General features: G+C 47.9%; 1 protein-coding gene across 1 annotated transcript; it reads left to right on the forward strand.

The window, feature by feature from the left end:
• Positions 1-51,511: 51,511 nt before the first annotated feature.
• LOC141273286 (C-type lectin domain family 2 member D-like) lies at positions 51,512-217,694 on the forward strand. The gene is made up of 6 exons (XM_073684910.1): positions 51,512-51,656; positions 51,911-51,985; positions 95,013-95,087; positions 153,353-153,522; positions 157,596-157,705; positions 216,549-217,694. The coding sequence occupies exons 1-6, from the start codon at positions 51,596-51,598 to the stop codon at positions 216,667-216,669; spliced, it is 612 nt and encodes a 203-aa protein (XP_073541011.1). The 5' UTR covers positions 51,512-51,595; the 3' UTR covers positions 216,670-217,694.
• The last annotated feature ends 70,664 nt before the right edge of the window (positions 217,695-288,358 follow it).

Below are 288,358 nucleotides of genomic sequence, written 5' to 3' on the forward strand. Positions count from 1 at the left end.
AAGGGTCAGGCAGATTAAGGGTACCGGATCCCAAGTTGGTGGAGGAGAAACTACCCTCAGCCAAAGACCGGTCGTCGTGATCATATATTGGTGCGACACCTCATCAAACCTGCTAGGAAGGCACCATATAGGACAGCGGAGGACGGGGCCCACGTTTAACCGCACAGGTCCGCGGCAGCTGGACAAAAGTGGGTCACTGGTGAGGCAAGCCAGAGAAAGGATAAAAGGGGGTCCTATGCCATGCTCCAGAACTGCCTGGGAGTTGACCGAGCCCCACACCTGGTGGACGCAGCACGGCTCGGGCAGTCATTGCCAGCTGAAGTGACTTGGGAACTAACTGTGAGTAAAGACCCTGGACTGTAATTTGTTGTCTGTGTGCTCCTTCGCGCCTCCAGCACCATTAGCACCGGGACTCGCACTACCATCACTCCCACCATCCACTATACTGCCCTGGGGCCGCACTCTTCCCGTGGGGAGTCACACCATCTCAGCTGCACACGTCATGAGCCCCAGCGGACTGCCTCGCAGCGGCGGTTCCTAATAACCGCAATCCACGGGTGGCGTAGTCGGACATTATCTGAAGCACGTAGCAGACTACCATTGGTCTGACCACCCTGAGCCGCGGGACCGGGCCGCCACTACTACCCCCATCGTTTCCCTATCGCCCGGATCCGCGTGCCCCACGGCCCAGGGGGCGAGTCACTTGGACCGCAGTGCATGGCCTGGCCGCGGGTCTTCTGACCTGAACTCAGCAGCCTCACAGCATGTCCACAGCATGGTGGACAAATACATGGACTTAAGTAACTTACTCACACAGCCAGTGGCACCGCCGCGCCCACCGCCCCGTCAATAAGAATCTAATGGCCACCACCTGCCCACTGCCCAGTCAAAAGAAATCTAATGGCCGCCTCAGCCTGCCCACCGCCGCCGCCTCAACCTGCGGTCATCGAACTACATTACTAAAACCATCTTTATTGGTATTCATTAAAAACCTATAAATTCTAGAATATAAAAACACCTCAAAACATAACTCAAAGTGATAATATAAAAAATATAAAAAAAATATCAAGTAGTTAAGACTAAGGGGGGAAATGTCACGCCCGGTGTGGGAGAGACTAGTGCAACACAGAGGGAAAAGGGAAGGGGAGCCCAGACACTAGGGAAAGGGGGGAAGTGGAGACCCCCTAGTCTGGTATAACGTCACCCTGTCTCAACTACCGTCCCTATATTGCCACCTCAGCAATCGCCGACACGTGCCTCACCCTACTCTCCCTGGCGTAAGGCTACGGCTAGGGAAGGGAGGAGATGAGCACTAGTCAACCTCCACTAAAGTCTAAAGACAACGAGGGTAGACAACACAAGCTCCAGAGAGGACGAAGTACTGCTCCTACTAAGCTTCACAAGCAGAACAGAATATAGCCGTCACCTCCCTCTCAGACACATCAGGTATATATATGACTCGCCCACTGGGCCGTGGGGTACTCGGCAGCCGGGCCTCTGGTTGCCGGGGCATATCACGGTGGCTGGCCCGATCCGTGACCCAGGGTGGTCAGTTAAATGGGGGGAAGAATATTTATAGGGGATTTATCGTGACGCCACCTGTGGTGTCTGGTGAGGATCACCAGTTCTGCGACAGTCCACTGAGGCTGATGTTAGGGGCAGCTATGAGAGGACAGCTCCCCACAGGTGGAGCAGGACTCAGGGCAGTGTAGAGGTGTAGAAAGATGGTGGAAGCAGGAGGGAGATGGCAGGATGGTCCCAGAGGAAGTACAGGCACACACACAAGGGTAAACTTCAATACCTTTACTGGTGGTGATGCAGGTACGGTCCAGGGCACTCAGGGAGAAGGGTACATTTCTGGACTCTCCCCAGTGAGCGGGTGTAAGGCCTCCTGATCTGTGTCTTTTACTCTCTAAGCTTCGGGCCTGCCTGGAGCTAGGCCTGGCTTGCTTACTGCTTCCTTCTTGTACCTAATGACCTGGCGGTAGGGTTTTCTCCTGGTTCCCACTATTCCTGGTCACTGGAGCCTTAGTGGTACCTAACCCTGTTGCTGTGGTCAGCGGTTGGTTAACCTGGGACTTGTAGTTCTCCAGGGATTCCGGTTATTCCTACTGGTCATAAAGATTCCTGTAGGCGCGGACCCGGTGTCCGGTATATGGTTCGGGGTGAGCCTGTTATGCTCCTCTGCCCACTATGCGTTTCTCCATCTTCTCCTCAGTCTGCAGACTCTCCCATGCAGACTCCCTGAGCAGACTCTCTGAGTTCTGTCCCTGTCTGTGCCTGACAGGAATTCTCACTTGCCTTCTAGCCCGCTCCAGGCTCTCACTGGCCAGACTAGCCCGCAGCTTGGGCCTAGCCTGGCCTTCAGCCCACAGACTTCAGCTGGTCTGGAGCTGCAGCATGGTGTCACAATATCTGCTTCCCACTGACCGACTTCCTGAACTCCACCCCCCAGTATTTATATACCTGACAGGGCTCCATCTAGTGGACTTGGGTGGAGGTGTCTGTATGTATTGAGGCCACTGGGGAGAATTCCATCCATGCACCCCTCTGGGATCTGTGACACCAGTGCGCAGCAGGGTGCCACATATACACCCAGGCCAGAGAGCTAATTAGCCAGAGAGAGGTAGCCGCTCGGTCCTAAAGACAGCCTCTCATCTAAAAAGCTGTCTGTAATGCCAAACATAGATATCTCCTGCAACCCACTGCAGGGCGAGTGGCCGTCACCTCCGACACACCTGTGACAGGAAATCACTCTATTTGTCAACTACTCTTGTTCCTCCTGCCTGTCCGCAGAGGTTGGCATCCTCTTGATATGCAATTGGCACCCCCCACTCCTTGCCGCTGACGCCTCCTTAGCCTCCCCCGCCAGACGCAGTCTCCCCTCAGCACCACCCTCACCCTGCCGGACGCAGCTTCCCCTCAGCACCAGCCTCACCCTGCCGGACACAGCCACCCCTCAGAACCAGGCCACCCTCAGCACCACAAGCAGCCTCCCCTTACCACCAGCAGCAGCCTCCCCTCACCACCAGCAGCAGCCTACTCCCAGCACCAGCCTCCCCTCAGCACCAGCCTCCCCTCACCACCAGCAGCAGCCTCCCCACCAGCCTCCCCTCAGCCTCTCCCCCTCAGCTCCAGCAGCAGCCTCTCCTCAGCACCAGCAGCAGCCTCCCCTCAGCACCAGCAGCAGCCTCCCCTCACCACCAGCACCAGTCTCCCCTCAGCACCAGCAGCAGCCTCCCCTCACCACCAGCACCAGTCTCCCCTCACCACCAGCAGCAGCCTCCCCACCAGCCTCCCCTCAGCCTCTCCCCCTCAGATCCAGCAGCAGCCTCTCCTCAACACCAGCAGCAGCCTCCCTTTGGCACCAGCAGCAGCCTCCCCTCACCACCAGCACCAGTCTCCCCACAGCACCAGCAGCAGCCTCCCCTCACCACCAGCAGCAGCCTCCCCACCAGCCTCCCCTCAGCCTCTCCTCTGCACCAGCAGCAGCCCCCCCTCAGCTCCAGCAGCAGCCTCTCCTCAGCACCAGCAGCAGCCTCCCCTCGGCACCAGCAGGAGCCTCCCCATTAGCCTCCCCTCAGCCTCTCCCCCTCAGTTCCAGCAGCAGCCTCCCCTCACCACCAGCACCAGTCTCCCCTCAGCACCAGCAGGAGCCTCCCCTCACCACCAGCACCAGTCTCCCCACAGCACCAGACTCCCCTAACCACCAGCAGCAGCCTTCCCACCAGCCTCTCCTCTGCACCAGCAGCAGCCCCCCCCTCAGCTAAAGCAGCAACCTCTCCTCAGCACCAGCAGCTGCCTCCCCTCAGCACTAGCAGCAGCCTCCCCTCACCACCAGCACCAGTCTCCCCTCAGCACCAGCATCAGCCTCTCCTCAGCACCAGCAGTAGCCTCCCCTCAGCAGTAGCAGTAGCCTCCCTTCAGCAACAGCCTCCCCTCAACACCAGCCCACCCTTATCACCAACACCAGCCTCCCCTCAGCAGCAGCCTCCCCTCACCATCAGCAGCAGCCTCCCCTCACCACCAGCCTCTCTTCAGCACCAGCCTCTCCTCAGCACCAGCATCGGCCTCCTCTCAGCACCATCAGCAGCAGCCTCCCCTCAGCACCAGCAGTAGCCTCCCCTCAGCACCAGCCTCCCCTCAGCACCAGCAGTAGCCTCCCCTCAGCAACAGACTCCCCTCAGCACCAGCAGTAGCCTCCACTCAGCAACAGCCCCCCCTTAGCACCAGCAGTAACCTCCCCTCAGCAACAGCAGCAGCCTCTCCTCAGCAGCAGCCTACCCTCAGTACCAGCAGCCTCCCCTCAGCAGCAGCCTCCCCTCATCACCAGCAGCTGCCTCTCATCACCATCAGCAAGCCCCCATCACCATCAGCAGGCCCCCCCATCACCATCAGCAGGCCCCCCATCACCATCATCAGGCCCCCCCATCACCATCAGCAGCCCCCCCATCACCATCAGCAGGCCCCCCATCACCATCAGCAGCCCCCCCATCACCATCAGCAGGCCCCCCCATCACCATCAGCAGGTCCCTCCATCACCATCAGCAGGCCCCCCCATTACCATCAGCAGGCCCCCCCATCACCATCAGCAGGCCCCAATCACCATCAGCAGGCCCCCCCATCACCATCAGCAGGCCCCCCCATCACCATCAGCAAGCCCCCCCATCACCATCAGCAAACCCCCATCACCATAGCAGGCCCCCCATCACCATCAGCAGGCCCCCCATCACCATCAGCAGACCCCCATCACCATCAGCAGGCCCCCCATCACCATCAGCAGGCCCCCCCATCACCATCAGCAGGCCCCTCCATCACCATCAGCAGGCCCCCCCATCACCATCAGCAAGCCCCCATCACCATCAGCAGGCCCCCCCAACACCATCATCAGGCCCCTCATCACCATCAGCAGGCCCCCCCATCACCATCAGCAGGCCCCCATCACCATCAGCAGGCCCCCCCATCACCATCAGCAGACCCCCCCATCACCATCAGCAGGCCCCCCATCACCATCATCAGGCCCCCCCCATCACCATCAGCAAGCCCCCATCACCATCAGCAGGCCCCCCCAACACCATCAGCAGGCCCCGCATCACCATCAGCAGGTCCCCCCATCACCATCAGCAGGCCCCCATCACCATCAGCAGGCCCCCCCATCACCATCAGCAGACCCCTCCATCACCATCAGCAGGCCCCCCCATCACCGTCAGCAGGACCCCCATCACCATAGCAGGCCCCCCATCACCATGCCCCACCATCACCATCAGCAGACCCCCATCACCATCAGCAGGCCCCCCATCACCATCAGCAGACCCCCCCATCACCATCAGCAGGCCCCCCATCACCATCAGCAGGCCCCCCCATCACCATCAGCAGGCCCCCCATCGCCATCAGCAAGCCCCCATCACCATCAGCAGGCCCCCCAACACCATCAGCAGGCCCCCCATCACCATCAGCAGGCCCCCCCCATCACCATCAGCAGGCCCCCATCACCATCAGCAGGCCCCCCCATCACCATCAGCAGGCCCCCCCATCACCGTCAGCAGGCCCCCCATCACCATAGCAGGCCCCCCATCACCATCAGCAGGCCCCGCCATCACCATCAGCAGACCCCCATCACCATCAGCAGGCCCCCCATCACCATCAGCAGGCCCCCATCACCATCAGCAGCCCCCCCATCACCATCAGCAAGCCCCCATCACCATCAGCAGGCCCCCCCAACACCATCAGCAGGCCCCCCATCACCATCAGCAGGCCCCCATCACCATCAGCAGGCCCCCCCATCACCATCAGCAGACCCGCCCATCACCATCAGCAGGCCCCCCCATCACTGTCAGCAGGCCCCCCATCACCATAGCAGGCCCCCATCACCATGAGCAGGCCCCGCTATCACCATCAGCAGACCCCCATCACCATCAGCAGGCCCCCCATCACCATCATCAGGCCCCCCCATCACCATCAGCAAGTCCCCATTACCATCACCAGGCCCCCCCAACATCATCAGCAGGCCCCCCCATCACCATCAGCAGGCCCCCATCACCATCAGCAGGCCCCCCCATCACCATCAGCAGTCCCCCCCGTCACCATCAGCAGGCCCCCCCATCACCATCAGCAGCCCCCCCCATCACCATCAGCAGGCCCCCCCATCACCATCAGCAGGCCCCGTCATCACCATCAGACTCAACAGCAGCTTCCTCCTCCTCCACCTGTGGTCACACACTGGCTGCCGCCTCTGAGGCACGCTGCTCTGCTCAGGAATGAGGATGAGCACGCAGTGTGTCAGGAGATTGGAGTCAGGAGCGTGATGCACCCGGCGGCGGCTTAAAGGTACAGCACCCATTTCCGACCGCTAGGTGCATCATGCATCTGGCATGCTGTGGCGGTACTTAACTGTTGCCCCTGAGGCCCCGTGATAAAAAGGAAAGAGAGGGGCTACGCACTGCCAGCGTGCCGGGCACCCCTTCTTGCTTCTTTTCATGCAGCCCCATACAGTAGTAATGGCAGTAATGCCCTGATGGCGGCCCTGGCGGTAGCTATAGAATGCTGTGGTGGCCATACTGGATAAGTGTGTCCTGATTTTGGACTAAATCACCAACAATGTCTTCAGCAAAGCATCCCTCCCCTTCAATGCTTCAGGGCGGGCACCAGATATGTAGAAACCATCCGCCCACCTTTTCTGAGTCTCACAAAGCCATGGCGGTTCATTCCAACAGTCTCACATTTTGACTCTTCAGATCACAGCACAGATTTCCAATTAACCCTTTAACGCCTGATGACAGGGATAACCCATCATGAATGGATGCACGTTCGCGCACCATGACGGGTTATCCCCGTCATGACTTTGAACTGTCGCTGTGACAATTCAGTGCCGACAGCTGTCACAGACAGCTGAGCGGCAGGGGCAGAGGTGCAGGGACCCATGCCGTAGGTCCCTGCACCCAGATCGCTGCGATCGGTCAGTGAATCTGACTGACCAATCACTGCACGATCGCATAGGAGAATCTGGAATATCAGCGTCTCCTGCCTGATCAGTGCCGGAGCTCAGCGCCTCCCCTGGCTGTTAACCCCCTAAATGCTGCAATCGAGCATGATCGCAGCGTTCAGGAGGCAGGCAGAGGGCTGGGAGCTCCCTCTACCTTCAGGTCGGCGCCCCCGTGACGTCATCGCAAGGGCCCGACCGTTGCCATGGTGACCTGGGGTCATCATGACGACCCCCGGGTCACCAAGCTACGGAAAGCCCCTGAGACCAATGCACAGCATGGTCTCAGGAGCTTTCACTATAGGTATAATGTGGCACCCCAGGGGTCTGGTTGCCACAGTAATAGAAATATTATGTCTGGGAGCAGGTGGGAGGTTTCTCTGGTCAGGAGCCCTAAGCATGCAAAACCGCCCGCCCAGACCTGGGAGGGGAGGAATCTGCCCTTATAAACCGGGTCTGGGGCGGGATTAGGTCAGAGAGAGTCCTAGACAGAGACGCAGTCTGGTCTGGAGGACAGCAGACACAGGGAAAGGAAGAACCAGGAGCTCTGTAGGAGCAGGAGTGAGAGCCAGGGGCTGGAAGCCAGATAGCTCGCCCTGGCTGGAGACACTAATTCCGGACACGGAGTCCGAGGCTGTGGGGACATCCAGGTCCAGCAGCAGAATCCAACCGGCAGGGGATTCCAGGTCCTCTGGCCATAGAAGCCCGGAGGCACGGTCACAAACAAGGGACCGGCACCGCCATCGTGGAGCGGAGGCTAACAGAAGGCCCCAAGTCACCGGCCATACGGGTGAGCATCACACGGTATACTCAGGGATGTGGGCTACTTCTACACGCATACAGCAAGGTAGCCAGGAAAGAGTGCAGATAGACGGGGAGGCCTACAACTCCACCTGGCCAGGGGAGATCCTGCTTGCTCACAGACTGACCAGGCCCCTACTGCTAACCAGTACTCCCGGGAGGGTCTGCCTTATAACACCAGTAAAGACCCTGAACTGCACTGCACGGACTCTGAGTTATTCCTGCTGCGCTCGTGCACTATCACTCCCATCATCCACACTAACTGCCCTGAGGCTATACTCCTCCCGTGGGGAGTCATCCCATTCTAAGCTGCACACATAATACCAGCCTCAGCGGTCTGCCCTGCAGCGGCGGTCCCCACTGACCGCAATCCACGGGTGGCGTAGTCGGACAATTATCACAATACTAAAACTGCCACTGGTTTGACCACCCTGGGCACGGACCGGGTCAGTGCCACGGAGACTACAACCCCCAGAGATCCGGCTCCGGGTATCCCCTGCACAACACAGGCCCAGGGGGCGCGTCAGCTATGGCGTAGTCGGCAGGATTCAGACCAACCCGCCCCAATGGGTATTGCGTGCCTGAAAAAAGACTTTTTGCACTTACCTGAGAGAAGTTTCCCGCCGTCCGGAGCCGTTTCCCGCCATCGGACGCCATCTTGGGTCGTTTCCCACCGTCTTCCCGCCATCCGCAGCTGCCTCCCGCCATCGGACGCCATCTTCAGGACGCCGCACGGGAAGAAGAGGGGCATGGACGTCGAAAGCGCGCGAGATCCGAAGCTCCGCCCCACGCGCTGACGCTACGCAAGGTCCTGGAAGGGAGAGGGAGCGACGCTGACATCACAGGAGCGCGAAGCAAGGTCCTCGCCCCCGATGATCGACTGCGGAGCCGCGGCCTACGGAAGAAGAGCATCGCAAGGTAGGCCATGGTCCACTAGGGGGGAAGGAGGATGTCGGATACCGAGGGGAGCTGCACCGCCACACCGGCCGAAAGCGCAACCGCTGCTGCGGCCATGCCATTCACCATGCCCTATATCCCGGGGGCAACCTGGCTACCCCAGTACTCAGGGGAGTCACATACCCTAAGTGACTTTAGGGAAAGACTGGATAGCCTCTTCCAGGTATACCCCCTGTGATGAAAGCCGGCCGGTGGGTGCAGCTCTCTGGCGCCCCCTTACCTCTCAGGTCAGTCAAGGTACTGCACCTAGAGAAAGTAGTGCCAGGTAGCTGCAACCAGCGCAGGGAACACGGTAGTGTGTTATCCCTTCAACGTCACTACACAGCACAACTCGCTAGCGCCCTCTTAGCCTCAGGTCAGTCAAGGAACTGCACCTAGGATAAGCGGTCGCCAGAGAGACTGTCCTGTAACCTACTGGGTATCGGGGCCCTCTGTAGTGAGGGCGGTATATATATCTTCCTTGGCCGCGCCAGGAATATATATATCTGAAACTCCGACCGTCACTACCAGCCTTCCCCAATCCCCAGTTGGTATGCTGCCACCAGTCCCTATTTTAGATATACGCCCAGTCCGTGAATGGGCCTATATCGGGTCAGGAACCAACCCTGGGTAGCGTTTTTGGCTTGAGCCGAGCTCACACGGACGTGCGTTCGTTATGCAGAATAAAAGGCAGGCCCACAATTACTTGAGGTAATTGATTATAATAATACACTAGATACACGATATACAACTAAATATACACAGGTATAAGGTCAGGCTAAACTATACAACAATGGAATACAACACACAGAATCACCACAGCATATCAGTTACCGGTTTCTTGATTTTCTTGTGACGCAGGGAGAGGATTCTGCGGTCGCAGGCACGGTTCTTTGTTACAGGCTGAGGCCTACCACCGCATGGTCAAACTGCTCCTCCCCTTGGTGGCCTCAGCTGGTGCTCAGATGTTCAGCACACCACTCTTGGGTCAAGACTGACTTGTCTCTTGTCTGTCCTGCTATCTTACCTGCCCCGTCCCGCCCACTGCTGGTGAGGTCAGCTGGCTCAGTCTCCACCCTCAGGTCTAACTTCGATCAGAAGCCCAAATTCTATGGAACCCAATAACTTCTTCTGGGATGGTCTCATGATACCCCCAGGGGTTCCCATGGATTCGGGCCGCCGTAACCGACCTTTTGATATCAATTATGATACCATACGGTCCTCAGGAATGGCTCCGCGCTATATCTTGGCTTCCAGAGCACGTACAAACGTCTACCGCGGAGGCTTGTGTGCGCAATGGCTCCGGGACGCCGTGATATTTTTTTATTGGCCCATCCCACGCAACATGCGTGTACTATTCATGTTTCTATATCTTATGCCTCCATGCTTGTGACAGACAAAGAAACTAGTCCTATGGGACAAATGGTCAGGTACAGATAGACGAAGCACCCCCCCCTGCTGGCTGTGTTTCCTCTCGAAGTCTTTGAAGCTCCTAGCATTCAAGTGTTAAGTAGGCTTCTTATCTTACAGGAGCCTGGATGGGGGGAAACTATCTAGTTGACGTTTTAACAGAAGGTCCCAAGGGTGGGGGCTGCTGAAGTGTGGCCATCCCTGGATATGATTTATCATTACCAAGATGGCGGCTACAGGTTCATCACACCTCCCCCTATACGAGGGCGCGAGGGGGTAGCACATTCCTGTGTTCCCCCGTGCGTCCTTCTGCACCCTCCCCTTGCCGGGATAACCCGTCAGCGTTACCGTGGTCACGGCCTCTTCTGTGGCAAATGGAGAAGTGGTACTGCTGGAGAGCGAGGCTCCAGCGTAGCAACCTGCCATTCGACCCAGAGACCGTGTGTAACCAGCTGAGGGGGTTGTGGTCCGTCTCCACGGTGAAATGGCTCCCGTACAAGTAGGGCTGCAGACGCTGCAGGGCCCATACAATTGCCAGGCATTCTTTTTCCACCGTGGAGTAAGCCACCTCCCGGGGCAGTAGCTTCCTGCTCAGGTACAAGACAGGATGTTCCTGGCCTGTCGTGTTGACCTGACTTAGCACAGCACCGAGGCCAAAGTCACTGGCGTCGGTCTGTACCACAAACGGCCGGTCGAAGTCGGCAGCTTGCAGTACAGGGGAGCTACTTAGGGCGGCTTTGAGTGCCCCGAAAGCTGTCTCGCAGGCGACTGTCCAGTCGACTGCGACGGGCAGCTTCTTCTTGGTGAGGTCCGTCAGGGGCTTGGCCAGGGTGCTATAGTGTGGGACGAACCTCCTATAGTACCCGGCGGTCCCCAAGAAGGACATCACCTGCTTTTTGGTCCTAGGAGTGGGCCAGGATGCGATGGCATCCACTTTCCCCGGTTCTGGCTTCAGAACCCCCCCGCCTACCCGGTGACCCAGGTAGAGGACCTCACTCATGCCCAGCTGGCACTTTTCCGGCTTGATGGTCAAGCCTGCCCGGTGGATCCGACCGAGCACCTGCCGCAGGTGCTCTAGGTGATCCTCCCAAGTGGGACTGAAGACTGCAATATCGTCCAAGTACGCAGCCGCGTACCCTTCAAGTCCCTCAAGCAGCGTATTGACCATCCGCTGAAAAGTGGCAGGGGCATTCTTCATGCCGAATGGCATCACTGTGGACTCGTACAGTCCAAAAGGGGTGATAAAGGCAGAGCGTTCCCTTGCCGCGGGGGTCAGAGGAATCTGCCAGTACCCCCGGCTCAGATCCATGATGGTCAGGTACTTAGCCCCGGCCATCCGATCGAGCAGGTCATCGATGCGTGGTATGGGGAACGCATCGGTGGCCGTTACAGCGTTGAGCCCCCGGTAGTCCACGCAGAACCGTGTAGTTCGGTCCTTCTTTGGTACGAGGACTACAGGCGAGGCCCACGCGCTGCTGGATGCCTGGATCACCCCCAGCTTCAGCATCTCGTCTATCTCTTGGCGCATGTTTCCCTGCACCTCGAAAGAGACCCGATATGCTGAACGCCGGATCGGCGGGTGATCGCCAGTGTCCACGTCGTGGACAGCCATCTCAGTCCTTCCGGGCAGGCTGCTGAACAGCCCCCGGAAGGGGTGCAGGGTGGTCCCCAGCTGGGACCGTTGGTCCTCCGTGAGCTGGTGGCCAACCCCCACATCCTCGATGGACCCACCCGCCTTGGCTTGGGTGAGCAGATCCAGGAGGGTTTCTACCTCTCCTTCCTCGGGAAGGTTGCACACTGGGTGGGCAGTCGCTTCCCGCTCATGATGAGCCTTCATCATGTTCACGTGGAAGGCCTTCCTCCTTCCACGGGCGTGATCCAGGGTGACCAGATAGGTGACGGCATTGAGTTTCTGGTGCACGAAGTAGGGACCTTCCCAGGCTGCCTGAAGCTTGTTCTGTGGTACGGGGACCAGTACCCACACCTTTTGACCCACCTGGTAGGTCCTCTCACAAGCATTCTGGTCGTACCACCGCTTCTGGTCGGCCTGGGCCTGGGCCATATTGTCCTGCACCAGCTTTGCCAAGGCCATCATCCTGTCCCGGTGGCGCACGACATACTCGATGACCGACACCTCGGGGGTGGCCAAATCCCCTTCCCATGCTTCCTTCACCAGAGCCAGGGGGCCCCGTACCCGTCGCCCGTACAGGAGCTCAAAGGGGGAGAACCCCGTTGAGGCCTGCGGAACCTCCCGGTAAGCAAATAGGAGGTGTGGGAGGTAACGCTCCCAGTCTCTCCCGTGGGAGTCGACCAACATCTTAAGCATCTGCTTTAAGGTGCCATTGAACCGCTCACACAGGCCATTAGTCTGTGGGTGATACGGGCTGGCCACCAGATGTTGCACCTGCATTTGCTTACAGAGGGACTCCATCAGCCGCGACATGAACTGGGTCCCTCGGTCGGTGAGCATTTCTTGGGGGAAACCCACTCTGGAGAAGATCTCCAGTAAGGCGGTAGCCACCTTGTCGGCCCGAATGGACGACAAAGCTACCGCTTCCGGGTACCGGGTGGCATAGTCCACTACCGTGAGTATGAAGCATTTCCCGGAGTGGCTGGGAGTGGACAGAGGTCCAATAAGATCCACAGCAACCCTCGAGAAAGGCTCTTCGATGATTGGCAGAGTTACCAGTGGGGCTTTGGGGCGCGGCCCCGCCTTCCCCACCCTCTGACAGGTGTCACACGAACGGCAGTAGGCACCCACCGCGGCTCCCATCCCAGGCCAGTAGAAATGCTGAGCTATCCTGGCCTTGGTTTTAGCGATCCCTAGGTGTCCGGCCATCGGAATCTCGTGTGCGATCCGCAACAATTCTGCCCTGAACGGATAGGGTACCACTAACTGTCGGTCCCTGGGCCACGCCTCCGGTGAACCCTGCTGGACCGTTACCCGGTACAGCCGTCCCTGGTCCCAGACCACACGCTCGCAGTCTGACTCCATGGGAGGCTGTGCCGCCTGTTCCTTGAGAGCTTTCAGGCTGTCGTCTGCTTCCAACGCAGCCTGAAATTCCTGACTTGATGTGGCCAGAATCGACGAAACTGCCACATCCTCTGTCAGCCCCTCCGGGCATGTCACCTGGCCGCTGTCTGACCCGGCAGACACTTGGTCAGAAGTGGGGAAGCCGTCGGACCTCTGCAAGGCTCCTTGGGCTCCGGCGCTCCCACTCCTGGTGACAGCGGCTATGACCGCTGTGACCGTGGGTAGTGCCTGCTTCCCCTCTGTTTCTGACCAAGCCGCCCGATCAGGCAGGCTTCCTAGGCCTTTGGACATCTCGGATGTGGGGAACTCCTGCCCTGGGGTCTTACCTGGCGGCTCCTCTCTTGGGACACCCCCACCTCCCATGGCCTGTTCCTCCCCCTGCAGTGGGCCTATACTCAGCAGCCTGGATACCCCTGGGAGCCCTACACTGCCGGTAGCTGCCCCCCTCTCCATCCCTGAGCTTCCCTCTACAGAATCCTGCCCGCCCCCTCCCTCACCGGAGGACAAGAGGTCACGGCACGCCGGCTGAGCACCTCTGCGGGCATCCCCACACTCCCCACCTGCTTTCACTAACCCTGTTTGTGTTGTGTCTGTGCAGGTGTTACCCTCAGGTTTCACTCCCTCCTCCTCAGCAGGACACACACTACATACAACATGGTTGGCATTAGCAGCAGACAAATCAATACACTCTTGGGGGGCCGAACTTGGGGGTTCAGAGGGTACATACTGCGAGACTAGACGCCCCAAGTCGGTCCCTAATAAAACATTTGCGGGAATATTTGGCGTTACTCCCACCTCCCGCATCCCCCTTCCGGCACCCCAGTCCAAATACACCATGGCAACGGGAAGTGCCGGCTCCACGCCTCCAACCCCGGAGACGGAAAGAGTCTTTCCTGGTACCAAGTCCTGGGGGGACACCACCTCAGGCCGTACCAGTGTTCGTTCAGCGCCCGTGTCCCGCAGTCCCATGACCGCAGAACGGCCTATGGTGACGGGTTGGATGTTGTCCAGGGACCTACCACCACCCCCTCCCACACACAAAACATTGGGCGCTCTCTGGGACTGGGATGGGGTCTTTTGGCGCTGGGGACACTCAGCCCTAAAGTGTCCTGGTTTGTTGCATAGATGACAACGTCTTACGTCTGGTCCTTGCCTGGAGAGGGCAACAGGGGGATACACCCCTTGTGTTCTAGGGGCCGGGGAAACAGGGGCATGACTGGGCTTACCCCCTCTCCAGGTGCTGCTGGCAGACTTCTTCAGCTCAGGCGCCCTGTTATTGGCATACTCGTCTGCCAGGGCGGCTGTAGCAGAAGCCCCTGTTGGTTTTCGGTCACGGAGGAACTGTCGGAGGTCCTCTGGGCAGTTCCACAAGAACTGCTCCGTGACGAACAGTTCCTGGACCTCCTGGCGGGTAGTAAGCGCTAGACCCGAGGTCCAGTGCTCTGCGGCTCTCAACAGCGCCCGCATATGATCGGTCCAGGTGTCCTTGGGGCCACGCAGCAGGCTCCGGAACTTCTGGCGGTACGACTCGGGAGTGAGGTTGTACTGCCGGATCAGGGCCCGCTTGATGCAGTCGTAGTTCTGTACCTCCCCGGCAGGTAAGTCCCCCAAGGCATCCAGGGACTTACCCCTCAAACGGGGGGTCAGGTATCTGGCCCACTGATCCCGGGCCAGATGGTGCTGAAGACAGGTCCGTTCAAATGCCACCAGAAAGGAGTCCAGGTCCCCATCCTTCTCCAGTAGAGGGAAGTCCTCAGCTCGGACTTTGGACGACTTGGTCTCCTGATGGGTTGGTTGCTCTAGCGGAAGCCCCCGCTGGGCCAGGTCCAGTTGGTGCTGGCGCTCCGCAGCTCGCTCTGCACGCTCCGCAACCTCCCGGCGCTCTGCAGCTTCACGCTCCGCAGCCTCCCGGCGCTCTGCAGCTTCACGCTCCGCAGCCCGCTCCGCAGCCCGCTCCGCAGCCCGCTCTGCACGCTCCTCCTCCGCTGCCTTCTCTGATGCTGCCAGGAGGGTTTTGTAGACGGCATCGCCATGAGACTGGAGACTTGCCATAGCCGCTTGTAAAAGGGCTTGTGATCTGGACAGGCTGGGCTGGGTAGGTGGTGGGCAGCCCACTGCGGGACCGTATACTGGGGACTGGCTCCCTGAGGTGCCCGGGCTGGACTCCTCCTCGCCATGAGTAACAATGTCCTCCCCTCCTGCCACACGGACCGTAGCATTAGCCTCCTGCAGGGTCTTGCTCCTGGTGCCGTCTGCCATCTTGGTAACCGACACCGCTGCAACCCTGAGTTTGCACACACCTTGTTATACTTTTAGCCTGACCGTCTAACGTTGGGCTGACCTTAAGACTCCAGCAGTGGAAGTTACCACTGGCAGTCTTTAGTGCCTGGGAGTAGGGGTCCCACAACACTATTATTCTGCAATCCCACCGCTCTGCCACCAATGTGATGAAAGCCGGCCGGTGGGTGCAGCTCTCTGGCGCCCCCTTACCTCTCAGGTCAGTCAAGGTACTGCACCTAGAGAAAGTAGTGCCAGGTAGCTGCAACCAGCGCAGGGAACACGGTAGTGTGTTATCCCTTCAACGTCACTACACAGCACAACTCGCTAGCGCCCTCTTAGCCTCAGGTCAGTCAAGGAACTGCACCTAGGATAAGCGGTCGCCAGAGAGACTGTCCTGTAACCTACTGGGTATCGGGGCCCTCTGTAGTGAGGGCGGTATATATATCTTCCTTGGCCGCGCCAGGAATATATATATCTGAAACTCCGACCGTCACTACCAGCCTTCCCCAATCCCCAGTTGGTATGCTGCCACCAGTCCCTATTTTAGATATACGCCCAGTCCGTGAATGGGCCTATATCGGGTCAGGAACCAACCCTGGGTAGCGTTTTTGGCTTGAGCCGAGCTCACACGGACGTGCGTTCGTTATGCAGAATAAAAGGCAGGCCCACAATTACTTGAGGTAATTGATTATAATAATACACTAGATACACGATATACAACTAAATATACACAGGTATAAGGTCAGGCTAAACTATACAACAATGGAATACAACACACAGAATCACCACAGCATATCAGTTACCGGTTTCTTGATTTTCTTGTGACGCAGGGAGAGGATTCTGCGGTCGCAGGCACGGTTCTTTGTTACAGGCTGAGGCCTACCACCGCATGGTCAAACTGCTCCTCCCCTTGGTGGCCTCAGCTGGTGCTCAGATGTTCAGCACACCACTCTTGGGTCAAGACTGACTTGTCTCTTGTCTGTCCTGCTATCTTACCTGCCCCGTCCCGCCCACTGCTGGTGAGGCCAGCTGGCTCAGTCTCCACCCTCAGGTCTAACTTCGATCAGAAGCCCAAATTCTATGGAACCCAATAACTTCTTCTGGGATGGTCTCATGATACCCCCAGGGGTTCCCATGGATTCGGGCCGCCGTAACCGACCTTTTGATATCAATTATGATACCATACGGTCCTCAGGAATGGCTCCGCGCTATATCTTGGCTTCCAGAGCACGTACAAACGTCTACCGCGGAGGCTTGTGTGCGCAATGGCTCCGGGACGCCGTGATATTTTTTTATTGGCCCATCCCACGCAACATGCGTGTACTATTCATGTTTCTATATCTTATGCCTCCATGCTTGTGACAGACAAAGAAACTAGTCCTATGGGACAAATGGTCAGGTACAGATAGACGAAGCACCCCCCCCTGCTGGCTGTGTTTCCTCTCGAAGTCTTTGAAGCTCCTAGCATTCAAGTGTTAAGTAGGCTTCTTATCTTACAGGAGCCTGGATGGGGGGAAACTATCTAGTTGACGTTTTAACAGAAGGTCCCAAGGGTGGGGGCTGCTGAAGTGTGGCCATCCCTGGATATGATTTATCATTACCAAGATGGCGGCTACAGGTTCATCACACCCCCTCACGGAAGAGCAAAAAGTGAGCATCCTGGTGGCCCAGTTAATCGGGGCAGCCCAAAGGGAGGTAAAGTCCTGGCCACCTAGGAAGAAGAGGACTGTCAGAGAAATTTTAGCCCGGCTGAAAGACACATTTGATACCCGCACCTCAGCCGAAATAAAGCTCAGATTTTACGGGTGCAAACAACGGGCACATGAAAGTATAAGAGACTATGCTCTAAACCTACAAGAGGCCCTGAGAGCCATTAAGCAGGCAGACCCTGACAGCGTGGGGACTGAAGACAAGCTGTTGACCGAACAATTTATTGAGGGTCTACTGTGCAATGCCCACCGAACCCAGTTGCGGGCAATGGCCTTACAGGACCCTGACCTGGACTTTGCACAGTTCAAGAACAGAGCCATCCGGGTGCTCCGAGAACCGGCACCAGGTGGCGCTGTGACCCACAGGCGCCCTGCTATCACTTATCTCCAGGACGCGGCGCCATTGTCTGCAGGGCCTGTGGGAGCTGATGCGCAGGCTTTGAACAATAACCCGGCTACAGACCTGCACCATCAGGTCCAAGAGCTGACTAAGAGCGTTGCCGCGCTAACCAGAACTGTGCAGTCTTTACAGGTCTCTTCTCCAGGAAAGATCCAGCTGGCATCCGGACCGGAGGACGTCCCGTGGCGCTGACTGAGGAGGACCCCACTGGCCAGAGGAAGACCCAGCGACCGATACAACGAGGACGGACAACCCATCTGCGGCCGTTGCAATCAACCCGGACATATGGCAAGGTACTGTCATTTAAACGGGCAAAACCTGGGGTAGAGGGCCAACGCCCAGGCATAAGATCATCAGGCCCATCGAACTGGCGTGATAAATACGTAGGGGGACGTCCGGTCTTGCCTGTGGTACTGGATGGCATTCCTATGAGTGCCCTACTAGACACTGGGTCACAGGTGACTACCATCCCGTACGTGCTCTTCAAGCGGTACTGGAATGACTCGGACGTAACCCACTACCCAGATGACGACCTGAGCATTATCGCCAGCAATGGTCAGCCCGTGCCACAGATAGGATTTAAAGAGGTGACCATCAAGGTCGGTAAGGTTGAACTGCCGGCACAAGGACTGATCATTGTGGACATTGACCGTCGCGAGAGTCACCCAAAAATAACCCTAGGTACTAACGTAATCGAAAACTGTCTTGCAGAGGTGATTCTTATTTTGCAACAGGTTGCCAAGAACGCCAGTTCCAGCCAGCAGCGTGTCCTCCAAAAAGAGATCCGGGCACTGATGAAACGGCAACAGGTGGAACTATCTGGTGGTGAGATTGATAGCGTGAGAATGTGTGACCCGTTCCCTATTGTCATGCCCCCGAAAAGTGAGATGATGATTTGGTGCCGGGCAGCTATTGGTCTAAGAGGTAGAGACTACCAAGCAATGGTAGAAACCGTCTACTCAGACAGTAGGCCCACCATTTTGACAGCACAGGGGGTGGTCGATGTACTCCATGGGAGGGTGCCCGTCCGCATCATAAATATCGGGGAGAGAGAAGTATACCTGCCCCGGTATGCCAGGCTAGCCAAATTGTTCACCATCAACCAGAACTCTGTACAGGCCGTGGAACCCTTGCCTCCATCTCAACCAGAGGAAGGTAACGGCTCTAAGAAACCAATGGAGGACTGGTGTCAGCAACTGCATTTGGGTACTGACTCCACTCCCTCACACCAAAAACAGGGAGTCTATCGGGTGGTTCAAGAGTACGAGAGAGTGTTTAGTAAACACCCGCTGGACTTCGGGCGAGTAAAGGGGGTAGAACATCACATCCCCACGGGAGACCATCCTCCCATAAAGGAGAGATACCGACCCGTACCCCCTGCACACTATCAACACGCCAAGGGGATGCTAAAAGACATGAAGGAGGCTGGGGTAATTAGGGACAGCTGTAGCCCCTGGGCAGCTCCACTAGTCCTAGTGAAAAAGAAAGACAACACCATGAGAATGTGTGTAGACTGCAGGAAGGTCAACCGTATCACACACAAATATGCATACCCGTTACCAAGGATAGAAGAGTCCTTAGCGGCATTAAAATCTGCTAACTTCTTCTCTACTTTGGATCTCACTAGCGGGTATTGGCAGGTTCCTGTAGCAGAGGCGGACCGGGAGAAGACCGCATTCACCACCCCGATGGGACTCAGCGAATTTAACTGTATGCCGTTCGGGCTCTGCAACGCACCAGGAACCTTCCAACGGTTGATGGAATGCTGTCTGGGACACCGGAACTTCGAGACGGTCCTATTATACCTGGACGATGTCATCGTCTATTCCAAGACCTATGAGGACCATCTGGAACACCTGGCAGAAGTGTTTGAAGCCCTGGCGAACTATGGCCTAAAGGTAAAACCCTCAAAGTGTCATCTACTGAAGCCAAAGATACAGTACCTGGGACACGTGGTGAGTGCTGACGGAGTGGCCACCGACCCTGACAAGATCACCGTGATTAAGGACTGGCCAAGACCATCCAGCATAAAGGAAGTGCGGCAGTTCCTCGGGTTGGTAGGCTACTACCGAAGATTCATTCCCGGTTTTACCAAGAAGGCAGCTCCTATGCAGGACCTCCTGATAGGCCAGTCCAGGAAGGCCAAAAACCAGAAGCCACCCTTCAAATGGGAAAAGCTGGAAGAGGAGTCCTTCCGCCAGCTGAAGATGGCCCTCACGGGGGATGAAATCCTGGTGTACCCTGATTACAGCCAGCCCTTTATCCTCCACACGGACTCAAGCAACATCGGGCTAGGAGCCGTACTGTCCCAGATCCAGCAGGGGAGAGAATGGGTAATTACTTACGCCAGCCGAAAACTGCGACCCACGGAAAGAAACCCTGAGAATTACAGCTCGTTCAAGCTAGAGTTCCTGGCAGTGGTGTGGGCGGTAACCGAACGTTTTAAGCATTACCTTGCCTCTTCCAGGTTCACCGTGTACACGGACAACAACCCGTTGACACACCTGGACACTGCAAGACTGGGTGCCCTGGAGCAGAGATGGATGGCCCGCCTGTCCAATTATGAGTTCACGATCAAATACTGGGCAGGACGCTCCAATACCAACGCGGACGCCCTGTCCAGGATGCCAAACCTACCGGACGGAGGGGAAGATCCAGAAGAACTGGAAGAGGTCGAACTCCCTGCGTTCCACCGTCATGGGATTACCCAGTATTCCCACCGTGTGAGGGGCCAGCGATCCGCTACGTTCAACCCCTTACCCCACTACAACTGGGAGGAGACGCAAGACAGTGACCCCACAGTCCGTCTGGTGAAGGAGATGCTGACCCAGGCTGACGCCCGCCTGGATCCTGACGCTCCGGAAGAGACCAAGCAACTGTGGACGGAGAAAAGCAGACTGTTTCTCTACAAGGAGAAGTTGTGCCGCAGAATGGTCAATTCCCGGACACATGAACTGATCTGGCAGGTTGTGGTACCAAGACGGGACGCAGCTATGGTGCTGGAGGCCTACCACAATGGGGCAGGGCACTTCGGATGGAAGAAGCTGGAGTTCCTGCTGCGTGAACGGTTCTACTGGATAGGCATAAGAGGAGCCATTGAGAGATGGTGTAGAGACTGTGGCCCGTGCAATCTAAGAAGAAGGGACCGTGCCAGCCAGAGGACTCCCCTGCAGCCCATCATCACCAGGCAGCCGCTGGAACTGGTCGCTCTGGACCATGTTAAACTGGCTCCAAGCAGAAGCTGGTATGTCTACGCCCTAACCATCGTGGATCACTACTTCCTGTTCCTGGTGGTGGTCCCTGTCAAAGACTTGACGGCTCAAACAGCAGCCAGAGCCTTCCAGCTGCACTTCTGCCGCCCACATGGGTACCCGGACCAAGTGCTGACGGACCAAGGACCAGCCTTCGAAGCGGAGGTCTTCCAGGAGTTCTGCAACCTGTATGGCTGCAAGAAGATAAGAACAACGCCCTATCACCCCAAAACCAATGGACTCTGCGAGAAGATGAACCAGGTGGTGATGGATTTGCTAAAAACATTGCGCCTGGAAGAACGCAGTCTGTGGCCTGAGAAACTGCCCGATCTGGTGGACCTTTATAACCACATCCCGGTAGGTTGCACCAACTGTACCCCGGCTTACCTAATGATAGCAAGACCTGGTAAGCTGCCTGTTGACCTGGACATGGGAGTCCTGATACCCGAGGACACCTCGCCAGAGGCAGACTGGGATACAGAATGGCAGCAGCAGTACCGGAAAGTACAGGAGAGCGTCGAGCGAAGTCTCTGTCAATCAAGAGAAAGGCAGGAGAGGACTTATAACCAACATGCTCCCGCTGTTCCCCTGGTACCTGGAGAGCAAGTCTTGAAAAGAAAAAGGCGGCTCCATAAATTGGACGACCAGTGGGAAAAGGACCCGTACACCGTACTGCCCTCAGGCCACAATAATCCAGAGGTGTACGTCATCAGCAAGGATGGAGGAGAGACCACAACCACTGTCTCCAGAGACCACCTGAAAAAGTGCCCCGTGAAGTTGCAAAGCACGGATGAAGATCAGGAAGACCCTCAACCCGTAGAGGAAAAGGAGGAAATGATCAGCCCTGTACTCGGAGACTTTCCCCGGTCCTGGACACAAGTAAACAATGCTATCGTGGTGCCCGTCCTCACCTTTCTCCAGCCAGCCCCTCAGGTCCAGAGGACCAGGTAGAGCTGGAAGAGCAGCCGGCCCAGGAGGCAGAAGAGTCCATACCAGCAGACCAGGAGAATCAACCCTCTGCTAGTAGTGAGCCTGCCGTGCCCCTAGTGAGCCAAAGAGTACGCAGACAGCTGCCCAGCTTACCCATAACACCTCCTACACCCTGTAGTGCAGGACCAGTTAGTGAGCTCCGTAGATCCACTAGAGTCACTAAAGGTCTGACGCCCGCTCGCTGGAGAATATAAAGTAATGCACTGTAAATTTACCTGTTTATTGAGAAATGTTGATGGTTTTTGTTGTTGCCTGTTATTATTTATGTTTCTCAGTTACCCTGCAGATTTCTATGGACTAACAGGTTATGGACGCTGGATAACCGGAACAATTCTTGTAGATAGTTGCACCTTGGTGCCTCTTGTGAAGACGGCCGCGGAAGAGGAAACCTGTCTGGTGTGGCCTCCTTGCGGCCCAAAGTAGCTAGCTTCAGCCTTGCAGCCACGCCCAAGGCCAACGCAAGGGGTTTTCTTTGGACAGGTCCCCTACCTCGCTTAAGACTTCACCTTGGGTGACATGGACGCCCTCTTGTTTCACAAACTTCACCTTGGGTGATATGGACACCCGGTCACGGAAACGCCGTGACCACAAAATGTACTTTTTCATGTTGACTTGTTATTGTTATACCCTGCAATTATGTTTCTTTAAAAATGTGTTTAGTCCCGGAGTACTAAAATTTACTAGGGGGGAATGTGGGACCCCAGGGATCTGGTTGCCACAGTAATAGAAATATTATGTCTGGGAGCAGGTGGGAGGTTTCTCTGGTCAGGAGCCCTAAGCATGCAACACCGCCCGCCCAGACCTGGGAGGGGAGGAATCTGCCCTTATAAACCGGGTCTGGGGTGGGATTAGGTCAGAGAGAGTCCCAGACAGAGACGCAGTCTGGTCTGGAGGACAGCAGACACAGGAAAAGGAAGAATCAGGAGCTCTGTAGGAGCAGGAGTGAGAGGCAGGGGCTGGAAGCCAGATAGCTCGCCTTGGCTGGAGACACTAATTCCGGACACGGAGTCCGAGGCTGTGGGGAAATCCAGGTCCAGCAGCAGAATCCAACCGGCAGGGGATTCCAGGTCCTCTGGCCATAGAAGCCCGGAGGCACGGTCACAAGCAAGGGACCAGCACCGCCGTCGTGGAGCGGAGGCTAACAGAAGGCGCCAAGTCGCCTGCCATACGGGTGAGCACCACACGGTATACTCAGGGACGTGGGCTACTTCTACCCGCATACAGCAAGGTAGCCAGGAAAGAGTGCAGATAGACGGGGAGGCCTACAACTCCACCTGGCCAGGGGAGATCCTGCTTGCTCACAGACTGACCAGGCCCCTACTGCTAACCAGTACTCCCGGGAGGGTCTGCCTTATAACACCAGTAAAGACCCTGAACTGCACTGCACGGACTCTGAGTTATTCCTGCTGCGCTCGTGCACTATCACTCCCATCATCCACACTAACTGCCCTGAGGCTATACTCCTCCAGTGGTGAGTCATCCCATTCTAAGCTGCACACATAATACCAGCCTCAGCGGTCTGCCCTGCAGCGGCGGTCCCCACTGACCGCAATCCACGGGTGGCGTAGTCAGACAATTATCACAATACTAAAACTGCCACTGGTTTGACCACCCTGGGCACGGACCGGGTCAGCGCCACGGAGACTACAACCCCCAGCGATCCGGCTCCGGGTATCCCCTGCACAACACAGGCCCAGGGGGCGCGTCATATAATGTATTGCAATGCTAGCCACAGCTTTTTGGTCGGCCACAGTTTTGTGCACCTCTGAAAAGAAGGATAATGCTGAACAGAGGCCAGACGGAGTCCCGAGTAACTCTGCTGCCTCATCTCATTATAGTGAATGGATCCCTCAGGGGTTTCATCTGAATCATGTCATTCGGAGATTTAGATGGAAACCCCAAAGTAAGTGCTCAGCGTAGAGCGCCGGATAAATGTGATCTAAAATATTATGTAAAATGTTCCCAATAAAATCTTCACATAAAAGCCCCCACTCAGGTCTGTCATATGTTAATGGAAATATAGGGGGCTTCTACGTTACTGGTAGTACAAAGGCTCTGGAAAAGTAAAATGGCTCCTCGCCCCCCAAAAGAAATTCAGCAAATTCTGCGCTCCCAAATCCCCCCTCCCTTCTGAGCACCGCAGTGTGTCTAAACCACATTTAGAGTCCACATGTTTGGCAGGGGTATAATTTCCAAAATGGGGTCAATTGAAGGGGGATTCTGGTCTTCTAGCATTTAGGGGCTTTGTATATGGAGTCCGCAAAATATTCTAGGAAAATCTTCACTACAAGAGGCAAATAGCGCTCCGTCCCTCCTGAGTGTCGCCGTGTTTTTATCCATTATCCCAGTGTGAAAATGTAAAATCTGGGGCTAAAACTAATTTTTTGCGGTAAAAATGTAATTATTTTTTCCTCACTGCCCAATGGTATAAAATTCTGTGACACACCTGTGGTGTCAGTACGATCACTGCACCCCTAGATGATGAATTCATTGAGAGGTGTAATTTGTAAAATGGGGTCATTTATGGGGGAATCTGCTGTTCTGGCACCTCAGGGGATCTCCAAGTGGGTCATGGCACCTGCAAACCACAACAGTAAAATCAGTACTGTAATATGGTGCTCCTTCCTTTCTGACCAATTCACTGTGCCTCAAAAGTAGTTGCCAATTACATGTAAGGTATTGGTGTACTCAGGAGTAATTGCACAACAAAATGAGAGTTCCATTTTCTCCTGTTACCCTTGTGAAATTAAAAAATTTGGGGCTAAAAGAACATTTTTGTGATTGTTTTATTTTCACAGCTCTACGTTATAAACTTCTGTGTAGCACCTGGGGGTTCAAAGTGCTCACAACACATCTATATAAGTTCATTGAGGGGGTCTAGTTTCCAAAATGGGATCAGTTGTGGGGGGTTTCCACTGTTTAGGCACATCAGGGGCTCTGCAAATGCGACATGGCGTTCACTGATAATTCCAGCAAATTTTGAATTCAAAAAGTCAAATGGCGCTCCTTCCCTTCCGAACCCCGCCATGCGCCCAAACATATTGGGTATCAGCATGCTCAGGAGAAATTGCACAATATATTTTGGGGTCCATTTTTATCTGTTACCCTTGTGAAAATAAAAAAAATTGGGTCTAAATTTAATTTTTTGTGAAAAAAGTTAAATGTTAATTTTTTTCTCCTCATTGCGTCAGTTCCTGTAAAGCACCTGAAGGGTTAATAAACTTCTTGAATGTGGTTTTGAGCACCTTGAGGGGTGCAGTTTTTGGAATGGTGTCACTTTTGGGTATTTTCTGTTATAAAGGCCCCTCAAAGTCACTTCATATGTGATGTGGTCCCTAAAAAATGGTTTTGTAAATTTTGTTGAAAAAATTAGAAATCGCTGGTCAACTTTTAACCCTTATAACTTCCTAACAAATTTATTTTTCCAAAATTGCGCTGATATAAAGTAGACATGTGGTAAATGTTATTTATTAACTATTTTGTGTGACATAGTCATATCATATCGGTAAACAGAGTAACGAGAAAAAAATTCCAAATGCCAGAATTACATTTTTTGGTCGCCGCAACATAGCAATAAAATGCAATAATGGGCGATCAAAACATCGGATCTACCTCAAGATAGTATCAATAAAAACTTCAGCTTGGCGAGAAAAAAATAAGCCCTCACCCGGCTCCAGATCCCGAAAAATAGAGACGTTACGTGTCTTGGAAAATGGCGCCAATTTTTTTTTTTTTTTAGCAAACTTTGAAATTTTTTTTCACCACTTAAATAAAAAAGAACCTATACATGTTTGGTGTCTACGAACTCGTAATGACCTGGAGAATAATAATGGCAGGTCAGTTATAGCATTCAGTGAACTTGGTAAAAAAAAAACATCTGTGGTATTGCACTTTTTTTGCAATTTCACCACACTTGGAATATTTGTCCCGCTTTCCCGTACATGATATTGTAAAACCAGTGATGTTAGTTCAAAAGTACAACTCATCCCGCAAAAAATAAGCCCTCACACGGCCATATTGACCAAAAAATAAAAACGCTATGGCTCTGGGAACAAGGGGAGCAAAAAACCAAAATGCAAAAACGGAAAATCGCAGGGTTGCGAAGGGGTTAAACTTGATGCAGGCGCTAATGGCCACTGTATCTCATCAAAGTGGTTTCACAAAAAGTGTGGGCTCCATCTGTTCCCCCATCACTGTCAAGTGCTGATGGGTTAATTTATGTGCCTGCCCATTAGTCCTGCCTAAAGTAAAGCCTAGCAGGTTAACTAGTATTGTAACATTGTCAGGCAAAATACAATACATTAATTACTAAATTATATGTATCCTGAAATGTGGTTATGAAAAAAACTGCCGCGACCCGCCTGCACCCAGCAAACACCTCACAGCAACGGCCATGATTATGAATAACACTGATCTTGGTTGTTTAACCTTGGAGATACCATGGTCATCACATGGTTTGACGAAGGGGGGTAGCATCTCCTGTCATCCGATTTCTGCTGCTCACAATGTGATTCTGAGGACCAGATAGGTCTTTATGGCAGCCGATGGCCCCCGGGGTTACTTTGTGCTTGTAGCTATTAGACACTGCCTAACAGATCGCCTATTAGTGTAAAATACATTGCAATATATTAATAAAATATATGTAACCCAAAATGTGTTATGGTAAAATGTAATAAAAAAAAGTATAAAAAAAAAGAATAACAAAGCAAAATATAACCAGGAAACTTATTGAAAAATAAAATATGAGAAATTGTTCCTTATTTACTGATTGTATAATGTATACAATCCCAGTGTCACGAAAGAGAGGAATCTGCCTGGGAGCTAAAGGGAGGACGTGATAAATAGCAAAAACCTCAAAGATTCACCCATGGGGGACAGAAGCTGTGCAGCGGGTCTCCAGAATATCTGTGACCTGGGCAGTCATGGGTTGGATGGCCCGTCGAGCGGGGGCGTACATAGGAATCATGGGGCCCCATAGCAGAAGTTCTAATTGTCTAATTGCCCCCCCCCCCCAATATTTGTAAATAATTGTTGGGGTCACAGAATAGCATATCTCATAACTTTCCAGCCTTTACAAAGTTATTTTCCTCCTACTGAAGTCCCAGATCTCTCTTTCATTGTCCCATAAAGTATGATGCCAACAAAAGTGCCTGCCAAACACAGTATTATACGCCCATGGTGAATTCCTCCACTTTCACAGTATGATGACCCTACTGTACCCCACCTCAACTCCCAAGGCAAAGTATGGTGACCCCAACTGTGACCCCCACACAGCCCTCCATGCAGTATAATGGGCCTACATACAATATAATGGCCTGCACTAGCCCTCCAAACAGTATAATGGCCCCCACACAAACCTTCACACACCACATCGTCCTCCACGCAGTATAGTGCACTGTGATATAGGGCATCCTGATCTGTGTGTCTGCAGTGTGAAATCAGTGGCCCACCCCGCGCCCTGTGTGACCCCAGTATAGGAGCAGTGCAGTGTAGGCAGGGGGTTGGGGGGCAGTAGAAGCTGCCGGGAGTCTGCAGGCAGCAGCGGATGATGCAGTCAGGCAGATGCAGCAGAGTGGAGGCGGCTACAGTGCTAGGACAAGCTTGGTTCTGCTGCCCCCGGTGTCATCCTCCTGATTCTGGGACATGCCGCTTCCGGTCGCTCCTGGATGCTCAGAGCCTTGCTGGGTCCTGTAGTCCGCCGCTCTGTCTCACCTGCTGCAGCTCCTTCTCTATCTTCCTGGCTCTCATCACGATGGGTCCCAGCACCGCATACTCCACCGCCCGGACCTGCAGTGACCTGCGTCAGATGCAGAGAAGGAATGATGGGAGAGGCAGTGTCACATGACCCTCCCTCCTCCCGTCATTGCTTTCAACTGCCCGCCGATACAGTTGAATGCGGAGCGGGGTGTGCGAAGATGACTGGCCAGAGAAGGGGAGGGGCCCGATGCAGGAGTGGTGGCGGGGCCCCCCCGGCTCACGGGCCCCATAGCAGCCACGTGGCCTGCCGCCATTGGCGGTAAACCACTGCCGTCGAGGCAGGCATAAAGGACCTGAGGTTTTGGGCAGATGGGCCACCACTCAGGATGAGATCGGTCAGGCTCCCTAATGTCATATTTTTTTAAACTGCTTAAAGAAGAAAAGTATGGCGGCTCCCACTGTAATGTTTTTGTTTTTCTGTGATTTAAAGGCCTAATGGCCTTAAAAAATTAGAACAATGGCAATAAAAGTACAACTCCCACTAACTCTCACATAAAACATTAGTGGAGCATTTTGGCATTGGCAGTAATTTATCACCACATCCTGTTGTACTTTAGTTCATGATTTCCAGTGTGAACAGTATGAACAGTCCCTCTGGATGTGATTCCTTTATGGCAGCTGCAAATAAATGGCAGATAGTGGAATGTTGATAGACTAATACAGTTTCCCAATAGACATGGAGGGCAGCCCCCTCCACCAGAGACCAGTAAGTGACTGAGGAGCATTGTGATTATCCAGCCTAATACAGACCTGCAGCAGTAGTGGACCTATTACATTTTTGCCGTCTGAAGACGATGAGATGACTACTAGTGTTGAGCGATACCTTCCGATATCAGGAAATATCGTATCGGATTGGATCAGACCGATACTCAAAAAGTATCGGATATCGCCGATTCCGATACCGGAAACCAATGCAAGTCAATGGGACACTAATATCGGAATGAAAATAAACTCTTTCTTTCCTTGTAGGTTAATTCTACATGAAGTAAAACAACTAAGAATAATGTAGAATGTATTATGCGAAAAGCCGGCAATTCATCAGCGCATACACCGGTACCCGACAATTTACAACAGAAAGAATAGAGCTTCACACATAGATTAGATAGATAGAAACATGTCAGTCACATATATAAGAAGCACAGTGACAGTGTTGGTTACTGTACTTGTCATTTAGTGTAAAGGATTTATTTAAAAAAATAATAGTGTTTTCATGCACCGTCTCTTTAAGAAAGCCGGCCGGCAATTCAGCATCTGTACCCGACAATTTAGAATAGAAGGAATAGAGAATCATACATAGATTAGATAGATAGAAACATGTCAGTCACATATATATGAAGTACAGTGACAGTGTTGGTTACTGTACTTGTCATTTAGTGTTAAAATAAAGGATTTATTTAAAAAAAAATTGGCGTGGGGTTCCCCTTAATTTTAGTCTCTAGCGGAGGTTAAGCAGACAGCTGGGGCAGATGTTTGACGCCTGGGAAGGGGGTAATACCCACGGAGCTTCCCAGGCTACTAATATCAGCCCCCAGCTGAATACCTAGCCCTTACTAGGTATTAAAATGGGGGACCCCCCCAAAAAAATGACGTGGGGTCCCCCCTATTTTAATAGCTAGCAAAGGCTAGGCAGACAGCTGGGGGCTGATATTAATAGCCCAGGAAGGGAGCCATGAATATTGGCCCCCTCCCAGGCTAGAAACACCAGCCGTCAGCCGCCCCAGAAATGGTGCATCCATAGGATGCGCCAATTCTGGCACTTAGCCTCGCTCTTCCACGCTGCCCTGGTGCGGTGGCAGGGGGTAATAGGGCTGGGGTTCATGTCAGCGCCAGCTGCCATGAAGCCCAGGTTAGTAATGATGGGCGTCTATAAGACACCCCCATTACTAACCTACAAAGTGTTAAAAAGAAAAAACACACTACACCCAGAAAAAAACAATTTATTTGAAATAAAACACACCATTTTATTTAATTCTTAGTTTACTAAAAAAAATAGTTACCTGTCCACGTTCCTGCGCTGATCTCCCATGCACAGCTGCTGTAAGCTCACGCTGCCGGGAACACGTCCACTCCTGGCAGCGGGAGCCCCTGACTGAGGTCACCGGAGTGCATTCAGTCAGCGCAGCTCCGGAGACCTCCTTTACGGCACTGCTGTACCGTGGGAATTTCTCACGATACAGCAGGGCCGTAAAGGAGTTGACCGGAGCAGCGCTGCCTGAACTCCGGCGAACCCGCTTATGGAATGACGGAGCTGCTTTACGGCCCTGTCATTCTAGCGGCGGCGGCGGTTCAGAGCGGTCACATTCTATGTGGCTGCTCTAAACTGGAGATCATCGTGGGACACTCGTGGACTACTACGGAAGGATAAGGATAAGGTTGTGGTTTATTATTTTATATTTTATTACAGGAGATCGATGGCTTCGGGGAATTAGGTGTCTAGGTGAGTATAGGTGTAGTTTTTTATTTTTTACTTTATTTTAGGTGGCGATCGGCGGGGACAGGTAATGTATAAACTAATTTATTGTAGGTAACCACTGGCCACCAATGACATGTATTTAAAATTTATTGGGGACACAGTAGGGCAATTTAAATAGCAGGATCAGGCTGATGGGAACTACTACTCCCATCAAGCTGATCCTGCTGGCACGAGTGGACGGGGGACAGACATAGGCCGATGGGAGTAGTAGTGTCACATCGGCCTATGTCTGCCTGCACGCACACACCCGCAGACACCGCACACACCCGCAGACACTCGCAGACACCCGCACACATCGCACAGACACCGCGCACACACACCCGCAGACATCGCACAGACACCGCGCACACCCGCACACATCGCACAGACACCCACACACCCGCACACATCGCACAGACACCCACACACACCAATCATGACGGGTCTGGGAGATGAGGCTGACCTGTGCGACCGTGGGAAAGTTCATGTGAGTTCATGCAATGCAGTCAAGCATGAACTCACATGAACCCTCTGAGGGCACCGCGGCGACTTCAAATGAACAGCTGATCGGCATCACCTGATACCTCAGCTGTTCATTTGAAATAACCAGCGGGAAAGCGCAGCACAGAACGGGAAAGCCAGCGGTGAAGTCTTTTCACTGCCGGCTTCCCCGCCCGGGTCCTTCACTCCCCGCTCCTTGGTGCTGCGCTCCCCGCCCGGTCCTAACTTACGATCGGGATGGGAGGTGGCGAGGGGAGCGGAGGATCGGGGTGGGAGGCTGCCGGGAAGCAGTATGGGGCTGTGTGATTGTTTAAAAGCCGGCGGCTTTTTACCGCCCGCCGGCTTTTAAACAATCAGGAGAATTCTCCCACGCTGGGATGGCATTCTGATGACAGGCTGGATCTCAGCTGAGCGCTGCCATCCAGGTTGTCATCCTTCAGAGACACTGCAGAGCGCAGGCATTATGGGAACTTCCGATTCCGGTATTCGATATTGTAAAAGTATCGGAATTAAGTATCGGAATTCCGATACCGCGAATATCGGCCGATACCCGATATTTCAGTATCGGAATGCTCAACACTAATGACTACCTGTCCCAGCCTACACAACAAATCTGAAAAATATGCTACAGGAAAAAGAAAAACGTCAGTCTGTGGTGTGCAGCAGAGGCCAGTGTAAAAATGGACATTTTTCCCTTGATCAACCATATAAATCCTAATATATTCAACAACTACAAAAAAAAAATTAAAATAAATGCTGCATCCCAGAAAAGTTAATATTACCTAAAGGAATCTGTAAAAACAGCTATGTGCAAGTTAATCTTCAGAGTTCGTACTTTTTCTTTTTCTGTCTCTTCATTCCTGTTTTGCTGGTTTTTTTTTGCATTTTTTAATTCCTCTCGTTTTATAACAAAACAGTTCTACTTTTAAATGCTCTGCAGGTCGGAGACCATAACCGTACAGCAGCTGCTGGGCTAAACCGAAAAAAAATAAATGATACCTAATATAAAATATAGTCAGCAGGTGCATTTACACAGTAATAACATCTCACTCTGGGATGGAACCAAACCCTGATGCACATTTTGATGAAGCCTTCACCAGGGGATGGTGACTTATAGATGAACACACTTTATGAGAAAAAAAGGATACTTTGGGCCATGTTCTTGTGATCGGTGGTACCCCCAGCAATCATACAATTATCACCTATGTTGTGGAGAAATTAAATATGTTGTTTATAGGACAACCCCATAAAAGGCAAATATACTGAAGACAAAATCTAATATATGTACAATGGGGAAAATAAGTACGGTATTTGATATACGGCCAATTTTGCAAGTTTTCCCACATACAAAGAATGGAGAGGTCTGTAATTTTTATCGTAGGTACACTTCACCTGTGAGAGACAGAATCTAGCTAGTCCAGTACAGGACCTTGAAATGCTTCTTACGGAGCCACTCCTTTGTTGCCCTGGCTGTGTGTTTCAGGTCATTGTCATGCTGGAAGACCCAGCCACGATCCATCTTCAATGCTCTTACTGAAGAAAGGAGGTTGTTGGCCAAAATCTCGCAATTCATGGCCCCATTCGTCCCCCCTTCAATACGGTGCAGTCGTCCTGTTCCCTTTCCAGTAAAGCACCCCCAAAGTATGATGTTTCCCCCATCATGCTTCACGGTTGGGACGGTGTCCTTGGGGTTGTACTCATCCTCCAAACACGACAAGTGGAGTTGATGTCAAACAGTTCTATTTTGGTCCCATCTGACCACAAGACCTTTATAGGTGGAAAAACTTGCAAAATCAGCAGTGGCAAATGTTTTTTTTGGCTTGTGTTGCCATATTCCAAGACCCATATTTTTTTTTTCTGTCGATCAAGCTGTGTGAGGACTTGTATTCTCCGTGCTGAGCTGTAATTTGTATTGATATGTTTTGATGTTCATACAACTTTTTGATTGCTTTTTATTGTATTTTGTGAGAAGTTGCAGCAACCCAAAAAAGGAATTTTCTGTTGTAGGATGATTACAGTACTGATTAATAAATTGATATATTAATGGATAAGTCTTTACAGAAATGTCAATAGGGAACATGATAATTTTTAATTACTTTATTTCTAGCTAGGGAAAGGAGGAGTGACTTGAATTTTTATCTTTTAAAATGCTTTTAAAACTTTTTATATTTTTTACTTTATTTTTATTTCTTATAGGGGACTTGGATCTGTAATCACTTGTTCAAGATACTGTAAGATACACCCATGTTAAAAGGCATTTTTTTGTAATTTAACAATATCATACCCAGAAGAGTCAATTTAGAACTTTTTTTCCACCTTTAATGTCGCCCATAATCTGTACAAATTCTGAAAAATAAACAGAAACATTTTGTGTGGAAAAATACAAATAAAGAACAAAGATAATGTGCTTGCATAAACATACACATCCTACACTATTACTTTGTTGAAGTCCCCTTTGAATTTCTGGCAGCATTCAGTCTTTTTGGGTCGGAGTCTAACAGTGCGGCACATCTTGAATTGGCGATCTTTGCCCATTCATCCTTGCTATAGCTCCACATCTGTTTGATTTGATCTGATTGTGAGGGTATCTCCTGTATACAGTTGTGCTCAAAAGTTTACATACCCCGGCAGAATTTTTGCTTTCTTAGCTTTGTTTCAGAGAATATGAATGATAACAAAAAAACTTTTTCTCCACTCATGGTTATTGGTTGGGTGAAGCCATTTATTTTCAAACTAATGTGTTTTCTCTTTTTAAATCATAATGACAACCAAAAACATCCAAATGACTTGATCAAAAGTTCACATACCCTGGTGATTTTTGCCTGATAAAATGCACAGAATTTGACACAAATGGGTCTGAATTGCTACTTAAGGTAACATCCTCACCTGTGACCTGTTTGCTTGTAATCAGTGTGTGTACATAAAAGCTGAGTGAGTTTCTGGGATCCAGACAGACTCTTGCATCTTTCATCCAGCCACTGATGTTTTTGGATTGTGAGTCATGGGGAAAACAAAATAATTGTCAATGGATCTACGGGAAAAGGTAGTTGAACTGTATAACACAGGAAAGGGATACAAAAAGAAAGCCAAGGAATTGATAATGCCAGTCAGCAGCGTTCAAACTGTGATTAATAAATGGAAAATCAGGGGCTCTGTAAAAACCAAACCAGGTAGACCAACAAAAATTTCAGCCACAACTGCCAGGAAAATTGTTCAGGATGCAAAAAAAAATCCACAAATAACAGCAGTTGAAATTCAGGACTCTCTGAAAACTAGCGGTGTGGCTGTTTCAAGATGCACAATAAGGAGGCACTTGAAGAAAAATGGGCAGCATGGTCGAGTCGCCAGATGAAAGCCATTACTGCGCAAATGCCTCAAAGTATCTCACCTACAATATGCCAAACAGCACAGAAACAAACCTCAAAACTTCTGGAACAAGGTAATTTGGAGTGATGAGACCAAAATTGAACTTTTTTGCCACAACCATAAACGTTATATTTGGAGAGAGGTCAACAAGGCCTATGATGAAAGAAACACCATTCCTACTGTAAAGCACGGGGTTGGATCGCTGATTGTTTTGGGGATGTGTGAGCTACAAAGGCACAGGAAACTTGGTAAAAGTTGAAGGAAAGATGAATGCAGCACATTATTAGCAAATAATGGAGGCAAATTTGCACTCATCAGCCCGGAAGCTGCGCATGGGACGTACTTGGATGTTCCAACATGTCAACGATCCAAAACAAAAGGCTAAGTCGACCTGTCATTGGCTACAGCAGAACAAAGTGAAGGTTCTGGAGTGGCCATCTCAGTCTCCTGACCTCAATATCATTGAGCTACTCTGGGGACATTTCAAGCTCACAGTTCATGCTAGACAGCCCAGGAATTTACAGGAACTGGAGGCTTTTTACCAAGAAGAATGGCAGCTTTACCATCTGAGAAAATAAAGAACCTCACCCACAACTACCACAAAGACTTCAAGCTGTCATTGATGTTAGAGGGGGCAATACACGTTATTAAGAACTGGGGTATGTGAACTTTTGATCAGGGTCATTTGGATGTTTTTGGTTGTCATTAAGATTTAAAAAGAGAAAACACAATAGTTTGACAATAAATGGCTTCACCCAATCAATAACCATGAGTAGAGAAAAAGTTTTTTTGTTATCATTCATATTCTCTGAAACAAGGCCAAGAAAGCAAAAATTCTGCTGGGGTATGTAAACTTTTGAGCACAACTGTATAGCTCCATCTTCAGGTCACCACAGATTTTCAATTATATTCAGGTCTGGGCTTGGGCTGGGCCATTCCAACAATGTGATCTTTTTCTGGTGAAGCCATGCTTTTGGTGATTTGGGGATCACTTAGAGTCGTTGGGCAGAAAGGTGAAATTCCTCTTTATCTCTAGATTTTTAGCAGAGACTTGAAGGTTTACTTAGAATTGTTAACATTTCCCTCCACCTTGACTAAAGCCCCAGTTCCATCTGCCAAAAACATCCCCAAAGCACAGTGCTGCCCCACCATGCCTCATTGTGGGGATGGTGACCTTTTGGTAATGTGTAGTGTCGGCTTTGAACCTTTTGGAGTTATGGCCAAAATGTTCCCCCTTGGTCTCATCAGACCAAAATGTGTTTTCCCACATTCTTTTGTTAGTCTTGATGTAGGTTTTGGCAAAATATAGCCGGGCTTGGATGTTTTTCCTTGGAAAAAAAGGCTTCTGTCTTGGCATCCTTCCCCACAGGCCGGACATATGAAGAACAAGTGGCTCTCTACTCCCCTACAGCGGAGGATACTGATACTTCTAAAAGTACCCCAGACCGCCGCCTGTGGCGAAATGCTCATCTTATCTCATGGCAGAAGTACCCATTTATCTATACCCTAATTCTTAAGACTTTTTTGCTTTCCACACGTGACATTTGCTTCAAATAGTCACCTTTTTGCCATTGTTTTGATACCTTCTGTATACCTGTAATTTGGATGTCTGCAAGCGAGCCTCCAAATTAGGCTGGACCCAATATTACTTCTTCCTCATCATCAATTAAGGTAAATATATCTACCATAATCCACATAGGCTGTAACACTCAATCTAAATACCTCTCTCTCCATCCTATAGGTTCAGCTCCCGGCTGACCTATTCATCATATTGACTAAAAGACTCATCCATCCTCTGCATTAACTACAGGTAAATATATTGTTCTAAACTTCCTCACATCACTTTACTAACTCTAACCTGTTCCATCTATCTTTGTCTCCTATGGGTTTTCAGCTCTGTAGAATCTTCTATTTTATCTAAGAAGCACCACGCACCTTGTAAAGGACTACGAGCACCTCCTCTCAGTGCTCCCAGAACCTTTACCTGGTTTTAAATATTACCTGCATATTAGTGTTGAGCATTCCGATACTGAAATATCGGGTATCGGCCGATATTCGCGGTATCGGAATTCCGATACTTAATTCCGATACTTTTGCAATATCGTATACCGGAATCGGAAGTTCCCATAATGCAATGAGCCATTTTCATTTTATTCAGCCAATCAGGATCCTAAGAAGTGTGGGCACATCCTGTTAGGCATGTAGGCATCTTAACTAATGGCATGGCTGTGATTGGCTGCTGAAATGATGTCATGATGCACTATAAAAGCCGCCGCCGCCATTTTGAGCTCACTCTGCTGTGAATTCAGTTAGGGATAGGACGCTGTTGTTCTGAGGGACAGTTTTAGCTACCTATTTGGTCTATTCTGCTTTACCCAAGCTACTTTATAAATCGCTGTGCCTTGCAGTGCTAGTGCACAGCTCTCTGTGCTGTTCACCGCTTTCTGCAAGGTCTCTGTGTGTGAGTGCAGCTCACCCTGTAGTGTGTGCTTCAACCATGTCTGGTTGTAGTGCACTCAGTGTGTGTCACTGCCTCATACATTGTCCTTTTTTGCCAATTCATAATTTTTCCTGATATCTCCTATTAGTGTGGTGGTTCCATCCGTATTCAGCTAAATTGGTTCCAAACACACTATATAGGAGTAGTTAGAGGAGCCTTTCTGCAGCATTGGGCCCTGCAGCCCCAGCCAGATTAGTATTAGCCTATTTTTTGTAGCCTCATCTGTTGCATTGTAGGTTACCTTCCTACATTGTAATAGCTACAAAAAGTTTGTGATACTATCGTTATTACATCTTTAGGCACATCCAGTGTCTTTTTGTGACAAAAAAAACCTAAATAAAGTTCACCAAACACTCCACTTTACAGTTGTGTAGGCCACATTAGCACATATTAAAGTCTAGTCCACACTTTATAAAATTAGTGTTTCTTATACCTGTTAGCAGCTGTTCAGGAATAAGCACACTAAGCTCTTAGTACTTTTCTGCCTATCTTTATCAGTCTACCAAGATGAAGAAGGCAGGGAGTAAGGCATGTGGTCGTGGGCGTGGGCGTGGAGTTTCTGCAGGGAGAGGATGTGAGGATTCTGTGCCTGCAGGGAGAGGACGTGGGGATTCTGTGCCTGCTGCGGGCACCAGTGACTCAGTATCCCCCAGTTTTACCAGGGAACAGTCCTTTATGCGCAGCTTTGTAGGAGCTAGCCGTACCCCACTGTTGCGGGAGGACCAAATTGAAGCCGTTGTCGGATGGATGGCAGCTAACGCATCGACTTCAATTAGTTCCAGATCCTCTCAGGTCCTGAGCACTGAAGAGCACCCATCTGTCTCTTCACCACCTGCCAAATTGCCCAGGCAGTCAGAGAGCCCTGGACAGGAGCCATCTCTACTTCTGTTCTCTGAATCTCTTGGCTTGGAAAGAGGGGGCCAGCCAAGCAGAATTCGAGAATTTGAAGAAGAGGTAGTATGCAGTGATGCGCAACCGTTTTGTCTCTCTGAATCTGAAGAGGCGGGTGGGCCAGTGCCTATGGTCAGCAGCACACCTCAGTACGCATCTGATGATGAGACTCAGGTGCCACTTTCTGGTGCGTACTGTGCTGTCGAGACTACCCAGGAGAAGCAGTTGTTTGAAGAGGGTGGTGTAGATGATGAGGTCCTTGACCCATCATGGCGTGAGGGACAGGAAGGTGATGGGAGCAGCTCTGAGGAAGAGATTCCCTGAACAGCCCAAAAAGGAGGGAGAGGGAGGGGGCAGACTTGGTTGCCTGTAGCCTCCACTTCGGCACCCATTAGGAGCATGGCTCTTCCAAAATCCAAAGCGGGCGCTCCCAAGACTTGCAGTGCCTGGTCCTTTTTTGACACAGTTGCAGATGACATTTGCTTTGTCAAATGCAAGCTGTGTAATCAGAAGGTGAAAAGAGGGAAAAGTGTCAGCAACCTTAATACCACAAATATGTGGAAACATGTGCGGACCAAGCACGTGGTGGAGTTACAAAAACACACTGAAGACCTAGGCCAACCTACAGCGCCACCTACCACCTCTTCAGCTCGTGTTGTAGCCTCTTCCTCCAGCTCACACACAGCTGGTTCGGCTTCCTCACAGGATCGCCATGGAAGAATCTCTGGCACTGTTGTACAGAGACACAGTGTAATTCCACCCACAGCACCACTTTCCCAGAGATCCTCACACTCCCAGGCCAGTCTACAGCCATCGTTAGCACAGGCATGGGAGAAAAGGCGCCCATACTCGGCAAACCACCCCCGAGCACAGGCTCTGAATGCTGGCATTGCTAAACTACTGGCCCTTGAAATGCTATCAATCAGGCTGGTGGAGACTGACACATTCCGTAACTTTATGGCATTGGCAGTCCCACAATACAACGTGCCCAGCCGCTTTTATTTCAGCAGGCAAGCCGTCCCTGCCCTGCAACATCATGTGGAGGGAAAAATTAAACATGCGCTACAAAGCGCCGTCAGTAGCAAGGTCCACCTGACCACCGATGCGTGGACCAGTAAGCATGGACAGGGACGATACCTTTCCCTCACTGCCCATTGGGTAAAAGTTGTGGAGCTGGGTACAAATCTTGAGAGTGGCGCTGTACGTGTTCTGTCAACTCCAAGGATTGCAGGAATCCAGTCTGTACACATTGACTCCTCCTCATACTCCAGTTCCTCTGAATCAGCGCTGCAGGAGCCGTCACGGTCTACCTCCACATCGACCCATGAACGGTTACCTGTTATGATGACCGATATGAGCACAGCCGTGGCCAAACGTCAACAGGCCGTATTAAAATTAATTTCTTTGGGGAATCGAAGCCACACAGCGCAGGAGCTCTGGAATGCCATCAAGCAGCAGAGCGACGTGTGGTTTGTGCCAGCGAATCTCCAGCCAGGCATGGTAGTTTGTGACAATGGCCGAAATCTGGTGGCAGCTCTGGGCCTAGGCAACCTCACTCACATCCCATGTCTGGCAGATGTGCTCAACTTGGTCGTGCAGAGTTTTTTGAGGGACTATCCAGATCTTGATGCACTGCTTCACAAGGTCCGCATAGAGTGCGCTCACTTGCGGCGTTCCAGCAATGGAAGATCACGCATTGCAGCTCTGCAGCGCCGATTACGTCTTCCGGAACATCGCATCATATGTGACCTACCCACCGAGTGGAATTCAACGTTACATATGTTGGAGAGGTTGTGTGAGCAGCAGGCAGCAGTAATGGAGTACCAGCTGCAGCAGGCGCAAACAAGTCGCAGTGCGCGCCGTTCACACTTCACCACCACTGAGTGGGCCTCTATGAAGGACATTTGCCACGTTTTGCGTGCCTTCGATTATTCCACGCGGATGGCGAGTGCAGATGATGCACTAGTCAGCATGACTATCCCCCTTATCTGCCTGCTTGAAAAAACACTGCAAGCACTAAGGGATGAGGTTTTGGAAGAGGTGGAGGATGAGGAGTCACAAATGCCATCTGCTTCTCTACAGTCTGCGCAACGTGGTTCCTCACAAAGGCCTAGGCAGGGGACACTTTGTGAGGAGGATGAGGAGGAGTCAATGAATGAGGAAGACATCTGTCCAGAGGAGGGAGGTACACAATGCTCTAGTAGTCAGTATCTAGAGCGAGGGTGGGGTGATGCAGGGCAGGCAGAGATCACGCCTCAAGCAGGGGACAGCGTTTCTTGGCCAGTTGGCAGTCTGCAGCACATGATTGATTTCATGCTGCAGTGCCTGAGAAACGACCGCCGCATCGCCCACATTCTCAACACGGCTGATTATTGGGTGTCCACCCTCCTAGATCCTCGCTACCGGGACAACTTACAAAGCCTCATAACACCGTTGAACCGGGAGCGTAAAATGCGGGAGTACCAAGACACACTGGTGCATTCCATCATGTTCTCCATTCCAACCGAGAGCAGTGCTGCTAGTGCTTTACAAAGCAGCTCAGTGCGTCGAGGCAGTGGAGGAAGCTCTGCACAAAGAAGGAGCAGAAGCAGCGCCTCAGCACAAGGCAAGACCAGTATGGCCGAAATGTGGCAAAGTTTTGTGTCCCCGCCGCCACAAATGTCTACACCATCACAGACGGCTCCAGTCAGCAGGAGGCAACGTTTCCGTCAGATGGTGACAGACTACATGTCTTGCCCTCTTAGTGTACTCCCAGACGGCTCTTCTCCCTTCAAGTTTTGGGTCTGTAAGCTGGATACATGACCAGAGCTTAGTCAGTATGCATTGGAGGTGCTAGCTTGCCCTACTGCTAGTGTATTATCGGAACGCGTCTTTAGTGCCGCAGGTGGTGTACTAACAGACCGTCGCATGCGACTATCCTCCAATAACGTTGACCGGCTTACTTTTCTCAAAATGAGCAAGGCCTGGATCTCTCATGAATTTGCCAGTCCTCTTCCAGAATAAATAATTGGTTGGCAACAGTATCCAGGTCTCCTGTTCTGTTCATGTTTTTACCACCTGAACTGTAATCCCTGAGCTCCAACACCGCCAGTTGGCGCTCGGAAGTGCCGTCTGCACAGTCAACACTTGCTGCCGTGTTATTGGGGTTCAGTAACGTCAGCTGTTCCCCTGCTGTGCGGACGGCAATTTCTCCTGCTCTGTTCACATCCACTGTACTACTGATTTAAAACCTCCTCCAAATACACCTCTGGCTCCTCTGTTTTCAGTATTATCCCTGAGCTCCAACACCGCCAGTTGGCGCTCGGAAGTGCCGTCTGCACAGTCAACACTTGCTGCCATGTTATTGGGGTTCAGTAACGTCAGCTGTTCCCCTGCTGTGCGGACGGCAATTTCTCCGGCTCTGTCCACATTCTCACTACTACAGATTTTAAAGTTGCTCCAATTACACCTCTGGCTCCTCTGTTTTCAGTATTATCCCTGAGCTCCAACACTGCCAGTTGTTGTTCGGAAGTGCCGTCTGCACAGTCAACACTTGCTGCCGTGTTATTGGGGTTCAGTAACGTCAGCTGTTCCCCTGCTGTGCGGACAGCAATTTCTCCTGCTCTGTCCACATTCTCACTACTACAGATTTTAAAGTTGCTCCAATTACACCTCTGGCTCCTCTGTTTTTAGTATTTACCCTGGGCTCCAATACCGCTAGTTGCTGCTCAGAAGTGCCGTCTGCACAGTCAACGCTTGCTCCAGTGTTATTGGGGTTCAGTAACGTCAGCTGTTCCCCAGCTGTGTGTCCGGCAAATTCTCCTGCTTTGTACTACTGTACTACTGATTTAAAACTTGCTCCAATTACACCTCTGGCTCCACTCTGTTTTTAGTATGTACCCTGGGTTCCAGCACCGCCAGCTGGTTCTCGGCAGTGCCTTTGGATTAGGTGCCTCCTTCTCGGTATCCAAGTTCCACCAACGTCTGCTGGTCCTTGGTAGTGCTTTCTGGCACAGGTACCTCCTGCTTAATAATTGAGTTCCAGTACCGTCAGCTGGTCTTCGGCAGTTCCATTGGCTCTTGTACCTTCTGCTACCCATCCGGGTTCCAGTACCGTCAGCTGGTCCTCGGTAGTTCCATTTGCTCTTGTACCTTCTACTACCCATCCAGGTTCCAGTACCGTCAGCTGGTTCTCGGCAGTGTCTTTGGCACGGGTACTCCCTCCTGCCCAGCCTGGTTCCAGCACGCCAGCTGTTTCCGGGTAGTGTCAACGTCACTTTGCCTCCAATGCGTTGTCCTGTCGTGTTGCGGTCGGGTTAGCCGACTCTATGGTGCCTGCAGTTTAGGTGACTCCTATGTGGGCTGCGGGATCTGGCAATGAAGGTTGGTTCCATAGTGCCAATAGGACAAGCACCCCCTGTAGGACTGTGGGTTTTGGTAACTGCTGCCGGCTCGCGGCCTTGAACTTTTTATTACATGGGTACCTTCTGCTACCCATCCGGGTTCCAGTACCGTCAGCTGGTTCTCGGCAGTGCCTTTGGATTAGGTACCTCCTTCTCGGTATCCAAGTTCCACCAACGTCTGCTAGTCCATGGTAGTGCTTTCTGGCACAGGTACCTCCTGCTTAGTAACCGAGTTCCAGTACCGTCAGCTGGTCTTCGGCAGTTCCATTGGCTCTTGTACCTTCTGCTACCCATCCGGGTTCCAGTACCGTCAGCTGGTCCTCGGTAGTTCCATTTGCTCTTGTACCTTCTACTACCCATCCGGGTTCCAGTACCGTCAGCTGGTTCTCGGCAGTGACTTTGGCATGGGTACTCCCTCCTGCCCAGCCTGGTTCCAGCACGCAAGCTGTTTCCGGGTAGTGTCAACGTCACTTTGCCTCCAATACGTTGTCCTGTCGTGTTGCGGTCGGGTTAGCCGACTCTATGGTGCCTGAAGTTTAGGTGACACCTATGTGGGCTGCGGGATCTGGCAATGAAGGCTGGTTCCATAGTGCCAATAGGACAAGCACCCCCTGTAGGACTGTGGGTTTTGGTAACTGCGGCCGGCTCGCGGCCTTGAACTTTTTTTTACATGGGTACCTTCTGCTACCCATCCGGGTTCCAGTACCGTCAGCTGGTTCTCGGCAGTGCCTTTGGATTGGGTGCCTCCTTCTCGGTATCCAAGTTCCACCAACGTCTGCTGGTCCTTGGTAGTGCTTTCTGGCACAGGTACCTCCTGCTTAGTAACCGAGTTCCAGTACCGTCAGCTGGTCTTCGGCAGTTCCATTGGCTCTTGTACCTTCTGCTACCCATCCGGGTTCCAGTACCGTCAGCTGGTCCTCGGTAGTTCCATTTGCTCTTGTACCTTCTACCACCCATCCGGGTTCCAGTACCGTCAGCTGGTTCTCGGCAGTGACTTTGGCATGGGTACTCCCTCCTGCCCAGCCTGGTTCCAGCACGCCTGCTGTTTCCGGGTAGTGTCAACGTCACTTTACCTCCAATGCGTTGTCCTGTCGTGTTGCGGACGGGTTAGCCGACTCTATGGTGCCTGCAGTTTAGGTGACTCCTATGTGGGCTGCGGGATCTGGCAATGAAGGCTGGTTCCATAGTGCCAATAGGACAAGCACCCCCTGTAGGACTGTGGGTTTTGGTAACTGCGGCCGGCTCGCGGCCTTGAACTTTTTTTTACATGGGTACCTTCTGCTACCCATCCGGGTTCCAGTACCGTCAGCTGGTTCTCGGCAGTGCCTTTGGATTAGGTGCCTCCTTCTCAGTATCCACGTTCCACCAATGTCTGCTGGTCCTTGGTAGTGCTTTCTGGCACAGGTACCTCCTGCTTAGTAACCGAGTTCCAGTACCGTCAGCTGGTCTTCGGCAGTTCCATTGGCTCTTGTACCTTCTGCTACCCATCCGGGTTCCAGTACCGTCAGCTGGTCCTCGGTAGTTCCATTTGCTCTTGTACCTTCTACCACCCATCCGGGTTCCAGTACCGTCAGATGGTTCTCGGCAGTGACTTTGGCATGGGTACTCCCTCCTGCCCAGCCTGGTTCCAGCACGCCTGCTGTTTCCGGGTAGTGTCAACGTCACTTTACCTCCAATGCGTTGTCCTGTCGTGTTGCGGTCGGGTTAGCCGACTCTATGGTGCCTGCAGTTTAGGTGACTCCTATGTGGGCTGCGGGATCTGGCAATGAAGGCTGGTTCCATAGTGCCAATAGGACAAGCACCCCCTGTAGGACTGTGGGTTTTGGTAACTGCGGCCGGCTCGCGGCCTTGAACTTTTTTTTACATGGGTACCTTCTGCTACCCATCCGGGTTCCAGTACCGTCAGCTGGTTCTCGGCAGTGCCTTTGGATTAGGTGCCTCCTTCTCAGTATCCACGTTCCACCAATATCTGCTGGTCCTTGGTAGTGCTTTCTGGCACAGGTACCTCCTGCTTAGTAACCGAGTTCCAGTACCGTCAGCTGGTCTTCGGCAGTTCCATTGGCTCTTGTACCTTCTGCTACCCATCCGGGTTCCAGTACCGTCAGCTGGTCCTCGGTAGTTCCTCAGCTTTCTTGTACCTTCTGCTACATTTCCAAGTTCAAGCTTTTTGAAATGGTTCTTGGTAATCACTCTAGATCTGCCTGACGAGGACCCTGAAGACGAGGACCCTGAAGACCAACCCTAAGAAGACGAGGACCCCGAAGACGACGACCCTGAAGACGAGGACCCTGAAGACCACCCCGAAGAAGAGGAGGACCCTGAAGACCACCCCGAAGAAGACGAGGACCCTGAAGACCACCCCGAAGAAGACGAGGACCCCGAAGACGAGGACCCAGAAGACCAACCCGAAGAAGACGAGGACCCCGAAGACGAGGACCCCCGAAGACGACCCTGAAGACCACCCCGAAGAAGACCAAGAAGATGACCCTGAAGAAGCTGACCAAGAGGACAAAGAAGAGAAGACAAGCACCAAGATACAGAAGAACAAGAGACAGAAAACCAAGAAGCAGAAATACAAGAAGCTGCAGAACAAAAAGCGGAAGAACATTAAGCATAAGACTAAAAATCAGAGCAAAAGATAATATCTAAATTATAAGCAGAAGATGACTAAGCAGTGTATGGGGGTGAGTCCGTTCCTCCTCGTGGTGCCCCTGGAAAAGACCTGCTGCTGCAGGCCAAACTGAACGCGGACAAATCCTGTTGTAAATCTTTTGTGAAGGGCAGAACGAAAGGTGTAATGTCCAACCTTTTATAGATAACAACTACAGGAATGCCTGCCACAAATAAGAATATGATGAAGAAGAAGAATATGAAGAAGATGAAGAAGTAGAATATGAAGAATGTAAAAAAAAAGAATAATACGAAGAAGGTGAAGAAGAAGAAGATGAAGAAGGTGAAGAAGAAGTGGATGAAAAAGATGCTGAGGATGATGAAGGAGAAAGTGTGGGAGAAGTAAAAAAGAAGGTGAAGAGCATGGAAGTAGTGAAACATAAATATCTGACAAAATATAAAAATACTTAACATAGTCAATATTTCCGTAACTCAGAACGTCTTAAAAAAAATATTAATTCCTGCTATTCCATTTGATTGGGCTAAACCTCTATGCCTTTATTGTCTCCCCCACCTCCCCCAATACATTCTACATTATTCTTAGTTGTTTTCCTTCATGTAGAATTAACCTACAAGGAAAGAAAGGGTTTATTTTCATTCCGATATTTCTGTCCCATTGACTTGCATTGGTTTTCGGTATCGGAATCGGCGATATCCGATACTTTTTCGGTATCGGTCCGATCCAATCCGATCCGATATTTCCCGATATCGGAAGGTATCACTCAACACTACTGCATATTTATCTTAACGTTTTAAATTTTCCCAAATAAAATTGTCTTATTTATCTAATTCCTGTCTTGCCCCAATTTTGTGTTCACACACTTTGTCTCCAGCGCAAGTCTATATATATAGAATAATTGTTCATATATATATACCCCTAATTATTATCTACCTACTAGACAACTGTGGTAGTTGTTTCTCTTGCAGCAGGCTCAAAGTGTCTACCTACTAGCGCCACCATCCCCCCATTATTTATGACTTTTTTTTTTATATTTTTCATTTTTTTTAACTTTTTTCCTTAGTTCCTCTATGAGACTTTAACTTTTATTACTCTGATCACTGGTATAATGCATTGCAATGCATCCGCTTCTGGAATGGTCTAACAGGCCATTGTAGCTGGCAGACCCGGAGGTTGTTATCTAACCTCTGGTTGCCTTAACTACTATCGCCTCCCGTGATTACATCACGGCAGTGCCAATCTGGTGGGAGAGGGAATCCCTTTCCTCTCCCAGCCTTCTAAATAATGGGCATGGCTATCACTTAAGCCAAGCTCCCAGTGGTGATTGTGTGGGCACAGATACTGAGCCTGCACAATTGCCATGATGTAAGTTTTGTAGGAACCCTTCCCAACCATGACGTAAACTTACTTCAAATGTCGTGAAAGGGTTAATCATGTTGATATTTTCATATTTGCAATACATACATTTTATACATTATATAAATTTCACTATATCTCTTAGTTGTGTATTTATACTTACCTTGCATTACCCCTTACTGTATGCTCTTAAAGGGGGTTTCCCACAAACGAAAGTTCATTTTAATCATTGGCTCTGACCGTGTACGGAACATACCACAGCTCTATGGGCAGGGGAGGAATCAAAAGACAATACAGACATTACAGCAGGGGATCGCAGAGGGTTCCTTTTCTGAGGTAAAACATTTCACTGCCTGTTTTTAAACAATATTTTACCTCACAAAATGAATCCTCCGCGATCCCCTGCTGTAATGTCTGTATTGTCTTTTGATTCCTCCCCTGCCCAGGAGCTGTGGTATGTGCCGTACACGGTCAGACACAGACAATTTTTAAAATTAACTTTTGTTCGTGGGAAACTCCTTTAACCACATAATGCTCAATGACGGACACTGCACGGCATGAGCGGGTGAAAATTACCGCTCCTTGATGTGCAGTGTCCGTCATATCGCTGTGCCAGTTCAGTGCCGGCAGCTGTCTGTGACAGCTGAGCGGCACGAGAAGGGGTGCAGGGATGCCGTTGGTCCCTGCACCCAGATTGCTGCGATCGGTCAGTTAATCTGACTGACCGATCACAGCAGGATGTAGCAGGAGACGCTACCAGTGGCTGAGCTTCGGAACTAAACAGCCAGGAGCGGTGTCAGCGCCGCCCCTGGCTGTTAACCCTCTGAAAAGCGCGATCGCAGTGTTCAGGAGGCAGGCAGAGGGCTGGGAGCTCCCTCTGCCTAAAGGTCGGCGCCCCCGTGACGTCATCGCGGGGGGCCCGACTGTTAACATGGTGACCTGGGGTTGTCATGACGACCCCTGGGTCACCAAGCTACGAAAAGCTCCTGCGACCAATGCACAGCATGGTCTCAGGAGCTTTCACTATAGGTATAATGTATTGCAATGCTAGTGCATTGCAGTACATTATACCTATGAAAAAAGTGAAAGTCCCATAGTGGAACTAAGTAAAAAAGTTAAAAAAAAAAATTGTAGAAATCTAAAAAAAAAATGTAAAAAAAAATGTATATACAGTACAGACCAAAAGTTTGGACACACCTTCTCATTTAAAGATTTTTCTGTATTTTCATGACTATGAAAATTGTACTTTCACACTGAAGGCATCAAAACTATGAATTAACACATGTGGAATTATATACTTAACAAAAAAGTGTGAAATAACTGAAAATATGTCTTATATTGTATGTTCTTCAAAGTAGCCACCTTTTGCTTTGATGACTGCTTTGCACACTCTTGGCATTCTCTTGATGAGCTTCAAGAGGTAGTCACCGGAAATGGTTTTCACTTCACAGGTGTGCCCTGTCAGGTTTAATAAGTGGGATTTCTTGCCTTATAAATGGGGTTGGGACCATCAGTTGTGTTGTGCAGAAGTCAGGTGGATACACAGCTGATTGTCCTACTGAATAGACTGTTAGAATTTGTATTATGGCAAGAAAAAAGCAGCTAAGTAAAGAAAAACGAGTGGCCATCATTACTTTAAGAAATGGTCAGTCAGTCCGAAAAATTGGGAAAACTTTGAAAGTGTCCCCAAGTGCAGTTGCAAAAACCATCAAGCGCTACAAAGAAACTGGCTCAAATGAGGACCGCCCCAGGAAAGGAAGGCCAAGAGTCACCTCTGCTTCTGAGGATAAGTTTATCCGAGTCACCAGCCTCAAAAATCGCAGGTTAACAGCAGCTCAGATTAGAGACCAGGTCAATGCCACACAGAGTTCTAGCAGCAGACACATCTCTACAACAACTGTTAAGAGGAGACTTTGTGCAGCAGGCCTTCATGGTAAAATAGCTGCTAGGAAACCACTGCTAAGGACAGGCAACAAGCAGAAGAGACTTGTTTGGGCTAAAGAACACAAGGAATGGACATTAGACCAGTGGAAATCTGTGCTTTGGTCTGATGAGTCCAAATTTGAGATCTTTGGTTCCAATCACCGTGTCTTTGTGCGACGCAGAAAAGGTGAACGGGTGGATTCTACATGCCTGGTTCCCACCGTGAAGCATGGAGGAGGAGGTGTGATGGTGTGGGGGTGCTTTGCTGGTGACACTGTTGGGGATTTATTCAAAATTGAAGGCATTCTGAACCAGCATGGCTACCACAGCATCTTGCAGCGGCATGCTATTCCATCCGGTTTGCGTTTAGTTGGACCATCATTTATTTTTCAACAGGACAATGACCCCAAAGACACCTCCAGGCTGTGTAAGGGCTATTTGACCAAGAGGGAGAGTGATGGGGTGCTACGCCAGATGACCTGGCCTCCACAGTCACCAGACCTGAACCCAATCGAGATGGTTTGGGGTGAGCTGGACCGCAGAGTGAAGGCAAAAGGGCCAACAAGTGCTAAGCATCTCTGGGAACTCCTTCAAGATTGCTGGAAGACCATTTCCGGTGACTACCTCTTGAAGCTCATCAAGAGAATGCCAAGAGTGTGCAAAGGAGTCATCAAAGTAAAAGGTGGCTACTTTGAAGAACCTAGAATATAAGACATATTTTCAGTTGTTTCACACTATTTTGTTAAGTATATAATTCCACATGTGTTAATTCATAGTTTTGATGCCTTCAGTGTCAATGTACAATTTTCCAAGTCATGAAAACAGAAAAATCTTTAAATGAGAAGGTGTGTCCAAACTTTTGGTCTGTACTGTATATTACACTAATAAATACAGATTTTTAGGTAAAAAAAATAAAAATAAACAAAGTACACATATTTGGTATCGCCACGTCCGGAACGACCCGATCTATAAAAGTGTCACACTAGTTAACCCTTTCAGTGAACAGCGTAAAAAAAAAAAAAAAGAAACACATGAGAAACTATGACTTTTCATCATACCTCTGGAAAAAAATTGAATAAAACACGATCAAAAAGACGGATGAAAATAAAAATGGTACCGCTGAAAACGTCATCTTGTCCCACAAAAATCAAGCCGCCATACAGCTCCATCTGCCGAAAAATTAAAAAGTTACAGCGCTCAGAATAAAGCGATACAAAGATAATTATTTTTTCTATAAAAGTTTTATTATGTAAAACTGCAAAAACATAAAAAAAATTACATAAATGTGGTACCGCTGTAAACGTACTGACCCAAAGGATAAAGCTGCCTCATCAATTTTACCACACAACTAACAACAAAAATCCTGAATTGTTGGTTTTTGTTCATTCTGCCTCCCAAAAATCAGAATAGAAAGCGATCAAAAAATGTAATTTGCCCGAAAATGGTACCAATAAAAACGTCAACTCGTCCCGCAAAAAAACAAGCTGTCACATGACTCTGTCAGACAAAATATGGAAAAATTTTAGCTCTCTAAATATGACGATGCAAACATTAGTTTTTGCCAAAAAAAAGCATCTGTTAATGTGTGACAGCTGTCAATCATAAAAACCCGATATGAATCTGGTATTGCTGTAATCGCACCGACCCGAAAATAAAGTCATCTAATCACTTTTATACTGCACGAGGAATGGCGTAAAAAATAAATAAAACCAATTCTTCACATGCTGCTGATTTTTTTATTCTGATCTTTTATTCCCAAAGATCACTTTAAGGCTCGGCTGACATTTATCCTGCGCACTGCGCTGAACTCTTACACCGGGGTTTTCGTGTAAATCTCGGAAATAAGTGATTCAGACGGAAACCCCTGATGGAAGATTCCCTGTAATGAGGCAGACGGAGGCAACGTGGACGCGGTCTGACCTATGATTTGGCGGTGTCCATCTTTTTAGGCGTAAATAAAAGCGCGATCAGCCACAGTTTTGTGCACCTCTGAAAAGGATAACGCTGAAAAGAGGCCAGACGGAATCCAGAGTAACTCTGCTGGCTCATCTCATTATAGTGAATGGATCCCTCAGGGGTTTCATCTGAATCACGTCATTCAGAGAGTTAGATGGAAACCCCAAAGTAAGTGCTCAGCGTAGAGTGCCGGATAAATGTGATCTAAAATGTTAGGTAAAATGTTCCCAATAAAAGCTTCACGTAAAAGCCCCCACTCAGGTCTGTCATGTGTTAATGTAAATATAGGGGGCTTCCACGTTACTGGTAGTACAAAGGCTCTGGAAAAGCTAAATGGCTTCTCTCCCCCCAAAAGAAATTCAGCAAATTATTCGCTTCCAAATCCAAATCCCCCCTCCCTTCTGAGCACCGCAGTGTGTCTAAACCTCATTTAGTGTCCACATGTTTGGTAGGGGTATAATTTCCAAAATGGGGTCACTTGACGGGGGATTCAGGTCTTCTAGCATTTAGGGGCTCTGTATATGGAGTCCGCAAACTATTCTAGGAAAATCTGCGCTCCAGGCGGCAAATAGAGCTCCGTCCCTCCGTAGTGCAGGGAACGCCTCTAAGCCATTCTAGGAAATAGAAACCTAACTCCTTAAAGGGGTATTCCCATCTCCAACATCCTATCCAAATATGTAGTAGGTGTAATAATAATAATATTAGCAAATACCTTCAATTAAAAATGTAGTATAGTATTTTTGATTCGATTTGTCTCTTTCCTCATGTGCAGGCATCGCAGGACCTTAGGTATCTATGGTTACGTCCACTGATAAAGTCACAGTTAGTTAGCTAGCTGCTAGTGGTCGCAACCATGGATACCTAAGGTCCTGCAATGCCTGTGTAGAACGAGCTAAAAAGCTTGTAAAAGAACTTCAACATGACGTTTCAAGGATGGAGCAAGACTGCCATCTACTGGCCAGAGACAGTCAAGCGGAACCAAAATATACAAAGGAAGTTGCAGGGAGGGCAGATTCAGAGGCTGGACCCGATCAGGTGACTTCCAGGAAGGAGTTCAGAGAGATAAGAGGCCAGCGCGCCAAACCTGAGGGGTCTTTGGCGCCAAGCAGCAGAGAGGAGCAGACGTGCTCCCTGCGTCCTGAGAAACCCCGCGTGACAGGCCAAATCCAGGGGCCTGAGAGGTGCTCCAGCCGGGCACCGGTAAAAGAGCTCCGGATCCCTCACAGTTGTGACTCGAGTGCTGTGCCTGCTGAGGATATTAGGAACCTGATCGCGGTGCTGAGTGAGTTCGCGGAACCCGACGTCGGCCGCCGACAGACGAGGCCTGGACCCCCCTATCCAAGGCTCGAGAGACTGCCCCCAACAGCCAAGCAGAGAGGAGCTGCATACGTGAGCAGGGCCGTCACTTCCACTGCTCACCCACGGTACCGGGGACAATTGGGTTTAATTACTCAGGTTGGGAGGGGGACGGTTGGGGCTAAAGTAGCACAACGTTATTTAATTGAATTCATCCGGAAAGAGACTCACGGCCTAGCGGGAATAACCGGTGACCCCCGCTAGGGCCAAATTCACGGTTAAAGAACTTGTGTGGTGCTTCTCATGCTTGAGGGCATCACCTTACTTTAAGAGACTGCGCCTTATTTGAAGAGACTGCGCCTTACTTTGAGAAATTTCGTATTTTTCTGATATTTCAAACCACTGTTCATTACCCTTGTTGCTAATCCCTTGTTTCAGTATACCTGTTGTATAAAACTGGTTACAAACATCTCTGACTGTTCTCGCCTTGTGTCTCTGTGCGTTGCATTCCGGTACCTGCATTATACCTGCACATGAGGAAAGAGAGATAGTGAGTCAAAAATACTATACTACATTTCTAATTGTAGGTATTTGCTAATATTATTATTATTACACCTACTACATATTGGGATAGGATGTTGGAGATGGGAATACCCCTTTAAGGAGTTAGGTTTCTATTTCCTAGAATGGCTTAGAGGCGTTCCCTGCACTACAAATATGTGAGAAACTCATTCCTCATCACATGCTACTGGATTGCTACACAGAATGTAAACCTGACATTGTAAGGGCTTAAACTATGGGAGTTTATGCCAAAGACGTTTGTGTTCAAATGCTCCCAGAATACAACCACAGAATTGGTAAGAGCTGCAAGATATTTTACATTCTCAATTTTATGCAAGATTTCTACAGCATGCAATAAATCCTGTAGACAGTGGGGTCCCTTTATCTCATGGACACTTTTATCAGACATTTCTATGTTTTGTACTTTTTAACTTTTGGATCTGCTATGAAAAACACAAACCTGACATTTATTAATTTATTACTAAGGAATCTTTATTGCTGATTTCTTTGTTAGAACATTTTGCTTACATGCTACCTTTTTTTATTGAAGAAAATTCTAAATGTAACCAGGATATAATCCAGAAACAAAAGAAGTTTGAGACTTCCTCCCAGAAGAATAAAGCAGGTAATAAATACATTATACACATATTCTGCTTTTTTACACCTTTGTGTGGGTTGAATAACAAATGAAACTGGAGACTTTACAGCACCAAAAACCCAGAGCTCACAATGATGACAGCTGCATCTTTACTTACAGTCAGGGACTGGATCCAAATACAGAAGTAAGGAGTTTCCTTGAGATCACAGGTTTATAGCATATGTCTGTATTTCCATTGCTGAAAATCTTTACTGTATATGTGTGAATCTTCTCTTAATTCTGCCTAGGGTGTAGATATGTGGAGTGCAGATTAGTAATGTCTGTTACTGGATGCATTCCCTGTAACTAATCCAAGAATATAAAAACAGGATAGTTTTTACCAGTGTAAATAAAAAAAAACAAAACAAACAGCTAAAGTTATTCTAGTAGAAATTCCTTGTGCGTGCTTATCAGCTACAACTTGTTTCTGCTTTCTGCTGCTCCGTCTTTTATTTTCTATGGTGCAGGGATCTGCCATTCTATCGGTCCAATCTGTGCAGCCATACAGGGGCCCAAGAGGTAAGGGGGCCACTACCAGCAGAGGAATTGTGCATTGTGATGAATTATTGGACTGCAAAGAGCCCATATATTATTCTTACACAGGGGCCGTCTTATGTCTGTATCTGCTCCTGATGTGGTTCGTAATAGCCTGGAAAGGTCCTATAAGTATATGGGAGTTATAGAGTTCATATAGCCAATAAAAATACTCTGATGTGTTATGGAGACCATCTTTGTTATTAAGGAGAACTTTGGAATAGACAACAAAGGGTCTTCACATTGCCAATGAGCTTCAACTTAAAATACTTCATCGATGAAGGGAGAGAGGCAAAACACATGCGACATGCATTGTCAGCTGGTAGAGTCTTCTGTGTGGCAACTAAGACTCACCACATTTATTAGCTAGACAAAAAGCGGAACTACAATTCTTACATACAACTGAACAGAAAACCAAAATAGATAACACACTTCCCTTGGCCCAACGTAAAACCTTCTTGTCAGGGAATTCACAGGAAACCAGTATCTTAGTCAGACATTCCATAATGCAAGTTTTAAGCAGAGGCCTCATAGAATAGATTGTTTTCCTAACTAAATAATGAATCTAGATATAAAAAATTAACCATAACAACTCCTCCCTTTTTTAATTATTTTACAAAACAATTTATTCATCAGCTACTTCCCCATGCTATAAAAGCCTGGAGGGGACGAATTCCGTTCACTGACAAAGATCTTGCGTATAAATCTCATCATATATGTTTATAGGAGAAGTGGTATTATAGTTTGCAGGCCTGTGATGCTTAATCTTGCGTATTTTCTTGCATAGTCTCTTAATAGCAAATATACTAATCCTGGCAACTATATACACTAGTAATATCAAAATTCCTATTTGTAGAATACCTTGTAGGATGCCCATTAGCCATCCAACTATACCCTTGAACTAATTGACAGGATTAAGAAATGAGAAAGTGTCGCTCCACCAGGAATCTTTGTTGACATGATGTTCTTGGAGCCACGCATCCCTCATTTCTCTAACTATCTCTATCTTGGTCTTTACCTGGAAATTTCCTGCAGGGTCTATGTAGTGGCAACAGGTAGGGCCTATTATCTGACACATCCCGCCCTCTCTAGCAGTCAAGTAATGTAGCACTATGGTGTGTTGGTTAGTAACTGCAATTAGTTGTTTCTGTACAATATTAGATGCATTGAGAATGTCAAGAATCTGGAAGATCTGGTCATCTAGATAATCAGTCACTTCTACCAACTTATCCCACATTTGCATTATGAATGGGTAAATGAATAAGACACTAAAAATGTGTTAGACACCCCCATTTCTACAAGATGTGGTTTACCATTTGGTCTTGGCTTGTCGTCTGCAGCTCATCTGTACAGTGTGTGTAGAGGGATTGCTTTAATATCTACTCTTGTGTGTGGTACTATAAAAGTAGAAGGTGTCAGAAAGGCCAGTATGCAAACTCCTGTGAAATTGTTGGGTAACCACTTGTAAGCCTGATGCCCACATACAATATATAAACTCTCTGGTGCTCCAACTACAGTGTTGTTGAACAGACTAGCAATCCATTTAGATAACAAGGTGGTGCTTAATTTTTCCATAATTTTTCCCTGATTCTGAGTGTCATTTGAGGTAAAACCTGATATTAGATTTTGCAAGGTGACATTTACACAATGAATCTTAGGATTGAGAGTGGCATCAACCGCTATACACTGCGTAGTAGTGGTAGCAGATCCATTACACTCTGAATAGTCAGCTGTAGAGAAAGGAAACCCTCTGGATTTTATCTGAATACAGCTGCAAGAGGTAAAGTTCGGATAACAGGAGAAGTTAACACGACTGATCGCCAAAGGCATTTCAGTCTGACTTAGAGGCAAACCCCTCCTGTTAAATAACAACCATGGCTCAGTCACCCAAGCAGCTACAGTTAGACCCCCAGCCTTCTTTTTTTTTGTTGGTCTTAGTCTAATAGGAAAAGTGTAGTTACTTAAGTAAAACATTTCTTTCAAAGTCACTGGAATAGCTAAATAAGGCATAGTATTGGAGGATATTGAACTATGGGTGCATATCCAACAGTTCTTAGGACGGTCATTAGAGTTCATGTCTTGGACTAAGACTTGGTAATGCTTTATCAGTTTGTTATCCCAGTTCTCTTTAAGTACTTCATGGAGAGTTAGGGCAAGGGATACGGTTACTATCACCATAGTCCAAACAAACAGGGTCATCATCTTTGCTGCTGCTGGGGTTCAAGACCTTTTTACAATGGCTGGTGTGGATCCAAGTGTCCTTGCCTTGAAGCTTGACAGAAGTGTCAGTGGTTAACAGCCCTTGGAATGGTTCACTGTATCTGGGCTCCAGTGGTCTCCTCATATGTCTCTTTACCACGACCCAGTCTCCTGGTACCAAAGTGTGAGTGCTGCTGAGGCAATTTGGGTTTGGGATAGAGGAAAGAACACGATTATGAGTAACAGTAAAATGTTTATGCAACTCCAGAACATATTCAGTGAGAGAACCATAGGAGGCCTACAGCTGCTGTGGGAAATACAACCCTGTCTTAGGGACACTATCAAACAGTATTTCATATGAGGACAGCTTCTCCCTCCCCTTGGGGCGGTCCTCACTGAATACAATGCTAGGGGCAAACAATCTACCCAGGACAAGTGTGTTTCTTCCATGCACTTTTGGATTTTTAGTTTCAATGTACCATTGAGGCATTCCACCTTCCCACTACTGTTTGGATGATAGGGAACATGGAAAGCCTGTTCTATCCCAAGAGTGACTATGACTTGTTTCATTAGTTCACCAGTGAAGTGGGTTCCTCTGTCACTTTTTATAATTTCGGGCACCCCACATCTACAAACCACCGCACTGATCAATTTTTTAGCAGCAGTTTTTGTGTTTGCTTTAGTCACTTCCCAAGCTTCTGGCCACCCAGAGAAAAGATCAATGCATACCAGGGCGTATTCATAATTACCCACCTTAGGTAGCTGTATGTAGTCCACTTGCAGTCTCTGAAATGGGTAATCTGGTTTTGGTGTGCATTTCTATGGGACTCAAATAGGCCTACCAGGGTTATGTTTTGCACAAACTAGACATTCGGGAACCATGGGGCCCACCAGTTTTTGTAGCACCACTGCACACAACACCTTTTGAGTTATGCACCGGAGAATGTGCAAGGGCAGCCATCATGGAGAACAGGCAGCATGGAAGGCAAATACGTTTGTTTACCTGCCAAACCCCTGACACTGACTGTACGGTGCCCGATTTGACCCATGCATTCTGCTCGCGGGGGGGAGCCTGGGTCTGGAAGACCTGTAGTAGCTCGCGGTCCACAGCCACTGGGACCAGTGCAGGGGATGTCTCCTTGTTTGAAAGGGGGCTTCCTGTACTCCCTGACTCTGAGTCTCCTGGGGTTCCCGCACCTGCTATAGCCAGTATCTCTGTCAGAGGTAGTCGTGCTGCTTCCTTAGCCGCCTTGTTGGCCATGGCATTCCCTACTGCAAGGGGAGTTTGTTCCCGAGTGTGTGCTGACACTTTGACTATGGCTGCCCTTTGGGGAAGGGTGAGTGCTTTGAGTAGCTGCTCTACCGCTTGCGCATTCCTTATAGGTTTGCCAGCAGAGGTCAAGAAATTACGGCTTCGCCAAATGGCGCCAAAGTCATGTGCAACACCATAAGCATATTGCTTGTCAGAAAATACATTAATTTCTTTACCTTTTCCCAGATTACACGCTGCAGCGAGTGCTATAAGCTCTGCCTCTTGCGCAGAGCAGCTGGAGAGGAGTGGTTCTTGTATCACTGCCTTACCATTGTGGACTAATGTATACCCGGTGATGAATCGTCCTTGTTCACTGTCCCAGGCTCTGGAACCATCTACAAAATACTCAGCAGAGGGGTTAGTGAGTGGTACATCAGTAATATTTCCCAAGCCCTTTATTTCAGCTTCCATCAATGCCTGACAATCATGTTCATGTGCCATATCAAACTGAGCTTCCTTATCTGCTAATTTGAAAAACAGGGGCAGGTCTTGGCTCATGTCTTGGCTCATGGTCCCTCCCTCTTCCCCATCCTGATACTTTCCTCCCTTTTCTAAATCCACTGGAAGTAGTGTAGCTGGATTTAGAACAATACAGCATTTGATAGTTATATGGGGGGGGGGGTGTAAGGAGTGAGACTTCATATTTTGTCAACCTTGATGCTGATTGGTGGCGGGTCTGAGCCTGTTGAAGTATTTCAGATACAGCATGAGGAACTTGGAAGTGTGAGGGGGCTTCCTAACACTATGTCCTCTGTCTTTTTAACAAGTTCTGAAGCAGCTGCCACAGCTCTAACACAAGTAGGAGACCCCATAATGACTGGATCTAGGGTTACAGAGTAATACCCTAGAGGACGCTGCCTATCACCATTTTCTTGGGTAAGGACACCAGACGCATGTCCAGCCTGTTCGTGGCAGTACAAACTAAAACACTTGTCATAAGTAAGGGGTCACTGCCTTTCTGCAAAATGGCAGAAACTAGATCATCCCATGTGGCCCGCTATGCCTCCTGAACACCCTGGAGGCGCATTCTAAATGTTAAGGTTTTTTTTCGGGTATCTGGGTAGCGAGGGCAATAAGTTCACTGGGGGATCAGGGACGATATGTTTCTATTGGCCATACTTGGGGGGGAATCTCGTACCTGAACATTATCAACCATCCTAGGAGGTTGAAAGTGTACATGACTAGTGGTCCTCATAGGGACAGAGGCACCCTGGGTGTTGTCCCTGGGTGTGAAGACCCACAGGACCTGCATCAATTAATCCCAGGGGGATTCTGATGACCACAATGTCTACAAGTCCATCCCATTGACTCAGCATAAGGTGGGGGTGCTGAAGGGGGGGGGGGGATTTACATCAGGTACAGAGACTACAGAGGTCTGAGAGTTTTTCAAACTGTCATAGATTACATAGACAGTTCCATGCCTGGTTTCCTCTGATTTATGTTCACTCATTGAGAGACGTTTTGCTACTTCTAACCCCATCCTAGCCTGCTCTAGTTTGTTTTTATCTTTCAACCATCCTTCCCAATTGCAGATATATTTCTCCCATTCCTTCTCTTCCAAATTTCCCCACTTTCCCATACCAAATTTCCTCAACATTATTTCACATCCCTCTACTGCTTCTTTCCCTTTCAGTCTCTATCTCACATGCTGGAACTAGGGCCACGCCCCATAACTGCAATCACTGTGCCAGAGTTACTGCAGAACTCTCTTCAGCACACCTGAGCCTCCCAGACTCTAAACTTGATCCCGTCCCAGTCTCCTCTGATCCTGTCCCAGTCTCCTCTGAACCTCAGAAGACAGATCTTTAATGAAGTACTAACACCGATTTTCCAGCCCTGTGAGCTAGGGAGATTCTTACACACAACCAAACAAATAAAAATACCAAGCCTACTGCTCCACCTACTATTGCAATTATTTCTGCATGATCATATAACATTTCCTGAGGTAATCTGCAATTTTTAAATAGCTGCCTCTGCAGTGTCTCTATCAACTGGGTTAGTTCCGGGACAAAAAAAGGAAATCACCCAGGTAGGGGCGTAGTGGTGTGTTTTTACTACCCAGTTCAAAGGTTTTCCTTCTTCACCTTGTAAAGGCACTGCATGACAATTATATCTGCAATAAATGTTACTTTTTATACTATGTTTCCCGGTCTGGGTATACAGGCTGAGCAAGAACTTCAACTACTATGATTTTCCCTCTCTTGAGCTTGCACAAAACAGAACACAGACCCTGAGGATAACGATTCTGATTCATCAAAAACGACTTAACAATACGTCAGACACTCAATGCACACTGCACAATCGTTTATATTAATCCCCCTGCTGTATTCGGGCTAAAAACTGCATTCAGTTAGCCCTTTCTTGAGGGTGCCCTTATCAATTTACAAGGGAATTCAATACCCTCAGAGTACTACCTTACCGTGAAGGATTCCTCTGTTATAGGCAATCACACTTCCCTGATCCTCTTACGGACCGATTTTCCTCTCCACCACATGTGAAGGAACACACCTAACGGGATCCCTTATCAAGCAGAGACCGTAGTCCCTTATTGGTCAATCAAAAATCATTCAGTCCCACATTCAAGGATCCTCATAGTTTACAATATCATACCAGACATTTATGACGTAGACAAAACAAACAACATAAAACAATCCTCCCACTCCTGAAATATACAGGAGAACTGCGGAGGTGCCTAATCCCGACACTCTGGGCAAGGTTGGTTACTCGTCACTTCATTCAATTATCATTCAACCGTCATTCAATCGTCAATTATAGATCTAAAAAACACATTGACACATATAAGACAACAAATTCAATCACTGGCAAGGGTTAAAAAAAACGATTGTCTTGTTAGGACCACCAATTACCCATCCTGGTGCCCTCTAGGTAGCACTGAATTATTAGTAATACAAGGGATTACTTACCGTGGATTTTATTCAGTGATTCCCAGGGAGATCCTTGTTGACGGGTACAGAGGAGGTCCGGTTGTGACAATCCCAGGTTTCAGGTACAATGTACTGTTATGGAGACCCTCTTTGTTATTAGGGAGAACTTTGGAATAGACAGCAAAGGGTCTTCACATTGCCAGTGAGATTCAAATTAAAATACTTCATCGATGAAGGGAGAGAGACAAAATACATGCGACATGCATTGTCAGCAGGTAGAGTCTTCTGTGTGGCAACTAAGACTCACCACATTTATTAGCTAGACAAAAAGCGGAACTACAATTCTTACATACAACTGAACAGGAAACCGAAATAGACAATCAGTGATAACACACTTCCCTTGGCCCAACGTAAAGCCTTCTTGTCAGGGAATTCACAGGAAACCAGTATCTTAGTCAGACATTTCATAATGCAAGTCTTAAGCAGAGGCCTCATAGAATAGATTGTTTTCCTAAATAAATAATGAATCTAGATATGGTTAATTTTTTAATTAACAAATGCAAGATTAAAACAATCAATTAACCTTTATTGAAACAAGTTGAACAACAAACATTACATCATTACATAAAATCAAATAAAAGGAGTTGTTGTATTGCAGAGAATAATAAGATGCAAGTCTAAATAAATTGTGTAAGTCCTAAAAAAGTATTAATCATCTAGACAAATAATAGTTTATATGCATGGATTCATCTGAAAGAATATTGATACTAAAATCCCATATGGAGAAAGGTATACCAGACTGAATTCACATCTATAACTGATCCAAACAATAAATTGTATAATATCTCCACTTAGTGGTATAATGTTGATACAAATTCAGATGCAAGAATTCATTAAATAGGTATATGTTTAGATTATATAGGATTGGTTAATACCATGCATGATAAATAAATCCCATGTGATACCGTTCTGCAATGTCTGTATACTTTTTTATTTCTTCTCCCCCCTGCCCAGGAGCTGTGGTATGATCAGACCATGTTCCTGTACAGTCAGACGCAGCCATTACACAGTACACAGCAGGGGCACATTTGTAAGATTATCTCAGCACAGGAACATTTTATTTAAACACATCCAATTGTGGAACTTATTATTATTCCAAGATCTATTGATTAAAATCAACTATGTTAGTGAGAAAACCCCTTTAAGCAGGTAGTGGACAACCTCTTTAATGTAACTGCACACATATTACTTGTAGTCTCCTCTACTGTTTTATGTCTTCACAGGAAGGTTTGGAGATGTCTTTCGCTGATGCAAAATGACTTGAGAAATAAAGCACAGCAATAGCTGAATCAAGATGCACTAGCCAGATGTAGCAGAGCTGAGCTGTGTATCAGTCAGTGCTATATTATCTACATACAATACCATCTGCACACAGACTATATATAAATATATAATTGGATATAATACTTAGACATGGCACAATTACATATACGGTTGATAGTATATCATACAGTACATCCACATAGAACGAGCACAACCATATACTGTATATGTGCCGGACAGTATAAGGAATTGACTATTTGGAATAAATGAAAAAACTAATGAAGAAAGAACCAAACAAAATGGTTATAGGTAGTCTATTTGGCATAAAATTAAAAAAGCTTTAATGAATACATACAGGTGCACACGCATAAATTAGAAGATTAAAATATTAACAGTGTAGCTGTAAGGTACCAGCTCCAGGAACCAATCAGATAATGTTGGGACTAATATAACATAACATTCAGACAGTAATGTAACAAGTATCCATAGTTTATAGAGGAGAAAGAGTCACAACATTGTATATATACACGAAATACCAAGTGAAGCAAACCTCATAGCAGAAAAAAAGTGTATCTACAGTAATACTGCCACTAGAGTTTATGTGCCAAATAAATAAATAGGTAGTTACAAGATCCAATTCCTCCAATGCTATAAATGGCCAACAGTTACATGTATAATACCTGTGTGGTCCTGGAGACTAGTGTGGCGCTCACCCCAACGCGCGTTTCGGCATGAGCCTTCGTCACCCCCTTCGTAACCCCCTGGCCAAAGATTTCATCCATTATAAGTTTATGCTTAAAACATACAACACCACCCTTCATCTCTCCAACAAGCCTACTTCAAAACTTTTATTATCTCACTATCCAACAATCCTATTTGACTCTTTGAAACTTTTCACTCTCTCCTCAATCCAAGAGTGCAGGCCCTGACCACTGACTACAGCACTGATGACCTGGCCAATTATTTCAAAGAAAAATTTGACCGTTTCCGATGGGAAATTTTCCCCTTCTCCCATGATAGCACCACTTGAGAGAGGGTATCCGCCCACCTATGACAGGAACCTACTGAATAAAAAGGCAGTACCTCTCTTCCGCATCAGTTTTGGTTCCTGTCCTTGATGGGAGCCTCTCTAGGTGGTGCCTCGCCTACCTGATCGTGGGGTCTGGAGCGTGGATCCCGGGATCGATGTGGCCTGGAGGCCGTGAAGACGCAGCAGATGGGAACTCTGTTCTCAGCCCCATCTTGCTGGTGCCTGGGTCTGCGTGCGGGGGGAACGCCTTCCGGGGTCCTCTCCCTCGTGCGCCGGGTCCTGCGGCCGAGACCTGCGGCCAGGACTTCGCACGCACGGAGCTGTGGCTGGGCGCGCCAGTAGGCAGGCATGCCTTCCGGTTCTGCACACGTGCAGGTCGCGTCGTGCCCTGTGACGTAGTGCGCCGGAAGTCCGGGTTGCGCACGCGCTGGGTCGCGTCGCGCCCTGGCACGAGTGCGCCGGAAGCCCGGGTCTGCGCATGCGCGGGGTGCGATCACCATGACACATCCCCATTCGCAAGCGCGCCGGGAGCCGCTGGGTCTGCGCACATGCAGGGGGGATCCTGTGGCGTAGCGCTCCAGCTGGCTAAGCCAAAAGATTTTTTTTTATATATATATATATAATAAAAAAAAATATATATATATAAAAGAGAGGGAGAGAGCACGCTGCCGCCGGAAGGGGAGGGGCCCAAAGGAGGTGGAGCCCCATATCCTTTAAAGAGATGGGAAGCAGTCAAGATGGCGGTGTCTGCATCCCCGTCATCATGAGTGAGGAGCCGCGGTCACCTGGGCAGCAGCTGTCACCGCCGCAGCAGGAGGAACAGCAGCAGCCACAGGCTCCTAAATAGCGTAAACAGCTTAAGCAAAATGGGAGACAACCAGAGCAATGGGAGTCTTCCCATCATCAGAGCCACAGCAGTGGGTGTCGTATGAGTGCTGGCAGAACGGGTCAGAAGAAATCTCGAGAGTCCATCTCCGCCAGATGGGAGCGTTCATGTGAACGACAACCACCGCCTCCGGTACCCTAGTCTGAACGGCAGTGTGGTGAATGATCTTCGTGGAAGTTCACCTTAGTAATGTGCTCTTCTCTGTTTTTTCTCTTTTCATTTCTTTCTGGTTGTTAGGAACCTAAAAAGAGTAGTTCTAAGAATAAGAATAAAGAGTGTGTGTTATGTAAAGTTTGCCTTCCCAACTCCTACACTAAGAACTTGTGCTCTGGATGTATCCAGAAAACTATAGCAGAGGAGTCCCCTAGCTTTTCTATGGATTTAAAAACCTTAATCCAGACGGAGGTCAGGTATTCCTTAAAGAACTTGACCTCACATAAGAGGAGAAAGCAGAAACGGGTTACCTCGGACTCAGAAGAATCAGCAGAGCCCCGTATCGCGAGGGAATCTCCTTCCCCCTCTGACCTCTCGTCATCTTCTTCATCAGAGTCTTCGGATGATGATGGAGGGGGTAGGCCATGTTTTTCGGTTGACAATACTGAAAGATTAGTCAAGGCTATTAGAGTAACTATGGGGATTGCCGATGCCAAGGCTCCCAGAACAGTTCAGGATGTCATGTTCGGGGGCTTAGATCAGAAGAAGACGCACATTCCCAGTTAATGAGAGGATCAAGACTCTTATAGATAGGGAGTGGAAAAAAACAGAGAGGAAAGGCCAGCTGCCTTCTTCTTCTAAGCGGAGATTCCCTTTTGAAGAGGAGGACGCAGCTATGTGGAAAAAAAAACTAAAATTGATGTGGCCATCGCAAAGTCCTCGAAAAGATCCACACTGCCTTTTGAGGATTTAGGGGCCCTCAAAGATAGGCTCGTTAAAAAGGCAGAGTCTTTTCTAAAACAGGCCTGGGAGTCCTCAGCAGGGGCTCTGAAACTGGCAGTGGTGGCCACCTGCACGGCCAGGTCTATGATGATCTGGCTACAGCAGTTAGAGGACCAGATCAAAGGGAATGTCCCTAGAGATAAAATTCTGTCGGGTCTTCCTCTTATGCAGGGGGCAGCTGCATTCCTTGCGGATGTGACTCGCCCCCTGGGCCATGGGGTACTCGGAACCGGGCCTTCTAGTGTACGATGCTGATGGGGGTAGTAGTGGCAACCCGGTCCGTGGCTCAGGGTGGTCAGACCAAATGTTGTGGCAGTCTATTTGTAGGGTTTTAAATGTCCGACTACGCCACCCGTGGATTGCGGTCAGGGTTAACCGCCGCTGCAGTGCAGACCGCTGGGGCAGATGTAAATGTGCAGCACTGAATAGTACAACTCCCCACGGGAGGAGTATGGCCCCAGGGCAGTATATAGGTGGATGATGGGGGGGATGATTCCGACCACAATAGCCAGGAAACGGAGGCCTCTTAAACAGTTCAGGGTCTTTATTAGAACAGATGAGAAGACCCAAAAACAGTCCCGGCTAGGAGGGGGCCTGGATGTCTGAGAACAAGTGAGAAGCTGGCCCTGGTCAGGGTCAGGGTGAGGGTGAAGGCCTACCGTACTCTCTGCTCTCTTTCTGGCTATTTCCCTCCTTGTGGTGTAACAGCCCACATTCCTGAGCTCACTGTGTCTTCTCGCCCGTATGGCTTGCAACTTGGGTCCCTTTCTACTCCTGGCTTGGTGCAGCTCTGCTGGTCCCTACTGCTGTGGCGGAACCTCCGGGCTTCTTAGGCCAAGGAACATACAATCCCCTGCGGACTGGTTATTTGCTGTAGGACTTGGAATCCTAACAGCCTCGGACACCAAAGTCCGGTAGTTCAGTTTCTCTCTCAGCCAGGACAGGCTCCCCTCGCCTTCCATCCCTGGCTCGTGGCTACTCTGCTGCCACTCGTCCTCCTCAGCTTCAGCTGAACTGGCTCTCCCTTCTCTGGGACACCTCTCACTCCAGAGACAGGTCGTCTAGAACTCTCTAACCCTGCCCCCAGTTCCAGCTTTTATAGGGGCAGCCTGCTCCCCCTACTGGCCTGCGACAGGAGGTGCTGCATGCTAATGGTCCCTAACCAGAGAACCTCCCCCTTGCTCTCAGACACAGCTTTATTATACATTTATGGCATCCAGGCTAGGGTGACACAGATGCATCGGCAGATTCAGTTAGGCTGGCTGCCAGGTCAGCAAACCTTTCCAATGCAGCCCGTAGGGCATTATGGCTCAAGAGTTGGCCAGGGGATGTGCAGTCAAAATCAAAACTCTGCTCAATCCCATGTGAAGGAGACTTTCTTTTCGGAAAGGCCTTAGATGACATCCTGGATAAGGCCGCGGACAAGAAACATGGGTTTCCTACTGTATCTGTTCCCCGATATAAGAGCTCCTTTCGGAAGAGGAAATATAATCGTAGCAAATTTTCCAGAAAACCAAAGTAGTTGGAGAGACAGGAAGCCGAATAACAGAGGCTTCATGTTCGGGGGTCCATTCTCCGAGAATAAAAAATCCCCTAAGTGACGGGCCTCCCCAGGTAGGAGGAAGGTTTACCCACTTCCTTTCCGCCTGGGAAAAGATCTCGTCCAGCGCCTGGATTTTAGGGTTAATCGGACGGGGGCTGAAGTTGAGTTCAAAACCATTCCCAGAGACACCGTCAGAATTTCAGCTTCCTGAGGCCTAAGAGAACAGATGGCCCTGCAGCAGGAAGTACTCGCTCTGGTTGTGAAGGGGGTCCTAGTAGAAACACCAGTTCCCGAGCAAGGGAGAGGGTTTTACTCAACTCTCTTCCTAATAAAGAAACCGGATGGCTCCTTCAGAACCATTGTCAACTTGAAGAAATTGAACGACCATTTAATTTACAGGCCATTCAAGATGGAGTCAATAAAATCGGCCATAAAGATGTTGTTTCCAGAGTGTTACATGTGCGTCCTCTATTTGAAGGACGCTTACTACCATGTCCCAATCTTTCCTGCACATCAACAGTTTCTGAGGGTAGCTGTACAGTTCGGCAAGCACATAAAGCATTTTCAGTTTGCAGCTCTTCCCTTTGGCATCTCCATGGCTCCAAGGGTTTTCACAAAGATTATCCTGGAAGTCACAGCACATCTAAGGGAGAAGGATATCCTAGTCATCCCTTACCTGGATGATGTTTTAGTGGTGGGCAGATCAAAACAACTCTGTGCACTGGCTCTAGCGGAAGTCATGGCCAGTCTAAATGGCCTGGGATGGATTTTAAATTTAGAAAAATCGAGACTAGAACCAAAAACGGTTCAGTCCTTTTTGGGTCTCATTTTAGACTCAGAAAACTAGACTTGTCTTCTGCCAGAGGACAAGAAATTGAAGATCAGTTCCCTCATCTCACGCGTAATCCGCAATCCATCCATGACCCTGAGAAATGCAATGTCTCTATTTGGTACGATGACATCTTGTATCCCAGCAGTACAGTGGGCCCAGTTCCATTCCAGACATCTACAGCAGGAGATCCTGACAGCAGACAGATGGCTCAGAGGTCACCTGGATGGAAGAATATCCCTTTCAAGTTTGGTAATCAACTTGCTGGATTGATGGATGAATCCGGTAAATCTATTTTTGGGGGTTCCTTGGTCTTTCCAGGTGTCAGATACGATTACGACTGACGCAAGCGCAGAAGGCTGGGGAGCTCATCTGAGAGATCATTCAATATAGGGCCTCTGGTCAGACAGCGAGTCAGATCTCTCCTCCAACATGAGGGAGCTGTTGGCAGTCAGAAACGCAGTAGTAGAGTTCAGTTCTCTTCTTCGCGGTCAACACATCCGCATAATGTCAGACAACTGAACGACAGTTGCCTATATCAATCGTCAGGGGGGAACAAAATCCCTTACTCTGATGTTAGTGACAGATTAGATCCTTCATTTTGCGGAGAGTCATCTATTCACGCTCTCGGCGCTGCATATAAGAGGAGAAGAGAACGTAAGAGCCGATTTTCTAAGTCGGCACATCTTGAAACAAGGAGAATGGGAATTGAATCCAGCGGTATTACAGCAGATTGTCGGCCAATGGGGACAACCTCAGATAGATCTGTTTGCAAGCAAACGCAATCAGAAAACCAAAATCTTTTGGTCCCTGAGTGGAACTTTACCCTGGCCTATGCCTTTCTCCCTCTAATGCTGATTCCTACTATCCTGAGGAAGATCCGAGAAGAACAGGCGAGGGTTATATTGATCGCCCCGTTTTGGCCCAAGAGACCATGGTTCACTTGGATGAAGAGAATGTCCCAAGAGGAACCATGGGTCCTTCCAGACACTCCAGATCTCCTCAGGCAGGGCCCAGTCTTCCATCCCCAGAGATTGGGCCTGCATTTGACGGCCTGGATTTTGAAAGGTCACTACTAACACAGGAGGGGTTTTCTCCAGGTCTAGTTGCTACTCTACTGGCGAGTAGGAAGCTGGTGACGACTAGGATCTATGGCAGAACCTGGGCTAAATTTTTGTCTACCTCGGGTCAGTCCGCCAAAGGGAGGGTTCCTATTGGGACCATCCTGGAGTTCCTTCAGAAGGGCTTAAGCATGGGGTTAGCCACCAGTACCTTTAAGGTACAAGTATCAGCTCTGGGGGGCCATATAATTGCGACTTGGCAGCAAATAGGTGGATCATCAGATTCATTAAAGCTTGCAGTAGATCTAGACCCATTCCTACTCCAATGATGCCTCCTTGGGACCTTAATCTGGTTCTAGAGGCACTAACCAAGCCTCCCTTTGAGTCCTTAGAGAAGGTTTCGGAGAAAATTCTCACCTTGAAAACAGTCATGCTGGTAGCTCTAACATCAGCTCGTAGAGTTAGTGAGCTGCACGCGCTGTCCGTAAACCATCCGTTCACTTAAGTGTGTATGGATAGAGTAATCTTAAGACCAGACCCGGCCTATCTTCCAAAAGTAGCGTCCAAATTCCATAGGACACAAGTAATTACTCTCCCTTCCTTCTATCCTGATCCTAGAGATTCTGAGGAACAAAGGCTTCACACTTTAGATGTAAAGAGGGTATTAGACCAGTATTTTGGAGGTGACGAAGGCCTGGAGGAAAAGTGACGCCTTATTCATCTCATTTCAGGGGGCTAGGAAAGGGCTTAAGGTTACAAGGGGGACCATAGCTAGGTGGGTCAGGGACACCATTGGTTTAGCGTACTCTTCTAGCAATCTGCCAGTTCCAGAGAACCTGAAGGCCCACTCCACCAGGGTGGAAGGCGGATGTGCCCATCCACATCATATGTAAGGCGGCAACTTGGTCATCCCCCTCTACATTCTACAAGCATTACCATCTTGACCTTTCCTCTTCTACTGATCTGTCCTTTGGGAGGAAAGTGTTGCAAGCTTTGATCCCTCCTTCTGGTGTCTGATCTCTCTAAATCTCTCAGGTGGTGCTGTCATTGGAGAAGGGGAAAAGATCATAGTTACTTACCGGTAATGGGATTTTACAGAGCCCATGACAGCTGCCTATTAATTCCCTCCCCTCTATCACTTATGGTGTGCACTTCTAAGGGTGTTTTTAAAAATAAATGTTTTGGTGGTAGTTGTGTACTAACCTATTATTCGGAGGCCCTCTCATGCTCTGAAACAAAAACGGAAGAGAGGTACCGCCTTTTTATTCAGTAGGTTTCTGTCCTTAGTGGGTGGATACCCTCTCTCAGGTGGTGCTGTCATGGGCTCTGTAAAATCCCGTTACCGGTGAGTAACTAGCATCTTTTCTCCCAATCCCCTAACATTATGCATTCTCCTCCCTCCTGCACTGCATCTAGCTCACTTTCTATCTTTAAACCAGTCACGGAAGAAGTGACCAAGCTCCTTTTATTTGCTCCCCCTACTACCCTCACCATTGACCCTATTCCCTCACATCTCCTCCAGTCCCTTTTCCCAGCTGTCAACAATCACTGAACTAAAATATTTAATCTCAATCTCTCATCTGTTATCTTTCCGTCCTCATTTAAACACTCCAGCATACATTCATTACTTAGAAAAAACATCCCTCGACCAGAACTGCGGTGCTAACTACAGACCTGTCTCTAATCTTCCTTTCATCTCTAAACTCCTGGAACGATTGGTCCACTCCCATCTAATCCGCTATCTCTCAGATCTCTCTCTTCTTGACCCTTTACAATCTGGTTTCCGCTCTTTACATTCTACTGAAACTGCTCTTGCTAAAGTCTCTAATGATCTGCTGTCAGCTGAATCTAGTGGTCACTACTCCCTGCTGATTCTCCTGGAACTCTCTGCATTCGACACTGTGGATCACCAGCTCCTCCTCACTATGCTCTGCTCTATCGGCCTCAAGGATAGTGTTCTCTCCTGGTTCTCCTTTTACCCCTCTGACCTCTCCTTCACTGTATCTTTTGCCGGCTCATCTTCCTCTCCTCTTCCCTTTACTGTCAGGGTTCCTCATGGATCAGTCCTAGGTCCCCTCCTTTTCTCTCGATACACCACCCCTATTGGACAAACCATCAGTAGATTTAGTTTTCAGTATCATCTCTATACTGATGACAACTAATTATACACCTCTACTCCTGACATCAGCCCTGAATTACTACAAAATACCAGTGATTGTCTTTCCCCTGTGTGATGAACCTGTAGCCGCCATCTTGGTAATGATAAATCATATCCAGGGATGGCCACACTTCAGCAGCCCCCACCCTTGGGACCTTCTGTTAAAACGTCAACTAGATAGTTTCCCCCCATCCAGGCTCCTGTAAGATAAGAAGCCTACTTAACACTTGAATGCTAGGAGCTTCAAAGACTTCGAGAGGAAACACAGCCAGCAGGGGGGGGTGCTTCGTCCATCTGTAACTGACCATTTGTCCCATAGGACTAGTTTCTTTGTCTGTCACAAGCATGGAGGCATAAGATATAGAAACATGAATAGTACACGCATGTTGCGTGGGATGGGCCAATAAAAAAATATCACGGCGTCCCGGAGCCATTGCGCACACAAGCCTCCGCGGTAGACGTTTGTACGTGCTCTGGAAGCCAAGATATAGCGCGGAGCCATTCCTGAGGACCGTATGGTATCATAATTGATATCAAAAGGTCGGTTACGGCGGCCCGAATCCATGGGAACCCCTGGGGGTATCATGAGACCATCCCAGAAGAAGTTATTGGGTTCCATAGAATTTGGGCTTCTGATCGAAGTTAGACCTGAGGGTGGAGACTGAGTCAGCTGACCTCACCAGCAGTGGGCGGGACGGGGCAGGTAAGATAGCAGGACAGACAAGAGACAAGTCAGTTTTTGACCCAAGAGTGGTGTGCTGAACATCTGAGCACCAGCTGAGGCCACCAAGGGGAGGAGCAGTTTGACCATGCGGTGGTAGGCCTCAGCCTGTAACAAAGAACCGTGCCTGCGACCGCAGAATCCTCTCCCTGCGTCACAAGAAAATCAAGAAACCGGTAACTGATATGCTGTGGTGATTCTGTGTGTTGTATTCCATTGTTGTATAGTTTAGCCTGACCTTATACCTGTGTATATTTAGTTGTATATCGTGTATCTAGTGTATTATTATAATCAATTACCTCAAGTAATTGTGGGCCTGCCTTTTATTCTGCATAACGAACGCACGTCCGTGTGAGCTCGGCTCAAGCCAAAAACGCTACCCAGGGTTGGTTCCTGACCCGATATAGGCCCATTCACGGACTGGGCGTATATCTAAAATAGGGACTGGTGGCAGCATACCAACTGGGGATTGGGGAAGGCTGGTAGTGACGGTCGGAGGTTCAGATATATATATTCCTGGCGCGGCCAAGGAAGATATATATACCGCCCTCACTACAGAGGGCCCCGATACCCAGTAGGTTACAGGACAGTCTCCCTGGCGACCGCTTATCCTAGGTGCAGTTCCTTGACTGACCTGAGGCTAAGAGGGCGCTAGCGAGTTGTGCTGTGTAGTGACGTTACGGTTTAGTGACGTTGAAGGGATAACACACTACCGTGTTCCCTGCGCTGGTTGCAGCTACCTGGCACTACTTTCTCTAGGTGCAGTACCTTGACTGACCTGAGAGGTAAGGGGGCGCCAGAGAGCTGCACCCACCGGCCGGCTTTCATCACATTGGTGGCAGAGCGGTGGGATTGCAGAATAATAGTGTTGTGGGACCCCTACTCCCAGGCACTAAAGACTGCCAGTGGTAACTTCCACTGCTGGAGTCTTAAGGTCAGCCCAACGTTAGACGGTCAGGCTAAAAGTATAACAAGGTGTGTGCAAACTCAGGGTTGCAGCGGTGTCGGTTACCAAGATGGCAGACGGCACCAGGAGCAAGACCCTGCAGGAGGCTAATGCTACGGTCCGTGTGGCAGGAGGGGAGGACATTGTTACTCATGGCGAGGAGGAGTCCAGCCCGGGCACCTCAGGGAGCCAGTCCCCAGTATACGGTCCCGCAGTGGGCTGCCCACCACCTACCCAGCCCAGCCTGTCCAGATCACAAGCCCTTTTACAAGCGGCTATGGCAAGTCTCCAGTCTCATGGCGATGCCGTCTACAAAACCCTCCTGGCAGCATCAGAGAAGGCAGCGGAGGAGGAGCGCGAAGCTGCGGAGCGCCGGGAGGCTGCGGAGCGTGAAGCTGCAGAGCGCCGGGAGGCTGCGGAGCGTGCAGAGCGAGCTGCGGAGCGCCAGCACCAACTGGACCTGGCCCAGCGGGGGCTTCCGCTAGAGCAACCAACCCATCAGGAGACCAAGTCGTCCAAAGTCCGAGCTGAGGACTTCCCTCTACTGGAGAAGGATGGGGACCTGGACTCCTTTCTGGTGGCATTTGAACGGACCTGTCTTCAGCACCATCTGGCCCGGGATCAGTGGGCCAGATACCTGACCCCCCGTTTGAGGGGTAAGTCCCTGGATGCCTTGGGGGACTTACCTGCCGGGGAGGTACAGAACTACGACTGCATCAAGCGGGCCCTGATCCGGCAGTACAACCTCACTCCCGAGTCGTACCGCCAGAAGTTCCGGAGCCTGCTGCGTGGCCCCAAGGACACCTGGACCGATCATATGCGGGCGCTGTTGAGAGCCGCAGAGCACTGGACCTCGGGTCTAGCGCTTACTACCCGCCAGGAGGTCCAGGAACTGTTCGTCACGGAGCAGTTCTTGTGGAACTGCCCAGAGGACCTCCGACAGTTCCTCCGTGACCGAAAACCAACAGGGGCTTCTGCTACAGCCGCCCTGGCAGACGAGTATGCCAATAACAGGGCGCCTGAGCTGAAGAAGTCTGCCAGCAGCACCTGGAGAGGGGGTAAGCCCAGTCATGCCCCTGTTTCCCCGGCCCCTAGAACACAAGGGGTGTATCCCCCTGTTGCCCTCTCCAGGCAAGGACCAGACGTAAGACGTTGTCATCTATGCAACAAACCAGGACACTTTAGGGCTGAGTGTCCCCAGCGCCAAAAGACCCCATCCCAGTCCCAGAGAGCGCCCAATGTTTTGTGTGTGGGAGGGGGTGGTGGTAGGTCCCTGGACAACATCCAACCCGTCACCATAGGCCGTTCTGCGGTCATGGGACTGCGGGACACGGGCGCTGAACGAACACTGGTACGGCCTGAGGTGGTGTCCCCCCAGGACTTGGTACCAGGAAAGACTCTTTCCGTCTCCGGGGTTGGAGGCGTGGAGCCGGCACTTCCCGTTGCCATGGTGTATTTGGACTGGGGTGCCGGGAGGGGGATGCGGGAGGTGGGAGTAACGCCAAATATTCCCGCAAATGTTTTATTAGGGACCGACTTGGGGCGTCTAGTATCGCAGTATGTACCCTCTGAACCCCCAAGTTCGGCCCCCCAAGAGTGTATTGATTTGTCTGCTGCTAATGCCAACCATGTTGTATGTAGTGTGTGTCCTGCTGAGGAGGAGGGAGTGAAACCTGAGGGTAACACCTGCACAGACACAACACAAACAGGGTTAGTGAAAGCAGGTGGGGAGTGTGGGGATGCCCGCAGAGGTGCTCAGCCGGCGTGCCGTGACCTCTTGTCCTCCGGTGAGGGAGGGGGCGGGCAGGATTCTGTAGAGGGAAGCTCAGGGATGGAGAGGGGGGCAGCTACCGGCAGTGTAGGGCTCCCAGGGGTATCCAGGCTGCTGAGTATAGGCCCACTGCAGGGGGAGGAACAGGCCATGGGAGGTGGGGGTGTCCCAAGAGAGGAGCCGCCAGGTAAGACCCCAGGGCAGGAGTTCCCCACATCCGAGATGTCCAAAGGCCTAGGAAGCCTGCCTGATCGGGCGGCTTGGTCAGAAACAGAGGGGAAGCAGGCACTACCCACGGTCACAGCGGTCATAGCCGCTGTCACCAGGAGTGGGAGCGTCGGAGCCCAAGGAGCCTTGCAGAGGTCCGACGGCTTCCCCACTTCTGACCAAGTGTCTGCCGGGTCAGACAGCGGCCAGGTGACATGCCCGGAGGGGCTGACGGAGGATGTGGCAGTTTCGTCGATTCTGGCCACATCAAGTCAGGAATTTCAGGCTGCGTTGGAAGCAGACGACAGCCTGAAAGCTCTCAAGGAACAGGCGGCACAGCCTCCCATGGAGTCAGACTGCGAGCGTGTGGTCTGGGACCAGGGACGGCTGTACCGGGTAACGGTCCAGCAGGGTTCACCGGAGGCGTGGCCCAGGGACCGACAGTTAGTGGTACCCTATCCGTTCAGGGCGGAATTGTTGCGGATCGCACACGAGATTCCGATGGCCGGACACCTAGGGATCGCTAAAACCAAGGCCAGGATAGCTCAGCATTTCTACTGGCCTGGGATGGGAGCCGCGGTGGGTGCCTACTGCCGTTCGTGTGACACCTGTCAGAGGGTGGGGAAGGCGGGGCCGCGCCCCAAAGCCCCACTGGTAACTCTGCCAATCATCGAAGAGCCTTTCTCGAGGGTCGCTGTGGACCTTATTGGACCTCTGTCCACTCCCAGCCACTCCGGGAAATGCTTCATACTCACGGTAGTGGACTATGCCACCCGGTACCCGGAAGCGGTAGCTTTGTCGTCCATTCGGGCCGACAAGGTGGCTACCGCCTTACTGGAGATCTTCTCCAGAGTGGGTTTCCCCCAAGAAATGCTCACCGACCGAGGGACCCAGTTCATGTCGCGGCTGATGGAGTCCCTCTGTAAGCAAATGCAGGTGCAACATCTGGTGGCCAGCCCGTATCACCCACAGACTAATGGCCTGTGTGAGCGGTTCAATGGCACCTTAAAGCAGATGCTTAAGATGTTGGTCGACTCCCACGGGAGAGACTGGGAGCGTTACCTCCCACACCTCCTATTTGCTTACCGGGAGGTTCCGCAGGCCTCAACGGGGTTCTCCCCCTTTGAGCTCCTGTACGGGCGACGGGTACGGGGCCCCCTGGCTCTGGTGAAGGAAGCATGGGAAGGGGATTTGGCCACCCCCGAGGTGTCGGTCATCGAGTATGTCGTGCGCCACCGGGACAGGATGATGGCCTTGGCAAAGCTGGTGCAGGACAATATGGCCCAGGCCCAGGCCGACCAGAAGCGGTGGTACGACCAGAATGCTTGTGAGAGGACCTACCAGGTGGGTCAAAAGGTGTGGGTACTGGTCCCCGTACCACAGAACAAGCTTCAGGCAGCCTGGGAAGGTCCCTACTTCGTGCACCAGAAACTCAATGCCGTCACCTATCTGGTCACCCTGGATCACGCCCGTGGAAGGAGGAAGGCCTTCCACGTGAACATGATGAAGGCTCATCATGAGCAGGAAGCGACTGCCCACCCAGTGTGCAACCTTCCCGAGGAAGGAGAGGTAGAAACCCTCCTGGATCTGCTCACCCAAGCCAAGGCGGGTGGGTCCATCGAGGATGTGGGGGTTGGCCACCAGCTCACGGAGGACCAACGGTCCCAGCTGGGGACCACCCTGCACCCCTTCCGGGGGCTGTTCAGCAGCCTGCCCGGAAGGACTGAGATGGCTGTCCACGACGTGGACACTGGCGATCACCCGCCGATCCGGCGTTCAGCATATCGGGTCTCTTTCGAGGTGCAGGGAAACATGCGCCAAGAGATAGACAAGATGCTGAAGCTGGGGGTGATCCAGGCATCCAGCAGCGCGTGGGCCTCGCCTGTAGTCCTCTTACCAAAGAAGGACCGAACTACACGGTTCTGCGTGGACTACCGGGGGCTCAACGCTGTAACGGCCACCGATGCGTTCCCCATACCACGCATCGATGACCTGCTCGATCGGATGGCCGGGGCTAAGTACCTGACCATCATGGATCTGAGCCGGGGGTACTGGCAGATTCCTCTGACCCCCGCGGCAAGGGAACGCTCTGCCTTTATCACCCCTTTTGGACTGTACGAGTCCACAGTGATGCCATTCGGCATGAAGAATGCCCCTGCCACTTTTCAGCGGATGGTCAATACGCTGCTTGAGGGACTTGAAGGGTACGCGGCTGCGTACTTGGACGATATTGCAGTCTTCAGTCCCACTTGGGAGGATCACCTAGAGCACCTGCGGCAGGTGCTCGGTCGGATCCACCGGGCAGGCTTGACCATCAAGCCGGAAAAGTGCCAGCTGGGCATGAGTGAGGTCCTCTACCTGGGTCACCGGGTAGGCGGGGGGGTTCTGAAGCCAGAACCGGGGAAAGTGGATGCCATCGCATCCTGGCCCACTCCTAGGACCAAAAAGCAGGTGATGTCCTTCTTGGGGACCGCCGGGTACTATAGGAGGTTCGTCCCACACTATAGCACCCTGGCCAAGCCCCTGACGGACCTCACCAAGAAGAAGCTGCCCGTCGCAGTCGACTGGACAGTCGCCTGCGAGACAGCTTTCGGGGCACTCAAAGCCGCCCTAAGTAGCTCCCCTGTACTGCAAGCTGCCGACTTCGACCGGCCGTTTGTGGTACAGACCGACGCCAGTGACTTTGGCCTCGGTGCTGTGCTAAGTCAGGTCAACACGACAGGCCAGGAACATCCTGTCTTGTACCTGAGCAGGAAGCTACTGCCCCGGGAGGTGGCTTACTCCACGGTGGAAAAAGAATGCCTGGCAATTGTATGGGCCCTGCAGCGTCTGCAGCCCTACTTGTACGGGAGCCATTTCACCGTGGAGACGGACCACAACCCCCTCAGCTGGTTACACACGGTCTCTGGGTCGAATGGCAGGTTGCTACGCTGGAGCCTCGCTCTCCAGCAGTACCACTTCTCCATTCGCCACAGAAGAGGCCGTGACCACGGTAACGCTGACGGGTTATCCCGGCAAGGGGAGGGTGCAGAAGGACGCACGGGGGAACACAGGAATGTGCTACCCCCTCGCGCCCTCGTATAGGGGGAGGTGTGATGAACCTGTAGCCGCCATCTTGGTAATGATAAATCATATCCAGGGATGGCCACACTTCAGCAGCCCCCACCCTTGGGACCTTCTGTTAAAACGTCAACTAGATAGTTTCCCCCCATCCAGGCTCCTGTAAGATAAGAAGCCTACTTAACACTTGAATGCTAGGAGCTTCAAAGACTTCGAGAGGAAACACAGCCAGCAGGGGGGGGTGCTTCGTCCATCTGTAACTGACCATTTGTCCCATAGGACTAGTTTCTTTGTCTGTCACAAGCATGGAGGCATAAGATATAGAAACATGAATAGTACACGCATGTTGCGTGGGATGGGCCAATAAAAAAATATCACGGCGTCCCGGAGCCATTGCGCACACAAGCCTCCGCGGTAGACGTTTGTACGTGCTCTGGAAGCCAAGATATAGCGCGGAGCCATTCCTGAGGACCGTATGGTATCATAATTGATATCAAAAGGTCGGTTACGGCGGCCCGAATCCATGGGAACCCCTGGGGGTATCATGAGACCATCCCAGAAGAAGTTATTGGGTTCCATAGAATTTGGGCTTCTGATCGAAGTTAGACCTGAGGGTGGAGACTGAGTCAGCTGACCTCACCAGCAGTGGGCGGGACGGGACAGGTAAGATAGCAGGACAGACAAGAGACAAGTCAGTTTTTGACCCAAGAGTGGTGTGCTGAACATCTGAGCACCAGCTGAGGCCACCAAGGGGAGGAGCAGTTTGACCATGCGGTGGTAGGCCTCAGCCTGTAACAAAGAACCGTGCCTGCGACCGCAGAATCCTCTCCCTGCGTCACAAGAAAATCAAGAAACCGGTAACTGATATGCTGTGGTGATTCTGTGTGTTGTATTCCATTGTTGTATAGTTTAGCCTGACCTTATACCTGTGTATATTTAGTTGTATATCGTGTATCTAGTGTATTATTATAATCAATTACCTCAAGTAATTGTGGGCCTGCCTTTTATTCTGCATAACGAACGCACGTCCGTGTGAGCTCGGCTCAAGCCAAAAACGCTACCCAGGGTTGGTTCCTGACCCGATATAGGCCCATTCACGGACTGGGCGTATATCTAAAATAGGGACTGGTGGCAGCATACCAACTGGGGATTGGGGAAGGCTGGTAGTGACGGTCGGAGGTTCAGATATATATATTCCTGGCGCGGCCAAGGAAGATATATATACCGCCCTCACTACAGAGGGCCCCGATACCCAGTAGGTTACAGGACAGTCTCCCTGGCGACCGCTTATCCTAGGTGCAGTTCCTTGACTGACCTGAGGCTAAGAGGGCGCTAGCGAGTTGTGCTGTGTAGTGACGTTACGGTTTAGTGACGTTGAAGGGATAACACACTACCGTGTTCCCTGCGCTGGTTGCAGCTACCTGGCACTACTTTCTCTAGGTGCAGTACCTTGACTGACCTGAGAGGTAAGGGGGCGCCAGAGAGCTGCACCCACCGGCCGGCTTTCATCACACCCTGTCTTTAACATCATGTCCTCCCTTTATCTAAAACCGAATCTGTAAAAAACTGAACTCCTCGTGTTTCCTTCCTCCACTAACCTACTTGTGCCCAATATTGCCATTTCCATGTGTGGTTCCACCATTACTCCCCAGTAACAAGCCTGCTGTCTTGGTGTCATATTTGATTCAGATGTTTCCTTCACTCCCCACATCTGGTCACTCACTCGCTCATGTCATCTACACCTCAAAAACATCTCTAGAATCAGAACTTTTCTTACCTTTGACTCTGCAAAAACTCTTACTGTCTATCTTATTCATTCTGTTCTGGACTACTGCAATTCTTTACTAATCGGTCTCCCTCTTACTACTCTTACTAAACTCTCCCCTCGCCAATCCTTCCTGAATGCAGCAGTCAGGATCATATTCCTTCCAACCACTACACCGATGTCTCTCCCCTGTGCCAGTCATTGTACTTGTTACCCATCTGCTACAGAGTTTAATATAAACTCATCACTCTCTTCAACAAAGCTCTCCACAGTTTAGGACATCGCCCTACATCTCCTCCCTTGTCTCTGTCTACCACCATACCCGTGCCCTCCGTTCTGCTAATGACCTAAGACTAACATCCTCAATAATCCGAACCTCCCACTCCAGTCTCCAAGACTTCTTGTGTGCTGCGCCAATTCTTTGGAATGCACTACCCAGGACAATTCGAATAATTTTCCACACTCACCATTTTAAGAGTGCCCTAAAAACAAATTTCTTTAGACTGGCCTATCACCCTTCCTCACTTATCTAACTATCCCCATTTGGCCCATAAATTTTTTTCTTCAAAATCAGGACCCTCGTAGAATCTGTTCACACACCCTCCATGTACATAATAGCCTCCATGTCTGTACTGTACACATACCGGCTGGCGACCAGTTCATGTAGTGTTATGTACTTATCCTATTTAGTATATTATGGCTGGACCGTATAATATAAGCACTTTTTACCATTTACATTCCGTGTCTCCCCCATTTCCTCATAGATTATAGCCTGCGAGCAGCAGAACCCTCACTCCTCCTAGTATCTGAATTATGCTTATTCTGTAATGTCTTTATTGTCTGTACAAGTCCCCTTTGAACTGTAAAGTGCTGCAGAATATGTTGGCGCTATAGAAATTAAAAATATTATTTTTATTATTAAAACATCTACATGTTTCAGATTAAAAACTAAGAGTTCTTTAACCTGAAATACGTAGATTTTTTATTTTTGAGCAGGAGTATAATGGATTTTAATTCATATCAAAAGTAAAAAAAAGTGTAAAAACAGTTCAAAGGTTCAGTGAGTCGGCTATGGAGGCCGAAAGGGGTCAAAACTCCAAAGTGATAGTGTATTGTCAAGAGCAGTTCTAATGTGATTACCACTAGAGGTTAGCAGTGTGGTTGTTACTAATCAGTTCTATTGGGTGGAGTAATTTCTACAACCACCAGATGACCCTCTTGTTCCATTTCAATGTTATTGGAACGGTGTACAATAAAAAATGATATTGTGGTACTGTGTTAGACAGAATAGTCAGTGTAAAAAACTTTTATTTACCAAAAAGGCAAAAGTATTCTAGGAATGGTAACTTTATTGGTTAACCAGAAAAATTATATTTGCAGTGGTTCCGTCATCAGGAAGGTTTACACACAAAGTTTAGGAAATGTTACAATAGGACATTTGTACATAGGGTGGATTTGGTGATGCCTCCTAGAAATAAGCCTAGACTATAAATTTAATGTTTTTGTTACACATGGAGAGGTGGTGGGAGTGATGGCTTTGGACTTTGTGATCTGGAGTCAGTCTGGTGGAGGTAAGTGTCTTCAGGGTGTGATTTAAGTTTTTTTCTGGTCAGAGTCATGATATCAGGTAAAATGTCTTGATCAACCAATGGGCCAATACATTAAAGTTTCTGATGTAAAACACTTTGAATAGTTGCAAACTTTTTACATGGCGTTGCACAAAACTTTTGCGATTTTTGGCATTTCACACCATTTCAAGCAGCTCACCAAAATAGGGGAGGTTGGGGAGCAGCAGTTGCGGGACGGGACATGGCTATGCCCACCATCAAATTCGTTGAAAGTGGTGGCATTTACATTGCCATTTTCTGAGCCCAAAGTTTTTATTTTTCAGTTGAAGGAGCTATGTGAAGAATTGCTTTTTTGAGCTGTACTAACACTTTTATTGATACCATTTAAGGATATTTATATATGCGTATATATACTGTATATGTTTTTTTTAGGTAAGTGTAATGCAAAAAAAGCGCAATTCTACTGTTTTGATTTATTTTTTCTTTACAACCTTTATCGTATGAGTTAATTATTTTTGTATTTTGATTGACCAGACTTTTATGGATATGGAGATACCAGATATGTTAATGTTTGAAATTTTTCCTATGTATTTTTTTTTTTTAAAAATATATATATATTTTTAAAAACTTTGCTTTTCATTGTTTACTTTATTTTCTAGTCGACTTAGGAATCTTCATTCTGCGATTTTTCAATCACTTAATTTATGCTATATACTGCAAAACTACAGTATTGCAATATATGGTGAAAATCACCATCACTTATGGCAGCCAGCCTGTGGCTAAGCTTCGCCGGAGCACCAAGCAATCCAGCCAGCTTTAGAGATGCACTTACAAGTTCTAAAATAAGGAGCTTGCAAGTGCTGCACTTCTTGTCTGTGAGACTTGCCAATGATGATAGACTCTGGAGGTGGCCAGTAACCTTAGCAATGAGCAGTAATTCTAGAATTAAATATTCCTCTGTTCTTGAGGACTGAGAGAATTTTTAATTACGAGTAAATTGCAAAATTGCTTGACTTTACAATTACTTTGCAATTTGAATGATTTAGGATAACGAGAATAACTATGTTATGGTCTATTTGCCATTGAATTCCTTTATGAAAATTCATTATAGAGGTTTTTCAATTTTATAAAAGTGAACCTGAAATGTTTCATGTGATATAAAATAACAAAGACTGATAGTACTCACTCTCTACAGCTAGAATATCGTCACCCCGCCACCGGTCTCAGTCTTGTGGCTGCTGTGATGACATCACACCTTACATCATAACTGCCGGGGAGGTCATTCAACCTATGGTCATCTATATGGTATGAGTCATCAAGCTCAATGATTGGTTGCAGCGGTGATGTACACTGTTGTTGTGACGTCCCACTGCCGTTAAAACACAGATACCAGAATAGCGTCGGGAGCCTGTGATGAGCTCAGAGAGCGTGAGTATTATCTGTATTTGCTATTTTACGTTACAGGTATCACCTGGGGTGTTTCACTTTTCTAAGAATGGAAAATCTTTTTAAGGTAGGATTATTTTTGTTTCCTGTTTTAAAAAAGAGCAGCAGCCTTCCCTTTTCTGTACTAAAAAAAATAATCTGCATATGTAACCCTTCACGTATGCTTCACCAATGGAACCTTATAGGAAATGTACGCTGTGTGTATGTCTGGACTTATTTCCTACAGACATATACAACTAACTGTGCAATTAAAACATGTTTCATCAGTTTTTTTCTTATATGTATTTTATCAGTGTGCTAGATCTGAATCCCATGTGATTTTTTGTTTTTAACATCTGTGTTTCATACGTTTTTCTTGTATGATGAAAAAAAGTTTGTTTCCATAGCTTCTGCTAGCAAATAGTAAGTGAAAAATGAACATTAGGATACAACTTGGATGGCATGTAAAGGACGAACCTGGCCGACGATTACTTCCGTGTCTCTGTAAACCCTGCTTTGGTACCCCTGAGTGTGCATGTGCTTTTCAGGGACTTGTTGCTTACCCCTTTGATGGCCACAAGTGGTATGATGGAATGGGGACCTTACATTCATGTGACGAATCAGGGAGGCCAATGAAAAAGTTAAAAACAGCGTCACTTGAATTCTTGAAAGTGGTTCCCAACATCTGATAAATGGCATGCATTACTTGTAACATTTCTGAGGCACAAGGCAGATACTCATACTTTAGTACAGTACAGTTAGTCTTTCTTCTCCCACTATTACCCCATGGTCCTTCCTGGTCTGAGTAAGATTCTACTTAGTCCTCCAGGACCAGTATGACACATCAGTTTGTCAGTAGCCCACTCTTTTCTTCAAGACAGAAGAAGAATCGACGCCTTTGAAATGTGGTGCTGGAGAAGGATCTTATCAATACCATGGATGGCAAGAAGAACAAACAAATGAATCTTGGAACAAATCAAGCCAGACATGTCACTGGAAGCAAGGATCACTGTTGTCGCCACATAATGTGAGACGTTCTGAGACTTTGTGCCTGTTCCAAATTAAATTGTAAAATTCAAATACATGCACGGAATGTTCCCCAAAGTTCCACTCTATCATATTCTAGGACTTGCAATCAGACCCATAGCCAGTATTGGCGATGGTGACACACATATACTTTTGGGTGAGTCTATGTGTCCCCACGCTGCCACTCCTCCCTAGGGCAAGAGGCCATGTTTCACAAGTCAAATTCATAACGGACTACAGGGTCTGAGGTATCAAACCAGAAAGTGGTAACTACTTTCTTTCTTGGAACATAGTCCTCGATGAGCCCCCATTTATCAAGGAATAAGGCACAGGGTGTGCATCCACATCACTCGGTGGCTTTATTGGGAACAGCTATCCTCCTGCAGTGTAAGGTGTGGATCCAGTTGGGCTTTGTCTCGAGATATACAGCCGTCTCAGTTGTCATCAGGACTTGGAAGGGTCCATCAAATCGAGGCTTATGGGCTCTCCTGTCGTGTCTTTTGACCACCACCCAGTCTCCGGGCTGCAGGGGGTGGCTTCTTTACACAGAATCTGGATCTAGAAAACTCGAGAATATATGTTAGACAAGCATTTTGTAAGTTCAGTACCATAAGAAGACAGCTTATCATGTTGCATCTGGAGCCGCTGTGGAAAATACAACCCTAGCCTAGGAGCTGACCCAAATAACACCTCAAATGGACTGAAGCCTCTCTTTTTGTTGGGAGTATGCCTGACTGAGAAGAGTGCAAGGGGCTAGCATTCTGTCCATGGTCTGCCCTTTTCGGCCATGGCTTTCTGGATTTTCAGTTTCAGGGTCCCATTCAGTCTCTCTACTCTACCACTACTTTGTGGATGGTACACTGAATGAAGGCCTTTTTCACTCCCCGGGCGGGCGTTGTTTCCTGCATTGCTTCTCCGGTAAAGTGGGTGCCTCTTTCACTCTTCATGGTCTCAGGCACCCCGTATCTGTTGACGGCTTCTGAGATTAGTCTCTTTGCTGTTGCCTTGGCGGTGGCTTTACACACGGGGTATGCTTCTGTACATCCTGAGAAGAGGACAACACACAAGTACATACTCGTTGGTTTGCATCTTCGGAAGTTGAATGTAGTCCTTCTGAAGACGCTGGAATGGGTACAGGGGCCTCAGTGTGTATCTCATAAGCATCTTGATGGTGCGTCTCACGTTGTTGAGCACTCAGATCAGACAGGCTTGAACGTGTTTGGCTGCAGTGACACTGAACCCAGGCTCAAACCAATGGCAGTGGACGAGGTCTGTCATAGCAGTCTTTGACTTGTGGGTATTGCCATAAGTAGCTTGAGCCATCATGGCATACCGAATTCGGGAAAGGCAACCTTTGTCCCCCACGTGCCACAGTCCTGGTAACTGCACGGCTCCCTTCTCTTGTTATCTGGCAAATTTTTTAACACCAGCCTGTTGTAGATTCTGGAGAAGGTCGTAGGTCACCGGTGGGTCTGCGACTGAGGCCACCTGTGCAGCTGTCACCCTGGCAGCGTTGTCTCTTTGTTGGTAAGCTGCAGATTTTTCAGCTTGGTCGGCCAGTAGTTGGCTTTAGCTGTAGTGGAGTCGTCCTTTGCATGGCCTTTGTCTTTCACCATGGCAACTTTCTCAGGTAAAGGTAGGTCCTCCATCAGGCGTTGGAAGGATTTATCATTCTTGATAGGCTTACTTGCCACTGTGAGGAAAGATCCAGCTCTCCATATAGGTCCATAGTCATGAAAGCATAGCGGTTGTCTGTTTAAATCGTGGCAGTCTGGTCTTTAGCATGTCTGCAGGCTTCTTCTAGGGCACAGAGTATGGATTCCTGGGTGGAAATTTGTGGGGGCAGCTTCTCTGCTTTTATGGTGTCATGAAGGGAAACAGCAGCATATCCAGCGTAGAACTGGCCATCCACGCCATACTGCGATCCATCCACAAAGAGCTCATGGTCTGGGTTATCTAGTGGGACATCGGTAACATGACTGAAACCCCCCATGGGACATTATTTGTACACAGTCATGTTCCTCTTGTGTCTTAACTAGCAGATCACCCACATTATCACTACCACCCCTCTCCCCCCTCCAGAGGCAACAAGGTGACTGGATTCAGAGTAGTGCAACATTAGTCCCATCCAGTGCAAGCATAATGTTCATTGGTGACCTGACCGAGACTTATAGGGGCGTAGCACTTGGGACACTGGACAAGGGGGGGCTCACTATGCAAATGGATTGTGTGGCATTAACAAAAAGAGTACAATCCTGTTTTAGGAGTAGGAGGTTTAATGGTTACTATGTGCCAACAGGGGGCATCACATACACAACAGGTCTCCACCCAATCTGGATTTTGATTCCTACATACACAACATATCCATCCTTCAGGGACAAGGTACGGGGGTGGAGTCAAACTGGGAGCGGCAGGGGAATGAACGCCATCTTTGTTACATACTTTAACATACTTTAACATACAAATACTTATCACTATGTTTTTCTTTCTCCAACTCGCCTCTAGTTACAGATTTAGTGTTTTTCCAGCATATCTCAGCCTGGTCTAGTAAACCAACATCATTTAAACAACCTTGCTGTTCCTCCAATACTTTCAAGAAACCTTCATCATCAAATCTGCCACCCGGTGGACAACCAGACACAAAACAAAAGCTAGGCATTTTCTTTCTTTCTTTTTCTTTAAAAATAGGAATACAGAACTAGAGTTACAAACCAGTGGGGACTCATACCTTTCACTATGGATTGTATACTCTATACAGCATCTCTACCATGCTCAGTCTGTTTCTTTCTAAACAGATTAATATTTAATACCCATCTTCTGTTTCTTTAAAAAAAGAAAACAGGAATACAGGACTAGAGTGAAAAACCAGCGGGGACTCGAAACCACACACACATTGGCTTTCCACTCTGTCACTCCATGCCTGACTTAGAATCAGACGAAAACCATCAGCCCCTACATCTAGGGGCCGGAACCATATGGGTTTCCTTAGCAATACAAGAGGCTGCTGCTGACAATCACCAACATCTGCTCCACCGGGTGCAATCAACTAATCACTACAATCCAATCCCACGTACAGATGACCAGTGTAATACCAAACACACACTCCCTGTGATGAACCTGTAGCCGCCATCTTGGTAATGATAAATCATATCCAGGGATGGCCACACTTCAGCAGCCCCCACCCTTGGGACCTTCTGTTAAAACGTCAACTAGATAGTTTCCCCCCATCCAGGCTCCTGTAAGATAAGAAGCCTACTTAACACTTGAATGCTAGGAGCTTCAAAGACTTCGAGAGGAAACACAGCCAGCAGGGGGGGGTGCTTCGTCTATCTGTACCTGACCATTTGTCCCATAGGACTAGTTTCTTTGTCTGTCACAAGCATGGAGGCATAAGATATAGAAACATGAAAAGTACACGCATGTTGCGTGGGATGGGCCAATAAAAAAATATCACGGCGTCCCGGAGCCATTGCGCACACAAGCCTCCGCGGTAGACGTTTGTACGTGCTCTGGAAGCCAAGATATAGCGCTGAGCCATTCCTGAGGACCGTATGGTATCATAATTGATATCAAAAGGTCGGTTACGGCGGCCCGAATCCATGGGAACCCCTGGGGGTATCATGAGACCATCCCAGAAGAAGTTATTGGGTTCCATAGAATTTGGGCTTCTGATCGAAGTTAGACCTGAGGGTGGAGACTGAGCCAGCTGACCTCACCAGCAGTGGGCGGGACGGGGCAGGTAAGATAGCAGGACAGACAAGAGACAAGTCAGTCTTGACCCAAGAGTGGTGTGCTGAACATCTGAGCACCAGCTGAGGCCACCAAGGGGAGGAGCAGTTTGACCATGCGGTGGTAGGCCTCAGCCTGTAACAAAGAACCGTGCCTGCGATCGCAGAATCCTCTCCCTGCGTCACAAGAAAATCAAGAAACCGGTAACTGATATGCTGTGGTGATTCTGTGTGTTGTATTCCATTGTTGTATAGTTTAGCCTGACCTTATACCTGTGTATATTTAGTTGTATATCGTGTATCTAGTGTATTATTATAATCAATTACCTCAAGTAATTGTGGGCCTGCCTTTTATTCTGCATAACGAACGCACGTCCGTGTGAGCTCGGCTCAAGCCAAAAACGCTACCCAGGGTTGGTTCCTGACCCGATATAGGCCCATTCACGGACTGGGCGTATATCTAAAATAGGGACTGGTGGCAGCATACCAACTGGGGATTGGGGAAGGCTGGTAGTGACGGTCGGAGGTTCAGATATATATATTCCTGGCGCGGCCAAGGAAGATATATATACCGCCCTCACTACAGAGGGCCCCGATACCCAGTAGGTTACAGGACAGTCTCCCTGGCGACCGCTTATCCTAGGTGCAGTTCCTTGACTGACCTGAGGCTAAGAGGGCGCTAGCGAGTTGTGCTGTGTAGTGACGTTACGGTTTAGTGACGTTGAAGGGATAACACACTACCGTGTTCCCTGCGCTGGTTGCAGCTTCCTGGCACTACTTTCTCTAGGTGCAGTACCTTGACTGACCTGAGAGGTAAGGGGGCGCCAGAGAGCTGCACCCACCGGCCGGCTTTCATCACATTGGTGGCAGAGCGGTGGGATTGCAGAATAATAGTGTTGTGGGACCCCTACTCCCAGGCACTAAAGACTGCCAGTGGGAACTTCCACTGCTGGAGTCTTAAGGTCAGCCCAACGTTAGACGGTCAGGCTAAAAGTATAACAAGGTGTGTGCAAACTCAGGGTTGCAGCGGTGTCGGTTACCAAGATGGCAGACGGCACCAGGAGCAAGACCCTGCAAGAGGCTAATGCTACGGTCCGTGTGGCAGGAGGGGAGGACATTGTTACTCATGGCGAGGAGGAGTCCAGCCCGGGCACCTCAGGGAGCCAGTCCCCAGTATACGGTCCCGCAGTGGGCTGCCCACCACCTACCCAGCCCAGCCTGTCCAGATCACAAGCCCTTTTACAAGCGGCTATGGCAAGTCTCCAGTCTCATGGCGATGCCGTCTACAAAACCCTCCTGGCAGCATCAGAGAAGGCAGCGGAGGAGGAGCGTGCAGAGCGGGCTGCGGAGCGGGCTGCGGAGCGGGCTGCGGAGCGTGAAGCTGCAGAGCGCCGGGAGGCTGCGGAGCGTGAAGCTGCAGAGCGCCGGGAGGTTGCGGAGCGTGCAGAGCGAGCTGCGGAGCGCCAGCACCAACTGGACCTGGCCCAGCGGGGGCTTCCGCTAGAGCAACCAACCCATCAGGAGACCAAGTCGTCCAAAGTCCGAGCTGAGGACTTCCCTCTACTGGAGAAGGATGGGGACCTGGACTCCTTTCTGGTGGCATTTGAACGGACCTGTCTTCAGCACCATCTGGCCCGGGATCAGTGGGCCAGATACCTGACCCCCCGTTTGAGGGGTAAGTCCCTGGATGCCTTGGGGGACTTACCTGCCGGGGAGGTACAGAACTACGACTGCATCAAGCGGGCCCTGATCCGGCAGTACAACCTCACTCCCGAGTCGTACCGCCAGAAGTTCCGGAGCCTGCTGCGTGGCCCCAAGGACACCTGGACCGATCATATGCGGGCGCTGTTGAGAGCCGCAGAGCACTGGACCTCGGGTCTAGCGCTTACTACCCGCCAGGAGGTCCAGGAACTGTTCGTCACGGAGCAGTTCTTGTGGAACTGCCCAGAGGACCTCCGACAGTTCCTCCGTGACCGAAAACCAACAGGGGCTTCTGCTACAGCCGCCCTGGCAGACGAGTATGCCAATAACAGGGCGCCTGAGCTGAAGAAGTCTGCCAGCAGCACCTGGAGAGGGGGTAAGCCCAGTCATGCCCCTGTTTCCCCGGCCCCTAGAACACAAGGGGTGTATCCCCCTGTTGCCCTCTCCAGGCAAGGACCAGACGTAAGACGTTGTCATCTATGCAACAAACCAGGACACTTTAGGGCTGAGTGTCCCCAGCGCCAAAAGACCCCATCCCAGTCCCAGAGAGCGCCCAATGTTTTGTGTGTGGGAGGGGGTGGTGGTAGGTCCCTGGACAACATCCAACCCGTCACCATAGGCCGTTCTGCGGTCATGGGACTGCGGGACACTGGCGCTGAACGAACACTGGTACGGCCTGAGGTGGTGTCCCCCCAGGACTTGGTACCAGGAAAGACTCTTTCCGTCTCCGGGGTTGGAGGCGTGGAGCCGGCACTTCCCGTTGCCATGGTGTATTTGGACTGGGGTGCCGGAAGGGGGATGCGGGAGGTGGGAGTAACGCCAAATATTCCCGCAAATGTTTTATTAGGGACCGACTTGGGGCGTCTAGTATCGCAGTATGTACCCTCTGAACCCCCAAGTTCGGCCCCCCAAGAGTGTATTGATTTGTCTGCTGCTAATGCCAACCATGTTGTATGTAGTGTGTGTCCTGCCGAGGAGGAGGGAGTGAAACCTGAGGGTAACACCTGCACAGACACAACACAAACAGGGTTAGTGAAAGCAGGTGGGGAGTGTGGGGATGCCCGCAGAGGTGCTCAGCCGGCGTGCCGTGACCTCTTGTCCTCCAGTGAGGGAGGGGGCGGGCAGGATTCTGTAGAGGGAAGCTCAGGGATGGAGAGGGGGGCAGCTACCGGCAGTGTGGGGCTCCCAGGGGTATCCAGGCTGCTGAGTATAGGCCCACTGCAGGGGGAGGAACAGGCCATGGGAGGTGGGGGTGTCCCAAGAGAGGAGCCGCCAGGTAAGACCCCAGGGCAGGAGTTCCCCACATCCGAGATGTCCAAAGGCCTAGGAAGCCTGCCTGATCGGGCGGCTTGGTCAGAAACAGAGGGGAAGCAGGCACTACCCACGGTCACAGCGGTCATAGCCGCTGTCACCAGGAGTGGGAGCGCCGGAGCCCAAGGAGCCTTGCAGAGGTCCGACGGCTTCCCCACTTCTGACCAAGTGTCTGCCGGGTCAGACAGCGGCCAGGTGACATGCCCGGAGGGGCTGACAGAGGATGTGGCAGTTTCGTCGATTCTGGCCACATCAAGTCAGGAATTTCAGGCTGCGTTGGAAGCAGACGACAGCCTGAAAGCTCTCAAGGAACAGGCGGCACAGCCTCCCATGGAGTCAGACTGCGAGCGGGTGGTCTGGGACCAGGGACGGCTGTACCGGGTAACGGTCCAGCAGGGTTCACCGGAGGCGTGGCCCAGGGACCGACAGTTAGTGGTACCCTATCCGTTCAGGGCGGAATTGTTGCGGATCGCACACGAGATTCCGATGGCCGGACACCTAGGGATCGCTAAAACCAAGGCCAGGATAGCTCAGCATTTCTACTGGCCTGGGATGGGAGCCGCGGTGGGTGCCTACTGCCGTTCGTGTGACACCTGTCAGAGGGTGGGGAAGGCGGGGCCGCGCCCCAAAGCCCCACTGGTAACTCTGCCAATCATCGAAGAGCCTTTCTCGAGGGTTGCTGTGGATCTTATTGGACCTCTGTCCACTCCCAGCCACTCCGGGAAATGCTTCATACTCACGGTAGTGGACTATGCCACCCGGTACCCGGAAGCGGTAGCTTTGTCGTCCATTCGGGCCGACAAGGTGGCTACCGCCTTACTGGAGATCTTCTCCAGAGTGGGTTTCCCCCAAGAAATGCTCACCGACCGAGGGACCCAGTTCATGTCGCGGCTGATGGAGTCCCTCTGTAAGCAAATGCAGGTGCAACATCTGGTGGCCAGCCCGTATCACCCACAGACTAATGGCCTGTGTGAGCGGTTCAATGGCACCTTAAAGCAGATGCTTAAGATGTTGGTCGACTCCCACGGGAGAGACTGGGAGCGTTACCTCCCACACCTCCTATTTGCTTACCGGGAGGTTCCGCAGGCCTCAACGGGGTTCTCCCCCTTTGAGCTCCTGTACGGGCGACGGGTACGGGGCCCCCTGGCTCTGGTGAAGGAAGCATGGGAAGGGGATTTGGCCACCCCCGAGGTGTCGGTCATCGAGTATGTCGTGCGCCACCGGGACAGGATGATGGCCTTGGCAAAGCTGGTGCAGGACAATATGGCCCAGGCCCAGGCCGACCAGAAGCGGTGGTACGACCAGAATGCTTGTGAGAGGACCTACCAGGTGGGTCAAAAGGTGTGGGTACTGGTCCCCGTACCACAGAACAAGCTTCAGGCAGCCTGGGAAGGTCCCTACTTCGTGCACCAGAAACTCAATGCCGTCACCTATCTGGTCACCCTGGATCACGCCCGTGGAAGGAGGAAGGCCTTCCACGTGAACATGATGAAGGCTCATCATGAGCGGGAAGCGACTGCCCACCCAGTGTGCAACCTTCCCGAGGAAGGAGAGGTAGAAACCCTCCTGGATCTGCTCACCCAAGCCAAGGCGGGTGGGTCCATCGAGGATGTGGGGGTTGGCCACCAGCTCACGGAGGACCAACGGTCCCAGCTGGGGACCACCCTGCACCCCTTCCGGGGGCTGTTCAGCAGCCTGCCCGGAAGGACTGAGATGGCTGTCCACGACGTGGACACTGGCGATCACCCGCCGATCCGGCGTTCAGCATATCGGGTCTCTTTCGAGGTGCAGGGAAACATGCGCCAAGATATAGACGAGATGCTGAAGCTGGGGGTGATCCAGGCATCCAGCAGCGCGTGGGCCTCGCCTGTAGTCCTCGTACCAAAGAAGGACCGAACTACACGGTTCTGCGTGGACTACCGGGGGCTCAACGCTGTAACGGCCACCGATGCGTTCCCCATACCACGCATCGATGACCTGCTCGATCGGATGGCCGGGGCTAAGTACCTGACCATCATGGATCTGAGCCGGGGGTACTGGCAGATTCCTCTGACCCCCGCGGCAAGGGAACGCTCTGCCTTTATCACCCCTTTTGGACTGTACGAGTCCACAGTGATGCCATTCGGCATGAAGAATGCCCCTGCCACTTTTCAGCGGATGGTCAATACGCTGCTTGAGGGACTTGAAGGGTACGCGGCTGCGTACTTGGACGATATTGCAGTCTTCAGTCCCACTTGGGAGGATCACCTAGAGCACCTGCGGCAGGTGCTCGGTCGGATCCACCGGGCAGGCTTGACCATCAAGCCGGAAAAGTGCCAGCTGGGCATGAGTGAGGTCCTCTACCTGGGTCACCGGGTAGGCGGGGGGGTTCTGAAGCCAGAACCGGGGAAAGTGGATGCCATCGCATCCTGGCCCACTCCTAGGACCAAAAAGCAGGTGATGTCCTTCTTGGGGACCGCCGGGTACTATAGGAGGTTCGTCCCACACTATAGCACCCTGGCCAAGCCCCTGACGGACCTCACCAAGAAGAAGCTGCCCGTCGCAGTCGACTGGACAGTCGCCTGCGAGACAGCTTTCGGGGCACTCAAGGCCGCCCTAAGTAGCTCCCTTGTACTGCAAGCTGCCGACTTCGACCGGCCGTTTGTGGTACAGACCGACGCCAGTGACTTTGGCCTCGGTGCTGTGCTAAGTCAGGTCAACACGACAGGCCAGGAACATCCTGTCTTGTACCTGAGCAGGAAGCTACTGCCCCGGGAGGTGGCTTACTCCACGGTGGAAAAAGAATGCCTGGCAATTGTATGGGCCCTGCAGCGTCTGCAGCCCTACTTGTACGGGAGCCATTTCACCGTGGAGACGGACCACAACCCCCTCAGCTGGTTACACACGGTCTCTGGGTCGAATGGCAGGTTGCTACGCTGGAGCCTCGCTCTCCAGCAGTACCACTTCTCCATTCGCCACAGAAGAGGCCGTGACCACGGTAACGCTGACGGGTTATCCCGGCAAGGGGAGGGTGCAGAAGGACGCACGGGGGAACACAGGAATGTGCTACCCCCTCGCGCCCTCGTATAGGGGGAGGTGTGATGAACCTGTAGCCGCCATCTTGGTAATGATAAATCATATCCAGGGATGGCCACACTTCAGCAGCCCCCACCCTTGGGACCTTCTGTTAAAACGTCAACTAGATAGTTTCCCCCCATCCAGGCTCCTGTAAGATAAGAAGCCTACTTAACACTTGAATGCTAGGAGCTTCAAAGACTTCGAGAGGAAACACAGCCAGCAGGGGGGGGTGCTTCGTCTATCTGTACCTGACCATTTGTCCCATAGGACTAGTTTCTTTGTCTGTCACAAGCATGGAGGCATAAGATATAGAAACATGAAAAGTACACGCATGTTGCGTGGGATGGGCCAATAAAAAAATATCACGGCGTCCCGGAGCCATTGCGCACACAAGCCTCCGCGGTAGACGTTTGTACGTGCTCTGGAAGCCAAGATATAGCGCTGAGCCATTCCTGAGGACCGTATGGTATCATAATTGATATCAAAAGGTCGGTTACGGCGGCCCGAATCCATGGGAACCCCTGGGGGTATCATGAGACCATCCCAGAAGAAGTTATTGGGTTCCATAGAATTTGGGCTTCTGATCGAAGTTAGACCTGAGGGTGGAGACTGAGCCAGCTGACCTCACCAGCAGTGGGCGGGACGTTGCAGGTAAGATAGCAGGACAGACAAGAGACAAGTCAGTCTTGACCCAAGAGTGGTGTGCTGAACATCTGAGCACCAGCTGAGGCCACCAAGGGGAGGAGCAGTTTGACCATGCGGTGGTAGGCCTCAGCCTGTAACAAAGAACCGTGCCTGCGATCGCAGAATCCTCTCCCTGCGTCACAAGAAAATCAAGAAACCGGTAACTGATATGCTGTGGTGATTCTGTGTGTTGTATTCCATTGTTGTATAGTTTAGCCTGACCTTATACCTGTGTATATTTAGTTGTATATCGTGTATCTAGTGTATTATTATAATCAATTACCTCAAGTAATTGTGGGCCTGCCTTTTATTCTGCATAACGAACGCACGTCCGTGTGAGCTCGGCTCAAGCCAAAAACGCTACCCAGGGTTGGTTCCTGACCCGATATAGGCCCATTCACGGACTGGGCGTATATCTAAAATAGGGACTGGTGGCAGCATACCAACTGGGGATTGGGGAAGGCTGGTAGTGACGGTCGGAGGTTCAGATATATATATTCCTGGCGCGGCCAAGGAAGATATATATACCGCCCTCACTACAGAGGGCCCCGATACCCAGTAGGTTACAGGACAGTCTCCCTGGCGACCGCTTATCCTAGGTGCAGTTCCTTGACTGACCTGAGGCTAAGAGGGCGCTAGCGAGTTGTGCTGTGTAGTGACGTTACGGTTTAGTGACGTTGAAGGGATAACACACTACCGTGTTCCCTGCGCTGGTTGCAGCTTCCTGGCACTACTTTCTCTAGGTGCAGTACCTTGACTGACCTGAGAGGTAAGGGGGCGCCAGAGAGCTGCACCCACCGGCCGGCTTTCATCACACTCCCCATACAACATACAGCACAGGAATTCAACACAGTACACAAGGTCTCATCAGGGTTCTTTGTCTAACAATAATTGACCCACTTACTATAAATGACCTGCGACTTCTTACCCAACGTGCACTGCAACCCACGAAAACAGAGGGATAAATTCAGGTAGTGTAAGAATAAATTCTCACCAATTGCTGCAGCTGTCCCAAATATCTGTCTGTCTGGGGTACAGCAAATTGGTTGGGTCAGCAATCTTTTGCACTTGTGGGTCCCTGTTTGTTGCGCCAGGTTTTGTTGTCACCACATAATGTGAGACGTTCTGAGACATTGTGCTTGTTACAAATTAAATTGTAAAATTCAAATACGTGCATGGAAGAACTACGACTGATACATTTGAGTATTAGATCTACTTTATTACATTCTCTGGTCCAGATTTATATAGGTTATTAATAGTCATACATGGTAATATAATTGGCTCAGCTTATCTCTACATATGTGCTGACATTAGCATGCATACATCTCATTGGCAAAAGGTAATTCTGTCTACACCCAGCTTTTGGATTTTAGGAATCTCTCACTTTCTAGTTTTGGTTTCTTCCTTATCTCTGAGTCTCTAGACAAAGACATTCCAAAAGACTCCTTATCTCTCACACATACCAACTCAAACTCCATTTTGACAAAAATCAAAATGGAGTCAGGATAGATGAAATTATTCCTGCTCTCACAATCACCAAGCTACGACTTCCCTACTTTGAACACATCATATGAAGAGAGCAATCACTTGAGAAGGACATGATGGTGGGAGAAATAGAAGAAACAAGGCGAAGAGGAAGACAAGCAACCCGATGGCTTGATACAATCAAGACAACGGTGGAGAAGACCCTGGTGGACCTATCTAAACTGCACAAGATCGATCTTCCTACAGAGCGTTCATCTATCAATTCGCCATGGCTGGAGATTAAGCTAAAGACCGTTAGTAATAATAGGCTAATACACTACTGCAGAGCACTAAACCAGAAAAAAGACATTTAACATAGCAAAAGGCATTACACTCAAAGACATGTTTTACAGCAAGTGTTCAAAGGGGGTGCTGACACTTCTTCCACACCTTTACAAGCACACGTAATTTTCACAGAATCATCCACGTCAATGGGCAAGTTTGATCTGTGAATCAGACCAAACTTGGACATGTTTTCTTCTATTATGTCAAATGATTTGATTGTGTGTCTACAAAGAAAAGCCATGTACTTAGGTCCATAGACAATAATGACCATGAGCTCTTTCAGCAAAAACAAACAAACAAGCAGAAAAAAAACAGTCACCCATTGCTGTGATACTACATTTTAGAAACTGAGCTTTCCAGTGATGGCAGAATCAGTGCATTAATGGGGTTATTCTTTTGTGCTTGACCTTTAATTTCACTAATGGTAAATGGTTAATTGATGACAGGATCAACACAAGAACAGACACAAATAACACAGTTGTAGTACCAAGCATGACCACTAGATGCTAGAGCATAAGACATTAGAGAGCAAAAATATTATCTAGCTAATTATTTATTTATTTTACTCACTTATATAGCGCCATTAATTCCACAGCACTTTACAGACATTATCATCACTGTCCCCTATTGGGGCTCACAATCTACATTCCCTATCAGGATGTCTTTGGAAGGAAACAGGAGAAAACCCATGCAAACATGGGAAGAACATACAAACTTCTTACAGATGCTGTCATTGGTGGGATTTGAACCCAGGACCCCAGCACTACAAGGCTGCAGTGCTAACCACTGAGCCACCATGCTGCCCATAATTATAAGGGAAATCGTCAGTAGGAAAAGGTGGAAACATTATCTTCCGGCTCAGTATTTCCCCCTCGATTTTCTGCTGCCCCCAGATGAGACTTTCTGTAACCTTCCACTTTTAATTGTTGAAGCACTTTCATTATCACCTAATGGCTTCAATTCTTCAAAGTGTTTTCACCAGAAATCTGATGCAAAATAGTTTCATAAGTTGCACCATTTTTGCGCAACGAGGTGTTGCACAATAATATTTTGAATTTAGACATTTTCACACCAGTTTTGCTCAGCTCTGACAAAATGGCTGAGCTGGGTGTGGGGTGGAGGAGTGACACTACAGCTCATCTAATTTATGATTAGCTGTGCCATACATTAAGCCAAAAATCTTACAGCACTCCCTGACTGAAGTAAGATTTGAGGGGAGGCATATGGAGGTGCTCACTACCTCTTAGACGAAAGTCTGACTCCAGCAGGCCCCCTCATCAAGACTGGTGAGATAATTGCTGGTTTTGATGAATTGGGGCCAATGTTTCCAAATAAAGAAGATCCGTTGACATTGATAGAAGGAGAAAGGGCAGAGAAATTATCTCCACACGCAGCACATAACCCCCGACATGTCGTCTCCTCAGTGACTTCTGGAGATGCTGCTCCGCAGTTGTATCGGGTTGTTACATTGTGTCATTGTCTTCTCTTCTCTTATTGGATCCACAAGTAACAATCAGTCTCCATGTTGTTTTTTCTACAGTGTATATCCTGATTGCTGGTCTGATAGTGGTGATAATCGGATTATCAGTGGCTCTCATCGTTGTCAAGACTTCTAGTAAGTATCAATATTTAACATCATTTAGCTGAATTAATAGAAATGTGTGGGAGCTTCACTTCAGCATTCACAGAGGCTTTTTTACATGATTGATAAACCCATTGCCGAGATTCATTAAAGGGAATCTGTCATTAGGATGAATCCTCCTCAGCCGTCTATATGGGCATGTAGGTCATAGGAAACTGAATAAAATGATACCTTGATATCTGTGACCCGATTTCTTATTCCAGAGAAATCCACATTTTTCTTATATGTAAATGAGCTGTTAAGATCTATGGGCTGGACATAGATCTCCCTGAGAATCCGCCTCCAGAGATTATTTTAAAGGGAGCGTTACCAATGTGATATGTAATGGATGATCTCTGATCTCCTGATCTCACTGCAGAGCTGTGTGTGATTATCCCTGACATCTGCAGGTTTCTCTCAGCTTCAGCTTCCATCTCACAGGCAGACAGAGGTGCAATATTGTTGCTATACAGCAGAGCTCGGAGAGCTGCAAAATATGTGTTTGCAAGAAGATAAATATAAATTCTCCTGTTCTGTGTTACTTACATGCCCATAGGCGGATTATAATGAGGGCAATCTGGGCTACCGCCCGGGGGCCCGTGGCCATATTGCCCTCATCATAATATTTTTTGTACCACCATCGGCAGCACTTATCACCAACAGGGAATGCTCTTGTTGCTCCTTTGCCTTCAATAGAGAGACATGGAGTAACTGCATGCAGGAAGCCAACATCGCCTTCTCTGTGATGCAGCCGGCGCTACGACGTTATCACAATGGCTCCGTCATTCCACATGTATGTGTGGCGCCCTGCTGCGCACTGGTGCCACAGAACCCAGAAGGGTGCATGGATGGACTTCTCCACAAGAGGCCCTCACACATTCACACACCTCCACCTTCCACCTCATACCAGCAGAGGTATAGGGAAGGTGGAGCCAGGCAGCTCAGATTAGTGAGAGAGTGTGCTCAGTGAGAGAGTAGCACACAGACTGCTGTGTGAGGCAAGTCTAGGCCTCCAGCACGCACTGAAGCCTAGTGAGGGCCCTGAGTGTGGCCGAAGGCGAGAGGAGAAGGAAGAAGTAACAAGGGGGCAGAGGAGCATGCCAGGCTCACCCTGAGATAAATACCGGACACCGGGTCCATGCCTACGGGGTCCCTTAATACCCAGTAGGGACCACGGAATCCCTGAGGTCTACAGGTCCCAGGTTACCAAACGCTGACTGCATTACCAGGGCTAGGAGTCACGGAGGCCCCAGCGACCAGGGAGAGTGATCTTCATGAGAAGACCCTACCACCAGGTCAGCAGGTGCAAAGGAGAGAGAGACAGTAACCACGCTAGGCCTAGCTCCAGGCAGGTCAGAAGCTTAGGAACAAAGCCACGGATCAGGAGGCCCTACACCCGCTCACTGGGGAGCAAGTCCAAAAGTGCGCCCTTCGCCCGGAGTACCCTGGACCGTGCCTGCACCATCACCAGTAAAGGTACTGAAGCTTACCCCCGTGTGAGTGTCCGTCTTTCCTCCGGGATCGTCCTGCCGTCTCTCCCCCTGCACCACCATCCATTACATCCCATGCTGCCCTGAGACCCTCTCCACCTGTGGGGAGCCGTTCCATCACAAGCTGCCCTACCATCTGCCTCAGAGGACTGCTCCGCAGCGGCGGCCCCCTTTAGCCGCATTCCACCTGTGGCGTCACAAACTTTCCAAATTTCCTATAAATAATCCCCCTTTTCATTGACCGCCCTGGGTCACGGACCGGGCCAGCCACCGTGATATCCCTCATACCGGCATCCATAGGACCGGCTGCCGAGTACCCCACGGCCCAGGGGGCGCGTCATATGCACTGGCAAGAAGAGGAAGGATGGAGAGGAACAGGGGATCGCCAGGTGGGGTAAGGGATTTTTTTTTCTTTAAAGTGAATGACCCGGGGTGGGAGAAAGAGCAGGGAGTAAGATAATGAATTGGGGGTGGAAAGGTGGTAGAGAGAGCAAAAGGTATTATACTGAATAGAGGGAGGGGGAAACTGTGCTGCCATATCAATTTATATTTTGGAATGGAGTTTGCTCAATGGCTAATTATACATTTATGGCGGGTGCATGACTGTAGTTTGTGATGCAGGGTGATATTCTTTTTTCAAGAAAAAATGTAATATACTGTATATACATACAGTATATATATATATATGCATATGTGACCTTTTGATTTTCAGGGGCAGAGTCAGTATGGCAAACTCTGCAGTGGCCACATCACGGCATTAGGACTTCGTCAAGAAGGTTTTGACAAGATGGAGAAGAAACAAAGTAAATGGCTGCAATCAGATGAGTCAACAGCAGTAAATTACTGGCTGCAAATATTGATTCTGTATCTGCATCTTGCAAAGGTCTCTGTCAACACGGATGACCGGAGGCACTAAACTACTGCTGATTGGTAAACCATTAGCGATCTGCGGTAGTGTGGCGCCCCTCACGGTTCGGTCGCCACAGAGGTAATGCACCTGATCCAGAGGTGTGGTATCCCACTCTCAGGTAAGGATGGAGTACTGCCCGGGACCCCAACACCTGCATTCAAGACTCCAGGCCGGCTGGTAGGGCATTATGCACTTCTTTTGCTGCCCCGTCCCTGACTGGAGTGGGGGGAACCATGTAGTGGGTGTGGATGGAGGACGCAGACCAGGGGAGCACTTGAGTAGGAGGAGTATATAAGAGGGGGCCATCTTAGTTAACAGGGAGAAGGAAGTCAGTGAGTGAGAGGAGAAGTGTGGGAGCAGGGGCTCTACAGGAGCTCTGCTCCGGACTGGGCCAAGTGAGTGAGGCCCAGGAGAGGAGAAAAGGAGAGGGGAGCAGAGGAGAAAGGCTCTGGGAACTGGAAGGGATCCCAGGGGTACGGAATGAGCAGGAAGCCACCCGTACACCTGAATCTGCCAGGTGTCAGAGGGATCAGGCCGCAAGAAGGGAACCGGTCCCTGGACTGACCGAGTTACTCCAGGTCTCGGCCAGAAAACTGGAGGCTTCTGCACTTCCAAAGTGCAGTTGCCACATCCTCACCTAAGCCACCAAAAAGGGCACAGAGCAAGGTCCGGGAACTCCAAGTTGCCCAGAGGGATCTCAAGGTACCTGATCGGGACTTTGTGTGGCAGGGCGCAGGGCAGGAGGGAGAGATCCAGCGCGGGAAGTCGGTCAAGAAAGGAACATAAAGTGAGGGGTCCCGTTAAGTGCTCTTGAGTTACTTGGGAAAGTGCTGAACCCCTGCCTGGTAAACACAGCGCGACTTGGGAAACGGTCACCTGTATGGTGCACCTGAAGAACCTAAATAACTGTGAGTAAACTCGGATGACTGCACCCCACTGTCTCTGTCAGTTATTTCTACCACGTTATCGCTCCTGCACTACAATGCCCAGCATCACCATCCGCACCTACACTGCCTGGGGCTTTACTCTGCCTGTGGAGAGCCGCACCAACCCAGCTGCCCTAACAACTGCCCCAGAGGTCTGTCGCAGCGCTGGTACTCATTACCAGAAACCACAGGTGGCGTCACGAGACAAAACTGTTATCCGTCCCATCAAGTGACAAGCCCCTTTTAAAGAGTCACATCCTATAAAGAAGGTAAAGGCCCGGGTACCGAGTTTTCCCCATATTCCCCTGGGCGAGTCAGTTGTTTAATAGTCTGTTTACACAGACAAACCGCAATAAACAATGCATACTGAGCGATCTGTTATAGATTGTTCATTGCACATGGGCTGCCATTATTCTCAGCAGGGCAAGTCTTGCTTACGGGGGAGGATGACTGCAGAGAATGATGATCTTTTGTGCTGCGCAAAAAATCATTTTACCCAATGAAGAAGCAGTTTGCTAAAACATTGGGTGATCAGCAGCTTGTTTACCCTTTAAAAATATATCTTAAGAACACTTGTTCAACAATTTCTTTCTGTGTAAATGCAGCTAAATTTGCAGAGAATTGATGGGAATAATACCCTTGTTTGCAAAAGAAACTCCCTTAGCTTATGCAGACGTCCGATTATATCAGACAAATGCTATTTGTGTTTTTCACGGATAGCACTCGTACCCATGATATTTTATGGGGCCATTTGCATGTTCGATTTTTTTCCTCTGACTCAGTGGCTGTGGAAAAAAATGGGTCACATGTTTGATATTGATCCAAGTGTCAAATCAATATCGGCAGTGCAAGTCTATGAATCCATGGAAAACATAGGATAAAACTCGGATGACAACTGAGTGCGGTCCGATTTTCACACACTGACAGAGATGTAGAAACTTTTTTTCCTCTCCATCTCCGAAAAAAACTGATGCCACTCTGATCAATGTCTTATCAGAATAATTGGACCGTTTTTCTCAGGTGGAGAGAAAACAGTCATGTCATGTGCACCTACCTTTATTATGTAAAGCGCCATTCCTTAGCATACAGTGTTTCCTTTTGTTATGTTCAACTCTGTCCAATATTCCATAGCATCCCCTCTTGTTATGTGCAGGTCTGCACTAAAAGGAAAAAATTCTGTCAGTCTCCTTACATCTGCAGATGTGCATCGGATCACCTGTATGTTTAGCATGTGACCCTATCACATCACCCCCCAAATATTTCATGTGACATGCCACATGATTCTGGGGGGCCCACGCACCCTGACTAACCTTAGCCTTTCAATTATAATAAGCCCATGTCTGGCCCATAGATCTTAACAGCTCATTTACATGTAAGAAAAATGTGGATTTCTTTCTGATCACAGATAGCAAGGTAACATTTTATTCAGTTTCTATGATCTAACGCCCATTTAGATGGCTTAGGAGGGTTCATTCTGCAGACAGATTCCTTTTTAGGAAAGAGGTGCAAAAAATCTGTCTCAAATTATACATAAAAAATTGTTGTCCTCTCTGCGCATCAGAATTCTAATGTACTTTAGACACTTTCTGCCTCCATTAAACAGTTTCCAAATGTGTCTAGAAAAGGCAATAACCAAAACTGAACCTGAAACCTCATCACCAGTGGCGTAGCTACCGGGGGGGGAAGGTAGAGGGGGCGTCATCACTTGGCGCCCGGCCCGCTGTTCTGAAGATGGGTGCGGGCCGGGCGCTCAGAGCAGCGGAGGAACCAGGAGGAGAGAGAGGTGAGTATTGTGCTTATTTATTTATTTTTTCCTTTAGGGGTTGGGGTGCAGGATTATGCTACAGACTGCCTATGGGGGGTGGGGGATTATGCTACAGACTGCCTATGGGGGGATTATGCTACAGACTGCCTATGGGGGGTGGGGGGTTTTGCTACAGACTGCCTATGGGGGGTGGGGAGATTATGCTACAGACTGCCTATGGGAGGTGATGGGATTATGCTACAGACTGCCTATGGGGGGTGGGGGATGATGCTACAGACTGCCTATGGGGGGTGGAGGATTATGCTAAAGATTGCCTATGGGGGGTGGGGGGATTATGCTACAGACTGCCTATGGGGGGGTGGGGGATGATGCTACAGACTGCCTATGGAGGTGGGGGATTATGCTACAGATTGCCTATGGGGGGGTGGGGGGATTATGTTACAGACTGCCTATGTGGGGTGTGGGGATTATGCTACAGACTGCCTATGGGGGGTGGGGGGATTATGCTACAGACTGCCTATGTGGGGTGGGGGGATTATGCTACAGACTGCCTATGGGGGGTGGGGGGATTATGCTACAGACTGCCTATGGGAGGTGATGGGATTATGCTACAGGCTGCCTATGGGGTGGGGGGGTGGGGGATGATGCTACAGACTGCCTATGGGGGGTGGGGGATTATGCTACAGATTCCCTATGGGGGGTTGGGCGATTATGCTACAGACTGCCTATGTGGGGTGGGGGCATTATGCTACAGACTGCCTATGGGGGTGGGGGGATTATGCTGCAGAATGCCTATGTGGGGTGGGGGGATTATGCTACAGACTGCCTATGGGGGGATTATGCTGCAGACTGCCTATGAGGGGGATTATGCTACAGACTGCTCATGGGGGGTGGAGGGATTATGCTATAGACTGCCTATGGGGGGTGGGGGGGTTATGTTACAGACTGCCTATGGGGGGGGATTATGCTACAGACTGCCTATGTGGGGTGGGGGGATTATGCTACAGACTGCCTATGGGGGTGGGGGGGATTATGCTACAGAATGCCTATATGGGGTGGGGGGATTATGCTACAGACTGCCTATGGGGGGTGGAGGGATTATGCTACAGACTGCTCATGGGGGGTGGAGGGATTATGCTATAGACTGCCTATGGGGGGTGGGGGGGTTATGTTACAGACTGCCTATGGGGGATTATGCTACAGACTCTGCCTATAAGGGGTCATTATACTATAGACTCTTCCTACGAGGAGGGGGGGAGCATTATACTACAGACTCTGCCTATGGTGGGGTGCATTATACGATATTGAGGACTATCTGGCACATTATACTATATGTAGGCTATTTATACAGTGTGGGGATTACAGTTAGGGTCATACAGTGTGGGAGATTATGTGGGGTCTTTGTATAGTGTGGGGGCCATCATACAGTGTGGGAGATAATGTGGGGTCTTTGCACAGTGTGGGGGCCATCATACAGTGTGGGAGATAATGTGGGGTCTTTGCACAGAGTGGGGGCCATCATACAGTGTTGGAGATAATGTGGGGTCTTTGCATAGTGTGGGGGCCATCTTACAGTGTGCAAGATAATGTGGGGTCTTTGTACAGTGTGGGGGCCATCATATAGTGTTGGAGCCATCAGATTGGAGGGACTACTAAGGGACCAGTATACTGTGTGTGGGGGATACTATACAGTGAGGGGGAATTATAATATGTATAGGAGAGCATCATACTGTGTAGAGGGGAGCTGTACATGGGGGCAGATTCAGGACATTATTAAATGTAAATTTGGCACTTATCGTTATAGAGGAACTCAGGTTATTGTGACTGTCAGAGGGGCACACAGAGGGCACTATTACTTTCTAGGGGGCAAAATGTGGGCACTGTTTTCTAGGGCACTTGCACACAGCATTACTATATTCTAGAGGTTTTTTTTACCATCTAGAGCAGGGGTTCTCAAACTTTTTAAACAGGGGGCCAGTTCACGGTCCCTCAGACCATTGGAGGGCTGGAATATAGTTTTTTTTTAAAAACTATGAACAAATTCCTATGCACACTGCACATATCATATTTTGAAGTAATAAAACAATACAGGAACAAATACAATATTTAAAATGAAGAACAAGTAAAGTTAAATCAACAAACTTACCGGTATTTCAATAGGCAGGTAAATGTCCCCAATAGGCTGCATAGGTCCCCAATAGGCAGGTAAATGTCCCCGATAGGCAGCATAGGTCCTCAATAGGCAGGCTGTTCCCCTCTTATAATGCCCTTTGCAGGCTGTTCCCCCCTTATAATACCCCATGCAGGATGTCACCCCCAATATAATGCCCCATGCAGGATGTCACCCCCCAATATAATGCCCCATGCAGGATATCACCCCCCATATAATGCCCCATGCAGGATGTCACCCCCCATATAATGCCCCATGCAGGATGTCACCCCCCATATAATGCCCCATGCAGGATGTCACTCTCCCCCATATAATGCCCCATGCAGGCTGTGCCCCCATATAATGCCCCATGCAGGATGTCACCCCCCCATATAATGCCCCATGCAGGATGTCACTCCCCCCATATAATGCCCCATGCAGGCTGTGCGCCCATATAATGCCCCATGCAGGATATTACTCCCCCCCATATAATGCCCCATTCAGGATGTCCCTTTCTCCCACCATATAATGCCGCATGCAGGATATCACTCCCCTGTCTTTATAATGCCCCATGCAGGATGTCACCCCCCATATAATGCCCATGCAGGATGTCACCCCCCCTTATAATGCCCCATGCAGGATATCACTCCCCCCCCCATATAATGCCCCATGCAGGCTGTCACCCCCCCATATAATGCCCCATGCAGGCTGTCACCCCCCCATATAATGCCCCATGCACAATGTCCCTTCCCCCCATATAATGCCCCATGCAGGATGTTACTCCCCCCCATATAATGCCCCATTCAGGATGTCCCTTTCTCCCACCATGTAATGCCCCATGCAGGATATCACTCCCCTGTCTTTATAATGCCCCATGCAGGATGTCACCCCCCCATATAATGCCTATGCAGGATGTCACCCCCCCCCTTATAATGCCCCATGCAGGATATCACTCACCCCCTATATAATGCCCCATGCAGGCTGTCACCCCCCCATATAATGCCCCATGCACAATGTCCCTTTCCCCCCCATATAATGCCCCATGCAGGATGTCACTCCCCCATATAATGCCCCATGCACAATGTCCCTTTCCCCCCCATATAATGCCCCATGCAGGATGTCACTCCCCCATGTAATGCCCCATGCAGCATGTCATCCCCCCATATAATGCACCATGCAGCATGTCACCCCCCCACATAATGCCCCATGCAGCATATCACCCCTCCATATAATGCCCCAAGCCTCCATACATAAAAAAAAAAAAATCAAATACTCACCTCACTCCTCCTCACCTGCTGCTGCTGCTCTGGACTCCAGGCGTCGCCGGCGTTGTCCCTCTCTGCGCTGCCTGTGACTGCTCAGGGGAGGGGGCGGTGGAAAGAAGTCACCGCACCCTCTGACCTGAGACGTCACAGGGAGCGCACAGCAGGAAGACAGCGGATCTGTGGAGGCATGGGGAGAGGTAAGTATCGCTCTCCTCCACCCATAGTCCTGCGGGCCGGATAAAAATCCTCAGCGGGCCGCATGCAGACCTGAGACTCTGAGTCATTGCTGTAGAAGTTGTCGTGTCGGTCTGGGCCAGATGGAAAAGATGGGAAAAGTGAACAATTTAATCAGAATGTCACCTGTAGGTTACTATATATAACTGTAAAGTGATCTCTTATATGTTCTGAAGGACTGATATCTATCAATATATGTCACCATATGGCGGTATTATCAGTGCTGGTCTTTGTATAGAGATTATTTTCAGTAACAGCGTGGTCATCTGCTGAGGTTCTCCTACATCCACTATCTGGGTGCACCACTATTTTTGTAATCAGGGTTACCTGGTTAGGGGCCCACTCAAAAATTTCGCCCGCACTGAACCAAAATCCTAACTACGCCTCTGCTCATCACTATAAATACATGTGCATGTTGTTCATCAACCTCGAGTCCCAAAGACAAATGAAGGCAGAACCTACACATACTCTAGTTGTACACAAATAATAATATACATTAAAGTCATATAATCCAATAACTAACCAAATATGAAAAGTGTAGGAGTCAATAGCAATCATTTACCATTAGACATATTTGCCAAACTCCACACTGTACAGTGTCTCATAACGTTTCCTGTGCTGCTTTGTGCTGAAACAGTGTTCATCTTGGTCTGTATCAGGGGTAAACCACAGGCTCGCTGGCCATTTATGGACAGATTCCCGGGGTCCACAGCACTCTCATTTCATCTTGTTTTGCAAGCTAGATGGCGTGTGCAATGAAAGATTACATTCTCACACTGTCCAGTGCCAGTATCCGGACATGCTTTGTGAGCAGAGTTAGCTTTTGATGCGCTCCCATCCCACAGAGAAAGACAGCAGCGGCTGCGTCTCCTGTGATGTCTATACCGCAGCCCCATATCTCCTGTAATGTCTAACAGCCCCGTGTCTCCTCAGATAACTAAACGTCATCCCCCATGTCTCCTGTGATGTATATTTTCCAGTCCCAGGGTACGCTAGTTAATATACTCCAGTGTCTCCTATGTGATGTATATACAGCAGTCTTGTTGTCTCCTATGTGATGTATATACAGCAGTCTCAGTGCCTCCTCTGTGTTGTATGTACAGCAGTCTCTGTGTTTCCTATGTGACGTATACAGCTCTGTCTTTGTCTCCTAATGTGAAGAGTATATGGCAGTCTCAGTGTCTCCTATGTAATGTCTATACCGCAGCCCCTTTTCTCCTGTCATGACTACAGTGCATCCCCCATGTCTGCTATGATGTATATAATCCAGTCCCAGGGTACGTTAGTTAATATACTCCAGCTTCGGTGTCTCCTATGTGATATATATACAACAGTCTTGGTGTCTCCTATATGATGTATATATAGCAGTCTCGTTGTCTCCTATAAGATGTACAGTACAGACCAGAAGTTTGGACACACCTTCTCATTTAAAGATTTTTCTGTATTTTCATGACTATGAAAATTGTACATTCACACTGAAGGCATCAAAACTATGAATTAACACATGTGGAATTATATACTTAACAAAAAAGTGTGAAACAACTGAAAATATGTCTTATATTCTAGGTTCTTTAAAGTAGCCACCTTTTGCTTTGATGACTGCTTTACACACTCTTGGCATTCTCTTGATGAGCTTCAAGAGGTAGTCACCGGAAATGGTCTTCCAACAATCTTGAAGGAGTTCCCAGAGATGCTTAGCACTTGTTGGCCCTTTTGCCTTCACTCTGCGGTCCAGCTCACCCCAAACCATCTCGATTGGGTTCAGGTCTGGTGACTGTGCAGGCCAGGTCATCTGGCGTAGCACCCCATCACTCTTCTTCTTGGTCAAATAGCCCTTCACAGCCTGGAGGTGTGTTTGGGGTCATTGTCCTGTTGAAAAATAAATGATGGTCCAACTAAACACAAACCGGATGGAATAGCATGCCGCTGCAAGATACTGTGGTAGCCATGCTGGTTCAGTATGCCTTCAATTTTGAATAAATCCCCAACAGTGTCACCAGCAAAGGACCCCCACACCATCACACCTCCTCCTCCATGCTTCACGGTGGGAACCAGGCATGTAGAGTCCATCCGTTCACCTTTTCTGCGTCGCACAAAGACACGGTGGTTGGAGCCAAAGGTCTCAAATTTGGACCCATCAGACCAAGGCACAGATTTCCACTGGTCTAATGTCCATTCCTTGTGTTCTTTAGCCCAAACAAGTCTCTTCTGCTTGTTGCCTGTCCTTAGCAGTGGTTTCCTAGCAGCTATTTTACCATGAAGGCCTGCTGCACAAAGTCTCCTCTTAACAGTTGTTGAAAAGATGTGTCTGCTGCTAGAACTCTGTGTGGCATTGACCTGGTCTCTAATCTGAGCTGCTGTTAACCTGCGATTTCTGAGGCTGACGACTCGGATAAACTTATTCTCAGAAGCAGAGGTGACTCTTGGTCTTCCTTTCCTGGGGCGGTCCTCATGTGAGCCAGTTTCTTTGTAGCGCTTGATGGTTTTTGCAACTGCACTTGGGGACACTTTCAAAGTTTGCCCAATTTTTCGGACTGACTGACCTTCATTTCTTAAAGTAATGATGGCCACTCGATTTTCTATACTTACCTGCTTTTTTCTTGCCATAATACAAATTCTAACAGTCTTTTCAATAGGACTATCAGCTGTGTATCCACCTGACTTCTGCACAACACAACTGATGGTCCCAACCCCATTTATAAGGCAAGAAATCCCACTTATTAAACCTGACAGGGCACACCTGTGAAGTGAAAACCATTTCCGGTGACTACCTCTTGAAGCTCATCAAGAGAATGCCAAAAGTGTGCAAAGCAGTTATCAAAGCAAAAGGTGGCTACTTTGAAGAACCTAGAATATAAGACATATTTTCAGTTGTTTCACACTTTTTTGTTAAGTATATAATTCTACATGTGTTAATTCATGGTTTTGATGCCTTCAGTGTGAATGTACAATTTTCAAAGTCATGAAAATACAGAAAAATCTTTAAATGAGAAGGTGTGTCCAAACTTTTGGTCTGTACTGTATATACAGCAGTCTTGGAATCTCCTATGTGATGTCTATACCACAGCCCCATTTCTCCTGTCATGACTACACTGCATCTGCCATGTCTTCTATGATGTATATACTCCAGTCCTAGGGTACGCTAGTTAATATACTCCAGCTCCGGTGTCTCCTATGTGATGTATATACAACAGTCTTGGTGTCTCCTATGTAATGTGTATATATAGAAGTCTCGTTGTCTCCTATGTGATGTATATACAGCAGTCTCAGTATCTCCTATGTGTTGTATATACAGCAGTCTCAGTATCTCCTATGTGATGTATATACAGCAGTCTCAGTATCTCCTATGTGTTGTATATACAGCAGTCTCAGTATCTCCTATGTGATGCATATGCAGCAGTCTCTGTCTCTTATGTGATGTATACAGCTCTCTCCTATGTGATGTGTATATGGCAGTCTCTGTGTCTCCTATGTGATGTATATACAGGAGTCTCAGTGTCTCCTATGTGATGTATATACAGCCGTCTCAGTGTCTCCTATTTGTTGTATATACAGCAGTCTTGGTGTCTCCTGGGTGTTGTGTATATACAGCAGTCTAGGTGTCTCCTATGTACTGTACACAGCTCTCTTTGTGCCTCCTATGTGAAGTGTATATGGCAGTCCCAGTGTCTCCTATTTATTTATTTATTTTACTCATTTATATAGCGCCATTAATTCCACAGCTCTTTACAGACATTATCGTCGCTGTCCCCATGGGGCTCACAATCTAAATTCCCTATCAGTATGTCTTTTTGGAGTGTGGGAGGAAACCGGAGAAAACCCACGCAAACACAGGGAGAACATATAAACTTCTTACAGATGTTGTACTTGGTGGGAAATCGAACCGAGAGACCCCAGCGTTATTTGATGTGTACAGCTATTTGTGTCTCCTAAGTGATGTATAAACAGCAGTCTGTGTCTCCTATGTGATATGTATTCAGCAGTTTGTGTCTGCTATGTGATGCATATACAGCAGCCCCAGTGTCTCCTTTGAAATGTATATACTGCAGACCTTCCACTGCTTTAGTTCTATAAATGTAACGTGAGCAGTGATGAATTTCCCATTGTGAGTAGACGTGTAGTGTAATATTCATCTGTGTTTGATGCGACTTACTGCTGCAAGTTCTTTACAAAACTTATCATCGCAAAGAATCCACTGCGCTCCAGATGGACGCAAACCTGGGAAAGCAGTTGCAAATAGCAACATCATCCATATTATCTAACGTCACATCCGCACCAAAGAGAAGCAGCGTCAGCCGTCACATTAGGGGGGAAGATAATTAAATGTTTGACAAAATCTAGCAGCATGATTTTCAAGTTGAAAATTTTGTACGGCCCCCAAATGATGGTGTAAATATCCAAATGGCCCCTGGCAGAAAAAAAGATTCCCCATTTCTGGTCTATATAGTAATGATAATTCCCAAGTCAAATAACTGGAACATGTCCGATGATCTCGCCTGCCATCCTTCTCCATCGCTGGCGTCCTAAGAATCTTACTGCACATGTTTACACATTACAATAGTTACAGAGACGACAGCGATAGAAGAGATAGGCATGTGCAATATTCTGGCACATCGATGAATGGCTTAAACACTGAAGGAAAAATTATCAGAAAAAAAGCTACTATCTACTATATAATTGTCTTATCCTCTCTGTCTGTCTGTCTATCTGTCTGTCTATCTGTCTGTCTGTCCTGGAAATCCCGCGTTGCTCATTGGTCCGGCAGCGGCCAATCAGCGCCGCGGGATTTCTGAAGAAAGATGGCGGCCGGTAGCGGCTCATCTGGCGAACGGAGGTCAGCGGCGATGCAGTGGGGAGATGAGCGGCGCTAGCAGCACAACTACCCCGACCGGCGCCGCTGAACTCCATGCGGCTAACGTCGGAAGATCAGTGGCTTGGCCCGCTGATCTCCCGACAGCAAGTGTGAACGGAGAACCGGGGAGCGGCGCCGCCAGTCGGGATGCTTCTGCTGCGAGCAGCCGCTCCCTGGTCCTCGCTAATACGGAGCCGCACAAGCAGCGCCGCTCCTGGGCCCACACTAATACAACGCTGATTGGTCGTGGTGGCTGGCCGCGACCAATCAGCGAGATGGGCAGCAAATTTAAACGCCGCTCTGCTGATTGGTCGCGGCCGGCCACCGCGACCAATCGGCAAGATGGCCGGCAAATATAAACGCCGCTCTGCTGATTGGTCGCGGTGGCCGGCCGCGACCAATGATCGAGATGGGTGGCAAATTTAAACGCCGCTCTGCTGATTAATCGCGGCCGGCCACCGCGACCAATCAGCGAGATGGGCGGCAAATTTAAACGCCGCTGTGCTGATTGGTCGCGGCCGGCCACCGCGACCAATCAGCGAGATGACCGGCAAATTTAAACGCCGCTCTGCTGATTAATCGCGGCCGGCCACCGTGACCAATCAGCGAGATGGGCGGCAAATTTAAACGCCGCTCTGCTGATTGGTCGCAGCCGGCCACCGCGACCAATCAGCGATATCGGCAGCAAATTTAAACGCCGCTCTGCTGATTGGTCGCGGTCGCCGGGACGAGATGTAGTATTAAATGACAATGTTCATTTTACAAATACTGTACTGAAAAAAAAACAAAAAAAACCAAGCACAGTGAGGTCAACAAAAAAAATTTCGCCTAGGTTTTTAGAGATTTGTTTTTATGACATTCATTGTGTGCATTAAAAATTACATGGATGTGATTCTCTAAGCCAGTGTCATTACGGTGATACCAAATGCATTCACAGGAGTACTAACATGCATAATATCCATGGGGTCCTTCAGCAGACTCTAGGCACCTTAAGTGCTGCAGTTAGAGATTGACAATAGCATTTAAGGGGCTATAAGTAGCTATCGAAGCTTGACTCTGATTGCTGATATTGCAGACAGGTGCTGGCTGTGTAACACATTCTGCATTTGCTGGGTATGGTTCAGTTTCAGCTCCTGAGACCGCCCCATAAGCCTGCACCCAACTTGAGCCATACATGTATGTCAGAGAAAAGGGCTAAACAGCAATGCACAATGAACGTGGTCAGCAAATGACAAACCATGGGACATTGAACACAATAGTTAGGTCTACACTGTGTTCCAAATTATTATGCAAATAATATTTTCTCAGATTTTCTCAAATTACCTACAGTACAGACCAAAAGTTTAGACACACCTTCTCATTTAAAGATTTTTCTGTATTTTCATGACTTTGAAAATTGTACATTCACACTGAAGGCATCAAAACTATGAATTAACACATGGGGAATTATATACTTAACGAAAAAGTGTGAAACAACTGAAAATATGTCTTATATTCTAGGTTCTTCAAAGTAGCCACCTTTTGCTTTGATGACTGCTTTGCACACTCTTGGCATTCTCTTGATGAGCTTCAAGAGGTAGTCACCGGAAATGGTTTTCACTTCACAGGTGTGCCCTGTCAGGTTTAATAAGTGAGATTTCTTGCCTTATAAATGGGGTTGGGACCATCAGTTGTGTTGTGCAGAAGTCAGGTGGATACACAGCTGATAGTCCTACTGAATAGACTGTTAGAATTTGTATTATGGCAAGAAAAAAGCAGCTAAGTAAAGAAAAACGAGTGGCCATCATTACTTTAAGAAATGAAGGTCAGTCAGTGCGAAAAATTGGGCAAACTTTGAAAGTGTCCCCAAGTGCAGTTGCAAAAACCATCAAGCGTTACAAAGAAACTGACTCACATGAGGACCGCCCCAGGAAAGGAAGACCAAGAGTCACCTCTGCTTCTGAGGATAAGTTTATCCGAGTCACCAGCCTCAGAAATCGCAGGTTAACATCAGCTCAGATTAGAGACCAGGTCAATGCCACACAGAGTTCTAGCAGCAGACACATCTCTTCAACAACTGTTAAGAGGAGACTTTGTGCAGCAGGCCTTCATGGTAAAATAGCTGCTAGGAAACCACTGCTAAGTACAAGCAACAAGCAGAAGAGACTTGTTTGGGCTAAAGAACACAAGGAATGGACATTAGACCACTGGAAATCAATGCTTTGGTCTGATGAGTCCAAATTTGAGATCTTTGGTTCCAACCACCTTGTCTTTGTGCGACGCAGAAAAAGTGAACGGATGGACTCTACATGCCTGGTTCCCACCGTGAAGCATGGAGGAGGAGGTGTGATGGTGTGGGGGTGCTTTGCTGGTGACACTGTTGGGGATTTGTTCAAAATTGAAGGCATACTGAACCAGCATGGCTACCACAGCATCTTGCAGCGGCATGCTATTCCATCCGGTTTCTGTTTAGTTGGACCATCATTTATTTTTCAACAGGACAATGACACCAAACACACCTCCAGGCTGTGTAAGGGCTATTTGACCAAGGAGAGTGATGGGGTGCTACAGCAGATGACCTGGCCTCCACAGTCACCAGACCTGAACCCGATCGAGATGGTTTGGGGTGAGCTGGACCGCAGAGTGAAGGCAAAAGGGCCAACAAGTGCTAAGCATCTCTGGGAACTCCTTCAAGATTGTTGGAAGACCATTTCCGGTGACTACCTCTTGAAACTCATCAAGAGAATGCCAAGAGTGTGCAAAGCAGTCATCAAAGCAAAAGGTGACTACTTTGAAGAACCTAGAATATAAGACATATTTTCAGTTGTTTCACACTTTTTTGTTAAGTATATAATTCAATCTGTGTTAATTCATAGTTTTGATGCCTTCAGTGTGAATGTACAATTTTCATAGTCATGAAAATACAGAAAAATCTTTAAATGAGAAGGTGTGTCCAAACTTTTGTTCTGTACTGTATATGAATTGCAGTCATTGTAATTTTCCAGTCAAATAACTATTAGAGTACAATTGAAAGGTTTTTGTACAAACTTCCTATGATAACAGTATATTTTTAAAAAAATAAAAAACTCAAACTCCACTCAAAATGAATGTTCCAAATTATTATGCACAGCAGAGTTTTCAACCTTTTCATTTTAATAAAGAACAAAAAAATGGTCATTTTTGAAATTATAAGCATTAGCAGGTTATTACACATTGAAATCAAACAGTTTTCAACTCAAAACTTTATTCTAGGTGATGTAACATTTGCACATCGAACCCCTTGTTCGAAAGGAGCTTCTGAACTCTGTCATTCATTGAATTTGTCAGGTTTTGGATGGTTTCTGCTTCAATTGTTTTGCATGAGGACAGAATACCCTCCCAGAGCTGTTGCTTAGATGTGAACTGCCTCCTGCCATCATAGACACTCCTTTTGATGATGCTCCAGAGGTTCTTAATGGGGTTGAGGTCAGGGGAGCATGGCTGCCACACCATAAGTTTGTCCCCTTTTATGCCCATATCAGCCAGAGATGCAGATGTGTTATGTGCAGCATGAGACGGGGCATTATCATGCATGAAAATGATCTTTCTGCGGAATGCACGGTTCTTCTTCTTGAACCATGGCAGGAAGTGCTGTTTGAGAAACTCAACATACATTATGGAGTTCATCTTTTCCCCTTCAGGGATCCTAAAAGGGCCGACAATCTCTCTCCCCATGATTCCAGCCCAAAACATTACTCCACCTCCTCCTTGTTGGCGCCTTAGCCGTGTTTGCATGGGGTGTCCATCAACCAGCCATCCTCCACTCCATCCATCTGGACCATCGAGATCATTTCATGCATGATAATACCCCGTCTCATGCTGCACATAACACATCTGCATCTCTGGCTGCTGTGGGCATAAAAGGAGACAAACTTATGGTGTGGCCCCCATGCTCCCCTGACCTCAACCCCATTGAGAACCTCTGGAGCATTATCAAAAGGAGAGTCTATGATGGCGGGAGGCAGTTCACATCTAAGCAACAGCTCTGGGAGGGTATTCTGTCCTCATGCAAAACAATTGAAGCAGAAACCATCCAAAACCTGACAAATTCAATGGACGAGAGAGTTCAGAAGCTCCTTTCGAACAAGGGGTCCTATGTGCAAATGTAACATCACCTAGAATAAAGTTTTGAGTTGAAAACTGTTTGATTTCAGTGTGTAATAACCTGCTAATGCTTATAATTTCAAAAATGACCATTTTTTTGTTCTTTATTAAAATGAAAAGGTTGAAAACTCTGCTGTGCATAATAATTTGGAACATGCATTTTGAGTGCAGTTTGAGTTTTTTATTTTTTTAAAAATATCCTGTTATCATAGGCAGTTTGTACAAAAACCTTTCAATTGTACTCTAATAGTTATTTGACTGGAGAATTACAATGACTGCAATTTATATAGGTAATTTGGGAAAATCTCAGAAAATATTATTTGCATAATAATTTGGAACACAGTATAGAGTGCAGTATGTGCAGTAGTAAAAAAAAAATACAGCCTGGCTAAATAGAGTTGTAAAATACAGCAGATTTATTAATGTCACATGCCGTTATTGCCTCTAACATTAGTGTAAAGTACACCAAATAAGCGGTGAAGTGGGAAAGAAAAGTGTAACATGGCCAGTAGGATGTCTAACTGATAATTAACTATAAGACTGTAATAAATCTTCCCCCTTTCTGTATACATTTGTTAAGCAAAAGTTCAGTAATGAGCGATACGTATGGAGGACTTGCATTACATTCCCAACCTGGTATGCATGGCACCCCTATCCCCATCACCATGCACACAAAAAAATAAAGGATTCTTCTACTCACCTTCATTCCCTCTGCTCCAGCGCTGCGCATGAGCATGGGGAGCAGTGAATATTCATTTTCTTTAGCAGCGGACACAGTGTGAGCTGCAGCAGGCAGCTCCTGCCTCTTGTGCCCCGCTCCTCCACCGCTGCCACTCCCCCCCATCCACAGCCACAGCAGCATGATACATTCAAACTATAAGACACCCCCCCTCTTTCCTCCCAAATTTTGGAGGAAAATGTGCGCCTTCTAGTCCGAAAAAAAAAGGTAAATAGGCAACCAACAATGCAATAAGTATATGAAAAATAGTAATAGCTCAAATGGTGAAGACACAAAATTTGCAACAACACTACAGGCATGGAAAAATCATAAGTAATTGGGTGGCAAAATTATTGCACATAGGTGAATTAAATATTCGAACATTAGTAGTGATGGGCGAGCACTAAAATGCTCGTTGCTCGGGTCGAGCACATTGGAATGCTCGGGTGGTCAACCCGAGCAACGAGCCCAATGTAATCTATGGGAAACTCGAGCATTTTGCTGTCAGCTCCCCCCGGCAGTCTTCAGAGGGCCTAAAAATTGCCCAAATCGATGGGAACAGTGCTCAAATTGCATGGGAACAGCATGGGGAAGATCCCTGGAAGCATTTATGACTCCCAAGTCACTGCTGTTAACAATGTTGTCAGAGGTATTACGCCACTTTTACGGACTCACAATAAAACATAAAAAAACAAAACCAAAATGTATTTTCCTGGGAAATATGTTAAAGAACATCCTTTCCAGGGTAATGACTTGTATATAAGGCAAAATAAATAACCAAAAACAAAAATACTCCTCCACACCTTGGGCTATGTTCACACGTAGCGTTTTTGATGCGTTTTTGCACTTTTGCATTGCGTTCAACCATGACAAATGCATTCACCGGGAAATGTCATTTTAACATTTTACAACCTTATCTGGCCATGATCAGACACATCCTTTTTCATTTATGAAGGAGGGACTCTGAATGTCACAGAGCCTATTTTTATAGTGCCATCAGGCGGCCTTTACTATTCTTAAAGGGCCAGCAGTTGGCCCTCACTATTCTTAGAGAGCCATCAGCCGGCTAGGCTTTGTTGTTCTCATTACTAAAGAGTGGGTCTCCTATACTGTTATTGTGTATGCAGTGAATGGCAGGGCTGGCCAAAATTTGGATGCACCCCAATACCCATTTGAAAATTTGGACGCACCCCAATACGCCTTTGAAGAGATTTAGAGGAGGGCCTCCTGAAAGCAATGTTCCCATTATTAGGAAGTGGGTCTCCCATTGTGTTTGACTATGCAGTGAATGCAAGGGTTGACAAAAATTGGGAGGCATTCCAATGCCCGTTGGAAGAGATGTGGAGGTCAGAGGGCCTCCTGAAAAAATGTTCCCATTATTAGGAAGTGGGTCTCCCATAGTGTTGGCCTATGCAGTGAATGCAAGGGTTGCCAAAAATTGGAAGGCACTCCAATGCCCCTTGGAAGAGACGTAGAGGGCCTCATGAAAAAATGTTCCCATTATTAGGAAGTGGGTCTCCCATAGTGTTGACCTATGCAGTGAATGCAAGGGCTGCCAAAAATTGGAAGACACTCCAATGCCCCTTGCAAGAGACGTGGAGGAGGGCCTCATAAAAAATGTTCCCATTAGAAAGGAGCGGGTCTCCTATACTTGTAATGCCCATGCACTAAGTGTATGGGCTGACAAACATTTACCCCTGGGGGATATATATGAACATACTGTATAAAATTTTTTTTTTACGGGCATCATAAACACCCTTTAAAAAAATTATGTGGGTGTTGCATTATGGACCAGGGTCACCCTGGTGATATGGTGGTGGAGGATGAGTATTAGGAGCAGGAGGAGAACAAGCGCAAATAGCCAAAATCAGGAAGCGTATACTCATGTGTGGGTGTGAAAAGGTGCATGGGAATACACCTCCCAAAAAAAAGACACTGGATTTGAGTTTATGTTACGCTGCTATCATTCGGTGGTGTTGAGAAGTTTGGCCCAATCCAGCCCTTGTTCATTTTTATAAGAGTCAGCCTGTCAGCATTTTCAGTTGACAGGCGGATGCGCTTATCAATTATAATTCCACTAGCGGCACTAAAAACCCTCTCTGATAAAACGCTAGCGGCAGGGCATGCCAGGACCTCCAAGGCGTAGAGAGCCAGGTCATTCCACATATCCAGCTTGGATACCCAATAATTATAAGGCACAGAGGAATCACGGAGGACGTTGGTATGGTCGGCAAGGTACTCCCTCAGCATCTTCCCAAACTTTATACTCCTTGTGAGAGTACCCCACGCCTCAGGGCCTGTGCGATGGGAGGGGCTGAGAAAATTCTCCCAGAACTTTGAAAGTGTTCCCCTGCCTCTGCTGGATTGGAGCTGTGTCTCTCTTGCCTGTAGTCCTTGGTTGTCCAACGAAGTGTGCCCTCTGCTGCCAGCATTTTCAGATGGGAATTTTTTAATAGTTCCGCAACAAGGGCCTTCTGGTACTGCCCCATTTTTGTAGACCTGTCCGCCTCAGGAATGAGAGATATAAAGTTCTCCTTGTAGCGTGGGTCTAGAAGTGTCATCAACCAGTAATGACTGTCACCCAAAATTTTCAGAACGCGAGGGTCATGGGAAAGGCAGCGTAACATAAACTCAGCCATGTGTGCCAGAATGCTAACAGGCAAGACTTCCGTGTCCTCACCAAGAGGATGGCTGACCATGCTCTCCTCCTCCTTTCTGTCCTCAGGCCTTCCACGCTGAACAGACGGTATGACAGTTGTGAAGGTAATACCGTCTATAGCGCATGAAACTAACTCCTGTTCTTCCTCCTCCTCCTCTTCTTCATTGTCACCCAGTCCACGTTTGGATGAGATGAGGCTGGGCTGTGTGTAATCACCCTGTATGGTTTCTTGCTCCATCTCATCATGCTCTGCCTGCAATGCATCCTCTTTGATTGTGAGCAGAGAGCATTTCAGAAGACAGAGAAGCGGGATGGTGATGCTAATTATGGCATCATCGCCGCTCAACATCTTGGTGGAGTCCTCAAAGTTTTGGAGAATGGTACATATGTCTGACATCCATGTCCACTCCTGAGGTCTTATGTGTGCAGTCTGAACTGAATACGGATGGCCTTGTTGATGCTACTCAGCAACTGCCCTCTTCTGCTCACAAATCCTTCCCAACATCTGCAGTGTAGCGTTCCAACACGTGGGGACATCACACACCAGACTGTGTGAAACACGGCAAGGGCAGCGGAAGCTATAGGTGACTTTCTAAAATGGGCACACAGGCAGCGTACTTTAACAAGCAGATCTAGCAGCTCGGGGTAGGATTTTAGAAACCGCTAAACCACGAGGTTAAGCACCTGGGCCAGGCATGGTACGTGTGTGAGCTCGGCTCACCTCAGAGTCACCACCAGGTTCCGGCCATTGTCACACACGACCCTGCCTGGCTGTAGGTTCAGCGGTGTGAGCCACAGATCTGCCTGCTCTTTCAGAGCTGTCCATATCTCTTTAGCATTGTGCGGTTTGTCACCTAAGTATATTACAGTAGCTTCAGCACATCCTGTTGTCGCTTGGCCGAGGCAACGCTGCAGTGCTTACAGCTTGTGACTGATGTGGTCATTTCGGAGATGGAGGCTGAAGAGGAGGAGGAGGCTGAGGAGGATGAGGTGCAGGAGCTGTAGACTGTGGGGGCAACCCTGATTGACCTAGGGCCCGTAATCCTTGGCGTCGGGAGGACGTGTTCCGTCCCAAGGTTAGGTGGACTTTCCCGGTAACTGCGTTGTTGAGGGCATGGCTAATGTTTTGGGACACGTGCTTGTGTAATGCGGGGACGGCACACCGGGAGAAATAGTGGTGGCTGGGGACCGGGGATGGCCGCCGCCATCAGGTTGCGGAATGCTTCCGTCTCCACAAGCCTAAAAGGCAACATTTTGAGTTCAAGCAGTCGCGAAATGTGGGAATTTAGTAGTGTGGCCTGTGGGGCATTTGCTGCGTATTTGCGCTTGCGGTCCAAGGACTGGGGTATGGACAACTGAACGCTGCGTGGGGACAAGGACGTGGACATGGCTTCCTGATGCTGCTACTTGAGAGTGTGCAACAACAGGTGCAGGGCACGAGGCATCTTTGCATGCACTATGGACAGGGGATTGGCTTGCATGCACAACAGCGGAAGAAGCAGTGGTGCCACCCGCAGACACTGTTCCTGGACCCTGGGGTTGGCCCCTCAAAGTCGGGTGCTTTGCTGCCATGAGTCGGATCATGCTGGTCGTGGTGAGGCTGGTTGTTTTGCCACCCCTGCTGATGCTGGCCTGGCAGGTGGTGCAAATGGCCTTTTTGGGGTTATCGGCAGAGTCTTTAAAAAACAACCAGACTCGGGAAGACCTAACAGTCGTACTGGCAACTTCCTTCGTGTTGGTGTTATGGGGAATGGTTGCCTGTCTTCTGTCTGCGGCCACCACACTGCTTCTTCCTGCCTGTTGGGGTGCTCTGCCCCCCCCCTCCTGTGTGCTGCTGTCCTCGCTCTGCATGTCCTCCTGCCAGGTTGAGTCTTTTACAATATCATCCACCACCTCGTCTTCTACTTTCGCACCCTGGTCCTCCTCCTGACTTTCTGGCAATTGTGTCTCACCATCGTCCATCTCTTGTAACACTTTCCCACCATCACCTTCATGTGACCGTGGCTGCCCAAATATTTTGGCATCGCTACATGCGATCTCCTCTTGCCCCGCTTCAAGTGGACTGGACGAGAGGCCCGAATCTATAAATGGAAACGTGAACAGCTCTTCGGAGTGTCCAAGTGTGGGATCAGTTGTCTCTGGGTACTCGGCAAGGTGGGAGGATGGAGGTTCAGGGTGAGGAATATGCGGTCCAGACTCACGGCGACTGAGACTTGACCATGTGGAAGACAGGGTGGTGGTGGTGGCTAAGTGACTGGAAGCATTATCTGCTATCCAACAAATAACCTTTTCAGACTGCTCTGTGTTCAGTAGTGATGTTCTGCGGTCCCCTATTAATTGGGACAGGAAGGTCGAGCGAGAAGATGTGGGTGTTTGTTGTGGCACAATTTCAGCTTGCCCACGACCTTGGCATGCACCATCACCATCACATCAAGTCCCCTGTCCCCTGCCACGTGCCTTGCCCATTTTAAATGGAGGACAGTATCTTCCACGCTCAATACAAATGGCTGAATTTGGAGCGAACTTATATGTGATCCGTGTGACGGATAAACCACAATTTTAAATAGCTGGCCTGTAGGTAGGTATTTTTAACAGTGAACTGGCAATATTTTCAGCGTAATTATACGTGATTCGTGTGACAGACAAACCACAGTTTTAAATAGCTCGATTTTTAGCGCTGTAATGTGGAAAGGACCTGGCTGTATTCTGCAATGCCAACAAGCAAATGGCGCAGAAAAATGGTGTTCTCTGGTTTGATTTTTAAGCAAATAATGAGGATTAAGATACAAAAAAAAATTATTCCTGGCCCCTGAGACCTGGGCCTATGTCTAGAAATATCTATCAGCAGCAGCAGACAGAACTGGAATGGAGCCTCTTGTGCTATATGCACTGCAGTCTGCTATATACCCTGCCTGCCTATACACCCTGTCTGCCTGATATCTCTGCAGATGGATTAGTCCTCAGAAGGACTGTTTGTTGAGATGGATTTGTGTAATATACTTCTGTTCTACCTACACTACCTAATAAACAAGCAAATCTCTCCCTAGCTCAGCAGCACCTCTCCCTACACTGTCTGATTCCGGAGTGACTGTGACGAGCATGGCGGTGCCAGGTCTGATATAGACCTAATAACGCTGTGCGGCCAGCCAATCACTGTAATGCCACAACCAACATGGCTACGGCATTACAGTGAGTGGAAGGCAATCCCTGCATGTTCATTGCCTCTGTAAAGAGCGCCAAACATGCAGATAGGGGAACCGAGCTCCCGCCGAGCAACCCCGGAAATACTCGGCGAGCGCCGAGCATCTCGAGCAGTGAGATGCTCGGGCGAGCATTGAGCAGTAGCGAGCATGCTTGCTCATCACTAAATATTAGTATTAGTCCATAGATTCAAATTTTAAAGTGTTGAGAAATATGCTGGCGCTAGAAAAATAAAAATTATTATTATTAATTATTATAGATCGGAACAAAGACAAAAAGAGAGACCTCAATGTAATGTTGTGGTGTGACCATTAGATGGCATCATTATACAGTTGTACATAAAATGCATATTTGTAAATGGTCATAAACTGCTCTGTGCCTGCGTGTGTCAATATTCCCAAAGAGCACTTTATGGGTAAGTACTTGTCACTTTATATTCGATGTTGTCAGTCCATTTATAATATTATACTTTACTGATATCTAGATTGCTAGACCTCCCTTGATGTTGTGTACCTGACCCCCATTTACAAATTTGCCTTTTATGTACAACTATACAAGGGTGCCATCTAGTGGCCACACTGCTACATTATATAGAGGTCTCTTTTTTTGTTTTCTTTGTTCCTATGTATGAAATATTACTAATATTCAAATATTTAATTCAGCTATGTGCAATAATTTTGCCACACCGAATTACTTATTATTTTTCTTTGCCTGTAATGTCACTAATGATGAGCGAGCACTAAAATGCTCGGGTGCTCATATCAAACAAATTGTAATGCTTGGGTGCTCGACCCGAGTAACGAGCCCAATGTAAGTCAATGGGAAACTCGAGCATTTTTCCGGCGACCCCCCCCCCCCGGAGGTCTAGAGGGGGCCTAAAAATTGATCAAATCGATGGAAACAGTGCTCAAATGACTTGGGAGCAGCATGGGGAAGACCCCTGAAAGCATCTCTGACTCCCAGGTCACTGCCTAAAACCGTGGTCATCAGATGTGATCCTATATTACTGCGGTAATAATACAGACATTTTTGGCAACGTGACAAATATTAAACTCCATTTAAAATGGGCAAGGTGTGTGGCAAGGGACAGGGAAGTGGACGTGATGGTGCACGCAAAGGCCGAGGCCGTGGGCAAGATGAAACTGTGCCTGCTGAAGGAGCACAAGAAGCACCCACATCATGTCGACCTAGCTTCCTGTCCCACTCTCTAGGGGGCCGCGGAATACCACTCTTGAAGCCAGACAGGTGTGAAAAGGTTATTGGTTGGATAGCAGATAAATAGACAATGCTTCCAGCCAGTTTGCAATCACATGGTCCAGTCTCAGTAGCCGTGAGTCTGGACCACAAATTCCTCAACATGATCCTCCTTCCTCCCACCATGCCGAGTGCCTGGAGACAAGTGATCCCACACTTGGACACTCCAAAGAGCTGTTCACATTTCCATTTATAGATTCTGGCCTTTCACTTGGTCTGCTTCAACTGGGGTAACAAGAGATCGCATGTAGCTATGCCCAAATATTTGATCAGCCACGGTCACACGAAGGCAACGGTGGGAAACTGTCGCAAGAGGTGGATGATGAGACACAATTGCCAGCAAGTCAGGAGGAGGCCCAGGGTGTGTACGTGGAAGACGAGGTAGTGGACAATGAAGTCAGTGACTCAACCTGGCAAGGTGACATGCAGAGCGAGGACAGCAGCGCAGATGGGGAGGGAGGTGTAGTACCACAACAGGCACCAACAAGCAGTGGGGGGGCCACAGACACAAGGTGGGCAACTGTTCCAGAAACAGTGTCTGCAGGTGACACCACTGCCTGTTCCGTTGTTTTGCGTGCATGCCAATCCTCTTTCCATGGCGCATGCAAAGATGCCTCCCACCCTGCACCTGTAATTGCACACTTGCAACCACCACCATCAGCAACCCCGTCCACGTCCTTGTCCCAGCGCAGCATTCATTTGTCCCTACCCCAGTCCTGGGAGTGCAAGTGCAAATACGCAGCCAACGCCCCACAGGCCACAATACTAAACTGCCACAAATCTCGACTGCTTGGACTGGAAATGTTGCCTCTTAGGCTCGTGAAGCTTTCCGCAACCTCATGGCGGCGACTGTCCCTCTGTACTCGGTCCCCAGCCGCCACTATTTCTCCCGGTATCCCGACTTTTCATAAGCACGGATCCCAGAACATTACCCATTGTTATGATCTGCTACAAGCACTAAGGAAAGACAGGAGATCTGTCCCTACAATAGAACTAAACTGGATCCCTACGATGTAACGGGGAACCTGATCCTGCGATCAGACCCGCTAAAGTCCTCGGCTAGTCTGTACGAAGACCTATAGATGCAAGGGAGGGATCCCTACAAGAACTAGGGACTGGGATAAAGTTGGACACCTCCTAGCAGAAATTGTAGCAGTAAAAGACAAACACACAACATAGAACATAGAGGTCAGAAGACCTAGCAAAACTTACAGAGAAAGGTAACAGAGTACCAAGCTAGCTCAAGAGTAGAAAATACAATGAAGTCCAGCAAGGCCAGGAGGGTGGAGCCGGATTAAATAGGCAAAAATGGTCATGTGACCAGCAAACTAGAAAAAAACTAACAGGAGAGTTCTAACAGTACCCCCTCTTCTAAGAGGATCCTCCGGATCCCCTAGGACCGGGCTTATCAGGAAACCTCCTGTGAAACGCTCTGACAAGTCTGGAAGCAGAAACATCATCCGCCCTCACCCATGAGTTATCCTCGGGTCCGAAACCCTTCCAAGCGACGAGATACTGCAAACTCCCTCTATACCGTCTAGAATTTAGGATACGGGAAATTTCATATTCCCCGTCCTCCACCACCGGAGGAACAGTGGCAGAGGCGTCACCAACCGACACATCAGCTTTTTTCAACAGAGAAACATGAAACACCGGATTAATCTTCCAGGAGGTAGGAACCTCCAACCTAACAGCAGATTGGTTAACTATCTGAAGCACCTTAAAGGGCCCTACAATCTTGGGACCCAATTTTTTCGAAGGAATCCTCAATCGTAGATTCTTAGAGGACAACCAAACCATGTCACCAATAGCAAACGAAACCTCTTGCCGTTTCCTATCAAAGTACCTCTTAGATTTTTTGTTAGCCTCCTGAAGATTATCACGCACATCCGTCCAAACTCTCTCCAAATCACCGGAAAAACTCTCCTCCTCAGGCACAGCCGATACCAATTTGGAGAATGACCCAAAAGACGGATGTCTCCCAGAACAACAAAAAAATGGCGAACACCCAGCAGAAGAGGATGTATGGTTGTTAAGAGCAAATTCAGCAAGTGGCAGAAACTCAGACCACCCCTCTTGATTGTCTGCCACAAAGCAACGCAAGAACTGCTCAACATCCTGGTTCTTTCTTTCTGCCTGGCCATTAGACTCAGGATGATATCCGGATGAAAACGACAAATGAACTCCCAACCTGTCACAAAAGGCACGCCAAAAACAAGCCACGAACTGAGGTCCCCTATCAAAAACAATGTCAGTAGGAACGCCATGTAGTCTGACAATTTCCTTGACAAAGGCCTTAGCGAGTGTCTTAGCGCAAGGCTGTTTGATGAAGGGAACCAAGTGACACATCTTGCTAAAACGGTCCACGACCACCCAGATGACCGTGAAACCTTCAGAGGGGGGAAGGTCAGTAATAAAGTCCATAGCCAGATGTGTCCAAGGTGCACTAGGAACCTCCAGAGGGCAAAGCAACCCCGCAGCAGGAGCATGCGAAGACTTAGCTCTAGCACACACAGTACATTGACGCACCCACTTAATGACTTCCTTCTGCCATCCAGGCCACCAAAAACTGCGACCCACAAGTCTCTTGGTCTCAGAAATTCCTGGATGACCTGCCAACCGAAACTCATGACACTCAACAAACAAATCTCTCCTAAAGGTCCTAGGCACAAACAACCTCCCATGGGGAGTGTTAGATGGGGCATTCTCCTGAGCTTTAAGAATCACATCCTCCAAAACGGAGTCCAAAGCAGCAATCACAACACCTTCTTGTAAAATGCTCTCCTCCTCCTCCTCAGCACTGACCATGGGAGAAAAGCTGCGAGACAAAGCATCCGCTTTAACATTCTTGGTACCCGGGATGTAAGTAACGGAAAAATTAAACCGCGAGAAAAAAAGTGCCCACCTAGCCTGATGGGCATTCAAGCGCTTGGCAGCATCAAGATAGATCAGATTTTTATGATCAGTGAAAACTTGAATGGGAAATTCAGCACCTTCCAAGAGATGACGCCAGTGTTCAAATGCGAGTTTAATAGCCAGCAATTCCCGATTACCAATATCGTAATTAAGTTCAGTCTCAGAAAATTTTTTTGAAAAAAAGGCACAGGGATGTACTCCATCCTTGCTTTCCTGAGACAACACCGCACCAACCCCCACAGAAGAAGCATCAACCTCAACCAAAAACGGCTTAGTCACATCAGGCTGCATAAGGATGGGAGCAGAGGTGAACCTCTCCTTTAGAAACACAAAAGCTTCAATGGCCTCAGAAGTCCACTGAACCGCATTACCACCTTTCCTAGTGAGATCGGTCAGCGGTTTGACAATAATAGAAATTTTTTTATGAATTTTCTGTAATAATTGGCGAAACCCAAAAACCTCTGTATCGATTTCAAACCAATAGGCCTAGGCCATTCCTGCACAGCTTGAACTTTAACCGGGTCCATCTCAAAACCTTCACTGGAGATAATGTAACCCAAAAAACTAATTCTCTGTACAGCGAACTCACATTTCTCTAGCTTAGCAAAAAGCGAATTGTCCATTAATAACTGTAAAACCTCACATACGCTCCGCCAATGAGACTCCAGATCCGGCGAATAAATCAAAATGTCATCCAAATACACAACCACATTTTTGCCGATCAAAGGTCTAAGGATGTCATTAATAAGATTCCGAAAAAATGCTGGAGCATTGGTGAGACCAAAAGGCATAACCAGATTCTCAAAATGACCCACAGGAGTGTTAAAAGCAGTCTTCCATTCATCACCCTCCTTCATGCGCAACAAATTGTATGCCCCCCGGAGATCAATTTTAGAGAACCACCTGGCCCCCACTAACTGGTTAAATAAATCAGGAATCAATGGCAGTGGGTAAGGATTGCGTACAGTAATTTTATTAATCTCACGATAGTCCAGACAAGGACGTAAACCGCCATCTTTTTTTTTTAACAAAAAAAAATCCAACAGCCACAGGAGACTTGGAAGGCCTAATGTGACCGGCGGCCAAGCTTGTCTGTATGTATTCCTCCAAAGCCTTTCTCTCAGGAATAGTAAGATTAAATAAACGACTTTTAGGAAGAGTCGCTCCAGGGACAAATTCAATGGTACAATCATAGTCTCTATGGGGAGGCAAAATTTGTGACTCCTCCTCAGAAAAAACTCTCCAAAAATCCTGAATAGGTACAGGTAATTCCCCTTTTTCCACCGCAGCAATATGTCCGTTACAACACTTGTCATAACATTTAGGGCTCCAGGACTTAATTTCATTGGTAGACCAATCCAATACAGGATTGTGCAATTTTAACCAGGGCAAACCCAATATTACTGGAGAAGGCAAATTATTCAATACTACCAAATCCAAATTCTCTTGATGAACACCATTAATAGTGAGGGGAAACTCACAGACCTTGTGAGTAACACTCTTCAAGGGAGAGCCATCGACAGAAACCACAGCAATAGGGGATGACAAAGGTTTAGGTTTTAATTTAAGTTTTTCCAAGAATCCCCCATCAATCACATGCAGAGTAGAACCACAATCCACAAATACCCGAAATTCAATTAATTCTTCCTGAGCAGCGGTAGTAGCAGATAGGAATACTCCCTTATTATTTAAACAGGCTATACGTGCATAACTGACCATTTTTTTTTCTTTGTTCATACGAAGCACACAGTTCTTAATAAAATGACCAGAATTTCCGCAATAGAAGCACAAACCTTCAGAAAGCCTGCGGTCTTTTTCCTGAGAGCGGGGTGTCATCGCCCCAATCTCCATCGGCTCTCCTTTGTCAGCACAGACCCTCTCAAGACTCGGAGCTGACATAGCAGAGGATTTGCTCTCATTAACCCTTGCACGCAGTCTCCTGTCCACCCGTATAGCTAATTGCATAGCCTCCTGCAAGTTTCCAGGTGTGGGATAAGCAATCAGCAAATCTTTAACCCTTTCACCTTGCCCCGCAAGAAACAAACTTTTCAAAGCTGAATCGTTCCACCCCACCTGGGCAGACCACCGACGGAAGTGAGGACAATATTTTTCCACATTACCTGATCCCTGCCTCAAACGTCTCAATTCAGACTCAGCAGATGAGACACGATCAGGATCATCGTACAACAAACCCAAAGCAGAAAAAAAACTATCCACTGATCTAAAGCACGGATCACTAGGTTGGAGAGAAAAAGCCCATCCCTGAGGATCCTTGCGCAAAAGTGACATTATGAACCCTATGCGCTGTGATTCATCACCAGAGGATCCGGTCTTAAACGAAAATACAATAAACAAGCATTTTTAAAAGAAAAAAAATCTTGTTGTTCACCAAAAAATAGATCAGGCAGACGTACCTTTGGCTCCACAAAATGTGCTCCAGAACAGCTACTCACGTGTTGTTGGAGCTCGGCCACCTCCAGAGAGAGTCCCTGCAAGCGTTGAGCCAAATCTTGAACCGAGACCATGATGGAAACTGGGGATCTTTCCTTAGAGAAATTTTTTGGGCTGGACTTACTGTTATGATCTGCTACAAGCACTAAGGAAAGACAGGAGATCTGTCCCTACAATAGAACTAAACTGGATCCCTACGATGTAACGGGGAACCTGATCCTGCGATCAGACCCGCTAAAGTCCTCGGCTAGTCTGTACGAAGACCTATAGATGCAAGGGAGGGATCCCTACAAGAACTAGGGACTGGGATAAAGTTGGACACCTCCTAGCAGAAATTGTAGCAGTAAAAGACAAACACACAACATAGAACATAGAGGTCAGAAGACCTAGCAAAACTGACAGAGAAAGGTAACAGTACCAAGCTAGCTCAAGAGTAGAAAATACAATGAAGTCCAGCAAGGCCAGGAGGGCGGAGCCAGATTAAATAGGCAAAAATGGTCATGTGACCAGCAAACTAGAAAAAACCAAACAGGAGAGTTCTAACACCCATGCCCTCAACAACGCCGTTACTGGGAAGGTCCACCTAACCACGGACACGTGGACAAGTGCTTGTGGCCAGGTAAGGGACATCTCACTGATGGCACACTGTTAATATAGTGGAAGATGGGACCCAGTCGGACCCTCGGAAGGAATACGTCCTTCCGACACAGAGGATTGCGGGCCCTGGGTCAATCAGGGTTGCCTCCACATTCTGTAGCTCCTGCACCTCGTCCTCTTCAGCCTCCATCTCCGAAATGACCACATCAGTCGCAAGCTGGAAGCACTGCAGCACTGCCTCGGCCAAGCGGCAACAGGCTGTGCTGAAGCTAATACAGTGCTGCTCACCTTTGTTGGCGTCCTTTCATTTTTTTCATAGACTGTACAATATCTTCAGAACTAAATGAAAATTTACCAAAGTTTTATCCTCAGGATTTTTAATTAGTGGTCAAAAGTAATACAACAATAAAACAAACCAACTTAAACCAAGTTTTCTTATAATGGGTAGGACATTTGGCTCTAAAATCTATTGATAATTCTCTAATTTCATGATTCCTGTGATATGGTCAAGGCCTCCAGTACCAGATGCAGCAAAGCAACCCCACAGCATTATGGATCCTCTACCATGCTTAACTGTTGGTAAAGTGTTATTTTTCTTATAAGCTTCATTGCGCCATCTGTAAACAAACTTGCTTTCTTTGTATTACCAAAAAGCTCTATTTTTGTTCCATCTGTCCACAGAACATTTTCCCAGAAGGATTGTGGTTTGTCAAGGTACTCTTTGGCAAAGATCAGTCATTCCTTTTTATGTCTTTTTCAGCAATGGTTTTTTTCCTTGGCCTTTGCCCATAAAGCTCTGCACTAGTAATGAGCAAGCATGCTCGCTACTGCTCAGTACTCACCCGAGCATCTCAGTACTCGAGATGCTTGGAGCTCGCCGAGTACTTGTGTGATGCTTGGGCGGGAGCTCCGGTCCCCTTCCTGCATGTTTGGCGCTATTTAGAGCGCCAATTAACATGCAGGGATTGCCTGCCACTCACCGTAATGCCGCAGCCATGGTGGTTGTGGCATTACAGCAATTGGCCAAAACGATGGGAACAGTGCTCAGTGAAACATAAAAAGCCGGCAATTCATCAGCCGCAGACAGTTATAACATCGGTACCCGACAATTTAGAACAGAAAGAATAGAGCATCACACATAGATTAGATAGATAGAAACAAGTCAGTCACATATATAATAAGTACAGTGACAGTGTTGGTCATTTAGTGTTAAAATAAAGGATTTATAAAAAAAAAAATTGGCGTGGGGTTCCCCTTAATTTTAGTCTCTAGCGGAGGTTAAGCAGAAGGCTGGGACAGATGTTTGAAGCCTGGGAAGGGGGTAATACCCATGGAGCTTCCCAGGCTACTAATATCAGCCCCCAGCTGAATACCTAGCATTTACTAGCTATTAAAATGGGGGACCCAAAAAAAAATGACGTGGGGTCCCCCTATTTTAATAGCTAGCAAACGCTAGGCAGACAGCTGGGGCTGATATTAGTAGCCCAGGAAGGGTGCCATGAATATTGGCCTCCTCCCAGGCTAGAAACACCAGCCCTCAACCACCCCAGAAATGGCGCATCCATGGTTTTCTCCACCATTCGCACCAACCTTCGAAGACATTTCTTGTCAATTTTCCTTTTTTTCCCCATGTCCAGGGAGGTTCTTGACGGTTCCATGCTTTGCAAACTTCTTAATAAAATTGCGCACTGTGGAAACTGGGATACCAAGGTCTTTGGAGATGGCCTTATACCCTCTGGAAGTATTGTGTTTGCTAATAATAGCAGTTCTGATGTCCTCCGACAGCTCCTTTGTCTTCGCCATTGTGACAAAGGAACAGGGCCTAACATGGGGCTTTTTAAAACACTGAATTTCATCATTCATTGGCTAATTCATGTCACATGGGCACCGGCAATTAATCACAAGTAAATCTTTTGTGATTTACCACAGGTGAGTCAAAATGTGTTTCCATACTAAATTAATGTAAAGGGTGCCAATACCAGTATCACAGCAAGCTTTAGGTTTTTCTATTTTTTCCTCCCATTGTTTTTTTCTAATTATTGTTTATCATTTGCTTTTTTGTATTTAACACGAGTCTCTATACAAAAAAAACTGTTTCACTTGATTCATTTTTTTCAGGAGATATTCCACATTATGTACTTAAACTGTTTGTATGTGACAATGGCCGGAACCTGGTGGTGGCTCTGAATTTAGGCAACCTCGGACACGTACCATGCCTGGCCCATGTGCTTAACTTAGTGGTCCAGCGGTTTCTCAAAACCAACCCAGGTCTGCCTGAACTGCTTGTGAAAGTACGCCGTGTGTGCCCATTTCAGTAAGATAGCTACAGCTTCCGCCACCCTGGCAGTGCTTCAGCGTTTGTAGCTTCCAGCTCACCGACTGGTGTGTGATGTGACCATGCATTGGAAATCAACGATGAAGATGTTGGGAATGATTTGTGAGCAGCAGCAGGAGTTGTTGATTACCAGCTTCAACGTGCCTATCGGAATTTAGGTCAGCCTCTGCACATAAGAGCTGATGAGTGGGAATGGATGTCTGACATGTGACATCTGTGCCGTCTTCCAAAGCTTTGAGTACTCCACCAAGATGGTGGGCAGCGATAACGCCATAATTAGCGTCACCATCCCGCTTCTGTGTCTATTGAAATGCTCGCTGCTCACAATTAAAGAAGAGGCATTGAAGACAGAGCACAATGAGATGGAGCAAGGAATCATACAGGGTGATGCTACACAGCCCAGCCTCATCTCAACACGGATTGGGTGATAATGAGGAGGATGAACAGGAGCTGGTTTCCTGCACTACAGATGGTACTACCCACACAACTGTCATACCGTCTGTCCAACGTGGATGGCCTAAGGAGAGGGAGAACGAGGAGGAGGATGAGGAGGAGAGCATGGACAGTCATCCTCTTGGTAAGGACAGGGAAGTATTGGCTGTTGGCAGTCTGGCACACATGGCTGACCTTATGTTCCGCTGCCTCTACCGTGACCTTTGCATTGTACGCATTTTGGGCGACAGTAATTACTGGTTGCTCACACTTTCTATTTGGAAATAGGGGGACACAATAGGTAGAGCATGGTCATCTGTCTAAGTGCAGTTACCGTGTGCTATTTGGTGCATGGAGGATGTGGAGACAGATGAATACGCAGGAGCAGATTAAGATTATCATTTAGGAGGGAACAGGGGAGAGTTGGGTTAGTGAGTTGAGGTGATAGGCTTGTCTAAACAGATGTGTTTATAAAGCACGTTTAAAAACATGGGGGCTAGATTTTAGTCAGATCGTTTTGGGTAGCGCATTCCAGAAAACTGGCGCTGCATGAGAGAAGTCTTGGAGACGGAGGTGTGAGGTTCGGATTAAGGAGGATGTTAGTCTTAGATCAGTTGCAGAATAGAGTGCATGAGAAGGGTGATAGACAGAAATGAGGGATGAGATATAGGGTGGTGCAGAACTGTGGAAAGCTGTTAGAACCTTGCTGTTAGGTTTTTTTTCCTTTGCTGGTCACATGACCTTGTTGGCCTATTTAATCCTGCTCCGCCCTTCTGGCTTTGCTGGACTTCATTGTATATCTACTTTCTAGCTAGCCTGTGCTCTGTATCTAACTCTGTTAGTTTGCTTGGTCTACGGACCTCTATGTTCTATCTATTTTGTTTGTTCGTCTGTCTGCTACTATTTCTGTTAGGAGGTGTCCCATATTCCTCCCAGTCCTTAGTACTTGTAGGGATTCCCTCCTCACATCTATAGGTCTCCGTACAGACTAGATTAGGACTTTAGCAGGTCTGATCGCAGGATCAGGTTCCCTGTTACATCGTAGGGATTCAGCTGAGTCTTATAGTAGGGACAGATCTCCTCTCTTTCCTTAGCTTTGGTAGCAGAACATAACAGTAAGTCCAGCCTGCAAATTCTCTAAGGAAAGATTTTTTTTTTTTTTTTTTGTTCCATCATGGTGTCGGTTCAGGATTTGGCTAAACACCTGCAGGGACTCTCTCTGGAAGTGGCCGAGCTCCGTCAGCACGTGAGTAACTGTCCTGGAGCATATTTCTTGGAGCCTAAGGTATGTTTGCCGGATTTATTTTTTGGTGAACATCGAGAATTTTTTTCATTTAAAAATGCTTGCTTATTGTATTTTCGTTTGAGACCCAAGTCCTCTGGGGATGAATCCCAGCGCGTAGGGTTCATAATGTCACTTTTGCGCAAAGAGCCTCAGGAGTGGGCCTTTTCTTTGCAACCTAGTGATACATGCTTCAGATCAGTGGATAGTTTTTTTTCTGCTTTAGGACTATTATATGATGATCCTGACCGTGTGGCATCAGCTGAGACTGAGTTGAGACGTTTAAAACAAGGATCAGGTAATGTCGAAAAATATTGTACTCATTTTCGTCGTTGGTCCACTCAAACAGGGTGGAACGATTCTGCACTGAAAAGTCTATTTCTTGCTGGGCTCAGTGAAAGGGTTAAAGACCTGCTAATTGCTTATCCTACACCTGAGGATTTGCAACAGGCTATGCAATTAGCTATACGGGTGGATAGAAGACTGCGTGCTAGGGTTAATGAGAGCAAATCCTCTGCTATGTCAGTTTCTGGTTATGATAATGTGTGTACTAACAGTGGTGAACCGATGGAGATTGGATCGGTGGCACCTCGCTCTCAAGAAAAAGACCGTCGTTTTTCAGAAGGCTTGTGTTTCTATTGCGGAAAATCTGGTCATTTGATTAAAGGCTGTGAGCTTCGTATGAAGAAAGAAAAAAAAATGGTCAGTCACGCCCGTATTGCCTGTTTAAATTCCAAGGGTGTATTTTTAGCTGCTTACACGATTGCTCAGGAAAAATTAATGGAATTTCGGGTGTTTGTCGATTGCGGGTCTACACTGAATGTAATTGATGGGGGATTCGTGGAAAAACTCAATTTAAAACCTGAACCTTTATCATCCCCCATTGCTGTGGTTTCTGTGGATGGCTCCCCTTTGAAGAATATTACTCTCAAGGTCAGTGAATTTCCTCTCACTATTAATGGTGTTCACCATGAGAAATTGGATTTGGTAGTGTTGAATAACTTGCCTTCTCCAGTAATATTGGGTTTGCCCTGGTTAAAATTTCACAATCCTGTACTGGATTGGTCTACCAGTGAAATTAAATCCTGGAGCCATAAATGTTATGACAAGTGTTGTAACGGGCGTATTGCAGCTTTGGATAGGGGAGAATTGCCTGTTCCTATTCAGGATTTTTGGAGAGTTTTTTCTGAGAAGGAATCGCAGGTTTTGCCTCCCCATAGAGACTATGATTGTTCTATTGAATTTGTCCCTGGAGCGACTCTTCCTAAAAGTCGTTTATTTAATCTTACCATTCCTGAGAGGAAGGCTTTGGAGGAATACATACAGACAAGTTTGGCCGCCGGTCACATTAGGCCCTCTAAGTCTCCTGTGGCGGTTGGATTTTTTTTTGTAAAAAAAAAGGACGGCGGTTTACGTCCTTGTCTGGATTTTCGTGAGATTAACAAAATTACGGTACGCAATCCTTACCCACTGCCATTGATTCCTGATCTGTTTAACCAGTTATTGGGGGCCAAGTGGTTCTCTAAAATTGACCTTAAGGGGGCATACAATCTGTTGCGCATGAAGGAGGGTGATGAATGGAAGACTGCTTTTAACACTCCTGTGGGTCATTTTGAGAATCTGGTTATGCCTTTTGGTCTTACTAATGCTCCTGCATTTTTTCAGAATCTGATTAATGACATCCTTAGACCTTTGATCGGTAAAAATGTGGTTGTGTATTTGGATGACATTTTGATTTATTCGCCAGATCTGGAGTCTCATTGGCGGAGCGTGCGTGAGGTATTACAGTTATTAATGGACAATTCGCTTTTTGCTAAGCTGGAGAAATGTGAGTTCGCTGTACAGAGAATTAGTTTTTTGGGCTACATTATCTCCAGCAAAGGTTTTGAGATGGATCCGGTTAAGGTTCAGGCTGTGCAGGAATGGCCTAGGCCTATTGGTTTGAAATCGATACAGAGGTTTTTGGGTTTCGCCAATTACTACAGAAAATTCATAAAAAAAATTTCTAGTATTGTCAAACCTCTGACTGATCTCACCAGGAAAGGTGCTGATGCGGTTCAGTGGTCTTCTGAGGCCATTGAAGCTTTTGTGTATCTCAAGGAGAGGTTCACCTCTGCTCCCATCCTTATGCAGCCTGATGTTACTAGGCCGTTTTTGGTTGAGGTTGATGCTTCCTCTGTGGGGGTTGGCGCAGTATTGTCTCAGGATAACGGGGATGGATTACATCCCTGTGCCTTTTTTTCAAAAAATTTTTCGGAGACTGAACTGAATTACGATATTGGTAATCGGGAATTATTGGCTATTAAACTCGCATTTGAACACTGGCGCCACTTCTTGGAAGGTGCGGAATTTCCCGTTCAGGTTCTTATGGATCATAAAAATCTGATATATCTTGATGCTGCCAAGCGCCTGAATGCCCGTCAGGCTAGGTGGGCACTGTTTTTCTCGCGGTTTAATTTCTCCGTTACTTACATCCCTGGTACTAAGAATGTTAAGGCGGATGCCTTGTCTCGCAGTTTTTCTCCCATAGTCGGTGCTGAGAAAGAGGAAAACATTTTACAAGAAGGTGTTGTGATAGCTGCTTTAGACTCCGTTTTGGAAGATGAGATTCTTAAAGCTCAGGAGAATGCCCCATCTAACACTCCTCATGGGAGGTTGTTTGTGCCTGGGACCTTTAGGAGAGATTTGTTTGTTGAGTGTCACGAATCTCGGTTGGCAGGTCATCCCGGAATCTCTGAGACCAAGAGACTGGTGGGTCGCAGTTTTTGGTGGCCTGGATGGCAGAAGGAAGTCATTAAGTGGGTGCGCCAATGTACTATATGTGCTAGATCTAAGTCCTCACATACTCCTGCTGCGGGGTTGCTTTGTCCTTTGGAGGTCCCCAGTGCTCCTTGGACACATTTGGCTATGGACTTTATAACTGACCTTCCCTCCTCTGAGGGTTTTACTGTCATCTGGGTGGTCGTGGACCGTTTTAGCAAGATGTGTCACTTGGTTCCCTTCGTCAAACTGCCCTGCGCTAAAACTCTCGCTAAGGCCTTTGTCAAGGAAATTGTCAGACTTCATGGCGTTCCTACTGACATTGTTTCTGATAGGGGTCCTCAGTTCGTGGCTCGTTTTTGGCGTGCCTTTTGTGACAGGTTGGGAATTCATTTGTCGTTTTCGTCCGGATATCATCCTGAATCTAATGGCCAGACAGAAAGGAAAAACCAGGATGTTGAGCAGTTCTTGCGTTGTTTTGTGGCAGACAATCAAGAGGGGTGGTCTGAGTTTCTGCCACTTGCCGAATTTGCTCTGAACAATCATACATCTTCATCTGCTGGTTGTTCGCCTTTTTTTTGTTGTTCTGGGAGACATCCGTCGTTTGGGTCGTTCTCCAAGTTGGGATCTGCCGTGCCTGAGGAGGAGAATTTTTTCGGTGATTTGGAAAGAATTTGGACGGATGTGCGTGGTAATCTTCAGGAGGCCAACAGAAAATCTAAAGACTACTTTGACAGGAGGTTTTGTTCGCTGTTGGTGACATGGTTTGGTTGTCCTCTAGGAATCTGCGGTTGAGGATTCCTTCTAAGAAATTGGGTCCCAAGTTTGTAGGGCCCTTTAAGGTGCTTCAGGTTGTCAACCAATCTGCTGTTAGGTTGGAGGTTCCTACCTCCTGGAGAATTAATCCGGTCTTTCATGTCTCTCTGTTAAAAAAAGCTGTTGTGTCGGATGGTGACGCCTCTGCCTCTGTTCCTCCGGTGGTGGAGGACGGGGAATATGAAATTTCTCGCATCCTTGACTCTAGACGGTATAGAGGTAGTTTGCAGTATCTTGTGGCCTGGAAAGGTTTCGGACCCGAGGATAACTCTTGGGTGAGGTCAGATGATGTTTCCGCGTCCAGACTTATCAGAGCGTTTCACAGGAGATTTCCTGATAAGCCTGGTCCTAGGGGATCCGGAGGATCCTCTTAGAAGGGGGGGTACTGTTAGAACCTTGCTGTTAGGTTTTTTTTCCTTTGCTGGTCACATGACCTTGTTGGCCTATTTAATCCTGCTCCGCCCTTCTGGCTTTGCTGGACTTCATTGTATATCTACTTTCTAGCTAGCCTGTGCTCTGTATCTAACTCTGTTAGTTTGCTTGGTCTACGGACCTCTATGTTCTATCTATTTTGTTTGTTCGTCTGTCTGCTACTATTTCTGTTAGGAGGTGTCCCATATTCCTCCCAGTCCTTAGTACTTGTAGGGATTCCCTCCTCACATCTATAGGTCTCCGTACAGACTAGATTAGGACTTTAGCAGGTCTGATCGCAGGATCAGGTTCCCTGTTACATCGTAGGGATTCAGCTGAGTCTTATAGTAGGGACAGATCTCCTCTCTTTCCTTAGCTTTGGTAGCAGAACATAACAAAGCTTTGTGGGTGAGAAATGAGTTTGTATTGTATTCTGTAGTGAATGGGTAACCAGTGCAATGACTGGCACAGGGTAGAGGTGTCGGTGAAGCAGCCTGATAGAAATGCTGCATTCAGAATGGATTGGAAAGGAGAGTTTGGTTAGAGGGAGATCGATTAGAAGAGAGTTGCAGTAGTCCAGACGAGCGTGAATAAGAGCGACCGTAAAAGTTTTTGCAGTATCAAAGGTGAGAAAAGGTCGGATTCTGGAGAATTTTTTAAGGTATAGGTGACACGAGCGAGTGAGTGAATGTATATGGGGAATAAAGGAAAGTTGTGTGTCAAATATGACTCCAAGACAGTGGGCGTGCTGCTTGGGAGTTATCGTGGCACCACCTAAGGAAATTGCAAAGTCAAGTATAGGTAGGTTAGTAGAGGGAGGAAACACAAGGAGTTCAGTTATGGAGAGATTCAGTTTCAGATAGCAGGAGGACATGATGTTAGAGACAGCAGAAAGACAAGCACTGGTATTTTGTATTAGAGTGGGGGTGATGTCAGATGAAGAGGTGTATAGTTGGGTGTCATCAGCATAGAGATGATGCTGGAAACCAAATCTGCTGATGGTTTGTCCAATAGGGGTAGTATACAAAGAGAAGAGGAGGGGGCCTAGGACTGAGCCTTGATGAACCCCAATAGTAAGAGGAAGAAGAGCTGGCAAAGGATACCGCAAAGCAGCGGTCAGAGAGATAGTAGGAGAGAACCAGGAGAGAACGGTGTTCTTGAAGCCTATAGAGCGGAGCATAGTGAGAAGGAGCTGGTGATCCACAGTGTTGCATGCTACAGAGAGATCCAGGAGAATCAGCAGGGAGTAGTGACCATTGGATTTATCTGTTAGTAGATCATTAGAGACTTTAGTAAGAGCAGTTTCAGTAGAGTGTAAAGAGCGGAAACCAGACTGTAAAGAGTAAAGAAGAGAGTTATCTGAGAGACAGCAGATTAGATGGGAGTGAACCAAGTGTTCCAAGAGTTTAGAGATTAAAGGAAGATTAGAGGCAGGTCTGTTGTTATCAGTGCAGTTATGGTCCAGGGATGACTTTTTAAGAAAAGGGGTTATGATTGCATGTTTGAATGAAAGATACCCAAAGAAAGAGAGAAGTTAATATTTTTAGTTAGGTGGGTATTGACAACTGAGGAAAGGGACTGAAGGAGATTTGAGAGAATAGGGTCACTGTTGCTGGTTGTAGGGCGAGGATTCTGGTCAATTCTTTTTCTGTGACAGGCTCAAAGATGGAAAGTAAACTTGAGGTTTGGGAGGGAAAGGAGATTCAGACTCTGAGGGGATTGTGCAAAAATGTCTGACGGATATGATTGATTTTTTGTGGGAAATAAGTGCACAGATAGTCAGCGCTTAGGTTGGTGATAACGGGGGTCTGTACTTTAGGGCTCAGGAGGGAGTGAAAGGTTTCAAAGAGTCTTTTGGGATTGTTGGCTAGAAATGTGATGAGGATGGTAAAGTAGACTTGTTTAGCCAGATGGAGAGCAGAGTTATACGTTTTGAGCATGGACTTATAGTGGATGAAGTCTTCTGCTGAAAGTGATTTTCTCCACAGATGCTTAGCGCACCTTGAGCAGCGCTGGAGAACGCTGGAAACGTATTTGCATCGTGTGCCAGGGCTGCCGTCTATGCTGGGTTATTCTGCATATAGCAGGTGCTGATTCATCCAGGGCACTCTGCAATGTGTTGTTATAGTGTGACAATGCTGAGTCTGGACAGTAGAGGTAGAGGATGAGAGCTAAAGATGACTTTAGATTGTTCATAAGCTGCTGGGTATTGATGGCACGTAGATTTCTGTGTGTATGGTTCCAGACCCACGCTACAAGGAGAACGTTCTATCTCTCCTTCCCGTGACGGAGAGGTCTAATAAAATGTTCCAGTACTAGAAGGCCCTTGTTGAAGAATTCTTAAAAAATATTCCCATCTGACAACGCTGGCGGCAGAGGTCACAGTTTGTTGGACAACCAAGGAGTACAGGCGAGGGAGACACAAACCAGATGTGGCAGAGGCAGGGGAACACTGTGAAAGGCCTGGTACAGTTTTCTCAGACCCTTCCAGCGCCCAGGCCCTGAGGTGCGAGGTACTCTGACAAGGAGGGAAAAGATTTGGAAGATGCTGAAGGACTACCTTGGTGACCGTACCAGCGTCCTCCGTGATTCCTCTGTGCCTCACAACTATTGTGTTACGCTCGCGCCCGGACTGACTGGTGTGAGTGTGATTAGTGATCCCACTGAACCATGAACCGAGGAGTGCTTGGAGGGGCGTAACTAAGTATTAACCCGGTCCGACCAAGGTCGCACGGCAGCTCAGTCGACTCCGTGAACCAGAGAGGAACCGAGCAGAGGGACCAGGTGCTACTCCTGGTCAGACCCCGGTCACAGCTGTTGACCCACACCGGGGAATGCAGGAACAGGCAGGTTAGCTGGTATGCAGACAGGTAGGCACTGGCAGGCATGGCTGGTATGAAGGCATATAGTAACATAGTAACATAGTTTGTAAAGCCGAATAAAGACTTGCGTCCATCAAGTTCGACCTGTTAGTTCTGAAATTGCTAAAGTTGATCCAGAGGAGGGCAAAAACCCCAAATGATTTAGCCAATCTTCACCTGAGGAAAAATTCCCTCCCGACTCTGAAACCAGCAGTCAGAATAAATCCATGTATCAACCTACTATTTTATTTTATTTTTAAGTATACGCTGAAATCTGCCTGGTATCTAGAAATGCATCCAGTCCCCGCTTGAACTGGTGTAGTGAATCTGACATTACCGTCTCCTCACTCAGTGAATTCCATATTCTCACTGCTCTTACCGTAAAGAACCCCTTCCTATGCTGGTGCTGAAACCTTTTCTCTTCCAGTCTTAGTGAATGCCCTCTTGTTACCTTAATATCCCTCCTTTTGAACAAATCCCGGGCAAGATCACTATACTGTCCCCTAACATATTTGTACACATTTATTATGTCCCCCCTCAACCTTCTCTTTTCCAGGCTGAATAGTCCTAGTTTTGCCAACCTCTCTGGGTATTGCAGTCCCTCCATTCCCTTTATTAATTTTGTTGCCCTCCTTTGTACCTTTTCAAGCTCATTTATATCCTTTCTATATATTGGGGCCCATAACTGAGCACAGTATTCCAAGTGTGGTCTGACCAGTGCTTTGTACAGTGGAAGAACAATGTTCTCATCCTTTGCAGCTATACCTCTTCTGATACATCCCATTACCCTGTTTGCCCTTACAGCAGCGGCCTGACTTTGGGCACTCCAATTTAGTTTGCTATCAATCAAGATGCCCAAGTCCTTCTCCATCTCTGAATTTCCCAATGATTTCCCATTCAGTGAGTACTGGTGACTTCCATTTTTCCTTCCCATATGTATGACCTTACATTTCTCCTCGTTAAACCTCATTTGCCATTTAATGCTCCACCTACCCAGCTTATCCAAATCCCTCTGTAGGTCTGCACTGTCCTCTTTTGTATTAATTGTTTTACATAACTTTGTATCATCTGCAAATATTGATATTTTACTATTTAACCCGTTGACTATGTCGTTAATAAAGATATTAAATAACATTGGGCCTAGTACAGACCCCTGTGGTACCCCACTAGTGACGCTTACCCAATCTGAGTATATTCCATTTATAACCACCCTCTGCCTTCTATCCCTTAGCCAGTTAGCTACCCACTTGCAGACATTTTCCCCCAGCCCCATCATTCTCATTTTGTATACCAACCTATTATGTGGCATGCTATCGAACGCTTTTGAGAAGTCGAGATACACGACATCCACTGGTTCCCCCTGATCTACTCGAGAGCTAACCTCCTCGTAGAAGTCAATCAGGTTTGTTTGGCAGGAGCGATTCCTCATGAATCCATGTTGGTTCGGGATTAAAAGATTATTAGCATCAAGATGCTCCGTAATTGCCTCATTAATGAAGCTTTCAAAAATTTTGCCCACAACGGACGTCAGACTCACCGGCCGATAGTTTCCGGCATCACTTTTTGCTCCGTTTTTGAATATTGGCACTACATTCGCCTGTCGCCAATCAAGTGGTACAGACCCAGTCTCAACAGAGTCCTTAAATATAATATATAACGGTCTGTCTATCACATTACTTAGTTCCCTTAGTACCCGTGGGTGTATGCCATCAGGTCCTGGTGATTTGTTTATTTTAATGTTACTGAGGCGTTTCTGTACCTCAACTTGGGTTAGATTTGTCATACTTAGTGGAGGATTAAGTTTGTCACTTCTCATTTCTCCTGTTAGTTCTATTTCCTTTGTGAAAGTTGTCAAAAAAAAATTATTTAATAGATTAGCTTTATCCTCATCTTTCTCTATGATTTTGCCTTCCTCACTTTTTATCGGTCCAATATTATCCGATTTAATCCTTTTACTATTTATATACGTAAAGAACAGTTTGGGATTTGATGTACTTTCCCTAGCAATACGTTTTCTCTGTTTCCTCCTTCGCTATTTTTATTTGTTTTTTACAGGTTCTCATTTTTTCCTTGTAACACATTAGTGCCTCCTTACTGTTTTCCTGTTTTAATCTCTTGAATGCCTCTTTTTTGCTATTTAACGCCCCTTTTACGTTCTTGTTCAACCATATTGGTTTCCTCTTATTTCTGGCCCTTTTATTCCCATACGGTATATACCTCTCGCACTGAGTATTTAGAATTCTTTTGAAGGTTTCCCATTTACTATTTGTATTCCATTGATTAAGTACTTTGTCCCAGTCAATAAGTTGAAGGTTTTCTATCAGCTGATCAAACTTCGCCCTCCTAAAGTTTAATGTTTTTGTTGTTCCCTTATTGATAACCCTACTGAAGGGCATTTTGAAGTCGATAATATTATGATCGCTATTACCTAGGTGCCCCCCTATCTGTACCTCAGTTATTCTATCAGGCCTATTAGTCAATATTAAGTCCAAAACGGCCTTCCCTCTCGTTGGTTCCTGCACTAGTTGGGAGAGATAATTATCCTTAATATTTGTCAAGAACCTTTTTCCTTTCTGAGATCTACAGGTTTCTGTTTCCCAGTCAATATCCGGGTAGTTGAAATCCCCCATTACAATCACTTCATTATGTTTTGCTACTTTGTCTATTTGTCCTAATAGCAGATTCTCATTCTACTCTGTTATATTTGGTGGCTTATAGCAGACCCCCAGTAATATTTTATTATTATTTTTTGCCCCCTCTATCTCTACCCACATGGACTCGACCCCCTCTTCTCCCTCTCCTATATCTTCCCTTAGTCTGGGTTTTAGACATGACTTTACATATAAGCAGACTCCTCCCCCTTTCCCCTGTTTCCGGTCCCTTCTAAATAAACTATAATCTAATAAATTTACCGCCCAGTCGTAGCTATCGTCTAGCCAAGTCTCTGTTATACCTACGATGTCATACCTCTCCTCCGATATAAGCGCCCGCAGCTCATCCGCCTTATTGGTCAGGCTTCTTGCGTTGGTCAGCATGCAAGATAAAACTTTGGGGTTATTTAGCAACCTATTCTTCTCTAACGATCTAACTGTACTATCCCCACCCCCCTCTCCACCCTCATTGTATTCACTTCTCCCCTTCCCCCTTGCTTGCCTCACATCCCACCTATTTCCTTGGTTTCCCCCCCCGTCTCTAGTTTAAAAACTCTTCCAACCTATTAGCCATCTTCTTCCCCAGCACTGCTGCACCCTCCCCATTGAGGTGCAGCCTGTCCCTACGGTAGAGCCTGTAGCCGACCGCGAAGTCGGCCCAGTTCTCCATGAACCCAAACCCTTCTGTCTTGCACCAACTCTTTAGCCACTTATTCACCTCCCTAACTTCCCGTTGGCGCTCCTGTGTGGCTCGCGGGATTGGTAGTATTTCTGAGAAAACTACCTTGGAGGTCCTTGCCCTAAGCTTCCTACCTAGGTCCCTGAAATCATTTTTAAGGACCCTCCATCTACCACTCACTTTGTCATTGGTGCCGATGTGGACCATGACCGCTGGGTCTTCGCCAGCCCCACCCAGTAACCTGTCAACCCGATCCGCGATGTGCCGGACTCGAGCGCCAGGGAGGCAGCACACCGTTCGGCGATCCCTGTCTTTGTGACAGATTGCCCTGTCTGTCCCCCTAATAATAGAGTCACCCACTACCAGAACCTGTCTTGCCTGCCCTACACTTCCCCCCTCCCCCTCATTACTGGAGCATACACTCCCCCGGCGGTCAGAGGATCTGTCGTGCTCCAATAATGCCGGTTCTGAACCAGCCTTCCTATACTTCTTCCCTCTATCCCTCCTAACTGTTATCCAGCTCCCTGCCTGTTCAGCCTGCACTTCCCCTCTATGCTCCACCCCCAGTATTGACCCATTGAGTGTCTGCTTGGTGAACAGCAAACTCCGTTCAATGTTGTCGATGCTCCTCAGTATCGCTATCTGAGCACTTAGATCCAGAATTTGGGCTTCCAAGTGCACGATATGCTCACATCTCTCGCAGCAGTATGGATCCTCGAGCGGTTGCTCACGGAATGCATACATTGCGCAAGATGTACACTGCACGGCTCCGGCCAACATGGACGTCATTCTAAATATGGGGATACAGTCAGTATATATACAAGTACAAAACACAATTATTTATATATAGGTGTATGGACGGGGATCAATTAGGAATGTGCAAGTGTATCAATTAGATATCGGCGGGGCATCAGTTAAGTATGGACGGGGGATCAATTAAGTATCAAGTATGGACGGGGGAATCAGCTAAGTAGGTCAGGTGGATTAATTAAGTAAAAAGTAAAGTAAAGAAAGAATGAAATACAGTCAGCAATTCAGTCCTAAGTCCTCCCTTCCAAACTCCCTGAATCCAAAGTTACTGAAAAACAAGTCACACACTTACTTTCGTTCGCACTTATGCTCCGGACACACGCAGCTCATTCACACTCGCAAACTAAGAGATTCAAAGAGTTTTTTTTTTTTTCTTTTCCAACAATGTACCCTTCACCTCAATGCACTTCCAAAGGCAGGTGGGTACTAGCAGGCACGGCTGGTATGAAGGCAGGTGGGTACTGGCAGGCACGGCTGGTATGAAGGCAGGCGGGTGCTGACAGGCACGGCTGGAATGCAGACAGGCAGATACTGGCAGGTATGAACACAGGCTGGATAGGGACCAGTACAGACTGGGATACAGGAACAGAGCCGCAGGTGCGGTGGACTAGCAGAGCAAAACCGCAGGAGCGGTGAACAAGCAGAGCGGAGCAAAACCGCAGGTGCGGTGAACAAGCAGAGTGGAGAAAAAACGCAGGTGCGGTGAACAAGCAGAGTGGAGCAAAACCGCAGGTGCGGTAAACAAGCAGAGCAGAGCGGAACCGCAGGTGCGGTAAACAAGCAGAGCAGTGTGGAACCGCAGGTGCGGTAAACAAGCAGAGCAGAGCGGAACTGCCAGAGCGGTGAACAAGCAGAGCAGAGCTGAACCGCAGGTGCGGTAAACAAGCAGAGCAGAGTGGAACCGCAGGTGCGGTAAACAAGCGGAGCAGAGCGGAACCGCAGGTGCGGTAAACAAGCTGAGCAGAGCGGAACCGCAGGTGCGGTAAACAAGCAGAGCGGAACTGCAGGTGCGGTAAACAAGCGGAGCAGAGCGGAACCGCAGGTGCGGTAAACAAGCAGAGCAGAGCGGAACCGCCAGAGTGGTGAACAAGCGGAGCAGAGCGGAACCGCAGGTGCGGTAAACAAGCGGAGCAGAGCGGAACCGCAGGTGCGGTAAACAAGCGGAGCAGAGCGGAACCGCTGGAGCGATGAGCAAGCAGAGCAGAACAGAGCAGAAGGTGAAGGCAGACAGGACAGGGCTCTGTTCACATGGAACAGACTGGAAGATACAGGAAGATAGCTAGAACACAGGAGGTAAATACGGAGGCAGGGAAACAGAACGAGCAGAACCAGATACACACAAGGTACTTACAATGAAGTAAGCGAGTGGACACAAAACTCACAAACAGAAGTACAGAGACAACGAGTTGGAGTTAGGTGCAGGTTCAGACACTGCAGGAAAAGGGAAGGTTCGGACATAGAGACAAACAGGTAAAGGGCTAGGACACAGTTCAGACAGGAACAGAACCAGGAACAAGATACAGGAACAAGCCTTGGAACTCGGCCCCCAGGGTGGCGGAAACAGACTAGAAGTCTCAGATGCTGATACAGATAACAGACCTGAGTATACAGCCCCCAGGGTGGCGGAAACAGACTAAGAGTCAAAGGTACAGGTAACAGGCCTGGATACTCAGCCCCCAGGGTGGCAGAAACAGACAAAATACAAGACAGGACCTGGCAAGTCAGTTGCAAGGAACAAACTGAGTGAAAGTGTTGCTCAGGCACCTCCTACTGGGTGGAGGGGGTTTAAGTTTCCAGTGACTCACAGCAATAGGCTGGGGACGCATTAGGACTGTGCACACAGTAGCTATAAGAAACAGGCAGAAAGCCGCGCCGACGCCCTAAGCAATCAGACAAGAGACATGGACACAGCAGATACAGGAGCAAAGTGTGGAGCCTGGAATGACAGGTAAGATTGCGGTCTTGCATGGTGGGAGGTGGTGCACTATGCAAGCACGCCGCCAGGGATGTTACATATTGGGTACCCAAGCTGGACACGTGGTATGAACTGTCTCTCTACGCCTTGGAGGTCTTGGCCGCTAGCGTTTTGTCAGAGATGGTTTTTAATGCTGCTGGGGGCATTATAACTGATATAACTGATAGGCACATCCACCTGTCAACTGAAAATGCTGACAGGCTAACTCTTATGAAAATGAACAAGGACTGGGTTGGGCCAGACTTCTCAAAACCACCGGATCATAGCAGCGGAACATAAAGTCAAATCAAGTGTTTCTTTTTTGGGGGTCTATTCCCATGCAACCCTTCACACCCAGACATGGGTATACGCTTCAGGATTTCTTCTATTTTATGTTGCCCTCCTCATCCTCCACCACCATATCACCAGGGTGACCATCATGCAACGCCCACATAATTTTTTATTCATGTTTATGATGCCCATAGGAACTATTTTTAGAAGCCTACCTCTAACTTTATATATAATAAATATGAAACCCCCCAGGGGTCAATGTTTTTCAGCCCATGTACTTACTGCAGGGGTATTACCAGTCTAGGAGACCTACTCCTTAATAATAGAAAATACATTTTTAACTAAACCCCTCCACTACATCTCTTCAAATTGGTATTGGAGTGCGTCCTAATTTTTGGCAGCCCTTGAACTTGCTGCATACACAATAACAATATAGGAGACCCACTCCTTAATAATGGGAAGGCCAATTCAAACAGATTGTTTATTCTACAATATTACCTCTCTTATCTGAAATTCAATTACGGGTGAGGTATCCCAGTATGGATAGCGTATTACACTGAACCAGCCTGGTATTATTGCCTTATACTGCGTGCTGCAGAAAAAAAAAAAAAAGTCTATTATATTCCCTATTGATACCACTGTTAGCTGCATTTACAATAGGGACAGGTGCTAGGTGGTATCATCAGCTAAAGATGAGTGTTCATTCTGGTCACATACATCTCTTGCACAGTCCATAACTTTGAATTTTTTTCATGCACTCATTGACCAATTCAGAATTTTTACGGTGATCTGTACTCAGAAATTAATCAAGGTTGACAGAAATTTTTCATAGTTGACAGAAATTAATCAAAGTTTAAAAATTTTACTGATTTAATGTGTCCATTCGCAGTTTCTCTGAATGTAAGATTTAGTGGTGGGAGACTTGAAGCTACGGGAGCTATAATTACCACTACAGAACTCTCCAGTGCTTTATTTCCATCCATTTCTGGGTGCTTCTTGAAGTATGTTTGGGATCGTTGTCCTGCTGGAAGACCCATGACCAGGGCCGGCTCCAGGTTTTTGTGGGCCCTGGGCGAAAGAGTCTCAGAGAAATATATATATAGTACATTGCCTAAGATTTCACTTCTTACATTACACGAGTGATATCTATTGTAAATTCTACAAAAGCTCAGAAACCGGCAAATCCTCACAGCGCACAGTGCAGACCGGACAGTATAGTCCTCCATACAGTATTATGGGCACCAGATAGTCCTCCATACAGTATTATGGGCCCCATATATTGCTCCATACAGAATAATGAACCCCATATAATGCTCTATGCAGAATACTGGTCCCCATATAACGCTCCATACAGGATACTGGCCCCCATATAATGCTCCATACAGGATACTGGCCCCCATATAACGCTCCATACAGAATACTGGCCCCCATATAATGCTCCATACAGAATACTGGCCCCATATAATGCCCCATGCAGGATGTCACTTCCCCCCATATAATGCCCCATGCAGGATGTCACCTCTTCCCCCCATATAATGCCCCATGCAGGATGTCACTTCCCCCCATATAATGCCCCAAGCAGGATGTCATCCCCCCATATAATGCCCCATGCAGGATGTCACTTCCCCCCATATAATTCCCCATGCAGGATGTCACTTGTTTCCCCCCCATATAATGCCCCATGCAGGATGTCACTTGTTTTCTCCCCCATATAATGCCCCATGCAGGATGTCACTTGTCCCCCCCATACAATGCCCCATGCAGGATGTCACTTGTTTCCCCCCCATATAATGCCCCATGCAGGATGTCACTTGCTTCCCCCCATATAATGCCCCATGCAGGATGTCACTTGTCCCCCCCCCATATAATGACCTATGCAGGATGTCACTTGTCCCCCCCATATAATGTCCCATGCATGATGTCACTTGTTTCCCCCCCATACAATGCCCCATGCAGGATGTCACTTGTTCCCCCCATATAATGCCACATGCAGGATGTCACTTGTCCCCCCCCCTTATAATGCCCCATGCCTCCATACATATATATATATATATATATATAAAAAAAAATCAAATACTCACCTCACTTCTCACCTGCCACTGCTCCAGACTCCTTATTGTCGCCACCGTCTTCCCGCTCTGTGCTGTGATGGCTCATGAGAGGGCACGGTGGAAAGATGTCACCGCACCCTCTGACCTGAGACGTCACAGTGCAGCAGCCGCGGAAGACACCGGACCTGCTGCGGATGCGCGGGGAGAGATAAGTATTATGCCGGCGCTGCCGGGGCCCTGAGCAAGTGGGGGAATGATGGCAGCTGGCACCGGCACTGCACCGCTCATGGGTCCCATAGCGCGCAGGGTTGCTCAACGGTCAGTGGGCCCCCCCCTGCTCAGGCCCCCATGTGCTGGCGCCGGGCCTGCCCATGACTTAGAATGCAAACCCAGCTGTATGACAATTGGCACTACATTGCGACCCAAAATCCTTTTGGAATCTTCACATTTCATGATGTCTTGCACATAATCAAGGTACCCTTTGCCAGAGGCAGCAATGCAACCCCTAAATATCTTTGAACATCCACCATATTTGACTGTAAGTACTGTGTTCTTTTATTTGTAGGCCTCATTCCAATTACTGTAAACAGTTGAATGATGTGCTCCTTTACCAAAAAAGCTCTATCTTTTTCTCATCTGTCCCCAAGACGCCTGCTGGCCCTCTAAAAATAGTGGCGGCCGCCTGCTGACACTCTATAAATTGTGAGAGCCGCCTGCTGGACATCCATAAATTGTGAGGGCCAACTGATGGACATCTTAATTTCAAACTTTACAGAATATAAACAAAAAAGAAAATGTGACCACCTCAGATACATACGTTGTTTTGCTGTAGCAATATGCGGCTATGAAAAGCATATCTGGTTGATGACCCTCTAACAATAGTGAGGGCCAACTGCTGACCCTTTAACAATAGTAAGGGCTGCCTGATGGCCCTGTAAAAATAGACTTTGTGACTTTCAGAGTCCCTCTTTCATAAATGAAACAGTATATGTCTGATCCTGTCTCATACCACATGGCTAGATAAGGTAGTAAAATGTTAAAATGACATTTACTGGTGAATGTATTTTTCACTGTTGAAAACATTGCGAAAGTGCAAAAATGCATCAAAAACGCTACATGTGTTTACTGTTATTTATTTGGCCTTATACACAAGTCATGACTCTTGAAATAATGTTTCTTAACATTTCTTCCAGGAAAATCCATTTTAGCTTTGTTTTTGTATGTTTTATTGTCAGTCTGTAAAAGTGGCGTAATACTCTGACAACATTGTTCACAGGTATGGTATTGGTCAGCGACCAAGTGTGAATAGGTTTGAACACACAACTGGCAGACTTTAAATGGAGTATAATATTCATGTGCGGCGGCTGTCTGGGGGTTTGTATTGATCCTTCTTTATTTATTTTCTGATTGCTCCATTCTACCTGTACCGCATCCAGTGCCATATACTTGTCTTCTTATACATGGCACTTGTTATTGATACTGCTTTGGGCACTTTGTTATAGGCTGCGCTATATTATACTTATGATAGTTCACATTTTGTTCAAGTGAGCCATGTGTCATTTTGTGGATATTGACATCTTTTGGATGTCTTTAGTGGTTATGTCAAATTACATCTATTTGCACATTGCAGTTTACTTATTTAAATAAATTGTACTCTGAATTTTTATTCTATTTGACATGCCCTTTCCATCCTTGATGCGATACTGTAGTAGTGTAGCCATATGTATATTATATGTAATTTATATTACATCCTATTGACTTACCCCAGATGCCACCTCTTGTTGGGTTTCCTCCTGGCCTGTGTTCATATTCAGCTTTTATTAATAAATTTCTTTGGTTTAATTTCTATATATTGTTGTTATGTGACATCATTTTGTTGTAGTATAATATTTGTCACATTGCAAATAATGTCTGTATTATTACCGCAGTAATATAGGATGGCGTCTGATGACCACAGTTTTAGTCATGTCCTGCCTGCTGGCTTTTGGCTGGCAGCTTTATATATCTGTAACTTCTCTCTTCTGTAGTACAGATTCATAAAGGAAACATCATTTCAGTAAAATTTTTTGGTATTGAGAAGGTCTACAGACCAACCAGGGGAGGGGATTTCAGAAGAAAGGTTTTGAACTGTGAAACATTTTGGATATTTAATTTACATACCTCATGTTATAAATAAATGTCAGGACTTGATTCTTTAATACAGCTGATTTTTCATCAATCTCTGTGTATACTAGAATAGGAGTTTTTTCCCCTTTTTTTGTTTTGCTTTGTTTCTATTTTATAAACACCTGTTTTTAAAAAAATGTTCTTTTTACATTTGGTCTATGGGATCTTTGTTAACTAACCTTTTCTGTACAGGGTTAATACTCAGCTGTTCTTCTAATCAGCATGCCATGTTTGCTGGCTTCTGGCTGGCAGCTTTATATCTGTAAGGCTGTGTGCCCACTATGCGTTTTTTAAGCGTTTCCGCAGCAGCAATTCCGCTGCAGAAATGCTTAAAAAACACTTGGTAGAAGGCCTGCCATGTCCCCCAATGATAATCCGCATCTGCTGTGCACATGCTGCGGAAATTTCCGCTGCTGATTATCATTGCGGAAAAATACGCAGCACTACCAATTATTTTGCGAAGGCGCTGCGTTTTCACCGCCATTGACTTTCATTAGAACGCATGGAATCCGCATCACTGAATCTGTACATGCGGAATCCATGCGTTCCAATGTGTGGATGGTACCTGGGTTTGGAGAAGAGGAGACTCTCCTCTGGACCCGGGTACCATAGAACCTGTAAAAAAAAGAATAAAATAAAAAATAAATATTATACTTACCTTCTGATGGCCCCCGGTGTGCTTGTCTTGGCTTGCCGGCAGCTCGCGGTAGACTAAAGGACCGCATGTACAATCCGCATGCATTTTTTCTGCCAGGGAGATGCAGAAACACTCAGGAAAAAATCCAGAGTATTTCTGCATTGTGGGCACATAGCCTAACTTCTTTCTGTAGTAGTCATACCATGATTAAGGCGTAAAAGCTGAAATGCGTTGGTTTATACTATGTTTTTTCTCTTGGACCCCATTTAATGTGATCAATAAATTTCACGTTTTATACATTTTTGGGTATCGCTGGAAGATTCTTTTTGCTTGACTTTCTGCATCTACGTCTGAGGCTGGGACGCTTCCATGCATTGCCTACAGATGGATACTGCTGATTAATGTCTGGTGAGCTGACTTTTCCTTTTCCCTGTATTCCCCTCTGTTTTCTAGTTTTAGCCAGTGGCCTAATAGATATGGTATTGGTCAGCGACCAAGTGTGAATAGGTTTCAACACACAAATGGCAGACTTTAAGTGGAGTATAATATTTGTCACGTTGCAAAAAATGTCAGGATTATTACCGCAGTAATATCGGATCACGTCTGATGATGGACAAGTTTCTCTGCTTCCACAATATAGCAATCTATATATATATATAAGGCTATGTGCCCACGATGCAGAAATGAAGCAGAAAATTTCTGCAGCATTTCTGCATCTCCCTGGCAGAAAAAACGCATGCAGATTGTGCATGCGTTTTTCCTGCAGAATACATGCGGAATACATGCGGATTCACATGCGTATCCACATGCGTTAACGCATGTGTTTCCGCATGCGGACTGACAAGCACTTTCCAGGCGATAGCATCACTTGGAAAGTGCTTGACAACTAGGTCACACTATATAAATCCATGCAAAAGACATGGATTTATATAGTGTGACCGTTAGGCTATGTGCCCACGTTGCATTTATGAAGCAGAAAATTTCTGCTGCATAAATGCAAGTCCTCTCCCGGGAAAACGCATGCGGAATTCCGCACGCGTTTATCGCGCGTTTTTCGCGCGTTTATCACGCGTTTTCCACATGCGGAATTGCCTTACGTTTTTTATGCATTGAACAAAGGCAATTCTGCTTGCGGAAACGCAAAATTAAATGACATGCTGCGGATTTTTGAACGCAGCATAAACGCTGCGGAAAAATCCGCAGCATGTGCATAGAACTTGCGGAATCCCATTGGGGACCATGGGGTGCGTGTTACCAAGCGTTTTACAAGCGTTTACGCTGCGGAAATTCCGCATCAAAAACGCTTGAAAAATGCTACGTGGGCACACAGCCTAAAAATAAAAAAATAAAGCTATACTTACCCCCGATCCCCCGCCGCGTGTGCTGTCGCGCTCGTCCTGGCTTCTTCCGGGTTGCCGGCATCTCGCGAGACAGCCTGCGGTCACATGACCGCGACGTCATCTCAGGTCCTGGAAGGAGAAGCGCTGCAGGGGCCGCCGGACAGGTGAATATAAACTTTATTTATTATTTTATTCTTTTTTTCACAGGTACAATGGTACCCAGGTCTGGATGAGAGTCTTCTCTCCTCCAGAACTGGGTACCATCCGCACATAGAGACGCATATAATCCGCTTGTACAAATGTACAGACACGGATTCTATGCAAGTCAATGGCGGCGCTTCCGCAAAATTAATGAACATGCTGCGGATTTATTTGCACTGCAGAAACGCTGCGGAAAAATCCGCAGCATGTGCATTGACATTGCGGAATGCCATTGGGGACCATGGGGTGCGGATTACCATGCGTTTTTGATGCTTTTCCGCTGACCAATCAGCATTATTGGCGCCAAATTTAAACACCGCTCTGCTGATTGGTCGCAGTCGCCAGCCGCGACCAATCAGCATTATTGGCGCCAAATTTAAACACTCCTCTGCTGATTGGTCGCGGTCACCGGCCGCGACCAATCAGCGATATTGGCGCCAAATTTAAACACCCCTCTGCTGATTGGTCACGGTTGCCGGCTGCGACCAATCAGCGATATTGGCGCCAAATTTAAACACCCCTGTGCTGTTTGGTCACGGTTGCCGGCTGCGACCAATCAGCGATATTGGCGCCAAATTTAAACACCCCTCTGCTGATTGGTCGCGACCGCCGGCCGTGACCAATCTGCATTATTGGCGCCAAATTTAAACACCGCTCTGCTGATTGGTCGCGACCGCCAGCCACGACCAATCAGCGATATTGGCGCCAAATTTAAACACCGCTCTGCTGATTGGTCGCGGTCGCAACCAATCAGCATTATTGGACCCAAATTTAAACCCCGCTCTGCTGATTGGTCGCGACCGCCGGCCGCGACCAATCAGCGATATTGGCGCCAAATTTAAACACCGTTTTGCTGAGTGGTTGCTGTCGCGACTAATCAGCTATTTTATCGCCAAATTTAAACAACGTTCTGCTGATTGCACCCGGTCGGCCGCATACATATTCTAGAATACCCGATGCGTTAGAATCGGGCCACCATCTAGTGCTACTAAAATCAACCAAATCTGGCTATATGCTGTTAACAAGCAAATGGAGCAGTAAAAATGGGGTATTATATTGATTTTCACTAAAATTATCAGAATTAACCACTTTACAGCCTGTGGCGTATTAGTACGCAACAGGCTGTAACCCCCAGTTCAGTGAGGGCTCCGGAACTGAGCCCGCACTGAACCGGGCACATGTCAGCTGATTATTACAGCTGACATGTGACCGCAACGGCCGCGGGTGGAATCGCGATCTACCCGCGGCTGTTAACATGTTAAATGCCGCTGTCAATCTCTGTAGGGTAACTGCATCTTCTAAAGTAAGTCTCCACACAGTATCATCCAATAGAAGTCCTAAAGCCAAAGCTGCAGCTTTAAATGTATCGTGCAATACTCCGTTAACTGTTTTCAAATTGTCATAACTTGTAGCTCCTTTCACATGCAGTAGTAACAGCCGAAGGCAATATCTTTCTTGATCCTTGACACTAACAGTATACATGCGTCCAATTATTCTGCTAAGTCCTCGTTGTCTTGGATTCCAAGTTTTATTCCAAACGTAATGCTCTGGAATCTCTCGATACAAATACTGCCTTGTGTTTTTGTCATGTTGGTTCAGCAAAAACCATTCCATTAATGTTGACGTCGTGTTTAAAGTTTTTGAGACATCTTCGACTTGAGCATTTTCAAAGAAATAAAGCTGCTGTTGATTTGGTAAATGAATAGCTAAACGTATAATGGCATGGGACTGTGAATGCATTGGAAACGTAAATATCCTCCAAGCAGCTTCTGGAGCACTCACATATCTCAGTTGATGATTCATCGTGATTGACTATTTTCTGTTGTATTTCGACGTTAGCTTTGTCATGCTCCTTGTAGATGTACTTGAAAAGATATTTTACACTTTTAATTCAAGCACAGATTTCTACGTTGATGTGACAGTTGTAGCGTTTTGATAAGTATGGGTTGTATGGAACTATCCAGGAGTTATTTATAATTTGTTGTTGCGAACAATGTTATCAAAGTGTTGTCGGCGGTAGGATGGGTAGCCATCCAAGTCTTTAACAGTCTGCTGTTTGAACTCCTTTGGAAACCCTTTTGTACACTTTCTGTTTTCCATGCATGGACTTTTTGAATTTTCTACACCACATGGGCCATGAACCATATGAGAGACTACAATATTATACAGTTCAGGATACTTTTCTTGGTTAGGAATTTCAGCCCACACTATGTTGTCGATTTCTTCCTCCGTGCGAATCTTGGAATCCGCGTCTCAGATAATTTGTATATGCGCATGTGGGAGACCTCGTTTCTGAAACTCTATGATGTGTACCATTGCTATGACTGTTCCAAAAGCCCATTTTTGATGTCTTTCAAAAGGCTGCTGAGTTTCAGTGAAAATACGCATGCGACTAAGTCCGGCCTGTGTTCAACTTGTTGCCAGGGTTCTTGATTTTCGGTAATTTCCGGCCATTTAGGATTACAGGTCATTGTCACAAAAATGTCAGGTCTTCCATACTTTGTTACTATTGCCACTGCATCTTGATAACGCTGTTGCATGTTGCGGGGGCTACCTTCAAGTGACGACGGGAGAATTACTGTTTTTCCAATTGGAATTCCTTTTTGAATTGATTGTTTTTGCAAATGTTCTTGAAGAATGCAGTAGTCTTCAACTTTAAGTTGTTTTTGGTTCAGCAATAGCGCCGCGCACAGGCAGTATTGGCAACATGAGGTATTTACGAAATTCATTAGGGGCCCCGGGGGGATACATTGGGGGGTTAATTTAAAGTAGCCGCGCCAATATCGCTGATTGGTCGCGGCTGGCCGGGCGCAACCAATTAGCGAAGCGTGGTTCAAATCTCGTGCCAATTTGCGGCTGGACTGCGCCTGTCGCTGATTGGTCGCAAGCGCTGGCGCGACCAATCAGCGACGCGAGATTTCCATTAAAGACAGACATAATTAGACGATTATATATATAGATAAGCAGAATAGTTTATTGTATAATGGATGACATGAAGCTCAAAACACTTTGATTGCAAACATAAATTAGTGAATTGGAAATGATGATGATTGATGATGTGTTAATTGCACAGAAATAACTGAAATCAGGAACCAGAAATCTGCTCCATGTGAGGATTATTGGATCTGGTACCAGGGAAAGTGTTATTACTTCTCTACAGAACGTGACACCTGGAGAAACAGCGAGAAATTCTGTAACTCACTTAATGCATCACTGGCGATTATAGAAAATAAAGAAGAACTGGTGAGAAACTGATCATGTACAGAAGAAACGTATAATATCCACACAGGATTACATATAATGATAGTAATAATAACAATAATATATCCAGACAAGATTATACAGTGCCTTAAAAAGTATTCTTTGCCTCGTGAACTTTTTCACTTTTTTCATGTTACACCACAAACTTAAATCTATTTTATTGGAATTTACATGATACCAACACAAAGTAACAAGGATTTGTAAAATGTACAGGAAATGATACATGGTTTTCTAATTATTTTAAAAATGTAAATCTTAAAATTGTGGCATGTATTTGTATTCATCCCCCCTTGAGTCAATACTTTGTAAGACCACCATTCACTGCAATTACTGCTGAAAGTCTGTCTCTACTAGCTTTGTACATCTAGAGGTGACATTGCCCTTTCTTCTTTGCAAATTAGCTTTAACTCAGTGAAATTGGATAGAGACTTTTGTGAGCAGCAATTTTCAATTCTTGTCAAAGATTCCCAATGGAATTAAGGATTTGGCTTTCATACACATGAATATGCTTTCATCTAAACCCTCCATTGTAGCTCTGGCAGGATGTTTAGGGTCACTGTCCTGCTGGAAGGTGAACCTGTGCCCCAGTCTCAAGTCTTTTGCTGCCTCTAACATGTTTTCCTCCTGGATTGCCCTTTATTTAGCTCCATTCATCTTCCCATCAACTCTGATCAACTTCCCTGCCCCTGCTGAAGAAAAGCCTCTCCACCGCATGATGCTGCCACCACCATGTGTGACGGTGGGTATGGTGTTTTCAGTGTGATGTACAGTGTTAGTTTTCCGCCACAGATAGCGTTTTGCATTTAGCCCAAAAAGTTATATTTTATTGTAATTTGACCAAAACACCTTCCTCCACATGCTCACTGTGTCCCCTATATGGCTTCTTGTGGAGTATACAAATAACAATTGTCCTGTGGACAGATTCTCCCACCTGAGCTGTGGATCTATGCAGCTTATCCAGTGACCATTGGCTGCTTCTCTAAGTAGTTGTGTCTGTAGCACCGGTGTCCCTGCACGTTTATCCCCTCCCCCGGCAGGGACGCCGACTCACTCACTGCCGTGTCCATTGTCTTGCACTTCCTCCGGGGTCTGCCCATGGCACGCAGATCCCCGGGCACTGTGCTGAGATCATCCTAAAGTGTCCCTATCCAATGCTGGAAGACACTAATTATTTAAGGCATCTACACCTGATGGAGGGTGCCTGAGCAACATGTAATGTCAGACTTGTGCACGCTTGCTAGTGTTCAGGTCCCCTGTACCCGCCAGTCAGTTTACCTGGCCTCTACCTGTCTGCCCGTACTTGCCTTGTGTTCCTGTATTTCAGCTGTGCCCACCTGCACCTGCATGCCTGTATATCAGCCATGCCCACCAGCACCTCAATGCCTGTATATCAGCCTTATCCGTCTTCATCTGCTTGTCTGTATATCAACCGTGCCCGCTTGCACCTGCCTGCCTGTCCGCCGTTCCCGCCAGCACCTGCATGAATATCAGATGTGTCTTCCAGCACCTTCCGTGCCAGTCTGTATACCAGCCATACCTGCCTGCACCTACCATGTTCGTCTGTATACCAGCTGTACCTGCCTGCACCTGCTGTGCCAGTCCGTACACCAGTTGTACCTGTCTACACCTGTCACATTTCCCAGTATTATTGCCGTGCCTGTCTGTACTTGTCAAGTCCATCTAGTCTTGGCCATTCCATCTACCTGCCCCTTTGGGTGTCAGCTGCCGTGTGTCCGAGGTCTGTCCTTGAGTAGCACCTGGCATCCTTTTGGAGCCAAGCTCACCCCACCATCAGGGGCTCTAGCGAAGCTTCAGGTGTTCACCTAGTCACACCACTCCAGGCTCTCCTCGGATCACGGCACAGTGGTTCCACCACTCCTGTTACACTCTCCTTGCTTTTGATGTCAGTTTATGTGGAGAGCCATGTCTTGGTAGGTTTTCAGTTGTAAACCCTGCTAACTCTGCTTTACTCTTCTCCAAAACTTTATCCCTGACCTGTCTGGTGTGTTCATTGGTTTTCATGATGATGCTTGATCCCAAATCTTTGAAGCTTCACCGAACATCTGTAGTTATACTGAGAAGAAATTATACTTAGGTGGACTCAATTTATTTATGTGACTTCTGGAGGTAATTGGTCACTCAGGATTTTATTTAGGGGGATCAGACTACAAGGGGCTGAATACAAATGCACCTCACAATTTTCAAATGTATATTTTTAAAATATTTAGAAAACCTTGTATCGTTTTCTTTATGCTTCACAACTACTTGCTACTTTGTGTTGGTATCACATAAAATCCCAATAAAATACATTTTAGTTTGTAGGTGTAACTTGAAAAAATGTTCACAGGATATTAATACGTTTTCAAATCAATGTATATTTTAACTATATAATAATAATATATCCACACAGGATTATATATAATAGCTGAATAATGCTATTAATATCAATAATAATATACCCACTCAGAATTATATATAACTGTATAATAATAATCACCGTTCATTACAGTACCGGTTTGTCGTACCGGCGGGGCTTGCGTTCATCAATGATATTGAAAGCTATGCTGTGAGCAGGGACACCCCAGGCAGACAGGTTTCAACTGAGGTACCAGACTAAGTGTACTGCCCGGCATCGACAGCAGGCTGTTGTGTGATAAGGCGGATTGTATTGACAACATACAGTACAACGTTGATTTAGGGTTAAGTCTTCACGGGAGCCACATTACTGCACAGTAGAAAGGCCTGGCAATCTACTTCCATATTATGCCAAGAAAACGTGATGGAGAGTACAACTAAAGCAATTCAATATAGTGCTGGAAAATATGCCTCTAGGCCAGAAGGCACTCTGAAAGCTACTGGGGAAGAGCCAAAGGTCTACCTGAGTATGATTAATGCTCATGATGTGCCAGGATCAAATCCACAAGGTAATCTTGGTGCTGATGTCACTTGGTCGAAAAGGAAGATCAAAAGCTGTTGAGATATCATATTTAGAACTTTGAACATATGAACCATGAACCCAGGCAAATTCGACATTGTCAAAGTCAAAATGTCAAGAACAGGACTTGACTTACTCAGAATTAGCAAACTAAGATGGACTCAATCCAGACATTATCAGTCAAACGTACATTGAGTCTACTATTCTGGCAACGACAACTTAAGATGAAACGGTCTTGCTTTTATTCTCAACCAAGTATTGGTTGGCACTGTTCTAAAGTACAATGCTGTCAGTGATAGACAACAGTTCGAACAGAACATAGCGACATGGCATTGTTCTAAGTAGAGAAGAGCGTCAGACAAAGCTACATCCTGTCACCATTTCTCTTCAATTTATATGCAGAAGATACTTTCTGGAAGGCTGGACTTGCCAAAGAAGAAGAAGGAATCAAAATTACTGGATGGATCATCAACAATCTTAAATAAGCAGACGATGCAACACTGACAGCAACAAGCGTAGATGGAATGAAGGACTTATTGGAAGTCAACCTACTCGGATCAATGATCACTCAAGATGCAGAGACAACATCAGAAGTCAATAGGAGAATAACTATGGACAAATCAACAATGAAGTCACTGGACAAGGTCTTGAAATCGAGGAACATTTCACTGGTGAAAAAGACACGGCTCGTACTTAGTCTTTTTTTTTGTCTGTGGTAACATATGGATGCAAAACCTGGATGATAAAGAAACAAGACAGAAGAAGAATTTCACCTCCGAATTGTGGAGCTGGAGAAGGATGTTATCAATACCACGGATGGCAAGAACTACAAACAAATCAAGCCAGACATGTCACTCGAAGCAAGGATCACTAAGCTGCGACTTGCTTAATTTGGACACATCATATGAAGAAAGAAATCACTCGAGATCAAACAGAAGGAAAAAAAAATAAAAATAATAATAATAGTATATGAACACAGCATTATATATAATAACAGTATAATAAATCCACACAGGATTCTATATAAGTGTATAATAATAATAATAATTATTAATAATAATAATAATAATAACAACACAAGATTATATATAATAACTTTGTATATTTTTATGATTATCAGGATTTTCTGTTCCGGAATAAGGGTTTAGACAATCACTGGATCGGTATGAGACGTAAAGATGATAATACGGGCTGGACCTGGACTAATGGAACATTATATAATGAAAACTTGTAAGTACTCAGATGGCCAATAATTACAGTATATATTCATGCACTATTAGTCATCTATCAGCTGTTCTCAGAACATAAATTGATGAAGCTGCACCCCCTTCATGCAGAATGACACAGCACAAATGGGTGGCAACTCTGCCACACATAGAAAACACGTTTTCTACAGCGGTTCTCCGGGTGTGCCGAAATTCTGTGGAGAAATTGACTTTGGTCCAAAGATTTGATTCATTTTAACCGCCCACTGTACATAACCGTCGGCGCTGCCTGGGCTCTGTGCAGCGCCGACATTTATAAACGGTCAGTGGTCCCGCAGCGCTCAGGACCCCCAGGGTCCTGCAAGCGCTGCGGGTGAGGTGCAGAGTGACAGCTCAGACAGGGGACATCATCGGGACCTGATTGGATCAGGTCCCAATGATGTTAACCCTTTGCTATCTTCTAGATGCCGCGATCTATAGCGATCGTGGCATTTAGAAGATAGTCAGAGAAGAGGGGGTCGTCCACTTACCTCTCCGATGGCCCCCTGATGTCTGAGAGGACCTGGCGTTGTCATGGCAGCCGGAGGTCACATGACCACCTCCGGGTCTGCCATGTACAGTGTCCTGCTAGGCTCAGCCTGCAGCTGACTCTAGCAGGAGATAATGACAGTTTTACACAGCAGAGCTCTCATGCAATGCAATACATGTCTATTGCATTGCATTGCATGAGAACAGTGATTAGAAGAATAAAAATGAATACAGGGACTAAGTAAAAATGTAAAAAAAAAGTCCAAAAAACGTTTTCAAACTGTTAAAAAAAATCACAAAAATCACAAAATAAATAAAAATAAATAAATAAAATATTAAACCAATAAATCAGTACATTTATGCAAAAACAAAAAAGTACACATATTTGGTATCGCCGCGTCGGGAACAACATGATCGATAAAACTGTCACACTAATTAACTCCTTCTGTGCACACCGTAAAAAAAAAAAAAAAACGGAGCAAAAAACTATGCTTTTTCATCATATCGCCAAACAAAAAGTGGAATAAAATGCGATCAAAAAGCCTAATGAAAATAAAAATGGTACCGCTGAAAACGTCATCTTGTTCCGCAAAAAAAAAGCCGCCATACAGCTCCATCAGCCAAAAAATAAAAAAGTTATAGCTCTCAGAATAAAGCGATGCAAAAAAAATATTTTTTCTATAAAATAGTTTTATTGTGTAAAAGCACAAAAACATAGAAAAAAATATACAGTAAGTGTAGTATCGCTGTAAACATAGTTACCCGAAGAATAACGCTACCTTATAACTTTTACCACACGCAGAACGGCATAAAAAAAACCTCATAAAACAATTCCTGAATTGTTGGTTTTTGTTCATTTTACCTCCCAAAAAACGTAATAGAAAGCGATCAAAAAAGTCACGTACCCAAAAATGGTACCAATAAAAACGTCAACTCGTCCCACAAAAAACAAGCCCTCACATGACTCTGTCGGCCGAAATATGGAAAAATTATAGCTCTCAAAATATGGCGATGCAAAAACTAGATTTTTCAAAAAAAATGGGTCTTTTAGTGTGTGACAGCTGTCAATCATAAAAACCCGATATGAATCTGGTATCTCTGTAATCTCACCGACCCGAAGAATAAAGTAATCTAATCACTTATACCGCACGAGGAACGGCGTAAAAAATAAATAAAACTAATTCTTCACCTGCTGCTGATTTGTTTATTATGTCTCCCAAAGATCACAGTAAGGCTGTGCTCACATTTATCCTGTGCTCTGTCCTGAGCACTTACACCGGGGTTTCCGTGTAAATCTCTGAAATACGTGATTCAGATGGAACCCATGATGGAAATTTCTCTGTAATGAGGCAGATATAGGCACTGTGGATACCATCTGGCCTGTGATCACACGGTGTCAGTTTTTTTAGGTGTGCATAAAAGTGCGGTTGCCCACAATTTTGTGCACTTCTGAAAAAAAGGACACCGCTAAACAGAGGCCAGACGGAGTCCAGAGTAACTCTGCTGCCTCATTATAGTGAATGGATCCCGCTGGGGTTTCATCTGAATTACATCACTTGGAAATTTAAATGGAAACCCCGATGTAAGTGCTCAGCCTCGAGCGCCGGATAAATGTATGTAAAATGTTCCCAATAAAAGCTTCAACTCAGTCCTCAAAAAAAGCTAGTCCCCACTCAGGTCCATTATCTGTTAAAAATATAAGGGACTTCCAAGTTACTGGTAGCAGAAAGGCTCTGGAAAAGCGAAATGGCCCTTGCTCCCCAAAATAAATTCAGAAAATTTTGTGCTCCCAAATCCAAATGCCTCCCTCCCTTCTGAGTCCCACAATGTTCCTGAACTACATTTAGGTTCCACATGTTTGGCATTCCTGTAGCGATGAGAGCCCACCTAATTTACAGGTGCATGTCTCCAGAAGCATGAGCTGGGCACAACGTACTGGTCACTACAGCGTACTAGTCACTTCAACAGCAGTTTGAAATTTTCACTCAGCAACATCCACTGCTGCTTGTTTCTGGAAAAGACCCATGAAGTCAAAATCGTCACTATACCTGTAGGTAAATTCCCAAAGGGGTATAATTTCCAAAATGGGGTCACTTGAGGGGGGATTCTGCTCTTCTAGCACTTAGGAGCTGTGTCTATGGAGTCTGCAAACTATTCTACAATAATTTGTTCTCCAAGAGTCAAATAGCGCTCCGTCCCTCCCGTATCTCACCGTATGGCTAAGCGGTACGGTACAGCCACATATGGGGTATTGCCACGTTTAGAAGAAATTGTGTGACACATTTCGGCACCATTTTTACCCATTGCCCTGTGTGAAAATGTAAAATCTGAGGGTAAAACATTTTTTTGTGGTAAAAATATAATTATGTGTTCTTCACTGCCCAATGGTATAAATTGGAAAATTAAAACATACTCACTACTTCCCTAGATGAATTCCTTGAGAGGTGTAGTTTACAAAATGGGGTCACTTGTGGGGGTTTCTGCTGTTTCGGCATGTCACCGACTCTTCAAATGTGACATGGTGTCTGCAACCTATCCCAGCCAACATAGCGCTCCTTTCTCTTCCGGACCCTGCCGTACACCAAAGCAGTGGTTTTCCCCCACATATGGGGTATCGGCGTACTCAGGAGAAATTGCATAACAAATTTCATGGTGCAATTTATCCTATTACCCTTATGATAATGTAAAATTATGGGATGAAAAACATTTTTGTGGTAAAAATGTGAAAATGTTATTTTTACGGCTCAATATTATAAACTTCTGTGAAGCACCTGTGGGTGCAAGGTGCTCACCACAAGTCTAGATAAGTTCCTTAAGGGGTCTAGTTTCCAAAATGGTGTCACTTGTGGGAGGTTTCCACTGTTTAGGCACATCAGGAGCTCCCCAAATGCAACATGGTGTCCGCTAATTATTCAAACAAATTATACATTCAAAAAGTCAAATGGCGCTCCTTCCCTTCCGAACCCTGCAGTGCGCCCAAACAGTGGTTTTCCCCCACATATGGGGTATCGGCATACTCAGGAGAAATTGCACAACAAATTTCATGTGCAATTTCTCCTGTTACCCTTATGATAATGCAAAATTAAGGGATGAAAAACATTTTTGTGGGAAAAATGTGAAAATTTTATTTTTACGGCTCAATATTATAAACTTCTGTGAAGCACCTGTGGGTGCAAGGTGCTCACCACAAATCTAGATAAGTTCCCTAAGGGGTCTAGTTTCCAAAATGGTGTCACTTGTGGGGGGTTTCCACTGTTTAGGCACATCAGGAGCTCTCCAAACGCAACATGGCGTCCGCCAAATATTCAAGCAAATTTTACATTCAAAAAGTCTAATGGTGCTCCTTCCCTTCTGAACCCTGCCGTGCTCCCAAACAGTGGTTTTCCCTCACATATGGGGTATTGGCGTGCTCAGGAGAAATTGCACTATAAATTATGTAGTCCATTTTTTCCTGTTACCCTTGTGAAAATAAAAAAAATTGGGTCTAAAGTAACATTTTTGTGAAAAAAGTTAAATGTTCATTGTTTTCTTCCACATTCCAAAAATTCCCGTGAAGCACCTGAAGGGTTAATAAACTTCTTGAATGTGGTTTTGAGCACATCCTAACAAAAAAAATTGTTGGTTCCAAAATTGTGCTGATGTAAAGTAGACATATGAGAAATGTTATTTATTAACTATTTTGTGTGACATATCTCTCTGATTTAAGGGCATGAAAATTTAAAGTTTGAAAATTGCAAAATTTTCGCCAAATTTCCGATTTTTTCACATGTAAACACAAGTGATATTGAAGAAATTTTACCACTATCATGAAGTACAAGATGTCACAAAAAACAATCTCAGAATCTCGTTACGCCGTTTACCGATTGGATTAATTCTTTTTTTATTTTGATAGATCGGGCGATTCTGAATGCGGCGATACCAAATATGTGTGGTTTTTTGTTTAAATTATTTTATTTTGAATGGGGCAAAAGGGGGGTGATTTAAACTTTTATATTTTTTTTAATTTTTTTAAGATTTTTAAAAACATTTTTTTTACACTTACTGCATGCTTCAATAGTCTCCATGGGAGACTAGAAGCAGCAGTTGTCTGATTGCCTGTATGCAGGAGAAATGCTCCTGTGCTATGAGCTCCGACCACTAGGTGGCGGAGTGGAATAAAAAGACAATATCAATGCCCCTTGGAAGAGTGGTGGAGGTTACAGTGGAATAAAAAGACTATCAATGCCCCGTGGAAGAGACGTGGAGGTCACAGTAGCGTAACAAGACGGTTTTCATGCCCCTTGGAAGAGCTGTGGAGTTCAGAGTGGTTTAACAAGATGGTTTTAATGCCCCTTGGAAGACACGTGGAGGTCACAGTAGCTTAACAAGACAGTTTTAATGCCCCTTGGAAGAGTGGTGGAGATCGCAGTGGAATAAAAAGACAATATCAATGCCTCTTGGAAGAGACGTGGAGGTCACAGTAGCTTAACTAGACGATTTTAATGCCCCTAACAAGAGCCATGCAGTACAGCATATTAAAAACATTATTTCCATTATTGGGGAGTGGGTCTCCCATAGTCTTTGCCTATGCCTTCCAAGCAAAAGCTGACAAAAAATAGGATGGAGGAACTTGCAATGCTGGCAAACAAGAGCCATGCAGTACAGCATATTAAAAACATTATTCCCATTATTGGGGAGTGGGCTCCGATAGTCTTTGCCTATGCCTTCCAAGCAAAAGCTGCCAAAAATTAGGACGGAGGAACTTGCAATGCTGGCAAACAAGAGTCTTGCAGTACAGCATATTAAAAACATTATTCTCATTATTGGGGAGTGGGTCTCCCATAGTCTTTGCCTATGCCTTCCAAGCAAAAGCTGCCAAAAATTAGGACGGAGGAACTTGCAATGCTGGCAAACAAGAGCCATGCAGTACAGCATATTAAAAACATTATTCCCACTATTGGGGAGTGGGTCTCCCATTGTCTTTGCCTATGCCTTCCAAGCAAAAGCTGCCAAAAATTAGGACGGAGGAACTTGCAATGCTGGCAAACAAGAGCCATGCAGTACAGCATATTAAAAACATTATTCCCATTATTGGGGAGTGTGTCTCCCATAGTCTTTGCCTATGCCTTCCAAGCAAAAGCTGCCAAAATTAGGACGGAGGAACTTGCAATGCTGGCAAACAAGAGCCATGCAGTACAGCATATTAAAAACATTATTCCCATTATTGGGGAGTGGGTCTCCCATAGTCTTTGCCTATGCCTTCCAAGCAAAAGCTGCCAAAAATTAGGATGGAGGAACTTGCAATGCTGGCAAACAAGAGCCATGCAGTACAGCATATTAAAAACATTATTCCCATTATTGGGGAGTGGGTCTCTCATAGTCTTTGCCTATGCCTTCCAAGCAAAAGCTGCTAAAAATTAGGACGCAGGAACTTGTAATGCTGGCAAACAAGAGCCATGCAATGCAGCATATTAAAAATATTATTCCCATTATTGGGGAGTGGGTCTCCCATAGTCTTTGCCTATGCCTTCCAAACAAAAGCTGCCGAAAATTAGGACGGAGGAACTTGCAATGCTGGCAAACAAGAGCCATGCAGTACAGCTGTCACGCTGTCTCTGTATACTGGAGGTAGGGGGCCTAAGCTGACCCTAAGTTGGGGCCCTGACTAATCCCTCTACCTGGAGGTACTGTTAAAGGTACAGAGGTCCAGGCCGCCAGCGTAACCCCTACCTCCTGAGGATCCCTGCACCTCAGTAATCTAGTCCTGAGAAGGACCCCGATCACAACAAAAGGGGACAGGTAATAATATGCCAACACTCAGTACTTAGACGAATGAGACAGTACAAGGGTAAAACCAAAACCACCTTGCATACAAAAACTACACAACTACAACAGAGGGAACACCAACGGGAAAGGAGATAAATGATAAAGCGAGGAAGGGAAAAAACACTCCAAATACACTTAGCTCTGAAACTCCAAATACCACGATCCGCTCTGTTAGTCTGCATGAAATGCTTTCACCGACAACTTCCCTAACAGAGCAGCAGACATATGAAGGAATCTCACTACTGCAGAATTGAATGCAGCTGGGCGAGGCTGGACCTTGTCTAGCACAGAGAGAGAGAGTTAACTCCCTCACTGCCGAAAAGCACAAAACACCAAAAACTCAGCTGCGAGAAGTCAGGCTGTGCAATCGTGACGATCTTCGTGGCGACACAACCATGACAGTACCCCCCCTTCTACGAGGGGCCTCCGGACCCTCAGGGCCAGGTTTATCCGGGTGAGTCGTGTGGAAGGCCCGAATTAACCGGTCTGCGTTAATATCTGATGCAGGAACCCACATCCTCTCCTCAGGACCATACCCCTTCCAATGAACCAGGTACTGAAGGGACCGACGATTAAAGCGTGAATCGATGACCTTCGATACCTGGAACTCCAAGTTACCATTGACCACCACTGGAGGGGGAGGTAAAGGTGACGGTATCACCGGCGCCACATACCTCTTAAGCAACGATCTGTGGAACACCTTGTGAATTTTAAACGTAGGGGGGAGATCAAGACGGAATGCCACCGGATTAATTATAGAACTGATCCTGTACGGCCCGATGAACCTGGGACCCAGTTTCCAGGAAGGAACCTTAAGTTTTATATTCTTAGTAGACAACCATACCAGATCGTTCACACTTAGGTCCGGACCAGACACTCTCCTCCTGTCAGCCATACGTTTGTAACGGTTCCCCATAGTACTCAGATTATTCAGTACCCCTCTCCATACAGAAGCGAGTGATGACGAAAATCGTTCCTCCTCAGGAACCCCCGAAAAGCCCCCTCTACTGAAAGTACAAAACTGGGGGTGAAAACCATATGCCCCAAAAAACGGGGACTTACCAGTGGACTCACTCCGCCTATTATTGAGAGCAAAGTCCGCCAGAGGTAAGAAAGAAGCCCAGTCCTCCTGGTTCTCTGACACAAAACACCGGAGATATGTCTCCAAACTCTGGTTCAGACGTTCCGTCTGACCATTGGTCTGGGGATGAAAAGCCGATGAGAACGACAAATGCATCCCCCGCCGAGTAAAAAATGCCTTCCAGAACTTGGACACAAACTGGGACCACCGATCCGACACCACATCGGAGGGTACCCCGTGAAGCCTCACAATCTCCCCAATGAACACCTGCGCAAGAGTTTTAGCATTAGGAAGAGCAGGAAGAGCGATAAAATGTGCCATCTTGCTGAACCTGTCCACTACAACGAGTATGACAGTTTTACCCGAAGACGGCGGGAGGTCCGTAATAAAGTCCATAGACAGATGAGTCCAAGGACGCTCCGGGATCTTCAAAGGTAAGAGGGCCCCAGACGGACGGGTATGTGGGGTCTTAGAGCGCGCACAAACCCCACAGGACGCAACAAAAGTTACCACCTCCTTATGTAAGTTAGGCCACCAAAACCGACGCGAGAGGAGATCCACAGTTGCTTTACTCCCTGGGTGTCCTGCTAAAGCTGAGTTATGGTGTGCCTCGATCACCTTTTGTCGTAGCTGATCTGGAACAAACAGTCTCCCTGGAGGTCCAACAGGGGCGTCCCCCTGAGCCTCCAATACCTCCTCCTCAAGCTCAGAGCATACTGCCGACACCACCACCCCCTCTTGAAGGATAGGAACCGGATCATCCGTATTCCCGGCCCCAGGGAAACTACGAGATAAGGCATCCGCCTTCACATTTTTTGACCCAGGATGAAACGTAACGACAAAATTAAACCTGGTAAAAAACAACGACCACCTGGCTTGTCTGGGATTCAGACGTTTTGCAGACTCCAGATAAAGCAGGTTCTTGTGATCGGTGATGACGGTGACCGGATGGACTGCCCCCTCCAAAAAATGGCGCCACTCCTCAATAGCTAACTTAATGGCCAAGAGTTCCCTATTGCCGACATCGTAATTCCTCTCGGCGGACGACAATTTTTTAGAGAAAAAGGCGCACGGATGCCACTTACCAGGGGACGAACCTTGTGACAACACTGCTCCCACCCCTACCTCGGAAGCGTCTACCTCTACAATGAATGGCTGTGACGCATCAGGTTGAATGAGTATGGGTGCCGAGGCAAAACATTTTTTCAAGGAGGAGAAAGCTTGACAAGCCTTGTCAGACCACCTAGAAAAATCCGTCCCCTTTTTTGTCATGTCAGTGAGAGGTTTAACCATGGACAAGAAATTACGAATGAACTTCCGGTAATAATTAGCAAACCCCAGGAAACGTTGTAGTGCCTTAAGATTCTCAGGCAGATCCCACTCAAGAACTGCCCGCACTTTCCCAGGGTCCATACGAAAACCAGACGCTGAAACCAGGAAACCTAAAAACTGGAGTTCCTGTACGGCGAACACACACTTTTCCCATTTAGCATACAGTTTATTATCCCGCAAGATCTGTAACACCTGCCTAACGTGCTCCTGATGAGACACCAGATCAGGCGAGTAAATTAAGATATCATCCAGATATATGACAACAAACTGTCCAACCAGGCGGCGAAAAATGTCATTAACAAAGTGTTGGAACACTGCTGGGGCATTAGTCAGACCGAATGGCATGACAAGGTTCTCATAATGCCCCTCCGGAGTGTTAAACGCCGTCTTCCACTCATCCCCCTCCTTCATTCTAATCAGATTGTATGCCCCCCTGAGATCCAACTTAGAGAACCATTTGGCGCCCACGATCTGATTAAAGAGATCGGGAATAAGTGGGAGCGGGTACGGATCTCGGACCGTAATCCGATTAAGTTCACGGAAATCCAGGCAAGGCCGTAGGCCTCCATCCTTCTTCTTCACAAAGAAGAACCCCGCGGCCACCGGGGAAGATGAAGGTCTAATATGCCCCTTAGCCAGACTTTCAGAAATATAATCCTTCATGGCCTGCCTCTCAGGACCAGAAAGGTTATACAACCTAGATTTAGGTAACTTGGCCTCAGGGAGCAGTTTTACAGAACAGTCATACTCGCGATGAGGAGGTAGTTCCCGACACCCCTTCTCCGAGAATACATCCTTAAAGTCCACCAAAAATGGAGGCAAGACCCTAGGAATGACAGCACCGACGACCGTATTCATGCAGTTTTTATTACAGAAATTACTCCATTGGCTTATCTCTCTGGATTGCCAATTAATAACCGGGTTATGCTTAGTTAACCAAGGAAGGGAAAATACACTCCAAATACACTTAGCTCTGAAACTCCAAATACCACGATCCGCTCTGTTAGTCTGCATGAAATGCTTTCACTGACAACTTCCCTAACAGAGCAGCAGACATATGAAGGAATCTCACTACTGCAGAACTGATTGCAGCTGGGCGAAGCTGGACCTTGTCTAGCACAGAGAGAGAGAGTTAACTCCCTCACTGCCGAAAAGCACAAAACACCAAAAACTCAGCTGCGAGAAGTCAGGCTGTGCAATCGTGACGATCTTCGTGGCGACACAACCATGACAACAGCATATTAAAAACATTATTCTCATTATTGGGGAGTGGGTCTCCCATAGTCTTTGCCTATGCCTTCCAAGCAAAAGCTGCCAAAAATTAGGACGGAGGAACTTGCAATGCTGGCAAACAAGAGCCATGCAGTACAGCATATTAAAAACATTATTCCCATTATATGGGAGTGGATCTCCCATAGTCTTTGCATATGCCTTCCAAGCAAAAGCTGCCAAAAATTAGGACGCAGGAACTTGTAATGCTGGCAAACAAGAGCCATGCAGAACAGCATATTAAAAATATTATTCCCATTATTGGGGAGTGGGTCTCCCATAGTCTTTGCCTATGCCTTCCAAGCAAAAGCTGACAAAAATTAGGATGGAGGAACTTGCAATGCTGGCAAACAAGAGCCATGCAGTACAGCATATTAAAAACATTATTCCCATTATTGGGGAGTGGGTCTCCCATAGTCTTTGCCTATGCCTTCCAAGCAAAAGCTGCTAAAAATTAGGACGCAGGAACTTGTAATGCTGGCAAACAAGAGCCATGCAGTGCAGCATATTAAAAATATTATTCCCACTATTGGGGAGTGGGTCTCCCATAGTCTTTGCCTATGCCTTCCAAGCAAAAGCTGCCGAAAATTAGGACGGAGGAACTTGCAATGCTGGCAAACAAGAGCCATGCAGTACAGCATGTTAAAAACATTATTCTCATTATTGGGGAGTGGGTCTCCCATAGTCTTTGCCTATGCCTTCCAAGCAAAAGCTGCCAAAAATTAGGACGGAGGAACTTGCAATGCTGGCAAACAAGAGCCATGCAGTACAGCATATTAAAAACATTATTCCCATTATTGGGGAGTGGGATTCCCATAGTCTTTGCATATGCCTTCCAAGCAAAAGCTGCCAAAAATTAGGACGCAGGAACTTGTAATGCTGGCAAACAAGAGCCATGCAGTACAGCATATTAAAAATATTATTCCCATTATTGGGGAGTGGGTCTCCCATAGTCTTTGCCTATGCCTTCCAAGCAAAAGCTGCTGAAAATTAGGACGGAGGAACTTGCAATGCTGGAAAACAAGAGCCATGCAGTACAGCATATTAAAAACATTATTCTCATTATTGGGGAGTGGGTCTCCCATAGTCTTTGCCTATGCCTTCCAAGCAAAAGCTGCCAAAAATTAGGACGGAGTAACTTGCAATGCTGGCAAACAAGAGCCATGCAGTACAGCATATTAAAAACATTATACCCATTATTGGGGAGTGGGTCTCCCATAGTCTTTGCCTATGCCTTCCAAGCAAAAGCTGCCAAAAATTAGGACTGAGGAACTTGTAATACTGGCAACACGGACCACGATCACCCTGGTGGTATAGTGGTGGTGGAGGCTGAGGATAAGGAGAAGAGCAAAATACAGCCGAAATGAGGAAGCGTATACTCATGTGTGGGTGTGAAGCGGTGCATGGGAATACACCTCCCGAAATAACACAGTGGATTTGACTTTATGTTACTCTGCTGTCATTTGGTGGTGATTAGAAGTCGGGCCCAATCCAGCACTTGTTCATTTTGATAAGGGTCAGCTTGTCAGCATTGTCAGTTGACAAGCAAGTGCGCTTATCAGTTATAATTCCCCCAGCGGCACTAAAATCACGCTCCGATAACACGCTAGCGGCAGGGCAGACCAGGACCTCCAAGGCGTACAGAGCGAGTTCATTCCAAATGTCCAGCTTGGATAGCCAATAATTAAAAGGCACAGCGGAATCACGGAGGATGCTGGTACGGTCGGCATGGTACTCCCTCACCATCTTTTGAAACTTTCCATTCCTTGTGAGAGTACCCCGTGCCTCAGGGCCTGTAAGCTGGGCGGGTCTCAGAAAACTGTCCCAGAACGTTGACAGTGTTCCCCTGCCTCTGTTGGATTGGAGTTGCGTCTCTCTCGCCTGTACATCTTGGTTGGGCAACGAACTGTGACCTCTGCCGCTAGCGTGTTCAGATGGGAATTTTTGTAACAGTTCTGCAGCAAGGGCCTTCTGGTACTGAACCATTTTTGTAGACCTCTCCACCTCAGGAATAAGAGAGTCAAAGTTCTCCTTGTAGCGGGGGTCTAAAAGTGTCACAAACCAGTAATGACTGTTACCCAACATTTTGACAACGCGAGGGTCACGGTTGAGGCTATGTGCCCACGTTGCGGACCTGAAGCATATTTTTTACGCTTCTCCCTGGCGGGAAAATCGCATGCGGATATTACATGCGGTTTTCCCGCCAGGTAGAAGCGTTTGTGAGGCGTCTTTGCATGCATTTCCGCATGCGGGTTATCAAGCACTTCTCCAAGCATCACTTGGAAAAGTGCTTGACAACTTGTTCAGAATGGTAAAAAATAAAAAAATAAACTTATATACTCACCTTCTGATGCATTCTCTGCCCCGTCCGGAGGCTTGAGCGGCTCACGCTGTTGTGTGCAGGACCTGCGGTGACGTCATTGAGTCATGTGGTGGGTCACATGACTCAATGACGTGGCAGGTCCTTCAGACAACAGCGCGACGGAGGGAAAACATCAGAAGATAAGTATAAACTTTATTTTATTCTTTTTTTTACAGGTTCTTTGGTACCCAGGTCTGGAGGAAAGTCTCCTCTCCTCCAGACTTGGGTACCATCCGCACATTGATTCCGCAGCGCTTCCGCAAAATTAATGAACATGCTGCGGATTTTTGACTGCAGCATATACGCTGCGGAAAAATCCGCAGCATGGGCATTGACATTGCGGAATGCCATTGGGGACCATGGGGTGCGGATCTACATGCGTTTTTCAAGCGTTTACGCTGCGGAAATTCCGCAGCATATACGCTTGAAAAATGCTACGTGGGCACACAGCCTAAGGCAGCATAACATAAAGTCAGCCATGCGTGCCAGACTGGCAACGGGCAAGACTTCTGTGTCCTCACCATGATGACGACTGACCATGCTCTCCTCCTCCTCCTCCTCCTCCTCCCTGTCATCAGGCCACCCACGCTGAACCAACGATATGACAGTTGTACAGGTACTACCGTCTACAGTGCATGATACCAGCTCCTGTGATTCCTCCTCCTCCTCTCCCTCATTGTCCCCCAATGCACGTTGAGATGAGATGAGGCTGGGCTGTGTGTAATCGCCTGCTATGGCTTCTTGATCAATCTCATCATACTCTGGCTGCAATGCTCCTCTTTAATTCTCTGCAGAGAGCGTTGCAAAAGACAGACAAGTGGGATGCTGACGCTAATGATGGCGTCATCGCCACTCACCATCTTGGTGGACTCCTCAAAGTTTGTCAAGATGGTACATATGTCAGACATCCAGGTCCACTCCTGAGGTCTTATGTGTGGAGTCTGACCTGAATATCGACGGCCTTGTTGCAGCTGATACTCCACAACTGCTCTCTTCTGCTCACAAATCCTTTGCAACATGTTGAGGTTAGAGTTCCAACATGTGGGGACATCACACACCAGTCGGTGTGCCGGAAGCTGCAAACGCTGCTGCAACACAGCAAGGGCGGCGGAAGCTGTAGCCGACTTGCGAAAATGAGCTGACAGGCTGCTTACTTTGACAAGCAGATCTGGCAACTCTGGGTACGATTTAAGAAACCGCTGAACCACGAGGTTAAGCACATGAGCCAGGCATGGTACATGTGTGATCTCACCTCGTCTCAGAGCCGCCACCTGGTTACGGCCATTGTCACACACGACCATGCCTGGATGTAGGTTCAGTGGTCTCAGCCACAGATCTGCCTGCTCTTTCACAGCTGTCCACAACTCACAAACAGTGTGAGGTTTATCACCTAAGCTTATGAGTTTCAGCACAGCCTGTTGCCGCTTGGCGGAGGCAGTACTGCAGTGCTTCCAGCTTGTAACTGATGTGGTGATATCTGAGATAGAGGCTGTATATGAGGAGGAGGAGGAGGATGATGCACAGGAGCTGTACACTGTGGGGGCAACTCTGACTGACATAGGGCCCGCAATCCTCGGTGTGGGGAGGATGTGTTCCGTTCCAAGGTCCGACTGGGTCCCGGCTTCCACTATGTTTACCCAGTGTGCCGTCAGGGAGATGTACCATCTCTGGCCACAAGCACTTGTCCACGTGTCCGCTTTCAGGTGGACTCTCCCAGTAACTGCGTTGTTGAGGGCACGGCAGATGTTTTGGGACACGTGCTTGTGTACTGCGGGGATGGCACACCGGGCAAAATAGTGTCAGCTGGGGACCGAGTACCGAGGGACGGCCACCGCCATAAGGTTGCGGAAGGATTCCGTCTCCACCAGCCTAAAAGGCAGCATTTCCAACGCAAGCAGTCTTGAAATGTGCGAATTTAGGACTGTGGCCTGTGGGGCGTTGGCTGCGAATTTGCGCTTTTGTTCAAAGGTCTGGGATATGGACAATTGAACGCTGCGGTGGGACGTGGACGTTGATGCTGTTTCTTGAGAAACTGCTATAACAAGTGAAGACTGAGAGGAGGGGGCATCTTTGCATGCAGTATGGACAGGGGATTTGCTTGCACGCACAACAGGGGGTTCTCTTACATGCACAACAGCGCAAAAAGCAGTGGTGACACCCACTGACACTGGTCGTGGACCCTGGGGTTCGCCCCACAAAGTCGGGTGCTTTGCTGACATATGCCTGATCATGCTGGTGGTGGTCAGGCTGGTACTTTTGTCACCCCTTCTGATGATGGCATGGCAGGTGGTACAAATGGCCTTTTTGGGGTTATCAGCAGAGTCTTTAAAAAACTTCCAGACTCTGGAAGACCTGCCGGTTGTACTGGCAACGTCCCTCGTGTTGGTGTTACGGGGAACAGTTGCCCGCCTTCTGTGTGCGGCCACCACGCTGCTTCTTCCTGCCTGTTGGGGTACTCTGCCTCCTTCCCCCTGTGTGCTGCTGGCCTCGGTCTGCGTGTCCTCCTTCCATGTTGGGTCAGTTACTAGATCATCCACCACCTCCTCCTCTTCCACTTGCGCACCACGATCCTCCTCCTCACTTCGTGGCAATTGTGTCTCATCATCGTCCACCTCTTGTGACAAATTGCCAGTGTCGCCTTCCTGTGGCCGTGGCTGTTCAAATATTTGGGCATCGCTACATGGGATCTCCTCTTCCACCACTTCAAGCAGAGCAGGCGAGGGGCACAAATATGGAAATGGACCAGTGAACAGCTCTTCAGAGTGTCCAACTGTGGGATTAGTTGCTGTCTGATGACAGTCAGCATGGTGGGAGGAAGGAGCCTCAGGGTGAGAAGGAGTATGTGGTCGAGACTCACGGCTACTAAAACTTGACCGTGTGGAAGACAGACCGGAGGTGGTGGTGCCCAGGTAACTGGAAGTATTATCTGCTATCCAATTAATAACCTGTTCACACTGATCAGTTCGCAATACTGGTGTTGTAGTGTGCTTCCCTAGTAATTCGGTCAAAAACTGGGAGCGAGAAGATGTGGCTGTTGGTTGTGGCACATTTTCACCTTGGCCACGGCCCCGTCCTCTACATGCACCATCACCAGAACGTCCAGTTCCACGTCCCTTGCCACGCGCCTTGCCCATTGTAAATGAAGTAAAATAGCTTACACTCGCTCTATCAATGGAAAAAGGGTAATAAAAAGGAGATTAGAACCATGGAAGAGGAAAACCACAGTTCTATTTCTCTGGCCTACACCAAATCTTTTAAACAGATATATTTGTGTCTGAACAGTCAGGGAGACACTATTACTGTATTTTATTACGGAAAAAAGGCCAAAAGCTGGATAATACAGAGATTTGAACCATGGAACTGCAAAACCACAGTTATAATTATGTGGCCTACACCAGAATCTTTTAAACAGATATATTTGTGTCTGAACAGTCAGGGAGACACTATTTTTTTTTTTTTTTTTACGGAAAAAAGGCTAAAAGCTGGATAATACAGAGATTTGAACCGTGGAACTGCAAAACCACAGTTATAGTTATGTGGCCTACACCAGAATCTTTTAAACAGATATATTTGTGTCTGAACAGTCAGGGAGACACTATTACTGTTTTTTTTTTACGGAAAAAAGGCCAAAAGCTGGATAATACAGAGATTTGAACCATGGAACTGCAAAACCACAGTTATAGTTATGTGGCCTACACCAGAATCTTTTAAACAGATATATTTGTGTCTGAACAGTCAGGGAGACACTATTACTGTTTTTTTTATGGAAAAAAGGCCAAAAGCTGGATAATACAGAGATTTGAACCGTGGAACTGCAAAACCCCAGTTAAAGTTATGTGGCCTACACCAGAATCTTTTAAACAGATATATTTGTGTCTGAACAATCAGGGAGACACTATTACTGTTTTTTTTACGGAAAAAGGGCCAAAAGCTGGATAATACAGAGATTTGAACCGTGGAACTGCAAAACCACTGTTATAGTTATGTGGCCTACACCAGAATCTTTTAAACAGATATATTTGTGTCTGAACAGTCAGGGAGACACTATTACTGTTTTTTTTTACGGAAAAAAAGGCCAAAAGCTGAATAATACAGAGATTTGAACCATGGAACTGCAAAACCACAGTTATAGTTATGTGGCCTACACCAGAATCTTTTAAACAGATATATTTGTGTCTGAACACTCACAGACACACTCTTTTTTTTGGGGGGTGAGCACCAAAAGTTTAATAAGACGGGTATTTGTACAGTCTGTTGGAGGGAAAAAAAAAAAAAAAGAGGATTTAGATGAAAAAAAAGGATTTTTCCTGGCCCCCGAGACCTGGGACTAAGTCTAGCAATTTGAGCAGCAGGAGCACACAGGACTGTAATGCAGCGTTTGTTGGTATAACCACTGCGTCTCCTATACAGCCTGCCTGCCTGATATCTGGGATGGATATTAGTCCTGAGAAGGACTGTTTGTTTGATTAGGCAGGCTTTAGAGACCCTACACTAAGTATTTCTCAGTATAAATCTCTCCCTAGCTCATCAGCACACTCCCTACACTGTCTGATCCGGAGCTACTGTGTCCAAGATGGCGGCGCCCGGTTTTAAATACTCGAGGTGACGCTGTGCGGCCAGCCAATCAATGTAATGTGTAACATTCCTGGCGGCGTGCTCGCATGGTGCACCGCCTCCCACCATGCAAGACCGCAATCTTACCTGTCAGTCCAGGCTGCACATTTTGTTTCAGTATCTGCTATGTCCATGTCTCTTGTCTGACTGCTTAGGGCGTCGCCGCGGCTTCTGCCTGTTTCTTATAGTTACTGTGTGCACAGTCCTAATGCGTCCCCAGCCTATTGCTGTGAGTCACTGGATACTTAAACCCCCTACACCTAGTAGGAGGGGCCTGAGCAACACTTTCACTGTTTGTCCTTTGCAACTGAATTGCCATGTCCTGTCCTGTGTCTAGTCTGTTCTGCCACCCTGGGGGCTGAGTACCCGGGTCTGTTACCTGTATTTGTGCTAGTCTGTTTCTGCCACCCTGGGGGCTGAGTTCCCAGGCTCGTTTCTGTATCTTGTTTCTGTTTCAGTTCCTGTCTGAACAGTGTCCTAGCCCGTTTCTTGTTTGTTTCTATGTTTGTATCTTCCCTTTTCCTGCAGTGTCTGAACCTGCTCCTAGCTCCAATTCGTTGTCTCTGTACTTCTGTTTGTGAGTTTGGTGTCCACTCGCTACTTCATTGTAAGTACCTTGTGTGTATCTGGTTCTACTCGTTCTGTTTCCGTGCCTCCGTGTTTACCTTCTGTGTTCTAGCTACCTTCCTATGTTTTCTAGTCTGTTCCATGTGAACAGAGCCCTGTCCTGTCTACCTGTGGTTCCGCTCTGCTCTGCTTGTTTACCGCACCTGCGGTTCCGCTCCGCTCTGCTTGTCCACTGCATCTGTGGTTTTGCTCCACTTTACTTGTTCACCGCATCTGCGGGTTTTGCTCTGCTTTGCTTGTTTACTGCATCTGCGGGTTTTGCTCTGCTTTGCTTGTTTACCGCATCTGCGAGTTTTGCTCTTCTTTGCTTGTTCACCGCATCTGCGGGTTTTGCTCTGCTTTGCTTGTTTACCGCATCTGCGGATTTTGCTCTGCTTTGCTTGTTCACCGCATCTGCGGGTTTTGCTCTGTTTTGCTTGTTTACCGCCTCTGCGGGTTTTGCTCTGCTTTGCTTGTTCACCGCATCTGCGGGTTTTGCTCTGCTTTGCTTGTTTACCGCATCTGCGGGTTTTGCTCTGCTTTGCTTGTTCACCGCATCTGCGGGTTTTGCTCTGCTTTGCTTGTTCACCGCATGTTTGGTTTTGCTTTGCTCCGCTTGTTCACCGCATCTGCGGGTTTTGCTCTGCTTTGCTTGTTTACCGCATCTGCGGGTTTTGCTCTGCTTTGCTTGTTTACCGCATCTGCGGGTTTTGCTCTGCTTTGCTTGTTCACCGCATCTGCGGGTTTTGCTCTGCTTTGCTTGTTTACCACATCTGCGGGTTTTGCTCTGCTTTGCTTGTTCACCGCATCTGCGGGTTTTGCTCTGCTTTGCTTGTTCACCGCATCTGCGGTTTTGCTTTGCTCCGCTTGTTCACCGCATCTGCGGGTTTTGCTCTGCTTTGCCTGTTCACCACATCTGCGGGTTTTGCTCTGCTTTGCTTGTTCACCGCATCTGCGGATTTTGCTCCCCTCTGCTTGTTCACCGCACCTGCGGTTCTGCTCTGCTAGTCCACCGCACCCGCAGCTCTGTTCCTGTATCCCAGTCTGAACTGGTCCCTATCCAGCCAGCGTTCATACCTGCCAGTATCTGCCTGTCCGCATACCAGCCGTGCCTGCCTGTACCTGCCTGTGCCCACCTCTAGCGATCTATTAACAGATATGTCTAATGATCCCTGCTCCCTGCTGATTCTCCTGGATCTCTGCAGAATCTGACACTGTGGGTCACCGGCTCCTCCTCACTATGCGTCTCAAGGACACTGTCAGGAATTCACAGGAATGACACCGGTGAGATCACACAATATCTCACCGTTGCCATCACTCTGTCCGAATTTCATCAGGGATTCGTGAGCACACGATCCCGACTACTCACTACGTAGCTATCGGCAAGCGAGCAGAAAGCATATGGCGTCACACCTCCGTATTCCAACACATGGAATATGTGTATAGGCCCCGTACGGTTACTGCCAGCTTCATGATAGCCCAATTAATATTATCCGCTGCCACCACCGACCCACTTTGAAATGTAACACAGGCCAGGTCGGGTGCCTGCATTCTGGTAGTGTATATGGCTTCGGGGGAGGAAGCAATTACAGAGCAAAAGAAACAGGACTATTAAATTTTATATTTAATCCAAAAAGGGAGGCAGTGTTTATGAAAAATATACAAAGATTTTACAAAAGGAGACAATACAGTACAGAATATGCAGTTACACAAAATAAACAGGTTTAAAGAAGAAACTTACTATGTAGTTCGCAGAGACGACTCAATATAGCTGGAGGGGAGCCCTCCTGTGACCCCTTGCTTATGAAACATATACTCCCGGCAATGAGTACTGATCCATCCTCAGTGGATTCTTTTATGCTGAAGGGAGAGACCTGCTCACACACCCCCTGGGATGATATCACGTGGGCTGGGCTCTAGTCTTCATATTTTTATTAGAATATCTGGCTTTTGTGATAACTTATCGCTGGTTGATCACAGACGCTTGCAAGCGACACCATATTTTCCCTTATGAATTTACCTTTCTATTGAGACCACACATGGCGTAGCTCCGATCCGTTTTTTTAGTACCTTTGCGCCACAGCTCCCCGGAGGGGCTTACGGCTACGAAAAAATATCTGTATTGTTCCTTAGCTGACCCTTTCACTAAAAATATAGGCCCCATTATTATCGGACGTATGGAACTTTAGTTATTCCATGTTTCGTTTTGGCTTCGGCCCGGCTGCAGGGGTCTGTTAAATTCTGGGAATACTACCTTCTCAGCTAGATGTAAATTTATCACAAACCTGTGTTAATTGGGTTTGGTAACACCTTTTGGGCTAGCATTTGCTTACAAGGCATTTCTCATGTGTGTGCTAATTTGCATAGGTGCCACTGGCCAAGTGTCAGCTCTCCTCTTTGTACAATTACCACAGGGGACGTGGGAAGAGGGGTCTGGGAGAGAGACTTCTTAATATCTATGACAGGGGAGGAAAAGAAAAGATTTAAAATTTTTCTATGACCGACACTGTTCCCTCCTGGTTCTCCTCCTACCTCTCTGACCGCTCCTTCACTGCATCATTTACCGGCTCTTCTTCCTCTTAGGCTTGAGTCACACTACCGTATAACACGGCCGAGTTCTATGCGATAAAACATCGCATTGTACTCGGAAATGTGTTGTTCTATGGGGCTGCTCGGATCACCATTTTTTTCTAAGGTGTATTCGGCAGTAGAGATGAGCGGTGTTCAACTCGAACTGTTCACGAATCTCAAATTCGAGCTGTTTTGGGCGATGTTCGAGCACGAACGATTTGAAAAAAATCCGGCTGTTCGAGGTTATGTTCGATAACTGTTCGTGCACCAAAATCGTAACTGGATTTTTTCACAGTAATGCTGTTAATCAATGTTAATACACAGTTTGAGTGTACAGTGGGTGGGGGGAGGGGCGGGGGATGGATCTCTGCAGAAATAATGAAGATCTCCATTTTTTTTTCTTTCCCGCATTTACAGTGGGGAGGTGCAGTCTGTCAGCCTATCAGCAACGCACACACGCAGTGAAGTGCTTTTTTTCACACAAGCAAGGGCATGTGTCATTGGCTGTGTATGTCACATGTCCTTGCCCTATAAGACCCAGCCATTTTCCACGTCGCCACCATTTTCTCACTGCTGCAGCTGAGTGTTAGATGGCACCGCTGCTGCTGTGGGCGCTATACTTTCTAACTGTGTGAATTGCAAGCGAATTTACTCTTAAATAGACAGATAGGTTGGGAGTAGGGACAAGTTGTAATTGCAGCCCTTTTGAGGGCTAGGTTACAGCATTTCCTAGGACTTTTTGCCAGGCAGGTCTGTTTTAGTGCTGTGCAAGTGTTTTTCACAGCATTTGGCTAAATCTAGCTAAGCAAATCCTTTTGGGCCTCTTGCAGTGTGTGTTAGTCAGTGGAGTAGCCTATCTGTGCTGCAAGCTACACCACCTGTGTATGTAATACGAATTTTTTACTGCACCTACCCAAGTAAAACCTTTTGGGCATAGTAGCAGTGTGTGTTAGGCCATCTATGCCAAGCTCCACCAGCTTTGAAATTAATAATAATTTTTAGCTGCATCTAACCTGGAAAATAATTTTGGGCCTGTAGCAGTGTGTGGTACTCATTCTATTAGGCCATCTATACTAAGCTCCAACAGCTTTGAAATTAATAATAATTTTTAGCTGCATCTAGCCCGGAAAATAATTTTGGGCCTGTAGCAGTGTGTGGTACTCAATCTATTAGGCCATCTATACTAAGCTCCACCAGCTTTGAAATGAATAATAATTTTTAGCTGCAACTAGCCTGGAAAATAATTTTGGGCATAGTAGCAGTGTGTGGTACTCATTGTATTAGGCTATCTATACCAAGCTCCACCAGCTTTGAAATTAATAATAATTTTTAGCTGCATCTAGCCCGGAAAATAATTTTGGGCATAGTAGCAGTGTGTGGTACTCATTGTATTAAGCCATCTATACCAAGCTCCTCCAGCTTTGAAAATTATTAATAATTTTTAGCTGCATCTAGCCCGTAAAATAATTTTGGGCCTGTAGCAGTCTGTGGTACTCATTCTAATAGGCCATCTATACCAAGCTCCACCACCTGTGTATGTAATAAAATTGTTTTACTGCTTCTAACCCAGCCAATCCTTTTTGGCTAGTTTCCATACAGCGTTTTTTGTGCAAACAACAACAGAGTTGTCAATTAGTTAACCGCCAAAATGAGTGGCAAAAGGCCTGCTGCTGGTGGAAAGGGGAATAGGCGTGTTGGGAAGGGAAAAAAAGGTTGTGTCCGTGGGGTAGGTGTTAAAGCAACAGTAAGATCTGCAGAAGAAAGACCATCTTCCAGCCAAACTAAGATGTCTACTTCTTTTCATGGACAATGTGATCCGATCCCTTTCTTATGGCCACGCCCATCGCTACAAATTCCAGATGAGGCACAAAAACAGCAGGTGCTTCAACGTATATCAAGTGCTCCTTTAAGAGGGCTCTCCTCCACCTCAACTTCAACATCACAAATACTCCAGTCCTCAGAGGTGTCACTCCAATCGCACTTGCTTCCTCACAGCTCCCCAGTCTCCAGCTGCAAATAGTTGAGTCTGCAGAGCTGTTTACTCTTACTATAGCTTGGGAATCAGAGGTCTGCTCCAGAGCTTCTGTGAATCCAGACGAGGAAATGATCTGCACTGATGCCCAGAATCTTTATGAGTCGGATCCAGGACCAGATGAAGAAGGTTCTGAGCATAATGTAGACCCTTGCTCCCAAACTGTAACTCCTGTTGGTGGAGACAATGATGAAGACGATGATGAGACTCAAATACCTGATTGGAGGGACAACTTGAGTTTTTTGTCAGGGCAGGAAGAGGTTGGCTCTGAGGACGACGGGTGTGAGAACACACAGGGTGATGATGACGAGGTTGGAGATCCCACTTACTGTCAACCCACAGTCAGCCAGTCGATGAGGTCAGCAGAGGAGGTGGAGGAGGATGCTAGTGATGACGAGGTTAGGTTGCGCCTTCCTGGACAGAGACGTAGTACTGGAAGCACGTCAACAACTGCATCCTCAAACACAACTGTGCCTCTGACCACAAGTCGTGGTGGCTCTTCAGGTCGCATGGGCTCTAAGTCTTGCATAGCCTGGGCATTTTTTCAGATCGATAAGGATGACCCAACTCGTGTTATCTGGAACATTTGTCACCAAAAGCTAAGTAGAGGCCAAAAAATCCATAGTTTGAGTACTTCATGCATGAACCGTCACATGGATATGAAGCATAAGTTGCAGTGGGAAGCTCACTGTGCTACAATGCGGCCTAGCGGGCCGGGCCATCCACCGTCTGCCCCTTCTTGTGCATCCTCGGCCTCTTCATCCTCTGTGACTGGGGGGACAGCAGTCACACATGTTTTTGGACGCAGACCTGCCACCTCTTTACCCGCAACAGCCACTGTGATTGGCAGGTCATCATTTCATTTGGAAGTGGAATCACCAGCTGGTGTTGAGCGCTCTCCAACATCAAGAGCACCACCTTTGGATCAAGGCAACCTAACTTTTCCGCCTGCATCTTCCTCACAGACCGGCAGTTTGCCGGGGACACCCTACTCAACCCGGTCTAAGCACAACAGCCAGCCCTCGGTCCCTCAGATGTGGACAAGTAAAAGACCATTTCCTCCTAGCCATGAGAAAGCTAAGAGGTTGAATTTCACCATCTGCAAGCTCTTGGCTACAGAAATGCTGCCTTTCCACCTGGTGGACACAGAGGATTTTCGAGACCTTATGTCCGTCGCAGTGCCCCAGTACCAGATGCCCAGTCGGCACTGCTTCTCAAAGAAAGGTGTGCCTGCACTCCACCAGCATGTCGCACACAACATCACCGCTTCTTTGAGAAACTCTGTGTGTGACAGGGTCCTCTCGGTCCTCCACCTGCACCCAAAGCCTGTCTGGTAATGCCACCTGCTTTCTAACTGCATAGAAGGAATCCTGCACACCTCCTTACTATGCTGGCAGCAGGGCTCAACGTCATCAGGCGGTTTTTACTTTGAAATGTCTGGGAAATGTGAGTCACACAGCTGAGGAGCTGTGGTCAGCTCTGGAGAACCAGTTTCATGAATGGTTGTCTCCACTGGACCTGCAACCAGGAAAGGCCGTGTGCGACAATGCTGCAAAGCTGGGTGCGGCCCTTCGCCGGGGCAATGTCACACACGTGCCTTGTATGGCTCACGTGTTGAACCTGGTTGTCCAGCAATTTTTAGCCCACTATCCCGGACTAGATGGCCTTCTGCAGAGGGCTCGGTCGCTGTGTGCTCACTTCCGCCATTCGCATCCCGCAGCTCAGCGACTTACATCTCTACAGAAGTCGTTGGGCCTGCCACTCTACCGGCTGAAATGCGATGTGCCGACACGGTGGAATTCAACTCTGCACATGTTGCAGCGACTGTGGCAGCACCGACAAGACCTGGTGCAATACGTTGTGACGTATAGCCTGGGCCAACGAGATCCAGAGGTGGGGCAAATCACGCTGCAGGAGTGGTCTCAGATCAGGGACCTATGCACCCTTCTGCACAGTTTTGAAATGGCGATGAAGATGTTTAGTGCTGACGATGCCATTATCAGCATGACTATTCTGGTGATTTATATGCTGAAGCACACGTTAAACAGAATTCGGAGTCAGGTGGTGGGACAAGAGGAGGTGGAGGAAGTAGAGGAGGAGGAGTTGTATGCGGAAGGGCTAACATCTGCAAGGTCCAGACGGTCGGCAGCACCAAGGCGGCAGGCATGGAAGGGTGGGGGAGAGGGATTAACCAGGGCGCATGGTAGCAGCCAAACTGTTGAGGAAGGTGCAGGAGCTGAGGAAGAAGTGGAGGACGAACTGGCGATGGGCATGGAAGACTTATCAGATGAGGGAGACCTTGATCACATTTCTGTTGTGCGAGGTTGGGGGGAGAGGGCAGAGGAAGGAAGCATGATTCTTACCTCGCCACCAACACAACAGGGACTTGGTGCTCCTGAATGCGCAAGACACATGAGTGCCTTCTTGCTGCACTACCTGCAACATGACCCTCGGATTGTCAGAATTCGAAATAATCCTGACTACTGGGTTGTCACACTCTTAGATCCCTGGTACAAAAGTAAATTTGCAGAAATAATTCCTGCCATAGAAAGGGATTCACGCATGCAGGAGTATCAGCAGAGACTGTTGCAGAATCTTACATATGCTTTTCCACAAAACACCAGTGGTGCACATAGTGAATCTCACAGTTCTAACTTGCCAACCGTGGGACTGTCGAGTCTTCAGCACTCAAACCATAACAGAAACACAGTATCTGCTGGTAACAGCAATTTTGTGCAATCATTTCACCACTTTTTTAGCCCATCCTTTGCAAGGCCACAGGAGACAAGAAGTCTGACACATAGTCAACGCCTAGAGACTATGGTACAGGAGTATCTCCAAGTGAACATCGAAGCCATGACTGTGTCACTGGACCCTTGCTCATTTTGGGCTTCCAATCTGGAAAAATGGCCTGAGCTCACCACTCACGCCTTGGAGATCTTGTCGTGCCCCGCAGCCAGCGTTCTCTCTGAATGTGTGTTCAGCGCTGCTGCTGGTGTGCTGACAGATAAGCGCATGCGGCTGTCCACTGAGAATGTAGACAGACTCACGTTCATAAAGATGAACAAATCATGGATCCGCAAGGACTTTTCTACCCTTGTGTCATCCTGGGGAGAGTAAAAGCTTGAGGATTTGGTAAAATCACCTCACCAACCGTTTTAAGCAACTCTGGGGCAATTGATGCCACTTAAGTGGTGTCTGTGCCACAAATTTTTGGAAAAAATGGAGACTCTTTTTGGAGTCCCCTTGCTGTGTTTTACGTGACGTTGGCATCGTCAATTACAGGTGGGTTGGGTCCCCCCCCCCCTTTTAACCGTAAGAAACTACATACACTATGGCTTGGGGTAACACAGATGGTTGAGTCTGAAGTGCTGTTTACTCAGAGGTCTGCTCCAAAGCTTCAGTGTCTGCTAGTCAGCGTAGTAGCCCAGCTGTGAAGCAAGCTGCACCGCCTGTGTATCTAATAATAATTTTTAACTGCATCTAGCCTAGGCAGACTGTGGGGACCCCCAACCAAACCCAGACGCTCAGCCCCCCTACCGCCCCTCTTTCATTGACAATACAATCATGTAACTCTTACAACTGGATGGGTGAGGATCGGTCACAGCTTTATTAACTGCTGATACTCATGACATTAGAAAGGCATTATATTTCTAAAATAATTCAGCTTGTTGCAACATGCCCTGTGTCTCCACACCGGCAAGTTGGCCAACAAGTGTAACTCTCCAACATGTCCTTTCTATTTCCAGGCCACGGATCTCGTACTCGTATGCAGGACTCTGACCCCCATCCATCACTCTTAACGCTTGTTCCACTCTGTCCTGGAGTCCTCACAGGAATATGTCCAGTCCAATATCCATTAAGTGAACACCGTCAGGCCGTATGAGGCCTGCTTTATCTCTTTCCAGTTGTCGGTGTCGTATCACTACACCGCCTCTGTCTCTTATAAATTTTGCCATCCAAATATTTATTAGCCGCCTTGTCCGTTCAATGGCCTTGATGTCTCGGGCACCTTGCCATACCGCTCTCGGCACAATCTCTGACCATACTATAGTTATTATTGTGAAAAATTCTCTGAAGAGCTCAGTGTCTAGTTTCATTATTGCCATTAGTTATGCGCTCTTGTGATAACCTATGTCGTTTCCCCCGGCCTGTATAACTAAGATGACCGGACCTCTTGCCTCTCTCCCTACCTTGATTACCTCCATTAGTACCTGAGGCCATTGCAGGCCTCTAATACCTCTCCAGTTGAAATATGTGTTATGAAACTCAAATTTCCTTTCGCCCTTTTTTCTGCCCAATATATATACGAGTGGCCTATCACCCACACTGTTGGCTTAGCGTCACCTGTAAAAGAAACAAACCACGTTAGGATAACAAGTTCGGTCTTATGTATCTCGCCAAACACGTGGATCGCCATCTCCCTATCCTCTGAACTTCCGTTTCTGACAGTCCTGCTCTTGCTGCTTCCGTGGCCGCGCCTATGCGGAATGAGTGTGTCCCATAATCTTTGGGGTGGTTCCCTGCCGATGTTAGGCATTTATTAAATATAGCTTGGAACTGGTATCTTGATAATGGCGTTCCATCAATGTGTGATAGGAAGAAATTACTTTGTGATCTGATGGTTATATATGCTTTTACTATTGTTACCCTACTCAGCGTACCGTTTGTGAGTTGTACAAGTACCCAAGTGCCCCTGCCCGCTGGAACCGTTTTCGATTTGCGTATGCGTAGACGTATTGCATTATTGGCTATGACTACGTCCTGGTGTAATAAGCCTCCACTGGTGGTAATTTTGGATTGAGGGACTAATTCGGTTATGCATAGCGCCCTGAAGAAGGTGATCGCAAATGCAGTAGACAGTAGTGTTGCTTCGAATTGTGAGTGTTATGTTAATGGTGTTAGGGATATGATGTGAGAAATCAGTTTTAGTGACACGGGACGGGACGTCTACACTCCTGACTTGGCTGACCCCTTTTCCACCCTTTTATGGATAGTCTGATGATGAATCTCTTTGTCACATCTCCCCAATTCAGTAGTTGGAAGTGAAATGCTACTCCGGTGAGCCACCGCTGAGCTGATGCCCCTGATATGCCCCTCATCATTAGCTGGTGGAGAAATTCTATGGTGACTTGTAATCTGGCTTGTTCACATTGGTCAACCCGTCTGCCTGCTACTAGTCGTGTCCACTCTTCCCATGCCTTACCGTATGCTTGCCACATCGATGGGGCAACTGACGCTCTGATTAATGGCATCAACTATTCGCCACTAGATCCCATAGGGAGGCTGGGCAACTGTTGCCCGATGGGTGGGCGTTGGGGAGGAGCTCTGTGAAAATCTGCCAATTGAATTGTGATAAAGCGTTAGCAGCAGCGTTAGACCCCTCAGCATCGTGGCTAGTGTGGACCCATACATTGTGTTTTAGGCACAGGAATGCTAGCCGCCGTAGTAGGCCTAGCACTGGGAGAGACGATGATGCCATATTATTAATGAAGTGTGCTAGGCTGGTGTTTTTTGTTATGAAGCGTATATTTTTGTTTTGTTAGCCAGGCGCGCGCCCCATATTTCTATTGCTACCACTATTGGAAACTGTTCCAGGACTGTCTGTTTTTTTGTCAGCACTTGTTCTGCCCAATACAGAGTCCATAAGCTTGGGCACCATTGGTTATTTAGTATCGCTGCATATCCGCCTGATTCTGCCGCCCCGGTGAATATTCTTAGTTCAATGTTGGACTGTTCTGCTGACATAAATAAATTGTGACCGTTGAATGATTATAAGAAGGTTTTCCACACCTCTAGGTCCGCCCGTAGCTGCCTGCTGATTCTGATTGTATGACTCGGTTTAGATGCCCCTTTTGTTGCGGGCGATAAATGAAGAGAAAAAACCCTTCCGACTGGCATCACCCGGCTCGCAAACACGAGGAGACCTAGTAATACTTGCATCTGCTGTAGTGTTACTTTCCATACTGCGCAAAAAACCTACATCAGGTGTAATGTTTTGGTATTTTTTCCCATGGGAGGTGGAACAACCTTGCTGTGGTATCGATTTCGATGACTAAGAACGATATCTTTGTTGTGGGGCCTATGTTTTTGGTTGGGCATAATGGGACTCCAAACCGACGGGAGATGTTTGTGAATTCGTTGAGTAAGGGGCAGCGAAAGTGGATGACCAATCGCCACGGCCTGCGGAGGGGCCACCACAATCAGTGAATCCTTCCTTATTTAGTATAGAGTCTACCAATACTTTGGGCGTAGTAGCCCAGCTGCAAAGCAAGCTGCACCGCCTGTGTATCTAATAAGAATTTTTTACTGCATCTAACCCAGCCAATCATTTGATAGTATTGCTAGTAGCATGGGCTCTAAACCTTGCATAGCCTGGGCATTTTTTGAGATGTCTAAGGATGACCCAACTCATGTTATCTGTAAAATTTGTCACCAAAAGCTAAGTAGAGGCCAAAAAAACAATAGTTTGAGTACTTTATGCTTGAACCGTCACATGGATATGAAGCATAAGTTGCAGTGCGAAGCTCACTGTGCTACAATGCGGCCTAGCGGGCCGGTCCAACCACCATCTTCCCCACCTGTGTCAACCTGGGGAGACTAAAAGCTTTAGGATTTTGAAAAAATCACCTCACCAACCATTTTAAGCAACTCTGGGACAATTGATGCCACTTAAGTGGTGTCTGTGCCACAATTTTTGGAAAAAACGGAGTCTCTTTTTGGAGTCCCCTTGCTGTGTTTTACATGACGTTGGCATCGTCAATTCCAGGTGGGTCGGGTCTCTACCTCCCCTTTTAACCGTAAGAAAGTACATACACTATGGCTTGGGGTAACTCAGATGGTTGAGTCTGAAGAGCTGTTTACTCATACTATAGCCTGGGAATCAGAGGTCTGCTGCAAAGCTTCAGTGTCTGCTAGTCAGCGGAGTAGCCACCGCCTGTAAATCTAATTACAAATTTTTAACTGCATCTAGCCCAGGCAATTCTTTGGGCCCAGTAGCAGTGTCTACTAGTCAGCAGATTATCCCAGCTGTTAAGCAAGCTACACCACCTGTAGTTTGGACACTTCATTTTTTCAAAGGAAATGCTTCGGGCCCCCGGGACACTCAGTGAAGAGCATCGGGGGAGGCACCCCTAGACACAGGGGCTGGGACTGGCGGTAGGACACCTTGCGGTGGGCCGCCAAGCTCGATCCTTATAAAAGCTTTTTAACTGCAGCAGCTTTAGTGGACGCTACTGGAGCTGGAATTACTGGCTGCTGGCATGAGACTTGCTCTCCAATAGATCCTTGTAAAAGGATTTAAAGTGTATTCATTCAAATTAGAGAGACAATTTAAATTACAGAGCTTAGACCTGCCTCCACCGCAGGGGGGCTCGACCCACCAGCGGACAGGCACCAGTATTGGGAGAGGGGGGCTGGCCGTCAGGGTCCACCGCAGCTTTGGCACAAACCCGGCGACACGGAGGTCGCACGGGCAGGAACGGACTGGCCGTGTCGGCTTCTCACTTTTTTGGTTTTAGAAGGGCATGACATGCCTATATCTGTGTCTCCCCCTCCTTTTACTCCTCCACCTCTTTCTTTTCGCATGACTATATTTACTTGTCACTTTTCCATGTGTTAGTTGTGTCTTCTGAGCAGTTTGTCAGGTTTTGGACACCTTTGAAGGTGTTTTCTATGTGTTTCTATGTGTTTTTGTTTGCCTGCCATTGGTTTTAACGGTGTTCGACGAACAGTTCGACGAACATACCAGTGTTCGACGAACCGAACCGAACCCGAACACTAAGGGGTGGCTCAACACTAGAGATGAGCGGTGTTCGACTAGAACTGTTCGCCAATCTCAAATTCGAGCTGTTTTGGGCGGTGTTCCAGTTGTTCGACGAACCCGAACGATTTGCAAAAAATTCGGCTGTTCGAGGTTATGTTCGATAACTGTTCGTGCACCAAAAGCGTGTCCTACATGTCTGGCACTATTTAGAGCACCAATCATGCAGGGATTGTCTGCCACTCACTGTAATGCCACAGCCATGGTGGTTGTGGCATTACAGTGATTGCCCAAATCGATGGGAACAGTGCCAACAGTGAAACATGAAAAGCCGGCAATTCAGCAGCGGCATACACCGGTACCCGACAATTTACAACCGAAAGAATAGAGCTTCACACATAGATTAGATAGATATAAACATGTCAGCCACATATATACGAAGTACAGTGAAAGTGCTGCTTACTGTACTTGTCATTTAGCGTAAAGGATTTATCAAAAAAAATAATAGTGTTTTCATGCACCGTCTCTTTAAAAAAGCCGGCCGGCAATTCAGCATCTGTACCCAACAATTTAGAATAGAAGGAATAGAGAATCACACATAGATTAGATAGATAGAAACATGTCAGTCACATATATATGAAATACAGTGACAGTGTTGGTTACTGTACTTGTCATTTAGTATTAAAATAAAGGATTTATTATTAAAAAAATTGGCGTGGGGTTCCCCTTAATTTTAGGCTCTAGCGGAGGTTAAACAGACGGCTGGGGCAGATGTTTGAAGCCTGGGAAGGGGGTAATACCCACGGAGCTTCCCAGGCTACTAATATCAGCCCCCAGCTGAATACCTAGCCTTTACTAGCTATTAAAATGGGGGACCCCCCAAAAAAAATGACGTGGGGTCCCCCCTAATTTAATAGCTAGCAAAGGCTAGGCAGACAGCTGGGGGCTGATATTAATAGCCCAGGAAGGGAGCCATGAATATTGGCCCCCTCCCAGGCTAGAAACACCAGCCGTCAGCCTCCCCAGAAATGGCGCATTCATAGGATGCGCCAATTCTGGCACTTAGCCTCGCTCTTCCACACTGCCCTGGTGCGGTGGCAGTGGGGTAATAGGGTTGGGGTTGATGTCAGCTTATAACGCCAGCTGACATCAAGCCCAGGTTAGTAATGGAGAGGCGTCTATAAGACACCCCCATTACTAACCCCATAGTCAAAGTTAAAAAAAACACAAACACCCAGAATAAAGTCCTTTAATTGAAATAAAGACACAATCCTTTATTGTTCTAAATTAAACCATACTTACCGTCACGCCCATTCCAGCTGAAGCCAACGATCTCCTGCAATAAAAGAAAAATAATAAAGGAACCTCATCCTTACCTTTCCATGGTTCCCACGACAGCTTCAGCTCTGCTACATCGAGATGACAGGCTGGACCGCAGCAGAACGCTGCCATCCAGCCTGTCATCCCGCAGACACTGAGAAGCGCAGGCATGCTTGCGCTCTGCAGTGTCTGGCTGTGACGGCATCCAGATGAGCCGAGTTCATGTCCAATTGTCTCGGCCCACCTCATGCACGTCACTGACAGCGTGGGAGAATTCTCCTGCACTCAGCACTTCAGCGTGAGAATTCTCCCACGCTGTCAGTGACGTACATGAGGTCAGCTGAGTTCATTGGACATGAACTCGGCTCATCTTTATGCCGTCACAGCGAGACACTGAGGAGCGCAAGCATGCCTGCACTTCTCAGTGTCTGCGGGATGACAGGCTGGGTGGCAGCGTTCTGCTGCGGTCCAGCCTGTCATCTCGATGTAGCAGAGCTGAAGCTGTCGTGGGAACCATGGAAAGGTAAGGATGAGGTTGCTTAATTATTTTGCTTTTATTGCAGAAGACATTGGCTTCAGCTGGAATGGGCGTGACGGTAAGTATGGTTTAATTTAGAACAATAAAGAATTGTGTGTTTATTTCAATCAAAGGAATTTTTTCTGGGTGTTTGTGTTTTTTTTAAATACTTTACTAGAAATTCATGGTGGTCATGTCTAATATTGGCGTGACCCCATGAATTTCGGGCTTAGGGCCAGCTGATAATGCCAAGCTGGCCCTAACCCCTTTATTACCCAGTGAGCCACCGCACCAGGGCCCTGGATGAGTTGGGTACAGCGCCAGAAGATGGCGCTTCTATGAATGCGCCATTTTCCGGGGTGGCTGCAGACTGCATTTTGCAGCGGGGGGGACCCAGAAAGCTTGGGCCTCCCTGCGCTGCAGATTCCAGCCCCCAGCTGCCTAGTTGTACCTGGCTAGACACAAAAATAGGGCGAAGCCCCACGTATTTTTTTTTTTAATTATTTCATGAAATTCATGAAATAATTAAGAAAAAAAAGGCTTCCCTATATTGTTGTGTCCGGCCAGGTACAAATAGGCAGCTGGTGGTTGGGGGCAGCCCGTTCCTGCCTGCTGTACCTGGCTGGACACAAATATAGGGCGAAGCCCCACGTCAATTTTTTTTTTAATTATTTCATGAAACTAGATGGTGGCCCGATTCTAACGCATCGGGTATTCTAGAATATGTATGCGGCAGACCCGACGCAATCAGCAGAGCGGTGTTTAAATTTGGCGCCAAAATCGCTGACTGGTCGCGGCCAGCAACCGCGACCAATCAGCAAAGCGGTGTTGAAATTTGGCGACTATATCGCTGATTGGTCACGGCCGGCGGTCACGACTAATCAGCAGAGCGGGGTTTAAATTTTGCGCCAATAATGCTGATTGGTTGCCGTCGCAACCAATCAGCAAAGCGGTGTTTAAATTTGGCGCCAATAATGGTGATTGGTCACGACCGCGACCATTCAGCAGAGCGGTGTTTAAATTTGGCGGCAACAATGTTGATTAGTCGCGGCCGGCGGTCGCGACCAATCAGCAGAGCGGGGTTTAAATTTGGCGCCAAAATCGCTAATTGGTCGCGGCCGGCAACTGTGACCAATCAGCAGAGCGGGGTTTAAATTTGGCGCCAATACTGCTGATTTGTCGTGGCCGGCAACCGTGACCAATCAGCCGAGCAGGGTTTAAATTTGGCGCCAATACTGCTGATTGGTCGCGGACGGCGACCGCGATCAATCAGCAGAGCGGTGTTTAAATTTGGCGCCAATAATGCTGATTAGTCGCGGCCGGCATCCGCGACCAATTAGCAGAGCGGGGTTTAAATTTGGTGCCAATCTCGCTGATTGGTCGCGGCTGGAGTCCGCGACCAATCAGCAGAGCGTTGTTTAAATTTGGCGCCAATCTCACTGATTGGACGCGTCTGGGGTCCGCGACCAATCAGCAGAGCGTTGTTTAAATTTGGCGCCAAGCTCACTGATTGGTCGCGGCCGCTATTTAAATGTGGCGCCCAAATCGGTGATTGGTCGCGGGCAGCGTCCGCGACCAATCAGCAGAGCGGTGTTTAACTTTAGCGCCAAGATCACTGATTGGTCGCGTGCGGAGAGCGCGACCAATCAGCTAATCGTATTGGTGAGGACCGGGGAGCGCCGCTGCCTGGTTGGATACTTCCGCTGCGAGAACCTGGGACATGAGCGACTGGTCGCAGCAGAAGTATCCCGACCCGCAGCGCAGCTCCCCGGTCCTCCCTTGACACCCTAGCCGCTGATGTCCCCACAGTATCCGCATGGTGTTACAAAGATCCGGACATTTGTGTTAAAAATCGCTGATTGGTCGCTGGCGCCAAATTTAAATATCGGCCGCAACCAATCACCGATCTTGGCTCCACATTTAAACACCGCTGAGCTGATTGGTCGCCGACGCTGGGCGCGACCAATCACCGATTTTGGCGCCACATTTAAATAGCGTCCGCGACCAATCAGTACAGCGGTGTTTAAATGTGGAGCCAAGATGGGTGATTGGTCGCGGCCGATATTTAAATTTGGCGCCCAAATCGGTGATTGGTCGCGGGCAGCGCCAGCGACCAATCAGCGATTTTTAACACAAATGTCCGGACCTTTGTAACACCATGCGGATACTGTGGGGAGATCAGCAGCTAGGGTGTGAAGGGAGGACCGGGGAGCGGCGCTGCGGGTCGGGATACTTCTGCTGCGAGTACCCGCTCATGTCCCGGGTTCTCGGAGCGGAAGTATCCAACCAGGCAGCGCCGCTGACATCCATGCGGCTAGGGTGTGAAGGGAGGACCGGGGAGCGGCGCTGACATCCAATTGGTCGCGGCCGCTATTTAAATGTGCCGCACAAATCGGTGATTGGTCGCCGTCTTGACCGCGACCAATCACTGATCTTGCCGCCAAAGTTAAACACTACTGTGCTGATTGGTCGTGGACGCTGCCCGCGACCAATCACCGATTTGTGCGCCAAATTTAAATATCAGCCTCATGCACGTCACTGACAGCGTGGGAAAATTCTCCTGCACTCAGCGCGAGAATTCTCCCACGCTGTCAGTGACGTACATGAGGTGAGCCGAGTTCATTGTCGGCTCATCTTTATGCCGTCACAGCCAGACACTGCCTGCGCTTCTCAGTGTCTGCGGGATGACAGGCTGGATGGCAGCGTTCTGCTGCGGTCCAGCCTGTCATCTCGATGTAGCAGAGCTGAAGCTGTCGTGGGAACCATGGAAAGGTAAGGATGATGTTGCTTTATTATTTTTCTTTTATTGCAGGAGATCGTTGGCTTCAGCTGGAATGGGCGTGATGGTAAGTATGGTTTAATTTAGAACAATAAAGGATTGTGTCTTTATTTCAATTAAAGGACTTTATTCTGGGTGTTTGTGTTTTCTTTTAACTTGGACTATGGGGTTAGTAATGGGGGTGTCTTATAGACGCCTCTCCATTACTAACCTGGGCTTGATGTCAGCTGGCATTATAAGCTGACATCAACCCCAGCCCTATTACCCCACTGCCACCGCACCAGGGCAGCGTGGAAGAGCGAGGCTAAGTGCCAGAATTGGCGCATCCTATGAATGCGCCATTTCTGGGGCAGCTGAGGGCTGGTGTTTCTAGCCTGGGAGGGGGCCAATATTCATGGCTCCCTTCCTGGGCTATTAATATCAGCCCCCAGCTGTCTGCCTAGCCTTTGCTAGCTATTAAATTAGGGGGGACCCCACGTCATTTTTTTGGGGGGGTCCCCCATTTTAATAGCTAGTAAAGGCTATGTATTCAGCTGGGGGCTCATATTAGTAGCCTGGAAAGCTCCGTGGGTATTACCCCCTTCCCAGGCTTCAAACATCTGCCCCAGCTGTCTGCTTAACCTCCGCTAGAGACTAAAATTAAGGGGAACCCAACGCCAATTTTTTTTAATAATAAATCCTTTATTTTAATACTAAATGACAAGTACAGTAACCAACACTATCACTGTACTTCATATATATGTGACTGACATGTTTCTATCTATCTAATCTATGTGTGAAGCTCTATTCTGTCTGTTATAAATTGTCGGGTACAGATGCTGAATTGCCGGCCGGCTTTTTTAAAGAGACAGTGCATGAAAACACTATTATATTTTTTAATAAATCCTTTACACTAAATGACAAGTACAGTAAGCAACACTGTCACTGTACTTCATATATATGTGACTGACATGTTTCTATCTATCTAATCTATGTGTGAGGCTCTATTCCTTCTTGTCTAAATTGTCGGGTACCGGTGTATGCCGCTGCTGAATTGCCGGCCGGCTTTTTTAAAGAAAGCGTCTTCTGAGCAGTTTGTCAGCTTTTGGACACCTTTGAAGGTGTTTTCTATGTGTTTCTATGTGTTTTTGTTTGCCTGCCATTGGTTTTAACGGTGTTCGACGGTGTTCTAAGGTGTTCGACGAACAGTTCGACGAACAGTTCCTCGAACATCCCAGTGTTCGACGAACCGAACCGAACCCGAACACTACGGGGGTGGCTCAACACTACTCAACACTATTCGGCAGGTGTGAAAGATCGCAGCATGCTGCGATTGTATGCGTTTATCGTGCAAGACTCGCCAATGCAAGCCTATGGGTGTGAGAAAAAATCGGACGCCACACCGACCATCCGTATGCCATCCGATTTTTTTCCGGATGCATTAGCATTCTGTAGCATAGAACACTGTAAATGGTCCTGTTAATGAGTGGAGAATAACAGTTGCAGAAAAAAAAACACACTGCATATGGATGTCATATGGTTGTCATATTGATACATGGGCGATAAAATATTGCATCATCGCATTGCAATCGCATTACACACGGATTACCATACGGACAACACTTGTGCGACTCTCGGCACTGAGAATCGGAACGATTTTGTCAATGTGTAGTGTGACTCCGGTCTTACTGTCATGGTTTAGTCCTAGTTCCCCTCCTCTTCTCACTGTACACTGCCCCTATTGGACAAATAATCAGTAGATTCGGCTTTCAGTACCATCTCTATGCTGATGACACCTAATTATGTATATCGTCTCCGACATCACTCCTGAATTATCACAAAATACCAGTGATATCTGTCTGCTGTCTCTAACATTATGTCCTCCCTTTGTCCTTCCAAACCTGAACTCCTTGTATTTCCTCCCTCCATTCACCTACTTATGCCCGTTATTGTCATTTCCATGTGTGGTTCCACCATTACTCCCCAGCAACAGGCCTGCTGCCTTGTGGTTATATTTGACAAAGGGTAAAGAAAAAGGACCGCTATCAATAAATTGGTGCACCTGTAAATATAAATATAAATAAATTATTAAGGTGAAACAAAAAATCCTGCCTCATCGCCAACATTTTCGTAAAGCCCACCGCCGGGAAATCAATGCGCAAAGTGGGGCCTCTGCTCCTGCCTCACTGCCAACATTTTCTTGAAGCGCAGGGCCAGCAGCCTCGCAATGCCGGGACACCGCTTCCTCTCAGCCCAGGGCCCACATCATTGATCCTGTGCTGCCGCCACAGGCTTCCTGCAGCAATGACCCTGCCTCCAGTGACCCCACTCCACCGCTGCCTCCCCTACCCTAGTAAGCTAAATTCGGATTATAAGACGGGTCCCCTTTGACATATTAAAATGTTTTTTTCCTATGTTCCTCCTTAAAATTTGGGGTGCATCTCATGGTCTTATAGTCCGCAAAATACTGTACTTCTACAAACACTTAGCAATGTAACTAATATAGAACTTAAGAATAAACCTTTAACACTGTTAACAAGTAAAATTAAATATTCTAGTTACAGTCAGGCCCCTTTCATACATTCATGTTTCATGTACAAGTTCTAGCTGTGTTTTTCACAAATATAACACTTATCCATTATAGACTATTGGCATGTTCACATGTACGTTTTATAGCTGACTTTTTGCCTATAAAAAAAGAAATGGCAGATACCGATCCAAATTGTGGAATAAAATAATCAATTCGAGTAAATGAGTCTCTGAAAAACAAAAATACACAGCGCATATATGCCATCCATTTTGCATTTCAGTGTTGTTTATTTTTTACTGTACTGTATTGTAGGTAGGAGAAGCTTAAAAAGTTATTTTTTTGCACTCATGTAAAACTTATGCTTCACACAGACAAAATAACAGTTGAAAATCAGTTAAAGGGAAAGTCTCATCAAAAATAATGTAAAGTATTAATGTTTCAGTAAAAAAAATATATAACATTTTTTATTGGTATAAAATATGAAAAATGTAAAAAGTTTTGATATTTTCCATGTTTAAACACTAGGGGGAACAGCTGCAGAAATTTGCCATGAACACCTAGTGTATTGCTAGCTCACATTACTACTGCAGTAAAAGTGCATGTGTGTGAAAACTTCTCCTCGCCTTTTCTGTGCATTTGCAAAAGGATAAGGAAGGATGAAGCTGAGGATCACAGTGCGGAGACATTACTGGTGACTGCAAAGTGATACTGAGATGTGGACAGTCACCGAGCATGACTGGCAGCGGCAATTCTGTTAGTGCTGCTCACTGTGTCACACTCTGGGGTTAGATATGTGGAGTGTATTTTGCAATTTGTATCACAATGATGGGATTAGATACGCGGCTCTCAGGGTTGTGTCACACATGATTTGATTAGATACACGGCTCTGCTAAGTCAGTGTAAGCCTCCTTCAGATGTCTGTAATTGCAGGGATGTCTGCTTATGTAATGCAGGTGCCGGAATGCAATGCACAGAGACACAAGGCGAGGACAGTCAGGAATGGATATAAACAGTTTATATATATATATATATATATATATATATATATATATATATATATATATACTCCCGCACTGGATACAGTGTGCCCCAGATATTCAATTTCCCGCTTGAAGAGATGATACTTACTAGGCTTGATTTGTAGTCCTTGCCTTTGAAGTCGTTCTAACACTTGTTCCAGTCGGCGGAGGTGATCTTCAAACATAGCGGAATAGATAATTATATTGTCTAGATATATTAAAGTGGCTTCATAGTTGAGGTCCCCCAAGCATGTCTCCATCAGTCTTTGGAAGGTACATGGTGCATTTGTTAGCCCAAAAGGCATCCGGTTGAACTAAAAAAAGCCCATGGGAAGGACAAAGGCTGTCTTCGGGCGATCCTTCTCAGCTACTGGGAACTGCCAATAGCCACTGGCCAGGTCGAGAGAAGAGAAGAACTTGGTGCTTCCTTGTGCAGATAGAGATTCTTCAATTCAGGGTAGCGGATAGGAGTCCCGCACTGTACATGCATTCAGCTTCCGATAGTCTACACAAAACCTCAGGGTACCATCCTTCTTCCGAACCAGCACGATAGGGGCTGCCCAAGGACTCTGACTTTCGAGGATCACGCCATTTCGCAACATGTGGGCCAACACTGGGTACATTTGAGGTGGGATCTGCCGATATCTCTCTCGAATAGGAGCTGTATTTCCTGCGGGTATTTCATGCTGAATGTCCCGAGTGCACCCGAAATCGTCTTCATGTTGTGTAAAGACTCCCTGATACAGCTGTAGAAGTTGTTCGATCTGTCTGACTTGCCCGGCAGAAAACTCAGTAAGATTAGCCTCCATTTGCTCTAAGAGGTGGCGCCCAGCCAACGGTTCTCTTCCATTCTCTTGGCTGTTGAGGGACATCTCTAGGGGCCATGGTTCTCCTTCCACAGGTGCCAGCCCTATAGCGTCAGCTCTGATAAAATCCTCTGCCGTTATGCAAACTCGCGCCACCTCTTGTCGGGGCAACAACTGCAAACTTGTGCCACTAAGATTGATGCAACGCACGGGTACCCGGCCCTGCCGCATGGTGGCCAGGGTGCGAGCAACCAGAAGTCCGAAGGGCACTTCCTCTCCTTTATTGGTTCAATCTGAATGTCCACGACCTCTAAGGACACATGTGCCAGTACCAGTAAAGTGAGTACAGTCTGTCCCACTGGCAGTGTCACTGTGGCTTCAGGCGGTATCGATACCTTACCAAGATACTGAGAGGTAGCGGGCAATTTTTGAATTTGTCTGACTTGCACGAGATGCTGGAATACTCTCTTGCTGGCTGTATCACGAGTGGCGCGGGTCCAGTTGTTTTTGTCAGCGCCCTCAGCCAGGAACTGTTTGACCTCCTTCAGCACATTCATGCCCAGGGTTACAATGGGCCCGTCGCCTCCAGGCTCTGTGGTCAGTACTATCCCTTTCCGACCAAGGTCCTTTTCGCATACCCAGACAGACATCCATACTACTACCGCTACTGGGATAGGTAGTTGATTAGTCGCCACCAGCCTGACAGTGGGTTCCCTCCAGGAACGAGCAACTTCAGGAAAGTGACTTTGGAAATACGTCTCAGGCATAGTTGTCATCTGAGACCCGGAGTCCATTAGACAGCGAATACGCTGCCCATTAAATTCAGCCCAGATGATGGGCCTATTGGAGACAATGTCTTCAGAGCTCCCTCTTCCACTCTCTGAAGTTCGAAACCCCACAGTATGCTCCACAACCGTGGGGCGTCTTAGTTTAATGGCTGCCCCTGTCTCCTCCTTTCTCGGTTTGGACAGTCTTTGGAGGTATGCCCCCTACCGCCGCAGGTCCAACACTCCGGCCCTCACTCCACCGATGGATCGGGTACATGACATGTTGGAGCCTGGTAGGAACGTCTTTCTCGCTCTGGCCTCATCCACGTGGGACGGTGGGGTCCATTGGCAAGGGGGCAGCAGGGGCCTTCCTAATAGTGCTCAGCTCACCTCGAATATCTCGAATTTCCTGATGTATTTCCTGACGTATCTCCCATACCCAGTCGGGCTCTTTGTGGGTGAATTCAGGAGTAGTTGCTTCATGGCTTCTGACTGCGGCCTTGAGAACAGGAACTTCTTTCTCCTGGACTCTAGCTTCAGCGCCAACCTCCAGGAAGCCCAGATCGGGACTCAAATGCAGCCGCTCCTTTGAGATCTACCTCAGGGAGGGGTCCTTCAAGCCAGCAATCAGTTGGTCACGCAACACTTCATCTAATGGTCCCAGTCCTCGGTTCTCATCTCGAGCCTTCTTAACGATTTGGGCCATCACTTCCTGTAATGTATTAACATATTGGTTTATGGTCTCATTTTCCCCTTGGACTCGCTGAAATAACCACAGGCGCAAGTGCCCCAGATGCGTGGTGTCACCGTGCATGTCCTCCAGAATTTTTATCACTTTGTCCACGGTGTCACGGTCCCCAAGTGGGCGGTACATCACAGTTTGCCGGGCCTCTCCATCAAGGGTTAGGAGGGCCAGCCAGGGGATTGAGGGGATACTTCTCAGTCTTTCTACCCAGTCCCACAGTGACACCCCCCGAGTACTTGGGAAGGTGGCTCAGCATAGCATATATATAGCATATACCCAAGGGTATATGTCCCCTGCCGGACCCAGTCACAGACTGATCCGCCATTTCTGCATCTGAATGTTGCATCCTGCTGACTACGCCAAATGTAATGCAGGTGCCGGAATGCAACGCACAGCGAAACCAGGTGAGGACAGTCAGGAATGGACATAAACAGTTTATATATATACAGTACAGACCAAAAGTTTGGACACACCTTCTCATTTTAAGATTTTTCTGTATTTTCATGACTATGAAAATTGTGCATTCACACTGAAGGCATCAAAACTATGAATTAACACATGTGGGATTATATACAGTCATGGCCAAAAGTATTGAGAATGAGACAAATAGTAATTTTTCCAAAGTTTACTGCTTCATTTTTTGTAATGGCAATTTGCATATACTCCTGAATGTCAAAGAGTGATCAGCTTAACAGCAATTACTGTACTTGCAAAGTCAATATTTGCCCAGAAAATGAACTTTAACCCCCAAAACACATTTCAACATCATTGCAGTCCTGCCTTAAAAGGAGCAGCTAACAACATTTTAGTGATTGATCCATTAACACAGGTGTGGGTGTTGATGAGGACAGGGCTGGCGATCAGTCATGATTAAGTAAGAATGACATTGTGTCACCCTGGCCTGGATGCCACAAAATGTAATAAAGCTATGTCTGAGAGCAAGGGGGAGGTTCTCTAGTCAGGAGAACATTAGCATGCAATGCCTCCTGTCTCAGGCCAGTAGGGGGAGCAGGCTGCCCCTATAAAAGTTGGTGCTGGGGGCAGGGTTAGAGAGAGCTGGACGACCTGTCTCAGGATTCAGGTCCCAGAGCAGAGAGGGACAGTTGTATTGCACCTAAGAGGAAGTGTGGCAGGAGGAGAGCCACAAGCCAGAGACAAGAGGCGAAGTGAGCCTGTCTTGGCAGATAACGGACTTAATTTACCAGACTATGGTGTCTGAGGCTGGGAGGATTCCACATCCCCCAGCAGATAACCAGTCCGCAGGGGACTGTACATTCCTTGGCCTAAAAAGCCTGGAGGCCCTGCCACAACAGAAGGGACCAGCAAAGCCGTACAAGGCTGGGAGCAGAAAGGAACCCACGTCGCAGGCCATACAGGCGAGAATACACGGAGAGCTCGGAAACGTGGGCTGTTACCCTATAAGGAGGAGATAGCCAGAAGGAGCACAGAAAGCACGGTAAGCCTACACCCTCACCCTGACCAGGGCCAATTTCCCCGTTGCTCTCAGACATCCAGGTCCCCTCCTAGCCGGGACTGTTTGTGGGTCAGTTTACCTGTTCTAGTAAAGACCCTGGACTGCAACCTGTTGTCTGCGTGCTCCTTGCTCCTCCAGCACTATCAGCACTGGGACTCTCACTACCATCACTCCCAACATCCATTATACTGCCCTGGGGCCGCACTCTTCCCGTGGGGAGTCACACTACCCTAGCTGCACACCTCATCAGCCCCAGCGGTCTGCATGCAGCGGCGGTTCCTAATAACCGCAATCCACGGGTGGCGTAGTCGGACATAATCATCAGCACATAACGAACTACCACTGACCTGACCACCCTGAGCCACGGAACCGGGTTGCCACTACTACTCCCATCGTTCCCCTACTGCCCGGATCCGAGTGCTCCACGGCCCAGGGGGGCGAGTCAGCTTTGGCGTAGTCGGCAGGATTGCAACCAGCCCGCCACAAACGGGTATTGCGTGCCTAGAAAAGACTTTGCACTTACCTGAAAAGAGGTTTCCCGTCATCCGGAGCCGTTTCCCGCCATTTCCAGCCGTCTCCCGCCATCTTCCATCGGTTCCCGCCATCTTCAGCCGCTTTCCCGCCATCAGACGCCATCTTCAGGACGCCGCGCGGGAAGAAGAGGGGCGTGGACGTCCAAACCGCACGAGATCCGAAGCTCCGCCCCACGCACCGACGCTGCGCAAGGTCCTGGAAGGGAGAGAGAGCGACGCTGACATCATCAGGACGCGACGCAAGGTCCTCGTCCAGAGCAGCAGCAGCGGAGCCGCGGCCTACAGAAGAGGATCGTCGGAAGGTAGGCCACGCTTAACTAGGGGGGAGGAAGATGTCGGACACAGAGGCGCCCACTACCACCAACGCAGCTGCAGCAGCGGTGATGCCCTTTTCCCTGCCCTACATCCCTGGACCGGCCTGGCTGCCCAAGTACTCAGGGGAGCCCCATGCCCTAACTGACTTTAAGGAAAGGCTGTACAGTTTGTTCCAAGTCTACCCCCTGACAGAGGAACAGAAGGTCAGCATACTAACAGGGCAGTTAACTGGCGCAGCCCAAAGGGAGGTAAAATCATGGCCCACTGAGGAGAGAAGGACTGTGAAGGGTATTCTGGCCCTGCTGCGGGGTACCTTTGACACACGTACCTCGGCTGAGATTAAAATGAGGTTCTATGGATGTAAGCAGCGGGCACAGGACAGCATCAGAGACTATGCCCTAAATTTGCAGGAAGCCCTGAGGGCCATCCAACAAACTGACCCTGGCAGCGTGCAGGAAACGGATAAACTACTGACAGAGCAATTCATAGAAGGTCTGCTGTCTAGCGCCCACAGGGCCCAACTGCGCCTCATGTTCTTTCAGAACCCTGATCTGACCTTTGCCCAATTTAAGGACAGGGCCATAAGGGTGCTCCGTGAACCCGCAACCAGTGGCGCTATAAACCCCCGGCGCCCTGCTCTCACCTACCACGAGGAGGCGGCGCCCTCCTCTATGGACCCCGTGGGGGCTGATGCACAGGCCCTGAACCAAGCCCCGTCGAAAGACCTGCACCACCAAGTCCAGGAGCTGACCAGGAGCGTCGCGGCGTTGACCAGGACCGTCCAGGCGTTGCAAGTGGACCCGTCAAGACCCATCGAGCTGGCTTCAAGTCCGGAGGATGTCCCGTGGTGTCGACAGAGGAGGATCCCGTCATTCCGAGGGAGGCCCACAGACCGCTACGCAGAGGATGAACAGCCCATTTGCCGTCAATGCAACCAGCCCGGACACATTTCCAGGTACTGTAATTTAAACGTGTCCAACCTGGGGCAGAGGGCCAACCCCCAGACATAAGATCACCAGGCCCTTACAATTGGCGTAATAAGTACATTGGGGGGCGCCCGATTTTACCCGTGGTGCTGGACGGTATCCCCATGAGCGCCTTGCTGGATACTGGGTCGCAAGTAACCACTATCCCTTATGTACTTTTTAAGCAGTATTGGACTGATGCTGATATCACACGGTATCCAGACAGTAACTTGAGCATCATCGCCAGTAATGGCTTACCCGTGTCGCAGATGGGGTTCAAGGAGATGACCATTAAAATTGGTAAAGTTGAACTGCCGGCACAGGGAGTAATTATTGTGGACATTGACCGTCGTGAAAGTCACCCTAAAATAACTGTGGGTACTAATGTAATTGAAAATTGTCTTTCAGAGGTAATTGTAATTCTACAACAGGTGGCAGTGAATGCTAGTTCCAGCCAACAGAGAGTCCTCAACAAGGAGATAAAAGCCCTGATGAGACGGCAGCAGGTAGAACTGTCTGGTGGTGAGATCGGTAGCGTAAGACTGAGTGACCCATTCCCCATTTCCATGCCTCCCAAAAGTGAAATGATGATCTGGTGTCGGACTGCAATCGGGTTGAGAGGTAGAGACTACCAAGCCATGGTAGAACCCGTGTACTCAGACAGCAGGCCCACCATTTTGACAGCCAGGGGTGTGGTTGATGTCCGTCATGGGAGGGTGCCCGTTCGCATTCTCAACATTGGGGAGAGAGAGGTACACTTACCCAGGTACGTTACACTTGCCAAACTGTTTGTTGTCGAACACAAAGCTATCAGGGCCGTGGAACTCTTGCCTCCATCTCCTCAGGCGGAGGGTAATGGCTCCCAGAAACAAAAGGAGGACTGGTGCCAGAAACTCCATGTGGGTGCTGACTCCACTCCCATGCACCAAAAACAAGGAGTCTACCGGGTGGTACAGGAGTACGAGAGAGTCTTTAGTAAGCACCCGCTAGACTTCGGCAGAGTAAAGGGGATAGAACACCACATCCCCACAGGGAGCCACCCACCGATAAAAGAAAGACACAGACCTGTACCCCCTGCACATTATCAGAACGCAAAGGGCATGCTAAGAGAAATGAAAGAAGCTGGGGTCATTAGAGATAGCTGTAGCCCCTGGGCAGCCCCCTTGGTTCTGGTGAAAAAGAAGGACGGCACCATGAGAATGTGCGTGGACTATAGACAAATCAACCATGTCACCCACAAAGACGCATATCCGCTGCCTAGAATAGAGGAGTCTTTAGCCGCACTAAAATCAGCTAACTTCTTTTCTACTTTGGACCTTACTAGCGGGTACTGGCAGGTTCCTGTGGCAGAGGCTGACAAGGAGAAGACCGCCTTCACCACCCCGATGGGACTGAGTGAGTTCAACTGTATGCCCTTCGGGCTCTGCAACGCACCAGGGACCTTCCAGAGGCTGATGGAATGCTGTCTAGGGCACCGAAACTTCGAGACGGTCCTCCTTTACCTGGACGACGTGATCGTCTATTCGAAAACCTACGAGGACCATCTGAAGCACCTGGCCGAGGTGTTCGAAGCCCTGGCAGGCTATGGCCTGAAGGTGAAACCATCGAAGTGTCACCTGCTGAAACCAAAGGTCCAGTACCTAGGGCACGTGGTAAGCGCGGAAGGAGTGGCCCCCGACCCTGACAAGGTCACGGCAATCAAGAGCTGGCCAAGCCCCTCGAACATCAAAGAGGTGAGACAGTTTCTCGGATTGGTAGGCTACTACCGAAGGTTCATCCCCGGGTTCACTAGGATGGCAGCTCCTATGCAGGACCTCCTAATCGGACAGTCTAAGTCCAGAAGCCAAAAGCCGCCCTTCAAGTGGGATAAACCGGAAGAGGAGTCCTTCCGCCAGTTGAAAATGGCCCTCACGGGGGATGAGATCCTGGCCTACCCTGATTATGGTCAGCCTTTTATTCTCCACACGGACGCCAGTAATGTGGGACTGGGAGCAGTACTGTCCCAAAACCAACAGGGCAGAGAAAGGGTGATCGCGTACGCCAGCCGGAAGCTGAGGCCCACCGAGAGGAACCCGGAGAATTACAGCTCCTTCAAGCTAGAATTCTTGGCGGTGGTGTGGGCCGTGACAGAACGCTTCAAGCATTACCTGGCCTCCGCAAAGTTCACCGTGTACACGGACAACAACCCGTTGACACACCTGGACAATGCAAGACTGGGTGCCCTAGAACAGCGGTGGATGGCCCGTCTCTCCAACTATGACTTCGTGATCAAGTACCAGGCAGGCAAAACCAATGCCAACGCGGACGCCCTATCAAGAATGCCTCACTTACCTGAAGGTGACGAAGACCCAGAAGAGCTGGAGGAGGTAGAACTCCCTGCGTTTCACCGGTATGGAGCTGCTCAATACTCCCACTGCGTGAAGGAGGAGGATCTAACAACCGTGATGATCAATCCCCTACCTCACCACAGCTGGGCCGAGACCCAAGATAGTGACCCTGCCATCTGCCTGGTGAAAGATCTGCTGACCCAGGAAGACGCCCGCATGGATCCGGATGCCCCAGAGGAAGACAAGCAGCTATGGAAGGAGAAGAGCAAGCTGTTCCTCTACGAAGGCAAGTTGTGCAGAAGGATTGTCAACCACCGGACGCACGAGCTGACCTGGCAAGTCGTGGTCCCAAGGCGGGATGCAGCTATGGTCCTGGGGGCTTACCATGACAGAGCGGGGCACTTCGGTTGGAAGAAACTGGAGTTCCTGCTAAGAGGAAGGTTCTTTTGGGTCTGCATGAGAGGAGCTGTAGAAAAATGGTGCAGAGACTGTGGCCCTTGTCACCTAAGGAAGAAGGACCGTGCCAGCCAGAAGACACCCTTGAGGCCCATCGTCACCACGCAGCCTCTTGAGCTGGTAGCTCTGGACCATGTCAAATTGGCTCCCAGCCGGTCAGGATACATCTATGCCCTGACAATCGTGGACCACTATTCCCGTTTTCTAGTGGTGGTCCCGGTAAAAGACTTGACAGCCCAAACAGCGGCCAGCATCTTCCAACAATACTTCTGCCATCCACACGGGTATCCGGAACAGGTCCTGACAGACCAGGGTCCAGCGTTCGAGGCTGAAATCTTCCAAGAGTTCTGCAACCTCTATGGCTGTAAGAAGATTCGGACAACGCCTTACCACCCACAAACCAACGGGATGTGTGAGAAAATGAACAATATAGTCATTGATCTCCTGAAGACATTGCCCCTGGAGGAACGCAGCCTGTGGCCAGAAAAACAGCCGGATCTGATAGACTTATACAATCATATCCCGGTGAATGCTACAAACTGCACCCCGGCTTACCTGATGCGAGCCAGACCAGGTAAGCTGCCCGTAGACCTGGAGATGGGAGTCCTAACACCTGAGGACACCTCCCCAGATGCAGACTGGGATACGGAAAGGCAACTGCAGTACAAGAAGGTACAGGAGAGTGTGGAGAAGAGCCTGGCCCAGGTGAGAGAGAGGCAAGAAAAACTCTTCAACCAACACGCCCCTGCTGGTCCCCTAGAACCTGGTGAGCAAGTCCTAAAGCGAAAGAGAAGGCTTCACAAGTTGGACGACCAGTGGGAAAGGGAACCCTACACCGTACTGCAGTCTGATCACGACAACCCGAAGGTGTGCGTGATCACCAAGGACGTAGGAGAAACCACTAGTACCGTCTCCAGAGACCACCTCAAAAGGTGCCCCGAGCAACTCCGTAGTGCAGAAGAGGATCAGAGTGACCTTGAACCCGCAGAGGACAAGGAAGAAATGATCAGCACCGTTCTCGGAGAGTTCCCTCAGTCCTGGACTCGCATAAATGATGCCCTAGTTGTACCCGTCCTGCATTTCCTGCAACCGGCACAGCAACAACCAACACCAGAGCCGGAATGTGAAGAGGAGCAAGCAGTTCCAGAGGCAGAAGAGCCTGTACCAGCAGCCCAGGAGAGTCAACCCTCTGCTGACAGTGAGCCTGCCATGCCTGCGGTAAGCCAAAGGACCCGCAGTCAGCTGCCTGCCCTACCTGTACACCCAGCTGGTAGCTGTACCCCTAACACTAGTGGGGAAAGCCAGGTTGGTCCACCACCAAACAGTGGGTTAAGGAGGTCAACCAGGAGCACAAAGGGACAGATACCCGCTCGCTGGAAAATATAGAGTGTACTAAAATTGTAAATAACCCTGTTGCCAAATGTTGAAATGTTTGCCAAGTTACACGCATGTTTGGTAATTCTATGTTTCAGTTTCTTGCAGCTACCGTAAGGACTCAAAGGTTATGGACTTTTAATAACCGGGACCTTGTATGGACTGCGTTCGGAGCCTAACCCAAGAATGAACTAAGACTGTAAAGGACTTGGGGTAGGACAGACCCCCACCTGGTTAAGGCTCCCCGTTGTGTTGGTGATATGGACACCCGGTCACAGACCACACTGTGACCTTAAGAACTCAATCTGTGCGTCACTTTCCTGTTAATGTTAGATAGTCATGTATATTGTCTTTGTTTGCTGTTTAGTCCCGGAGTACTAAATTTCACTAGGGGGGAATGTGTCACCCTGGCCTGGATGCCACAAAATGTAATAAAGCTGTGTCTGAGAGCAAGGGGGAGGTTCTCTAGTCAGGGGAACATTAGCATGTAATGCCTCCTGTCTCAGGCCAGTAGGGGGAGCAGGCTGCCCCTATAAAAGCTGGTGCTGGGGGCAGGGTTAGAGAGAGATGGACGACCTGTCTCAGGATTCAGGTCCCAGAGCAGAGAGGGACAGTTGTATTGCACCTAAGAGGAAGTGTGGCAGGAGGAGAGCCACAAGCCAGAGACAAGATGCGAAGTGAGCCTGTCTTGGCAGATAACGGACTTAATTTACCAGACTTTGGTGTCTGAGGCTGGGAGGATTCCACATCCCCCAGCAGATAACCAGTCCGCAGGGGACTGTATATTCCTTGGCCTAAGAAGCCTGGAGGCCCTGCCACAACAGAAGGGACCAGCAAAGCCGTACAAGGCTGGGAGCAGAAAGGAACCCACGTCGCAGGCCATACAGGCGAGAATACACTGAGAGCTCGGAAACGTGGGCTGTTACCCTATAAGGAGGAGTTAGCCAGAAGGAGCACAGAAAGCACGGTAGGCCTACACCCTCACCCTGACCAGGGCCAATTTCCCCGTTGCTCTCAGACATCCAGGTCCCCTCCTAGCCGGGACTGTTTGTGGGTCAGTTTACCTGTTCTAGTAAAGACCCTGGACTGCAACCTGTTGTCTGCGTGCTCCTTGCTCCTCCAGCACTATCAGCATTGGGACTCTCACTACCATCACTCGCAACATCCATTATACTGCCCTGGGGCCGCACTCTTCCCGTGGGGAGTCACACTACCCTAGCTGCACACCTCATCAGCCCCAGCGGTCTGCATGCAGCGGCGGTTCCTAATAACCGCAATCCACGGGTGGCGTAGTCGGACATAATCATCAGCACATAACGGACTACCACTGGCCTGACCACCCTGAGCCACGGAACCGGGTTGCCACTACTACTCCCATCGTTCCCCTACTGCCCGGATCCGAGTGCCCCATGGCCCAGGGGGGCGAGTCAACATCACTGGACACTTTAAAAGGAGGCTGGTTCTTGGTATCATTGTTTCTCTTCAGTTAATCATGGTTATCTCTAAAGAAACACGTGCAGCCATCATTGCACTGCACAAAAATGGCCTAACAGGGAAGAGTATCGCAGCTACAAAGATTGCACCTCAGTCAACAATCTATCGCATCATCAAGAACTTCAAGGAGAGAGCTTCAATTGTTGTCAAAAAGGCTCCAGGGCACCCAAGAAAGACCAGCAAGCGCCAGGACCGTATCTTAAAACTGTTTCAGCTGCGGGATCGGACTACCAGCAGTGCCGAGCTTGCTCAGGAATGGCAGCAGGCTGGTGTGAGTGCTTCTGCACGCACTGTGAGGCGGAGACTCTTTGAGCAAGGGCTGGTTTCAAGGAGGGCAGCAAAGAAGCCACTTCTCTCCAGAAAAAACATCAGGGACCGACTGATATTCTGCAAAAGGTACAGGGAGTGGACTGCTGAGGACTGGGGCAAAGTCATTTTCTCTGATGCATCCCCTTTTCGATTGTTTTGGACATCTGGAAAACAGCTTATTCGGAGAAGAAGAGGTGAGCGCTACCACCAGTCTTGTCTCATGCCAACTGTAAAGCATCCTGAAACCATTCATGTGTGGGGTTGCTTCTCAGCCAAGGGAATCGGCTCACTCACAGTCTTGCCTAAAAACACAGCCATGAATAAAGAATGGTACCAGAATGTCCTCCAAGAGCAACTTCTCCCAACCGTCCAAGAGCAGTTTGGCGCCCAACAATGCCTGTTCCAGCATGATGGAGCACCTTGCCGTAAAGCAAAGGTGATAACTAAATGGCTCATGGAACAAAGCATAGAGATTTTGGGTCCATGGCCTGGAAACTCCCCAGATCTTAATCCCATTGAGAACTTGTGGTCAATCATCAAGAGACGGGTGGACAAAAACCAACAAATTCTGGCAAAATGCAAGCATTGATTATGCAAGAATGGACTGCTATCAGTCAGGATTTGGTCCAAAAGTTGATTGAGAGCATGCCAGGGAGAATTACAGAGGTCTTGAAGAAGAAGGGGCCACACTACAAATATTGACTTGCTGCATTAACTCATTCTAACTGTCAATATAACCTATTGGTACTCATAATATGATTGCAATTATATTTCTGTATGTGATATAAACATCAGACAAACACTAATAAAATCCAGAGGCCAGCAGATCATGTGAAAATATAATTTCGGTGTCATTCTCAAAACTTTTGGCCATGACTGTACTTAACAAAAAAGCGTGAAACAACTGAAAATATGTCTTATATTCTAGGTTCTTCAAAGTAGCCACCTTTTGCTTTGATGACTGCTTTGCACACTCTTGGCATTCTCTTGATGAGCTTAAAAAGGTAGTCACCAGAAATGGTTTTCACTTCACAGGTGTGCCCTGTCAGGTTTAATAAGTGGGATTTCTTGCCTTATAAATGGGGTTGGGACCATCGGTTGTGTTGTGCGAAGTCTGGTGAATACACAGCTGATAGTCCTACTGAATAGACTGTTAGAATTTGTATTATGGCAAGAAAAAAGCAGCTAAGTAAGAAAAACGAGTGGCCATCATTACTTTAAGAAATGAAGGTCAGTCAGTCCGAAAAATTGAGCAAACTTTGAAAGTGTCCCGAAGTGCAGTTGCAAAAACCATCAAGCGCTACAAAGAAACTGGCTCACATGAGGACCGGCCCAGGAAAGGAAGACCAAGAGTCACCTCTGCTTCTGAGGATAAGTTTATCCGAGTCACCAGCCTCAGAAATCGCAGGTTAACAGCAGCTCAGATTAGAGACCAGATCAATGCCACACAGAGTTCTAGCAGCAGACACATCTCTACAACAACTGTTAAGAGGAGACTTTGTGCAGCAGGCCTTCATGGTAAAATGGCTGCTAGGAAACCACTGCTAAGGACAGGCAACAAGCAGAAGAGACTTGTTTGGGCTAAAGAACACAAGGAATGAACCTTAGACCAGTGGAAATCTGTGCTTTGGTCTGATGAGTCCAAATTTGAGATCTTTGGTTCCAACCATCGTGTCTTTGTGCAACGCAGATAAGGTGAACGGATGGACTCTACATGCCTGGTTCCCACCGTGAAGCATGGAGGAGGAGGTGTGATGGTGTGGGGATGCTTTGCTGGTGACACTGTTGGGGATTTATTCAAAATTGAAGGCATACTGAACCAGCATGGCTACCACAGCATCTTGCAGCGGCATGCTATTCCATCCGGTTTGCGTTTAGTTGGACCATCATTTATTTTTCAACAAGACAATGACCCCAAACACACCTCCAGGCTGTGTAAGGGCTATTTGACCAAGAAGGAGAGTAATGGGGTGCTTTGCCAGATGACCTGGCCTCCACAGTCACCAGACCTGAACCCAATCGAGATGGTTTGGGGTGAGCTGGACCGCAGAGTGAAGGCAAAAGGGCCAACAAGTGCTAAACATCTCTGGGAACTCCTTCAGGATTGTTGGAAGACCATTTCCGGTGACTACCTCTTGAAGCTCATCAAGAGAATGCCAAGAGTGTGCAAAGCAGTCATCAAAGCAAAAGGTGGCTACTTTGAAGAACCTAGAATATAAGACATATTTTCAGTTGTTTCACACTTTTTTGTTAAGTATATAATTCCACATGTGATAATTCATAGTTTTGATGCCTTCAGTGTGAACGTACAATTTTTATAGTCATGAAAATACAGGAAAATCTTTAAATGAGAAGGTATGTCCAAACTTTTGGTCTGTACTGTATATATCTATATATAGTAGAAGGCTTTTTGGCTTCTACTACACTTATACTGACATAGCAGAACTCAGTCAGTGCTCAGAGCACAGCAGCGTGATGGTTACACTGCTCTGCTCTGAACGGTGCGGTGGCAGCGGCAATGAGTGGTGGTCAGCAGCCTGCCATTGTACTACTGTGAGGTCAGGCTAACGAGCTGTTCTCACCACTAGAAGAAGTCACTTATGCAGTCCTGGTCAGAGCAGCGCTGCAGCAGTGACTTCTCCATAGGTGAGAACTAGTGATGAGCGAGCATGCTCTGTATTATGTTTCAGTCACTCCCGTGTCCGTGATTTGCGACTGTTTGACAGTTTTAATACATGTGAGGAATGCCTAAGAAACAGGCATTCCTCACATATATTAACACTGTCAAACATTCGCAAATCATGCGCATGGGAGTGACTGAAACATAAGACAGAGCACGCTGAAGATACTCGGTGAAAGCCCGAGTATGCTCGTAAATCTCGAGTAACAAGCATGCTCACTTATAACTAGTGAGAACAGCTCGGTAGCCTGAATTGTCAGTAGTACAATGTCAGGCAGGCTGCTGACCACCACTCATTCGTGTTGAACACGGAGCAGTGACAGAGGGAAAGTGTAGCTCAGAACATCGCTCTGGACTAAACCAATATGACACCTGACTCCTTCCACAGCTGTGAACTGGAGTGCCCATGGACACCGACCACAGACTCCTATGCCCAGGGGCTGCTATATTTGCGATGTGCAAGTTTCATGCTCATACACTAACACACAAGCTTCCAGCGGCTGCAGAAAAATTAATAAATAGTGATGAGCGAACACGCTCGCCACTGCTCCGTACTCACCTGAGCATCACTGTGGTCGACGAGCTAGGCGAGTATTTCCGGGTTGCTCGGACGGGAACTCGAATCCCCTCCCTGCATATTTGGCGCTCTTTAGAGAGCCAATAAACATGCAGGGATTGCTTGCCACACACTGTAATGCCGTAGCCATGTTAGTTGTGGGCATTACAGTGATTGGCTAGCCGATCTGCTCGTCACAGTCTACCCCGGAACCAGGCAGAATAGGGAGTGTTGCTGCTGTGTGAGGGAGAGATTTGCTTGTTTATAGATAGTAAAAGTATTCCATAAGATATATATCCATCTAAACTAACAGTCCTTTTGAGGACTAATCCAGCTGCTAGGCAGGAGTTAGGCAGGCAGGCAGTGCATGTGGAAGACTGCAGTGCATATAGTAAAAACGGGTCCATTGAACGTCCTGTCTGCTGCTGCTGTAAAAGTTTCAGATATTTGTAGACGTAGCCCCAGATATCAGAGGCCAGGGCAATTTTTTTTTATCTTAATCCTGGTTATTTGCTTAAAAAGCAATCCAGAGTGCAGCATTTGCTTGCTAGCACTACAGAATATAGCCAGATCTGTTCCATATTTGAGCGATAAAAATCCAGAAATTTGAACTGAACGTTTAAAATATTGGCTTCCTTTTACATTCTGTTGCAGTGATTCGGTCAAGATATTCCTACTAGGTGTTTGTGAAGAATAGCATCAGAGAATTACAGGCCTGCTATTTAAAACCGTGGTTCTCTGTCAGATATATCACCTATAAGAGTGTTCCAAAATCAGCCATTTCTTCCATTTTCATTTTGATGCAGTGTTTTGGTCAAGCTATTCACACTAGGTGTCTGTGAAGAATAGTATCAGGGAATTACAGGCCTGCTATTTAAAAGCGTGGTTCTCTGTCAAACGTAACACATATCACTACGTTCCAAAATCAGTCATTTCTCGTGAACGTGGAAAATATTGTCGTTCATTTAAAATGGGCAAGGTACGTGACAGGAGACGAGGAAATGGACGTGGTCGTGATGGTGCATGCAGAGGCCGAGGACGTGGCTATAGGCAAGCTGAAATTGTGCCACAACAAAGACCCACGTCTTGTCGCTCGACCTTCCTGTCCCAATTACTAGGGGACCACAGCACAACATTATTGAACCGGAGCAGTGTCAAAAGGTTTTTGGCTGGATAGCAGATAATGCTTCCAGTCACTTTGACACCACCACCAGCACCCTGTCTGTTGGCACCACCACCACCCTGTCTTCCACACGGTCAAGTGTCAGTAATCGTGAATGTGGACCGCATATTCCTCACCCTGAACCTCCTTCCTCCCACCATGCCGAGTGCCCGGAGACAACTGATCCCACACTTGGACACTCCGAAGAGCTGTTCAGTTTTCCATTTGTAGATTCGGGCCTCTTGCCTGACCAGCTTCAAGTGAGTCAAGAGGAGAACGCATGTAGCGATGCCCAAATATTGGATCAGCCATGGTCACACGAAGGCAACATTGGGAAAGTGCAATTACTGCAGGTGGATGATGATGATGAGACACAATTGCCAGAAAGTCAGGAGGAGGACCAAGGTGCGGAAATGGAAGACGAGGTGGTGGATGATATAGTAACTGACCCAATCTGGCAGGGGGACAAAGAGAGCGAGGACAGCAGCACACAGGGGGAGGGAGGCATAGCACCACGACAGGCAGGAAGAAGCAGTGTGGTGGCCGCAGACACAAGGCGGGAAAGCGTTCCTCGTAACGCCAACACGACGGAAGTTGCCAGTACAACTGTTAGGTCTTCCCGAGTCTGGTTATTTTTTAAAGACTATGCAGATAACCCCAAAAAGGCCATTTGCACCACCTGCCAGGCACCATCAGCAGGGGTAGCAAAACTACCAGCTTGACCACCACCAGCAGGCACATGGCAGCAAAGCACCCGACTAAGTGGGCTGAAACCCAGGGTCCAGCAAAAGTGTCTGCGGGTGACACCACTGCACCTTCCGCCAATCTCCTGCCCATGGTGCATGCCAAGATGCCTCCTGCCCTGCACCTGTCATTGCATACTCTCAACTAGCACCTTCAGCAAGCACGTCCTTGTCCCAGCGCAGCGTTCAGTTGTCCCTACCCCAGTCCTTGGAACGCAAGCGCAGATACGCAGCCAACGCCCCACAGGCCACACTATTAAATTCTCCCATTTCGCGAATGCTTGCACTCGAAATGTTGCCTTTTAGGCTTGTGGAGATGGAAGCATTCCGCAACCTGATGGCAGCGGCTGCCCCTCGGTACTCGGTCCCCAGCCGCCACTATTTCTCCCGGTGTGCCATCCCAACATTACACAAGCACGTTTCCCACAAAATTAGCCATGCCCTCAACAACGCAGTTACTGGAAAAGTCCACCTAACCATGGACGCGTGGAAAAGTGCTTGTGGGCAGGGACAGTGCATCTCGCTGATGGCACACTGGGTTAACATAGTGGAAGCCAGGACCCAGTTGGACCTTGGGACGGAACACGTCGTCCCGACGCTGAGGATTGCGGGCCTTGGGTCAATCAGGGTTGATCCCACATTCTACAGCTCCTGCACCACCTCCTCCTAAGCCTCCTCCTCCTCCTCTTCAGCCTCCATCTCCGAAATGACCACATCAGTCACAAGCTGGAAGCACTGCAGCACCGCCTTGGCCAAGCGGCAACAGCCTGTGCTGAAGCTAATATGCTTAGGTTACAAACCACACAACGCTGAAAAGTTGTGGACACCGCTGAACCTACAGCCAGGCATGGTCGTGTGTGACAATGGCCGGAACCTGGTGGCGGCTCTGAGGCGAGGTGAGCTCACACACGTACCATGCCTGGCCCATGTGGTTAACCTCGTGGTTCAGCGGTTTCTCAAAACCTACCCAGATCTGCTTGTCAAAGTACAGCGCATGTGTGCCCATTTTAGAAAGTCAACTACAGCTTCCACCGCCCTTGCTATGCTTCAGCAGCGTTTGCAGCTTCCAGCTCACCGACTAATCTGAGATGCCCTCATGCGTTGGAACTCTACAATTAAGATGTTGAGAAGGATTTGTGAGCAGAAGAGGGCAGTTGTTGACTACCAGCATCAGCAAGGCGGTCGGTATTTAGGTCAGACTCCACACATAAGACCTCAGGAGTGGGCATGGATGTCAGACATCTGTACCATCCTCCAAAACTTTGAGGACTCCACCAAGATGGTGAGCTGCGATGATGCCATAATTATCATCACCATCCCGCTTCTCTGTCTTCTGAAACGCTCTCTGCTCACAATTAAAGAGGATGCATTGCAGGCAGAGTACGATGAGATGGAGCAAGGAACCATACAGGGTGATTCCACACAGCTCAGCCTCATCTCATCTCAACGTGGATTGGGTGACAATGAGGAAGAGGAGGAGGAGGAAGAACAGGAGCTAGTTTCCTGCGCTATAGTTGTTATTACTGTCATATCGTCTGTACAGTGTGGATGGCCTAAGGACAGGGATGAGGAGGAGAAAGATGAGGAGGAGAGCATGGTCAGTCGTCCTCTTGGTGAGGACACGGAAGTCTTGCCTCTTTGCAGTCTGGCACGCATGGCTGAGTGTATGTTATGCTGCCTTTCCCGTGACCCTCGCGTTGTCCATATTTTGGTTGACAGTCATTACTGGTTGGTGACACTTGTAGACCCACGGTACGAGAACTTTCTGTCTCTTATTCCCACGCTGGACAGGCCTCATAAAATGGGGCAGTGCCCGAATGCCCTTGTTGCGGAATTATTAAAAAAATTCCCATCTGAAAACGCTGGCAGGAGATGTCACGGTTCATTGGACAACCAAGGCGTACAGACGAGAGAGACACAAATCCAGCAGAGGCAAGGGAACACTGTCCAAGTTCTGGAACAGTTTTCCCAGACCCTCCCATATCACAGGCCCTGAGGCGCAGGGTACTTTTACAAGTAGGGAAAAGTTTTGGAAGATGGCGAGGGAGTACCTTGGCGACTGTACCAACATCCTTCTTGATTCCTCTGTGCCTTATAATTATTGGGTATCCAAGCTGGACATGTGGAATGAACTGACTCGCTAAGCCTTGGAGGTCCTGGCCTGCCCTGCTGCTAGCGTTTTATCAGAGCGGGTTTTTAGTGCCGCCGGAAGAATTATAACCAATAGGCGTATCCGCCTGTCAACTGAAAATGCTGACAGGCTGACTCTTATAAAAATGAACAAGGGCTGGATTGGGCCAGACTTCTCAATACCACTGGATGATAGCAGCGTAACAAACTCAAATACAGTGTCTTTTTTTGGGAGGTCTAATTCTATTCCCATGCACCTCTGTCTTCACACCCAGACATGGGTATACGCTTCCTGATTTTGTCTATTTGCGCTTGTCCTCCTCCTTCTCCTCATCCTCCACCACCATATCTACCATATCACCATATCTACATCTCTTGCAAGGGGCATTTTCGTTCCTCCAAATTTTTGCCAGCCGTTGCATTCACTGCATAGGCAAACAGTATGGGAGACCCACTTCCTAATAATGGGAGCATTATTTTCAGGAGGCCCTCTGACCTCTTCGTCTTCTGCAAGGGGCATTGGAGTTCTTCCAAATTTTTGGCAGCTGTTGTACTCACTGCATACCCTGCAACTGTATAGCAGACCCTCTTCTTTCTAATGGGAACATGCCGATACTGTGGCCCAGCTCTAGGTGTCTTTAAATTGTTAGTGGGGTTTTTGCGAAATTTTGGCAGCCGTTGTACTCACTGCATACCCTGCAACTGTATAGCAGACCCTCTTCTTTCTACTTGGAACATGCCATTACTGTGGCCCAGCTCTAAGTGTTTTTAAATTGTTAGTGGGGTTTTTCTCAATTTTTGACAGCCCTTACAGTTACAGCATGGGCATTACCATTATAGGAGACCCGCTCCTTTATAATAGGAACATTTTTTGTTACTGATACCCTCCTCTGTGTCTCTTCAAAGGGGTATGTGGTTGCATCAAAATTTTTGGCAGCCCTTGCAGTCACTGCATAGGCAATAACAGTATAGGAGACCCACTTGTTAATAATGGGAACAACAAAGCATAGCCGGCTGATAGCTCTCTAACAATAGCGAGAACGACTGCTGGCCCTTTAAGAATAGTAAGGACCGCCTGATGGCCCTATAAAAATAGGTTTTGTGACTTTCAGAGTCCCTCCATCATAAATGACATAGGATGTGTCTGATGATGTGTCACACACCACATGGCCAGATGAGGTTGTAAAATTTTAAAATGACATTTCCCAGTGAATGCATTTGTCACTGTTGAAAGCAATACAAAAGTGCAAAAATGCATCAAAAACGCTATGTGTGAACATAGCCCAAGGTGTGGAGGAGCATTTTTGTTTTTGGTTATTTATTTTGCCTTATATACAAGTCATTACCCTGGAAAGGATGTTCCTTAACATATTTCCCAGGAAAATCCGTTTTTGTTTTTGTATGTTTTATTGTGAGTCCGTAAAAGTGGTGTAATACTCTGACAACATTGATGACAGCAGTGACCTGGGAGTCAGAGATGCTTCCAGGAGTCTTCCCCAAGCAGTTTCCATGCTATTTGAGCACTGTTCCCATCGATTTGGGCAATTTTAGGATCTCAGCAGACCGCCGGGGAGAGCCGCCTGAAAAATGCTCGAGTTTCCCATAGACTTACATTGGGCTCGTTACTTGGACCGAGCACCCGAGTATTCCAATTTGATCGACTCGAACAACGAGTACTCGAGCAATTTAGTGCTCGCTCATCACTATTAATAAATAATAAAATTTGAAAACACAACATTTAATTTTGTATTAAAAATAATAGGTTATATCAATTATCAAATATATTTCTTGTATACAAATAAAAACAACAAAAATGTGAGCGAGGCCTTAACAGCCGTTTATAATAATGCCAATGAGTTTGCATTTGGGTAGTAAATGATAAAAGCTGATGTGATGATTTTCTAAATAAAATGTTTTGTTTTCCAGATTCGGAATCACAAGATTTGCAGAGCATACTGGAGAAATTGAATATGTCTTTTTGAATCATAAAGATGTAAAGAGTCAAGAAGGAATTTATGAATATAAATGGATATGTAACCATCAATAACCACTATATGTTTTATAAAAATTAACTTATCTTGTAGTCCTTGGTGTATAATAAGGGGTAATAATTATATATTATTACATGAGCTGTACTTTTCTGTATATAACTGCTTGAATCTAGAAAATACAATTTCTTTTTCTTTTTTTTCTCCTAACATCCTCAATAATCCGAACCTCCTACTCCTGTCTCCAAGACTTCTCGCGTGCTGCGCCACTTCTTTGGAATGCACTACCCAGGAAATTTGATTAGTTCCCAATACTCACAGTTTTAAGCGTAAACTAAAAACACACTACTTTAGACTGGCCTATCTCCTCACCTCACTTATCTAACTGTCCCTGTTTTTCCCATACAAAATTTTCTTCAAAATCAGGACCCTTGTTTCATCTATTCACACCCTCCATGCACTTGATAGCCCTCTGTGTCTGTACTGTACACATATTGGTTGGTGACCGGTTCATTTAGCATTAAGTGATTACCCTATTTATTACCATATATTGATGGCTGGATCGTGCAATACAAGCAATTGTTGCCATACACCTTTCGTGTCTCCCTATTTCCTCATAGATTGTAAGCTTGCGAGCAGGGCCCTCTCTCCTCCTGGTATCTGTTGATTTATGTGATTATTGTTATTCTGTAATGTTTTTCATTGTCTGTACAAAATGTAAAGTGCTGCAAAATATGAAAGAACATTTTTTATTATTTGTGTAGGTTATATGCCAAATATTTTTAAAGGCAAAAAAACAAAATTATATATATATATATATATATATATATATATATAAAAATATAAAAAAATCCCAGTTTTAATAATAAAAAAATTGTATAAATGTAAAAAAAAAATACATATTTGCCACGTTCATAACAACCTGTGCTATAAAACTATTTTATTATTTATAAATTTTAACCCCTTAGTGACGGAGCCAATTTTAATCTTAATGACCAGGCCAATTTTTTTAAATCTCACCAGTGTTACTTTATGAGGTAATAACTACTGTTTAACGAATTTGTTTGGCATTTCAAATTCGTGTTCGGGGTTCCGGCATGTTTGCGCCAAAAAATCGGCTTCGCCCACAAACATCCCTGATGTTATCTGCATGACAGCATGGCAAATCAGGGATGTTTGTGGGCGGAGCCGATTTTTTGGTGCGAACAAGCCGGAGCCCCGAACACGAGCACGAATTTGATATGCCGAACAAATTCGCTCAACACTAGTAATAACTTTGGAACTCTTCTAATTCTAAGAATGTTTTTTTGTGACAAATTGTATTTTATGTTAATGTTAAATTTAGGTTGATATGTTTTGCATTTATTTGAAAAAATACTGGAATTTTGGTGAAATTTTTTTAGAAAAATGTACAAATTTTCAAACTTTCGATTTTCATATCCCTAAACCCGTTAGACATGCTCTACAAAATAATTAATACATAACATTTCCCATATGTCCACTTTACACTGCATCACTTTTCAAACATTATTTCATTTTATTAGGATGTTAGAGGGATTAAAACTTTAGCAGCAATTTCTCATTTTTTCAAGAAATTTGCAAAACCTGTTTCTTTAGGGACCTATTCAGCTTTAAATGGACTTACAGTTGAGCTCAAAAGTTTACATACCCCGGCAGTATTTTTGCTTTCTTGGCCTTGTTTCAGAGAATATGAATGATAACAAAAATACCTTTTCTCCACTCATGGTTATTGGATGGGTGAAGCCATGTTTTGTCGAACTACTGTGTTTTCTCTTTTTAAATCATAATGACAACCAAAAACATCCAAATGACCCTGATCAGAAGTTCGCATACCCTGGTGATTTTGGCCTGATAACATGCACAGAATTTGACACAAATGGGTTTGAATGGCTACTAAAGGTAACATCCTCACCTGTGACCTGTTTACTTGTAGTCAGTGTGTGCTCATAAAAGCTGAGTGACTTTCTGGGATCCAGACAGACTCTTGAATCTTTCATCCAGCCACTGACATTTCTAGATTGTGAGTCATGGGGAAAGCAAAAGAATTGTCAAACAGATCTACGGGAAAAGGTGGTTAAACGGTATAAAACAGGAAAGGGATACGAAAAGAAATCCAAGAAATTGATAATGTCAGTCAGCAGCGTTCAAACTGTGATTAACAAATGGAAAATCAGGAGCTCTGTAAAAATGAAACCACGGTCAGGTAGACCAACAAAAATTTCAGCCACAACTGCCAGGAAAATTGTTCTGGATGCAAAGAAAAACCCACAAATAACATCAGCTGAAATAGAGGACTCTCTGAAAACTAGCGGTGTGGCTGTTTCAAGATGCACAATAAGGAGGCACTTGAAGAAAAATGGGCTGCATGGTCGAGTCACCAGAAGAAATCAATTACTGCACAATGTATCTCACCTACAATGTGCCAAACAGCACAGAGACAAGCACAAAGACAAGCCTCAAAACTTCTGGAACAAGGTAATTTGTAGTGAGGAGACCAAAAATTAATTTTTTGGCCACAACCATAAACATTACATTTGGAGAGAGGTCCACAAGACATATGATGAAAAGAACACCATTCCTAGTGTAAAGCACGGAGGTGGATCGCTGATGTTTATAAGGATGTGTAAGCTACAAAGGCAAACTTGGTAAAAGTTGAAGGAAAGATGAATGCAGCACGTTATCAGCAAATACTGGAGGCAAAGTTTCCACTCATCAGCCCGGAAGCTGCGCATGGGACGTACTTGGATGTTCCAGCATGACAAGGATCCAAAACACAGGCCAAGTCGACCTGTCTTTGGCTATAGCAGAACAAAGTGAAGGGTCTGGAGTGGCCATCTCAGTCTCCTGACCTCAATATCATTGAGCCACTCTGGGGAGATCTCAAGCACGCAGTTCATGCTAGACAGCCCGGGAATTTACAGGAACTGGAGGCTTTTTGCCAAGAAGAATGGGCAGCTTTACTATCTGAAAAAATAAAGAACCTCATCCACAACTACCACAAAAGACTTCAAGCTGTCATTGATGTTAGAGGGGCAATGCACGGTATTAACCCCTTTAAAGCCCAAGACGTACTAATACGTATCTGTGCCCTGGGACTTAAGAGCCTGATATGTATTAGTACATCATATCTTTAATGAGGTAATGCGACCGAAGTCGCGGTGATCGCATTAGATTTCCGGTGCCATCTTACCTCTGGGTAGATGGCGCCGTCATCCCGGGGGTGTCGTCGCCCCCCCGCACCAGCGATTGCTGTGATTGGCTGTTCAAATCTGAACAGCCAATCACAGCATTTCTCACTTTCCGGCAATGTGATTGCCGGAAACAGTGATCTGCAGCCTAGGATCGGTGCTCCTGTTGCTAGGACACCCCAGCCCTGGACCCAAAGCGCTAAGATCGGTTCGATCGCCGATCACATCGATCTCACCGATCGCAGGGCGACCGCGCGGTGACTGGGCGGTCATGGGGCAGTGACCGGCTTGTGACCTGCCTGTCACCGCCCCATGACCCCCTGTAATGTGATCCAAACCCTCAGACTTCTGTGATTGGAGCGATCGATGACATCGATCGCTCCATTCAGAGTACCTGAATACAGGTGACCGGGCGGTGACAGGGAGGTGTCACCTCCCTGTGACCCCCTGTGGTGCGTGCTCTGCCCCAGCCATGTCTGATTGGTGACATTGATCGCACCACTCAGATGACTGGGGCACAGCATGCACCACAGGGGGTCACAGGGAGGTGAAAGAATTTGGCATGACGCCCGCAGACCGTTCCATCAAAGTCTGCATTCAAAAGCGTCACTCCTTCCCTTCCGAGCCCTGACATGCGCCCAAACAGTAGTTTTCTCCAACATATGGTGTATCAGCGTACTCAGGAGAAATTGCACAACAACTTATGGGGTGTAATTTCTCCTGGTACCCTTGTGAAAATATATTTTTTTGCATTTTTGTGGAAAAAAATGTTTTTTTTTTTATTTTCACAAGTCAACATTATAATTTTCTGTGAAGCTTCTGGGGGTTCAATGGGGGTCTAGTTTCCAAAAAGCGGGCACTTACTGGGGACACTGTTTAGGCACATGAGGGGCTCTGAGAACGTGACATGACGCCCGCAGACCGTTCCATCAAAGTCTGCATTCAAAAGCGTCACTCCTTCCCTTCCGAGCCCTGACATGCTCCCAAACAGTGGTTTTATCCAACACATGGGGTATCTGCGTACTCAGGAGAAATTGCACAACAACTTTTGAAGTCCAATTTCTCCTAGTACTCTCGTGAAAATAAAAATATTGCGGCTAAATGATCATTTTTGTGGAAAATAAATGATTTTTTTTTTTCACGACTCTACGTCATAAACCTTTGCAAAACACTTGGGGTTCAAAGTGCTCACCACACATCTAAATAAGTTCCCTAAGGGGTCTAGTTTCCAAAATGGGGTCACTTGTTGGGGGTTTCCTCTGTTTAGGCACATCAGGGGTTCTCCAAACGCTACATGGGGTCCACTGTCAATTCCAGCGTGTTTTGCATTGAAAACGTCAAATGGCGCTCCTTCCCTTCCGTGCCCTGCCGTGCACCCAAACAATGGCTTGCCCCCACATATGAGGTATCGGCGTACTCAGTAGAAATTTCACAACAACTTTTGGAGTCAAATTTTTCCTGGTACCCTCGTGAAAATAAAAATATTGCGGCTAAAAGATCATTTTTGTGGAAAAAAATTATTTTGGCTCTACGTCATAAACTTTTGCAAAACACTTGGGGGTTCAAAGTGCTCACCACACATCTAAATAAGTTCCTTAAGGGGTCTAGTTTCCAAAATGTGGTCACTTGTGGGGGGTTTCCTCTGTTTAGGCACATCAGGGGCTCTCCAAATGCGACATGGGGTCCACTGTCAATTCCAGCGAGTTTTACATTGAAAACGTCAATTGGCGCTCCTTCTCTTACGAGCCCTGCTGTGTGCCCAAACAATGGCTTTCCCCCAGATATGAGATATTGGCATACTCAGTAGAAATTGCACAAGAACTTTTGGGGTCCAATTTCTCCTGGTACCCTTGTGAAAATTAAAAAATTGGGGTCTAAAATAAAATTTTAGTGAAAAAAAGTTAAATGTTCCTTTTTCATTTCACTTTTAATTAATTGGTGTGAAGCACGTGAAGGGTTAATAAAGTTCTTGAATGTGGTTTTGAGCACCTTGAGGGGTGCAGTTTTTAGAATGGTGTCACTTTTGGGTATTTTCTGTCATAAAGACCCCTCAAAGTGACTTCAAATGTGATGTGGTCCCTAAAAAAAATGGTTTTGTAAATTTTGTTGTAAAAATGAGAAATCGCTGGTCAACTTTTAACCCTTATAGCTCCCTAATAAAAAAAAATTTGGTTCCAAAATTGTGCTGATGTAAAGTAGACATGTGGGAAACGTTATTTATTAACTATTTTGTGTGACATCTCTCTGATTTAAGGGCATAAAAATTCAAAGTTTGAAAATTGCAATATTTTCGCCAAATTTCCGTTTTTTTATAAATAAACGCAAGTGATATCAAAGAAATTATACCACAATCATGAAGTACAATATGTCATGAAAAAACATTCTCAGAATCAGGGGGATCCGTTGAAGCGTTCCAGAGTAATTACCTCATAAAGTTACAGTGGTCAGAATTGCAAAAATTGGCCTGGTCATTAACGTGCAAACCACCTTGGGTGGTAAAGGGGTTAAGAACTGGGGTATAGGAACTATTGATCAGGGTCATTTGGATGTTTTTGGTTGTCATTATGATTTAAAAAGAGAAAACACAGTAGTTTGACAATAAATGGCTTCACCCAACCAATAAGCATGAATGGAGAAAAAGTTTTTTTGTTATCATTCATATTCTCTGAAACAAGGCCAAGAAAGCAAAAATTCTGTAAACTTTTGAGCACAACTGTATATCTTGGAAACTTCCCAAAAGTGATATAATTTTTAAAAAAATGCATCTCTCAAATACTTCAAAACTTCTGTAAGGAAATTTTTTCACCCTTCAGGTGCTACACAGGAATTAAGCGGAAAAAAATAATAAAAAACTACCTAAAAAAATTTAGCATTTGCCCAAATTTTTTCACCTTTACCATGGATAACATGACAAAATGGACATCAAAATTTGTTACCCAGCTTCTTATGAGCATGCTGATTAGAGATGAGTGAATGTTTTGATGTTCAGGTTACATTTGCCGAATCTGCAATATTAGCAGAACATTACCGAACGCCATAGGATACAATGGGGGGCAGAAAAATGCATATACGACACCTTCAAACAGGCCCAAAAGCTTCCAAAACACATCAAATTAGGGGTAGATACATGGAAAGTGCCATCAATTGATCCGGAGCTCAGGTGCTATGTATCATCGGCGTCTCTGCCCCTTGTTAGGCAGAGACGCCGTCCCTCACCTCCCCGCTTCTGGCGCGGCGTCCTCCAGCGCTTCTCTCCCCTCTGCTTCCGGCACGCGCTCCTTCCCCAGCAGTGTGCTTAGGGCGCGCGCGCTCTCCCCCTCTCTTAAAGGGACCGCGCGCGCCGTCCTTAGGAGTCCCCGGCCAATTGCCGTTGGTCTCCCATATATAAGGCACCTCCTCCAAAATGGAGGTGCCCGAGCAATGTTGTTTGCACTGTGTCTCACCTGTGCTTCAGCCCTCAGGTTCCGCTGCTAGCCTGACTTCTCGTCCTGCCTGCCAGCCTGTTACTTGCCTTGTCCGCCAGACCGCTCACCTGGGAGCGTCTACTAGTTACCTGCCTTGTCCGCCAGTCCGCTCACCTGGGAGCATCCTTCAGTTACCTGCCTGTTACCTGCCTCGTCAGTCAGACCGCTCACCTGGGAGCGTCCACCAGTTACTTGCCTGTTACTTGCCTTGTCTGCCAGACTGCTCACCTGGGAGCGTCCACCAGTTACCTGCCTGTCTCCTGCCTCGTCTGTCAGCCCACTCACCTGGAGCGGCCACCAGTTACCTGCCTGTTACCTGCTGTCTCCGTCAGCCCGCTCACCTAGGAGCACCGCCAGTTACCTGTCAGGTATTCGCCTCGCCTGTCTACCCAGAGACTGTCCCGGTCACTTGCCGTGACCACCTGCCTGTCTACCCAGAGACTGTCCCGGTCACTTGCCGTGACCACCTGCCTGTCTACCCAGAGACTGTCCCGGTCACTTGCCGTGACCACCTGCCTGTCTACCCAGAGACTGTCCCCGTCACCTGCCGTGACCACCTGCCCGTTTACCCAGAGACTGTCCCCGTCACTTGCTGTGACTACCTGCTTGCCTTCCCTGGGAGTCACCCGCTTCCTTACAAGGACTTCCCCCTTGTATTGCAGCTCAGAGGTTCCACCTCCCGGACCCGTAACAGTTTGCTCGGGCACCGGAACCCGGTGGCACCCAAGCTCCCTCGCTCTCTGACCTATACCATGAAGTCTCCCGTCAGAGATCCCAGAAGGAGTCCATCCTGAACCACCTGCGGAATGTCAACTCCCGCCTGGACACACTGACTGCTTCACCAGTAACCACCGCTAGTGTCACGACTCGCACCCCGGCAGCGCCGCTGCCCACCAATACCATGGCATCCTGCCCCGGACCCCGGCTTTCTGCACCTCCTCGCTTCGGAGGCGACCCCGCTCAAGCTCGGGGCTTCATAAACCAGTGCACCCTGCACTTTGATCTCTTGGCTCATCAGTTTATCTCCGACCGGGCCAAAGTGGCATTCATCATGTCCCATCTCACTGGGGAGGCACTGGCATGGCTTAACCCCCTGTGGGAGAGAGGGGATCCCCTGGTGTCCGACCTGTCGTCTTTCCTCACTGCTTTCCGGAGAGTCTTCGATGAACCGGGACGAAAGACCTCATCTGCCTCCTCTTTGCTACGTCTCCGCCAAGGGAGTCTCACCATGGGCCAATATGCCATACGGTTCCGCACCCTCGCTTCTGAGCTTGCCTGGGATAATGAGGCCCTGGTGTCCGTCTTCTGGGAGGGTCTTTGCGGTCGGATTAAAGATGAGCTCGCCGGTCGGGATATTCCTACCACCCTGGATGACCTGGTGTCGCTGGCTAGCCGGATTGATATCCGGTTTCAAGAACGCACCAAAGAGACCACCCGTGAGAGAAGGTTTTCCCGCCTAGCTCCTACTTTCCAGAAACCTGTCTCCTCTTCTGTCACTCCCCGGGCGCACTCACCCGAGCCCATGCAGATCGACCTGACCAAGATGGTCAAATCTCACCAAGAGTCACGCCGAGCCGAGGGGAGCTGCTTCTATTGTGGCAGTAAGGAGCACCTGATTTATTCCTGCCCGGAGAGGCCGGGAAACTCCAGTGTCTAGGACCGCTCGGAGAGGTCGCCCTAGACAAAAATAAATCCTCTCCAACCCTGACTTTGTCTGTATCTATCTCCTGGGGAGAGAATCGTCACTTTGAACTCACCCACCTGGATTCTGGATCCGCTGGAAACCTCATCTCCCAGTCCCTGGTTGAGAAATACCGTATTCCCACCAAGTCTCTGGCTGAACCTTTGTCAGTCGCCTCCGTGAATGGAAGACTCCTTCCAGTGACCATCCTGCTTGCCACGGAACCCATAACCCTGCAGGTGGGAATGCTGCACTCTGAGGTAATCTCCTTCCATGTGTTGCCCGGACTCTCCCACTCCCTATTGCTAGGTCTACCTTGGCTCCAGACACATGAACCCGTGTTGAACTGGCATTCAGGGGAAGTACTCCGGTGGGGGCCAGTCTGCCATAAGACCTGCCTGGTTCCGGTTCGTCTGGTTCGTCCTCCACCTACCCCAGCTAATTTACCCGGTCTTCCGGCTCCTTACTGGCCCTATGCTGACGTCTTTGGTAAAAAGGAAGCAGAGACATTGCCACCTCATAGGCCATATGATTGCCCGATCGACCTGGTACCTGGCGCCACTCCACCCCATGGGCGTATTTATCCGTTGTCTGCGGCCGAAACCCGGGCCATGTCTGAGTACATAGAGGAGAATCTGGCCAGGGGATTCATCCGGAAGTCTACTTCCCCGGCTGGAGCCGGATTCTTCTTTGTCAAAAAAAAGGATGGCTCGCTTTGCCCCTGTATTGACTATAGAGGACTCAATCAGATCACGGTTAAAAATAAAATACCCCCTTCCGCTCATCTCTGAGTTATTTGATCGCCTTAAAGGCGCCAGGATCTTTTCCAAGCTGGATCTACGTGGAGCGTATAACCTGGTCCGTATCCGTCAGGGAGACGAGTGGAAAACGGCATTTAATACCCGGGACGGACACTATGAGTACGGTGTGATGCCCTTCGGTCTCTGCAATGCTCCCGCCGTCTTCCAAGAACTGGTCAACGACATCTTCCGTGACCTTCTTTACTCCTGCGTGGTGGTATACCTGGACGACATCTTGGTCTTCTCTCCGGATCTTCCCACACACCGGAGGGATGTTCGTCAGGTCCTGCTTAGGCTCAGGCAGAACCACCTCTATGCTAAATACGAGAAGTGCCTTTTTGAGCAGACCTCTCTTCCATTCCTGGGCTATGTTATCTCCCAGACAGGCTATCGAATGGATACCGAGAAGCTCTCTGCTGTCCTAAAGTGGCCCCGTCCGGAGGGCTTGAAGGCGATACAGCGATTCCTGGGCTTCGCTAATTACAATCGTCTCTTCATTACTCACTTCTCGTCTTGGACTGCGCCCACATCTGCGCTCACCCGTAAGGGAGCAAATCCCAAGGTATGGCCACCCGAAGCTGAGGAGGCCTTCCTTTCCCTGAAGAGCCTTCTCCTCTGCCCCTGTGCTGCACCGTCCGGACTGCAACAAACAGTTCTACCTGGAGGTTGATGCTTCCTCCTCTGGAGCCGAAGCGGTGCTCACCCAAAAGTCTTCATCCGGAAGAATGGTAACCTGCGGCTTTTTCTCTAAAATCTTCTCCTCCTCTGAGCGCAATTACTCCATAGGAGACCTAGAACTGTTAGCCGTTAAATTGGCGCTGGAGGAGTGGCGTTACCTGCTTGAAGGGGCTCTATACCCTGTGATCATCTACACGGATCACAAAAACCTGGCATATATCCAAAATGCCCAGAGACTTAATCCACGTCAGGCCCGGTGGTCTTTGTTTTTTGCCCGCTTCGATTTCATCCTTCATTTCCGCCCGGCAGACAAGAATGTCAAAGCTGATGCCTTGTCCCGATCCTTCCTGTCCTCCGATCAAGAGGAGGAGCCTATGTACATTATCGACCCCTCCAAGGTGGTGAATGTGGCCCCCTTGGATTTGACTCGTCTTCCACCCGGCAAGATGTTCGTGGCGCCTCCTGACCGTGAGAAGGTTCTTCGCTGGGGTCATTCTTCTAAACTAGCTGGCCATGCCGGCCAAAAAAAGACCTTCCGACTCATTTCCCGACATTACTGGTGGTCTACCCTGCGTAAGGATGTGGTAGACTTCGTCTCTGCCTGTTCATCTTGTGGCCGCAACAAAGTTCCCAGACACTTACCAGCTGGTCATCTCCTGCCGCTTCCCATACCTGTTGCCCCGTGGCGACACATCGCTATGGACTTCATTACCGACCTTCCTGTCTCTGCCGGGTGTACTGTCATTTGGGTGGTCGCGGACCGCTTTTCTAAAATGGCCCACTTCATTCCCCTGCCTGGTCTTCCGTCTGCACCTGAGCTGGCTAAGGACTTTATCCGCCATATCTTCCGTCTCCATGGCCTACCCCTCCACATCGTGTTGGATCGAGGGGTTCAGTTCACCTCACGCTTCTGGAGAGCCACATGTAAACTGCTGGACGTCACCCTGGACTTCTCCTCCGCTTACCACCCTCAGTCCAATGGTCAAGTGGAGCGGATCAATCAGATCCTTACCAGCTATCTCCGGCACTTTGTTAATGCCCACAATTCTGATTGGGTGGACCTCCTCCCTTGGGCCGAATTCTCTTACAATAACCACGAGAGCGAATCCTCTTCCAAATCCCCGTTCTTTATTGTCTATGGCCAGCACCCCCGGATTCCGTTTCCCGTCTCTGCCTCTGTGGACAACCCTGCCGCGCAGTCTCTTGTCAGCGAGTTTTCTACCATTTGGGAGAGTACTAGGTCCGCACTTCTTCTGTCCTCCGAGCGGATGAAGAGATATGCTGATAAGAGACGTCTAGATCCGCCTCAATTCCGTCCGGGAGACAAGTTTTGGCTCTCCTCCAAACATGTATGGCTCAAGATACCCTCCTACAAGTTAGGTCCTCGCTTCATCGGCCCATTCGAAATCCTCAGGCAAATTAATCCAGTGGCCTACAAATTAAAACTCTCGGCCACCTTACGGATTCCCAACTCCTTCCACGTATCTCTCCTCAAACCCGTTGTCTTTAACTCTTTTTCCAACAATCCAGGTACTCCCCCTGCTCCGGTTTCCGCTGAAGACGTCTTTGAGGTAGAGAGTATTCTGGCCACCAAGAGGGTAAGAGGAAAGACCTTTTTTCTGGTAGATTGGAAGGGGTTTGGTCCTGAGGAGAGAACTTGGGAACCCAGGGAGAACATCAAAGCCCCGCTTCTCCTTGAAAAATTTCTTTCTGGCCTAAAAAAGAGGGGGCCTAAAGGGGGGGGGGGTACTGTAGCATCGGCATCTCTGCCCCTTGCTAGGCAGAGACGCCGTCCCTCTCACCTCCCCACTTCTGGCGCGGCGTCCTCCAGCGCTTCTCTCCCCGCTGCTTCCGGCACGCGCTCCTTCCCCAGCAGTGTGCTTAGGGCGCGCGCGCTCTCCCCCTCTCTTAAAGGGACCGCGCGCACCGTCCTTAGGAGTCCCCGGCCAATTGCCATTGGACCTCCCATATATAAGGCACCTCCTCCAAAATGGAGGTGCCCGAGCAATGTTGTTTGCACTGTGTCTCACCTGTGCTTCAGCCCTCAGGTTCCGCTGCTAGCCTGACTTCTCGTCCTGCCTGCCAGCCTGTTACTTGCCTTGTCCGCCAGACCGCTCACCTGGGAGCGTCTACTAGTTACCTGCCTTGTCCGCCAGTCCGCTCACCTGGGAGCGTCCTTCAGTTACCTGCCTGTTACCTGCCTCATCAGTCAGACCGCTCACCTGGGAGCGTCCACCAGTTACTTGCCTGTTACCTGCCTCGCCTGTCAGCCCGCTCACCTGGAGCGGCCACCAGTTACCTGCCTGTTACCTGCTGTCTCCGTCAGCCCGCTCACCTGGGAGCGCCGCCAGTTACCTGTCAGGTATTCGCCTCGCCTGTCTACCCAGAGAATGTCCCGGTCACTTGCCGTGACCACCTGCCTGTCTACCCAGAGACTGTCCCGGTCACTTGCTGTGACCACCTACCTGTCTACCCAGAGACTGTCCCGGTCACTTGCCGTGACCACCTGCCTGTCTACCCAGAGACTGTCCCCGTCACTTGCCGTGACCACCTGCCTGTCTACCCAGAGACTGTCCCCGTCACTTGCCGTGACCATCTGCCTGTCTACCCAGAGACTGTCCCCGTCACCTGCCGTGACCACCTGCCCTTTTGCCCAGAGACTGTCCCCGTCACTTGCTGTGACTACCTGCTTGCCTTCCCTGGGAGTCACCCGCTTCCTTACAAGGACTTCCCCCTTGTATTGCAGCTCAGAGGTTCCACCTCCCGGACCCGTAACATGCTATAATAGTTATTATTATTACAGCGACTATTATTCCGTGACGCTTTACATGTGAATAGGGGTCCCCGACTGGTACAAGAGGAGAGAGGACCCTGCATGCGAGGGCACACAAACAATCTACAAGGTATGGGTGAGGTACAGTAGGTCAGGGTACAGCTAGTCGTGCAGCGGTATGCTGGAGCGAGGGTTTCCGAAGATTGTACTCTTGTCACAAGAAGTGGGTCTTCAGTAGAGATGAGCGTTGTTCTACTCGAACTGTTCGCCAATCTCAAATTCGAGCTGTTTTGGGCGGTGTTCGAGCCGGTCGGCGAACACGAACAATTTGAGAAAAATTCGGCTGTTCGAGGTTATGTTCGATAACTGTTCGTGCACCAAAATCATAACTGGATTTTTTCTCAGTAATGATGAAAATTAATGTTAATACGCAGTTTGAGTGTACAGCGGGGCGGGGGGAGGGGCAGGGGATGGATCTCTGCAGGAACAATGAAGATCTCCATTTTTTTTTCTCTTTCCCGCATTTGCAGTGGGGAGGTGCAATCTGTCAGCCTATCAGCAGCGCACACACGGAGCGAAGTGCTTTTTTTCACACAAGCAAGGGCATGTGTGATTGGCAGTGTATGTCACATGTCCTTGCCCTATAAGACCAAGCCATTTTCCCCGTCGCCACCATTTTCTCACTGCTGCAGCTGCGTGTTAGACGGCACCGCTGTTGCTGTGTGCGCTATACCTTGTTAATTTCAAGCCAATTTTCGCACAAATATACAGATAGCTTGGGAGTAGGGAATAGTTGTGATTGCAGTCCTTTTAAGGACTAGGTTACAGCATTTCCTACGACTTTTATCAGGCAGGTCTGTGCTCTTAAATAGATAGATTGTGGGAGTAAAGACTAATTGTAATTGGAGTCCTTTTCAGGACTAGGTTACATCAGTTCCTATCAGTTTTTGCCAGGCAGGTCTGTGCCAGTGCTGTGCAAGTTTTTTTCACAGCATTTGGCTGAATCTAGCAAAGCTAATCCTTTTTGGCCTATTGCAGAGTGTGTTAGTCAGTGGAGTAGCCTATCTGTGTTGCAAGATATACCACCTGTGTATAGAATACCAATTTTTTTACTGCACCTAGTGAAGTAAAATCTTTTGGGCATAGCATCATTCTATTAGTCCATCTATACTGACCTCCATCAGGTTGCAAACTGAATATAATTTTTTTCTGCATCTAGCTCTGAAAAAATATTTGGGCTTCTAGCGGTGTGTGGGACTTGGTCTATTAGTCCATCTATACTGACCTCCATCAGGTTGCAAATTAAAAATAATTTTTTTCTTCATTTATCTCTGAAAAAATATTTGGGCTTCTAGCAGCGTGTGGGACTTGTTCTATTAGTCCATCTATACTGACCTCCATCAGGTTGCAAATTAAAAATAATTTTTTTCTTCATTTATCTCTGAAAAAATATTTGGGCTTCTAGCAGCGTGTGGGACTTGTTCTATTAGTCCATCTATACTGACCTCCATCAGGTTGCAAATTAAAAATAATTTTTTTCTGCATCTAGCTCTGAAAAAATATTTGGGCTTCTAGCAGCGTGTGGGACTTGTTCTATTAGTCCATCTATACTGACTTCCATCAGGTTGCAAATTAAAAATAATTTTTTTCTGCATCTAGCTCTGAAAAAATATTTGGGCTTCTAGCAGTGTGTGGGACTTGGTCTATTAGTCCATCTATACTGACCTCCATCAGGTTGCAAATTAAAAATAATTTTTTTCTGCATCTAGCTCTGAAAAAATATTTGGGCTTCTAGCAGTGTGTGGGACTTGGTCTATTAGTCCATCTATACTGACCTCCATCAGGTTGCAAATTAAAAATAATTTTTTTCTTCATTTATCTCTGAAAAAATATTTGGGCTTCTAGCAGCGTGTGGGACTTGTTCTATTAGTCCATCTATACTGAACTCCATCAGGTTGCAAATTAAAAATAATTTTTTTCTGCATGTAGCTCTGAAAAAATATTTGGGCTTCTAGCAGTGTGTGGGACTTGGTCTATTAGTCCATCTATACTGACCTCCATCAGGTTGCAAATTAAAAATAATTTTTTTCTGCATCTAGCTCTGAAAAAATATTTGGGCTTCTAGCAGTGTGTGGGACTTGGTCTATTAGTCCATCTATACTGACCTCCATCAGGTTGCAAATTGAATAAAAAAATTTTCTGCATCTAGCTCTGAAAAAATATTTGGGCTTCTAGCAGTGTGTGGGACTTGGTCTATTAGTCCATCTATACTGACCTCCATCAGGTTGCAAATTGAATAAAAAATTTTTCTGCATCTAGCTCTGAAAAAATATTTGGGCTTCTAGCGGTGTGTGGGACTTGGTCTATTAGTCCATCTATACTGACCTCCATCAGGTTGCAAATTAAAAATAATTTTTTTCTGCATCTAGCTCTGAAAAAATATTTGGGCTTCTAGCAGTGTGTGGGACTTGGTCTATTAGTCCATCTATACTGACCTCCATCAGGTTGCAAATTAAAAATAATTTTTTTCTGCATCTAGCTCTGAAAAAATATTTGGGCTTCTAGCAGTGTGTGGGACTTGGTCTATTAGTCCATCTATACTGACCTCCATCAGGTTGCAAATTAAAAATAATTTTTTTCTTCATTTATCTCTGAAAAAATATTTGGGCTTCTAGCAGCGTGTGGGACTTGTTCTATTAGTCCATCTATACTGACCTCCATCAGGTTGCAAATTAAAAATAATTTTTTTCTGCATCTAGCTCTGAAAAAATATTTGGGCTTCTAGCAGTGTGTGGGACTTGGTCTATTAGTCCATCTATACTGACCTCCATCAGGTTGCAAATTAAAAATAATTTTTTTCTGCATCTAGCTCTGAAAAAATATTTGGGCTTCTAGCGGTGTGTGGGACTTGGTCTATTAGTCCATCTATACTGACCTCCATCAGGTTGCAAATTAAAAATAATTTTTTTCTGCATCTAGCTCTGAAAAAATATTTGGGCTTCTAGCAGTGTGTGGGACTTGGTCTATTAGTCCATCTATACTGACCTCCATCAGGTTGCAAATTAAAAATAATTTTTTTCTTCATTTATCTCTGAAAAAATATTTGGGCTTCTAGCAGCGTGTGGGACTTGTTCTATTAGTCCATCTATACTGACCTCCATCAGGTTGCAAATTAAAAATAATTTTTTTCTGCATCTAGCCCAGCCAATAGTTTTGGCCTAATACCACAGTTTGGCCACTCAGCTCTGCTCGGTTACCATCCATTGTTTTTTTGTGCAAACAACTCCAGAGTTGTGAATTAGTTAACCACCAAAATGAGTGGAAAAAGGCCTGCTGCTGGTGGAAAGGGGAATAGGCGTGTTGGGAAGGGGAAAAAAGGTTGTGTCCGTGGGGTAGGTGCAGAAGAAAGACCATCTTCCAGCCAAACTAAAATGTCTACTTCTTTTAGCGGACAATGTGATAAGATCCCTTTCTTACGGCCACGCCAATCGCTACAAATTCCAGATGAGGCACAAAAACAGCAGGTGCTTCAACGGATATCAAGTGCTCCTTTAAGTGGGCTCTCCTCCACATCAACTTCAACATCACAAATACTCCAGTCCTCAAAGGTGTCACCCAAATCGCACTTGCTTCCTCACAGCTCCCAAATCTCCAGCTGCCCGTCTGAGTATGAGGTAGAACAGATGGTTGAGTCTGCAGAGCTGTTTACTCATACTATAGCCTGGGAATCAGAGGTCGACTCCAGCGCTTCTGTGAATCCAGACGAGGAAATGATCTGCACTGATGCCCAGAATCTTTATGAGTCGGATCCAGGACCAGACGCAGAAGGTTCTGACCATAATGTAGACCCTCATTCCCAAACTGTAACTCCTGTTGGTGGAGACAATGAGGAAGACGATGATAAGACTCAAATACCTGATTGGAGCGACAACTTTAGTTTTTTGTCAGGGCAGGAACAGGTTGGCTCTGAGGACGACGGGTGTGATAACGCACAGGGTGATGATGATGAGGTCGGAGATCCCACTTACTGTCAACCCACAGTCAGCCAAGAGATGAGGTCAGCAGAGGAGGTGGAGGAATATGCTAGTGACGACGAGGTCAGGTTGCGCCTTCCTGGACAGAGACGTAGTACTGGAAGCACGTCAACAACTGCATCCTCAAACACAACTCTGCCTCTCACCACAAGTCGTGGTGGCTCTTCAGGTCGCATGGGTGCTAAGCCTTGCATAGCCTGGGCATTTTTTCAGATCGATAAAGATGACCCAACTCGTGTTATCTGTAACATTTGTCAGCAAAAGCTAAGTAGAGGCCAAAAAATACATAGTTTGAGTACTTCATGCATGAACCGGCACATGGACATGAAGCATAAGTTGCAGTGGGAAGCTCAGTGTGCTACAATGTGGCCTAGCCAGCCGGGCCAACCACCGTCTGCCATATCTTGTGCATCCGCGGCCTCTTCATCCTCTGTGACTGGGGGGACAGCAGTCACACCTGTTTTGGGGCGCAGACCTGCCACCTCTTTACCCGCAACAGCCAGCGTGATTGGCAGGTCATCATTTTCTTTGGAGGTGGTAACACCAGCTGGTGTTGAGCGCTGTCCGACATCAATAGCACCACCTTTGGATGAAGGCAACCTAACATGTCCGCCTGCATCTTCCTCACAGACCGGCAGTTTGCCGGGGACACCCTTATCAACCCCGTCTAAGCACAATAGCCAGCCCTCGGTCCCTCAGATGTGGACAAGTAAAAGACCATTTCCTCCTAGCCATGAGAAAGCTAAGAGGTTGAATTTCACCATCTGCAAGCTCTTGGCTACAGAAATGCTGCCTTTCCGCCTGGTGGACACAGAGGATTTTCGAGACCTTATGTCCGTCGCAGTGCCCCAGTACCAGATGCCCAGTCGGCACTACTTCTCAAAGAAAGGTGTGCCTGCGCTCCACCAGCATGTCGCACACAACATCACCGCTTCTTTGAGAAACTCTGTGTGTGACAGGGTGCATTTCACCACAGACACTTGGACGAGTAGGCATGGACAGGGGCGTTACATGTCGCTGACTGGGCACTGGGTAACTATGGTGACAGCAGGACAAGGGGCTGCTGTCCAAGTCTTGCCGTCCCCACGAGTTGTGCGTCAATCCTCTTTATGTCAAAGTTCCTCCACTGCTTCTGCCTCCTCAACCTCCTCTCGGTCTTCCACCTGCACCCAAAGCCTGTCTGGTCATGCCACAAGCTTTCTAACTGCGCAGAAGGGATCCTGCACACCTCCTTACTATGCTGGCAGTAGGGCTCAACGTCATCAGGCGGTTTTTACATTGAAATGTCTGGGAAATGTGAGTCACACAGCTGAGGAGTTGTGGTCAGCTCTGGAGAACCAATTTCATGAATGGTTGTCTCCACTGGACCTGAAACCACGGAAGGCCGTGTGCGACAATGCTGCAAACCTGGGTGCGGCCCTTCGCCGGGGCAATGTCACACACGTGCCTTGTATGGCTCACGTGTTGAACCTGGTTGTCCAGCAATTTTTAGCCCACTATCCCAGACTAGATGGCCTTCTGCAGAGGGCACGGTCGCTGTGTGCTCACTTCCGCCGTTCGCATCCCGCAGCTCAGCGACTTACATCTCTACAGAAGTCGTTGGGCCTGCCACTTCACCGGCTAAAATGCGATGTGCCTACCCGGTGGAATTCAACTCTGCACATGTTGCAGCGACTGTGGCAGCACCGACAAGCCCTGGTGCAATACGTTCTGACGTATAGCCTGGGCCAACGAGATTCAGAGGTGGGGCAAATCACGCTGGAGGAGTGGTCTCAGATCAGGGACCTATGCACCCTTCTGCACAGTTTTGAAATGGCGACGAAGATGTTTAGTGCTGACGATGCCATTATCAGCATGACTATTCCGGTGATTTACATGCTGGAGCACATGTTAAACAGAATTCGGAGTCAGGTGGTGGCACAAGAGGAGGTGGAGGAAGTAGAGGAGGAGGAGTTGTATGCGGAAGGGCTAACATCTGCAAGGTCCAGAAGGTCGGCAGCACCAAGGCGGCAGGCATGTGAGGGTGGGGGAGATGGTTTTACCAGGGCGCATGGTAGCAGCCAAACTAGTGAGGAAGGTGCAGGAGCCCAGGAAGAAGTGGAGGACGAACTGATGGAAGACTCATCAGATGAGGGAGACCTTGATCACATTTCTGTTGTGCGAGGTTGGGGGGAGAGGACAGAGGAAGGAAGCATGATTGTTACCTCGCCACCAACACAACAGGGACTTGGTGCTCCTGGATGCGCAACACACATGAGTGCCTTCTTGCTGCACTACCTGCAACATGACCCTCGAATTGTGAGAATTAGAAATAATCCTGACTACTGGGTTGCCACACTGTTAGATCCCCGGTACAAAAGTAAATTTGCAGAAATTATTCCTGCCATAGAAAGGGATGCACGCATGCAGGAGTATCAGCAGAGACTGTTGCAGAATCTTACATGTGCTTTTCCACAAAATACCAGTGGTGCACGTAGTGAATCTCACAGTTCCAACTTGCCAACCGTGGGACCGTCAAGTGTTCAGCACTCAAACCGTAACAGAACCACAGTATCTGGTGGTAACATCAATTTTGCGGAATCATTTCACCACTTTTTTAGCCCATCCTTTGCAAGGCCACAGGAGACAAGAAGTCTGACACATAGTCAACGCCTAGAGACGATGGTACAGGAGTATCTCCAAGTAAACATTGAAGCCACGACTGTGTCACTGGACCCTTGCTCTTTTTGGGCTTCCAATCTGGATAAATGGCCGGAGCTAGCCACTTACGCCTTGGAGATCTTGTCATGCCCCGCAGCCAGCGTTCTGTCTGAACGTGTGTTCAGCGCTGCTGGTGGTGTGCTGACAGATAAGCGCACGCGGCTCTCCACTGATAATGTAGACAGACTCACGTTCATAAAGATGAACAAATCATGGATCCGAAACGACTTTTCTACCCCTGTGTCATCCTGGGGAGAGTGAAAGCTTGATGATTGGTTAAAATCACCCTACCAAACGTTTTAAGCTTTCAAATTACTAATCATGTTTATCTGTATCTTGATTGGAAAATAATTTGGGCTTTGTAGCAGTGTGCAGCACTGATCCTATTAGGCCATCTATAATAAGCTCCACCAGATTTAAAATTAAAAATAATTTTTAGCTGCATCTAGCCCGGAAAATAATTTTGGGGCTCCGAGATGCGCAAGACACATAAGTGCCTTCTTGCTGCACTACCTGCAGCATGACCCTCATATTGTCAGAATTCGAAGTAATCATGACTACTGGGTTGCCACACTCTTAGATCCCCCAAACTTTTCGATCAACCTTTTCATTTTAATAAAGACCAAAAAAATGGTCATTTTTGAAATTATAAGCATTAGCAGGTTGTTAGAAACTGAAATCAAACAGTTTTCAACTCAAAACTTTATTCTAGGTGATGTTACATTTTCACATAGGACCCCTTGTTCGAAAGGAGCTTCTGAACTCTCTCGTCCATTGAATTTGTCATGTTTTGGATGGTTTCTGCTTCAATTGTTTTGCATGAGGACAGAATACCCTCCCAGAGCTGTTGCTTAGATGTGAACTGCCTCCCGCCATCATAGACACTCCTTTTAATGATGCTCCAAAGGTTCTGAATGGGGTAGAGGTCAGGGGAGCATGGGGGTCACACCATAAGTTTGTCCCCTTTTATGCCCATATCAGCCAGAGATGCAGATGTTTTATGTGCAGCATGAGATGGTGCATTATCATGCAGAAAAATGATCTTGCTGTGAAATACACGGTTCTTCTTCTTGAACCATGGCAGGAAGTGCTGTTTGAGAAAATCCACATACATTATGGAGTTCATCTTTAGCGCCTTCAGGGATCCTAAAGGGGCCGACAATCTCTCTCCCCATGATTCCAGCCCAAAACATTACTTCACCTCCTCCTTGTTGGCGCTGTAGCCGTGTTTGCGTGGGGTGTCCATCAACCAGCCATCCTCCACTCCATCCATCTGGACCATCGAGCGCTGCACGGCACTCATCCGTGAACAAAACAGTTTTGAAATCAGTCTTCATGTAATGTTTGGCCCACTGGAGCCGTTTCTGCTTGTGTGAAGTGGATAGAGGAGGTCGACAGGATGGCGTATGCACAGCTGCAAACCTCTGAAGGACCCTGCATCTTGTTGTTCGGGGGACGTTGGAGGCACAAGCAGCTTCAAAAACTTGTCTGCTGCTATGACAAGGCTTTTTTGCCGCTGCTCTTTCAACCTGACGTAATTGCCTGTAGGAAAGAGTCCTCAATTTGCCCTTATCAGCACGCACACGTGTGTACTGTGAATCAGCTACATACTTCTTGATTGCCAAGACACTTCATCCTGATCATCGCACAATGTTGATTGTAGTCATGCCTTGACCTAAACACTCCACAATTTGTTGCTTCTCAGCAGCCGACACATCCTTTTTCTTTCCCATTTTGGCAGAAAATGTAGGCTGCTTAATAATGTGAGAGAGCCTTCTTAAGTAGTCTTGCCTTTCATTGGACACACCTGCCAAACTAATTAGCACAGGTGTCTGCAATTGCTTACAGTGATATAAAGAGCCCTGACACACATCACCATCAATGAGTTTAACTGACAAACAAACAAATTCTTCCCTTATCACTCCTAAACACTTTTTGCATAATAATTTGGAACGCGGTGTACATGTGCTTTTCCACAAAACACCAGCGGTTCACGTAGTGAATCTTACAGTTCTAACTTGCCAACCGTGGTCTGTATGGAATTGTTCAATAAAGGGCCCAAAATTAAGATAACATAGATGGGAGAGGTCTCTATGAATAGGAATTCCTAAGTATTTGATACCCTGTGAGGGCCAGGCAAAGGGAAAGTTGGACTGGATGGAATCCTATATGGATTTGGGGAGGGAGACATCGAGGGCCTCAGACTTCGCTGCATTGATTTTAAAATTTGACCATGTAACAAAGTGATCTATTTCAGCCATAACAGCATGGATGGATATATGTGATTGAGTGATATATATACTAGGACATCATCAGCAAATAGAGAGCACTTGTACTCGGTGCCTCCCACCTCAATCCACCTAATATTGGGGTTATGGCGAATTGATGAGAGCAGGTGCTCCGTCACTAGGATATATAAGAGAGGGGACAGAGGACATCCCTGCCTTGTCCCATTGGTGATTGTGAAAGGTGATGAAAATGTTCTGACGCACCCCCTGGGCCTTGGGACACCCGGAGCCGGACCCTTTTTGGTGGATGCTGGTGGTTGTAGTCTTCGTGGCGGCGACCCGGTTCCGTGGCTCAGGGCGGTCAAACCAGTGGCGGAACTATTTATGTGGTTTTGATGTTTAAATGTCCGACTACGCCACCCGTGGATTGCGGTCAGAGTGAACCGCCGCTACAGGGCAGACCGCTGAGGCTGGTGTTGTGGGTGCAGCAGAGCGTAGCATAACTCCCCACGGGAGGAGTATAGCCTCAGGGCAGTGTATGCGGAGGATGGGGGTGATGGTGCAGGGCAGCAGCAGTAACGACACGGAGTCAGTGATGCAGTCCAGGGCCTTTACTCACAGTTCTTATTATCCAGACCACGTCTGCAGGTAACGGCTGCCCACGTCGCACTGTGCTCACCAGGTGAGGGGCTCAGACAACTCCCAGATAACTTTGGAGCACTTCACAGGACCCCCTTTGTGTGTCCTTTGTCTGGCCTTTCTTACCAACACTTCTGTCCGGCTGCCTCGGGCCTCCTCTTGGTAAACTTGGCACCAGTTTCCCTGACCCTATGTGGTGCCTTCCTAGCGGGTGTAGCGAGGGGCTGCGCCACATAAAATGTCAGAGCCTCCGGTTTCTAGCTGAGGGTCGTTTCCTGCCTCCACTAGTTCGGGGACCGGTCTCCCCCTTTGGCCTGACCCCTCCACGCAGGTGGATTCGGGCGTGCGGTGGCGACTCGCCCGTCCGCACCCCTGGGATCCCTTCATTCCTCGTTCCTGGAGCCTTCTCCGCTCCTCTTCCTTCCTTCTCCCTCTTCCAGGCCTGGGCCTCTGTTACTAGGCCCGCCTCTGGAGCAGAGCTCATGCAGAGCCCCTGCTCCCTCTCACTTCTGCTCAGGCTTCTCTGCACTGAACTAAGATGGTGCCCACCTTTTATACTCCCTTCTCAATGCACCCAGGAACTGCTTCCTCCCTGCTCCTGCACTACAGGGTTCCCCTTCCTCAGTGTTCCCTCCCCCCACTCCAGCCAGGGACAGGGACTGTCGTGCCCATCTCAGGGGCATATTGGTCGCCCTGCCCCACGGCAATGTGGTGTAATGCATGCAGGTGTCGGGGTCCTGATCCACACTCCATCCTTACCTGAGAGTGAGATATCACACCTCTGGGTGAGGTTCAATACGTCTGTAGCAACCGAGCCCTCAGGGTGCTACAGTTCCATTTATCTTCAGCCTAGGTGACGTATTACGATACAGGGCCGTGATTTTGGCTATAAAAGGGTCCCCTAGACCCCTACCCCAAGCTTTTTAAGAGAATCATATATGGCGTGCCAGGAGACTCTATGGAATGCTTTCTCAGCATCCAACGAGAGTATCTAATTACAAATTTTTAACTGCATCTAGCCCAGGAAATACTTTGTGCCTAGTAGCAGTGTCTGCTAGTCAGCGGATTATCCCGGCTGTTAAGCAAGCTACACCACCTGTAGTTTAGACACTTAATTTTTTCAAAGGAAATGCTTCGGGACCATGGGATACTCAGTGAAGAGCATCAGGAGGCACCCCAAGGCATAGGGGCTGGGACTGGCAGTAGGATGCCTTGCGGTGGACAGCCGAGCTCGATCCTTATAAAAGCTTTTTAACTGCAGCAGCTTTAGTGGACGCTACTGGAGCTGGAATTACGCGGCTGCTGGCATGAGACTTGCCCTCCAATAGATCCTTGTAAATGGATTTAAAGTGTATTCATTCAAATTAGAGAGACAATTTAAATTAAAAAGCTTAGAGCTGCCTCCACCACAGGGGGGCTCGCTCGACTCACCAGCGGACAGGCACCAGTATTGGGAGAGGGGGGCTGGCCATCAGGGTTCACCGCGGCTCTGGCACAAACCCGGCGACACGGAGGTGGCACGGGCAGGAGCGGACTGGCCGTGTCGGCTTCTCGCTTTTTGGATTTTAGAAGGGCATGACATGCCTATATCTGTGTCTCCCCCTCCTTTTACTCCTCCACCTCTTTTCGCATGACTATATGTACTTGTCACTTTTCCATGTGTTAGTTGTGTCTTCTGAGCAGTTTGTCAGCTTTTGGACACCTTTGAAGGTGTTTTCTATGTGTTTCTATGTGTTTTTGTTTGCCTGCCATTGGTTTTAACGGTGTTCGAAGGTGTTCGACGAACAGTTCGACGAACAGTTCGGCGAACACACGGGTGTTCGACGAACCGAACTCGAACACTACAGGGGTGGCTCAACACTAATCAGGAGTGCACCATCCTTTCCAGTCATTCACCACATGTCAGACTTGTACTCTGTTGTGCTGGTGCATGAGCTGGTCTAAAAAATGTGTGAAAGGACTTACAGAAATTGCTTTTGCCTCATACACTACTGCTGCTGCTAATATTTTGGCGTTGACGAATTGACGTGCCGTAGGTTGGAAGTGTAGAGCTGTGCTGCACTCTGTGTGCCTCACTGCTGTCTTGGGGAAAACCTATCTTAAGGTTGTGTAAAAGCGTGTTTCGATACTCCAGCATTCGTGGGTCCCTTTCTAGGGTGGGAAGCATCTGGCAAAATTTACTCTTATAACGTCATTGTAACCGAGTGGCAACCCAGTACTCAGCACTATTTCGAATCATAACTATAGGGGATCATGTTGCAGATAGTGCAGCAAGAAGGCACTCATATGTTGGGCTCTTCCATGAGGTTCAAGCCCATGCTGTGTTGGTGGCTGCGTAATTTTGATGCTTGTTTCCTCCGTTCCCTCTCGCCAAACACAAACAAGAGAGGGGATGATTATCCTCTTCATGTTCTGACTGTTTCTTGCCCATCACCTCTTCATCTTCCATTTCGCTAACAGTTTTTGTGGTATCACGAACCCCCCTTGATCGCAGTGAACCACCCTCCCTAGGCACCCTGAGATTTCCCCTAGTGTATGATGTTAGTAACAAAAGAAAGTATTTTTTTTAGTGTGGATGAGGCCTGTATAACATAGGAGATATGCTACAAACAATTTCAAACTGAGATGTCCCCTACTGTATCACATTAGTAACAGAAGAAGGTATTTTTTTTACTGTGGATGAGGCCTGTAAAACATATGAGGTATTCTCCAAACTATTTCAAACTCAGATGTCCCAGCTGTATAACGTTAGGAATCAAAGAAAGTATTTTTTTTTACTGTGGATGTATAACGTAGAATATATGCTCCAAACTCAGGTCTAGCCTGCTGTATCACGTTAGTTACAGCAAAAAATAGATTTTTTTACTCTGCATAAGCTCTGCATACAGCTGAATTTCACCGCTTATAGCAGAGTGTAACACGTTTGTGGCAGAAAATAATATTTTGTGGTCTCTGGCTAGCAAAAGAAAAAATCTATTTTTTTTACTCTGAAAACAGCTGAAGTTCACACCACTAAAATAGTAGGTGGATTATACCAGACTGTATCACGTTTGCGACACAAATGAATCTTTTGTGGACTCTGCCTAGCAAGAGGAAAAATATATTTTTTACTGTGCATACAATTTCACCCACCAAAAAATGACAAAGTGAGCTACCATAGCTTGCACTATCACATTAGCAAATGAAAAAAAAAGTTTTTTGTGCTCTTCACTGAGAAGCTCTGTAGAGTCTGCAGACAGCCGAATTTCAACCCCACAAAATCAAAAGGTGGCCTACAAGGACTTGCTTGCTTTATCACATTAGCAAATCAAAAAATAGATTGAAGGGATACTCATGCATACAGCACAATACAAGCAGTGCACAACACAGTTCTATGGCATGGGCCCTGCTCTTTCTGTCTGAATCTCAGTAATTGCACAAGAAAAAAATAATATGCTGCAAGATCGATTTCACAGGTAAACAGCAGAGGACATATCTACAATATCTAACTTCCAAACAAGCAGCCATTTATCTAGCTGATATCTCTCATTAAACAGGAGCAGGGTGCAGGAGCAGCGTCTATCACGAGTGACATGCATAAAATGGCACTAAGAGAACATGGCCACTCTTTTTATAGAAAGGACATGTGATTTCATCAGCCAATGTCAGAAGCCCTTGTGTCTGGACATTGTGGATGATTCCTGGGCTCTGAATGGCTAGCGGCACTTTCCTCACTTGAAGTTACAGAGGAAAAAAAAAAAGATTACAAGCGCGCCGTTAATCTAACCTGATGTGACCTATCACCAGCCCCCCCACTCAACTAACACATCTCCCTGCTCATCAAACACAAGCACTATGCTAGCCAAACTGTTGAAAACACTGTAGTTCCTGGGCAATCACGTTCTCGCACTTATTTTCCGAACGGTGCCGATTTTCCCAAATTTAAGAATAAATGCTCGTGTTTCCAATCACGAATCTGAATGTGCCACATTCGTGTCGAATTTAAGTTTGGAGATCGGATTTCGAACATTTTCGCTCATCACTAGTGCTGATACACTACATGTGGTCAGAAACCTCTGTTTGGACAAATGTCAGGGCTTGGAAGGGAAGGAGCACCATTTGAATTTTGTAACACAAATTTGGCTGAAATAAATTGCGGGCGCAGTGTCGCATTTACAGGTCCCCTAAGGCGCCCAAACAGCAGAAACCCCCTACAAATAACCCCATTTTGGAAACTACAACCCTCAAGGATTCTATCCAGGGTTATAGTGAGCATTTTGAACTCATAATTATTACACAGAGTTTGATAACGTTAGGTCATCATATTGAAAATTTTCATTTTTTTCACGAAAATTTTGCTTTAGCCCCAAATTTTTCACTTTTACAAGGAATAGCACGAGATAATGGACACCACAATTTGATACCCAGTTTCTTTTAAACACGCTGATACTCCACATGTGAAACCTCTATTTGGGCAATGGCATATCATGCTGCATTTGCAGAGCCCCTGATGTGCCAAAACAGCAAAAAAAAACACAAATGATCCCATTTTGGAAACGACACCTCACAAGGATTTTATCCATGTATTTGGTGGGCATTTTAAATTACAGGTGCTACACAGAATTTTATAACATTAGGTCGTCATATTGAAAATGTTCATGTTTTTCAAGAAAATGTTGCTTTAACCCCAAATATTTCATTTTTTCAAGATGTAACATGAAAAAGTGGACGCACAGTTTGTTACCCACTTTCTTCTGAGATCGGCGATACCCAACATGTAGTCTTAAACTTCTGTTTGGACACACGGCAGGGCTTGGAAGGGAAGAAGCAACATTTGGTATTTAGAATGTCAATTTGGCTGGAATAGATTGCAGACACCATGTCGCATTTGGAGAGTTCCTGAGGCACCAAAACAGCAGAAACCCCCACAAGTGACCATATTTTGGAAGCTAGACCCTTCAAGGAATTCATCTAGTGGTGTACTGAACATTTTTAAGCTACAGGTGATTCATGAAACTTTATAACATTTAGATCTGAAAGCAAAAAAATTCAATTTTTTCCACAAGAATACTGTTTTAGCACCAAATGTATAATTTACATGAGGTTTAATAGGACAAAATGGACCCCATAAATTGTTCTGCAATAGCAGTATCCCATATGTGGTTGCAGATTACTGTTTGAGTTAAAGGCGGGGATCGGATGGGAAGGAGCGCTACTTGGTTTTGGAAGGCAGGTTTTGTTTGAATACATTGTGGGCTCCATTAGCCGAGCCCCTCAGGTGCCAAAACAGCAGAAATCCTCATATGTGACCCCATATTGGAAACTTCACTGCCTAAGAATTTCATCTGGGGGTGTAGTAAGTATTTTGAATCCACAAGTGCCTCAGTGGAAATATAACATTTTAGTGGTAAAATGTAATTTTTTTTAATCTGTTTCAAATGTGTCAATTACAATAGGGTTTATAGGTGAAACTGGACCCCACAATTCATTGCACAATTTCTCCCGAACACGGAGATGCCCCATATGTTGTCAGAAACTAGTGTTTGGCCACATGTCAGGGCTGAGAAGGAAGGAGCGCTATTTGGCTTTTGTAGCGCAAATTTTGGTAGACTAGTTTGTGGGTGACATTTGCGGAGCCCCGATGGTGCCAGAACAGCAGAAAAACCCCAGAAGTGACCCCTCTGTAGAAATTACACCTTTCAATGAATTCGTCTACAGCTGCAGTGATTATTTTGTAACATCGACGTCGTGTTTTTTTTTTCTGGAGAATTGCAAATATGCCAGTTTAGTGCCCATACATTATGCCCCCATACAGTGTAGATCCCACATACATTGTGCCCAACATGTGCTTCTGTAGACACGCACCCCATAAATTGTTAAGCATGCTTTCTTCCCACTACAACAATGCCAAACATGTGGCTGCTTACTTCGGTTTAGGCACAGTGGGGCTCAGAAGGAGGGGGTCATTTGGATTTGGGAGCGCATAATTCACTGGATTTTATTTGAGTTGTCGAGTGCCAAGTCGCATGTCGCTTTTCCAGAGTCTTTGTTCTACCAGGACCCACTATAGTTCCACTGAAAGATGACGGACCTGAGTGGGGTCTAGTTTTGTGCAGGATAAATTAGGGTTTTTATTAGTAACATTTTTGGGTACATAACATTTTTTGATCGCTTTCAGTATAAGGCTGGGATCACATTCTTATGTACTACGCTGAGAACTTACGTCGGGGTTTCTGTGTAATTCCCACAAAAATGCGGTTCAGATGAAACCCCCGATGGAACAAACCATTATAATGAGGCAGATGGAGACACTTTGGAGTCCATTTGCCATCTTCTCCAGTGGTATCCATCTTTTTATGCGCACACAGATCTGTGGTCACCCACACTTGTGTGCAAAATTGATGAGACACCGCCAGAACAGAGACCAGTCCATAGTGACTCCATCAGCCTCATAAGTGAGTGATTCCATCGGGGATTTTGTCTGGTTTGTGTTTTTTGGGATTTACACGGAAACCCCAATTTAAGTGCTCAGCACAGAGCGCAGGATAAATGTGACCTATGAATTATTCCGATTTTAATACAAATATAGGGAAAGTGCTCCTAGTGTAAATCTGTAGATCCTATTACAATACCACTGCTTACTTGAGGCACTGGAGAGGGCGTGTGAGTCCTCCAGAGATAGCTGCAGTCTGACCGTTGGTTCCTAGGCGTATAATGCTGTAACTGGAATGAATGTTTGAGAATCAGAAAAAAATTGCTGGATATTCCAGGAGCTGCCAGTGGATGAAAGAGGTCCAAAGTCAGGTAGATAAAGAGGTTTTCTTTATTGCATTACGTGTTTCAGAGTTGATCCACATCCTTCCTCAGATCTCAGATCAATAAAAAAAAATCTCTTAATTTACCTGACTTTGGATATTTTTCATCCACTGGCAGTGCCCGGAATACCCCTCAAGTTTTTTCTGATTCTCAAACGTTTATTCCAATTTTTTGGAGACAGAATGAACAAATAGACAGCAGAACAAGAATAGTGCTTATTTTTGTGCCGTTCCTCATGCGGTATAAGTGATAAAACTACTTTATTCCTCGGGTCAGTGAGATTACAGTGATAACATATTTATATAGTTTTTTTTAAATTTTCCTAATATCACAGTAAAATGCTTTTTTATTAAAAAAAGTTTTTTTTGTCGCCATTTTCTGAGAGCTCTTACTTTTTCATTTTTTGACGCACAGAGCTGTTTGTTGGCTTATTTTTTGCTTCACGAGTTGAAGATTTTTTAGGTACCATTTTTAGGTATATAACATTTTTTGATCGCCTTTTAATCAGTCTTTTCAGACACAGAATGACCAAAAAACAGCAGTTCAGTTATTATTTTTAAGTTTTATTTTTTGCATGGTTCACTGTGCTGTAGCAGTGATAAGACCGATTTGTTAGTAGGATCAGTACAATTACAACGATACCAGATTTATATAGTTTTTTTATGTTGTGCTATTTTTACAGACTAAAAACAATATTTTACAAAAATGAATTGGTTTTGAATCGCCATATTCTGAGAGCTGTAACTTTTTCATTTTTGCCAAATGTGCCATATTAGGGCTTGTTTTTTGCTGGACGATTTGACGTTTTCATTTGTACCATTTTTTTATACCCATGACTGATAGCTTTTTATTTATTTCTGTGTGTGTCAGTATGACAAAAGGTGTCATTTTTGGCTTTTTTAAAAATTTTTTACGGTGTTCGGCGTATAGAATAAATAACCTGCCAGTTTTATATATCAGGTCGTTTCGGACATGGTCATACCAATTACTGTATGTGTACTTTTTTTGTTTATTTTTGTTTTATCACAAAGGCTGCATTTTACTGGTTTTCATGATTTTTTTGCCCTTTTTTTTTTTACTGTATTGTATATTTTATGTAACTTTTTTTTACTTTCCACTTAGTCCCCCTGTGACTAATTTTAACTTTGATCTCTAGTCTCACACACTGCAGTACTCGGTGTACTGCAGTGCCTGAGACCTGTCAATGACTCACCACTGGCTCTGCCTGTGAGACCCGGATTATAGCTGGATCTTTCAGGCCACCGTCCCCTGGGGTATTCAAATGACCTTAGGGTACCATGGCAAAAATTGGCTCCTGGAATTACAATCGCAGGGGGGAAGAGGGGGTGGAGGGAGTTGAGCCTGCTAAAGGGGGTCTTTTATACATCTTTTAACCATTTAGATAACGCTGTTGTGATTGACAGCAGTATTCAAGGAGTTAATTGGTCCCGATCAGTTTCAAAACCGTCCGGGGCCGATACAGCAGGGTATCAGCTGTAACCTGTGGGAATCTCAGTCACGGGGCGACACTATTCATTTTTTCCTCAGTGCTATTAAAAAGCAGAGCTGAGGAATAAGGTCCCTTATTGGCCGCTGTTAAATGGCATATCGGCTGTCGTTAACGGGTTAAAATGCAAAAGAACAGTGGAAGATTTGTTGTTTTGCTTATATTACTTCCCGTAAAGAGTTAATAAGTTTGTTAATAAATTATGCGTACCCCCAAATTATGCCACTGAGAAACACAACTCATCATGAAAAAAAAACAAGCCCTCATATAACTACAGTGGAATGTATAAGTTTGGGCAAAATTACTGTTGTGAACAGTTAAGCAAGTTGAAGATGAAATTATCTCTAAAAGGCCTAAACTTAAAGATGACACATTTCCTTTGTATTTTAGGCAACAAAAAAATAAAAAAAAATTATATTATATATTATATATATATATATATATATGTATATATATATATATATATATATATATATATATATATATATATACACATATACACAGTAGAAACCAGAAGTTTACATACACTATATAAAAAGACACATCTGCATGTTTTTCTCAATATTTGACATGAAATTGGAATAAACTTTTCCCGTTTTAGGTCAATTAGGATTATCATAATTTTTAATATTTGCCAAATGCCAGAATAATGAGAGAGAGAGAATGTTTTAAGGCATTTTTATTACTTACTGCAAAGTTAAAAGTTTACCTACATTTCATTAGTATTTGGTCCCATTGCCCTTAAACTGAATGACTTGGGGGAAACGTTTGGGATATCCTTCCACAAGCTTCTCACAATAGTTGGTCGGAATTTGGGCCCATTCCTCCTGACAAAACTGGTGTAACTGATCCAGGTTTGTAGGTCGCCTTGATCACCCCTTGATCCCCCATCTTGGTATGCATGGCACCACTTGATCCCCCATCATGCTGCCCACAAAAAAATAAACAATCATACTCACTTCCTCTCTCCTCAAGCGCTGCGTCCCGCTCTGCTACCGACACTCTCACCGTGTGAGCCGCGCATGGCAGGTCACGCATGGCGTCCCTGCCATGCATCGTCACACAGTGAAGTGCTGTGCTGGAATAGTCACTGTTCCCCGTGCCGGGACAGTGTGCGTGGGGAGCAATGACCATTCACTCTCTTCAATAGCTCGCACACTGTAGCCGCAGCACGGCTCCTGCTGCGACCGGCGGTCAGTGTGCCCGCTATTAAAGACCATGAATATTCACTACAACCCACTCCCATGCGACCGCCGGCCGCAGCAGGAGCCGCGCTGTGGCTATAGTATGCTTGCTATTAAGGAATATTAATATTCCATGCTCCCCATGCCCATGGAATATTCATTTTCTTTAGCAGCTGTCACAGCGTAGGCTGCAGCAGGCGGCTGCTGCCTCCTGTGCCCCGCTCATCCTCTGCTGCCACCCCCCCCCACACCCCACCACCCACAGCCACAGTATATAGTTCGGACATGTATAGTTCGAACTATAAGTGGCACCCCCCACTTTCCTCCAAGACTTTGGAGGAAACAAGTGTGTCTTGTGACCCCAAACACACCTCCAGGCTGTGTAAGGGCTATTTGACCAAGAATTAGAGTGATGGGGTGCTACGCCAGATGACCTGGCCTCCACAGTCACCAGACCTGAACCCAGTCAAGATGGTTTGGGGTGAGCTGGACTGCAGAGTGAAGGCAAAAGGGCCAACAAGTGCTAAGCATCTCTGGGAACTCCTTTAAGATTGTTGGAAGACCATTTCCGGTGACTACCTCTTGAAGCTCATCAAGAGAATGCCAAGAGTGTGCAAAGCAGTCATCAAAGCAAAAGGTGGCTACTTTGAAGAACCTAGAATATAAGACATATTTTCAGTTGTTTCACACTTTTTTGTTAAGTATATAATTCCACATGTGTTAATTCATAGTTTTGATGCCTTCAGTGTGAATGTACAATTTTCATAGTCATGAAAATACAGAAAAATCTTTAAATGAGAAGGTGTGTCCAAACTTTTGGTCTGTACTGTATATATATTTATATAAATAAAAGATGTAAATAGTAAAAGATGAAACATATATAAAAATTACAAAAATAAAAGTGGTCCAATGCAAAAGTTTGGGCATCCTGCATGTTTAGTACCTACTAGCACCCCCTTTTTTAAGTATCACATCTTGTAAATGCTTTTTGTAGCCAGACAAGAGTCTTTCAACTCCTGTTTGAGGGATTTGCATCCATTCTTCCTTGGAAAATTCTTCCAGTTCTGTGAGATTCCTGGGTCGTCTTGCATGCACTGATATTTTGAGGTCTAGCCACAGATTTTCAATGATATTCAGATCAAGGGACTGTGAAGGCCATTGTAAAACCTTCAGCTTGCGCTTTTTGAGGTAGTCTATAGTGATGAGCGAGTATGTTAGGTTAACCCTTTCGGCGAGTATACTCGTGCGAGAACCGAGTATCTTCAGCGTACTCGGTGATATGTTTGAATCACTCCCATGTAATCCACTCCTGTCCAGAGAGACAGGGAAGCTCCAGTGCCTAGGATTGCTTGGAGAGGTCGTCCTGGGCAAGAATTCTTCCTCTACATCTCTGACCCTATCTGTTTCGATATCCTGTAGCAAGATACAATTCTTTGAGACTGCTTATCTGGATTCCGGTGCCACGGGGAATCTCATCCAACAAACCATTGTGGAGCAGTATCAGATTCCTATCCAACATCTCCTGCATCCGTTGGCGGTTTCCTCGGTGGATGGGAGGCCCCTTTCTGAGTCCATCTTGTTCGTCACTGAGCCCGTAGTTCTCTAGATAGGGATGCTACACTCAGAGAGAATCTCCTATGTGCTGTTTGGCCTCTCTCATCCCTTGCTGCTTGGACTGCCTTGGCTACAGAGACATGAGTCGGTCTTGAATTGGAATCCAGGAGAGGTGCTCCGGTGGGATCAGGAGTGTCACAAAACCTGACTGGTTCCTGTTCATCCTGCTCGACCTCATTGCACGCCCTCAAATCTACCCTATCCACTCTACTGGTCATACGCTGACTTCTTTGACAAAAAAAAGAGGCTGAGACACTACCTCCTTATAGGCCGTATGATTGTCCCATCTACCTCACTCCTGGTGCATTACCTCCCCCTGTCATTGGCCGAGACGCGAGCCATGTCTGAATACATTGAGGAGAATCTTGCTAGGGGGTTTATCCAGAAATACACCTCTCCCGCTGGAGCAGGATTCTTCTTTGTCAATAAGAAGAACGTCTCTCTTTGCCCATGTATCGACTATCAGATCACCGTAAAAAATAAGTATCCTCTGCCTCTCATTTCCAAGTTGTTTGATCGCCTCAAAGGCGCAAAAGTCTTCACCGAGCTCGATCTCCATGGCGCATACAATCTGATCTGGATTCGCCAGGGTGATGAGTGGAAGACGGAATTCAACACTCGGGATGGCCACTACGAGTACTGCTTTATGCTCTTCGGACTCTGAAATGCACCAGCAGTCTTTCAGGAGCTGGTAAATTATATCTTCCGAGATCTCCAATACTCATGCATGGGAGAGTACCTGGACGACATCCTGGTGTGCTCTCTTGATCTGCCCACACATCGGAGAGACATTCGTCAGGTTCTGCTGAGGTTCATGAAGAATCGTCTGTATGCCAAATTCGAGAAATGCGTTTTTGAGCAGACGTCCCTCCCATTCTTGGGGTACATAATCTCGGAGACCGGCCTAAAGATGGAAAAGGTGTCTGCCATTCTAAAGTGGCCCCGACCAGAGGGGTTGAAGGCTATTCAGCGGTTTCTAGGTTTTGCAAATTATTACCGCCTATTCATTCCTCATTTCTCTTCTAGGACTGCTCCTGACTCGCAAAGGGGTGAACCCCAAGGCATGGACTCCAAAGGCGGAGAGTGCTTTCATGTCCTTGAAGCAAGCCATCTCTTCTGCTCCAGTGCTGCATCGTCTTGACTGCAGCAAACAGTTCTTCCTGGAGGTAGATGCTTCTTCCTCAGGGGCCAGAGCGGTCCTCACCCAGAAATTCTCATCCGGGCGAATGGTGACTTGCGGCTTCTTTTCCAAGCTATTCTCTACCTCGGAGTGCAATTATTCCATTGGGGATCGGGAACTGCTTGCCATCAAATTGGCGCTGGAGGAATGGCGGTTCTTACTCGAGGGAGGGGGCTCAGCATCCGGTGGTCATCTACACGGACCATAAGAATCTCGCCTACTTGCAGTCCACTCAACGACTTAATCCTCACCAGGCCAGATGGTCTCTGTTCTTTGCCCGTTTCAATTTCTCCCTCCACTTCTGGCCGGCGGCTAAAAATATCAATGCAGATGCGCTCTCCAGATCATTTCTGTTGACTGAACAAGAGGAGGAGCCCCTACACATCATTGAGCCCTCCAGAATAATTTCTGTCACCCCTTTTGATCTTTCTCGTCTTCCCCCTGGAAAGACTTTCGTGGCTGTTCCGGATAGGAAGAGGGTCCTACTCTGGGGACATTTGTCTAAACTGGCAGGCCATGCTGGACAGAGGAAGATGATTTTGCTCATTTCCCGACATTATTGGCTGACCCTGCGCAAGGATGTTGCGGATTTTGTCTTTGCCTGCTCTTCCTGTGCCCGTAACAAGACTCCTAGGCAACGTCCGACTGGCCGACTACTTACTCTACCTGTGCCTTCAGCTCCGTGGCAGCATATTGAGATGGTTTTCATCATGGACCTTCCTGTATTCCATAGCAACTGGGTGGAAATCCTGGCTTGGGACGAATTTTCCTACAATAACCATCTGAGCGAATCCTCTGCCAAATCTCCATTTTTGAGGTATATGGTCAGCATCCCAATGTTCTGTTTCCTGTCTCTGCTTCTGTCGACAATCCCACTGCGGAATCTCTCGTTAAGAGCTTTTCTAAGATCTGGGAGGACACAAAATCTGCATTGCTGCAATCCACTGAGCAGATGAAGAGACATACAGACAAGAGACATCTGGATCCGTCGCTGTTCCGTCCGTGGGACAAGGTCTGGTAGTCATCCAAGTATGTCCGTCTCAAGATGCGTTCCTGCAAGTTGGGTCCATGCTTCATTGGTCCTTCGAAGCTGAAACTCCCTACCTCGTTATGGATCCCCAATTCGTTTCATGTGTCTCTCCTCAAGCCTGTCATCCTCAATCCCTTCTCTGATGATCCGGGTACCACTCCAGCTCCAGTCTGCGCTGAGGACATTTTTGAGGTTGAGAACATTCTAGCCACCAAGTGGGTAAGAGGAAAAACTTTCTTTCTTGTGGATTGAAAGTGGTTTGGTCCTGAGGAGAGATCCTGGGAGCCCAGGGAGGTCATTCACGCTCCTTTTCTTCTGAAGAAATTCCTTGCGGGTTTGAAGAAGAGGTGGCTTAATGGGGGGTACTGTAGAGCCGGCGTCTCTGCCTTCCATCCCTCTTCCCCGGAAGAGATGCTGACCTCCTTCCGCCAAGGTCCCGATCCTCTGCCTGCCGCTCCTCATGCTGCGTCCCTCGCAGTCGCCGACTCTGCCCAGGCTGCTCTTCCTGTGCCTGTAACAAGACTCCTAGGCAACTTCCCACTGGCCAACTACTTACTTTACCTGTGCCTTCAGCTCCATGGCAGCATATTGAGATGGTTTCCATCATGGACCTTCCTGTATCGGCCGGTTGTATTGTCATTTGGGTGGTTGCTGACCGCTTCTCCAAAATGGCTCACTTCATTCCTTTGCCTAGCCTTCCCTCTGCGCCAGTATTGGCTGAGAAGTTCATTGTTCACATCTTCCGTCTGCCCGGCCTACCTCTTCTCATTGTCTCGGATAGAGGGGTCCAGTTTACCTCATGCTTCTGGAGGTCCACGTGCAAGCTTCTGAATGTTGCTTAATTAATTAATCAGATCTTCACTAGCTTCCTCCGTCACTTTGTCAACACCCACCATAGCAACTGGGTGGAACTCCTGCCTTGGGACGAATTTTCCTACAATAACCATGTGAGCGAATCCTCTGCCAAATCTCTGTTTTTGAGGTATATGGTCAGCATTCCAAAGTTCAGTTTCCTGTCTCTGCTTCTGTCGACAATCCCACTGCGGAATCTCTCGTTAAGAGCTTTTCTAAGATCTGGGAGGACACAAAATCAGCATTGCTGCAATCCACGGAGCAGATGAAGAGACATACAGACAAGAGACGTCTGGATCCGCCGCTGTTCCGTCCGCGGGACAAGGTCTGGTTGTCATCCAAGTATGTTCGTCTTCATGTTGGGGGAGGTGCCTTATATAATAGATGACCTCCCGCCATTGGCCGGGGACATCTTAGGACGGCACGCGCGCATGCTCCCTACTTCTTAAAAGGTTGACGGGCACGGCTGATAGACTCTGCCTGAGCTACGCGAACCATGTGCAGATCCCTGGACACTGTGCTGGGGACTTCTTAGAATGGTGCGCTCTATCAGCCGTGCCCGCCAGCTTATCAGCCATACCCGCCTGCCTGTCTATCAGCCGTGCCCGCCAGGCTGCCTACCAGCCGTGCCCACCTCCCTGCCTACCAGCCGTGCCTGCCTGCCTAAAAGCTGCACCAGCTTGCCTCCCAGTCGTGCCAGCCTGCCTGTCCATCTGCCGTGCCAGCCGGAGCCTGTCATTAGTCGCGTGGAGGTTGCCTGCTCTCACACAAGGTCGGTCCCGAAGTAGCACCTGGTCCACTTCCCTCAAGGGTCCACGGAGTCGTAAAGCCTCCCTTACTTCCTTCGGTCCCTCCTTGCACCACGGCACAGTGGTTCCACCACCCGGCACAGTAGCAGCTTAATGGTTGTCGAGATTTTCTTCCCCTGAAATTCTGTGCCCTTTTTTCTCCACACATACCTTTATTCATTGTGGCCAAACAGTTCTATCTTAACCTCATCGTTCCACAGGTCTGGCTTCCAAAATGCATCAGGCTTGTTTAAATGTTCTTTTGTATACTTCTGACACTGAATTTTATTGTGAGGACGCAGGAGAGGTTTTCTTCTGATGACTCTTCCAGCTATCAGAGCACACAAATCTCCAAATTTCTAAAATGTAAAAGATTAAAAAATATATACCGTATTTTTCAGACGAAAAAAAAGAAAAAGAAAAAAAAATGTAAGCAAAAAATGTGGCCACGATGCACTGTTAAGGGGGAGGGGGTCTGCTGCTGACACTGGTATAGGGGTAATGTCCCCCAATTCTGATAATATCCCCTATCCTGGTATATATGCTCCCCCTTCCTATTAATTCGTGGCCCCCATCCCCATCCAGGTATGCATGGCATCCCTCCATCCTGATATGCATGGCACCCCTCATCCTCATCCTGGTATGCATGGCACAGTAATCCCCATCCTGGTATGCATGGCACCCCTCATCCCTATCCTGGTATGCAAGGCACCCCTCATCCTTATCCTGGTATTCATGGCCCCCTCATCCTTATCCTGGTATGCATGGCCCCCTCATCCCAATCCTGGTATGCATGGCACCCCTCATCCTTATCCCCATCACGCTGCACATAAAAAAAAATAAACACTCATACTCACCTTTCTTCTCTCTTCTCCAGCGCTGTGTCCTGTCTGCCCGCACTGATCTCACCATGTGAGCCGCACATGGTGTCACTGCCATGCGCACCTCACAAGGAGAGATCAGCTGCCGGAAGTCACTGCTCCCCACGCCGGGACTGTGTGCGTGGGGAGCAGTGACTTAATGCTCCTTAATAGCCGGCACACAGCGTAGCTGCTTCGCGGCTCCTGCTGCTGCCGGGAGATCGTGTGTGCATGAATATTCACAATTTAGCAGAGGGGACAGTGTACTCTGCATCAGGCAGCTGCTGCCTGCTGTGCTGCGGTCCTCCACTGCTACCGCTCCCCCCACACCTCACACCCCACACAGTATATATACAGGGTGGTCCAAAAATAGGTGGACAGAAAATAATAACATTTATTTTGATTTATATATAAAATTATATTTACTAACTGTGATGAAAGCCGGCCGGTGGGTGCAGCTCTCTGGCGCCCCCTTCCGCTCTCAGGTCAGTCAAGGTACTGCACCTAGAGAAAGTAGTGCCAGGAAGCTGCAACCAGCGCAGGGAACACGGTAGTGTGTTATCCCTTCAACGTCACTAAACCGTAACGTCACTACACAGCACAACTCGCTAGCGCCCTCTTAGCCTCAGGTCAGTCAAGGAACTGCACCTAGGATAAGCGGTCGCCAGGGAGACTGTCCTGTAACCTACTGGGTATCGGGGCCCTCTGTAGTGAGGGCGGTATATATATCTTCCTTGGCCGCGCCAGGAATATATATATCTGAACCTCCGACCGTCACTACCAGCCTTCCCCAATCCCCAGTTGGTATGCTGCCACCAGTCCCTATTTTAGATATACGCCCAGTCCGTGAATGGGCCTATATCGGGTCAGGAACCAACCCTGGGTAGCGTTTTGGCTTGAGCCGAGCTCACACGGACGTGCGTTCGTTATGCAGAATAAAAGGCAGGCCCACAATTACTTGAGGTAATTGATTATAATAATACACTAGATACACGATATACAACTAAATATACACAGGTATAAGGTCAGGCTAAACTATACAACAATGGAATACAACACACAGAATCACCACAGCATATCAGTTACCGGTTTCTTGATTTTCTTGTGACGCAGGGAGAGGATTCTGCGGTCGCAGGCACGGTTCTTTGTTACAGGCTGAGGCCTACCACCGCATGGTCAAACTGCTCCTCCCCTTGGTGGCCTCAGCTGGTGCTCAGATGTTCAGCACACCACTCTTGGGTCAAAAACTGACTTGTCTCTTGTCTGTCCTGCTATCTTACCTGCCCCGTCCCGCCCACTGCTGGTGAGGTCAGCTGGCTCAGTCTCCACCCTCAGGTCTAACTTCGATCAGAAGCCCAAATTCTATGGAACCCAATAACTTCTTCTGGGATGGTCTCATGATACCCCCAGGGGTTCCCATGGATTCGGGCCGCCGTAACCGACCTTTTGATATCAATTATGATACCATACGGTCCTCAGGAATGGCTCCGCGCTATATCTTGGCTTCCAGAGCACGTACAAACGTCTACCGCGGAGGCTTGTGTGCGCAATGGCTCCGGGACGCCGTGATATTTTTTTATTGGCCCATCCCATGCAACATGCGTGTACTTTTCATGTTTCTATATCTTATGCCTCCATGCTTGTGACAGACAAAGAAACTAGTCCTATGGGACAAATGGTCAGGTACAGATAGACGAAGCACCCCCCCCGCTGGCTGTGTTTCCTCTCGAAGTCTTTGAAGCTCCTAGCATTCAAGTGTTAAGTAGGCTTCTTATCTTACAGGAGCCTGGATGGGGGGGAAACTATCTAGTTGACGTTTTAACAGAAGGTCCCAAGGGTGGGGGCTGCTGAAGTGTGGCCATCCCTGGATATGATTTATCATTACCAAGATGGCGGCTACAGGTTCATCACACCTCCCCCTATACGAGGGCGCGAGGGGGTAGCACATTCCTGTGTTCCCCCGTGCGTCCTTCTGCACCCTCCCCTTGCCGGGATAACCCGTCAGCGTTACCGTGGTCACGGCCTCTTCTGTGGCGAATGGAGAAGTGGTACTGCTGGAGAGCGAGGCTCCAGCGTAGCAACCTGCCATTCGACCCAGAGACCGTGTGTAACCAGCTGAGGGGGTTGTGGTCCGTCTCCACGGTGAAATGGCTCCCGTACAAGTAGGGCTGCAGACGCTGCAGGGCCCATACAATTGCCAGGCATTCTTTTTCCACCGTGGAGTAAGCCACCTCCCGGGGCAGTAGCTTCCTGCTCAGGTACAAGACAGGATGTTCCTGGCCTGTCGTGTTGACCTGACTTAGCACAGCACCGAGGCCAAAGTCACTGGCGTCGGTCTGTACCACAAACGGCCGGTCGAAGTCGGCAGCTTGCAGTACAGGGGAGCTACTTAGGGCGGCCTTGAGTGCCCCGAAAGCTGTCTCGCAGGCGACTGTCCAGTCGACTGCGACGGGCAGCTTCTTCTTGGTGAGGTCCGTCAGGGGCTTGGCCAGGGTGCTATAGTGTGGGACGAACCTCCTATAGTACCCGGCGGTCCCCAAGAAGGACATCACCTGCTTTTTGGTCCTAGGAGTGGGCCAGGATGCGATGGCATCCACTTTCCCCGGTTCTGGCTTCAGAACCCCCCCGCCTACCCGGTGACCCAGGTAGAGGACCTCACTCATGCCCAGCTGGCACTTTTCCGGCTTGATGGTCAAGCCTGCCCGGTGGATCCGACCGAGCACCTGCCGCAGGTGCTCTAGGTGATCCTCCCAAGTGGGACTGAAGACTGCAATATCGTCCAAGTACGCAGCCGCGTACCCTTCAAGTCCCTCAAGCAGCGTATTGACCATCCGCTGAAAAGTGGCAGGGGCATTCTTCATGCCGAATGGCATCACTGTGGACTCGTACAGTCCAAAAGGGGTGATAAAGGCAGAGCGTTCCCTTGCCGCGGGGGTCAGAGGAATCTGCCAGTACCCCCGGCTCAGATCCATGATGGTCAGGTACTTAGCCCCGGCCATCCGATCGAGCAGGTCATCGATGCGTGGTATGGGGAACGCATCGGTGGCCGTTACAGCGTTGAGCCCCCGGTAGTCCACGCAGAACCGTGTAGTTCGGTCCTTCTTTGGTACGAGGACTACAGGCGAGGCCCACGCGCTGCTGGATGCCTGGATCACCCCCAGCTTCAGCATCTCGTCTATCTCTTGGCGCATGTTTCCCTGCACCTCGAAAGAGACCCGATATGCTGAACGCCGGATCGGCGGGTGATCGCCAGTGTCCACGTCGTGGACAGCCATCTCAGTCCTTCCGGGCAGGCTGCTGAACAGCCCCCGGAAGGGGTGCAGGGTGGTCCCCAGCTGGGACCGTTGGTCCTCCGTGAGCTGGTGGCCAACCCCCACATCCTCGATGGACCCACCCGCCTTGGCTTGGGTGAGCAGATCCAGGAGGGTTTCTACCTCTCCTTCCTCGGGAAGGTTGCACACTGGGTGGGCAGTCGCTTCCCGCTCCTGATGAGCCTTCATCATGTTCACGTGGAAGGCCTTCCTCCTTCCACGGGCGTGATCCAGGGTGACCAGATAGGTGACGGCGTTGAGTTTCTGGTGCACGAAGTAGGGACCTTCCCAGGCTGCCTGAAGCTTGTTCTGTGGTACGGGGACCAGTACCCACACCTTTTGACCCACCTGGTAGGTCCTCTCACAAGCATTCTGGTCGTACCACCGCTTCTGGTCGGCCTGGGCCTGGGCCATATTGTCCTGCACCAGCTTTGCCAAGGCCATCATCCTGTCCCGGTGGCGCACGACATACTCGATGACCGACACCTCGGGGGTGGCCAAATCCCCTTCCCATGCTTCCTTCACCAGAGCCAGGGGGCCCCGTACCCGTCGCCCGTACAGGAGCTCAAAGGGGGAGAACCCCGTTGAGGCCTGCGGAACCTCCCGGTAAGCAAATAGGAGGTGTGGGAGGTAACGCTCCCAGTCTCTCCCGTGGGAGTCGACCAACATCTTAAGCATCTGCTTTAAGGTGCCATTGAACCGCTCACACAGGCCATTAGTCTGTGGGTGATACGGGCTGGCCACCAGATGTTGCACCTGCATTTGCTTACAGAGGGACTCCATCAGCCGCGACATGAACTGGGTCCCTCGGTCGGTGAGCATTTCTTGGGGGAAACCCACTCTGGAGAAGATCTCCAGTAAGGCGGTAGCCACCTTGTCGGCCCGAATGGACGACAAAGCTACCGCTTCCAGGTACCGGGTGGCATAGTCCACTACCGTGAGTATGAAGCATTTCCCGGAGTGGCTGGGAGTGGACAGAGGTCCAATAAGATCCACAGCGACCCTCGAGAAAGGCTCTTCGATGATTGGCAGAGTTACCAGTGGGGCTTTGGGGCGCGGCCCCGCCTTCCCCACCCTCTGACAGGTGTCACACGAACGGCAGTAGGCACCCACCGCGGCTCCCATCCCAGGCCAGTAGAAATGCTGAGCTATCCTGGCCTTGGTTTTAGCGATCCCTAGGTGTCCGGCCATCGGAATCTCGTGTGCGATCCGCAACAATTCCGCCCTGAACGGATAGGGTACCACTAACTGTCGGTCCCTGGGCCACGCCTCCGGTGAACCCTGCTGGACCGTTACCCGGTACAGCCGTCCCTGGTCCCAGACCACACGCTCGCAATCTGACTCCATGGGAGGCTGTGCCGCCTGTTCCTTGAGAGCTTTCAGGCTGTCGTCTGCTTCCAACGCAGCCTGAAATTCCTGACTTGATGTGGCCAGAATCGACGAAACTGCCACATCCTCCGTCAGCCCCTCCGGGCATGTCACCTGGCCGCTGTCTGACCCGGCAGACACTTGGTCAGAAGTGGGGAAGCCGTCGGACCTCTGCAAGGCTCCTTGGGCTCCGGCGCTCCCACTCCTGGTGACAGCGGCTATGACCGCTGTGACCGTGGGTAGTGCCTGCTTCCCCTCTGTTTCTGACCAAGCCGCCCGATCAGGCAGGCTTCCTAGGCCTTTGGACATCTCGGATGTGGGGAACTCCTGCCCTGGGGTCTTACCTGGCGGCTCCTCTCTTGGGACACCCCCACCTCCCATGGCCTGTTCCTCCCCCTGCAGTGGGCCTATACTCAGCAGCCTGGATACCCCTGGGAGCCCTACACTGCCGGTAGCTGCCCCCCTCTCCATCCCTGAGCTTCCCTCTACAGAATCCTGCCCGCCCCCTCCCTCACCGGAGGACAAGAGGTCACGGCACGCCGGCTGAGCACCTCTGCGGGCATCCCCACACTCCCCACCTGCTTTCACTAACCCTGTTTGTGTTGTGTCTGTGCAGGTGTTACCCTCAGGTTTCACTCCCTCCTCCTCAGCAGGACACACACTACATACAACATGGTTGGCATTAGCAGCAGACAAATCAATACACTCTTGGGGGGCCGAACTTGGGGGTTCAGAGGGTACATACTGCGATACTAGACGCCCCAAGTCGGTCCCTAATAAAACATTTGCGGGAATATTTGGCGTTACTCCCACCTCCCGCATCCCCCTTCCGGCACCCCAGTCCAAATACACCATGGCAACGGGAAGTGCCGGCTCCACGCCTCCAACCCCGGAGACGGAAAGAGTCTTTCCTGGTACCAAGTCCTGGGGGGACACCACCTCAGGCCGTACCAGTGTTCGTTCAGCGCCCGTGTCCCGCAGTCCCATGACCGCAGAACGGCCTATGGTGACGGGTTGGATGTTGTCCAGGGACCTACCACCACCCCCTCCCACACACAAAACATTGGGCGCTCTCTGGGACTGGGATGGGGTCTTTTGGCGCTGGGGACACTCAGCCCTAAAGTGTCCTGGTTTGTTGCATAGATGACAACGTCTTACGTCTGGTCCTTGCCTGGAGAGGGCAACAGGGGGATACACCCCTTGTGTTCTAGGGGCCGGGGAAACAGGGGCATGACTGGGCTTACCCCCTCTCCAGGCGCTGCTGGCAGACTTCTTCAGCTCAGGCGCCCTGTTATTGGCATACTCGTCTGCCAGGGCGGCTGTAGCAGAAGCCCCTGTTGGTTTTCGGTCACGGAGGAACTGTCGGAGGTCCTCTGGGCAGTTCCACAAAAACTGCTCCGTGACGAACAGTTCCTGGACCTCCTGGCGGGTAGTAAGCGCTAGACCCGAGGTCCAGTGCTCTGCGGCTCTCAACAGCGCCCGCATATGATCGGTCCAGGTGTCCTTGGGGCCACGCAGCAGGCTCCGGAACTTCTGGCGGTACGACTCGGGAGTGAGGTTGTACTGCCGGATCAGGGCCCGCTTGATGCAGTCGTAGTTCTGTACCTCCCCGGCAGGTAAGTCCCCCAAGGCATCCAGGGACTTACCCCTCAAACGGGGGGTCAGGTATCTGGCCCACTGATCCCGGGCCAGATGGTGCTGAAGACAGGTCCGTTCAAATGCCACCAGAAAGGAGTCCAGGTCCCCATCCTTCTCCAGTAGAGGGAAGTCCTCAGCTCGGACTTTGGACGACTTGGTCTCCTGATGGGTTGGTTGCTCTAGCGGAAGCCCCCGCTGGGCCAGGTCCAGTTGGTGCTGGCGCTCCGCAGCTCGCTCTGCACGCTCCGCAGCCTCCCGGCGCTCTGCAGCTTCACGCTCCGCAGCCTCCCGGCGCTCCGCAGCTTCGCGCTCCTCCTCCGCTGCCTTCTCTGATGCTGCCAGGAGGGTTTTGTAGACGGCATCGCCATGAGACTGGAGACTTGCCATAGCCGCTTGTAAAAGGGCTTGTGATCTGGACAGGCTGGGCTGGGTAGGTGGTGGGCAGCCCACTGCGGGACCGTATACTGGGGACTGGCTCCCTGAGGTGCCCGGGCTGGACTCCTCCTCGCCATGAGTAACAATGTCCTCCCCTCCTGCCACACGGACCATAGCATTAGCCTCCTGCAGGGTCTTGCTCCTGGTGCCGTCTGCCATCTTGGTAACCGACACCGCTGCAACCCTGAGTTTGCACACACCTTGTTATACTTTTAGCCTGACCGTCTAACGTTGGGCTGACCTTAAGACTCCAGCAGTGGAAGTTACCACTGGCAGTCTTTAGTGCCTGGGAGTAGGGGTCCCACAACACTATTATTCTGCAATCCCACCGCTCTGCCACCAATGTGATGAAAGCCGGCCGGTGGGTGCAGCTCTCTGGCGCCCCCTTCCGCTCTCAGGTCAGTCAAGGTACTGCACCTAGAGAAAGTAGTGCCAGGAAGCTGCAACCAGCGCAGGGAACACGGTAGTGTGTTATCCCTTCAACGTCACTAAACCGTAACGTCACTACACAGCACAACTCGCTAGCGCCCTCTTAGCCTCAGGTCAGTCAAGGAACTGCACCTAGGATAAGCGGTCGCCAGGGAGACTGTCCTGTAACCTACTGGGTATCGGGGCCCTCTGTAGTGAGGGCGGTATATATATCTTCCTTGGCCGCGCCAGGAATATATATATCTGAACCTCCGACCGTCACTACCAGCCTTCCCCAATCCCCAGTTGGTATGCTGCCACCAGTCCCTATTTTAGATATACGCCCAGTCCGTGAATGGGCCTATATCGGGTCAGGAACCAACCCTGGGTAGCGTTTTGGCTTGAGCCGAGCTCACACGGACGTGCGTTCGTTATGCAGAATAAAAGGCAGGCCCACAATTACTTGAGGTAATTGATTATAATAATACACTAGATACACGATATACAACTAAATATACACAGGTATAAGGTCAGGCTAAACTATACAACAATGGAATACAACACACAGAATCACCACAGCATATCAGTTACCGGTTTCTTGATTTTCTTGTGACGCAGGGAGAGGATTCTGCGGTCGCAGGCACGGTTCTTTGTTACAGGCTGAGGCCTACCACCGCATGGTCAAACTGCTCCTCCCCTTGGTGGCCTCAGCTGGTGCTCAGATGTTCAGCACACCACTCTTGGGTCAAAAACTGACTTGTCTCTTGTCTGTCCTGCTATCTTACCTGCCCCGTCCCGCCCACTGCTGGTGAGGTCAGCTGGCTCAGTCTCCACCCTCAGGTCTAACTTCGATCAGAAGCCCAAATTCTATGGAACCCAATAACTTCTTCTGGGATGGTCTCATGATACCCCCAGGGGTTCCCATGGATTCGGGCCGCCGTAACCGACCTTTTGATATCAATTATGATACCATACGGTCCTCAGGAATGGCTCCGCGCTATATCTTGGCTTCCAGAGCACGTACAAACGTCTACCGCGGAGGCTTGTGTGCGCAATGGCTCCGGGACGCCGTGATATTTTTTTATTGGCCCATCCCATGCAACATGCGTGTACTTTTCATGTTTCTATATCTTATGCCTCCATGCTTGTGACAGACAAAGAAACTAGTCCTATGGGACAAATGGTCAGGTACAGATAGACGAAGCACCCCCCCCTGCTGGCTGTGTTTCCTCTCGAAGTCTTTGAAGCTCCTAGCATTCAAGTGTTAAGTAGGCTTCTTATCTTACAGGAGCCTGGATGGGGGGGAAACTATCTAGTTGACGTTTTAACAGAAGGTCCCAAGGGTGGGGGCTGCTGAAGTGTGGCCATCCCTGGATATGATTTATCATTACCAAGATGGCGGCTACAGGTTCATCACACTAACACAAGCATAACATTGACAATTAAAGTTTATTCTGAACAATAATACAAAAGCCCTTAAATTTTATCAACGCAGGTGCTCAAACTGTTTTCCATTACAATTTGCACAGCTTTGAAGTCTGCCTCTTACGCTTCACAAACTTTTGTGCACAAGTCTCTTTGGGTATTAATTTCTTGAAATGCATCTCTTATGTAATTTTTCAAATCCCTGACACTTTTTGGTTTTTGAATATAACCTTTGTCCTTGAGTGGGCCAATCAAGTGGGCCTCTTCGGCCAATCCATTTATTAGGAAATGTTTCACCAAGATACTTGCGGACTACTCTTGAATAATGTGGAGGGGCCCCATCTTGTGGGAAATAAAGGTCATTTGAATTAGGCTGTTGCTGTAACTGGGGAACAACTTGATTCATTAGAATTTCGAGATACTTATCTCCTGTGACTGTTCCATCAAAAAATATTGGTCCTAAAACACCAAAACTTGAAATACCACCCCAAACATTGACACAAGGCTCATTTAGTTGTTGCTCTAATGTTAAATGCATGTTCTCATTATACCAGTAAATACAATTATGTCTGTCAATATGTCCGGATAATTTGAAAGAAGCTTCATCACTCCATATAATCACTTTACACCATGTTTGATAAATCTCCCCCTTCATAACCTTATTACACTTTCTGTCCACCTACTTTTGGACCACCCTGTATATATATATATATATATATATACCCCACCAACATTCTGACTATAAGACTCACCCCCATTTTCCTACAAAATTTTGGAGGAAAAAGGTGTATCTTATAGTCCAAAAAATACGGTATATTTTTTCCCTAAAATAGAATGGACATGTGTCATCTTTAGCATTAGGCCTATTAGAGATCATTTTATCTTCAGCTTGCTTAACTGATCACAATAACAGCAATTTTTTACCAGGGGTGCCCAAACTTTTATATGCCACCATTAGTGATGAGCGAGCACTAAAATGCTCGGGTACTCGTTGATCGGGTAGAGCACATTGGAATACTCGGGTGCTCGACCCGAGCAACGAGCCCAATGTAAGTCTATGGGAAACTCGAGCATTTTTCAGGAGGCTCGCCCCGGCGGTCTGCAGAGGGCCTAAACATTGCCCAAATCGATGGGAACAGTGCTCAAATGACATGGGAACAGCATGGGGAAGACCCCTGGAAGCATCTCTGACTCCCAGATCACTGCTGTCAACAACATTGTCAGAGTATTATGCCACTTTTACGGACTCACAAAAAAACATACAAAAACGAAACGAAAATGGATTTTCCTGGGAAATATGTTAAGGAACATCCTTTCCAGGGTAATGACTTGTATATAAGGCAAAATAAATAACCAACAACAAAAATAGTCCTCCACACCTTGGGCTATGTTCACACGTAGAGTTTTTGATGCGTTTTTGCACTTTTGCATTGCTTTCAACCAAGACAAATGTATTCACCAGGAAATGTCATTTTTAACATTTTACAACCTTATCTGGCCATGTGGTGTGTGACACATCATCAGACACATGCATACAGTGCTGAAAAGACATGGGAACAGCATGGGGAAGACCTCTGGAAGCATCTCTGACTCCCAGGTCACTGCCTAAAAGTGTACCCATCATAAGTGATCCTTGACGCATGCGAAGATGCCTCCCGCCATGCACCTGTCATTGCAGACTTGCAACAATCACCGTCCACGTCCTTGTCCCAGTGCAGCGTTCAGTTGTCCCTACCCCATTCCTTGGAATGCAAGCGCAAGTATGCAGCCAGTCACCTACCAACCCACAGGCTGCAATACTATACTGCCAAGGTTTTGACAGCTGCTTGCACTTGAAATGTGGCCTTTTAGGCTCATGGAGGCGGAAGCTGTCCACAATCTTATGGTGGCGGCGACCAGGTCTCCATACTCGGTCCCCAGCCGCCACTATTTGTCCCGGTGTTGTCTTCGCCTTCCACAAGCATGGGTCCCACAACATTACCCGTGCCCTCCCCAGTGCACTTACTGGGAAGGACTGCCTAACCACAAATACGTGGACAGGAAAATGTGACCAGGGACTGTATGGAGGCAGTCCACAGCTTTTTTTGCTGAGTTGTATTTCACCACAGCTTAATTCTTTAGCTTGGTGAAAGGACTTGGGAAACCATATCTACCCAGCTGTCATTTCTCCCAGGAAGTCCTCTAAAGCTGCTTTCACTTGAAATGTGGCCTTTTAGGCTCGTGGAGGCGGAAGCTTTTCATAACCTCATGTTGGCGGCGGCCGGGTGTCCATACTCGGTCCCCAGCCGCCACTTTTTCTCCCGGTGTCATCTCCGCCTTCCACAAGCACGGGTCCCACAACATTACTCGTGCCCTCCCCAGTGCACTTAATGGGAAGGACCACAAACACGTGGACAGGTGAATGTGGCCAGGGACGGTACGGAGCCAATCCACAGCTTTTTTTGCTGAGTTGTATTTCACCACAGTCATATTCTTTAGCTCGGTGAAGGGACTGGCATAGAGGGAAACCGTATCTACTCTGGGTGTTATTTTTCCCAGGAAGTCCTCTAAAGCAGCTTTTGCAGAAGCAATGGCAGCCCGTCCAACATCAACTCACACTTCTCGGTGGTGCTTTGACACACACACATCTTTCTCTGCGCATTTAATTTCATGACTACAGAGTTGGGCAATGGCCTGATCTGCAGTCCAGTTTGAGAAATAACATGCATAAGCACGTCCGATCCACATTAAAGAAACAGCCATAGAGTGTCTGGGAACCTTCCCCCACACTTTTCTTAGCCAGGACTGCTTCTCGGCAGGGTTGGACGGACCCACTAGAAAACCGGAGACTCCTCCGGTGGGCCCAGGCTTTTCCTTCAGGAGAGTTCATAGTGCTGAGGTGAGGCCATGATGATGATAGAGGCCACCATCTGCTTAGTTTTCTGTTACTTGGAATGCAAGCGCAAGTATGCAGCCAGCCACCCACACACAGGCTGCAATACTAAACTGCCAGACTTCTGGGCAGCTGCTTGCACTTGAAATGTGGCCTTTTAGGCTCGTGGAGGCAGAAGCTTTTCACAACCTCATGCCTCATGCCTCGTGTCCATACTCTGTCCCCAGCCGTCACTATTTCTCCGGGTGTTGTCTCGGCCTTCTACAAGTGCGGGTCCCTGAACATTACTGCTGGTACTTTTCTGTGGGAATTTGCTTGCCTCCTACCAACCTGGAATATTTCCAGTAAACTATGGTACGACGCCATGGTATTAGCACTGCCCCCAGTACCAGTAGTGAAGCCATCCCCAATTTTCTTCTCAGGAATTTTATTTGGTAGACTGGGTGGCTGCCCAAATACATTAGTTTCTCACAAAGTAGCTGAAGATAGAGTGGCAGTAGGTGCAAGTTTCTCCAGCCTGTTAGATATTAAAGGGTGAATGGCAGCACATTGGATCAGTGGTTAGCACTGAAGCCTTGCAGCGCTGGGATCCTGCGTTCAAATCCCAGCAAGGACAACATCTGCAAGGACTTTGTATGCTCTCCCCGTGTTTGCATGGGTTTCCACCTCAGTAAAAAAATCAGCCATAGAGTGTCCAGGAACCTTCCCACACACTTTTCTTAGCCAGGACTGCTTCTCGACAGGGTTGGACGGTCCCACCAGAGAATCCTCTGGTGTGCCCTGGCTTCTATTTCAGGAGAGTTCATGATAGCGCTAAATTTGCAGCTGCCTATGGGGCTCTTGAGCAGGGAAGAAAGGTGAGCCCTCAGAATCAAATCCTCTGGTGGGCACAATGTTTTTCAATCTGAAAAAGCTTCTCAGTGGGAGTTGTATTTCACCACAACAATATTCTTTAGCTCGGTGAAAGGACTGGCATAGAGGGAAAACGTATCTACTCTGGCTGTCATTTCTCCGTCAGCAGGTTCCGCCCATTGTCACACACAACCATGCCTGGCTGTATGTTCAGCGGTGAGAGCCACAGATCACGCTGCTGTGTTACAGCTTTCAACAACTCTGCAGCGCTGAGCGGTTTGTCACCTAAGCATTAAGCATGTTATCTTCAGCACAGCCTGTTGCCGCTTGGCCAAGGCAGTGCTGCAGTGCTTTCAGCTTGAGACTGATGTGGTCATTTTGGAGATGGGGGAGAAGGTGCAGGAGCTGAACAATGTGATTACATTGAGGTTACATTGGCGACTCTGTTTTTATACTAAAGAAAGATCCTATTTTTTTTTTACGTTATTTTTTAAGGCAAATGCATTCATCAGGAAATGTCATTTTAACATTTTACAACCTTATCTGGCAATGTGGTGTGTGACACATCATCAGACACATCCTGTTTCATTGATGATGGAGGGACTCTGAAAGACACATAGAGCAGGGCCACAGTAACGAGTACGACATGTTCCCATTAGAAAGGAGAGAGTCTGCTATACCGTTATAGGGTATGCAGTGAGTCCAACGGCTGACCAAATTTAGGAAAAACCCCACTAAGAAATTAAAGACACATAGAGCAGGACCACAGTAACGACAAATTCCCATTAGAAAAGAGAGAGTCTGCTATACAGTTATAGGGTATGCAGTGAGTCTAACGACTGATCAAATTTAGGAAAAATCCCACTAAGAATTTAAAGACACATAGAGCAGGGCCACAGTAACAAGTACCACATGTTCCCATTAGAAAGGAGAGGGTCTGCTATACAGTTATAGGGTATGCAGTGAGTCCAACGGCTGACCAAATTTAGGAAAAACCCCACTAAGAAATTAAAGACACATAGAGCAGGGCCACAGTAACGACAAATTCCCATTAGAAAGGAGAGAGTCTCCCATAGTGTTAGCCTATGCAGTGAATGCAAGGGCTGCCAAAAATTTGGAGGCACTTCAATGCCCCTTGGAAGAGTCATGGAGGTCAGATGGCCTCCTCAAAACAATGTTCCCATTATTAGGATGTGGGTCTCCCATAGTGTTGGCCTATGCAGTGAATGCAAGGGCTGCCAAAAATTTGGAGGCACTTCAATGCCCCTTGAAAGAGACATGGAGGTCAGAGGGCCTCCTCAAAGCAATGTTCCCATTATTAGGATGTGGGTCTCCCATAGTGTTGGCCTATGCAGTGAATGCAAGGGTTGCCAAAAATTTGGAGGCACTCCAATGCCCCTTGGAAGAGAAGTGGAGGAGGGCCTCATAAAAAATTGTTCCCATTAGAAAGGAGCGGGCCTCCTATACTTGCAATGCCCAAGCACTAAGTGTATGGGCTGACAAACATTTACCCCTGGGGGGTATACATGAACATACTGTATAAAATTTTTTTTTTTACGGGCATCATAAACAGCCTTTAAAAAAATTATGTGGGTGTTGCATCACGGACCACTGTCACCCTGATGATATGGTGGTGGAGGATGAGGAGAAGGAGTCATTGCATTGGTTGCCCATCCAATATAGAGTTCGTTTTAAACTTATCACGCTTACCCACAAAGCGCTCCATGCTTCAGTACCCCCCTACATCTCCTCCCTTGTCTCAGTCTACCACCCTACACGTGCCCTCCGTTCTGCAAATGACTTGAAACTAAAATCCTCCATAATCCGAACTTCCCACTCCCGTCTCCAAGATTTCTCGCGTGCTGCGCCAATTCTCTGGAATGCACTACCCAGGACAGTTCGATTAATTCCCAATACCCACAGTTTCAAGCGAACCCTAAAAACACATTTCTTTAGACTGGCGTATCACCTAAACACACTCTGTCCATCCCAGCTTTCCCCCATATTAAAATCTTCTTCAACTTCGGGTTCAAACCAACCATGCACATAAAAGCCTCTGTCAGGACTGCACACATACTGGCTGGCGACCAGTCCATGTATTATTATTTATCCTATTCAGTATATCAAGGCTGCATTATACAATATATGTACTTTTTACCTTTTGTGTCTCCCCCACTTCCTCATAGACTGTAAGCTCGCGAGCAGGGCCCTCACTCCGTTCGATATGAGATATGCTTATTCTGTATTGTCTGTATAAGTCCCCCCTAAAATTTGTAAAGTGCTGCGGAATATGTTGGCGCTATAAAAATAAACTATTATTATTATTATTATTATTATAGAAGGAGGAGGACAAGAGCAAATAGCCAAAATCAGGAAGCGTATACCCATGTGTGGGTGTGAAAAGGTGCATGGGAATACACCTACCAAGAAAAGACACTGGATTTGAGTTTATGTTACGCAGCTATCATTCAGTGGTGTGGAGAAGTCTGGCACAATACAGCCCTTGTTCATTTTTATAAGAGTCAGCCTGTCAGCATTTTCAGTTGACAGGCAGATGCCCTTATGAGTTATAATTCTACCAGTGGCACTAAAAACCCGCTCTGATAAAACGCTGGCGGCAGGGCAGGCCAGAACATCCAAGACATAGAGAGTCAGTTCATTCCACGTATCCAGCTTGGATACCCAATAATTATAAGGCACAGAGGAATCACTGAGGACGTTGGTATGGTCGGCAAGGTTCTCCCTCAGCATCTTTCCAAACTTTGCACTCCTTGTGAGAGTACCCCGTGCCTCAGGGCCTGTGCGATGGGAGGGGCTGAGAAAATACTCCCAGAACTTAAACAGTGTTCCCCTGCCTCTGCTGAATTGAAGTTGTGTCTCTCTCGCCTGTACTCCTTGGTTGTCCAATGAATTGTGCCCTCTGCCGCCAGCGTTTTCAGATGGGAATTTTTTTAATAGTTCCGCAACAAGGGCCTTCTGGTACAGCCCCATTTTTGTAGACCTGTCCGCCTCAGGAATAAGAGATATAAAGTTCTCCTTGTAGCGTGGGTCTAGAAGTGTCACCAACCAGTAATGACTGTCACCCAAAATTTTGAGAATGCGAGGGTCATGGGAAGGCAGCGTAACATAAACTCAGCCATGTGTGCCAGACTACTAACAGGCAAGACTTCCGTGTCCTCACCAAGAGGATGACTGACCATGCTCTCCTCCTCCTCCTCCTCTCTATCCTCTGGTCATCCAAGCTGAACAGATGGTATGAGAGCTGTGCAGGTAGTACTGTCTATAGCACTTGAAACTAGCTCCTGTCCTTCCTCCTCCTCCTCCTCTTCCTATTGTCACCCAATCCACATTGGGATGAGATGAGGCTGGGCTGTGTGTAATCACCCTGTATGGTTCCTTGCTCCATCTCATCGTGCTTCGCCTGCAATGCATCCTTTTTGATCGTGAGCAGAGAGCGTTTCAGAAGACAGAGAAGTGTGATGGTGACGCTAATTATGGCTTCATCGCCGCTCACCATCTTGGTGGAGTCCTCAAAGTTTTGGAGGATGGTACATATGTCTGACATCCATGTCCACTCCTGAGGTCTTATGTGTGGAGTCTGAAGTGAATACCGATGGCCTTGTTGATGCTGGTACTCAACAACTGCCCTCTTCTGCTTGCAAATCCTTCCCAACATCTGCAGTGTAGAGTTCCAACGCGTGGGGACATCACACACCAGTCTGTGAGCCGGAAGCTTCGAACGCTGCTGAAACACGGCAAGGGTGGCGGAAGCTGTAGCTGACTTTCTAAAATGGGCACACTGGCGGCGTACTTTAACAAGCAGATCCAGCAGCTCTGGGTAGGATTTGAGAAGCCGCTGAACCATGAGGTTAAGCACATGGGCCAGGCATGGTACGTGTGTGAGCTCGCCTCACCTCAGAGCCGCCACCAGGTTCCGGCCATTGTCACACACACCATGCCTGGCTGTAGGTTCAGCAGTGTGAGCCACAGATCTGCCTGCTCTTTCACAGCTGTCCACAACTCTTCAGCATTGTGCGGTTTGTTACTTAAGCATATTAGCTTCAGCACAGCCTGTTGCTGCTTGACCGAGGCAGTGCTGCAGTGCTTCCCGCTTGTGACTGATGTGGTCATTTCGGAGATGGAGTCTGAAGAGGAGGAGGAGGCTGCGGAGGATGAGGCGCAGGAGCTGTAGAAATTGACAGCGGCATTTAACTAGTTAACAGCCGCGGGTGGATCGCGATTCCACCCGCGGCTGTTGCTGGCACATGTCAGCTGTAAGAATCAGTTGACATGTGCTCGGTTCAGTGCGGGCTCAGCGCCGGAGCCCCTGCTCAACCGGCCTTTCCGACCTGGTGCGTACTATTACTGACCCGGTCAGAAAGGGGTCAAGGAACATCCTTTTCAGGGTAAAGACTTGTGTATCAGGTAAAATAAATATCAAAAAACAAAAATACTCCTACACACCTTGGGCTATGTTCACAAGTAGCATTTTTTATGCATTTTTGCACTTTTGTATTGCTTTCAACCGTGACAAGTGCATTCACCGGGAAATGTCATTTTAACATTTTACAACCTTATCTGGCCATGTGCTGTGTGACACATGCATACAGTGCTGAAAAGACATGGGAACAGCATGGGGAAGACCCCTGGAAGCATCTCTGACACCCAGGTCACTGCCTAAAAGTGTGCCCATCAGTAGTGATCCTTGCCACATCAGAAGATGCAGACTTGCAACTATCCCCGTGCAAGTACTTGTCCCAGGGCAGTGTTCAATTGTACCTCCCCCATTTCTAGCAATGCAAGCGCAAATATGCAGCCAACCAGCCACCCACCCACAGGCTGGAATACTATACTGCTAGCTTGCACTTGAAATGGAGCCTTTTAGTTTGGAGGAGGCCGAATCTGGCCGCTACCTCATGGCTGCTTCGGCAGCGAGGTCTCCATACTCAGTCCCCAGCCGCCACTATTTGTCCCGGTAACCTTCCCCACACTTTTCTTAGCCTGGCCTGCTTTAGGGCAGCATTGGATGAGCCCACCAGACAACCAGACTCCTCCGGTGGGCCCTGGCTTCTTCATTAGGGGAGTTGAGAGTGCCAAGGTGAGGAGCATGATGATGATGATAGAAGATAGCATCTGCTTTGTTTTCTTGGAATGCAAGCGTAAGTGTGCAGCCTGCCACTCACCCACCCCCAGGCTGCAATACCATACTGCTAGCTTGCTTGCTCTTGAAATGAGGCCTTTCAGGCTTGTGGAGGCAGACGCCGGCTACCATGTCATGCCTGTGTCGGCGGCCTGGTATCCATACTCAGTCCCCAGCCGCCAGTGGGTGGCCGGGTGTCCATACTGGGTCCCCAGCCACCCCTATTTGTCCCGGTGCACCTTATACACAAGCGCGCATACCAAAACATTACCGGTGCCCTCCCCAGTGCATTTAGTGGGAAGGACAGCCTATTCCGCTGTAGTGTGTGCACGCCAAGCCCCTGTTCATGGCACATGCGAAGATGCCTCCCGCCCTGCACCTGTCGTTGCAGACTTGCAACTATCCCCGTTCAAGTCCTTGTCCCAGGGCAGTGTTCAATTGTACCTCCCCCATTCCTTGCAATGCAAGCGTAAGTATGCAGCCTGCCACCCACCCACCCCCAGGCTGCAACACCATACTGCTTGCTTGCACTTGAAATTGGGCCTTTTAGGCACGTGGAGGCGGAATCTGGCCACCACTTCTTGGCTGCGTCGGCAGCCTGGTATCCATACTCAGTCCCAAGCCGCCCGGCGGCCGGGTGTCCACGCTTGGTCCCCAGCTACCAGGGAGCGGCGGGGTGTCCACACTAGGTCCCCAGCCACCCCTATTTGTCCCGGTGCGCCTTATACACAAGCGTGCATACCAAAACATTACCTGTGCCCTCCCCAGTGCATTTAGTGGGAAGGACAGCCTAACCACAAACACGTGGACAAGTGAATGTGGCCAGGGATGGTCCATCTCACTGACGCCTTCACACTGGGTTAATATTGTGGAAGCCGGGACACAGTTGGACACTGGAATGCAACACGTCCTCCAGACATAGAGGATTGCGGGTCCTGGGTCAATCAGGCTTCAACACAAAGTTCAGAAGGTAGACAGCAGCAGTGGTCGGCCTCCTACACAACGAGTTAATTATTCATGATCATTCATGAGGCCATCCATCTCCTTAGCTTTCTGTTCCTTGGAATGCAAGCGCATGTATGTAGTAGCGGCTAGGCCTGAGGTGGTCAGCGTTTTGGCGCATATCCTACCTCCTCCGAGGATTGCTGGGTGTTTTCCTGATACTATCCTAGTTCTATTACTCCCGTTAAAACAAAGCTTCAGGTGATGAATGATGGATGAGGTGGTGGCAAAGGAGAAAGAGCAGGAGGAACAGGGACCATTCACATCAATATCAGGCCAGTCAACCACACATGTCTTGTAGGATATGTTTCTGTACCAAAAGGAGCGGTTCGGCTACACAGTTATAGGGCATACAGTGAGTGCAATGCCTACAAAAAATTCCGAGGCACTCCAATGCCCCTTGAAAGAGACGTGGAGGTCACAGTGGAATAAAAAGACAATATCAATGCCCCTTGGAAGAGTGGTGGAGGTTGCAGTGGAATGAAAAGACAATATCAATGCTCCGTGGAAGAGACGTGGAGGTCACAGTAGCTTAACAAGACGGTTGTAATGCCCCTTGGAAGAGTGGTGGAGGTCGCAGTGGAATAAAAAGAGAATATCAATGCCCCTTGGAAGAGTGGTGGAGGTTACAGTGGAATAAAAAGACAATATCATTGCCCCGTGGAAGAGACGTGGAGGTCAAAGTAGCTTAACAAGACGGTTTTCATGCCCCTTGGAAGAGTTGTGGAGTTCAGAGTGATTTAACAAGACGGGTTTAATGCCCCGTGGAAGAGACGTGGAGGTCACAGTAGCTTAACAAGACAGTTTTAATGCCCCTTTGAAGAGTTGTGGAGATCGCAGTGGAATAAAAAGACAATATCAATGCCCCTTGGAAGAGACGTGGAAGTCACAGTACCTTAACAAGACGATTTTAATGCCCCTTACAAGAGCCATGCAGTACAGCATATTAAAAACATTATTCCCATTATTAGGGAGTGGGTCTCCCATAGTCTTTGCCTATGCCTTCCAAGCAAAAGCTGCCAAAAATTAGGACGGAGGAACTTGCAATGCTGGCAACATGGACCACGGTCACCCTGGTGGTATTGTGGTGGTGGAGGCTGAGGATAAGAGCAAAATACGCCGAAATGAGGAAGCGTATACCCATGTGTGGGTGTGAAGCAGTGCATGGGAATACACCTCCCAAAATAACACAGTGGATTTGACTTTATGTTACTCTGCTGTCATTTGGTGGTGATGAGAAGTCTGGCCCAATCCAGCCCTTGTTCATTCTGATAAGGGTCAGCTTGTCAGCATTGTCAGTTGACAGGCGAGTGCGCTTATCAGTTATAATTGCCCCAGCGGCACTAAGAACACGCTCCGATAACACGCTAGCGGCAGGGCAGGCCAGGACCTCCAAGGCGTACAGAGCGAGTTAATTCCAAGTGTCCAGCTTGGATACCCAATAATTAAAAGGCACAGAGGAATCACGGAGTACGCTGGTACGGTCGGCAAGGTACTCCCTCACCATCTTTTGAAACTTTCCACTTCTTGTGAGAGTACCCTGAGCGTCAGGGCCTGTAAGCTGGGCGGGTCTCCGAAAACTGTCCCAGAACGTTGACAGTGTTCCCCTGCCTCTGCTGGATTGGAGTTGCGTCTCTCTCGCCTGTACGCCTTGGTTGGGCAACGAACTGTGACCTCTGTCGGTAGCGTGTTCAGATGGGAATTTTTTTAACAGTTCTGCAGCAAGGGCCTTCTGGTACCCCATTTTTGTAGACCTCTCCACCTCAGGAATAAGAGAGTGAAAGTTCTCCTTGTAGCGGGGTCTAAAAGTGTCACCAACCAGTAATGACTGTCACCCAACATTTTGACAACGCGAGGGTCACGGTTAAGGCAGCGTAGCATAAAGTCAGCCATGCGTGCCAGACTGGTAACGGGCAAGACTTCCATGTCCTCACCAAGATGACCATGCTCTCCTCCTCCTCCTCCTCCCCCCTGTCCTCAGGCCACCCACGCTGAACCGACGGTATGACGTTGTACAGGTACTACTGTCTACAGCGCATGATACCAGCTCCTGTTCTTCCTCCTCCTCTTCCTCCTCTCCCTCATTGTCCCCCAATGCACGTTGGGATGAGATGAGGCTGGGCTGTGTGTAATCGCCCGCTACGGCTTCTTGATCCATCTCATCATACTCTGGCTGCAATGCCTCTTTAATTCTCTGCAGAGAGCGCTGCAAAAGACAGACAAGTGGAATGCTGTCGCTAATGATGGCGTCATCGCCACTCACCATCTTGGTGGACTCCTCAAAGTTTGTCAAGATGGTACATATGTCAGACATCCAGGTCCACTACTGAGGTCTTATGTGTGGAGTCTGACCTGAATATCGACGGCCTTGTTGCAGCTGGTACTCCATAACTGCTCTCTTCTGCTCACAAATACTTTGCAACATGTTGAGGGTAGAGTTCCAACGTGTGGGGACATCACACACCAGTCGGTGTGCCGGAAGCTGCAAACTCAGCTGCAACACAGCAAGGGCGGCGGAAGCTGTAGCCGACTTCCGAAAATTAGCTGACAGGCGGCGTACTTTGACGAGGAGATCTGGCAACTCAGGGTACAATTTAAGAAACCGCTGAACCACGAGGTTAAGCACATGAGCCAGGCATTGTACGTGTGTGATCTCGCCTCGCTTCAGAGCCAACACCAGGTTACGGCCATTGTCACACAGGACCATGCCTGGATGTAGGTTCAGAGGTGTCAGCCACAGATCTGCCTGCTCTTTCACAGCTGTCCACAACTCAGAAGCAGTGTGAGGTTTATCACCTAAGATTATGAGTTTCAGCACAGCCTGTTGCCATTTGGCGGAGGCAGTACTGCAGTGCTTCCAGCTTGTAACTGATGTGCTGACATCTGAGATGGAGGCTGAACATGAGGAGGAGGAGGAGGAGGATGATGCGCAGGAGCTGTACACTGTGGGGGCAACTCTGACTGACATAGGGCCCGCAATCCTCGGTGTGGGGAGGATGTGTTCCGTCCCAAGGTCCGACTGGGTCCCGGCTTCCACTATGTTTACCCAGTATGCCGTCAGAGAGATGTACCGTCCCTGGCCACAAGCACTTGTCCACATGTCTGTTGTCAGGTGGACTCTCCCAGTAACTGCGTTGTTGAGTGCACGGCAGATGTTTTGGGACACGTGCTTGTGTAGTGCGGGGATGGCACACCGGGCAAAAGAGTGTCGGCTGGGGACCGAGTACCGAGGGACGGCCACCGCCATAAAGTTGCGGAAGGATTCCGTCTCCACCAGCCTAAAAGGCAGCATTTCCAAAGAAAGCAGTCGTGAAATGTGCAAATTTAGGACTGTGGCCTGTGGGGCGTTGGCTGCGAATTTGCGCTTTCAATCAAAGGTCTGGGATATGGACAATTGAACGCTGCGGTGGGACGTGGACGTTGATGCTGTTTCTTGAGAGACTGCCATAACAAGTGAAGACTGAGAGGAGGGGCATCTTTGTATGCAGTATGGACAGGGGATTGCCTTGCACGCACAACAGGGGGTTCTCTTATACGCACAACAGCGGAAAAAGCAGTGGTGACACCCGCTGACACTGGTCGTGGACCCTGGGGTTCGCCCCACAAAGTCGGGTGCTTTGCTGACATGTGCCTGATCATGCTGGTGGTGGTCAGGCTGGTACTTTTGTCACCCCTGCTGATGCTGGCATGGCAGGTGGTACAAATGGCCTTTTTGGGGCTATCAGCAGAGTGTTTAAAAAACTTCCAGACTCTGGAAGACCTACCGGTTGTACTGGCAACGTGCCTCATGTTGCTGTTACGGGGAATGATTGCCCGCCTTCTGTGTGCGGCCACCACACTGCCTCTTTCTGCCTGTTGGGGTACTCTGCCTCCCTCCCCCTGTGTGCTGCTGGCCTCGCTCTGCGTGTCCTCCTGCCACATTGGGTCAGTTACTAGATCATCCACCACCTCCTCCTCTTTCACTTGCGCACCACGATCCTCCTCCTCACTTCGCGGCAATTGTGTCTCGTCATCGTCCACCTCTTGTGACAAATTGCCAGCGTCGCCTTCCTGTGGCCGTGGCTCTTCAAATATTTGGGCATCGCTACATGGGATCTCCTCTTCCACCACTTCAAGCGGAGCAGGCGAGTGGCACAAATATGGAACTGGACCAGTGAACAGCTCTTCAGAGTGTCCAACTGTGGGATCAGTTGCTGTCTGACGACACTCGGCATGGTGGGAGGAAGGAGCATCAGGTTGAGGAGGAGTATGCGGTCGAGACTCACGGCTACTAAAACTTGACCGTGTGGAAGACAGACCCGAGGTGGTGGTGCCCAGGTAACTGGAAGTATTATCTGCTATCCAATTATTAACCTGTTCACACTGATCAGTTTGCAATACTAGTGTTGTTGTGTGCTTCCCTAGTAATTTGGTCAACAAGTGGGAGCGAGAAGATGTGGCTGTTGGTTGTGGCACATTTTCACCTTGGCCACGGCCCCGTCCTCTACACGCACCATCACCAGAACTTCCAGTTCCACGTCCCTTGCCACGCGCCTTGCCCATTGTAAATGAAGTAAAATGGCTTACACTCGCACTATCAATGGAAAAAGGTTAATAAAAAGGAGATTAGAACCGTGGAAGAGGAAAACCACAGTTCTATTTCTCTGGCCTACACCAGAATCTTTTAAACAGATATATTTGTGTCTGAACAGTCAGCGAGACACTATTACGTTTTTTTTTTACGGAAAAAATGCAAAAAGCTGGATAATAGAGAGATTTGAACTGTGGAACTGCAAAACCACAGTTATACTTATGTGGTCTACACCAGAATCTTTAAAACAGATATATTTGTGTCTGAACAGTCAGGGAGACACTATTACTGTTTTCTTTTACGGAAAAAAGGCCAAAAGCTGGATAATACAGAGATTTGAACCGTGTAACTGCAAAACCACAGTTATAGTTATGTGGCCTACACCAGAATCTTTTAAACAGATATATTTGTGTCTGAACAGTCAGGGAGACACTATTACTGTTTTTTTTACGGAAAAAAGGCCAAAAGCTAGATAATACAGAGATTTGAACCGTGGAACTGCAAAACCACAGCTATAGTTATGTGGCCTACACCAGAATCTTTTAATCAGATATATTTGTGTCTGAACAGTCAGGGAGACACTATTACTGTTTTCTTTTACGGAAAAAAGGCCAAAAGCTGGATAATACAGAGATTTGAACCGTGGAACTGCAAAACCACAGTTATAGTTATGTGGCCTACACCAGAATCTTTTAAACAGATATATTTGTGTCTGAACACTCACAGACACACTCTTTTTTTTTTTGGGGGGGGACACACCAAAAGGTTTAGTAAGATGGGTATTTGCACAGTCTGACAGAGGAAAAAAAAAAAAAAAAGAGGATTTAGATGAAAAAAAAAGGATTTTTCCTAGCCCCCGAGACCTGGGACTAAGTCTAGCAATTTGAGCAGCAGGAGCACACAGGACTGTAATGCAGCGTTTGTTGGTATAACCACTGCGTCTCCTATATAGCCTGCCTGCCTGCCTGATATCTGGGATGGATATTAGTCCTGAGAAGGACTGTTTGTTTGATTTGGCAGGCTTTAGAGACCCTTCACTAAGTATTTTGCAGTATAAATCTCTCCCTAGCTCATCAGCACTCTCCCTACACTGTCTGACCCGGAGCTACGGAGTCCTAGATGGCGGCGCCTGGTTTTAAATACTTGAGGTGACGCGGTGCGGCCAGCCAATCAATGTAATGGCCACAACCAACATGGCTGCGGCATTACAGTGACTGGCTGGCAATCCCTGCATGTTCATTGGCTCCCGCCCGAGTAACCCGGAAATGCTTGGTGCTCGCCGAACATCCCGAGTAGCGAGATGCTCGGGCGAGTACAGAGCAGTGTCGAGCATGCTCGCTCAACACTACTAATGACCCATTCAAGGAAGGAGCTAAACAGTTCGAAATAATGGCAAGAAATGGTGCAACCCATTGGAAGACAGGTGTCGTAGTAGTATTGCCTGTCCACCAAGCAACCTAAGAGGTGATGACATTCATGATGAACCGGCAAGAGGCGAAAAGCCGACTCGATGTCAGATTTTGCCATTACACTGTATTCCAAATTATTATGCAAATAATATTTTCTCAGATTTTCCCAAAGTACCTATATGAATTGCAGTCATTGTAATTTTCCAGTCAAATAACTATTAGAGTACAATTGAAAGGTTTTTGTACAAACTGCCTATGATAACAGTATATTTTTTAAAAAATAAAAAACTCAAACTGCACTCAAAATGAATGTTCCAAATTATTATGCACAGCAGAGTTTTCAACCTTTTCATTTTAATAAAGAACAAAAAAATGGTCATTTTTGAAATTATAAGCATTAGCAGGTTATTACAAACTGAAGTCAAACAGTTTTCAACTCAAAACTTTATTCTAGGTGATGTTACATTTGCACATAGGACCGCTTGTTCGAAAGGAGCTTCTGAACTCTCTCGTCCATTGAATTTGTCAGGTTTTGGATGGTTTCTGCTTCAATTGTTTTGCATGAGGACAGAATACCCTCCCAGAGCTGTTGCTTAGATGTGAACTGCCTCCCGCCATCATAGACACTCCTTTTGATGATGCTCCAGAGGTTCTCAATGGGGTTGAGGTCAGGGGAGCATGGGTGCCACACCATAAGTTTGTCCCCTTTTATGCCCATAGCAACCAGAGATGCAGATGTGTTATGTGCAGCATGAGACGGGGCATTATCATGCCGTGCCCGACGATGTGAACCCCTCTGCAAATCAGCTGAAGAGTTAGACGACTCGTCCGTAGATGACGCCAGCGCGAGGACTTAGAGCGGTAGCTCCTTCTGGCTGATCTTGAGCTACGTGAAGAATGCCTGGCACGCCGTTTATGTGATTTTTTAGAAAGTCTGCGTGGAACTGGGCTGCATGAAGTTGAAGGGGATGAAGAATCCGCGGTGCGGGTACCGCGCCCGCGATGGCGGCGATGACGAGCCGAGGATCCTGCACCCGCGGATGGACCAGCAATGGGAATGGATGCCATATCGGAGCCAGAGGGCATGAAAGGTGCTGTGGAAGAGATGATTGGGTCAGGGAGGTTAGGAATGGGGACTAGCACCTGCGGAATGGGTGGGGGCTGTGGGGAGGGCGGGGGTGGTGACGTGGCTAAAATCACTGCCTGCGATGGATTGCTGATTGGTAGCGGTGTAGGCGGGGGGGGGAATTGAAATGCCTGCGGGTGCCGGCGGTTGTGGATTACTGGCAGCCTCCTCAACAGAGGAAGAGCTGCAACTAGCATGGCCACCCATGGCTACAAAAACAGGCTGCCGGTGTGAAGTGGGGCAAACGGAGGAGTAAAGAGGGGGCTCTGCAATGCTCTGCAGCATGCAGCAATTATTGGCCCCTTGAAAAAACCTTTGTGAGGGGGGTACACTTTTATTGGGCTGTGAGGTGAAGGTTGGAACTGCCGGCTCTGCGATACCAGAAACACAGCGTGCAGCAGCCGCGGGTACTGTGTGAGGGACAGTGAGCGGCGCTTTATTTAAAATTGTCGCCAAGAATGAGGAGGGAGGGGCCTGTCCTGAGCTGCTGCACACGCTGCGTGCAGCAGCCGAGGAGAAATCAATCAGTGTTATGGTGTAATTAGTGATGTAATGAGGAGGATTCCATGTACTTGATCTGTACTGCAGACTATGACTAGGCTGATAGAACTGGTAGAAATACACTGCTGTGTACAATGTATGGATTTTTATTCTACAGGGAGAATCCAGGTATGTGCCCACGATGCATACCATCCTGCGCCCCGACACTGCGGAATAGCCGCCGGCAGCTCCCGCTCAATATGCAAATGAACGGTGCATGGTGGGCTTGGGATTTCTAGAAATCCATCCACTATGCTGTAACATTCGGACTCTGCGGGTTTGACGCTGCATAAACACACAGCATCAAACCCGCAGCAGCTCCTGATCGGGTGCACATACTCTAAGAGATTTTTTCATCTTATAAAATTACTAAAAAAATAATAATGAAGCACACTTGATAATGAAAAAAAGTTATTTTTAACGCATTTATTTTTAAATAATAAACATCACTAATCAGCACATAACATGCACATATTTGTATCCCTGTAATCGTAATGACACGCACAACACAGCGTTCAGATTATTCACGGGGATCGGTAAAGGATGTAAAAAAAAAAGGCGTAATTTATATTTTTCTTTATTAAATCCATAAAAATGTAATAAAATGGTAATACTGAGGTCGTGTTCACACGTAGTGTAAATGCTAAGTCCTTCTGCTGCTTTTTTTCTGCAGGTGTCCGCACCACACGACACAGTAACAATCTTCTCTGATATTGACGTCTTTGCTGCGTTTCTTTAATGCGGTTTCCCGCTTATTTGATGCGATTTTGGGGAATATATAAAGAAGAGTTTTTAATGCTTTTTAACAGTACAGAAAAGCTTTGATTCTTATTGTGGAGTTTGGTGCGGATCCTGCAGAAAACAAAAAACAGTATTTCTGCATTGTGTGAACACGGCCTTACAGACACCAGAAGCCAGATGTCGTATAGTGAAGCTACAAAAAGATGAGAAAGTTCTGGCGGCTCCGACTGTGAATGAGGGAACAAAAAATATTCCACAACTAGAGATGAATTGGACGCACAGATGACGTCGCACTACCCCGGGTGATCAAAAGACGCAGAGGACACCGGATGGTTAGAGATTCACGGCCTCCTATCCAGCCGCCAGGTACCACTAATCTAGTCCCAATTGTCACGGATACAACAGACGGTCCTGGATTTGGGTCTACAACCTGCAGTCTCGAGCGTCTGCTGAATGCCCCTCATTACCAGCGCCCCTCTGACAACTCCTCCTGCCAGGGGTGAAAGAAATGGAAAATGGGCGTAGATTGGGGTGTGGCCAGGGGCGTGGCCAAAATTGTCACGGCCGCATGATGTATCCCTCTTTCTGTTCTTAAAAAGTTGTGAGGTATGGGCATGTGCATGTGACCTCCATCTCTGCTATATACAGATCATGCTGTGTATACAGATTCTATGGTACAGGTTCATTCTCCTATATATAATCTGTACATGACTTCCAGCTCAGTGCTTCATCTCTTTAGATCTTGTAGCCTTTAGTCCTCTGACATGCTGTCCTGCCTGATATATCCATCCTGCTTCTTTATATTGTCCTCCTCATGTGTTTGCAGGAGCAGAGTAGAATCACCATGTACTTATTTTACTTTACCTAAGATGGTGGATGGCTCTGGCCTGAGTGGATTACCTGGAGCCTTATCGTATATGTTTTCTTATATAAAATAATGAAATATTTGAGGAATAACTCAGCACATGGCGGGGCAGCGAGTGGGCACTAATAACTGAGGAGGACACATCATGGGCCCAGGTTTCAGCCTTGTCTATCAGGTATAGTGTGTAGGAAGTGTGACTGACTGGGGTACAGACCTTGCAGTCTTCCACATATACACCTATGGCTGCATGCAGCTAATACTGGACCTAAATGTTATATTTATGTGCAGCTGGTGATTACAGAGCATTTCTGTAACCAGAGGAGCAGGTGGCTTCTTCTCATTTATTGTTACACCATATAATACAACCAAAGGCAGGGCCGGACTGGCCATCTGGCAGTTTTGGCAAATGCCAGATGGGCCGCATTACCTGCTATTACCAATTGTGATGGACCACAGAGCCAAAGGCTCTGTCACTTACTCAGGCGGCCGCGGGCATCCCTTCAAATGCAGCGCTGGTCACTTGTGCAGATGGGCAGCGGACATCCCTTCAGCCAGGGGCTTGCTGGAGGCCGTCGCATGCAGGTGACGTCGGCGGTCGATGACGTCACTGCATCGCACCGCCAGCGTCCACTGAGAGACGGGACAGAAGAGGTGATGGACGCTGAGGAGGATGAGGGGACAGGATTAGGTGAGTATAAAGATTTTTTTTATTTTTGGTGCTGTGAGGAGCCATAATACTATATAGGGACTGTTTGTGAGGAATGATTCTGCTATATGGGGGCTGTTTGTGGGAGACCATCATACTACATGGGGGCTGTTTGTGAGGAACGATCATGCTATATGGGAGCTCGTTGTGGGGGATCATCCTGCTTTATGGGGGCTGTTTGTGGGGGACCATAATACTATATGGGGCTGTTTGTGGGGGATCATCCTGCTATATGGGGGCTGTTTGTGGGGGATCATCCTGCTATATAGGGGCTGTTTGTGGGGGACCATAATACTATATGGGAGCTGTTTGTGGGGGACCATAACACTATATGGGGCTCTTTGTGGGGGGATCATCCTGCTAGATGGGGGGCTGTTTGTGGGGGACCATAATACTATATGGGGAGCTGTTTGTGGGGGACCATAATACTATATGGGGCTGTTTGTGGGGGATCATCCTGCTATATGGGGGCGATTTGTGGGGGATCATCATGCTACATGGGGGCTGTTTGTGGGAGATTATCCTGCTATATGGGGGCTCTTTGTGGGGGATCATCCTGCTATATGGGGGCTGTTAGTGGGGGACCATAATACTATATGGGGGCTGTTTGTGGGGGACCATAATACTATATGGGGCTGTTTGTGGGGGATCATCCTGCTATATGGGGACTGTTTGTGGGAGACCATAATACTATATGGGGGCTGTTTGTGGGGGACCACAATACTATATGGGGCTGTTTGTGGGGGACCATCATGCTACATGGGGGCTGTTTGTGGGGAATCATCCTGCTATATGGGGGCTGTTTCATGCTTTATGGGGGCTGTTTGTGGGGGATCATCCTGCTATATAGGGGCTGTTTGTGGGGGACCATCATGCTACATGGGGGCTGTTTGTGGGGGATCATCCTGCTATATAGGGGCTGTTTGTGGGGGACCATCATGCTACATGGGGGCTGTTTGTGGGGGATCATCCTGCTATATAGGGGCTGTTTGTGGGGGACCATCATGCTACATGGGGGCTGTTTGTGGGGGATTATCCTGCTATATGGGGGCTCTTTGTGGGGGTCCATAATACTATATGGGGGCTGTTTGTGGGGGACCATAATACTATATGGGGCCGTTTGTGGGGGATCATCCTGATATATGGGGGCTGTTTGTGGGGGGCCATCATGCTTTATGGGGGCTGTTTGTGGGGGATCATCCTGCTATATGGGGAGCTGTTTGTGAGGGATCATCCTGCTATATAGGGACTGTTTGTGGGGGACCATCATGCTACATAGGGGCTGTTTGTGGGGGATAATCCTGCTATATGGGGGCTGTTTGTGGGGAACCATAATACTATATAGGAGCTGTTTGCGGGGGACCATAATACTATGTGGGGCTGTTTGTGGGGGATCATCCTGCTATATGGGGGCTGTTTGTGGGGGTCCATCATGCTTTATGGGGGCTGTTTGTGGGGGATCATCCTGCTATATGGGGAGCTGTTTGTAGGGGATCATCCTGCTATATAGGGGCTGTTTGTGGGGGATCATCATGCTACATGGGGGCTGTTTGTGGAGGATCATCCTCCTATATGGGGGCTGTTTGTGGGGGACCAGAATACTATATGGGGGCTGTTTGTGGGTGACCATAATACTATATGGGGGCTGTTTGTGGGGGACCATCCTGCTATATGGGGGGCTATTTATGAGGGACCATTATACTACATGGGTGGCTGTTTGTGGCGGATCATCCTGCTTTATGTTGGGCTATTTATGAGGGACCATCATACTACATGGGGTCTGTTTGTGGGTCAACCATCATACTAAATGGGCGCTGTTTGTGGGGGAACATCATACTACATGGGGACTGTTTGTGGGGGATCATCTTGCTATATGGTGGCTGTTTGTGGGGGATTATCTTGTTATAGGGGGCTGTTTGTGGGGGACCATCTTACTACATGGGGACTGTTTGTGGGTGATCATCCTCCTATATGGGGGCTCTTTGTGGGGAATCATCCTGCTATATGGGGGCTGTTTGTGGGCGACCATAATACTACATGGGGCCGTTTGTGGGGAACAATTAACACTATATGGGGGATGATTGTGGGGGACCATCATGCTACATGGGGGCTGTTTGTGGGGGATCATCCTGCTATATAGGGGCTGTTTGTGGGGGACCATCATGCTACATGGGGGCTGTTTGTGGGGGATTATCCTGCTATATGGGGGCTCTTTGTGGGGGTCCATAATACTATATGGGGGCTGTTTGTGGGGGACCATAATACTATATGGGGCCGTTTGTGGGGGATCATCCTGATATATGGGGGCTGTTTGTGGGGGGCCATCATACTATATGGAGGCTGTTTGTGGGGAACCATCATATTATATGGGGGCTGTTTGTGGGGGACCACTATACTATATGAGGGCTGTTTGTGGGGGACCAACATAGTATATGGGGGGCTGTTTGGGGCAACCATCATACTATATAGAGGTCTTTGGGGGATCTTCATCTTGTGTGGGCGCTGTGGTGGACATTATACTGTGTGGAAGTCTATGGGGCACATTATACTATGTGGTGGGCTGTGGTGACCTTCATACTGTATGGGGTGATTAAGGGGGACATCAAATTTAATGGGATGGCTTTGAGGGGCATCATGCTTTATATAGGGGTCTGTTGTGCACCTCATACTGTATATTAGGGGCTGTGCTGAATACCATAATGTATGGGGGGCCGTGGAGACCATCTTAATATGTGGGTGCTGCATCATACTTTGTATAAGGTTTGTGGGGTCATCATACCATGTGGGGCATAATACTTTATGAGGGTCACAAAAGGGGTATCATAGTGGGTGAGACCACTTAGGGGATTTAGTAGAGGGAAAATAAATGTAAGTGCTGCAATACATATCCTCCGTTTCTTAGAAAGTTGGGAAGATATGCCATTCTTTGATGTGATAGGACGTTTTCTATGGGACCTGTTATTTCTATGTACTCCCCTTGGGAGGCCCAATGGAGAGTCATTGTCATTATGGGGAAGCAAGGAGGCATTATTATAAGAAAGCACAGGGGCTGTTGGAATTATTATAACTAGGTGCATTGTCACTTTTATAAGGGGTCACAGGGGAATTATTATAAGGCAGCACAAGTTGTGGTTTGTGTACAGGTGGTAGAATGAGAGAAGGGTCTTGGAAAAGCAGTAAAGTAAAGATGCCTCTATTATATTTTACAATGACGAATTATGGTTGGAAGAAGAGATCATGGCGGTCTGGACCGAATTAAAAAGAAGAGGGAAAATGCATGACAACAACCAGCGAGAACGGCACTGGTGAGAATCTGCACAGTACACACATATGTGGTCTGTAGAGCACTGGTGTAGACCTGATATTACCATTATATGGTCACTGTATGGTCGTGATATCAGTCCTAGTGCAGTGGTTTTAGTTAAAGGGGTTGCCCAGGTTTAATGTTAAAGTCTGTAGTGACTCTGTATGACTGCAGATTTCTGAATCCTCATAGTGTGCATCGCGTGCTGTGAGGATTCTCCGGTGTCGGGAGCGGCCGGTCATGAGACCACAAGTATGATTTGAATTCATGCGATCAGGTGCTGGCTAGACGTGCACGGCCTCTCTCAATACAAGTGAATTTAGCAAAGCAGAGTACGTTTAGTTGGAATGTGGCCGGAGGTGTGGAATTCCCATACTTGTGGTCACATACAGCCTCTCTCAACGCTGGCACCGGAGAATCCTGACAGTGCGTGCTGTGAGGATTCAGAAGTCTGAAGTCACATAGACTTTAACACCAAGCCTGGACAACCCCTTTAACAATCAGTATGGTGGTATTATCAGTACTGTTTATACGGGTAATATTTGGTTATGGTTTGTTGGTATTTGTCTGTTATATTGCAATATTGTTATTATTATTCAATTTTATATAGCGGTATTACTAGACATATTGAAAATCTTGATTTCCTTCAGGGAGGGTAATATAAGTAATAGATATCTCCATCTGGGGCTCGGGAGCAGGGACAGCAAGTGCCTGTGTGCTTTTATATGCCAGGGTTGAATTTCAGTCCCAGTCCGTCCCTGACCAGAGGCGTACATACTGTAGAAACCATGGGGCCCCATAGCAAAAATCCTAATTGGGCCCCCCTTCCCTCTCAGTGGAGTAAACAGGGTCACGGCACAAAGGACGAGTCACAAAATGGCATACCTAACAACTTTTAAAGATAGGGAGAGAGACATGTATTGCAGCACGAACACAGTAATTTCGCTCCTTAGTGTTTCCACCCCCTACAATAAACCTTTTGTGGCCCCATATAGTATAATGCCTCTAAAAATGCATCTAACACACTGCATGATACCCCCACCCAAAAGTGAATTCCCCTGCACACACTGTATGATGAGCCCAATGTCTCCAAAACAGAATGATAGCAACACAGTACATACCCACACATACTGTAGCATAACCCCCCACACAATGAGACCCCCAAATCACCTTGCACAGTATAATGGCCACACCAGTACAATTCTTCAAACACAGTATGAACGCATGGTCCCCATCACCACAGAGTATTATGGCCCTATAAGTGCTGACTGATAAAAGAAACCAAAAATACCACTAATCTAGCCACGTTCCACTATTGTGCTGCTCCACTCTGTGCACCATGTGGACTGAGGTTCTGTGCAGCAGGCTCCATCTTGTAACCTATAATAATTCTCATCCCTCATTAGAATAAGTCAAAAAGAGAAAATTCATGTACTATCAAAATTTGTAAGTTTATTACATCAAGAATTTTATTACGCAAACAACAGACACCCCTTTCGTAAAAATGCCCCTAAAAAAAACCCATTAAAAAAGACTAGGGCAGTGTGGTTCTAGGTGACAATGTAGTTCGGCAACATGATTAGTTCATTCAACAATAATAAACATGATATAGAATTGATACAGGAATTCAATATATATATTACCAAATATGGTTACATGAGTAGCATACATTATGACTTACATATACGTACAGCTTTATAGTAACAGTCAATCATGTTAATAATACCTCTATTAATGCATAATATTGAAATTTCCGAAAGCCAGCACGTGTCACATATACAAAGTTTAAAGTGTCATGTCTATTATCTCAATGGGTCACAAGATTTAGCTAGTTTGACAATGCAAAAAGACACCCAGAGATAAACCATAAAAGTAGCAGCTGAAAAAACATGCTGTAACCCCCACAGCTTGATGAAAATGTAATTAGTCAGGGTAAACACACAGACCATGTGCCATCATATAAGGAACCACACTGTCTCCTACCCCAACACGCGTTTCGCGTACTGCTTCGTCGGGGGGT

This window comes from Phyllobates terribilis, unplaced genomic scaffold (genome assembly GCF_046119375.1).
Source record: "Phyllobates terribilis strain yellow unplaced genomic scaffold, ASM4611937v1 Scaffold_5__5_contigs__length_657084704, whole genome shotgun sequence".
Classification (NCBI taxonomy): domain Eukaryota; kingdom Metazoa; phylum Chordata; class Amphibia; order Anura; family Dendrobatidae; genus Phyllobates; species Phyllobates terribilis.

What these genes read in the sequence shown, in the direction of transcription:
- LOC141273286 (XM_073684910.1), top strand. Translation starts at nt 51,596, where the DNA reads ATGGGAGTTTATGCCAAAGACGTTTGTGTTCAAATGCTCCCAGAATAC. An exon ending in CTCCCAGAAGAATAAAGCAG is followed by an intron (nt 51,986 to 95,012) that starts GTAATAAATACA and finishes TTTTTTCTACAG; the next exon opens with TGTATATCCTGATTGCTGGT. An exon ending in CATCGTTGTCAAGACTTCTA is followed by an intron (nt 95,088 to 153,352) that starts GTAAGTATCAAT and finishes TTAATTGCACAG; the next exon opens with AAATAACTGAAATCAGGAAC.